General features: G+C 36.1%; 21 protein-coding genes, 2 long non-coding RNA genes and 7 other non-coding genes across 53 annotated transcripts; 24 read left to right on the top strand and 6 right to left on the bottom strand.

The window, feature by feature from the left end:
* Positions 1–4,425: 4,425 nt before the first annotated feature.
* ROP9 (RHO-related protein from plants 9) lies at positions 4,426–7,519 on the top strand. 3 transcript variants are annotated; one of them, XM_011095310.3, is made up of 8 exons: positions 4,427–4,816; positions 5,091–5,178; positions 5,365–5,474; positions 6,018–6,081; positions 6,200–6,264; positions 6,341–6,406; positions 6,535–6,641; positions 7,207–7,519. In XM_011095310.3, exons 1-8 carry the CDS (start codon positions 4,718–4,720, stop codon positions 7,235–7,237), a joined length of 630 nt encoding a protein of 209 aa, XP_011093612.1. In that variant the 5' UTR covers positions 4,427–4,717; the 3' UTR covers positions 7,238–7,519. The 3 variants fall into 3 exon arrangements, with proteins under 3 accessions (XP_088731842.1, XP_011093612.1, XP_011093611.1); XM_011095309.3 differs by having other exon boundaries at positions 4,428–4,816; positions 7,204–7,519; XM_088875716.1 differs by lacking the exon at positions 7,207–7,519 and having other exon boundaries at positions 4,426–4,816; positions 6,535–6,645.
* Positions 7,520–12,370: 4,851 nt separating this feature from the next.
* Positions 12,371–17,053, top strand: CAK1AT (CDK-activating kinase 1AT). The gene is made up of 2 exons (XM_011095308.3): positions 12,371–12,924; positions 15,560–17,053. The coding sequence occupies exons 1-2, from the start codon at positions 12,424–12,426 to the stop codon at positions 16,478–16,480; spliced, it is 1,422 nt and encodes a 473-aa protein (XP_011093610.1). The 5' UTR covers positions 12,371–12,423; the 3' UTR covers positions 16,481–17,053.
* Positions 17,054–19,354: 2,301 nt separating this feature from the next.
* On the bottom strand, positions 19,355–28,444 carry LOC105173529 (putative plastidic glucose transporter 2). 2 transcript variants are annotated; one of them, XM_088875515.1, is made up of 14 exons: positions 27,938–28,444; positions 27,298–27,425; positions 26,813–26,924; positions 26,657–26,724; positions 26,445–26,577; positions 24,052–24,151; positions 23,845–23,957; positions 23,627–23,720; positions 22,821–22,974; positions 22,508–22,651; positions 22,291–22,364; positions 21,514–21,602; positions 19,911–20,025; positions 19,355–19,795 (listed from the first exon to the last, which is right to left on the bottom strand). In XM_088875515.1, exons 2-14 carry the CDS (start codon positions 27,389–27,391, stop codon positions 19,607–19,609), a joined length of 1,479 nt encoding a protein of 492 aa, XP_088731641.1. In that variant the 5' UTR covers positions 27,392–27,425; positions 27,938–28,444; the 3' UTR covers positions 19,355–19,606. The 2 variants fall into 2 exon arrangements, with proteins under 2 accessions (XP_088731641.1, XP_011093609.1); XM_011095307.3 differs by having other exon boundaries at positions 27,925–28,443.
* Positions 28,445–29,640: 1,196 nt separating this feature from the next.
* On the top strand, positions 29,641–35,438 carry LOC110012940 (uncharacterized). The gene is made up of 4 exons (XR_016062835.1): positions 29,641–30,224; positions 30,956–31,027; positions 31,095–31,321; positions 35,303–35,438. It is a non-coding gene; the product is annotated as an uncharacterized LOC110012940 (long non-coding RNA).
* LOC105173528 (protein tesmin/TSO1-like CXC 5) lies at positions 30,857–43,827 on the bottom strand. The gene is made up of 9 exons (XM_088875585.1): positions 43,694–43,827; positions 43,109–43,593; positions 41,874–41,984; positions 40,415–40,592; positions 38,567–38,920; positions 36,107–36,210; positions 35,938–36,032; positions 32,448–32,864; positions 30,857–31,301 (listed from the first exon to the last, which is right to left on the bottom strand). Exons 2-9 carry the CDS (start codon positions 43,432–43,434, stop codon positions 31,051–31,053), a joined length of 1,836 nt encoding a protein of 611 aa, XP_088731711.1. The 5' UTR covers positions 43,435–43,593; positions 43,694–43,827; the 3' UTR covers positions 30,857–31,050.
* Positions 43,828–49,952: 6,125 nt separating this feature from the next.
* On the top strand, positions 49,953–58,881 carry LOC105173527 (protein FAR1-RELATED SEQUENCE 12). 4 transcript variants are annotated; one of them, XM_011095303.3, is made up of 4 exons: positions 49,953–50,183; positions 50,924–51,468; positions 54,096–54,159; positions 58,364–58,506. In XM_011095303.3, exons 1-4 carry the CDS (start codon positions 50,084–50,086, stop codon positions 58,372–58,374), a joined length of 720 nt encoding a protein of 239 aa, XP_011093605.1. In that variant the 5' UTR covers positions 49,953–50,083; the 3' UTR covers positions 58,375–58,506. The 4 variants fall into 4 exon arrangements, with proteins under 4 accessions (XP_011093605.1, XP_088731964.1, XP_011093602.1 ...); XM_011095301.3 differs by lacking the exon at positions 54,096–54,159 and adding an exon at positions 50,271–50,348 and having other exon boundaries at positions 49,983–50,183; positions 58,364–58,881; XM_088875838.1 differs by lacking the exons at positions 54,096–54,159; positions 58,364–58,506 and adding an exon at positions 53,533–54,081 and having other exon boundaries at positions 49,954–50,183.
* Positions 58,882–59,446: 565 nt separating this feature from the next.
* LOC105173526 (uncharacterized) lies at positions 59,447–62,213 on the top strand. The gene is made up of 3 exons (XM_011095299.3): positions 59,447–59,692; positions 59,811–59,929; positions 61,917–62,213. The coding sequence occupies exons 1-3, from the start codon at positions 59,535–59,537 to the stop codon at positions 61,934–61,936; spliced, it is 297 nt and encodes a 98-aa protein (XP_011093601.1). The 5' UTR covers positions 59,447–59,534; the 3' UTR covers positions 61,937–62,213.
* A 679-nt stretch (positions 62,214–62,892) lies between these two features.
* LOC105173525 (proteinaceous RNase P 1, chloroplastic/mitochondrial) lies at positions 62,893–69,268 on the top strand. 3 transcript variants are annotated; one of them, XM_011095298.3, is made up of 7 exons: positions 62,893–65,394; positions 65,476–65,565; positions 65,666–65,847; positions 65,944–66,064; positions 66,495–66,563; positions 67,046–67,175; positions 68,606–68,743. In XM_011095298.3, exons 1-7 carry the CDS (start codon positions 63,556–63,558, stop codon positions 68,620–68,622), a joined length of 2,448 nt encoding a protein of 815 aa, XP_011093600.2. In that variant the 5' UTR covers positions 62,893–63,555; the 3' UTR covers positions 68,623–68,743. The 3 variants fall into 3 exon arrangements, with proteins under 3 accessions (XP_011093600.2, XP_088731804.1, XP_011093599.2); XM_088875678.1 differs by having other exon boundaries at positions 62,894–65,394; positions 65,479–65,565; positions 68,643–69,268; XM_011095297.3 differs by having other exon boundaries at positions 63,230–65,394; positions 68,643–69,268.
* A 1,333-nt stretch (positions 69,269–70,601) lies between these two features.
* On the top strand, positions 70,602–73,904 carry LOC105173524 (uncharacterized). Its single transcript, XM_011095296.3, has 8 exons — positions 70,602–70,761; positions 70,836–70,918; positions 72,094–72,241; positions 72,772–72,871; positions 72,959–72,995; positions 73,090–73,265; positions 73,369–73,433; positions 73,671–73,904. The coding sequence occupies exons 1-8, from the start codon at positions 70,702–70,704 to the stop codon at positions 73,773–73,775; spliced, it is 774 nt and encodes a 257-aa protein (XP_011093598.2). The 5' UTR covers positions 70,602–70,701; the 3' UTR covers positions 73,776–73,904.
* A 624-nt stretch (positions 73,905–74,528) lies between these two features.
* On the bottom strand, positions 74,529–77,760 carry ROPGEF8 (RHO guanyl-nucleotide exchange factor 8). Its single transcript, XM_011095295.3, has 7 exons — positions 77,244–77,760; positions 77,025–77,141; positions 76,414–76,568; positions 76,203–76,277; positions 75,826–76,092; positions 75,395–75,715; positions 74,529–75,299 (listed from the first exon to the last, which is right to left on the bottom strand). Exons 1-7 carry the CDS (start codon positions 77,470–77,472, stop codon positions 74,856–74,858), a joined length of 1,608 nt encoding a protein of 535 aa, XP_011093597.1. The 5' UTR covers positions 77,473–77,760; the 3' UTR covers positions 74,529–74,855.
* Positions 77,761–87,000: 9,240 nt separating this feature from the next.
* Positions 87,001–90,980, top strand: LOC105173522 (uncharacterized). Of its 3 annotated transcripts, none has more exons than XM_011095294.3 (4): positions 87,001–87,207; positions 87,720–89,587; positions 89,780–89,912; positions 90,221–90,980. In XM_011095294.3, the coding sequence occupies exons 2-4, from the start codon at positions 87,863–87,865 to the stop codon at positions 90,841–90,843; spliced, it is 2,481 nt and encodes an 826-aa protein (XP_011093596.1). In that variant the 5' UTR covers positions 87,001–87,207; positions 87,720–87,862; the 3' UTR covers positions 90,844–90,980. The 3 variants fall into 3 exon arrangements, with proteins under 3 accessions (XP_011093596.1, XP_011093594.1, XP_088731273.1); XM_011095292.3 differs by having other exon boundaries at positions 87,002–87,207; positions 90,200–90,980; XM_088875147.1 differs by having other exon boundaries at positions 87,002–89,587; positions 90,200–90,980.
* Positions 90,981–92,258: 1,278 nt separating this feature from the next.
* On the top strand, positions 92,259–99,062 carry LOC105173521 (protein CONTINUOUS VASCULAR RING 1). The gene is made up of 7 exons (XM_011095291.3): positions 92,259–92,696; positions 93,469–93,521; positions 95,207–95,316; positions 95,634–95,801; positions 95,893–95,990; positions 96,713–96,839; positions 98,547–99,062. The coding sequence occupies exons 1-7, from the start codon at positions 92,520–92,522 to the stop codon at positions 98,642–98,644; spliced, it is 831 nt and encodes a 276-aa protein (XP_011093593.1). The 5' UTR covers positions 92,259–92,519; the 3' UTR covers positions 98,645–99,062.
* Positions 99,063–101,575: 2,513 nt separating this feature from the next.
* Positions 101,576–104,914, top strand: LOC110012836 (uncharacterized). The gene is made up of 2 exons (XR_002288060.2): positions 101,576–103,541; positions 103,649–104,914. It is a non-coding gene; the product is annotated as an uncharacterized LOC110012836 (long non-coding RNA).
* LOC148785092 (small nucleolar RNA Z43) lies at positions 101,774–101,872 on the top strand. Its single transcript, XR_016062953.1, has one exon. It is a non-coding gene; the product is annotated as a small nucleolar RNA Z43 (small nucleolar RNA).
* On the top strand, positions 102,202–102,275 carry LOC148785091 (small nucleolar RNA U83). The gene has a single exon (XR_016062952.1). It is a non-coding gene; the product is annotated as a small nucleolar RNA U83 (small nucleolar RNA).
* LOC148785090 (small nucleolar RNA snR60/Z15/Z230/Z193/J17) lies at positions 102,460–102,548 on the top strand. The gene has a single exon (XR_016062954.1). It is a non-coding gene; the product is annotated as a small nucleolar RNA snR60/Z15/Z230/Z193/J17 (small nucleolar RNA).
* LOC148785089 (small nucleolar RNA snoR1) lies at positions 103,156–103,254 on the top strand. Its single transcript, XR_016062955.1, has one exon. It is a non-coding gene; the product is annotated as a small nucleolar RNA snoR1 (small nucleolar RNA).
* Positions 103,433–103,558, top strand: LOC148785088 (small nucleolar RNA snoR77). Its single transcript, XR_016062961.1, has one exon. It is a non-coding gene; the product is annotated as a small nucleolar RNA snoR77 (small nucleolar RNA).
* Positions 103,933–104,015, top strand: LOC148785087 (small nucleolar RNA SNORD25). Its single transcript, XR_016062967.1, has one exon. It is a non-coding gene; the product is annotated as a small nucleolar RNA SNORD25 (small nucleolar RNA).
* On the top strand, positions 104,073–104,210 carry LOC148785086 (small nucleolar RNA snoR136). The gene has a single exon (XR_016062963.1). It is a non-coding gene; the product is annotated as a small nucleolar RNA snoR136 (small nucleolar RNA).
* Positions 104,915–106,535: 1,621 nt separating the features above from the next.
* Positions 106,536–109,780, bottom strand: PLSP1 (plastidic type i signal peptidase 1). Its single transcript, XM_011095290.3, has 5 exons — positions 109,210–109,780; positions 108,246–108,383; positions 107,322–107,408; positions 107,102–107,169; positions 106,536–107,011 (listed from the first exon to the last, which is right to left on the bottom strand). The coding sequence occupies exons 1-5, from the start codon at positions 109,696–109,698 to the stop codon at positions 106,879–106,881; spliced, it is 915 nt and encodes a 304-aa protein (XP_011093592.1). The 5' UTR covers positions 109,699–109,780; the 3' UTR covers positions 106,536–106,878.
* A 7,238-nt stretch (positions 109,781–117,018) lies between these two features.
* Positions 117,019–123,272, top strand: NYC1 (NAD(P)-binding Rossmann-fold superfamily protein). 2 transcript variants are annotated; one of them, XM_011095289.3, is made up of 11 exons: positions 117,029–117,047; positions 117,131–117,653; positions 119,064–119,142; positions 119,245–119,380; positions 119,796–119,870; positions 119,962–120,157; positions 121,264–121,332; positions 121,559–121,698; positions 121,814–121,936; positions 122,228–122,420; positions 122,753–123,272. In XM_011095289.3, the coding sequence occupies exons 2-11, from the start codon at positions 117,279–117,281 to the stop codon at positions 122,936–122,938; spliced, it is 1,572 nt and encodes a 523-aa protein (XP_011093591.1). In that variant the 5' UTR covers positions 117,029–117,047; positions 117,131–117,278; the 3' UTR covers positions 122,939–123,272. The 2 variants fall into 2 exon arrangements, with proteins under 2 accessions (XP_088731933.1, XP_011093591.1); XM_088875807.1 differs by having other exon boundaries at positions 117,019–117,653.
* Positions 123,273–129,600: 6,328 nt separating this feature from the next.
* On the top strand, positions 129,601–134,212 carry LOC105173518 (proline-rich receptor-like protein kinase PERK15). Its single transcript, XM_011095287.3, has 8 exons — positions 129,601–130,407; positions 131,172–131,738; positions 131,991–132,077; positions 132,189–132,259; positions 132,512–132,588; positions 132,874–133,021; positions 133,177–133,338; positions 133,703–134,212. Exons 1-8 carry the CDS (start codon positions 129,837–129,839, stop codon positions 134,009–134,011), a joined length of 1,992 nt encoding a protein of 663 aa, XP_011093589.1. The 5' UTR covers positions 129,601–129,836; the 3' UTR covers positions 134,012–134,212.
* Positions 134,213–134,745: 533 nt separating this feature from the next.
* On the top strand, positions 134,746–138,917 carry LOC105173517 (ras-related protein Rab7). 2 transcript variants are annotated; one of them, XM_011095286.3, is made up of 7 exons: positions 134,746–134,897; positions 135,030–135,056; positions 135,560–135,659; positions 137,614–137,760; positions 137,850–137,930; positions 138,049–138,194; positions 138,708–138,917. In XM_011095286.3, exons 1-7 carry the CDS (start codon positions 134,845–134,847, stop codon positions 138,772–138,774), a joined length of 621 nt encoding a protein of 206 aa, XP_011093588.1. In that variant the 5' UTR covers positions 134,746–134,844; the 3' UTR covers positions 138,775–138,917. The 2 variants fall into 2 exon arrangements, with proteins under 2 accessions (XP_011093588.1, XP_088731565.1); XM_088875439.1 differs by lacking the exons at positions 135,030–135,056; positions 135,560–135,659 and having other exon boundaries at positions 134,760–134,897; positions 137,604–137,760.
* Positions 138,918–141,772: 2,855 nt separating this feature from the next.
* On the bottom strand, positions 141,773–155,060 carry S1P (SITE-1 protease). 4 transcript variants are annotated; one of them, XM_011095283.3, is made up of 10 exons: positions 154,324–155,056; positions 148,574–148,702; positions 148,323–148,475; positions 146,819–146,935; positions 145,815–145,999; positions 144,361–144,624; positions 143,212–144,280; positions 142,332–142,826; positions 142,159–142,219; positions 141,773–142,045 (listed from the first exon to the last, which is right to left on the bottom strand). In XM_011095283.3, the coding sequence occupies exons 1-10, from the start codon at positions 154,864–154,866 to the stop codon at positions 141,954–141,956; spliced, it is 3,108 nt and encodes a 1,035-aa protein (XP_011093585.1). In that variant the 5' UTR covers positions 154,867–155,056; the 3' UTR covers positions 141,773–141,953. The 4 variants fall into 4 exon arrangements, with proteins under 4 accessions (XP_011093585.1, XP_088731709.1, XP_020553463.1 ...); XM_088875583.1 differs by having other exon boundaries at positions 148,574–148,671; positions 154,324–154,464; XM_020697804.2 differs by having other exon boundaries at positions 148,574–148,721; positions 154,324–154,462.
* Positions 155,061–163,840: 8,780 nt separating this feature from the next.
* Positions 163,841–173,000, top strand: RSY3 (Adenine nucleotide alpha hydrolases-like superfamily protein). Of its 3 annotated transcripts, XM_011095282.3 has the most exons (12): positions 163,980–164,120; positions 167,003–167,319; positions 168,051–168,248; positions 168,351–168,435; positions 168,726–168,801; positions 169,132–169,308; positions 169,426–169,528; positions 169,903–170,024; positions 170,224–170,313; positions 170,424–170,504; positions 170,698–171,537; positions 172,361–173,000. In XM_011095282.3, the coding sequence occupies exons 2-12, from the start codon at positions 167,310–167,312 to the stop codon at positions 172,451–172,453; spliced, it is 1,875 nt and encodes a 624-aa protein (XP_011093584.1). In that variant the 5' UTR covers positions 163,980–164,120; positions 167,003–167,309; the 3' UTR covers positions 172,454–173,000. The 3 variants fall into 3 exon arrangements, with proteins under 3 accessions (XP_011093583.1, XP_011093582.1, XP_011093584.1); XM_011095281.3 differs by lacking the exon at positions 167,003–167,319 and having other exon boundaries at positions 163,841–164,120; positions 169,903–170,012; XM_011095280.3 differs by lacking the exon at positions 167,003–167,319 and having other exon boundaries at positions 163,841–164,120.
* Positions 173,001–174,018: 1,018 nt separating this feature from the next.
* LOC105173514 (uncharacterized) lies at positions 174,019–179,659 on the top strand. Of its 3 annotated transcripts, none has more exons than XM_011095277.3 (5): positions 174,019–174,179; positions 174,774–174,829; positions 174,966–175,215; positions 176,217–177,125; positions 178,656–179,659. In XM_011095277.3, the coding sequence occupies exons 3-5, from the start codon at positions 175,060–175,062 to the stop codon at positions 179,538–179,540; spliced, it is 1,950 nt and encodes a 649-aa protein (XP_011093579.1). In that variant the 5' UTR covers positions 174,019–174,179; positions 174,774–174,829; positions 174,966–175,059; the 3' UTR covers positions 179,541–179,659. The 3 variants fall into 3 exon arrangements, with proteins under 3 accessions (XP_011093579.1, XP_020553474.1, XP_011093578.1); XM_020697815.2 differs by having other exon boundaries at positions 174,774–174,834; XM_011095276.3 differs by lacking the exon at positions 174,774–174,829.
* A 4,967-nt stretch (positions 179,660–184,626) lies between these two features.
* Positions 184,627–188,339, bottom strand: LOC105173513 (AAA-type ATPase family protein / ankyrin repeat family protein). Of its 2 annotated transcripts, none has more exons than XM_011095274.3 (7): positions 187,909–188,339; positions 186,776–186,886; positions 186,560–186,658; positions 186,329–186,439; positions 185,943–186,246; positions 185,571–185,710; positions 184,627–185,461 (listed from the first exon to the last, which is right to left on the bottom strand). In XM_011095274.3, exons 1-7 carry the CDS (start codon positions 188,044–188,046, stop codon positions 184,925–184,927), a joined length of 1,440 nt encoding a protein of 479 aa, XP_011093576.1. In that variant the 5' UTR covers positions 188,047–188,339; the 3' UTR covers positions 184,627–184,924. The 2 variants fall into 2 exon arrangements, with proteins under 2 accessions (XP_011093576.1, XP_088732025.1); XM_088875899.1 differs by lacking the exon at positions 187,909–188,339 and adding an exon at positions 187,265–187,491.
* Positions 188,340–194,871: 6,532 nt separating this feature from the next.
* LOC105173512 (Zinc finger, C3HC4 type (RING finger) family protein) lies at positions 194,872–224,940 on the top strand. 4 transcript variants are annotated; one of them, XM_088875630.1, is made up of 13 exons: positions 194,872–195,583; positions 199,628–200,354; positions 201,213–207,199; positions 207,431–208,911; positions 209,052–209,315; positions 210,434–210,654; positions 212,546–212,817; positions 213,822–216,873; positions 216,947–217,079; positions 218,771–219,285; positions 219,381–220,283; positions 223,295–223,477; positions 224,459–224,940. In XM_088875630.1, exons 1-13 carry the CDS (start codon positions 195,252–195,254, stop codon positions 224,654–224,656), a joined length of 14,268 nt encoding a protein of 4,755 aa, XP_088731756.1. In that variant the 5' UTR covers positions 194,872–195,251; the 3' UTR covers positions 224,657–224,940. The 4 variants fall into 4 exon arrangements, with proteins under 4 accessions (XP_088731756.1, XP_088731757.1, XP_088731759.1 ...); XM_088875631.1 differs by having other exon boundaries at positions 199,594–200,354; XM_088875632.1 differs by lacking the exon at positions 194,872–195,583 and having other exon boundaries at positions 199,627–199,759; positions 199,882–200,354.
* Positions 224,941–226,717: 1,777 nt separating this feature from the next.
* Positions 226,718–229,561, top strand: LOC148785085 (uncharacterized). Its single transcript, XM_088875219.1, has one exon. The coding sequence runs from the start codon at positions 226,718–226,720 to the stop codon at positions 229,559–229,561; it is 2,844 nt and encodes a 947-aa protein (XP_088731345.1).
* Positions 229,562–237,357: the final 7,796 nt, after the last annotated feature.

Below are 237,357 nucleotides of genomic sequence, written 5' to 3'. Positions count from 1 at the left end.
TGCAAGGATTAAATGAAATATATATAAAATCAAAAAAATATAACTATAATAAAATATTATTTTCAAATTATAGTCATTGGATAAATATAATCGTTTACGAATCGAAAAACTAGTTATTTTTTTGTACCTTTCTTTTACTATGGAGGGTGGGGTGAATATCTTTGTTGCATCTATTTCATGAAGCATTCAATAAAGTAGAAAAATGGCGTTATGTCGCACACGTTAACCTCTTTGTAATTTTGGGTCCGGTTACAAGAAATAACACTAATAGCAATAGCATATGTTATTCCTTGCAAAATAGTGAAATTTGTTGCTAATGTAAATTAGGAATGAATTCAGTAAAAATTTTACTTGCTAATTAGCTTCACGCTGATTTTAGCATCAATATATTTTGTAGCTATTGAGTCATTTTCTTGTAGTGTGTGCATAGCTCCAAAAAGTTTGCAATTTTAGTCCCAAGTATTAATTCCGTATAATTTATGATGGAAACAGTAAAAAGATGGCTTACCTAACTGGAGAACATAGTCAACGGTCTATGATGATGTGATATGAGAAAAATGAATATAAAGTTAAGTACCATGACACTTAGGAAAGCTCGAGGTATTTTGGGTAGCAAGGAATATAATATCTTGTGTTGATAATTACACACAGCTGGAGTAGTGAGGGGATGTCAGGTTCGTTGTGATATTTTAGATACAGAGTTACACACTGGATGTTAGGTTCGTTGTAATGTCCTGTACTGATATTGCTACATATTGGAGTGGTGTGGGGATATCATATTTCACGATTATCATGTATTTAATATTATATGACATTGATTAAGATGATGTTGACCGACAAAACTATTGACTGATGCATTCAAGTTAAGGTAAGCAGGCTTCTAAAAAAAGAAGCAATGAATTCGACTATATTATGCTATGGATTGATGTATGATTGTGGTCCGGGTTACTTCATGATTTTATGGTAATTGCACCATTTATTTTCTATAATGAAATTTCCAAAACTTCATTAATCAAGGACCAAATTAATTGATCTCATCAATTAGTTTTATATTTATTTTTTGAGCTTGTTTAATTTAATTAAATATTTTATACAATTAATTGAGCCGAAGAACAATTAACTACTTTAGTTAATTTTGTACGTCTTTTAATTCAACATTTAAATTAAATAGTTCTTGACTTGAATTAATTTAATTAGTTGATTCAAGAATTAGTTCAACCATTTAATTAATTGAAATCTAGCATTATGGCCCTTAAATTCACCCTAATGATAGTCATGTGCTCACAATTATTGTGATTTATCAAATTTAATTAATCACATTAATTAAATTATTTTGAAATTAACTCTTTAATTTCAAGAACCTATTAATCAAGATTGTCATCTAGCAAAACCCCATAAAACCCTATCTTTAGGTCAATGTGGCGAACCTTTAGACAAGAAGTACTATGCAAGTGTGGCCACATCATCAATTATCTCCTCACTGAGTCCAATGCATGGATAGCGAGTCAAAACCTTGTTCTCAATAACTACATATCACTTCCTTCCAGTAATTTTTATTAAAATGATCAACCTAAGAAACCTCACGCCTAGTTATCGTGATACCTTGATCAAAAATTTATTAATTAGAAATAGGAGTATAGGATATTATTTACTTTAAAAGGAAGGCTAATGATTTTTGACGTGTCACTCATTGACATTAGATGGGCTTGTACCAAAAAATCCATTTATGATCACCTAGATGACCAGAGAATAAATCGAAATCGAAGTACAAAAGACCTAATATAAGGTCACTATAGTGCCTAAGTCATAAGGACTACTCTTGCACTATTACATAATGGAATTTTTAATTCGGTATTATCACTCTGATAAATAATTCTCTACAGAGTCGTTCAATGAATGTATTCCTAACAAGCACCCAAACAACACACATTAGTGTTTCCACAGCAAACATCCATGAAATGAGACATTTACCTAAATGATCCTTAATTTGAAATGTTTAAAACCAAGACCTTGAATGCATATTTAACGAGCACCATCATATGCATGACCATGTGGTATAGTCATGTATAATCTAGAGATTCCGATCGATTATGCACAAATAAACACACAATATTGGAATGAAAAAAGCCACATATATTATTGATGTGATACAAATAAAATTGTTATCCAATTAAATATTTAAGCAGTATGCTACCTAAATGACATTCGCCGGTCTAGTTAGGCACGTTAGGTAGTACCCCCAACAATTATATGTACATACTTGAGTTACTAAAATTAAAATAGTTTTTAGGAAAAATTACTATAACTCCTTTAAAAAAAATTCTATATTTTAAAAATCCATTAATATACCTTTTTTTATACAAAACATCCGTTCATTCAACTTTTCATTTCGGAAAATCACTCTTAACTTTTACTCTATTTTGGGACAAAGTTACCTTTTTTTTTTTTTTGAGCTTTTATTGTTGCATTAAGTTTTAATTTTTTCACTTTAACCGTATTTATCAATTTTTAGTAAAACTTTTATAATTTTTATTTTTTCTAATTCAAATAAAAACTTATCATTTTCTTTACTAATATAATTTCTTCTCCAATATATTCAACAAAATATTTTTCTTTGAAATTTTAATATTATCTTGGAGAAAAATGTTATCTGCCTGAAACGGAAATCCTAATCAATTTTAACAATCGAAAGAAATTTTTTGGATAGATATTATTCTTTTCGAATCATTGGAGAACAATTGTTAATTAGAAACAATTTTAATGAATGAACTAAACAAAAAGATTTGTAAAAGTTTTACTACAAAAAGATGATTATAGTTTAAAAGAAAATTAATTCCAAAATTAAATATCAATTAGTAAATGAAGAGATATTAATTAATAGAAGAAGATCAAAAGATGAAGAGTAATTTTTGACAAAAAATAAAGTAAAATTAAGTCAATAATTGGGTGTTTGAAATGAAAGTTGATGGAATAGTATTTTAATGATTTTTTTTGGATATAAACTTCTTTTAAGGGGTTCTAATTAATGTTTTCATTTTTGCAAACTATTTTATGACTAATTTACTGGCGTTATTTACACCCTTTTACTTCCTCAGGCAGATCTGTTCAAATGATAAGACAATAATCAATGGCTAAAACTTTTCTATTTTTTGAATAAATTTAATTATTGCAAAGGAAAGATCACATTGGACAAATTGATTAAAAAAAATTAAGATGATATTTGCAATTGAGTTATAAACACACAACACTTCTAGGAAATTATATATATTACTTTTGAGGTTTTATTATGTTTAATAAATAATTTTCTTAATTAGTTAAAATTTATTGAATTTATTGATATTAACTGACAATTGAAAAAAAATATTTATGTTTATCCTTGATTGACTTGTCACTAATTTATTTCAGGTCAAATAAATCTTTTTATGATTAAATTACGCGTCAATGCATGCGAGCAGGTATATCTTCAACGTTATAAGGGTAGTTTAGCCGAAAAAAAAATTGTTTGGCCTGCAATAAGCCAGAAATAAGTCAATCGAGGAAAAATATCAATTTTCATTCAACTTTTTGTTAATATCAACAAATTCGGTGGATTTTTACGAACGGATGGGACTTATTTATTAGACAGAAGCAAATCTTAGGAATACTAAAAATAATTTTTCAAACTATAGAGAATGTTCGTGTAATTATACAGAATCTTAAGAAATGTGAGTGTTATTATCCTTATATACCCAAAGTTCATGTGGTGAAACTAAATTCAAATAAATATTTTCTCAACAAGCAGCTATTGCAAGGACCAGACATAAACATTGTGTTTGGTTTTGTATTATGGGTGGTTTGTTTTGTATTTTGGAGATAGAGAGAGAAAAATAGAGATAAATAAGTGTGCGTTGGAGATATTTGTATATATATATGGATCTGTTTTTAGACACAATTTAAAATATTTTAAATAACCGGTGTATAAAAATTGTTGGTATTTGGGGACAAAAATCAGTGTTTAAGGACAAATCATATCTTTTTTATACATTTATATATATGTGTATATATATATAGTATTTTGTTTGTGAGTAAAAATATAGGTATTGTATGTTTAATATGATATTTTAAGAGATAAAAATTACTTTATAAAAAATATTAGGCAAACATCATATGTATTTTATGTTTCAAAAATTGTCGAAAAATGAAACAAAAAAAAGACTGAAGAACACATGTCCTTATTGCATTTATGACAGCAACAGTAAATATAGTATCTATATGTATCTGCAAAACTAAGGAAATATATTATAGTGGTAAGCAGTTGGTGTGGCTTGGAGCCGTTTGAGGAGAGTCGCGGCACAGGGTCCCATCACCTTCCTGCATTTCAAAAAATATTTCTGTTGGATTTTGAATTTTATCGAGAGGGATGAAAAGTGACAGCGAGATCGTTTGACTCTACTCTCTCTCTCTCTCTCCCACACAAACTCTGTGCACGCACTGTCCGTAGCTTTGTTCTTTATTGCCACTCTCGAAACTCCAAGTTTGCAATAAGGGCCTCTCTTTCTATATCCACCTGCCCTTTTCTTCTTGTTTTTTCTTCACCATTTTTAGATACTCTCTCTCCTTTGTCTCTCCCCTGCTCCATTCACTCAACTGGGCTTCTTTCTTTCAAGAATCTCTTTTTGCTCTTTGACATTTGTGTATATATATATATAGCTCTGTGGAAGCTGAAGGATTACGGAAGATGAGTGCTTCAAAGTTCATCAAGTGTGTGACGGTGGGAGACGGAGCCGTTGGCAAGACCTGCATGCTCATATGTTATACCAGCAACAAGTTCCCCACTGTTAGTCTCTCTCATTCTTGATTTTAATTTTCTGTGCTTCTTTAACTGTAATTTGTCTCATTTCTTACATATCGTTCTCATTGCTTTCTCATTTTCCCAGTTTTTGACAATGTGGGCTCTGATTATTAACCCACATTTATAGATGATAATGCGGTTAAGTTCATCTTATCATCGTAGTGAAAAATAGAGACTTCTGGGACTCGATATGTTACAGTTTGCCAATAATGGGTTTTGTGAAAACTGATTATATATCTGGGATGTTTATGCGTTTCAGGATTATATTCCAACAGTTTTTGACAATTTCAGTGCTAATGTGGCTGTGGATGGCAACATTGTGAACTTAGGACTATGGGATACTGCAGGTGTTTATCATCTTTATTTATTTTTAGCGCACACGCCCAACATACACACGCACACGCCACCATGTTCAAACACAAGGGGTTGGGCTGTCCCACCATAGGACTGTTTATCATCTAAGTAGTGCTGTTTTTGCTACTATTTTAGCAGCCTCACTTTCCTAATTGTATTGATTTTTCTCTGTTTTAAAGGTCAAGAAGATTACAGCAGGTTGAGGCCACTGAGTTACAGAGGGGCTGATATATTTGTATTGGCTTTCTCTTTAATCAGTAGGGCTAGCTATGAAAATGTCCTCAAGAAGGTATAACATTGTGACTTTTGCCTTCACTGCTCTCTCTTTACTGTTTTTCTTTGCCTTTCCTTCATATTCAAATTGTAAAATTGGGTAATTTCATCTTGAATAAATGCATGGTAAACTCTCCAATCTGCTCTTTGAGTAAACAAAATCGAGTGCGTCTCTCCTGTTTTATTGATTAAGAGGTTGTTTGGCTAAGCTTATTTAAAACGTCAATGTTTGTTAAGATTTTGAAAGTAAGTTAGTAACCCTTTACTTTTTCTAAAAGAGCAGACTCAATCCTGACGTCTTACTTTTTGAGGTTATAAGTTTTTTTTATAAAGAACTTACCAAATGCTTTTTAATATGTTATGAACCCTCTAATATCTTGTAAGATGTTTCAAAAGCTTATACGTTGATCACCCAAACACGCTCTAATTTCAGCGTAATTTTGTTTGGTTAAAATTGGTCGTATGTAAACTACAAGGCACAGACTTTCTCTTTTCGTAGTTCCTTTATTAAGAATGGCTTGAAAAAGTATTCACAACATCATTCGAACTCTCATTTCAGTGGATGCCTGAGCTTCGTCGGTTCGCCCCCAATGTTCCAATTGTACTTGTTGGAACAAAGTTAGGTACGACCTCAAGTTATCTGATTACAATTCAGTGATTCAAATGCTGTTTTTTTGGCTTAATTGGACAAAGAACGCCTGATATGATGGCCCATCTCTTTTTTACTTTTTGCCGCAACAGATCTTCGAGAAGACAGGGGATATATGGCTGATCATATGGGATCTAACATCATTACAACTGCCCAAGTCTGTATCTTTCTCTACATTCCATCAGTATTTAATTTGCTCTATTTTCTAGATTAACGTGGCTGAAAATTTGTAGGGGGAGGAGTTGAGGAAACAAATCGGTGCAGCAGCGTATATAGAATGCAGCTCAAAGACTCAACAGGTAGGGTGTTTGGTGTACACTTTTCAATTCTATCACCTGCACTAACTATTTATTATAATCATCGTCCACAAAGTTTAAGAGCAACGTCTCTATTAGGGAAGCTAATTTTGTTTGAGGTTTTTTACCAGAATGTGAAAGCTGTTTTTGATACTGCAATCAAGGTTGTGCTTCAACCTACACGGAGGAAGGAAATGGTAGCACGAAAGAAAAAGCACAATACCAGCTGCTCAATTGTGTGAGTAGCGCATTTTCATTTTTAACGTTGTTTGCATACATACATTGGTACATATGCATTTTCATTATTAGCATGGAATCAAGAAGTAGAGTTTCAACTATATTTTCATCAGACAATGAAAAAGTAGGCATTTCAAACCCGTAAACGAGATTGAGGATGCTGATAAGTGAAAATAGGTTAGGTTCATTATTGTTTAGGGTCTACTAATAAGTATACACCCTGCCATTACAGTACTTGAGTTTATAGTTGTAATTTACATCGACATCCCGTCAGGTGCAAAAACTTATGCAAAACACCCTCTGGATCTGACCTACCCACAGGATGCGTAGATATAAAAACAACCTCTTAATCAATTTTTTTCACTTCTATGATAAAAAGATAAGCTGGTGCACAGACAACGGTGAGAATAGCAGAAGCCTTATAATTTCTAAAACAAGTAGTAAGATTGAGAATTTGTCTAGCATATATCCCTCTCTCATGCTCATGCTCCGCGCTACATTAAGCAAGACGTTATCATCCAACTTTCTTCTGATTCCTGTTCCATTTTTTCTTTTTCCTGTAGCAGAGGTATTGTATGTTGCGGTTGTGTTGGTTAGAGAGTATAAAATCGCTGCAACACATTCATTCACTTCTTGGACGTGCCTGAAAGTTATGCTGGAGTTCTAACAGGACGCATTCGAACGTCTAGTGCATAGTCGAGTACTGGTATGTTATGTTTACTTCACCAATGTACGTAATTTAGCTTTACAAGCCTACAGGGCGAATGTTGCCAAGGGAATTGTTCATTCTCTTAGCCTGTAATCATGTATTCTAGCGTGCAATCTTGAAGTTGTAGTTGCGATTATTGTTTGAATGATAGTTCTTTTCTTCCTTGTCCACTCTAATTTCTGGAAACTATAGTTTTATTTCAAATTTTATCGCATACAAATCAAAGGGTAAATACCTCTTTGAGAGTAGTGGAGCTTCCTACCTTCAAAATTCCTCCTCCAACAATAGTTTCTTACTTTGTCCACACGAGAATTAAACAAAATTATCTCTAACAAGTCCATACAAAACACCAACTTGTGTCTCTTTTAGCCTTACTAGAAACTCAAGAGAGTGGTACTAAAACAACACTTTTATAAAGTAAAAAGTGTTCTAGTTTCTTAAGAAAACGTTGAATGAATTTCAAGATTTAAAAAAAAAAAGATGAAACAGATAGAATTCTTCAGGGAGATATTAGAAAGTGAGGGAGAGAAATATTGATATACAAACCTTGCAAGCACCCACAAATGGCTAACCACTCTCTCTATATAAAGGGGCTGGTTTGCTTCAAGTCAAAGTTAGATGAGCATCACTCATAAGGATGCAAGCCCTTAATTAAGGGTCTTTAATGCATGGTAGGTTCTTGTGGTCCCTTGAAGCTTGACCACAATTTGAATTAAATATATTTTGATTTCTGAGTAGTAATTAATTGATCCAATCAATTAATTTCAAGTCCACATCAAATATTTTATTTAATTTTTGGACCTAAGATTAATTAATTCAATTACTTAATCCCAAAATACAAGCATTTAATTAGTCCAATTAATTAGCGTTTTGGATTTTCTATCACATAGGACCTAATTGAATAATCCAATTATTCAAAGGATTAATTTAAACTCCTTTAAGTTAATCATGTCTCTTCCATAATTAAATCAATAATTAATTCACATCAAAAATTGATTCTCCAATTAATTCTCTACAATATCGTCTGTATTTTGTGTATGACCCTTATAGGTCCACCTTTAGTTAGACTTCGGCTTATATCACATAGTTTTAATTTGGCAACTAACTTGCTCGAGATTAAATTAATCATATTCAGTTAATCCCTCTTGATCAACACATTAATACAAAAGTACATGTTACCATCGATGACTGTTTAGCAATAGTCCATCGCACTAGAGAATAGGTGAAATTAGTGTGAACCTTTAACTGTCTGTACCATACGGATACAATCGTTCTATCAAGCTATTTACTGATCAAAATCTAGCGCACGAAGTTCGAGATCAGTTCCCATACTTGACATTGATAATTATGTATCTGTTTTTTTTTTTTTTTGTGTTTATCATTAATTAACATGAGAAATTATTTTCCTATTTGATTAATAGCTATAGCTACATACTTCTAGAAATTAACATAGTCAAGAAGACATAAGAGATGATCATCATCTCATGATGGGCGATGGATTCCTTTTTGGAACGCGCCAATCTTCATATATATTCTAACTGCATTGGAGTAGGGCTTTTGACAACCACATAATACCCCTATCATATCAGCCAATATCAAGATACAACTGCCTCATACATACAACAACTATGGCTCCTTAGATCGGAGGACTAATTTTCGTACTATCGCGATTGAGAAGTTCTAGTCATACCGATTATGCCACACAGGCTTCCATACGACAATTGCGAGTCAAAATCAGTAAACTTGACAGCTTACTTGTCAAGTATCCATTAAAGTGCATAAAGCCACACATCCATAGTGATAAAACACAACACTCATCAGTTGAATGCATCACTTAGTGCAAGTCTCCACAGAACTCCTCACCTTAAGGGTTCTCGACTTGGAATGTTTCTGACCAACCATCGAAAGTTGGTTTCATAGTCGCCATTAAGTATGTAACCCAACTTCATTAATTTAATTGGTCTGTAGGTTTTGTCCGTAAAATACAGTAATAACATATAATATAACACGACAAAGATGGCCTAAGAATAAAATATATTCATGATATTTAACATTATATCGAATAAAATTATTAACAATATATTATAAACTAACCAGCTTTATTGGCTTTCTTATCACCTACACTAATATCTATTTGCAGTGCCACAAACACTTCAATTTGGAAATCTTCAGCTTACACAAACGGAGGTCTCTTTCGCCAACAAGAATGCTGAAACTCCCACCAAAGACGGTGACTGATGGATTCTAGTGACACGCCGGCAAAGACATCAATAACATGTCAACAAAACTTCAACTTCTGCTTTTAAGAAACCCATACTTGAATAAGCACTCTCGATATGCGAAGGCAAAGAGAAACTTGGAAGCTGCGGTTCGTCATTTCCATCCTATGACCCTTGGAAAATTCTTCTGGATGAATTTTTTTTAGCAAAAGCTTAAAACTGTGAGCGTCCCTCCACGTGAAGATAAAAGACGATTGTTGATATCTTGTTGCATAATTATAGCTTTCAAAGACAAAGCCTATTGCCCGATTTAATGCCCCATAACCACCACTGTTCATCCTATGATTCATGCAAGGACGAAAAGTCAACTGCATGCTAATAGATGATAGATGGCAGTCACATCATGCCAAAATGCACCATGAAGAAATTGGGCATAATAGTGGGAAACTTGTACCGCAGCCGCCTGACTATCCAAGGCTTTGATCGAGAGAGCCAACGGACCATCTGTATGATTCGATTGGATATCATCATGGGAGAACTAAGAGCAAAAACTTCCTTCCACACGCTTGATGTAAGAACTTCCTATAACTTGTTACTAGAAAGACCATGGCTACACGAAATAGATTTGTGTCCTCTACTATACACTAATGTTTCACGTATGTCAAAGATGAGAAAACCGTAAAAGTTGATGTGGAGATAAAGCCCTAGACTTAGTCGGAGCTATACTTTGTTGATGCCAAACTCTACCACGACCCTAATGAGATGGAAGAAGCATTTGCTTTCAAAGATTTCAATTGATCAACCTATGGAGCACGTGCACTCCAAACCCATCGCCTAGAAAATTAATGATGAAGAGCTTAGCAAATTGACTATTGATGAAACAACAATTAGCAAAAGGTGCAGTATTTATTGACCTTTTAACATCAGTCTATACCCATTGGTATAAAACAAACCATTTCTTCTAAAACACAACGAAATGCATGGAGCATATAGTCCAAAAGCTTATTGCCTCTTGGTCATTCAACTGCAGCGCGATAGGTGTGGCAGGAGCCAGTCTGCCATGGCCTTCTCCTCCAAAAGCACTAGGAATATCGGGACGAAACGTCTTACTTGCTTAATAGGAGGACCTCGGAGGGTTGTGCTGACAGCCTTGGCTATAATCTTGTTCAACTACTCGTGGAAGAGCGAGGTGGTTTCAAAAGGCAAAACCTGTGGGTAAATAATGGGGGATGATCAATTGAGATCTCCGGAAAGTTGTTCTTGCTATATCATAATGGATCCGACTCCAATAAGAAGGAAAGTGTTCCCTTCATAAGAGTCGCTATCGCATGGTCAGAATTAGCTATTTCTCACATCTTCTGCTCAAGATTTCCCTAGGACAACATCGATGATGCATACCTAAGTCTAGTAGCATCACACGGGTTGAAGGATCTTCTTGAAGATCCTAATATCAAAGGGCTAATATGAAAATTGGGTTAGCACATGATGTTTAAGTCAGTAAAAATTTGATGAGACGAATAAGGGAACTTTAGTAAAAATGTGAGATTTGATGAGATAAATCATATAATTCAAAGGTGAAGTGTCGAAATGTGTGAAAGAGTCCTGAAAGAGTGAAGAAATGAGAAAAAAACGAGTGGACTGTTGTTACGAGCTTGGTTACCTATTGCTTTATTTGAACCCATATTCATAGGAGCAAGTTGTGATAGATTTCAGGGGTCAAAAGGGTGGTTAAATATTTCCAAAATTCTTGAGATGTCTGTTTTCTAGGAATGATGCTTATCCAATAAAAGATTTAGGGATGTTAGTTACTTGGATCTTCAATTCGCATGATCTATCTAACACTAAAGTCCCTACAGTAAGCTTTTTAGGGTGATATGGCCGAGAATATGATCGATAAGGCGGCCGAGGTGGATGGCATTGAACCTGGTGGTACTGGACTTGTTTTTAAGTGTTGTCATGTCAACAGGACAGCAGAATTTAGATCATTTTGGCTTGTTACCTTTGCAACCTATCCATTGTATTGGGCCTAATAGGTTTTGGGTCTATCGAGTGAGTGGATGGGGCCTAATTCGTTCGCTTGAATTTGTATCAAATTTATTATTTGGCTTAGATTAAAAATTACTACATATATCAATACAAATTTCAAAATAATTGATTTTATGAGTTTTGACTCATTATTCATTTCATATTTTTATTTTTTCAATTTAATAAATAAATTAATAAAAAATAATTATGCACAAGAATCGAATATAGTTCTAAAGCTAAGTATTAATAAATTTTCCATTATTATGGAAGGTAGGGGATAGCTGTTTTTTCCCCTCCTATATCAAAAATTACAATCAGGAACACGTGCAAGAACAAAAACGCACGTGACATCCTCTTGTCATATATTTTTGTGTAAATTATATTTGTCATATGAACTATAACTGTTTTTGTATTTTAGTATCTATAATTTTTTTTTTTTGGTCAATTTATTATCTCAATTTTATTAAATGTGCACTTTATCATATATGACTATTTTTTTTTTATTATTTTTCTGTTGGGAAAATGTCACATGTTATACATATGCAAAAAAAAATCACTTTACATAACCCTTGAATATCACATGTACATTATATATAATATTTTTTAGTTAAAAAAAATTTAATGAAAAAATAGGTACAAATGATAAAGTGCATTATTTTTTTAAATTAAAATCATAAAATTATACAAAAAAAGAATTAGATACTAAAATATAAAAATAATCATAATTAGGTGGAAAAAATATATAATTTCCCTATCTTTTTCTGCACCAAATAAAAGCCATGGATTCGAATCGAAACCCATTCCATCCCGATTGTATATCTTAAACTAAAATGGAGGAGCATCCACCTTCTCCACCATCGAAGAGCTGGAGCATCTATACCCGCCGCGAGATCACCTCAAAGTACGAAATCTTGGAGCGTGTGGGCTCCGGTGCGTACTCCGATGTCTACAGAGCCCGACGCCGCTCCGACTCTCTCACCGTTGCACTCAAGGAAGTTCACGACTACCAGTCAGCCTTCCGGGAAATCGAGGCACTTCAAACCCTCCAAAATTGCCCCAACATCATAGTCTTGCACGAGTACTTCTGGAGAGAGGACGAGGATGCCGTGTTGGTGCTCGAGTACTTGCCCACGGATTTGGCCGCCGTGATAAAGGCTGCCAAGAAGGAGTGGGAGGGTGGGATCAGTTTAGGGGAGGTGAAGCGTTGGATGGTGCAGATTCTGCGGGGGCTGGACGTGTGCCATCGTAATTCCATTGTTCATAGGGATTTGAAGCCTTCAAATTTGCTGATTTCTGCAGAGGGGCTTCTCAAAATCGCCGATTTTGGGCAGGTCTGTGTAGTTAGTATCGCTTTCCTTAGTGTTTCTTCTTTTTATTGCGCTTGTGCTTTTTATAGATACTCCCAGGAAGTCAATTTGGGGCACCCGTTCTTCGTCATGTGTTTTCATTGTCATCATAAGCGAATGTGCTTTTTCTGGGGATTAGTTTCTATTCTTCTGTTTCCTTGTATTTGCTATATTGCGTTTTACAAATGAGCTTGATATATAATATGGGGTATGTTATCTTTACGCCTTGCTTTTGAGCTTGTGTGATGCACCAAGGATGTTGGAAAGAACAGCTCTTTGGATTGAATTGCTTCATCTATGGACCTTATGTGGCATTGTCTCTCATACATCTTGTAGAACATTGGTAAAGGAAAAATATCTTCTAAGCCATTAGATTGAGATGTTTATGGTCTCATTTGAGAATTGAAGCACAAATACATTTATGTTTCCGTAAAGGATGCTTCCGTGCAGTAGAGTCTAGAGGAGTTGCTAATTGTCATGTCTTGTTAAATTTGAAGTAGGTACTATTGTTGTTTGTCTGACCTAGAATAAGCAATCTATATGGGATCAAATTATGTATTGATAGTTGGGGATATTTGATGATGGAAAAGGAAGTTATTTTAAAGAAACAACAAGAGCCGTGAAGATAGTGTGAGTGAGGTTTCTTTAGGCTGTACTGTAAGTGCCCTGTCTAAACCAAATGATGGTAAAGGTGAAACCGTGGATTTTGAATCATCCAGTCAATTCCCATTTTCTGGTTGAAACAGTTGTAGAGTCTAAGGTTTGCGTCAAATTGATTCTTTAATCTTTAGATCTATTTCAAAATGCTCGTATCAACACTGCTAGCCATCAAATTTGTAATGTAGGATAAATCTTCATCCATTTACAATGAGGCATAGTTCAAGAAGACTGCAATGGCCAACTGTGAGACATTGGCTAAAATAAGATAATTATGTCATCCACAATTTATTTTGACAACTGAGATCGAGTGTTTTGAATTTCTTAAAAGACATTAATAATTTACTAAGCTCACGTTTCATTCTGGCTTTAGTACAGAGATGATTGCAACTCTTGTGCAACTGGGCGTAGTGCCTGGTACTGTTCTAAAAGTTCATCCTTTCCGTCCAAAGAAACTTCATTACATAACGGTCACTCATTCCCATGTTGAGAATCATCTTTGACTCTATAACAATGAAAAGTAAGGTATTGTGAAAGAAATGATGATGTCCTGTAGGGAACCTGATAAGAAAGTAGAGATTTATAACCTTCTACATTGTACTCTGGAGTAGGTAGGGCAAGAAAGGGGTGGTTTGCGGTGATCTTCAATAAACTTACACCTTCTAATGCTGAACTATAGGAAAACACTTTCTTGACATACTCATGCCCTTCTCCACCTGCCGCACCTAAGATTGAACTAGATTTGTGAATCTTTCCTCTACTGGTGTCGATCTTATTCAGTTGAGCATTGCAGTTTTAAGATGAGATCTTTGGCTCTTTATTCAATGTCATGTAAGATACTTTGCAACACTCTTTTTGAATGGTTTCACATGTATTATACTATCATTTGCATGTGACCTTGTTTTTGGAACTCATGCTTATCCAAGCTGTAGGACAATGTTAATCAAGCCATTCTTGTTTCAGCACTCTCTTGCTTTTTTGGTAGTTGTTCCTGTCACTCTCTGAATTTCTAAAATACTGGATGCTAATATGTTGGTGGGCTAGTCAATTTCCATCATATCTTATAGAGGAGAGACATTGATGTCTGTACTAGTAACATTAGTACTACTATGAGTAGGATAGGAAAGTTGAATAATCTGTCATATCAAAGAAAAAGGATCATCCAAACGGACATATTCAATTCCTAACTTGGCCAATAAAAAATCTTTGAAACAGGCAGAATTAAAGGACAGGCAACCATCCATCTTATTGAAGCATCTAGGTTTATATCCTTTCTGACTGCTACATTTTGAATGAGATTAAGTCATCTTTTTGAGTGTGCTGTTACTTGGTAGCCGTAGTTAAACTCAGTACTTCATCTTTGTTGCAATTAATTGCCACTTTTGTCACTGAAACTTCATTCAGCACCATAGAGGAGTTTGTATCTTACTTCTGGAATCTGAACATGTAAAATCATCAAAGTTCTTGAAGCATCTTGGTTAAAAATATTATCGTGTATACAGACACCAGCTTTAGGACCCATCATCTTCCCAAACTTGTATAGGATCTTCCGGAGATGTTTGATCAAATTTACTTTAGAATATATTCAGACTATTGCATTTAAAGTAACAAGTTACTGTAGTTGAAAATGATAGATAAGAAAGCCATTTAGTTGGTTTGGTGGTAACTTTTGTTAGTTCTTAGGGTTACTTATAGATGAGCAAGAGTCCTGTTGAGAATCATTATTGGTGAGTGCTGCATTGGATAAAATTCTTTAGGTGAGTACTTATTTGGGTTGTAAAAGATTGTGAAGTGTTTGCTCAATTGCAGGCATAACTGGTCTATGACTTATATTATCTCATAATTCTGTCATTCTGTGTCATAAATGCCTGAAAATACTCATTATGAGCTTCATTTTACTTTTTCTTATGGTTCCTAGAGTCATCTATGGCACATCAATGTAATCATTTAGTTCTCTGTTCAGGCTAGGATACTTCTAGCACCTGTATTTGTTGATGGTGATGCCTATAATCAGTTTGATCAGCAGCCTTCTTCAAGTCAAACGGCTTTTGCCCGACCAGCTGAAGCTGTTCCTCCATTAGATAGTCAGTTGATTGGAGAGCGTGCAGAACTGGGTAGTGAAAAATGTGGTATGGAACCTTATGGTGTAAGAATTAATGACTTTTCTGGCGATATTGATGAAGACAGTACGACTCATGATGGAGCTACTTCTTGTCTTGCCACTTGTGCCGCGAGTGATGTAGAGGATCCTTTCCAGCAAACTTATTCTTATGAAGCTGAGGAGGGTCGTATTGATGGGAATGGTCCCCTTACCTCCTGTGTTGGAACTCGGTGGTTTAGAGCCCCCGAGCTACTTTATGGTTCTACAAATTATGGGCTAGAGACTGATCTGTGGTCAGTTGGTTGTATCTTTGCAGAGCTTTTGAGCCTCGAACCACTATTCCCAGGCAATTCTGATATTGATCAGCTGGGCAAAATTTTCAGCATTCTGGGCAATTTGACGGATGAAGTATGGCCTGGTTGTGTCCGACTTCCTGATTACAAGATAATTTCATTTGGTAAAGTAGAAAAACCTGTTGGTCTGGAAGCATGTCTTCCAAATCGATCTCCTGATGAGGTTCTTCTTGTGAGAAAGCTATTATGTTTTGACCCAGCAAATAGAGCTACTGCAATGGAATTGCTTCATGACAAGTACTTGAATGAAGAACCCTTACCAGTTCCTCTGTCTGAGTTGAGGATCCCCTCTAGACATGGGATCCAGGATGAGGATTCCTCTGTTGAGTGGAATGATTATAAGGATTTTGATTCAGATTCTGACTTTGATGATTTTGGTTCATCACACATCACAACCACAGATAATGGTTTTTCAATCCGGTTCACTTAATGTTGATTGGCAAGAGCGTGCCTTGATTCAATGGAGATATAGGCTTTAGATGTTACACGTATATTTTCAGCGTTCATCAATCAGTTGGCTTCTGGAATTTGAAAAGAGAATGAAATACTATCATATGCAAGAATTTATAAAGAAAACTGTGGCCATCTACTAATAGCCTACTCTACTCGCCCTCAGACATGAGATATAGTTATTTACGTTTCTCGGCAGGCCGAGTGAGACACGGAAAATGAGGACACCTGGTAATGCCACCGAAATTTAGTACTGTTCATTTTTCCGTTTTTCTTTTTCTGGGTTTCTATCTGTGCACGAGTCCATGGTTTGGGTGCAATCCGAATTAACAAAACAGGAGAGCACTCTCCAGAGTCCGGTCTGCTATGATGAGCTCAATAGATTCCATCTCCATCTCTGTCTAGCTCTTGATAAACATTTTCTAATTATTAACTATGGTTCTTCTGAAATGTCTTGCCCCATTAAAAATCCAACCGGCTAATGGATTTTCATGTTGCTTATGTTATTCACTTATCTTGGTTATATAACTATTCCTCCGGAATGATCTGTCAACCTTACCTCTTTGATAACTCAGTTTCGTTCTTCGGTGTTTCCTGCTATATGACATTGTGAATAGTGATACTGACGAAAATGATTTCTGTGAATGCTATAAATAAGCAAGTTCTATGCATCTGCAGCCATTTGTGGTAGTAAATTTCTTATGACTCGCCGTGCCTTTTCTCAAGTACATGAATAGAACAGTACTTTGACAAGTTAAGCTGTTAATGCGTCGAGTCCAGTAAGAAAACATGTTTATACATTCTCAAATCTATGACTTACGTGGGAACATGATATTCCAGAATCTGAATCTGCTCACAAGCTAGGACCATATGCAAATCTACCCCCATCAGAGTGAGTTTTGATACAAAGAACAGCATCTAAGATGCATGGTCTGGGGAATTCAGACAGTAATAACAGTTGTCAAGATGCCGAAAGATAATTCAAAATTTTACAACGGGGACGATGAAGGTCTTGTGGCAAATAGATTGGCATTTTAAAAATTATATTATTTTTTGAAAATTTTACCTATGTTATTTTACTTTTTGCTTCGAGTTGATATGTGTTTTTGGTTTTAAATTTAATTTTAGTTCGTTTTACTGTTAGTAATTAACCAATAGTAATCGTTAATTGTATTTTTTACAATAATTTGAAGTTTGTATTTACACTAAAATAAATTTAATATTTAATTATGGTTAATTATCATAATTAAAAATAAATAATTATAGTAAATAATAATCAATTATGAGTACACATCGGATTTTGACTATAGGTCAGGGTGGGCGTCGGGTTGGATACCTATTGGATTCGTATTTTAGCTACACGATTTCGATCCAAGATTTACATATATCTATAACTTTATGTACTCAATTAAATCGGCCTAATCGGGTATCCCACTCAGGTACCCCAAGCCTCTGTTTTTGTTTCAAGAAATTACTTTTTTTTATTTATTAAAATTTAGTTTGAAGTTTATATAATTAATAAATATCCTAATATACTATTTCAATTATTTAGTATAGTAAAAACTAAAAATTTATAATTTCAATCTACTAAACAATGAAATGAGAAAATAGACAAAATAAAATAAAAAATATAGAAAAATTAAATATTGAACACTTTGATAAATTTATTTTACCTACATTTAGGACTTTTTAGAAATATAAATTGTGAGAATAAGAGAAAAATAAAAAGAATAAAAAAATGGATTTTTATTGGGAGTTAAGAAGAACAAGATATGAACAAAGGGGAAGAATAAAAAGATTGAGAGGATGAGAAATGAAAGAAAAATAATTTCTTTTTTTTTTTAATATCGATGACCCGATTGATTAATTTGGGTAGAGGGATACTCCCCGAAATTCGATCCAAATGTTCACTCCTAATCGTGGATTTGCGAATTTTTAAAATATTTATCATGATATAAAATAATTTTCATATTCAAACGCCCACTCCAAATCGTTGCGAATGTAGTTAAAATATTTATCATGACAAAAAATAATTTTTATAGCGAAAAGTCTAAAGTTTTGCTTTGATTTGTGTTTAATCATGAATAATAATATTTTTTTCTTGAACACATGATTAATAATAATTATTTACCATAATTTTGATTCATAGGTAATAAAAACTTTTCATCTAGCATATGTTTATACTTATATGTACTTATATTATAAAAAACTAAATATTTAGAAAATAAAATAAATATATATAGACTATGCGCAATACTGCCTCTTGTTAGTATACTTAAATAATATAGACTGTCAAACTTGTATGCCCCCTACCGATAAAAATTGTTCATAAAGTTGTCGCTATAGATAGTTAATGACACATTTATAATATCAATACAAATATAGTAACAATAAGTGATTGTTGTCATTATACGTGTGTCGCTAATTATTTATAATTATAATTTAATGCATAATATTTTATCACTAATTTTTGCTAATTATAATTTTAACAAAATAACTATCACTATTAAAATTTTGAAATTCATTAGTGTGACAACATAAAAAATTATATTAAAAAATTATTACTAGATTTTTGTTGCTAATTTTCTATGTTATTGTTGTGATACTTGATGCTACCAAATGTTACAATTAGGAGGGTGTTGGTGGAATTTGTGTAAAAATTCTTACTAAATATCAAAATTAAAATTGAATAAATTTATTAGGAGTAGGCAAAGCAAATGTTACGAGGAGTATATTAGTCAATAAAAATATATTAATTTATAATCCAAAAAGATATTGTAATCAGTTCATTGGATGACCTAAGCAGAATGAGTTTGTTGTCAGACCAACATTAAAATTAAGGAATAAATTGTAATTTTTAAACAATAAAGAGATATTTGTAATTATGTCAAATATAAACGAAGGTTACTATAAATCGTCCGAAACTATGTCTGCAAGAACCAAAATGCGTTTAACACTTGATACGCTTTCCTATACCACACTCATCCATCAAGATCATGTAAATTTCAGCTAAATCAAAACACTGATAGATCATGGAACGAGAAGCTGCATCCATCATGTCTCCTCTTCTGAATGATGAACAGATGCAGACTTTCTGGGATTCAAGTCAAAACGGAGACTGAGGAAGTAGAGCGATCTCGATTTCCTGAAGTGATTTTCCCTTGGTTTCCAGCACGTTTCGCTTTACAAACACCACTGCCAACAAGCAGAATGCACCAAACGTCGAGTACAACGGACCAGGCCCCATTACGTCGAGCAAACGCAGGAACAACAAGCCGACGAAGAAGTTCAGCACCTGAAAAGAGAGCAGAGATTCGATAAGATATGAATGCTGCAACCAGTTTTAGCTGTTATCCTTTACGGGATGGCTGAAGACGAAGCTAGTTTCTGTTAGTGTTACGATCAATTACCCAATGCACTGCCATAGAAACTGCCATGGCTTTAGCTCTTATTCGGCTGGGAAAGATTTCTGGGAGTAAAAGACCAGGGACCGGACCAGCTCCGACAGCATACATTAAGACAAACCTGCACAGACATATCCAGCATCATCACTGGATTGTAGTCTACACCATGTTTAAGTACACTTTCCTTACTCTAATAGTCAATGTACATAATTATGAATACTCCTCGTTACTTTGTCCTTATTTTTTTTTTTTCAAATATTAAAAATTCAAATGAGGTGCATGAAAAACTTCAAAAATTGTAAAAAGAATTATCCACTTAAGCTATAAAAACAAAAATTCAGAATCATAATTTATAATCCACGAGGGCGCTTTCTGAATTCACCATAAAAAAAATGAATGAAAACTTACCTAACATTGAGAATTGGCTTGACGATCGTTAAAATCAAGAGTATTGGTAATTTTTCAAACAATAAAGAAGTATTTATAATTATGTCAAACTTTAAAGTAGCTCGTTAGTTTACCTTAAAACATAACTAAATGTTGTTAATGCTCAAATTTCAGTCTGCTTCACTCCACGAGCAAGTTTGTTGAATTCAATAGTAAGTTTATAAGAGGGTTATGTAATATACATATAAAGTTAGGAATGTGTAATTTGATAAAATATTATTTTTGAATTATAATTATTAGATAAAAAAAGAGTAAATTACGACAACCTCTTTTAAGATTTGGTATACGAATACCCCCTGGTTGTTTAAAAAATAATACAAATACTCCCTACTTTTAACGATCGTCTAACAATTAATCCAATCAGTTAGGTTTTCATCCATTTTTTTATAGAGAACTGACCAAAATGCCCTTGTAGATTAAAAATTATAAATTTTGATTATTTTTTTTAAAACTTTCTAATCTTTTTTTATGGACTAAGCGGATAATTTTTTTATAATTTTTAAAAATTTTCCATCCACCCCACTTTATTTTTTAATAACTTTAATTTCTTTAAAAAAATAAAAAATATTGTAAGCGCAAATTTGACAATTTCAAACCTCTATACAAGGATTACATAATTTCATCAAATATTAGGGGGTATTTGTAATTTTTAAACAATAAAGAGGTATTCATAATTATGTCAAACCTCAGAGGAGGTCGTTGTAATTTACCCTAAGAAAAAGTACAAAAATATTACTAGAGGAACGTTGAATGATGTGCGAAAATAAAATATAATATTTTTCTGCTGACATCAAATCCTAATTAAAGAAAGTCAAAGTCGATTGTAAGCGGAGAATTTTCATAAATTAGATATACTATGTACAGCTGTCTCTTTCATCCCGACACCCTAATCCCTCAAAAGGTTCCCTGGGAATCTGTCAAGCATTGTTCTGTATTTGGGTTGCTAATTTACTGTACTTCATCATCAACCGAATCACAATTTGCGACCCAGGATTCTATTTTATCATCAAAACAGATATTTGATTTACTTGCAAGATTTCGTAGCTAATTTACTGTATAGACATTGATTACTTGCAAGATTTCGTAGAATCGCCAAACAGACCTGGATGTGCAATCTATATAATGCCAAGCTGAAGAGAAAAGAGCCAGAATTAACACTTACAGCAGCATTCCACCAACAGATAGATAAAAAGCAGTAGAATTTGAAGCAGACAAAGCTGTCGCGAGAACTTGAAGAACCGTAGACACAGCCTGATGAGAATAGTAGCAACAAGTGTACAGTCAGGTATTCATAAAGTGCAAACGTTTGAGGCATGCAAGTGTTCTGATATTGAGGAATAGCACTGTCAAATATAGAAAAGAAGAACATGCCACAAGGCAGATACAGTACTATGAGATAAGCACTGGTCTGTGCAAATCATGCAAGTGCAACAAATTAGATATTGTATGCTTAGGTCGCAGGAATGGAGCAAACCAAATGAGAAGCATGCACCGTGCATCCGAAGAGGATATATGTACTCTGTGCTACCTCCGTCGGCCCATGATAAATTAGAATCCGATAGAGCAAGTTATCTCTTTCGGTCCTTGTAATGAGCTTTTTTATTTCCTATGAAGGTCTATTGGAGGATGATTAAACATGTGATATATTAATGGAAAAGAAAAGAGAGACAAGAAAATTTGCGATTTAAGTGGCAAGAAACGGGTACTGAGTTCGAAGACAAGGACATGTGACGAGGGGCAGTAGGTTGAGTGTGGGTACAGCTGCAAGTCGGGGTGGAAAAGGAACAAGAAAAGGTTTAATTACAGAAGAGAGAGAGAGAGAGTACAAGGAAGGAGTTGAAGAGCGGATGGGGTGGAGTAGAGGTACTAAAAGTTCCTTGAAGCACACAGCTACATATCTTAAGTTTAAAACTTCAACGAAGCACTATTAGTTGTCTACCATGCCAAAGAAGCTGCAGAGGAGAAGGGCCTTCCTTCCTAGTTTGTCCATCAATGCCAATGCGATAGTAGAACCTGTATACGATTATGCGTCAATATAGAAGATAAACAAGGAAGATACTCTAAAGCCCAGATCATGAAATGCCTGAGGAGAATATAGTGAAACTGGAAACGCCAAAGGAGAAACAATAAGATGAAGACCTGAAATGACTGCTTACCTATGAAATTAGCAATTCCTACGGAAATATTTGCCAGGTTCGAGAAGACTCCAGCACGTCTAAATACAGTTGACGAGAAACAAAATACAGCATTTATTCCAGAAAGCTGTTGCAGAGCAAATAGGGTTGATCCAATAAACACAACTGCAAAAGAACGGAGTCGAATGACAAAGCTTTTGGGTGAAGGTAAAAAGCTTTATAGAGACAGCAGTAGTATAAATTAGGGCAGGAACAGGAGGAACCAGTAGAAAGAAGACTACCAAATATACCCTAGAAAATCATTGTATAAGAATCGGAAGCTCAGTATATATACCTCTCGAATGCCGTCCACAAAGCAATTCTATGAGCTTTATGGTATTAGCTTCATCTCCTCTGTCCCTATTTGACAGCTCTAGCATTACAGCTTTGGCTTGTGAAGCTCCAAGAAGCTTCTCAAGTACAGCTTCAGCTTCAACATTTCTTCCTTGCTACCGGATTATTGGAAGAGAAAAAATGTTTAGTCAAATTGTGTATTCCCCATGATATAAAATGATGGAAGCAACTTAATCCAAAATAGCCTAGTTTATATCATGTCATATTCAAGATCAGGCACATCTTTTTGATGACTTTGCTAGTTTACTGAACGAAGCAGTAATCATTTTGCTAGGTTACTATGGAAGTCCAGTTTTAATGAAGCTGGGGGCGCATGGTAACTTGCAAAGTGCAGTGTGCTTAGTAGAAACATCAAGTAGATGAGCTTCTCAAAGACACAATACAACCAATGAAAAAATGAGTGCCAAACTGGCGGGGATGAAAAAGGTGTATCAAGTTCATCGGGAGAACATAGTAGGGAACCAACAGAGTTCACTCAATTCGAGGACTTGATCAAGACACACTGATGCGAGCACCCCAGCTTCCCACATATATGCAGCAAACAGACATAAAGGTGCATAGATGGTTGATAGATCAACACATTTGCAAGAAAGTAACAATAAGCACTTGAATAAGTAGAAGAAGGGAAAAGGTTAAGTTTAGTTGTATAAAATCCCCAGAGATGAATTCCATTCAACAAAATAGGACCAAGAGAAAGAAAGTCAGGATAATCAAATTAGAATACAAAACACATAAAGAATCTAAAACCTTGTATAGCCAGTGTGGAGATTCAGCACAAAACGTCATTAAAAGAGCTAGCATTGAAGCTGGAATTGTAGATATCCAAAAGCAGATGCGCCACCTGAGAAAGCACATGTTCAAGAGCACATAGATAAGCTGTGACTTAGACCGCCTCTTTTCCTTTCCCCAAATAAACATAATAATCCATCAGGTTGCCAGTACAAATCTCAGTTAATTAGATTTACCAGCCAAAGATACTCCTGACAGGAATCCCAATCAGTAGAGCGCCCATCAGCCCAAAACAACTAGCTATCTGAATAAAGCTCCCGTATGTGCCCCTCACATGCGCAGGAGATATCTACTTGAAACACAAAAGGATGAGGTAGACAAGAGTCAGTCCTCCTGTTTTACAGAGTATGTCTGACTGCAGTACAAAACGGAAGTTGCTCTACCTCTGTCACATAAAGAGATGCAACTGGGGGGCCCACACCCAAACCAGTACCAACTAAAAACCTCCCCAAAAGCATTCCTGTCAAACTTTTAGCCGTTGCACTGGAAAATACAGGTAGTAGAACCTCTTTCAAAGTTAAAGACAAACATGAAAAGCTAGAATCACTATAAATAATCTATTCACTATTACATAAAATTGCATGCAATTGTAAGTTTGTATGGAAAAGATCAAAATACAAACCAAACTGAAAGAGTGCACTGAAAAAGTGACAATATATATAGACCGTGAAAGAGTAGTTTATACTTTTGAAATGAAATGAGTTTGAGTTCAGTAATTCCCATATACTAAATATTGATGGATGCTACTAAATTTGAAAAATTAACAAATTTAACGGCAGAGTACTTATTGAGAAGCAAAGGCTACTAATCTACAGATATTCATCTACTGATTGTTTTCTCGATTGAACGACTATAATTGAGCTTCACCTTCTATTGGATTTTAGCTTTGTATTAATCTGCCACCCTCCATTTCTTCTTATCTTCTCCCACCAACACTGCCACCAATTCCACTAATACCAATGTCCACTAACACCCAAGAAAAAACTTAATGATCATGACAGTCAATCATACAAAAATAACTACCACCACCACCATAAGTGTATCACCAACTCAGAACATTGCTGATCGACCACATTGAAGTATCGAATAAAACCACCAGATTTTAGGTGGAGATACATTTGAAAGAAATATTGGATAACATTTTCCTTTCTCAAGCAAGCTCATCAAACTCAGAGCATCCAGCTTTAAGCAACTAGCACTTTTCTGCAATTGACTTTTTCTGTTAGTACCGGAATTTAACTAGAACAAATTTGACATGTATCATCAACAAATGAAGAGAAATAAGTGCCATCCTGAGCTGAACTCTTAACAGAGTGTCAAGTTTTAGCTTCGGGCAATAGGTTTTATTTGGGTATCTTATGGAATTACTGAATCATCGGGTTCTCTGCATTAACTGAAGTTGATTTTAGGTTGATCCACTATGTAAGCCATTATATCAGTGGATATAAAGTTATGTCTAGCTGTATATGTGTTTCGAGGGAGAGAAGTTGTTCGAAGTGTGCTTATTAGTTTTATAAGTGGTTTATCGTCAATAACTAAAAAGGAGGTGTAACAAATGTTCTGTTATGCAGAAAATCAACTACTATTTCTTTTACATGCCAATGTACACATTGGCTTTCAATCTCGAAAACTATAAAGGCCCCCACAGTCGAAATAAATTCCAAAAGCATCTAGAAGTGGAGAAGTACTGACATACAACAATAAATGTTTTATACTACAGGGTTGAATTGCCATCAATATTAACAAAAGCTTTTTGAGTCTATCAAATATGATATAGACCCAGCTAGTACATGATAAACACAATGCCTTCAAGAGGTTTATGAAACTTAATGTGGCAAAAGGATCTTGTGCGTGTGCGCATGACAGAGAGAGAGAGACAGAGACTACTTATTCAAAACAAATATTATCAATTTGATCCACACCAGGCATACAGCTTGTCCTAGCATTAAGATTGAACATTTCAGGTTTTATTTGAGGCCTTTTTCTGTTTAGGAAATTAGGAAGTTTCCTAGATAGATCAATGTGCATATAGAAGCTTGACAAAAGATCGAAAGGATATCATCATTTTTAAAGCATATATCTGATGCGAGTTTCCTAGAACAACATCATAGGACACTAGAGGTAAGATTACGACACGAGTTATGACTATGTTGTTGACTGCATCTACATGGAGCGGTCTATCAGCACAAAATCAACAAGATTAAAAGAGCTATCAGTCAGATTCCCAACTTTACATAACTCCGATTACACCACCAACCGAAAGGGTAGATACCTAAAGGTCTATTTAGGCACTAAGTTTTTACCCTATTTGGCGCATTCTCACGCCCCAAAGTATAGCATAGCTGATGGCAAGTACCACTGACAAACACCTTATCCGTGTACTGATGAATTTGCGGCTTCATGTTATCATGCTCTCAGACTGCAGTTGCATGAGCATGTCAAGTTCCATGTGCAGGAGTGAAGTGTAGTATTATACACTGTTTAAAGCCAAAGAAGGTCATACATTTGAAATATTTGCAAAGTTTGGTATTTTACTGTTAGATGGATTATGAAAAGAATAGTGCAAGACATGTGATGTCCAGAAGAGTTAAGATAAAAACCAGCATAATGTAGAATAGAAAGGCCACGAGCAACATCGTATTACGACTGGTCATTCCATGCGAAAAATAAGTAAAAAGCCACAAACAACCACCACTATCCCCTCTTTGATACACAAAGTAGAAAAGGAAATGTATGCAGTAAACGAAATATTATGAGGTAAAAGATTTCTCAGTACCATATCGAAGCACCCATGACCATAGGCAAAGCACACAACTGAAAAGCCCTACGACGCCCAACTTCATCAGCAATCCAACCACTGAACAGGCATCCAACAAAAGCACCGGCAAGACAAGTACTAACCACGGAGCCTGTATATTAGAATATTAACATCAAACATCAAATTTATAGGATACATTATTGACAAAGTAGTCGAGTTATATGACTCACCTTCTTGCAGGGTATTTCCATGAAAGCCAAGATCAACAGAAATTGTTTCAAGTGGTTCATTAACAACTCTGAGGAGAAAGAACAGATTTCAGTTCAAGAAATTGGAGATATCAGAAAAATAAAGAATAATACCATAAAAAAAGTTCAAGAACCTACCCAAGATGATAGCCAAATAAGAACGGAACTATAGTAGCCACAAGTACATGCGGTAAGGAAAGCTTCCAAGTTGGACTTGAAGTATCTCGTCCCAAACTACTTTGTAAAAGATCTGAATAATATCAACAATCCAAGCACTAATCAGTAATTTTTACAGAATAATCAAAATAATGAGTTGACATTTCATATGGCACATCCATAAAAGAACACATTCTTCAAAATACTTGATCAATCGTATAGTTAAACTTAAATGAAAAGATGTGGAACAATTTGCATGGAGAAGGAGATCATGATACAAATCCATACAGCATTCTACGTTATTAACATGTGATCAGGGAAAAAGCTCAGAAACGCCATCAGACAAAATGTGGGAGGCTAAAGTTCTCAGCATCAGCACAAATGCATGCACACTTTTACTCAGTCTCTGAACTACAAAACTTCAGGGTGGTCACCAAAACTAAAAGGTTATATGATTTAAAATGTACCTGCATTATCTTCAATATCATTAGAGCTAATGTAGGCCCTTGGTACCATTGCTCGTTTATGCACTGAAAAAGATCTGCGTAAGTCACTGAACATTCCGACCACTCCTTCCCTTCTTCCGAAATTGCAACTGGAAAAGAAGTTATATCAACAGTATCAGCGTCAGAATTCCATACCATTGCTAGATCACACTCTAAAATTCGTTTCAATTTTTCCAATTTCATAATCACCTTTTTCCACATCTACTTCACAAGATTGAGTTCAGTAACTCAAATGCCAATGAAATGAGGGAAAAAAGAAAAGATTAATTAGCCTCTGTTTTTCCCTTCCTTTTGCTCTGTTTGGGTGGAGGCCCACAAAACTTAAGTTCAACTTCAATCAAGACTTGTTTTGAAGTCGCACATTTTGGCCTGAAAAATGTGAATGGATTTCTACAATTCTACTATATGTTCAATCTGATTCTTATTTTTAAAGAAAAGGAAAAGAAAATAGGTGAAAAGAACAAGAAAACATGGAAGCCTGTAAACTAAAAGCAAAAGGAAATCAAATACTAATGTGAATCCACACAGATGCCTAAGCATTCAGCAATCAAATTCCAAGAATGCACAAAAACTGAAAACCCATAACACCTGATCAACCTACACGCCGATTCTCCAACCACCTTGAACTGAAAACAAACGCAACTACTCAGAGGATCATTTGCTCGTTGGCAAGGGCTGACTTATGCGGGGCGGGGTTCTCTTGTTTTGCTTCCCTTCTTCTGAAAGACTGGCTTCCAATGTGAACGAAGAGAGGTGTAGCCAGACAAACCATTGATATGGGCTGTACAAAAGCCAGGTGCATAAACAAATTTGTAGAATTTGAACGAATTCTTGAGATTCTGCCTTTATAACACCCACATTATTACATACACTATATTCTTTTCTGAACCATAGCATAAGATTAAAACAACGTAAGCTGTCAGACGAGGATCCTGTGTGTGCTACCCTGTGATTCTGTAGTAATCTGGTTGGCGTAATTGAAACAGAACCGGGCGCGGCAGATTGTGACACGTTTCATATCTTAAATTTTCAATAAATTACTGAAATGTGACATAATTATAAACAAATATTTTTTTAAATGAAAATTATGCAGTAGAAATTACTATTTTACTTTTGTTTGATATTTAGTAGGAATAATTACACTCCTATCTCCTGAGATTTGTATAATTATACGTAAATTCTCTGTGATTTGAAAAATTATGTACAATACCCCTAAAATTTACTTTTGTATAGCAAATAGGTCATTCGTTAGTCAAAATTTATTGAGTATAATCGATATCAACAAAAGAACTTAATGAAATTTGATATAACATCGACTGACTTATTATTGTATTATTATAGGTCAAATAAAATTTTTGTAACAAAACTACCTAAATACACCTCAGCACATGTATTAACGTGTAAAAATGTATAAGGATAATTGGGTCATAAAAAAAACTATTTCACTTGTAATAAATAAGTAATAAGTTAATTGATGATAAATATGAATTTTTATCCTTTTTTTTTTTGTTAATATCATCAAATTCGATGAATTTTAACTAATGGATAGACTTATTATTAAACAGAAACAAACCTCAAGATACTATACGTAATTTTTTAAATCATAAAAAGTTATATATAATTATACCAAATTTTAGAGGAGGGGAGTGTAATTAAACCTATTTAGTATTTGAAAAAATATAAAAGAGTCTTATAGTGGATAAACTAAATAATTCATCAACATACTAGTCTATAAAAATATTCTAAAGAATTATAAATATATATATATATATATATATACAAAACTATAATTCGTGATCCAACATAATATTTTAAACGATTCATTATAAAAATTAGATGAAAATATACTAAATGCTAATGAAATGGACTTGCTCTTAGATAAACGATGAAATTATAGGGTACTTTTAATTTTTTAAATAATGAGAGGATATTTAAGACTATGACTTCCACATGTAAAGTAAGATCATTTTCTTCATGTAGATTTATGCGGATTTTAGTCAAAAGAAAAACATATCAAAATATACTAGGAGGACATTGGTGCTTTATTTAGTGAAGATTATATAAAGATAATCTTTACTCTTATATACTGAAAAGCAAAATTATAAAATTAGTCCTATAAGCACAAGAGTGGTAAAATTGGTTCCATAACTATGGAATTTATAATTTTAGTCCTTTACATTTTAAATTTATAGTAATTTTAATCTTTCCGGCCAAAAGTGGCCAGAAATTAACAAGTCTAATTGGGTTTAGGATTTGTACATCCATATAGACCTCATTTACATAATCAACATCTTATGTGGATACTGACGTGGCAAATAAAGAAGAAATTGGGGGAATTCAACCTATGTCATAGGATGTTGACGTGGCAAATAAAGAAGAAATCCGGGGAATTCAACCTATGAAGAGGTCATGACGTGGAGGGTGTCGTTGATAGAAACTGATCGAATCGATGTGTGCGCCTTTGGGGAGGCAAAGACAGGGGTGGTGGTCCATCGGTGAAATGATCGCTAGCAGCCGAGATATGAAGGAAAAAAAGTGGAGCGGCGAAAAAGTGGCTGAAATGAAAGTAGAGATAGCTGGTCGAATGGTAGACAAAAATGAATGGGTTTGGGTGCGAACGACTCGCCAGAGAGCATTTGATTTGTGGTGGTCTTGAACAGTAGCTAGGTCAGACCGCAGCGAATTGAGAAGAAAGAGAACAAATCTAGGTTGAGGGTAGCGGTGATGAGAGGCGGAAAAGGGAAGGGGTTGAGCGTGGGCGAGGGAGGGGGCTGGGCTGGAGGAGGCGAGGGTGAGACTGAGGGCTAGCGGCAATGGGAGGTGTGGGAGAGAGGAGACTAGGCAGCGGTGAAGGCGGTGCAGGTAGGGTGTTGCGCAACGACAAGAGGGTGAGGTTTGCTATTGTGGTTCTTTTTCTTTTTTTTTTTTTTTTTTATGTCAACATCTTTGAGAATGCCACGTATTTAATTCAAACCCAATTAGCAGTCGGAACCTAAGGCTCAATTTATCTGGCTAAAATCTGATATTTTTTATTGGCATGATTAAAATTGTCAATAAATTAAATCTTACAAAATTAAAATCATCAGTTCAATATTTAAGAGACTAATTTTGCCACACCTTTACATACAGGACCAATTTTACAATTTTGCCTACTTGAAAATTAGTCAGAAATACATATTTTACACACATATATATATATATATATTATATTAAAATAACATTTACCAAAATACGAGTTCTATATTCTTGACCCAAACGGAGGAAAAATAAATCACCAATACAGTTCCAATTCAAAACCCCCACCCCCTTTTTTTCTTTTTCTTTTTTTTTTTTTAAGAAAAGAACTATATAACTCAGTGAAAGCAGAGAAACCAAAGCCAATTGCTAACTCCTCCCCGAAACAATAACCTTCGGAGTAAAGGGCCAACAGAACGAGCTCCTATCAGATTAGTACCTCCGTGAAACAATCACAATAAACTCATGCTGTCCTAAGTAAGTTGCACATAAATTGTTCAGTATATGGAAAAAAAAAATTAAATCTTAATAATTAATATTATCAATGATAAGATAAAGTTCCTATCAGATTTAAAAGAGTTCTAACAATTGCCTCTATGTGTAGTGTTTGCTGCAACATTGAAGAAAAGCCAGATCTACATTGGCCTAAATTACAGAGATGTAGCAGCATATTTTGGTAAATGTCTACTCCTAACCGCCTTATAAGTCTCTTTCCCGTTTCGTTCTTACATCCCCATTTTCAGCAGGTGTGATTGCCCTGATAGAGGGGATATTATGCACAGCAGAAGCCGTTTGAGTAACTATTGCAGAAGTCCTCTGTCGATGAATGGTGACACCATTGCTGATGAGCTGTTGATTTCTAGTTTCAGTTCTCACATTTGAAGTGTCGTTGCTGGTTAGATCTTTTTCGTTAGCTGATACTGTTCGTGCCAATGAAGAATATTTTGTTTCTGCAGGAAGGAATAGATGGGTTAGTAGCTCTCTGAAGATAACAAATGTATTCATTCTTCCATTTAGAATTACAAGAATAAGAACATTAAAATCCCTTGAACAAGTGTAAAATTTTGATGTAAAAATACAGATTATGCCTGATCAGTATAGTCAGGGTATATCCAAGACATAATTCAGCATGAACAGATGAGGGGGCAACCCAGAGCAAGCAAATGCACAATAACGTGAAATGACTTGTCTTAATAATCGTTTAATTTTATAATTGTTGTCCCCACAGATATATATCAAAAACTGATTGCCGCATAAAATAATCATTCTGCAACTGTTCCTCCTTTTTTATGTTGGAAGGTGAGAAGCTTAGCCTGAATAGATTAGCAGAAAAACAGAAGGGCTCATGGATGCATCATTTAGAGCTTAGGCCCTCAGAAATCCCGAGCTTTTCTTTTGGTCAGACCGTACTGAGCACCTAAAAATCTAAGATTAATCTTGGAATACCCATACTTCATCATCAAAGGCAAGCAAAAAGCATCAAAGAAATTCTTAGTTCTAATACCTGCACAACAGTATAAAGAGATGGCAACCTCTATGTTAATCTTGTTTTTCTTCTACCCATCCCTAGCAACATCCCTTCTCTGTTGGGCTTATGGAAACATATATATGGGGCCATGGATATACACAGTAAAATACCTGTTGTAACCTTATCAAATGTTGATAAGAAAGTGGAAGCCTTATTTTAACCCCCAAATGTCATTACTTTTTCTAGCCCCGCTTACGATGCAAAACTAATGCACAAAACCAGTACATTCTAATTGGGGATGGCTTACAGGCAATCTAAAGCATCTTTCTATGGGTTTCTGAGGCAATGTCGTGAAGAAGCAAATTTTTATTTGCATAATAATAGAAAGGACAAGAATTGGACCCCACTATCACTATAGGTTTGTTCTGCATTAGTACAGAAACTCTCTGATGAAGCTGTTGGTGATTCTTGACTACGAAAATACAAACACAATAAACCTAATGCCTCCATTTTGTGTTTCTGCAATTGGAACTGTATGCTGTTAATGGCCTTCTCATGCTTCCAATCATGTGTCCATAAATTTGGAATAAGAACAACAAAAGGCAAAGTAGAGAGGATATAAACTTGCCTTTTATTTCTCCTAAAGTGATGAGCCTGTTAAGACAATCTCGGAACTTTGTTAAGACAATTCTTTCTTGTTCTGCATATGCTTCAGTCATTCCTTGCTCAAGCGGCAACTGGGAAGACAAGTTATTTTGAACCTCTAACCTATTAGGGGAAGCAGCAGTAGTGAACACTGTATCTTGTTCGTCGCACATTAGAGCTAAAGTACTGGGAGACATTGGCCGTCCTTTTGATACATCAGCTCCATCCGAACCAGACTCCTGAGGTCTAGTTTTCTCAGTCTGGTTTTCAAATGAAGGATAATGAGTCAGAGCACTCTCAGCTACAGACTGCTTCTGGCTTTGACACTCATCTTGAGTCGATGAAGCCAATGAGGTTTCTCTAGAATCTCCTGCTCGCTTTTGTGCTTCATTTCTCTCCTCTGAAAAAATTACACAAATTACAGGTTAGGTTCATATTACTCAGAGAGAACATAATACTTATATCAGTTAAGTCATCCACAGGATGGGGCTTAGCTTATGAATCTGGCCACAAGTTTCCAAGAGCAATCACTATCATTTCATAATAAAAATTACCACTTAAAGTGACACCCTAAAGTTTCTCTCGAAATCAATGACTCCAAATGATTACTATAATCTACATCTAGAACCGAACACTTGGATAAACATATAGGACATATAAAATTGTAAAGCACACATCGTGCAGTTTTACTTGTATGCTCTAGTAGTCTGAAAAAGGTGGTTGAATCACTAACCTGAAAATTTTATGTTATGTTGAAGACTGTTTTACCAGAAGATAAGAGAAAAAATCAGAAGGCATATTCTACATGTAGAGTAATCCAAACAACCCAATTAATCATATAGGTAAAAACTGCATAGTCAACATATCAGGAAAATAGGTGATTATTCATATCCACTTGATGCCACAACGCAATCATACAAGATGATGATCACGAAACATAATTCCAAGGATTTTTTATCTTAAGAAGTCATAGTCATAGAAACACTTGGATTAGATTCAATGATTCAGGTAGACTAGCATAACTGATGCAAGCTCAATTGGAATATCTCTTTCCATAAACAGTAGTGTGAGAACACTAGTGCATATGTTATGCTTGTTAGGAGACAAGCTCATAAAACTACCTCATCATAGAGTGGAATTATTAATTTGAATATGAAAATAACTACTATGCATGAAAAAACCTTGACTAGAAACAATCATGGTAGCCTCACATTAGATGTTTAAATTATGATGAATGCTCCCATTTAATGTGAAGTGATAAAGCATACTCGTAAAATGAGATTCGGGATAAGCATAGGCCTGTAAATATTGTGTTAAGGATTCTCAATTATCCAGTAAATGATCAGATGTCAGGTGTTATCTGAAAGTACAAAACTTGCAAAATCCTTGGCCAAGGTGGGATAATAATCACAAAATTAAGTCGTGAACTTTGAACGAGTATTAGTTATTGACTATTAGGTTTTGGGTTTATTCCATAACCTACATTCAATCAAATAGATGGTGGAAGGATGTTAAGGCATGTTAATTGTAACTGAAATGTTCACTCGATTTTCACTTGGGTTGGGACTATACTTTTATCACGGTTTGCCTTCAGCGATTCCTGTTTCTTTCAAAAAGAAAGGAGGATTCAGATGATTGGAGAAAAGTCAACCTCAAGTTATTGTAGTGTTCAAGTACTGAGACCCTCAATCCTTCGACTGTCATCATAGTTTGGTAGGAGAATTAGGACGACGGCTGCCACCTCTTTCCAGACATTATGAAGAAAATATAGGAGATTGATCTCAGCTTTTCTACTGAAGCATTTTTCAGATTGCCAATATCTGCTGGACCAAATTCAGAAAAGATTTATACTTTAGCTGAAAGATTTAATGTGTAGGCCTAGTTATACAATAGTTGTAATCTCAATAGCGTCTTCCATAACACATGAACTGGCTTCACAAACTCTAGCTTTATGATGTCTTCCTTGAAATTTTCAAATGCAGGAAAAACATTACAGTTCACAGGATTTGCATGATTCCCGATTCAACATGAGTACTTTTTTGGTTCTAGTTGCTTCTCCACTTTGATGCTGTGGATCATCTTGTACATGTTCAGTTCTTCTCTACTCCTTGTTCATCACTTATGCTAAATATTTGTTCCCAAAATAATCACAGAACAAGTGAAGTTTACATGTCTGAAGCAGCTGTTACAATAGATTTCCTGTACTTAGGTTCAATCTCAGCATCTGCCTCTGATTCTTTGAGAGGGAATATGCAATAAAATTTCCAGCTTCAGCTTTGTTCTTAGAAACCCAATCACCTTCTCATGGTTTTGCAATCATGAACAACCTTCTTGGACTTAATTTAGGTATTTCGTTCTTAGAGTTGATCGTGTGAGCTTCATAACTTTTGCCAAATTCTCAAATCCTTGACTCACACCAATCATTCATTCGTCTCATATAACATAAATAAGATTTAATCCACCTCCAAAAGGAGTTTGCTTCTACACTATTGTTCACTCGCAAGCGTTAATCTAAATTGTTTGTCAAAACAATGGCTAGTAAACTTTTCCATATGCTCTTCCACGCACATACTCTTTGACAGACAACAATAACTATTGGAATATGTTCCCCATATTGAAGTAGCCTCAACTAACATATTGACAAACATTCATGATTTGTTAATCCAAAAGATTCTTCGCTAATGAAGGTATGCAGATTATGTGAACATGAATCCATTTTTCATCCATACTGCAGCAAAATTTATGCAGGGCAACCTTGCTAGTCTATTTTAGCTTCTATTTGGAGGCCATGAACAATAATTCAGTGATCTAAAGCAATTTCAGTTGTTTATGGAATAGGGAAAGATGCGGGCTTGTAGTGCATGGTGACTATGAGCGGAAAAGAATTGAAGTACTGAAAAATATATGAAGGAAACAATTCAATACAGGAGAAGGAAGACACCTAGGGTATCAATGCAGAACAAAAGCATGGGACTTGTATTCAACTGCATTAAGTAAACCAAGGGTTTACTTCTAAATATAGGTATATCATGCACTCAAACCACCCCCATACATGTCATACAGTTTAAGAAAGTCAATTTTATTTTCAAATCCTTGGCCCAGTTCCAAATATAAAATGAACAATCAATTCACTACCTAACTTTTTACCAAATGATAATGGTCCATTTTGGTATTTGAACAAAGCAGCATTGCAAAAATGGCTGGGATACTTGAATGAGATGTCAAAAAGGAAAAGGTGCAGGATGACATGAGATGGAGTGAGAACAAAGATGCTTATATCTTCTGTTTAGGCTATTGATATTATATAGGAATTTTCAAATGACTGGGAAGCACAACCAATCATATATATAGCAACACTGGGGTTGAAGACCAATATGTCAGATATGATATATAACAACACCTGAGTGGAAGATGAAGATATCAGATTATTTAGATATGACCAAATTTGTGAATCTTTACAAACTCAGCTGTACCTGCAAGCATCTTCGCAGCTTCTCCTGAATACACCACAAGCACTGAGCAGAGTTCCTTTAAGTCCTGGGGCTGGATGATGTCAGCTAACAGAGACCTTTAAATGCAATTCATTATTAGCTGTCTGAAAAAGTACAAAAGAATGATTCTTTAAAGAAAATGGCTATATACCTATAGGTAAATTTTGAAGGCCCCAACCCGGACGCATTACCAGACCGAGCGACAGGAATTGAAGATGATGAAGAGGAAGGCAAAGAAGCCTTAATATGGTTAGGCTGTTAACGGTTTACACAAATTCCAAAGTCAAAATCAATCACTAAATTATTTTCTTCAGCCATTGAGATACAAAAAGAAATATGGATAATGACAGAAAAAAAGAAGTAAACCTGATCAAGCAAAATCTAAAAAATAAGCTAACTCCTTCATCTAAAGTTCCAACTATTCAACTTGCAGATGCAAGTATTGATTAGTGCACATTTGTTTGTTGTCGCCAAGATATGGTTGAAAGCTAACTAATGGGAACATCAATCTAGCTTCATGAGCAAAGCATATGGTGCAAGCTTGAACACAGGAATCTCTAAGTAAAAATCAGAAACTAAACTGCTCCTTCAGCAGTTGAGATACAAAAAGAATATTGATAATATATAAGATGTAGTAAACGGTAAACCTGATAACGCAAATAAGTTAACTCCTTTATCTACATTCCAACAATTCAATTTGAAGATGCAAGTCTTAATTTAATCCACATTTGTTACTAGTCACCACAATGTGGTAGAAATTATCCCCAAATAATGATTATTACCAGCTAAATTGTGGGAATTGAACCAAGCTTTGCGAGCAGAGAAGAGTGGCAAGCTTGTAACCTCTGAGTTTGAACTTTCATGGGACTCAGCCTCAGATTCAATAAAACCTTACGGTATTATTATGTTCAAATTCGGACCACTAACGTCTAAGAGCCTCATGTCCAAGTGTTTGCAATCTCAAAAAAATTAAAGCCATCCTTCTCTTTGATGGAGACATAAATATATTAGTAATCATGCTACACAAAACCCCCTGTATGCCCAATTTATTGCTCTCATTTTCTTTTTGGATATCACAAAACCAAATTTCATTACCTGAATGAATTTATCCAGAACTATTCTCTTAAATAAAGTATGAGGTTCTAACTATTCACTAATTTCACAAGCAAGATTGTAAAAGAATACAAAATATACACTTCTTAACAATTATCGAAAAAACTCTTGGTTGGTCAAACTATACTAACTATTTTGGCACCCAAGAAGTAAGTATCACCGTTACTGCCAAATAAGATACTTAGTCACAAGAATCTTTGTGTATTTTCCAGATAACCTCTCTTTGTAGCATAATAAGCAAGACACTTGAGTTGTAGTTTCCCTATTTAGCCTTATAATTAAGATCAAATTTCAAACATATGGTATTGAATTATATTGTTTTAATTCATACTTCATTATCGTTAACTCCAAGGTTTTGTTTGCATATCTGCCCTGATCAATTTTGACCCATTTTCTGTGGTCAATGAAACAATAACTTGCTGTTGTGTGAAGCATTGTTTTCGCTGTTTGATTTTGCAATTCTGAATTAGTTGGAAATCAATATATTTGAAGTAAGATAATTCCGGGCTTAATTTTTGGGGGAACATACAAAACTGTGTAAAACATATCATGCATAATTAGAGGGATATTTTATACTTGCGTGTTACCATTACATTCGACTTAGAGGGAAAACTGTACACACACACATATATAAGAAATGATTGAAGAGAGCCGTGAAGAAAATAAAAGCGAATAGAATCTTATTTTTGTCCACTTCTGAAATACCCAAACTTGAAAAAAAAATATAATGATAACCAAATAAGTGGAATTTTTTTACTCAATTGGTAGTTGAGTTAAAATGTACAAAAAGAAACAAAGATTGTCCAACTATTTATGCTATTTGCATTGAACAACGCACTATACTTTATTTCTCCCTGAAGAGCACATATTTCGTATCTTTGATCTATCAAGTGGCTTCTTCTTTACCCAAAACTTTCACTTATCTCTTCTTCCCTCATTGATTTCTCATCAACCTCTTCTTTTTTCTCTTTCCAGCACACTTACTTTGGTTTATCCAATTACAATGACATATGTTTATAACTTTTTTCAGTATTAATAAAAAATTCAGACAAATATGTAAAATGAAAAGTTACAACAAAAAAAATAAACAACTAAAGGTTTTATGATGCTTTTAACTAATTATTCACAGGAACCAGTATGCCACACACCACCTGAATATAGGAAATCAATCATTTGTCACTAAACAATATATTTCTATGAGAAATATGCAAATTTTCTTAAGATCACATTTATAAGTTCTTATTTTTATAAAAATCTGTTAACTTCTTCTTGAGCAAACTTATCCTGATCCAGACTGAACTTTATGAACTTCAAGCTTGTCAAATTTTAAGTGGATTTGCTTCCTAAGCTTTAATTCAGCTAGGGAAAGAAAAAGATTTTAGGCTCCATCCCGGTTTAAATGGAATGGACCAAGCATGCAGAGCTCAGCCAGCTGAACCAATGTGGAGGCATTATGGGTGAAAGTTAACCACTTTTGAAGTATAAGAACAAAATTTACCTGTTGCAACTGTCCGAGCTTGTGTACAGGGTCTTTTGTTGATCCAAAGAAGAGATCTTGACCTTTCCGTTTTTTGTTAAATGGGGGAGACCCATAACCAGAAGAGCCAATAGCACCTGTGATGGCAGCATTTGCGGCTTGCTGGATGTATGCCATGTTGTTGGCATGATCTCCGTGAAAGAGAGCCTGTCTCTCTTCGCTTCCTTCATAATTTTTGCAGTCCATGCATTTACAATTTTCGGAACAAAGAATATTTGCTTGGAAACATTCGCAGTACTTTTTAAGGCATCCTGATTTCTTGCAGTGACATCCTTTGTTATGCTTTCCTGAAACTAAACCTTCAGCAGCTTCCTCCTGCATATTTACAAAAGCAATTGATCACATTATCAGAGTTAACAAAACACAAATTTGAGAAGTTTTCAATTTAAGGATGCATTGAAATGTAGAGTAATGTTGGTTATGTGCAAAAAGTGCTAGTATGTTTATCAAATCCAAGAAAATTTGTTACTGGTAATTGAGGGGAAGAAACTGAAAATGAAAACATAAACAAACAGCACAGATTCCACCTTTTGAATTAAAGTGTTGCAGAAACAGTACCCACGTCCAAAATTAAACACCACTGATGTTCCAGTGAATCTCTGATACTTGCAGGGACTACTGATGATCTAATAGTCAACTGTCATATCTGATACCTCGTATGCAGTAGCTATGTATTCTTCCTCTTGATTATATCTGGGAGCATCCAATCTTTTAGATTTTATGTTCTATTGCACTTCAGAGCCCAATAATAGTCCATGTGTAATGTCAGCACAAAGGTTGACCAAGCAATAGTTGTTCAAAATATTTGTATGAGATTCCTCACATGCTAAAGCCTCTCTCCAGTTTCCCTTTAGCACTCACCATAATGATTAGTTCCGGAAACAAACAACATCAGGCAATTTACTTCTCCCATAGTAATCAAAAGCTAAAAAAGTGCTATGACAGTATGAAGAAAATTATAGCATAAGGCTTGCCTTCTTCACTGGTCAGAGATTTAGAGCCATCAAGGTGCTAATCAGGAAAAAACAGCTTTCTGGAACTGTTTTCCCTAAACCAGAACAACCATACTCATTATCTACAAGAGCTAGAACTTCCTTCTTTTTTTTTTTTCCTCGGAAGACAAATAATCGTTCACTAAACCACAGAATTATGAACTTTCTCTTTGATTTACGCATGTAAAATAGCAACCAAAATCCTATTTCTTTACTATAATAACATCAATAGCACAAGAATCAAGGGCATAAGTATTACTTTTTCCAGATAAACTAGATATCAAAAGATACCCAAATCTTCATTTTTTTCCTGAGAAGGGAAGTCGTGTTGGTACTCTAGTATTACTTAAGTATAGCTCAGTCACCGGTGAATATAAAAGGATATCTTCTAACATGTAACTGTTAAAACAAGCAAATGTTCCATCCTGGACCTGTAAGGTTTTAGTTTTGACTCTCTATCACCTATAAGGTTTGAAATACTAAGAAAGCATTTCTAGCAAAGTAAAAGATGCCTGAAATTGCAAGTTGAAGCATAAGAAAACACAACCTACAACCGCTTATAAAATATTCTGGCAAATCCTGAGATTATCCATTCAAGCATGTATTTTTTTTTAACAAAATGAGAAACATGTACAAAACTATAATTGATATTTGCATGGACGCTAAGCATCAAAGCCGCAAGGAAATCAATCATAACGAAAGGTAGAAGAGGAAACAGAAATCATAAGAAACTTGTTAACCAAAGTAATTCCTAGCTAATGCTTGGTACTTGAAATGCATTTTCATGAGCAGATGGCATTCTGAGTTCTGTCAGTACCCTGTTATCCCGAGCTCCATGTGGACTGCTAGCAATTTTTGGCCTGAAAGCATTTGGGTTACGCTCCAGTGTAGCCTCAACAGCTTCACGTCTGGCAGCTTCATTTTCAACATTGTTATGACAATTCACGCAATTGCAACCATCACAATAGGTTCCAGAAGCAAAACATTCACAATACCTGACCATAATTCATAGTAGAAGCATTATGCTCCATTCTAGCATAACGGAATGCAGTTTACTTAGAAAATTTGGGGAGAGAATTAAGAACATGGGAGCAGTTGACTAGCTAAAGAAATTATCAATTTAATTTTCTTCTGAAAATTGAAACAAATAACTATTAAGTACATATGTACCTATAATCTAATGAACCACACAACTTAATCAGCTATTCAGAACTAGGGGCGTCCATGGCAAAAGGAAACTAACAGTTGTAATGTGTACAACATAAGAAGCCAGTAAAACTAAAAATACCCAATATGGTTAACAAATATCTTTGAGGCCCATAGAATAATTTTTTCCATTGGCCCTACGCGTAGCAAGTGGATGTTGTCAATGGATGAGTAACAACTTACAACAAATTTCCCCTTGGTACTTGAGGCCCTGTTAAGGCCAGCATACATCAGAATATAAAGATTTTTGCCCAAAGCCAACATTAACAATTGTTGTATCCTCAAATGAATAAATCCATGCAATCAATATATATTGATCTTCATATGCTAACAGAACATAGTAAAATCTCTAAACTACATTTATACAATTAGAACTATCTCAGTGAAATTAAACATATGCGCAAGATATGTTCGAAAGCATGCAAAAACATACAAGATCTCGGTTAAATCTATACATGCATACAGTGACAGCTAGACAATTCAGCACAAATTACATATGAACAGCAGAAGTTACGTATAAAAATGCGAGCTGCAATTTGAAAATTGGAAGATGATATTTTAAACTCCCATTATACAAGTTAATTAGTCTAAGTTCTAATTAGCATTTAGCATTAACATGCAAGCACAAGAGGAATGGTCCCTGCTACCAACAACAGAGGAAGGCTAAAATTTAATGAGTGGAAAGGAAACAAAGGCCATTACTTCCTAGATTTTAAGTGTGTACTTTGCTAATAGATGCGCCAGGGTACAGCGGTAGGATAGAGCCAAGTAGAAATCAAAGACAGTCATGCTCAAGGCAAAAATTTGAAAAAGCTTCCTCCCCAACCGCCAAAGTAGAGAAGGAAATAAAATAACGCAGGGAAAGAAGAGACTTCAGAGACAGAAAGATGTTGACATAATCTTTGTAGTAAATAACTGTTCTAAAACTGAATCCTTCATGTCCCTGATTTACTAGTGTTTGGACTTGGTTGGGATTCAGAAAATTCAAAGAAAGAATGTGAAGGAAATAAAACTCTACTAGTTCAGTTATTGGTCATACAGAAAAAAGATGAAAATTAATAGCTGCTTACAACTTCAAACATCGCGAATGTTTGCAGTTGCACTGTTTTTGCTTCTTTGGGGTACCATCTTTTACTTCATTTACACCTTGTCTTGGCCTCGATCTTGGGGATTCCGGTTTCCTGAGGAAAGAAGAGTATTTATCATAATACAATAGCAATGCAACTACCTTTCTACACAGTATTGAGTTCACAGAAATGGCCTACTAAATCAAGTACATGAAGTAAGCACACCCAAATATACTCAGTCTGCAATAGGTAGCCACAGGCTAGATACTGCACTCCTTTCATTATTAACAAGTAATAAAGAAACCAATACAAATAATAGAAAGATGGAAAGTATTTCAGAATCAGATATCTAATAATTGCTCTCCAAAAATGCAGCCTTGATAAAGAAGTCATGCTATTTCATACAAGCAACTCATGAATAGTTGGAGCAGTAATGCAGACAGAATGCATTAACCAGGATTAGAGGGGGGGAATCTTTTCCTGGATATTTTTTGGCAAGAATAATGACAAGAGATACGTAGAACCATTTTACGAGCATTAGCTAATAAAGTTCTATCTGAAACTGATGAAAAGAATCATGCAAAATAAGCCAGTAGAAAGAAAGATTTCACTTGACACAAAATTGTCCGCAGACTTATTTGTAGTTTGTTTAGACAGCAAGAACTCAAGGAACTCAGAAAATGAAGATGTGAGAACCCAAACAAAAGCCCCCACAGTTATCATAATTTAATCATTAAAAAATGCAACAAATAAGGAAAAAGTGACTCATGAACTGATTTCAACATCAGAAACTCAAAAAATTCCATGTGAGGTTCCACAAAATTTACTCATTTATCAAGCTATGTCAAATTCCAAAGGCTTGCAAGAACATTTTGTTAACAACCAGATTCTTATCAAGCTTAATACTTCAGTCATTCAGATAAAAACAAGGAATTATCTGTCCTGCACATGTTCGTCAGCACAAAACACCACCTCCCCCTTTCTCCTACCCGAGAAGTAAGAGGGATGGCGATTCTGAACATCTAATACAAGTCATTTTGTATCAATATTTGTCCCATTAAATACTCAAATATATCCAATAAACCAGAAACCTCACAACTCTCTAGTGATAGCAAAAGGAGTGACCAGAGAAACCTAAAATTTTCATATATTAATTAGCTAAGGCTTTAAAGACATAATTTTTGTTCTAAAGATCCAACCTTTATCTAAAATAATTGAGAAGTGCAAACGCGACTCACACGAGAGGGCGTATGGAAGGGTGAGTAGGTGGCGCAGCTGGCTGCGGAGGCTGTTGCATCGCCATGAACAGCATCTGCGGCGGCTGCAGGTGTGGCGGCTTCGTTGGCTGGCTCGGCTTCACTAACTGAGGAAGCGGAGGCTGCTGGCTGGGCTTCACTACCTGCGGCTGTTCCACACTCGATGCGCCACCACTAAAGCCAGTGAAATCCAGCTGCCTCACTAGCTTCCTCGCTGGAAAATCCACTCCCGCAGTAGAAGAAGCCTCCGATTGAGGCGGCGGCGGCTGCTTTTTTGGAGGGAAATCCCCTCCCTCGCTTTGCTCCATTCAAAATCAAAAATCAAAATAAAAATCTCACAACAACAAATTTCACTAAACAACAACTTCCCAACCAAAACAAAACAAAATCAAATAAATAACACTCGAAATTCACTCATTTTTTCTGTCAAGGACCCCCACAAATCCTACCAATTTCACATTAGGCACCTAAAAAGGAATCACAAATTCAGAATTAAGGACACTGCCACAATTCGAGCAAGCTGAGATTCAAATAATGGAAAAATTAAAAAGAAAAACAAAATCTCACTGCTACTCTGTCCGAATTGAAAGGATGTTCGGTCCATATATTCGTGTATAGACGCAAATGCGTGTACGTATATTTCCTGAATGTATTTTTGGAAATGGGGCTCTGGTTTTGAGTCTCTTCCTCCCTCTCTAGCTTAGCTTTTGAAATTCAATTTTGTGAATTTTAGACGGTCGGATAAGCATTACTATCCCATCCGACGGTTATCGTGGGTAGTTATGATCCACGGTCCAAATTCATAGAAGCCTCTGAGTTGGGCTTTTTACCGTCGATCTCAGACGCAGGGAATTTACTGAAGTGATAGTCTAGGATAGAGTATTATCAGCTGCAAGCACTTGCATTATAAAAGTCACTACTGTTCAGCCACGTCGGCTCAATCAGTTTCCATGCTTGCGTGGCGTGTGATGAACGGAGGAATACGGACGATACAATAGGGTCTAGAGCAGAGAAAATTTGTCGGAGTAAAAAAGGGGTTTTTCATGAGATTCTGTTTCGAGAAAAGAAATAAATAAAATAAAATAATAATATTATGGCGCTAAAGAGTCTGCGACGCCGTTGACTTGCTACGTAAAAGTTAAGTGGCCCAACGGGCGGACAAGATCTCTCACGGGTTATTAATTGCGGATGAGATTAATTCAAGTAGAAACGTGGGAAATTGCCGGGCTTAGTTTGCGATATCAACACGTCACTTTGAACTATTTCTTTTTTCTTTATAGAATTAGTAATTGTATTCTTTATTAAATTTAAATAATATATTGAATCAACCCATCAATATAATAAAAAGTATTAAATAAATTACTATAAAATAAAATAAATACACACATATAATGAAACTCGCATTCAAAATCTCAAACTTTTCATGGGGCCTTAGACTTGACTATTTCTTGTTTTATAAAAGTAGTAATTATATTATTATATTAATATTAAAATATGTAATTAAATAATAGATTGATTCGATCAATACATTAAATGCGTCCACCAATATGGTAGATACTCACTATCATACGCTGGTGGGTATATTAATAGATCTTCAACCGCAATACTATATTGTTCCACCTAATCATGAATCTTATCTCTGGTCAACATTGGTCTTGCAATCTTCCTCTCCTGCTAATTTTTAATGAAATATCTCTTGTTCCTTTGGCATGGATGGTCATGGGGGAGAAACTGTATATGACAATTAAAGTAGCACGGCATTATGTCTGTATGTCATTAATACAAACAGGTATAATACTCGTTGTACTCTATCCAAATACAATCTCAAAAATAGGTAGGTCATTCACAGTCCACATCAATACCGCACGCATTATGAATGCCCGGTTTGTGATGTGATCTTGCTTTCGCACCCCCACATGCCACAATTGTAGCAGCTCTCGATCAACGACTACGTGTACACATTTATCAAATATTTCGAATTCAACAAGCCAAGGATCACCAGAGTCAGGAACATGTATTCAAATTTTATACACATCCCCAGTGGGAGATTATACAGTGTTAAGATAATTGGCCAACATGAGTACGTTCTGTACATGAAGCCCTCCTCTATCTAATGATTAGTATGCCACGTCATGTGCCTGCAGTTGCTGGTGAAGCATACAACCTCTGAAATTAAAAAGTCAATGGTGAGTACCTCAACACGGCATACAAAGGTTTTTTATGCTAGGGGTTTTGGTCCCGATCTATTTGTAACTCGAGTCACTATAAAACTTGTAGTATACTAGCTTAGTGTCATCCTTCAGTACAACATGTAACTATTTTTACACGCATCAATCTTCTAGATTGGTAAATCCAATTCCCTTACCATCTTCTTTGTGTTGTATTAATAGAACAAAAAGGTGTGATAGCAGAGTTATAGGTCATTAGCCCACTAGAACACTTGATCGTAGACATATTGTGCTCAACCTTAATGTTCACCAACCTAGCAAACACCGACAACTGGGAGTCGCTACAATCGATGTACAACAGCTGGTCAACATGCACTCTAATGAAAAATCAGTTTGACAACCCTGACACATCATAGCCGTACGCTCCCCCGCCGTACACGAACTAGGATTGGCTTAACCAACATTAGTAGGACAAGAACTTGAACCCCTATCAGGCACACTCTCGATATGACAATAAGTATTTCGGTCCAACTGCATCATTAACCATCCTTTAGTCCCAATTCATCTGTCGGCAATCACCCCAGTGTATAGTAATCTCCTATACAGTTGAGGTTTGCTCGAGAACGGGGGCAGTCACTGAGTCATTGTACTCCTCACCCCTTTTTTTTTTTCACCATATAAAGTCTAATTATAATATTCATCTACAAACCCTTTCCTATATAAGTTGAACATAGCATCCATTGTTATGAACCTTACGTTCTTGTATTTCCAGCACTAACACCTAATCTTCTTGTCGTCCATATGTACCCATTTTATGAAAGTGTGAACACCATCCTCCAACTCCTGCATAATACCTACATTATTCAGCAGATTATTATCTTAATCCACCTCCTTAATTATCTTAACAGGATGACTACTACCTATATGTATACATATACTTAATGATTATCAATATTAAATATATAAATTTAAAATAATAATTAAACTACACTAAAGGAAATACGATTTCAATTGTTACTTAGTCAATCATGGTTTATCTCTCCCAAACTCAGTTCAGATATCAAAGGTATGTGATAATGGTAATATTTAAAATATACTAAAAAATAGAAGAAAGATAGAGAGAGTGTGGTGTGGTCTAATGATTTAAGAGAGTGAATACAATAAAATCAAAGCAACATATATATATATATAGATGAATTTGCGACGGACTTTGCGACACAATTTGCAACGAAAAAAATAATCGTTATGCCATTTGCGACAATTTTTTATAACAACTTTGCGACAGGCACATTAACCATTGTGGAAATAGCCATTCCATTTTGCGGCAATCTACTAAATTTGTGATGGAATAAGAAAGAAGCCGCAAAAATTTTAGCACCTTTCGACGGATGTTATAATGGTTTTGAGATGGAAAAAAAACTTGCATGAATACCCATACCAATTGCACTATTTCCATCGAAACTCCGTCGCAAAACTGTGACTAATAATCTTCTATCAAAAAACTCCATCAGATTAGTATGGATTGAAAAATTTTTGGGACTGTCCTTCCAGCTACAAAAGATGAGTCTTACTCAATGACAGTCTTTACGACGGCTTTTTGTCAATAAGTCGGTTCATTTTATCTCAAATCCAAGATGGCGTTATCCGTTAGGAAACTGTTACAATATCCGACGTAACCCAGAAGCAAAGCTAATGCACCACCTACCTTCTGCAACAACTAAGAGACACAAGACATCAACCAATGGCTGCAACATTTTCCTTTTATTACCAACATTGTTTTATCAAATCATCATTATATTTTCACTAAGGATCAGTAATGGACTGAACAAGATTAACTGTAGAACACAGTGGGTTGTTTGCATTGTGAAATGGGGGTTTGTCTAAAATTGTGTATCAGAGTAATGTCTTGTCCTTAGTTCACTATTACTACTCCCATTGTGTTTGTGATAGAATGTGATTCGCTAAACGAGTTAATGTCAGTGAATTTGATAAATTTTGATTAATGAAAAAATTTATTTGTTAGATACAAGTAAACTTTAGGGGCATTAGTTGTAATTCTCAAACCACATGAGATCTATGTGTAATTACACCAAATCTCAAGAGACGAGAGAGTAATTATCCCTAAATAAGAATAAAAATATATAAATCACTACGTTACACTAAAAAAATAAGAGAAAGAAAGACAGAAAAAATAGTTTATTAGTTAATGTAAAATTTAAAAAGTTGAATAAGTTAATTATCTTAACAGTTGAATAACATTTTTGCCTTTAAAAAAATTAGTGCAGTGGTAGTATTAACCGTCATTTAGGATTGTGGAGGGCCTTTTTTTTTTTTTATATTAATAGATAAATTAACCATTTAATGTTCTGTCTAATTTTTTGTAAAGCAAAAAATGTCCCTCAACTAAAAAGATAAATAATTTATTCAACTTTTTTAAATTTTACATTAACTGACAAATTAATTTTATTTTCTTTCTTTCTTTTGTTTTTAATGTAATACATAGGTTTATATATTTTATTTTTATATAATATAATTAAAAGTGCGAAAAATTATTTATTATATGCACGCAAGAATGACGTGCTACAATGGCTAGTCTCGTTATAATTAAAGAGCATTTTTTTGGTGTTTTCAACTTTCCTGATCTACTATTTTTATTTTTTTAAATTATTTCACAATTTATTTCTTTTATCTCTCGTATCAATTTCTATGTTTGTTTCTTCTTTCAATTTTGATTTTTTTATCTGCTACTTTTTCTTTATTTTATAAACTATTTTACCAATTTTTTAATTTTCTCTCATTCAACCTCCGTATTTGTTTATTCTCTTTGAGCGTGTTTGGCTGTGAAAAATGAGAGCATAAAAAAAGTAAAAGTAAAAATAAATGCATAAAATATAATTTTGTATTTGGTTAGGGGAGAAATACGGAGGTAAAGTAAAACTTGATGTATATGAAATTGCTCTGGAGCCTAATTTTGTTTTCGTCCAAAATTGGGTGAAAAAGTGAAAGTATAAGACCCAAAAGACCAAAAAAAAAAAAAAAGTACATTTTTTATTTTTATTTAAGTTATTACCCATATATATCTATATATATAATTTTCATCCAATGTTGTTTTTGGTATCAACAAAGGCATGATGTTTGAACTCGATTTTGTTAGTAATTTTTATTTTATTTAAACTAACAGTTTAAAATAAATGAATAATACTCATTTTGATGAATATTTTTATTAATAAAAAATACTCTTACTCTTTTTGATAAAATATTTTTATTAATAAGTTTTTAAACTTTTGATATATTAAAATTATATTAGTATAATATTAATTTATTTATTTTCTAATACAAAATGAAGAGAAGGGTTATTCAATAAAATTATAAAAATAATTTTTTTCTTTTTAATTTATTTTTCTCGTACCAAACAAGGGGAAGTATTTTAGATTTACTCTTCTTTTAATTATATCAAACAACTTGAAGGAAAGCTATTATTCTTTCGCTCCTTCTTCCCTTCCACTTTTCTTTTTCCTCTCACTTGAACCAAACGAACCCTTAATATTAATTTCCTTCATCAATTGTATAATTAATTATTTTAATTGAAAAAATGCCGCTACCCTTTTGCATTCACGGTTTGGTAATTAATTATAGAAATGTATATTGTAGCTAAATTTCGAAATTTACCTCATTTTTAATAGTGATTAAAGAAATTAGAAAATTCTTTAATAGACATAACTAGTAATTAGATGAGAAATAATTATAATAGAATTAAAGTTACAAAACAGTAGGTTTTATCAAAACGAAATTTTAATAAAATTTAACTAAAAAAATAATTATTTAAAAAAAGAGGGCAAACGTTATAAGAAATTGTATTTGCACGGGAAATATATACTATGTTTGGTTTCATATTTTGGCATTTTGCGAGACAAAATAAGACACACCTAATGTTTATTTTTGTGTTTTTTACACATTATCTGTGCGTTTTTTAATTTTTCAATTTTTTATATATAATATATATACACTTATATACATATAATATAAAAGAGATATGATTTGACAATGAACAATGCTTTCTGTCTCTTAAAAATACAATATTAAATATTCAATATTTATATATATACATATTTATATATAAAAATATATATAAAGGAGATATGATTTGGCAATATATATTAATTTTTATTTCCCAAATCCCAACATCGAACCTTTATCACTTATTTTAAAATATTTTAAATTATCTCAGAACACAAATCCAAACATACCATTTATCTCCAACACACACTTACTTATCTCTATTTTTATCTCTTTATTTTTAAAATATCAAAATAAAACACTGAAAACACAAATCTAAACACTATTACGGCCGTTATCCACTAAATCATATGCCCAAACGGGAACTCAATAACTTCTAAATTAAATGAGGGGTAAAATTAGAAATTTATGTAATTTTTTTATGTTAGCGTCATCATTTTTCGTCCAAATCCTTACAATATGGATTAAGATGTAAATAATAAACTTTTTAAGGGAGTATAAGTGTAATTTCAAAAAATTTTAGGAGAAATTATAATTTCATATTTTTAATGAGAGTATAAATGTAATTAACTGAGTGTGTGTGTCTATATATGTATATTTATGTGTGCATATTACCTGGATTCACCTTAAAACGGACGCATTCTCTTACTAAAATGGCAAAATAGTCCTCGAGAGGATCCTTCAATCAGAAAAAATAAATAAAATGAAATAAAGTTCCTGATTTAGAGATGATTAGGTAGACCCGGTCTACAACGCCCACCACTTGCAGATCATGCACCCAAAATTACTGAATTCCACCGCCGGCTCCGCCGCCGCGACCTCCTCCTCCTCCACCGCCTCCGTGGGAAACCAAAATCCTGTTCCCATTGCAGGTTACTCTCTCTCTCTCTCTCTCTCTCAGTCCTATTTGTGTGTCTCCGTGTTTTGTTTATTCATTGAATTGATGCCCGAATAAGTAGATAGAGATGCTGAATCGGCCAGAAACAATTGGTTCTTCGGATTATGACGGTGTTTTGAAATTGTTGGTGCCGCTTAAGGTTTGATTCTATGCTTCCTATTTTTCTTTTTGTTGGTGCGTGCCGCAGTGTTATTTAGTTTGTAGTTGCCACACAATTTGTTATATTAGTAATGTCAAAATTTGTGGACATGTAAGGCGTTTTTAATGCTAGAGGCAGCATCCATTGATGAATGCCAAGATAAATTCAGATTCTGCATTGATTTTATCAATTATGATGAGAGTGCATTTCGTAAGCTGATTGCATTTTAGTTTGCATGAAATATATCATGCAAGAAACAAGAGGGGCAAAAGAACTTACTTCATGACAATTATCTTTCTTAACCAAAAACTAAAGAGAACCTACTTCATTTTAGTTACGAAATACGAGACATTACTTTACCTGTGTTATTATCTGGGTTTGCAGTTATAATCCAATTGCACTATTTTTTATTTATTAATCCTGGAATATGAATGTTTTCACTGAGCAGCCTGTGATTGTACTGTAATTGGCATGAGAAGTATGTAGTTTTTGCCAATGTTGTACTTTTGATGACAGCATTCTTTTACTTATGGAAAGGTTGATTTATTGATACTTGGATTTGTTGAACTTCGCAGAGATGGAAAATCCTGGATTTGACCTGGAACAGCGTGAAGCGGTTTCTGGAGATAGTGACGAAGAAGGGGTTGTGCGTCTTCGTTCTGGGGGAGAAGTGGTTGATGTGAATGAGGGGCAAGATGATGCTCATATTCTTGAGTTAGAAAAGAAATTATTAGAGCAAGTTGTGTATAGTGAGGAAGAAGCATACATGTTGTACTGTGATTATGCACAAGCCATGGGTTTCAATGTCCGAAGGGGAAAACAATACTACTTCATGGGAACCAAAAGGGTAAGGTCAAAAACTTACTGCTGCTCGAAGGAAGGGGTCAAGGATGATAAAGCAGATACCAACGCTGTTGGTTACAAAAAGCCCGAAACAAGAACAGGATGCAGAGCAATGATATCTTTTGCATGCGACGATAGTGGTCAATGGAAGGTCTCGAGATTTGTAAAGGAACACAATCATGAAATGGCCCCACCATATGCAAAGCCCTTAGTGAAGTCGGGCCAAGCGATTTTAGCTGCAAATGTTTATGGAAGTGGCGGTGCTCTAGAGTCACTGGTGAGTATTGCTTCTTCGTACTCATAGTTTTGTGCTCAATAATATACTTTTCATTTTATGAAGTATGCTGTTGCCTTAGCACATTAGTTGGAGGCCTTGTAACCGCATCACTTGGAACTTACCAAATATACATGAAATACTGCGTGATTATTTCCATGGTGACATATACAAGATTTTGCTAAAAATCATGCAATAATTGTGCAGAGAGATTTCACAGGGACTGCATCATATGATAAATTGTTCTAAGGAAAATTAAGTCAGTAAATAAGATGTGAGGCTGGTGCTTTGGATACCTTGACTTAGTTAAAACCCTTGTTACAGTTGGAGATGGCTGATCATTTGCTGGTGCTTTAAATGGGCGTAACCTTATTTTGTTAAAACCCTCATTATAGTTAGAAATGGCTTCTGGTATTTTCTTAGGATAGTTAATTTGATATTCCTGAGATTGGAATGAAATCTTTTACATTTAACTGGAGGCCTACTTCCCTCTTTTCTATTTGTGAAGGTTGTATTTAGCTGCTACATTTATTCCTTTGAGTATATCAGTATGTATCGCTAATAGAAATGTTGTCTCTTGACTTTTCCATGATAAAAAACCTGTACTGCTAATCAAACTGAGTTTTTCCCCAAGTATTGCTATGAGATATAGAAAATTGAAAAGAAATGATTTGTGGTGTCATGGAAGAAGGATCACGGTCATGTTCTGAGGATAAAGTTAGCTCATCTGCATAAATGACGTAGCATCGTTACTGGAAATTATTTTTGATGTGGTTGTTGCTGGGTTTGATTTGAGTTATACTAGCCAGATAAACAAGGAAGCTTCCATTTTAACAGTAATAAGTTGAATCTTGGTAATTATGCAACAAGCTCAATGTGCTATACAAACAAGGAACAATCAGAATGTCAGCAACAGAAGTCAATATGTCTACCCATCTTCCTGTATAGAGAAAAAAAGGGCATTAAGAAGCTTCTTTTCTAGTGTCTGAGATTGAGTAGGTCTCTATTCCTTTAGAAGCACAGTGCTTCTTTTCTAGATAAACTGCATATGCATATAGGGGCTATTCTTCCATATTTTACCACCTCTCTTTGTAAATAAAAAGTTCCACCTTGTACTACTTAATCTAAGCGGCAGAAGGATTTGTTAATTCTTGCATTAGATCACTTCTGGGTCTGGTGGATGGAGTCAAATGCCAGAACTTTTTTGTTTGCAGAAAGTAGTACTTTTATGAAAATTCTGTTTCTTAGATGAGCTACACATGAATAGGCAGCAAAAGTTAGGTTACAACATTTAACATATTAAAGAATAGAGAAAAGTTTGATGACGTCTATATGGTGAAAGAGGTGAGTTCAGAAGCTGTGGAGGGGGTTAGTTACGGGTGTTGAACTGTAACTTCCAATAAATTGGACTGTTTGGTTTGCTGATGCTACAGGGAGGACCTTTAGCCGTCCAACGGATTCTATGGTTCTGCAATAGTAGCTTCCTGGAAATTGGATTGCTTTTTGTCCTAGTATTATACACTTAGTATGCATTGTTAGTGTATTGCTTTATGATTAAGTAATAAATTTTGAAGCTGGAATTTAAACAAAAATGAACTCTAAATCAAAGAGAAGAATAAGAAAGAAAAGAATGTCAAGTCAGAGAACATAAACCAATAATCGTCTCATGAGTGAGATTATACAGCAATCATGATAAAATTCTCCAGATAATGAAGTCCAATGAATTTTGTGATGCTGTTATTTAAATATAATCCCTCAATATTTATGGATCATGCGTGGTGAATAACTAAGAACCATATCAAAACATAAGTGGAGAGCTAACGGTGGAAATAAGATGAAAAGCAATGATGAGAAGGTTTGAGGATAGAGATGCTTGCAAGCAGTCAAAATGTGGTAGAAAGCTTCAGTACTTTATTGCATTTATGTCCTCCAATGGTTTCCACTTGGACCCTACAGCATCTGCTGACTTTACTTCAGAGTTCTTGAGTTCTATACAGAAGAGAGTTATCTTCTTTCAATTCTAAGACTTGCCTTGAGTCATTGACATTTTATTCTGCTAGAGTGCAGAACCGGTGTTTCACCTGGTAACATTACCCTATGAAGGATTTAACCCCAAGGATCAAATCCGGGATTTTTCCGTACAAACTCGAGATTTGCCTGAGGAGCTTGCTGGGTACTAGACTACCCACTAGAGTAGCAGTTGAAGGCTCAATGTTTCCCTTAAAATGTCACTTCTTAAGATTGGCATAGCAAGCCTCTTAAAATTGACCTCCAGAAACTCTGATTGACAAACAGGGTCAGGAATCTTCTTGAATTCTATCTTTTTCTTGACAAGTGGAACATGAGACACTCAGTGGCCAGTGATCCCGCAGGTAAAGCCAACTCGCAAGGGAAACTGCCTATGTTTAGAGGATTGTGTGAGGTGTCTTTGGCTGGGGGTTTTAATATTCTTCTTTAAGGTGGTGAAGTTCTGCCCAAAGGATTGCAACCCACAAATGTATTTGATCTCCCAGTTCAAATGATTCTGTTGCCCTTTGTCTGGGAAACACTAAATCCTGTGCTAAGCTTTATACTGGTTATCCTTCATTATTTTACTCTTCTTGTTTCTTGCTCAATGGCTACAATCTCAGTTGTGGAATCTGGAAACAAGGGCCTATGGAAAACCGGGTGGGAGCATACCACAGCGGAACTCAAGTACGGTTATCTTTGACATTGTACAAAACTTTGCGTTATACCATTATTCAGTTGGATATAAACATCTATACTAGTTCTTGTTTTTTTATTGATCAACACCTTAAATAGTGTTCCAGAAGTGAATCACCCTCTTTGTATGGACATCAATCACATTAGTGGTTATAAGCTGAACTCATATGCAGCCAACACCCAGGAAGCTGAGCAATTCTCTCCAAAGTTTGCTTGTAAAGGATACATCCTGTCAGTCCCTTGCTGACAAAAGGTCCATATAATTTAAATGGTTAACCATGAAGAGTCTACCTTTAGCTTTAGTAGTGCAAGTGTTATGCCTTGTGCCCATATCGTGGGTAGCCACAAGTGCAATTCTTGCATAATTGGGTCCTCTAGCACCTCCTTCGCTTTTATTCTCATTTTGGGAAAATGATTGACCCATATTGCTAGAGAGTTCTATTTTCCCTCTGACAAATCATTCCAAATTTCCCCCAACATCTAATGTGGCATCCCTACCTTGGGTGAGCTGTGACACTATGTTGCCATGCTGCTGGTCCACGTGATCAGGACCCACAAGCAGAACCTAGCACAATGGACTGCGCTTTACAACTATTTTGCTGTTGTCCATTTTTTAAAATGATTAATCGAAGTTGCTAGCAGAGTCCATTTTCACACAGTCATCTCAAGTTCCACCCACAACCAAGTAGACGTACTTAGTAAATCCATCTATCACTTTCCTAGTTATTGTTTGCCATCCTTGCATGAGGACCGCCCCTGATCCCTAGAGAACTAGCATTTGTCTCAATAATGAATGACTCAACGAAGTTTGGGCAGGTTACCACTGCAGGGGTGGTACGGCTTGCTTCAGTCCTTTGAAGCCACAGCTTGTTTTTGCCACCATTTTGCTTGCTGTCTTAATAAAGTCTCCACTCCGTTGCTCTAACAAACTCTCATTATCAGAAGATCTCCGAACGTGTGAATTGGTATGGGAAGATATATTTAGACAGGAATAACATGAGTATAGAAATGGAATAAAGGTAAGAAAATAGTCTGAGAATAGCATATCCCAGGCTTGGTGTGCCTAAGATTGAGAAAGAAATTGAACCATTACTTAATTGATTTTCTCATGCTTGCTGGATGGTACTAAGAGTATAAATGAAATTGGAGAGATGACCAACCCTTTACGTAAAAATTAGTTAAAGAACATTAAATTAGAAGTTGCACCTAGTACTAATGTGTATTAATTTTAGCTTGTTAGAATAACAAATAATATATATATATATATATGTATCAACGTAATGTGTATAATTTTTTTCTTTTTTCTCATTCAATATGTAACATGAATATGCCTGGCAATAGATGTGCAATTGTATGTGGGCCTGCATCAATGTATAATGAAATGTTATTTATTTTTATTATTTTGTATAAGAATTACAATTCATATCAATAATAAATAGATGTTAATATACTATATCTGGCTTGCTCCTATACAACAATCTCACTTTAACTTAAGGGCTCAAGTCTGGGGAAGAAAAACTTTAAATACGTAAGTACAATTTTAGTAAGGCCAATGGTATAGTGCCAAGTATAGTAAAATATCTATACCAGAAAAGGTATCTGATCGAATGACTTATAAAATCACTAACTTGCTTATAGAGATGATAACAAATTAAGTTGTGAAAGACCAGAAATTAAGACTATGGTGATCAGATTAGTCAATAACCATCCTATAATTCTCGATCGATTGTTTCCTACGTTATCCTAGAGAAGGTCTCTGCAATATTCATGAATTGGCCATGTGTGGGTGCATGGCAACACAATTGAGAGCCTCAAACAGCCTCCGCTCTGTCCTTGACTGACACTTGATTGGATGGGACAATGAAGCCTTACTATTGGCTTTCTATCTGTTCAGACGTCATGAACAGTCTATAGCCAAGTGAACTGTTGAGACATTTTAGTATGAAGAATTAGTTAGCCATAAGATAATCAGATCACTTGTCAAGAATTTTTGCCTTTGAACAATTTTTTGTTGTCATGAACTACTTATTTAATTTCGTTGAAATCTTACTTCAGCTTGTAATAGATAATTCAATCACTTTCGGGAACCTAGTCGTTCTATTGAGTCATTGAGCAAACAGTTAACATTCAATCATTTTGGGAAAAAATTAAATTCCTATTTGTTTCTAATAAACTAGTTATTCTACTCCATCAAAATAATTACTATCTACTTCAAACTTATGTAGCAAGTTTCGAAGAAGAACCTATTACTTCTCCAGTGTTGCAAATACTGATATAGTTATGAACAAAACTAATTTTGCTGATCGTTTGCTAGGTCCTGATTTGGAGGTTGGTAGTCCCAAAAGGACCACTTGTTTACAAACACGTAGTTCCTATTATTTTCCCAATGTAATTGAAAATTTATCCTGGGGTGCATTTTGAATTGATGGATCTAGGTCTTGTGAATTTAAAATCTATAGATGCTAACTTGTTTGGCACATAAAATATATCAAAGGATTTAAATCCTTCACTGAATCCATTAGATTTGAAACCTATTTATGATTTATTTGAAATTCATCCAATACATATTCATTTTTAAATCTTTTTGTAATGCTCCAAAATCATTAACCAAATGAATTTAAAGTCTTTACACAAATTCATTGTAAAGCCCAATAAGAGATATCAAATACGTGGATTTGAAATCCAGTCATTTAAAATCCTTAGTCAAATCCAATCCACCATTCTTAAACCTAGATGGTTAAGTAGAATATCATACTTACCTAATTGGTTCACCACCAACATGCATTCCCTAGGTCTTCCGTTTTTTCTTTTCTTTTACTTTCTTTTCATCTTCGATTTTCCCTTCTCTTTCCCTCACTAGAACTTCCTACTATTCAAGTTCATTTTATGGAAGAGTGTGTATGAACTTTCTTCATCTTCCTTAGTCATCAGTGTGTAGAATCATCTTTGGTTGGACCTGTGCCCTGGGTAGAAGTCATGCCACAATTGCAACACTAACATCATCATGTCTGCAATACTGCAGCAGTGAGCAATTTCCCTGGTGAAAGTGACTCAATAAAGTGGTTTGCTGTTGAATATGCATTAGGGGCGAACTGCATTTGGTTGTAATAGTAGAGAGCTGGTGTACGACATGTATATATGATGGTTTGTGTTGCAGGGTCTATTATTAATAGCAGTTGTCTCAAATGCCTTGTTGAAATTTAATACATATTCTTTCATAATTTTTCTAAATTTGCTGATGAAATTTGCAAGTAAAATAGCTGTATGTGAAGTCCTTACTCCTTAGAGTAAAAAGGTCCTTACACCTCAAACTTTTCTCCAGATAATTTGTTGACGAACATAACTTCTGCAGATATTGCATTAACTTCTTTTGGATTGTTCAGTACTTTCTTTTGTTGGAATGGTCCTCGTTATTGTTGAGGTCTATGAATGTATAGTTGCTTTTTGCCTAGAAAAATAGGATTAGTCATCTCTGTTGACATGCTAACTTTTGTAGCTATGTAGGTTCTGTCCAATGAAGTTTCTGCTTGCATAACATGATGCTTTTGCCTCTTTGCTGCTTCTGCTTGCCTCTCCTGTATTCTTTCCACAGTTAGGAAATCTTTAAATGCTAGTTTTTTGCCATTCATTTTATGGATTGATTCCCAACTGCAGATAATAGCCTTATGAACTTCTGTGTTTTGGTTTTTCTCATAGCTTAAGAGTAAAGTCATTTTGTTTGGGTTGTGTGCCAATTGTATGTCTTTCTCTATCTTCTTTGTCTTTGAAACTACCTGATCCTGTATGCCTTGTGTTAAAAAATTTTGTAATGTCGCAAGATATAACCAAGATATTTCCTCGGCATTGTTATTTTTGAATTCATTTTTGTCTGTCTTTAAAGTGCGGATTCCTCATTTGTTCTGGAACTGAAAGAATGTCGATTCATTATCTATATAACCAACCAAACTTAATTCTGATGGAACTTGTTCGATGATGATAAAACAACGCCCTTTGTGTGTGTTCACTTAGCTTATAATTTCTTGCATGTGGATCTGGAACTGATATTTGAATATTTCGTTGTTGTTTCAAGTTTACCACCTCGAGTGATTGTGGGAGGAGGCTGGTTCAAGTCATATAATATACTCTGATGTTTCTTTCATCTTCTCTTTCATTTTCCTTGAAAAACCACTTTCTTAATTGTGTTATGTTTATGCAGAGCGAACATGAAAAAATTAGGGAACTCTCCTTACAATTAGCAATTGCAAAAAATCGAGCCGAAACTTTTGAAAGGCAAGCTGCTACCTACAAAAGGCAACTGCATATGATTGTTGGGCATATCGAAGAGCATAATCAGTCCTTGGCAAAGAAGCTTCAAAAAGCTTTACACAATGTCAAGGAGTTGGAATCCAAAGATCGACTGAAGTCGTAGAGTAGAGTTTCCTTTTCTTCAGAAAAGTCAGGATCCCGGCTCAATGACATACGTTTTTCAAACATTGTTTCCAGATAGTTTGCGTGTAGTGAAGCTAACCCTAGAAAGGGCTATCGATGTGGAAGCTGTGGATGTAGCACGCAAAGGCCACCACAGCCTCTCAGTCTGTATTATTTGTACAGATGTGCACATTATAGTAACATTAGTAGCTGAATTTGTTGCTGATGCAATTTCATTACTTCTCTGTAGGCCTTGATGAAATTGATTCTGAAATTCAGAATTGTAGTTGATCCTCATTTGGTTTATGTTTTCTGGCAAGAACAATAAATGTTCCTGCTCTCAACAGGATTAGGACAACTACGGTGAGAAGCTGAAGAAAGGAAACAATTGAGCCTCATCTCCCCTTATAACCCCTAATTGCTAATGCTGCAAATCACACACTCATTTCTATGATGATTCTTTCTCATTTTTAAACTACTCCAAGTTAATTTGCAATTTGCAATGTTACCCAAAACATTTATCATTAAGGATTTGAAATTTCTGTATTTAAATTCATCACTTTCAAATGCAATGTATTATAAAAGAGTAAATTATATTCATATTCTTTTATGTTTGCTATAATTATAAATAAATTTATATGAAATTAAAAACTACATTTTTTTTTTGAAAACCATTCTTGTCATTGCTTACATTGATAAGAAGCCAATCAGTCAACTCATTTTTTTGGGCACCATTACATTTATTTAAAAACCAGATAAGCTTTTCTTACAATTTAGATGGATTTAAGTAAATTGATGAGAGACAAAATCAAAGGGTTCACGCGAATTACCCCAATTCTTTTCCAATTTACCACACGACGTGCTAAAACGGTGTCGTTATTGGTTCCTCTGCCATTCGTAAAACCCTCTCCCATTTCTCCACAGTTAGTAGCCTCTTTCCCACTTTTGCTGCAGCAGCTATGGCGTCTTCAAGAATTGTCGCCAGATTATCATCTCGGTTACAACCTTTTGCTCTCAAGCTCAACTCCCAGAATACTTCGGTCTTGTCCAACAACTCTTCTCTGCTGAAATCTGCCTCCCAGTCCGCCGTTAATAGACGCTTGTCTCTCATCTCACGGTAAGAAATGGAATTTTTTCCCCTAATTAGTGCGCTATGCGCCAACATTGTGCGAGAACTTTATTTTAGTATAGTTGATGTAATTATCTGATTTTGCTGTGTTGGGCTGGATTGTTAGGTTACCGGTGGAGTTGAGTAGCTTGGAGACGATGATGCCGTTGCACAGCGCAATTGCCTCTGCGCGATTGCAGTCAAGCTTGTCTTTAGAGTCGCAGGCATGGGGTTTAGTTCCTCAAGGTGTGTATGTCTTCATTGCTTTTAGTTGAATTTATGCACCTCTATTTGTGGTGGTCGCTAATATCCTGATTATTGTGATTAATGTGTTGTGATTTCGAACTTAATGTGAGAGTAGTTTATGCTTTCTTCTGGGCTGCGAGGTGCTGATTTCTTTACCCTGGTAATTGGTGGTTATTCGTCTCGGAAGTGTAACTAATTACTTTAATTGTTTTACCGTCACAACATAATAGACTGAAGATTGAATTCATGATGAATGTTTCTACATGAAATTAATTACTTGAAATGTTCTGACACCATCACAACATAGAATAGACTGAGAGGTGAATTCATGATGGCTTATGGAACAATGATTATTGCTTCATTGTATACTTTTCACTACCATTTTCTGTTTCTTGGGTTACTATTATAGTTGAGTTTGGAACTACATGACATTTTAAATCAACTGGGGGATGTTCCAATCCTAATTTCGTGCAATTTGAGCATCATCTTATATTAGTATGTAAATGATAAGTTGATTTACTTGGCACCTAATTGGCAATCGAAACTGCTTCCTTATCTCTCAGTTGTCTTGGAGCCACAGATTGTGTTAGTAATGTAGCTGCAGATTCTGCAACCTGTACAAAGAATTCCTAAAGTATAGTCAATATCATCTATGGTGACATTGTGTGTATATTCTTAACGTAAACATTATCCCTTGATTACAAAACCTTGCTTTGGGCTTTAAAATGTTACTGCACTTTGTGTTATTTTCTGTTGGAGGACAAGAATCCTATTTTTCCTTTTTCATTCTAATAGATGCTCATTTAACATTATAGTGAGTGGCAAATAATCCTCATAAAACTTAGGCAGTAGATAAGGTATAGTTTCAGAAGCCAGCAACTTTAACTTGGAAAGAGGACCGGGGACTCCCCTTATGACATTCCAAATCCAAACTCTTTGTTCTTAGATAATATAGTATAAGGAGTCAAGTTAACAATTGCTAATGGAAGTATAACCATTAACCATCCTTACTATAGTTGAAGACTGACCTTGGACTTGGCATCTCTCTCTCTCTCTCTCTCACATGGATGAGCAGCAAAACAAATAATACCAGCGGATTATATCCTAGTTTAATACCTTGAACAATCTAATTGAAATTTTACTGAAGGCTTAAGCTAGAGTAAGACTCTACAATTGTGTAATCTCTACCTCTTTTGATATATCCTGAATTCTAACAAATTTGATGAAGCTGTGGTCAGTCATATAAAAATCATGCCTATCGCTTCTACTTTTATGCCCGGTTTTGTAAGATGTTGGTGATTGCAAGTTGTCATGCATAGTCATAACTGTGAGTGACTGATTGAGGCAGTTTACCACAATGAAAAGGTTTTATAATTGTGAGGTTGTTAAAGAAACACAAAACAAAATGCCTCAACAAAATAAGATCATCTCTTAACCCTTTCAACAGCATTATCAAACAATAATATTAAGCTTTTGGTCAGAAAACCAAAAAGAGACGATTTATATTTGTCTCTTCTCCTTTCTTTTGGAAGTTGTTGACATTAAGCGTGAGTTGGGCTGTCGAACCTTTTAAAAGGATGAAAATGCCTTTGAAAGGAAGGTGATGGTAGTTAGCATTCTTTTACTACTCTTACGAACTGTTACTCGTGATGGTAATGCCTATTACACTTATGTGCTTATGAAATGACTGTTTACTTACACTGCCAGAATAGAAGTTCTTTAATAATTTCGTAGTACTGGAAGAAAATAAATCAAGTAATTGGAAGCTTCTAGTCTATGTCAAATTCTTTCTATTTCTCGTTAAAGTATGCTCTTAGACAGAAAAAAGTCAATGACTCTCTCTCTCCCATTGTTGGGAATTTCACTGTTACAGTCAACTTGACACTAGCATGTATGACCTGGTGGATTTATGATGTTCTAGCTTTTCAAGAATTACTTTGTACTATGGGCCTTGGTGTTAATGCATTCTTTCCCTGAATTTTCACAGGTATCTCAATGCCTTTATAGTTCTAAGCAAGACTTTGCTGGGGCAAGTGTTTATCTCTGATCAGTAGTGATGTAGATCACAGCTTTACTCTTTTCTTATGCCTTCAGAAACAAAAATGATCTTGGTCAATCGCAATAACATCAACTACAAAGAGGGTCTATTTTATTCCTTTGGTTGCAACTCTTGCTTTTCATTAGATGCTGTTGTTTTGTATGCTTCTCCACGAGGTGAAATTGTCGGTACTGTAAAGGTTGATAGGCAATTTTCGACTAGCTATAGCAGAGAAATTTGGGAGCATTGCCATTATTGTTCTAAAATGCTTATGCTGCTTTGGTATTATTCATGTCTATCAACAACATGACTTGTAGTGTTTTAGAAATCAGTTAGCTCGACCTGCATAGGGAGTTCCTTTTGATGCATCTGTCATCAAGGATCAACCGAAAAGAACGCCCAACACTCATTCTGAGCACCCTTATATTGGTTGTGAGTGAACTGCTTTGTTTTGCATCCTGCAATACACTGCTTTAGTCCTCGATCCATTAGGAGCTACTTCTCCTAATGACGCTGCCACACCTTTAGACCACCCCAAGATAGGTAGGGCAATTAGTTAATTCATTCTTGGTTCTTGATAATATTTTATATTTTTTATATACCATTGATATATATATAAGAACTTGACATAGAAGATATCGTTTGCATAATCATTTTATTTTATTTTAAATAACATGTGTTTAATATTTATATATTATTATAATCAATTTAATTTGAAAAAAGGATTTTTTTCACAATCTTATTAAAATAATTGGTAAGTTTTTTATATTATTTGTATTCTTCTATACTAAATTTATATAACCAAGTACATTTTACATATTGTAATTGACATCATATTTATATATTTTTGCTAATTATCACTATAGAAAAATGCATTTATTATGATAAATAATTATAAAAAAGCATAAATTGTCATAAAATATTAATACGATTGTATACGTGATTGATTCTATACTAAACACCACAAAAATTGCCCCAACTTGCACCAACCTAATTAGACCCGCAAAGTATAATTTTGATGATTGTCGATTGGGCTTGGGCTAAGTTTTTCAAAATTGTAAATATTAGGTTGGATTGAAAAATTATTTACATCGGCTACGTACATTCCTACAAAAAGGTATAAAAGATGCATGCTAGTGCTGCCAAGAAATATGTAATTGAAAAGGGATTAAGTGTAATGTACTCCATGTAATATGTGATGTGAGCAAAAAAAAAAATACTTATACAAAAAAAATTAATAAATTAACCTCTTGTATTTTAAAAAATAAAGTAAATTATCGCTATCTTTTTATTTATATGAATTTTTTTTGTTCAATTTTCATATCAGAAGGATCAAAATGCATTTTTCCTTATTGAAAAGTGCAAAATGCTATTTTACAATTTTATGTTGCAAAAATGTAAAATCGCAGTAATTCGAGGGTACATAATGGCAATCGCCCTTAATATAGCTTTACGACGCAAACGGGTTTGTGCAATCACTTGTGCTTCATTCAGTTCTGGTATTGTCTTGATTCCTCCAACATGATAATGATAAATACTAATATAAATCCAACCCGACATTGATAGGGAGTTGCTGTAACGGCCACAAATGGCCTCCTTCACCTTCAAATCCCTGCAACAAACTCAACTCCAGCTCTCCTCATTCTCTCATTGTAAGTGTTCCTCTACGCTCAACACCTTCAAATTCCACCTTTCATCTGATTCTCTCAATGTTTCACCCACAAAACACGCACTCAAACTCCAAGTTGACGTACGCGTTGCTCCTCACTCGGAGACGAGGTTGTCTGGAGACTTAGCCGAAGAACTCTCAAGAAACGATGTTAATACTGGTGCTAATGCTGATTTTGCTTCTGGGTTTTCTTTTTTTACTGATATAAGTAAAAGGGGTGGTAAAAGTTCTCTTGAAAGAAACCATATTCGTGCCGAGGAACCTATTGAGAGAAGAGTTATACTGAAGGATAGACATGCTAACAAAAGAAGAAAAGAAATGGGTTCAGGAGTATCTTCTATGAGGTTTAAGGATAAAAATTTGGTGAAAAATGCTGATAAGCCTAGTAGTTTAAAAGTGGTTAATGCGGACGTGGATAAGAGACGTATGAAATGTGAAAATAATGGAGTGGAAGTGGAGGAGAGGGAGAAGAGGACAAAGAAACCTAAAGTTGATCCACCAGGAGTTAATTTGAGGATTGGGTTGGATTTATGCTCAAAAAGGGGTGATGTGGTGGATGCAATTAAGCTGTACGAATTGGCCAGGAAGGAAGGCATTAAGATGGGTCAGTATCACTATGCTGTTCTTTTGTACCTATGTTCTTCTGCAGCTACTGGCATTGTGCAGCCTGCAAAAAGCGGGAGCCGTGGCCGGAGTTTGAGTGCTGGTGACTCATTCCAGGAGAGTTCAGTTCTGGGTTCTGATTCACGGAGTGAATTTTGTGAAATGGCAAAAAGGAGTTACAGTGGAAGTGAATTTTCTGGACAAAATTTGGAAGGGGAACCTGTTACTGGATGTCCAGAGAGAAATGACTTCAATATGGTTGGTATTCCAGAGAAAGCGGCTGATAGTAATTCGAGTAATGGAAAAGAGGATCTAAGAAATTCTGTTAATGGATCCATGGAGATTTATCAGCAAACTATAGAAGGTCTGGTTGAATCTATGAAGAAGAATGCTGATTATTCAAATAGTAAAGATGATGGAACTAAGGGTTGTGGAATTCAAGTGAGTAAAGATGTGAAGAGAATTGCACTTCAAAAAGGATTTGAGATATACAATGAAATGCGTGTGGAAAAAGTCCCAATGAATGAAGCAACATTTACATCTGTTGCAAGAATGGCTATGGCTTTTGATGATGGTGATATGGCATTTGATATGGTAAAGCAAATGAAAGAATACGGCATAAATCCTAGACTGCGATCCTATGGACCTGCACTAGCTATTTTCTGTAGTAATGGAGATGTTGAAAAAGCATTTATGGTTGAAAAACACATGCTGGAGCATGGTGTCTATCCAGAGGAGCCTGAACTGGAAGCACTTCTGAAAGTGAGTATAGAAGCTGGAAAGAGTGACAAAGTCTACTATGTTCTGCACAAGCTTAGAACAAGTGTGAGGCAGGTCTCACCAGCCACAGCAGATTTAATCGAGAGGTGGTTTAAGAGCAAGGTAGCTTCAAGGGTTGGTAAAAGAAAATGGGATCAAGAACTAATCATCCGAGCAATGGAAAATGGAGGAGGTGGCTGGCATGGAAAGGGTTGGTTAGGTAAAGGAAAATGGACCATCCGCCATTCACCTGTTGGTTCTGATGGCTTATGCAAAGGTTGTGGAGCAAAATTAGTTACCATTGACCTTGATCCAGCGGAAACTGAAAATTTTGCAAAATCAGTGGCTGCTATAGCTGCGCAGAGAGAGAAAAAATCAAGCTTTCAGAAATTTCAAGTATGCCAGTTCCATATTTTTCTTCTGTCTTCCTAGATCCATAGGCCAGTGTAATGAAATGAAAGCAATATTTTTTTGCAGAAGTGGCTTGACTACTATGGACCTTTTGAAGCAGTGGTGGATGCTGCAAATGTTGGCCTTTACAGCCAAAGAAGATTCAAACCATCTAAGGCAAGTGCTTTGCTGAACAAATGGTGGAGTACTGATTTTCCATGATTCTTTTTGTATCAGCTATTATGTCTAATTACTAATTATACTTTGCCATCGCCAGGTCAATGCTGTTGTGAATGGAATCCGCCAGATGCTTCCATCTAGAAAATGGCCACTCATTGTTTTGCATAATAGACGTATTACGGGGGAGAAGATGGATGAACCTTTCAATAAAGCGTTGATAGAGAAGTGGAGAAATGCTGATGCTCTCTATGCAACTCCTACTGGATCAAATGATGATTGGTAAGAACGCATATAATGATTTTTTTACTGGTATATTTCATTTGTAGTTATGACCATTTGGTCTTCAAGTTCAATAGAAAATAACTTGTTCTTTAGGTACTGGTTGTATGCAGCTATAAAGTTTAGATGCTTAATTGTGACCAACGATGAAATGAGAGATCACCTGTTTCAACTTTTGGGCACCGATTTTTTCCCTAAGTGGAAAGAAAGGCATCAGGTGAGTTAGTGTTGGAGACTGATGCTACGTTATTCTCAGTAATTACAAATATAGTTAGCACCAGAGTTCTTGTGTCTTGTTTTTCATTAATATGGAGATATTGTTCTTGATATCCACTTGTACTGTTTCAAAGTCTAGCAAAAATGCTAATCAAGTTGGTGCATATGTAATCCTGCTTTATTACCTGTCCCATTTGTTATTGGTTGAGAATCACATGTAAGACTGGAAGCTCCACTATGCTTGATCATCATAGTGGCTTTAATGTGCTGTAGACTGTTAAAACTTAGCACCAGTTCTTATCTGTCTTTATTGATTAATTGATCTCCATTTTTAACTATCGATTAATCAAAACCTTGATGAGCTACCAATACGAATGGTACTTCTTTATAACTTCTATCATTCTAATTGGGTCTCCTTTGTGTAACTGAAGGTTCATTTCAGCTTTACTGAAACTGGTCCAATATTTCGCATGCCGCCTCCATGTTCTGTCGTTATACAGGTTAGTTTCACTTTACTCATGGCCTGCATTTTTGTACAAGTTTTTAGCCAACATAGACATTGATAGAGTCGAATATGGGTATAGGGTTGTATTCTTCATACGAATGAAACACGATCAACCAAATTAGACAAGTATAAACTTATTGTAATACAGGAATCTTTTCCTGTATTGGGGAAATTCTTTAAGGACCTATGTGACATAAGTATTTCCATGTATGTATTCTGATAGTCTATGTTTTTGCTCAAGATCTAATTTAGTCTTTTTTTTTTCAATTGCTCAAGTTGTATCATTCGGGGACACAATATTCTCCTGTTTTCTCTATCTATGTTAAATTGTCATTTGATTCGGAACAATTTCTCTTCATATGCAAGTTGGTCTTATCCAGGGAAGAGTCACTTAAAACAGTTTGAAAAGTTTTTCTGCCCATCTATCTTAAAGTCTCTAAGAAATTGGATCCATTTCTATCGATGTTAACTTGACAGGAATCAGAAAAAGGTCACTGGCATATTCCCGTTGTGTCCGAACTTGAAAATGAGGATGAAAGAATATGGTTATGCTGTACTCGTGCAAACTCAAGCTTGACGGAGCAAGATAATTCAGATGTAGAGAAAGGTAACCTCATGCTGCAAAAAATCGAGTTTTCCTATTTAAGTTGTATTAATGGAACTTCTCCTTCTGTTTCTTACATAAACTTTATATCTGGCAATAAAGTTAAAATTATGTCCTCCAGCCTACCTTTGACCAGAGTTAACTGTCGGTATATTTGTCTTTCTCAACACAAATGCTTGATACAGCTAGGAACTTAGAAAATATGAACATCTGCGGATGGAAGTGACATGTTTTCTTATAAACGGATTGCAAACTTTTCCCCTGTCTTTAATAATAAATCTTCACGCCGATTACATTTTCTTTTTCAATTTTCACGAGTATTGCAAATTGTATTGAATATTTGTGAAGTAAAATATTGAGGTAGATAGAATATAAGTTATCTAACTTAGTATATGAAACTCAAATTATGTATTATGATGTCATAGCCATAAGCTATATAGGGATTTTAGGGCTCTGTGTCATCTTAATAGTGCATTCAATAACCAAGATTCTTATTAAAAGTCTTGCTCTAGCAAAACAATTTGCTCAATTATCAAAACCACTCATATTCTTGAAGCTGTCTGGTTTACGGCCACATGTCATTGTCCTCTTTGTCAGTCACCTAGCTCACCATATACCCAAGATTCACATAGCCGATAACATTGTCTTCTATAGCACTGGTTTGTATAAACGAATACTCTTTAAGTTTCTGTCATATTTTCTGTGATTACCTCAGAGATATTTATATATATGACCTAGCTCTGTTGGTAAAGCCTATTTCAAAAGACTCCAACTTTACATGCTATGTGTTATTGTTTCCATTTCATATGTACTTTACCTTCATGGCAAACATCTCATCTAACATGTACATTTCCTACTTGGGCTAACTTTGAACGGTTTGTACACAATGTTTTCTCTGCAACTTTAGTTCAGAATAACAACACTTCCTGATTGCACCATACACAATAATCTGAAAGCATATGCCATGGGTTCCAGCTCCGGGACACCCGTTGTTCATACTTACTAGAAACAACCAAATGCATGCTTATAGATGACATTCTGCTAAGTTCACTCTCTCAACTCATTCTACCATATCTTGCACTATTTTCCTGTAATGGCCATTTGCCCCTCATATTTCATAGCATCAAACTGTCTCTGCTGACTGTCAATTCATGAGCTTTGGATACCAATAATCGAGATTAATATTCATATGTTTTCCCCTTTTGAAAGGTGTGCAGGATTTATTTTAAATTATGGTCATGGTTTAACATTCAAGAATAGTTTGCTTCGGCACTATTTCCCAAGCAGCTCAAGGATAATGTGCTTTATTACATTCCACCGGTTAAGATGTCTTAGTTAGGAGTTACTGAAATCAATTTTCTTTTCTCATGGGCACGATATGAATGTTTATGTTCCAAAGCATATCTCCGTTGATGCTCTCTTGTGTATGACAGATGAAACAAAGATTTAATGATGTTACCGTCTCCACAGATTCCCATCTTTCTGACCCGAAGAAGAGTAAAAGAAGTATCAGCGGACAGCCAAAATATCAGGTTGAACCTCAGTTGGCTGGAGACGGCAACCATGATCACAGACAAGCACAACTTCAAGAACTAAGTTCAAGTGGGAAAACTGTCGTACTATCATCTTTGTCCAAGAATCATGGTTCGATCGTTTCAGAACTTGAGGCCGCAGAGAATCTTGGAGCTTGTCTGATTGATTTCCAAATTTAAGGCGTTGATGAAGTCTGAGGCCTTGGTTATTATTTAGAAGGAAACATACTTGTACAGCACCAGAACTCCAACGTTTTAGAACGAGTAGATTCTCTCTCATTCTCAGGTTGAGGAAGTTGGTTAAGAGGTCATTAGTTTTCGTCTAGTTGATCGAAAACCGCGGAAGAGCCACATCTAGCGGTTGTGTGCTTTACACAACGCCTATAAAATTTTTAAGTGTAAGTCGAGGCAAGCACGAAAGTTCATCTAACTATGTACAAAGTTAGTATAATTAGTTCATGTCCTAGTTTGAAAAAACTAGTATGATGTTAGGTACCTAATCGTATTTTGCTTCATTCTGATCCCCTAATAAACTTTTCAGTGAAGAAGTTATCAAAAATTCAATTTTTTTAAGAGAAAAATGATCAATTCAAATTTTACCATGGAATAAGGTGTAGTACAGGTGTTTCAAGGGACTAAAGTGCAAAATAAAACTTGAATTAATTAATCATTTTGCCCTAAAAAAACTGATATTCCGACGACGTTTTCTGTTGGAAAGCTGATCGAGAATTTAAAGTGATACAAAATACAAATTTCACAGATGATAAGATCAAGAAACGAAGACGAGAAGTCGAGTGACTTTAGAGACAAACTCGCTCGTGGGAGCATTTATAGCATCTACACTTCAAAATTCTATGTCAAATTGTCAGATACACTAGAAAAAATGTAATTTTTTACAACGATTAACTATTATGGCCAAAAGAAAAAAAATCGTGTCAAATACAAATCAATCATGATTTTACAACACCCATTAGCTGTTATTTTTGCAATTGCGGCCAAAACATTAGTCATGTCTAAAATCATGGCCAATGTTTGACGAATATTAATTAACTGTGCTAAAAATTTAAATTTTTACTCTAATTTTAATTAATTATGATTGTTAGTATAAATTTAATCACGATTAATAAATTATAATCATTTATAATATAGCAAAAAACTCATTTTTTTTTTATATATGAAAAGTATGAATAAAGTTGTGGTGCATGTAATCAATTCAAAGTCAAAAGCAAAGAAGAGAAAGTCACGGGCCTCTTCACATTAATATTCCTTTGTCTTTGTTTCTTCTGTCATTCCAAAATCCTCCAACTCCATATGCAAACAAACTGCCTCACGAGACCCCAATCTCTCACTTTATTATATTTTCATATTAGATAATTTTAAAAAAATTTATTCACAATTTTGATTTTTTTTAACAACTGAAATGAAAAAAAGACACTGTTACTTTAAGTTAAGCAATATATTATTATTATATTCAAAAGAGTCTATAGTTTGCATAAGATAATTACATCATATTCAATATACAGAAACAATTTTCTACTTAAAAAAAAAGGAACTAAATTAACAATTTTACGAACATAGGGGAAAAAAAAAGTACTAATTTGGAACGAGAAAAATGCAAGCAACCCCCTATGATATTACAAATGGGCAATTATTCTCCTGTGTTTTTTAAAATGCAGTAATTCACCCTCCTATGTTTTTTAAAATGAAACAATTTAAAGTAAATTCTTTATTTTAAAAAACAGAAGAGGGTAAATTACTATTTGTTTTTTAGGAGAATAATTTGCTCATTTATAATATCACAAAAAATTAAATTACATTAAAAACGTGGCGCATTATCTTCATCCACAGACATTTTTGCTACAAGACAACATAATATATGCAAAAAGAACACAATATTGATGGACCACTCCAAAACTTTTTAGCAGTATATATGAAGAAGAAGAAAGTGATGTATGAGTTGGTTTGATTTTTATTGAGTAAAAGAAAGGGATAAGAGAATGGAGGAGGAGGCAAAGTTGTTGGTTGATAGTGCAACAGAGTTTCACAAATCTCTCAAAGTTGGTCATATTTTCACATATTTGCTACTCCTTTTCTGCTTCTTTTGGAATAATTAAGTGGTGTTAATTTGCAGGAGCTAAGGGACTTCAGTTCTCAGCTATACCATGCTGCTGATTATTGGGAAACAGCTTTCTTCTCTTCCCAACACAAGAGACTGTAAGTCCTTTTTCTCAACTATTCTTCAACTATTCATGTTTAGTTGAATCAAATCAATTACATAATATGTGTATTGCACTTACTTTGTGATTCGTCGCTTTTTTTTTTTAACTGTACAACAATCACATGATAAATGTATTGTATTTGCCATATATTTAATTAAGGTTTGGACGCATTGGGTCCAACTCGTTCATGCGCAATGCTGCTTAAACATATCTCAGGTTTTGATTTTGTATATCCACGCATGGATATGGTTAATTATACTTAAATTTTTTCTAAAATTACGAAATTACACTTTTTTCAAAGAAAATTTAATTTACAGTTACACTCCCTCTAAGAATTATTCGTTTACAATGAAAACTCCTTCGTTGGGGTCGACGGAGAATGTTAAATGTCTAGTTATCCCCTTCTGTTAGGCTATTTAAATAGATGCAATAATGGTGTACACTCCATTCTACATATAGAAAGTAAAAAATGTACAAAACATAGCTACTTTTAATATTAAAAAATGACTATTTTTTTTATTCAATACCTATAATTCAAGAAAAATATTTTATCAAAGTTACACCCTTTTAATCATATATATATATATATATATATATATATATTAAATTTACCATCTTACAATTAAAAAAAGATTATTAAGGAAATGCAGAATGAGGGGGTAAATTTGAAAGTTTATGTAATTTTTTGCTGATGTCAGCATTTTGTGTCTAAACCTTATAGATGGGGGTCAGTTGTAAACGAATTTTTTTTAAAATGAATGTAAGTGTAATTTTCAAATTTTTTTAGGGGAAAGTATAATTTTACATTTTAAGAGAGACTTTAAGTATAATTACCCCTAATAATAATATATTGCAAATAACTGATCTGCTTCAGGGCGCCAATCTCCTTGTTGAGTGGTGCCCCCATATTTTATAATTAATGTTGGGAGCTTATCAGATGCCGTAAAGTATTTGGTAGACTTCTGCAAGATAAGCTTATAAATGTTCTGGTTTGACCTCTTAGAAAAAAATAAGACATTTTCAACTTATATATCTTTGCTTATTGTAAGGGGTATTTGTAATTTTTCAAACAACAAGAAGGTATTTGTAACTAAGATAAATCTCGAGACGGGCCCTTGTAATTTACCCTGTATGTGACGTTGGATATGTAAATATCTCTTAATAATGCAGCATTGTGGAAAACACAAAGGAGTACGTATCCGGAGCTGTGGCTACATTGGTTGATCATGTCGGAAGCATATCAGCTATTCTTGATTACACTGTTTCTAAGACCACTTCAGTTCCTCAGACAGAACACAAGATTGGCACTCTGAAGCAGGTCAGTTATTTCTAATATATAATTATTAGGGATAATTATGCTTAATTTCTCTCTAAAAATATGAAATTATATTTTTCTCCGGAACGATTTTAAAATTATACTTACACCTTATTTAAAAATTCATATTTACACCTTTGGATGAAAAATCCTAACATTAGCATAATAATTATATAAATTTTTAATTTTACCCCTCATTTAACATTTATGTGTAATAATTTTGTACATATAAGGTGAAAAATGCAATGATATTAACCTCACTCCATATATTAATATTATATTTATTCCTTTGTAAGTACAAAAAATATACATGGGAACATTACATGTGAGGAATAATTGAAAATTTATGTATATTTTTTTTGCTAACGTCAGTATTTTTCATCATAATCCTAACGAAGAATTTTTGAAGGAGGTGTAAGTGTGATTTCAAAACCATATAATTTTGAATTTTTAGAGAGGGTCTACGTGTAATTAGCCGTTATTATTATTAGCGGATTGCCATGTTTTAGTGAATTGTCTGTGATGTGAAAAAGAGAATTGAGACATGCCAACAACACTCTCACAAACTTGGCCTCCCAAGACTTCACTGGACTGCTCACTTTTCAAGATTCCACTCTCGCTACACATCGCTGCGTACGTAACAGTTTACTGTCGTTTAAATTCGCTGGCTGTCGGTACGTGTTTCTTCCCTGATGTGTTGTTTCGGTGGTGCATCATCAGGTTTACAAGATTCGGCATTCATGACCACGGTGTGCAGGTTATATATCCGAATAATAACTCTTATGTTGAAAGATGATCTTTCGCTTTTGGCCGTGGTAATTAACCGTGATAGAACGACATATTTCGTGTAGTGTGCACAAGGATTCTGAGCGCGATGATGCTAAGGGTAAGGAAGGTAACGCGTGCGAGACGAACAAGCGGCTAACTGATCATTGCAAGCCAGCTCTGGTTGAGAGTTCAAACAGCAACATGCAGAGAAAGAGTGGAGTTTCACCTGCACTTGGGGCAGTCAGAGACTACAAACATCGTACCTATTTCTGCTTAAATCTTGACAAACCAGGCAATGTTTCAAAAGAATTGAGCATGTAAGTAAGGTGTTTGTCTAAATCTTCTATCCCTTTTGCTTGTAGTGCTGCCGGCACATGAAGGCCTACCGGTATCACCAAAAGCCGAGCACTCAGCTTTCCAGTTTCAGGTAAAAAAAAAAATGAAAAACTTTCCAGTTTCAGCCTTCAGGTGGCCGGATTCTAGTTGTAGATCCTGACTCGGTCGAACCTGAACCAATTATTTGGCAAGTGCAATATTATACTTGCTATGTGATTGGTGTACTGTTCATGAACAAGAATTTTTCGGTTCTTGTTCGTCGTTTGAGCATGCTACTTTCCATCTGCATATCAATGTTACATGTGTTTTGTTCTCAACGTATTTGCAGCTGCAGGAGGCTCAGAAGGTAAAACGTAGCATGATAAATTGGAAACTGATAAAGAACAAGGAGATTGCAATGCTTATAAGGCGTGGTAAACAAATTCTTGCATAAAGTATGTGGAGACTGGGAAATGTCAATTTTCATCTTGATGTATCAGCCCTGCATTCACTGCTTTCTCTAACTGTACCTTAGGAGACAACTTCTACTGTGATATAACAAATTAATGATCTTTCAAGTTCACCATTGCACTACCATATTCTATCGGCACCCTTTAAAAATTTTGGTTCGCAGTTTGGAACAATTTTTGGAACACAATATTCATAATTTTACAGCATTTTCTAAACGAAAAATGTACCTCTTTTTGGACACAATATTTGTTATATACTCACAGGTGACGGATCCTCTTTTGAAATCCACATTCCTTATTGAATATTCTGACAGCACTATACAAGACTTATAATGATCCTATCAAAGACACTGTCATCTCTCGCCTCGAGATGGGTCTCGTATCTATTTGGGAAAAAAAAAATCCTTAATTCACAAAAATTCACAATTACTTGGACATATTTCTTGTTGATTTCCATCGAAAGGACTGAAATTGCAATAAATTCCAGTACTAAAGTTGTCAATGCTGTAGCTATAGAACCATGGTTGCCATGACTGACTTCACAGTTTTGCATTTTTCAAGCAAATCATGTTACAAATCACTATCGATTTCCTTTACAGAACATTGGGACAAACGGCAAGAAGACATGCATTGGAGAAGTGAAGATCATCTTTAAATGTACCAGTGGCTTAAGGATTAACAAATCTAATATTATCCTACAATCAATGATCTTATGTTAGTACAAGAATACAACAGAATAATCAAGAAACATGTTGTCCAAACCATGAGAACAGTCATCGTGTCAAACAAAGAAATGAAATGTCAGCATGTAAACAAGATCCCACCACCTAAAAACTACACAAGAAGTTGGGGGAAGAAAAAAGGGAAAGAAAAACTGGTCTTGCTCTGATCGAGGCCGACATACGAGTGATTTATACTTCCCTATCCACGGCTGGAAGGATGAGCAGCCATGTCTGTAAACTAACTCAACTGACTCTTCAATCATCCTGAGTATCTATGCAATTGATCAAACACAAACTTTTCTACCACCTCTTTTTGCACATCACTTCATTGTTCATCAGTGTTTAATGGCGAGCTGCCGGACTTCTCAAAACAGTCATCTCAATCTTGTCAATATATGAAAACTTCTTAGTGGTAATATTTGGAGGCTTGGCCATCATATTGTCCTCTTCAGTCTTAGCATAAGACTCTAAGTTACAGTATGAATGATTCTTCTTGATTTCAGTCTCAGATAATCCCATCTTCCACCCCATGAAATCTGAAAGTTTCATTGAAGTTGGTGTCTCTGCAGCAGAACACAACTTCTCTGCCTCTGCCAGGGGGCTCGAGTAGCAACTCAAAGTCGGTGATGGCATGGAATCGCCCAACTGCTTTGGTGTCGCCGCTGCAAGTGATGGATTTTGAGCCATAGAGTCGGCATACAGAACGTCCTGAATACGGGACATCACCGTGTTGGCCAATGTTTCCAGCACTCTTGAATAGCTCTCGAGTATAGACAAGCCTACATCCTGTAGGGCGACAAACGAAACTTTGTATGTAAATTCTAATAAGGAATATGTGTGTTTGTGTGTGCAAGCTTGTGGATTGCAAGAACTCTACTTACTTTATTATATTGGATTTTGCTTATTTCGAGTGAGGACTGAGGGATTCCTGGGAATTTTTGTTTGAGTAGGAGCAAAATCATCTCTGCTCGTTCTTCAAAAAGCTCTCTTTTCTCGAAGCTTATAGCTGAACCCCAAGAAGATTTCCCATCCTTGTGATGCATCTTCCTTTTCCATATCACAATAGATGCCTCAATTCTGTTCTTTAGATCAAGAACTTTGAGCTCTGATGACAAGTCCATTGTCGAAAGGAACTGTAGGGGGTCGAACAACTCATCAGTAATGCTTTTGTAGATCGATTCACCAAGGCTTGCTCTACCATTCTACAAGATTGCACAATCACAAAGATCAAATGAATGTTTGCCAAAAAACTGTGTCATACTTGATTTTTCCTTTCTAGTTTTTGACAAAATCTTGAAGTTCATTTACACACCTTAGGGAGGGATTCAATGTAGTTATCTGGGATCTCCATATCCGCGAGTATTTGAGCATTTATCGCCATGGATGCTTTCAAGACTTGATTTACAGATTCCTTTTGCTTTTGCAAGAATTGTCGCGATTCTTCTGATAGGCCGTCTGGGGAAACCTTTACAGTCGGTAGCCACCATTTCTCATCACTTAGGGTCCCTTGTTCGGACTCATCTGCATCTCTCGACACGTACCTGAATTCTTGCTCATCCGTGAAGTTATCCAGGATATCCTGCTCATCATCATTATACATATATAATAATCAAACTAACATAACCACAAGAATTATTTTTCATTAACATACAAGTAAAACTTCAGGAAGAGGAGTTAGGATATCCTTACAAGGAGCATTAAATCAAGCTTGCGCAAGGCCGGAATGTTCATAAGAAGGTCTCGTCGTTGTTGTGCCACCATTATCTACAGAGGCACGAAAAATACGTGCAATTAATGTCACCATGTCGAGAAGTTACACAGGTTGTCTTGAAAAATGTAGTTCTGCTCCATTTCTTGGGATGAACAAACAAACATATAGGATTGATCAGTGAAACTTTACCTCCATATCAGTCCCGTCCTTCGACTTCTGTTGAGAAGGAACGAGTTCGACTATGTAATCTGTAACTGCTAAAAGCCAGTCAATTTCTTTCTTCCACCTTGCCTTCCTCTCTGCACACATCGGCTCTAACTTCCGTTGCTCCCCAAAAACAGAAGCTGCAAAGATTTTGATCAAATTAAGTATCATCTATTTGCTAGAGACAAGCATAAAGTTTGGATACATTATTACAATCTAGCAACATGATCTGCATCTGAACGGACAAGAACAAGCAAAAAGATGATCCATTCAAATTATAAAAAACGTCGGTATAACAAAGAAAGGGCTAAATGCAAACGACCCCCTTCATGCATGAAAACATTAATAGAAAAAAAAACGCATCTCAATAAAAATAAACAACGCGACACGACTCCTTGAAGCCGGTGGCAACAGGCTCATTCTTTAAAAGTTCAGGGCGTCGTATTGTCTTTTTTAGAGAGATTTCTGTCGATTTATATTTTAGGAAGAGGGTGAAATGCAATTACAACGTATTAAATCAAATGAAGTCCTATTCTTTCATTTGCTTCTGCATATCCGGATCACAAAAACATGAGATAATCCTTTCCGGAGATTACCTGCAAGATTCGTTAGGGCGTTGGAGAGGGCCAAAGCCGAAGAAACACCCTTCCCACCACCAGACATGTCCTCTCCCAGAAGCAACTTAGAAAATCTTTCCTTCATCAATTCCATATCTAAACTGATCGAAAAAGATAAGTACTTGCATTGGAAAAAAACCAGCAAAAACGTCGATCTTGAAGCCTTAGGAATTTAATCAACATGACATGGAATAATACCTGAAGCCTGCTTATCTTTCTTAGCTCCATCTTTCTGCAGTGGAGAGAGGCAAATCTGCTGAGCAACTATGAAGGCAGTTGCCACTGCTGCACTTTCATTCATAAATTGTATTCTTTCATCAATTCTTATACTTGCATGCTCATGAACGACATTATGGGACTGTCGATCAAACATCTTCCGAAAGTGGAAGGACCTGGCTTTTTGTATGCCGCCCTCTTCTTTAACCATCTTGGATGATCAAATGCTGCTAGAAAAGAACAAGTACTAAGAACATTTAATTTTGGTTCATCAAGATTCCGACAACAACATGGAAAAGGAAAAACCCTTCCTGCAGGAAACAGACGACACAAAGGGTTTTTCTGATCTTCCCTTAGCTGAAAGGGTGCAGATGAATCTTGGAGTAGCTTTTTCGTTGGGGAGTTGTAATGGGACGTGGGGTGCATGTCTGATCTGCACTAAGGGAAAACAGAACGGGAAAGGGAAAGTCAATTTTGGATTTTTTAGTATGTGGAAATGAACGGCTGCATTTTTCAACGCTTGCCAAAAACCCGGGAAAGCATATACGGACACGCTCAACCGACCAATGCCCAACTCCTTTCTTTCTAATCTATATCTATATTTTTGGATATTACAAATTAAATGTATGTGTAAAAGTATATCATTGAATCATTGTTTAAATGATAATATGTGTTTTCTTACAAGAATATATTATTTTTTTCCCTTCTTTAATTAACTTTATCCATTATTAATTTTAATTAGTTCTTTAAGTCCTTCAATTTGTAAAAATATGTAAATGTGGTCCGATTTAAGATTTTTAATCAATTTTCTAACCAAAATTTGCGACGTGTTTGCTAGAATTTTCAACTGGGCGAGGAAAATTGATGATGTGGCGGTGATATGACGCACACCATTGGTCGAAAAAAACTTATTGTCTAAGGGATCTGAACATAGGTGACCTAAGACTATAGAAGCCTTTATTACCACTTACCCTACAACCAATATATGTCTTCATGCTCAACCATCTTGTATAACCTATAAATTTAAAAGATTTTAATATAAAATTGATATTAATATTACTAAAAATTATGGAATAAGTTGACCCTAAAAATATCAAGATTTAATAATATATCTTTTGTTATTTAAGAAGAATATAGTCAACATGGAATGTTAACACGAAAAAATATATATTTTAAGAAAATTATATATTATTTTTTATATGCTAATTATTGTATATTTTTACATAATTATTCCTTATTGTTTAAATTTATTGTTACATATATTTATAATATATTCTGTAAGATTTATCAATCTTTATTAAATTAATAAATAAATATTGTATGATTTATACACTTAAAACTGCTCATATTTTATTTTTTAATATAGTAATATTTTAAATATGATATATTTTATATTGGAATAGGTAACCAGAAAGTCAATTGAATTGGCGATTGTAGGAACTATTCAATAATCTTTATTAAAACAATATTGTCTTGATAAATATAATAAATATCCATCCTTAGCATATATATCTGTTGTGCTGACTAATTACATCATCACTTTAGCATCACAACAGATGTCCACAGACCAATTAGATAACCCATATAGTTGGACCATACATTAGAAGGAGGCTATAAAACCAACTTCTGATGGTTGGTCTGAAACATTTTAAATCAAGAACCTCGAGACTAGATATCGAAAATCATATAACTTTCCCCTCTTCAGCTAACAATTTGTTCTAACCCAGGTAGATCCATGTTCAGTAGCTCTCTGTTGGTGTTCTCATTATTGTGTGAACTCAAAATCTTCCGTAGAAAATTTTGAGTCCAAGTTACTAGACTATCCTTTAGGAGGTGGCTGTTCTCACTACTGTGTGAAAGATTCAGTACTATGATCTTTGCATTGACATGATATCTTAAAATCTTTGCTTGTACGCAATATTAAGGATGTCTAACTAATACAACCTTAATTTAGTTTATTGATCATTCGAAATCAAAAATCCTTGTCTATTAATACTTTCAAAGGATATGTGAATGACCACCTCAGCTAAATATTCAAGAATAATTTATGAAAATTATTTGTGGATTGAAAGGTGAGAAGGAAATTTCACATTGTCAATTTTTGTTACAATTTTTTCAATTTATTAATAAAAAAGAACAATAAGGGGCAAGTGATCATTTCCAGGCCTTCATTCTTAGATTTTATAATTTCATCAAATATGAAATATTATAATTTTTCAAATAACAGATATTATTTGTAATTATATCAAGTCTCAGAAGTGCTCGTTGTAATTTATCCTTAATATTAATTGATATATTCACAAATATGTTATGATGAAGGGGGAAATTGCATTTTTGTCCCACACAATATAGGGTGCCACACTTTTTTGTCCCATAGTTTATGGACTTAGCACATTTTGTCTCATAGGCCAAAAATTTGTAACATTTCGGACCAAAAATGCTACAATTTTTATATCTGATGCATTCAAAAAATGCACGGGTCCAATTGATATGAACTATGTTCAAAGTTGGGCCAAAGCAAATGCAAATCCTAAAGGGGGGATCTGCAAAAAATGGATTAGCACTCTAATGCCCAAGTTAGTATTGGATTTAGGAGAAAAATAATCGTAAAAAATGAAATGTAAGGAGAAATCATGATAAAGTAAGCAATTTCGTGAGAGAAATCGTGCTAAGAGTGCAATTTGAATGCTAAGGCAAAATAGAGAATGGTTTTTCAGATTCTGAAGGGAGTCCCCGTAGATAAATTGAAGGTGTCCCTATTGGTGGACTGAAGGGTATGCCTGGTGTAGGACTGAAAGTGTCCCTGTTGAGGAGTACTGAAATGAGAAATTAAAATAAAAACAAGAATTTCGTGAGTAAAAAAATATGGCAAAAGCATAAGTTTGCAGCGAAATAGCAAGACAGTTTCTAGCTTCTTGAAAATATGTCTATTGGGGGGATGCTGCCCGTATTTATAGAGACGGAGTCCCTCTTCATAAGACTCTGTTTGTGAGCTGCATTTTTCGAAAAAAAATTTAAGGATAAGGCACGATCTTATCTCCTCCTTGACTTGAGCAACACGTCTTTAGTTGGGGGATGACTCATTTTACATGAGGACTCCTACTTCTGCAAGGAGTCCTTTCAAGGTCAAGAAGTCCAGCTTCTTGGGGATGCTTTCCTTTCTTGGGCTGGACTTGAAAGGTGGATTTGAGGTCCAGTAGGTCTTGTACCAGGCCTCCTTCTTGGACCAAATTGGGCTTCTCTCTTAAGCTGAGCCTAGTAATTTTTCAGCGGGCCGTCCTCATGATGTGGCCTCATAGGATGTTATGGGCCTCTCGTTTCTTTATTCTTTTTGGATCGTTTGGGCCTCTTTAGGACAACATATTTTTATGCACATTAATATCCTATAGGACTAAATATGCCATATTTTTTATCCTATGGCACCAAAAATGCTACAATTTTTTTATGGTACTAAATATGCTAAGTTAATAAACTGTGTGAACAAAAGTACAACACATTCTATTGTATGCTATCAAAAATCCAATTTTCCATGTAATGAAGTTTTAGACTCAATAACTTGTTCGCAGTATTTAAAGTTCTATAATAGGGTTAATTACATCTAAACCCTCTTTGAAAAACACTTACACCCTCTCTTCGAAAATTTACTATATACACCTGACCCTTTTTATTAGGGTTTGGACTGAAAATGTTGACGTTAGCAAAAAAAATTACATAAATTTTTAAGTTTACCCCTCATTTAATATTCTCATGTAATAATTTTATACTTATAATAAGGAAAAAATGCAGTAATATTAACCGTACTCCACATATGTACTACATTTATCCCTTTATAAATATAAATAAAATATTAAATGAGTGACAAAATAAAAAGTTTATGTAATTTCTTTATTAACATTAACATTTTTCGTCCAAATCCTAACGGAAGAGTGTCGAGTATAAAAAGGAAGAATACTTGAAGGGGTATAAGTATAATTTCAAATATTTTCTGAAGGAAAGTATAATTTCACATTTTGATAAGGGATCTAAGTATAATTAACCCTTCGGCGATATTATCAAATTATTATATCATAAAAAGTATAATTCAAAAGTAATAATATTCCGCCAATAAGTTCTGAAAAATTATTCAAAATTTTTGCTATAAAAACTGGAGAGGTGTTGGAATTGATTACAACGTGCACCCATAACGCCATAAATTTCAAATTTGAATGTGAAGAAATAACAATACAGCAGTTGGGTTATTAAAAGCGTGAGTCAGAAGATATTGTATGTTTGGTGTGATGGGAACAGCAAACGGTGGGAAAAAGCCCACCGACGCTACAAGACTCTTGTGATTGCATTTAAAGCGTGTCCTCTTGGTGGTTGATAATGCGACTACTAATGTATTCTTATTACATGGATATATATATATACACTTATTAATTATTTCCTAGAAATGTTTCAAAATAGCTAAATTGTACCTCAAATAATTATGTTGGGTGATAATTCAATTGGACTTTGAATTTCACCGCTAAATGGTAGCTACATATTAATTACATTCTTCTTGCCTGAGATTTGGTATAATTATATGTAAATCTCTTATAATTTAAAAAATTATATCTAACACTCTTAAGGTTTGTCTCCATCTGACATATAAACCCTCACATCAGTTAGAACTCACTGAATCTGTTGATAATTAACAAAAAGAAAAAAAAATGTATTTATCTCGGGATTGACTTATTACTGACTTACTGCAGTCTTACATATCAAATAAATCTTTTTGTGATCAAATTACTCTCATACGTCCTCACGTGTTAATGCATATGAGGAGGTATATATTCAATGTTATAAATTGAGTCTGAAAAAAAATTGTTTGACCTGCAATAAGTTAGTAATAAGTCAATCGAAGATAAATACCAATTTTCATTCAGTTTTTTGTTTATTTCAGCAAATTTAGTGAATTTTGACCAACGGGGGATTTATTTGTTAGATGGAAGCAAACCTCAAATGTGCTCGATGTAATTTCTCAAACCATAGGGGGTCTATGTGTAATTACACCAAATCTCAGAAAAGGAGAGTGTAAAGAGCAACGAGAGATTAAAAAACATACAATATGAAGAGATCAAAACCGTACATATGAAATCAATTTGTAATTACTGGACTACCCCTAACTAGAAAATTGTAAATTATTTCATCTTAAAAAATACGTAGGGTAAATTGCTATTTTTTTTTAATAGGAAGACAATTTGCTCATTTATAATATCAAGAAGATAAATTGCATTAAAGCCCATAAAAATAACTGACAAATTTAAAGAATTTATATAAATTTTAAAAATTAACTTGAGACCTAACTTCAATTATTTTCCTTTTCTTTTGTTTTATGTTTTTTCACCGCATATATTGGGAGTTATTATTTGATGAACTTATTGTTGATACTAAACAATCATAATATATACGTTTTTATTTTTTTAATTATGTGATATAAAATATATATCTTTATTATATTAATATATACATACAATAGTATTTATTTAGCGTAATATTAAATCAATTATCATAAAATGAAATTTTTGTGTGTTATTGTAAAATTTATATAGTTGTCGATAAAAGTATGAAATGAATATTTCGCCAAAAATTGAAAAAAAAAAGTTCTTAAAAAACTTAAAAATTTCATAGAAAAATTAAGAAAAATGGAGTGTTTCCAAGGAAACTCGATAATTTCGAAACTGCCGTTTATTTTTCATTTCTATAAAATTAAAAAATAAAAAATTTTCTATAGTTTTGAAGAAACGATTATTTTCATCTGCCAAAATATAACGAAATATTTTGGTCTTTTCCGTAATCTCTTTCTGCAAAATATAAAATGCTTATATTATTGTTAATTGTATGTGATGCATTCAATGCACGTGTAAAAATACATTAAATATATAAATATTTAAATAGAATTTACTAATTTTTTTTGTTGTACGGAAAAGTATAGTATCAAAATAATTATAATAAAATAAATAAATAATTTTAAAAGAGAATATTTAGAGTGTGAGAAAAAGAAGAAAATATTAAATAAAAATAAATAATTATTTAAAAATAATTTTTACCACTTCTAAATAGGTGAGAAAATATGAAAGTTAGTGAGAGAAACTACAAAGAAAATAAAAAAGGCAAACAAAAAAAGGGAGACACCAAAAGGGTGCTTCGATGCATGTGGAAAAAGAAATTAAAAAATATAAGTAATTAAATATTGTTTTAAAAAAATATTGTAGAAAAATGATAATATGAAAATAATTAAGATAAAAATAAATAATTTTAAAAGAGAATATTTAGAACAGGAGAAAAAGAAAATATATTAAATAAAAATAAACAACTATTTAAAAGAATAATTTTCACCACTTATTGGTAATAGGGAGAATGTGGAACTTAGTGGGTGAAAAAAAAAAAAAAAAAAAAAGAGACACCAAAAGGGTGCTATTCTTTTGATGTATAGTACTAGCCGTTATGGCACGTCGTTCCTACTTGCATATAGTAAATATTTTTTTATGCTTTAAAATTATACATAATAATAAAATATATAAACTAATATATCACATTTCAATAAATAAATATAAATAAAAAAAATTTAAAGATATATAGATACCAAAAAAAAAAAAAATTGTGTTGTCACAGGCCGTCTTTTGTGAGTGAAAAAATATATTTATTTTTTTATACTAGCCGTTGTGGCACGTCGTTACTTCATGCACATAATAACTAAATTTTCACGCTTTAAAATATATTATAAGTAAGAGTAAAATATATAAATCAATACATTGTATTAATAAAAAGGTTATGAAAATAAACTACCAAAACGTAGTTATGGAATATCACGATCAGTGAAAAGGTTAAATATAATTTATATATTATTTTTTTTAAAAATAACCGAGCAAAATTAAGTTAGACACCAAAAGAATTCTCTTTAATAATATATAATATAAGACTAGTAATTTATGATACACCCTATATGTGTGCAAATGCTATAAAAAATAAAATATTTATTATTTAATAACATACGTATAAATTAATAAATTAATATTAAATTTATGAGGAAATGGTATAAAAATGCACGAAAATAAAAAAATAAAAAAGTAACTAAGAAAAGCAAGTGGGAAGCAAAAAGTTAGATGAATAAATAAAAAAATAAATTAAATACTAAAAAGGACAGACAAAAAATAAAAGTGCATAAAAGGGTATTCTTTCTTAATATACTAGAGGTCGTGGCACGCGATTCTCGTAAGCCTATTGAAAGAATCATAATATAATATAAAAAAATAAATAAATTATAATTATAAGTTTATAAAAAATATAGAGATTTATGAGGGAAAAAAATAAAAAAATAAGGTGAGAGAGAAATACGGAGTAGTGGGTGAGAGAAAAAAAATCTTATAATTATGAGATTATTAAAAATAATTAAAATACTATTCTAATCGAATTCTTGTTTTAAGAGGAGAAATGAATTAAAAGGTAAATTTGAGTATTTCAAAGTTGGTACGATAATTTTTTCTTTTTTCTTTTTTCTTTTTGTAATAGCTAACTAGTTTGTTGTGGTACATTCGTTGCATGTGCATAAAAAAAATTATTGTATAAAAATAACAATATCAAAATAATTATGATAAAAAATAAATAATTTTGAAAGAAAATATTTAAAGTAGGAGAAAGAGAAAAAAAATATTATTTAAAATAAATAACTATTTAAAAAATAATTTTTACTAAAATAGGGAAAATGTGAAAGTGAGTGGGTAAGATAAAAAAAAAAACATACTAAAAATAAGAAAAACATCAAAGAAAGTGCTCTCCCTTAATATACTAGCAGTTGTGACACGTTGTTTCTACCTATGTGAAATATAAAAAGACAATTATACCCTTTTTATTATTATTTTCAAATAGGAGGAAAATGCAAAGTAACAAAAGTCAAAGATTCCATGTTCTGCAATTACATGTGGAGCGGTGAAGGCAATACGAGGTGAGCTGATTTTGTTTGGTTTCACTTTACGAGGTGACACGTCGTTTATATATATATATATATATAATAATTAATATATTTTAAAATATAAATACATAAAATATATTAATTAAATTGTTTAATTAGTATAGAATTTGGAAAGTGTAATAACTTAATTTTGTTTACTAGTTGGGGTATTTTTGACATTAGCAAAAATTAGTGTAGCGATATCAATATGTATCTATAATACATCTTTTTTAATAATAGTATTAACCGATATGAGACGTCGTTTTTATATACATATAATAAATAAATTTTTACGTTTTAAATATATTATAGATAAAAATAAAATATAAGAATCAATACATTAGATTAAAACAAAGAAGGAAAGAAAAGAAAATTAATTTATTAGTTAATATAAATTTGAAAAGTTGAATAAATTAGTTATTTTGTAAAATTTTTAACTTCATAAAAAAATTAGTGCAGTGGTACATTTGTCAATGTGGAGGGTTATTTTTTTAATATATATATATATATATATATATATTAGTATAGATAAGTATGTATCTCTTTTAGAGGTTATAAAATTTTAAGGATTAAGTGGATAATTTTCTTACTATCTTTAAAAAATTTCATCCATCTTGTCCCGATTTATTTCATAATATTCAATTTTTTAAAAATAAAAAAAATATACTAAGTACAAAATTTAACAATTTCAAACTTACATCCAAAGATTATATAATTTTATTTATATTAACGAGATATTTATAATTTTTTAAATAATAAAAAATATTTATAATTATATCAAATTTAAAGAGAGCTGATTGTGTTTTTTTTTTTTTCTTATTTATCCCACCAAACATTGCAATTGACTCATCTTCATCATTTGTTGTCCCTTTCATTTACTCCCAACTTTTAACCTTTTTCCTACTTTTTGTTTGTAATATAATTGATTTAATTATTACATCATTATCTTATATATTTAAAACTCAAATATTGATTAATATATTAAATATAATAAAAGAAAACAATAAAATACGATATTATTTTTAAAAATAGATTATATATTCGTTTGTAGAACTCGAATATTTTTCAACGGATAATTATATTTTTTTTTCCTAAAATTTGGTGTAACTACACATAAGTTCTCTGTGATTTGAAAAATTATATCTTGTTCTCCTAAAGTTTGCTTCCGTCTAGCAAATAAGTCCCTCTATTATTCAAAATTCATTGAATTTATTGATATTAAAAAAAAAACTGAATGAATATTGATATTTACCATCGATTGACTTATTACAACTCATTTCAGGTTATAACAATGAATATATACCTTTTTATACATTAATATGTGAAGATATATAAAGGTAATATGGTCATTAAAAAAATTATTTAATTTGTATTAAATCAGTAATAAATCAATTGAAAATAAATATAAAATTTTATTTAATTTTTTTATTAATATCAACAAATTCGATGAATATTAATTAATGAAAGAATTTATTTATTAGGCTAAAATAAATTTAAAGAATATTAAATATAAGTTTTCAAACCATACTTTTGAATTACGAACGCTCAACCTTTTTTACTAATCATTAATCCAATTCCCATTCCCCAAAATCCTTTTTTACTTAATTACTAATGGATCTGGCTTTTTGGTACGCTGAATTCCAAATATGACGAAGCAGCGTTTGAGGTGGTGGGGCAATCATTGACTCAGAACCCACCTGTTTTTAGTAGTTAAATTAAAGAATTAACTGTCCTAAAGAGTACTGTAATTACTCGTAGTAATTAAACATGAAAAATTCAAGAATTAAAGCCAAACAAAGATCCCAGTTGCGTTCTTGAAAATGGGCACAGATTCTCTGTGACAAAAAGTTAAAGAAGTGAGTAAGTTTGTGGAGACAGGAAAGAGAGAGTGTGTAGAGATTTGTCCGTCATTCTCCGTTGCGTGGATCTCGGGTCTCTCTCTTCAGAACCGAGCTGTATGTAATGCCGGTGAAGGTGATTGTTAATATTCAACGGCTGATGAGAGTCTTTATGGGTTCTTTGCTTTCAAGATTTTGTTTTGTTCAAAGTTTGTTCATCTGGACTTCGTTCTTTGCTACTTTTGTTCTTCATTTTTTGTTTCTTGCGTTTTTTGGGTGTGTAGTGGGGGGTGGGGGGTGGGGAAGATGGGTTGATCAGAGAGGGGTGTTGGTAACTAGCAGAGTTGCAGGCATCAACTGCATGAGAGAGCTTTCTTGAAAATGTGTTATATTCACTTTTGAGTAGACTTTCTTTTGAAAAGTTTGCAATTTTTAGTCATATTTGAGATCCGTCTCTCTCTCTCTCTCTCTCTCATTTAGCATTTTGAATGAGGATGGAAAGCAAGTAGAAAGTTTTAGTGTGTTTCTGGTTGAAATGATTTGAATGTGTCATATCTAGAATGAATTGTTAGTATTGAGCTCTTTTTGTTTTATATTTCCTCTCTGTTTGGACGGCAGCTTATTGATTATCATTTCTCTGCCTGTCAGTGGTCAATTCTTGAATTCTGATCGGAACATGAAGAATGATGTGAATACATTCGGCAAATGTTCCTTGAAGTAGACCTTCTTAGGGGAGTGGTTGAGATTAATCAATAGTTTGACTCTTTCAATCATACCTTGGGGCATAGAATATGCCTCAAGACAGTCTGAGATCTGTTGTTTATAGATCATTTGTCACATGCGACGATCCAAAAGGTGTGGTGGAATGTAAGACAATTAGAAAATCCAAGAGTGATTCCAGGAAGATGGAAGAAAAAATGAAAAATCAGAGAATACAACAGACTTCGGATACCTCGACTTCTTTTGAGGAAGAAAGGAAGGACAAAGTCCATAAAGGGTCCAAAGAGGAGTTACTTCAGATCATGGAGGTATCGAGAGGAGCGCAGAAACTGAATGAAGTAATTGATTCGTGGTCAAACAGGACAAGCTTTGACAAGCAGTCTAAGTGTATTGCTAAAGACTTGTTGAAAGGTGCTCTTGATCTCCAGGAGTCTCTCTCTATGCTCAGTAAGTTGCAGGAAGCTTCAGAGTACATCGCTAAATCGAAGAAAATGCATAAGGAGAAGGATGTGGGAGGAAGGGTCGACGTAGGCACTGAATTTATGGATTCCGATCCATTTGGAGATTATGATAAGGGAATGGATTTACAGAAACCAAGAATTTCTACGAGCGGGTTTTCCAGAGATTGCTATGATGAGCTTAGGGAAGTAATAAGAGAAAGTTTTGCCAGGCAAAATTTGTTGCCAAAAGTTTCGCCTAAAGAAAAAGATTTTCTTGACAGGAAAAGCTTAGACTTATGTGTGGATATTCCATCCTCCAGTTCAAGCCATTCTTCATTGATTCACTCTCACTCTTCTAGCTGTTCTCCATCAAAAATTCAACATGAGAAGACAAAAGGGTCCAACTTAATTGCCAAGCTTATGGGTCTGGAAGAAGTGCCCCGAAAAGCTGTGAATTCCGTAGTCTATAAACAGGTGGAGAAGGAAAAGCTTTCAAATCAGAGAGCCTATCTACTTGATATCGATTTGCCTAGGGCAAGGAAGCCTCAGTTCATGGTTCAGAAAGTGGTCCAAGAAAGAAGAACACTAGAAGAAATGATTGAGACAATGCAGTTTAAAGGACTTCTTGTAAGAAAGTCAATTGATGGATCCAACTATGGCAAAGATCGTTCTAATGTTTCTTTCTTGAGAAAGAGTTTAGCTGTTGAGGGTCCACCCATTGTGATTATGAAGCCTCGACATGTTCATGACCTCCGGGCAGAAGAGCCTTACTACAGCACAAAAGGAAAACCTATCAAGAGTAGACAAATGCCTAGAAATATGAGGGAAGAGTTTCGATATAATGCAGTTGAAGTTCCAAGAGGACAATTGAAGTTCACCGAGACGAATGAGAAATTGCAAGCAGGAAGATCTCCAAAGCAGAAGCTCAATAAGAATAAGGAAGGTAAACATGCTGGAGAGTCACCGGCAAGACCAATCAAGAAAACTCTAGACATCCAAGAGAGCCGCTCTTCAACAAAGATAAACCATTCCAGGCCTCTGGTCCCAAGAGCGCAAAAGAAGGAAACAATTGTGAAGCAAAAGATTGAGGGCATACCAAAAGTGGCTTCTAATATGAAGAAACAAGCAGAAAGAAAAGATGGCAAGTCTCAAGAGTGTAGCGAAACTAAAGATCTAGGCAAAACTAGCACTTTGAGGCTTAGCCCAACTACGAAGGGATCTAATGTCTCAAAATATCGGATCACACGAGGAAAGGCTACAGTCTCAGATAAACACATACACATGCAATCAACAGCTCTTGAATCCAGTATCTCAAAGAAGAATTTGCAGAAAGGCAAATCCGACTGCAAGCCCTCAGTGAGTCCATGTTATATTTAATTTTGAACTTTTAGTTGCTAATTCAGAATGTGCACTTTCTCGATGTATATCCAGACATCGCCATTCACAAACCGTTTAGAACTGTAGTCTGATTATTTATGTGTTTCCTCTTTAAGCTAAATTCTTGAAGAGCTATTTCGCATGAAGTACTCAGTTAACATACTGATGCAGGTTGAAAATTTGCAAAGTGGTGACAATTTGCCAATCAAAGTTGCGACTAACATCCACGGACCATTGACGAAGAGTACAACAATAGAACAAATCACTGACAAAGCTGCAAGGGATTCTCATGATCCTATATCTGGTAATTTAGTTAATTCCATCAATGGGTTTCTTATTCTAACAGTCATTACCAAATAACAGTTTTCAGTTACGATTTTAGAGTTCTCCTAAAAATTAATACTATTTATATGGTTTTGTTTTGGATACATTTCCTTGGTTATTTTAAACATTCAAGTTTGAACAGAAATTGCCAATGAAGTAGGTAGCATACTGATGGTTGATTTGCATGATGACAGTGATGCATGTAATTCATCTATTGTGACAAAGAATAAATTATGGTTCTTTTTTTTTTGATTTTTTGTGCTATAGATAATTCTGGAAATGCACCAGGGTCTCCTTGCGAGTCTTCTGAGCCGACAATTGAGGATGATGTCAATTATGGTGAAGATGGCAGCTGTATTCCTCGTCTTAAATTGGACGATATGAAAGACTGCAAAAGCATAACCCATATAAGATACTTACTTTTAAGCAGTGTGTCATTTCTCAATCGTGCGGATGAGCTCTTTGATCTTGGAACATGTGACCCTAGACTCTTGCAAACTGCTCGGTCACCTGATCGGGAAATGCTTGACGCTTCCCTTTTACTAGAGTGTGCAAAAGAAATACTGGAGCTTAAAAGCCTGCACTGCACAAGGACGGTAAACCCATTATCACAGAACCTCCGTAAGAAGCCCAAATGCCATCTATCACTCGAACAGTTAGTAGGGGAGATCACCGATGTGATTGAGGACTTGAGAAACTATAGTAAATCTTGTTGTGAGCCCATTCTTGTGGATAGTATCAATTCAATGTTGGAAAGAGATCTTCGGTGGAACGGAAAGTTGATATGTGCTTGGGATTCGGGATGGAAGAACGGATTGACTCTGGATGAAGTTAATGCAGTGGTGACTGATGTAGAGAAACTAGTTTTCAGTGAAATAGTAGATGATTTAGTTACAGAACTTATGTGTTAGTAATTTGTACAAATGCTGTTGGCGCGTAGTTTCCACGTCAAATAGTTTTCAGTATATAACTTAGGGAAGCCAAAGACTGTAAGAATATTGAGTTATATGGTCTCCTATAGTAGCTGATTGCTTGATTCACATGTTAATGCTTAACTCTCCTTAGAGGTACATGTTTTTTTTCTGACCAAATCAAACTACTTGTATACTAGTTGTCTGCTACACTGAATGAGTGGAGTTTTGATCCCTGTATAACTGTAAGGACGCACAATGGCAGCTGCCAAAGATGTTTGGTTTTTGTGTGGTCATATGCTGTTTCAGGTTATCCTTATCTGGTCGTTACTAAGCTGATGCACTGAAGACACTTTCATTCAACGAGTCTACTACATTTCACTCATTCTCCACTCTCCACACCCCAACTCTTACCACTCCTTTTTACATTTTCAATATCTTGATACATCAAACCTACTTATCTTACGTTTTTATTTTGAGTTTTCTATTTTATTCCTTCCTACGTTTCATTACCTTAAATATCGGGACACTGACTCTTGTTTTATAGGTTAGTCCTTTGATTTATTTTATAATAATATGCAGAAGATCCTTTGATCTGTGTAGTGCTATTGGATTTTGATACTCGTCATACATTTATTCATAGATTTAACATCGTTCGGAAATATTTCTGGTTTATGTATTATTATTGGATGAAATATAATATTGGGGATAGTTACACTCCTTCTCTCCCGATGTTTGGTGTACTTACACGTAAACCCCTTATGGTTTGAAAAATTACATCTAGTGCTTCTGAGGTCAGCTTTCATCTAACAAATAAGTCCCTCCGGTAATTAAAATTTACTGATTTTGCTGATATTAACAAAAAAATCTATATTTATCCCGATTGACTTATTACTGACTTATAGCAGGTTAAATAAATCTTTTTATGATAAAAAATTACCCTCATACGTCGTTACGCGTATCAATTTAACCATAACTAAATTTATATATTTGATCAAAATTTAAACTTTTATGCTAATTTATTGATTAAAATTAATAATATTAATTTATCATAATTTTTAAGCTATGATACAGAATAATTCTTTTTATAGTGTATAAATGTAACTGGTACAAATAAGAAAATGGTCATTCTACTGAGTAAAATACTATATTTTAATCCAATTATATAATCAAGTGAACCATATAATGCATGAAAAATTATTTCATTTTTTAGGATTAACAATTATTTCATTTTATTCTAAATCTATATATTTCGAAATAGAATTTCATTTTTGCAGTGTTGACATTTCCCAAACAATGAGTGTGAAGAGCTGGCACCTTGTGGTTGGGGACAGCTCATCAGAGGCCCAATACACCATCAAAACTCCAACTAATTTCCACATTCCACCACTTTGAATTTTCCGTCAATGATTTTTTTCCTGGTATTAACAAAAACTAAGAATTGGGTCTTGTGTAGAAACTGTTGAATCGTTGTCATATGCTGAAAAATAATGATAATTGGGGAATATAATAACAAATTTGTGGAAACGAATATATATAGTTGAAATTCTAGAGAGAGAGAGAGAGAGAGAGAGAGAGAGAGAGAGAAGTCTTGTGGAACAACGCTGAATCTGTTGAGACTGGTGGACTGGGAAGAAAGGAATTTTTAGTGTGTGTACTCTGTGTGTGTTTGTGTGATGGGAGATGAGAAGTCTTTCAGCGTAATGGGCAGCAGCAGCAGAGAAAGAGATCGCGAGCTTCTAATACCGGTGGGGGACTCCGTTGACCACCGCCGGGATGACGACGGCGCCCCCTCTGCCTCATCCAAGCCCTCCTCATCGGTTTCCTCCTCCCACCATCATTCCGGCCGCGAGGTATTGTTATGTTTATCTCTATGTTTGCTTACGGTGTACAGATTGTTAACTTCTATTCTTTTTGCTAATTCCATTTTAGGGTTTTAGGATGCAACTGTACTAGCCGTCTTTTTGATTAGCTTGGATCAGCTTGTTTTGGTAGTTTGTTCTTTCCTTTTTTAATTGCTTAGATAAATTTGATACAGGTGTAGCATTAATGACTGCTGTGTCTAGTAATTCCCTTCATGGACTTATTAAATTATTATAAGAGGAAGATTGTCTCATTTGAGCGAACTGGGTAACAATTGTGATATGATGAACTTTATCTGTAGAAGAAACAGGTAGTCCACGAAATTTGTATGTCCCTGTCTCTGCTCTTGTTTTTTCAGTAAATGGGCATTACACCTCTAAACTCATAATGCTAAATGTCGATTCTATCCATCATCTACCAAGAGGCACAGTCAGTCATAGCTGGGGGTTTATTTTTAGATGTGAAAGAAGAATTATAGTTTCTTTGACGTTCTCTTTTGTATTTGTTTCATTCTTTTCTGTTGACACACCTTCTACTGTTTTCCTGCAATATTGTACCCCTGACTAGAATATAAAATGGTAAGTTCGTCTTGATCTTCAACATTTCTTGGCAAATTTTACTTGTACTGGGTATGCATCATTTTATTCATGTTTTAGATTGTTACGTAATTGACAAAGGACTTTAGTTTATACTGGTTTCCAGAAATTTTTATTGTTCTCTATCAGATGATAAAATATATTTGTTCGTCTTGGTCACCCACAGACATTTTACAAAGTTGTGCGGAGCTGGGCTTCAAAGAAGTTCATGACTGGATGGTGAGCACATTATCTTTTATGCTATATGGTGATTGAAATTCTGAGCATAAGATCTGAAACATGCATAAGGGCTACTCTATATTTGTTTTGACAGTTACATGTGTACTCGTCTTTCATATCTAAACTTTTGGTTGGTTTAACGGGGGAGTAGGTGAATGCTGACCCCATTAGGCTGGTCATCTCCATCATATGCAAATGAAAAAGATATGAATGGTCAGATGTAGGAGTATTTACTCTTTAATTCATAACTTGCTTTTGTATTAAATAGTAGAATGAGGCAAGGAGGATAGAGATGAATGCATGAAGTATCCAAACAGTTCATCTTTTGGTTTCTAAGTCTGCTAAGTTTCAAGATCAGAGAATGATTAGAGTGTAGATAGCTTGCCAATGCAAGGCCCAAGAAAAAGACTAAATTTTGTGGCTCCAAAGAAAGCAACATTGAGATTGATCTTGCCAACAATTTTTCATGGAATGTAAGTTTACATATTTATTTTTTAGATATAGATATGTATTTAAGCAGTGTTTGGGGTTTGTGGTGCATTGCAATATATGTATATTGAGAATACTATATAGAGTGGTTTTTACATAAGGCTGAGACTTATCCCTTTCTTAATCTAAGAAATTAGTATGGTTCGTAATTTTTTTAGTTCCCTAACAATACCAAATCCTGCAAGAATTATAGAGTTTATGTCAAGCAACTTGATTCTTTCTATCAATGATTCGAGGGGGAAACGTGTGAGTATTAAAAATTTAGTATCCTCTTGATGCTTCCTGTGGGATGCCATGTTCATCTCAGTAGGATTGCAAGAGTCTCCTATTTCTTTCGTCCTTCCTTCACTAAGTTTTGACAATCTAAAGCGTTCTACGTTCATCTAGGTATGATTGCAAGATTCTCTCCTATTATTTTTCTGTCCTTCCTTCACTCAGTCTTGACAATCTAAACCATCCCATGTTCATCTAGTTGCAATTGCAAGTGCCTGTCCTATCTTCTTTTGTCGTTCCTTCGCGAAGTTTTAACAACTTATGTGATATTACTTTGATTATACACCCCTTCTACAAAATTATAGATAAAAGAAGACCCTTGAGGTTTGTCCTCCATTCTTAGACTAACCATAGTATCCTTTTTATGAATTCATACCTTCTGCACATACTAAACTGGCATTAATAAAATAGTTTTGTTAAAACTTCTGTGACTTGTCTATGTGGGCAACTGCTCATTGGTCTTATGTACCTAGTTGACCAAAGATCTCTTGGCTGGGCTTTTCCCTTGCACATTTACTTTGAATTGAAAGTGATGATACCCTGTTCATGTAGCATGTTTTCCTATTCATATTTCTGCTGTTAGAGACTCCAAATCCAGAATATTCACAAGTGTGTATTTATCATTTATATTTAGAATGTGTACTGAAAATATGTAGACCATATGTTTATGCATCTGGAAGTGTATTGATGTATGTTTGTTTGTGTGTTCTATATTCAACTCCTTTGTATTATCATTAATTGGGAGAAAACTATCAACTCTTCTATGATTGATCTTGGCAGATTTGTCATCCTTGTTTACACAAGTGCATGACAATTTGTGAAAATCTTAAGATTGAGAGAGAGAGCGAGAGAGAGAAACCTGAACTAGTTTTTTTCTTTTTTTCATTGAGATTATCACTGCTGCTTACCCTGTCTTTTTGCAGTGTCATCCTCTTTCCAATAGCTATTACTTTCTATATAACATGGTGGTTCATTCATTTTGTGGATGGCTTCTTCTCTCCTATTTATGCTCAACTTGGGATTGATATATTTGGTAAGCATATTGCTCCTTCACTTGATGATCAAAACTAAGAATGCATCATATTCATGTTTGCCTTATAGCTTGAGGTACTCATGTTGAACTGTATATAATCAGTGGCCATGAGAAATAGAATGATTTATCTTGCTGAATTTTGAATAATTTACTGTGGGAAATTTATAGTGTCTGTTACCTTTTTGCAACTATAATATATTATTAATTTGCTTAGAAGCATCTCTAACTGATGAATCGTTATGTTAAACCATGGTATACATTTTCATTCCTCTCACTTATCTTTGCTGTTATTTACGCTGCCCTTTTTCTTGGTTTAGGTCTGGGATTTGTGACCTCCATTACTTTTATCTTTCTGGTTGGAGTATTTATGTCATCATGGTTGGGGGCTTCTGTTTTGAGCCTTGGAGAGTGGTTCATCAAGCGTATGCCATTTGTTCGTCATATTTACAATGCCTCTAAGCAAATTAGTGCTGCCATATCGCCTGGTACTCTTGATTTTTCCACTAATTCTTTTCCTTGTCAAGAGAGTTTTGGCTAGGGGATGGATAATTAATTCTTTTCCCATTGCCATGACAGATCAGAATACACAGGCTTTCAAGGAAGTGGCTATTATTAGGCATCCACGTATTGGTGAATATGCATTCGGGTTCATCACTTCATCTGTGAACCTTCAGGTTGGCCACCTGCCATCCTGTGCATGTTTACTGTCTTTCACCCAGGATGTGTCTTTAGATTTGCTTGTGTTAGTAAGTTGTAGAACATAGATTGATGCAATTCACCATTCTTGTCTGTGGGACTGTAGTGTAATGTTGCATGATGCTAAAATTGGTAATAAATACTATTGACTGGGAAAGATTTGGGGAAGAGAATGCTACTAAAAATGCTTGCTGGGAGATTCTCCTCTTCTGCATAGGCAGCCACATATCATTGTTTATCCTGGACAATTTATCTTACATGTGCTGCAGTAGTGGTCATCTAGTACATAAGCTTGTCCGGTTTGATATTAATGTTGAGTTCTAGACATTGTGTCCTTATGTGCTACTTGCTCACCCTCCAAAGTCACTGCAAACCGTGCAATAAAAGATGGCAAATAGTGAGATAAGTTGTGGTTGATAAACTGCACTTAGAACCGTTTTAGACCATTTAAATTTTCACCTTTCATTGATCCAATTGTCCCTGTTAAGCATTTCCTTTCTGTGCGGGAATGACCATCAGAATCTTTATTCTTACAACAGTGGGGCACAATTTTCGAAGTCACTTGCATTATTTGGACATAAGATGAGATAATGATGAGCTTCAGATAGATTGATTGGTGAAATTTGCAGTATAGGGGCTAAATTTTATCTGTTCATATACTTTCTGCCACTCAGATTTTCTTTTTCCTCTCTCATTCCAGAGTTATTCAGGAGAGGAAGAGCTATGCTGTGTGTATGTCCCCACAAACCATCTTTATATTGGTGATATATTCCTGGTCAATGCTAAAGATGTTATTAGACCAAACTTATCTGTCAGAGAAGGAATTGGTAAGTTGACTTTGCCACTATTTTTTGGGTGTTGAAGGACATCATGCATTTTTGTTGGCCTTGTTTGACTTTTATTTTTGTCAGAGAAAAGCATTTAGCATCCGGGAAAGGGAAAAAAATGTGAATTTGATTACAGCTTTTCTGTAACTATTGGATTGTTTCTTGAGCTTTGGATGAACTTTATTCAAACCTGTATTCAGTTGTAGGGTATCTGGGCATTTTGATTTTAGCTTTAATTAATAAATATGGAAAAAGTGACAACTATTTGAGGACTATCCCAGTGCCTTCCTCTGCCCACCTTTATATCCCCTTCCCCCAATCCATACCCAGCAAGCCTATGCTTCCTGCTTTTGCACATGCTCTAACCACCTTCTATAACACTTCCTCGATGCGCCTCGTTTTCTACCCTGTATAGTCACTGCTGGCAGTTGTGCTCTTTGTGGAATTTGCCTTAATGCAACACCTCAAACATTTGAAAAACAATTGAAATTTTCATTTGACGCCTCAATGTCTCTAGCCATCCACATAATTTCTTCTCAAATCAATGTTTATCCCTTTACTAGTTTAGTGGCAGTAGCTAATAGGTCTAGGGACGTAATGGAGATTATTCTCTGTTCTTTTGCTCACTGGGATAATTGGTTGGAGAGGAAGAAATTGTAGGCATGATAGTTGAGATGTCACAACTTCAAGGTGGTGAACTGCCCTTCTTTCAAGGTGGTGACTCTAATAGATGGAATATCTTTGAGTAGTTGAAGTGTTAGTGGTTCAGATTTGAGAGTGGGATCTGGATCATGAAGGTGCTTATGGAATTGGTTGCAGGGGGTTCTGGGGTGAAGTGGGGGCAGCAATTAAAAGTGATTGCAAATCGAATTGACTGGCCAGGTGAGGACGAGGGCTAGGGTGAGGGAGATTGATTGTTAAGGGAAGCTGGTCATGGGCAGTGGATACATGGGGTCAGGCCTTCAGGGTCACCAGTCATGCAAAGCAGAGTCCATGAGGGGTGGGATGGCGGGATGTTGAGGGGCGGGTTGCAGACTAGGCAGGACAGCTTGGGGGCTAGGAGGTGGTGAGGTAGCTTTCCTTTTCATTCTTTCCATTACTAGGCTTTTCGGTTGTCTGTGCATGATTTGTCCATATATTGTGGCACCTGGGTAAGCTTGCCTACATAAAAATTGAATGGAAAACAGTCCACTACATACCAATTTGACAGACAAAATGGATATGTATTCAATCCAGATATTACTGTTTGTACGTATTATGCAGTTGACAATGTTCGTAAATGGACAAATACTGAAATGTGATTTACCCATTTGTGATCAATTCAAAACTTTTACCCTCCACAGGTGATACACATATCCGTATTCCCTTTTCTTAGTTCTACAGCCTATTTTATCTTATGCAGGGAAATTTCACAACATAAGTTTGGTTTTGGTCTCTATTTGCCCCTTGGGTTTATAGTTAAGGGGTTGACATGTCAGGAAGGTTATAAACTAGATGCAAAAACTTGTACTAGGTGTGTCATGGGTGAGAGTGTCAGTTTGGGACAAGGGAACTTAATATGCCTAACTGGAGCTGCACGGAGTATTTTGATACTTGTTCAACAGTATACCTTTAGTTGCACTACTTTGTCAGATATACATATTGTTGTTGATACTGTCAAAATGTCATGTTAGCAACATTTTATATTGTTTGATGCATTGTCTGCAGAAATTGTTGTGTCTGGTGGCATGTCAATGCCCCAAATCCTATCTACCTTGGATCCAAGAACTATTCAAGTGGATAGAATTAGACCTGACAGAAGCTGAGATTGCTTGAAAGTAGATGTGGCCAAAGCATTACCTCTTTCCCAGTCTGCATTCAAGATTTACCCACTGCCATATTCCCATAGTTTACTACAAATGATGGTATCCAACTTGGAGTGCAAATTTACATCATTGACTTTGAAGTGTTAGATTATCACGAGCAACAGTTATTGCAGGGAACGAGGTTAACAAGGCGGATATGTGAAAATATAGCGGCTTATGTTTCTCTTACAAAAAGTAGTTGAGTTTTCAAGTTAATGTGTTAGTTTGGCTTTCTTATCCTTGAGCTTCTGTTTAGTTTACTTTTTGTGATCAGCTATTTATGTCTTCTGAATTTAGTTTTGAACTGCCGCAGTTTATTGTATATAAGGATAATGTGAAACCTTCCCCCTCCCAGATCATAAGACTCCATTGTTTCTTACTGCCTTTGCTCATAAATCTGGTGCATGCACAATTTGTTAGAAGGACATTAGAGTCGGAGGTTTTTTATAATTTTTCAAACAACGAGAAAATTTTGTAATTATACCAAACTTCATGGTGAGGTGGTTGTAGTTTACACTTATCAGTGAATTGGAGACTTTTTCATTCTGATTGAATGAGACTGAAAAAAGAATTCTTATTGGGGAAATGAATAAGTGTGAAGTCTGTTCTTCAATTTGTTGGAGCTGGTTTTGGATATGGAACAGTTATTCAGCCCTAATTTGAGGGTTCGAAGTATTTCTGGAAAATCTAATGGTGTGGCTTTTAAGGCATCTACATAGTTTCAATTGAAATTTAGGTTCAGTACAGCAAAAACACTGTACTCAAAACCCAACTGATTTAGTCTGTTTGGTTTTGGTAATTACTGAAATTCTTTTTGGTATTTTGGTTCGGTATTTGATACACTGAATTCTTCGTTAAAAATATAAAAATAGTTAAATTTTAATGTTAAAAATAATAAATTACATTTTTTATTCATTCTTACAAATTTCATTACGTGCAATACTAAAAATTGCATGAAATAATTAAAATATAAAAAATAATTTCAGCATTTGGTATGATTCGATAAATTGACATTAAAAATCAAAATTGAATAGAATATCAAATTTTTAAGGAAAAAAAAATTGAATATCAGATTGAATGTTTTTATTTGATTTCGGAAAAATGACACTAAAAATTGAAATCAAACTGCATATCACATTTTTAAGAAAATAAAAGTATAATTTTTCGATTTGATTTTGGTGTGTATTAATTTTTCGAGTTCAATTTGATTGGTTTACTGAAATTGGAACCTCGTAATTTTCAATTAATAATAGTTCATCGTTTTTAATTTAAGTTGGTTCAACAAAATTGCCCGTCATGCCATTCTCAATATATTTAAACAATTTGTATAAATTAAAAGTAATAAGTTAATATGATAGTGATATGTATCGGAGTCCAACAGCACCACAATGCTCGAAAGATTTTCAAATACATCTTAAGATCAAGGAAGGACTGACCTGCAAAATAGAAGTTAACACTCTAGTACTTAAGTCAGTAAATTAATTTATCGAAAATGAGAAAGAAAGTACTTGAAAAGAAGGTAAGATATGGTGTACTAATTGGAGTAGGGTGATAAAATATTGAAATATAAAAGATGAAGTATGCTTGTAGAGTGGGAAAATGAGTAGGGAGCTCGTAGCTTTGCTGTTGACCGAGTGTAAAAATGTGAGTGTGAATCAATAAAGTTACCCTTATAACTCTATTGTGGCCTCTGTTTATAAGCCGATTGGAAGGACAATCTGGAGTTTACATGCTGCAATTTATACACCATTTGAAAGTTGCGTGTGTTATCTAACTAATAGAAAAAATGGATTGGGATTTGAAATTATCTGGATGGAGACAGTTATTTGAATGGGCCATGCCCAGTTAACCTAACATTTGAAGAGTTTGTTACCATCTGTTGACAAGTCATTTAGGGAGAGTTTGTTGAAATTTTTTTAGTATGAATTGATGTGTTTCGAGATATTGGGAATATGGATGACAAGGACGAATTATCCTACTATATTCAACTCGTTTTTAAGCCTTGTCAAGTTAGTATAAATTTAGAAATTATAGCGATGATACCTTGTTCATCGACCAACAGAATCAAGCTTGCTGGGTTGATTAGTGGGGTCCGACATCCTTGTTTTAGGTTTTAAGAAAAATGGTTAACTGGGTGTCGTCAATCTCCTCCCCCTCCAGGAGTACAAGACTTGTGTTGAGGAGTAGAAGGGAATATTCTTGCTATGAGAGAATTGCAAGCAAGATCCTGACGAGTTGTCTAAGTATGATATATTCATTTTAATCTATCTATAGTAAAATATATCAATCAATTTGACTTTAAATTTTATTCAACGCGTTGTTAAATAAATTAATTAACTACAAAATAATTATTTCAAATTTAATTATATAAATAGTGGTATTAAAATTAGAAAATGGACAATATTTATGTCACTAGTTAAAATTTGTGTTTCTTAATGAACAATATTAAAATTTGCTAATTATAAATTTATGTTTCCTAATGAACAATATTTAAATTCATTTAACTTAAATTTGCTAGATTTTCCTAATCTCAATAACACAATTTAATTAAACTTAAGATTATTTTATGCTCGATTAATTTATACTAATTCCAAATTAATTTATTGACACGCAATTAAATTAAATATAAGTCAAATTGAATAATATACTTTTCACTATACTGTGAATTAAAGTGAATATATCATATTATTAATAATAAAAAATAATTTTATTAATTTTTATTTATTTTAAAAAATTATCTCAAAAATAGAGTAGGTAAGTGAATGACATAATTACAAGGGTGATGAACTTTATGAGTGTAAGTATTTAATTTTAAATAATATAAAATATAATATAAAATATTAATTTTGAATAAGGAATATAAGCCCTATCCATCAGTTCCACCACGGGCTCTGATAACATACGCCGCCAGCCCACTTTTAAGAACCGCAACAAGAACCCAAAAACCCTAGCGTAGCTTTCTCACCGCCTCGCTCTATAAGTACTAACATGTTTTCGCCATATCTCAACGCGCCGCAGCACATACACTCATTTCAATTGTTCTTCTTGTTTATTGTTTTCAATTTTAGATTTCTGGGGTTGCAGATGTTTGGGCGATGATGAGTGATTTGCATAGGTCTCGTTCGTCGTAACGGCATCTTCGATGCCTTGCCGACCATCCTGATATATCACCACCCATAAACTGAGTCCATCATTTCCTTCTCCCTTTCTCTGTATTCTGATTTTTACATTGAGTACGTAATTTTGGTTTTTTCTTTTTTTTGTTTATGGTGTAGTATTTAATTCGTTGGCCGATGATTATGAATGTAATCTATTGACAAGCATATGTCTGAAACACCATGTGTGGATACATCTAATCTTCTCTATGAGGCTGGTTTTTAGCTTGATTTTTTATGTTAATTCGTTCTTGGTTTTGCTTGATTGTGGGCTTCTTGTTTTGGGTTTAAATTTAGATTTGTGGGTTCATTTTCTTTTTGTAAACAAGTTATGTGAAGCGCTTATTCTGTAAATTTTGAAGCTGCCTATGATGAATTACGTGGTATTCATGAGTAATCTCTGATTACAAAAACACTACTGCCTTCCTTCTGAGGCATTGTTTTCAACCCCAGTTCATTGCTCTTGTCTTTTCATTAGATTCCGAGTTGTTGAATACGTGGTTACAGTTTTATTTCTTAAGGACTTGTTTTGTGCTGTTCAGCATTTTGTAATTTAACTATTTGTCTTTTATTAGTTTGTATTTTCTAAAAATCTTTAATTATATCGTAGATACTGGAAATGGGGGTCAAGTGATGATCAGATGCATAGTTCAAATGATTATTTGTGATTATAAAACTTTTTAGTCTTTCGCTCCTATCTGATGACTCCTACGTCTCGTTGTTATCATTCTTGAAATTGGAGTTCAACTTCTTTCTTTGAGATTGCAATTCCTTCTGTTTAAAAGTTTAAAACTTGTAATTTTGGGAATTTCATTCCCCCAGTTTACTTGAATTGCAAGGTCCACATGCAGCATTTGTTTCTTAGTTTATCTGAGTTGTTCAGGTAAGAATTGGTGAGGATTAACAACACATTGGTCTTATTTGTCAAAAAAATATAAGTGAATTCTTGCTACATAGTGGCCAGTGCTTATATTTTATCTCAAACACAAGCATATGTCTGAAGCATTTTGTGTGGACTGTCTAATCTTCTCAAAGAGGCCTCTAGTTTATAATGTTGCTAATTATATTGTCTGAGATGTTCTGATGTAACGAGCCTGGGTCTGGCAGAGGTGTCTTCTTTCCTTTTGTTTGCAATTAAGTGTAAATCTGTAAAAGATGTTTTTAAATAAGTGATCTTTCCATACCTGTAGTAGGTCTTAGCTGATGTATATTGGTTGAATTTATCATGATCATTTTGTTGGTTTCTAAAGCTGTTGTTAATTGTATGTATCCATAAGACTTTTGTTGCTCTGCTATTTTCCCTCTTCAACTAGTTGAGGCCGAGATGACTAGTGCTTTAACTTCTTTCTGACACCTCTTGTATGAGAAGGGCCTTGACAGGCCTTTCATTGAGCACAGAAAGCAACTATCTGAGCCTCATGTGTTTCATCTAATATTTGTTGATTTTTTTTCAATTACAAAAAAATGTGCGTTTTCTTGTAGAATCACAGACGCTCCTCTGCTTAGTAAATATTTTATCAGCTTAAATTTTCAATTTTTGAGTTCTTGTAGATCTTATCTGTCTATGTCCTCTGCATACTTTGAGTGGAATTTCAGGCAACCCCCTTCTGTTGTACAAAGTGAGAAGGGTGGTGTTAATCTGCTCATAGATCAATCAGCTTTTGCTCTTCAGACTTGCTGAGTATTTCCTTGAAGCTGGTCTAGTAAGCTTTAGTACATTTAAATTGTAGATGTTTCCCAGTTTTATATTCCGTTTGTGATTCGTTTATGATCATCTTTGGTCATTATTATTTGTCTTCAAAATGCTTAGGGCCTGGATGAGATAGCCAATTCGTCCATGATGTTAGTAACCTTTTAAAATCAGTGTTAGGATGCAAGAGTCTTTACATGAAGAAGCTTCGCAATCTGGTTGACAGGATATATTTGGTGCCTTTCAACTCGTTCCCTTGAAGCAAAAGCATGCGTGTTGCTCTTTTTATGACACTCCATCTTTGTACTTGTGTGTTTGGAGCACACTGGGGCAGCTACATATTGTCACATATAAAAGAAGTGATTTTCTTCATACTAATTTCTACTGTTTTCATTGAAGATTGAAACAACGATGATGAGTTCTACAGACCTGTAATGATTGCGGATATGATCGCAATTATTATGAACATCTAAGGGACTGAGTTGTTTCATTTTATCTAAATGTCCAATAGTTATACTCTTTCAATGTGTTTAATCTTTGTGCAATTGCTTCATTCTATTTCAATCCTGTCACACTGATCTATTTTAGTGTGTGGCATTGTCTTGAAGTGAAGCTACAACTTGTTCCCCTCGCTATCCGGTGATACTTCTATAGTGCATTTGGACGTTGGGAAACTACATTTTTTTCTATAACCATGGTTAATTTTCACATATATCCCGTTTGAAAATTTGTAACTGTACCATTTTCTTTAGAAAGTTGGAAAAATACGTTTTCCCCCTCTGATATTCTTTCTTGATACTTGGCATCCTTGTAAAACAAGTACATAAATTATTAATTGTCTTTTATTTAGTGTTTTCATGTGTATTTTTTACTTACAAAGAGATAGAGTAAAATAAAAAATTAATGCAATTTGATGGGTAATTTTGTTTAAATTTTAAGTGTAATTTGAAACTCTTGGGGGGAAAGTCATTTTGCATTTTTAAATGGTTGTAGCCTAAAATCTGCCAGGTAACAAGTAGCTTTGCAGAAACTGATATAACCTGACATCTTAAATCACCATTTGTTGTATTTTTATGTTGTCATTAGTAATGATGATTTTCTCTAATTTCTGATTTTTCTCTAAAAATTTACTGGTTTGGTCCTTTCGACTGATAACTTGGGTGGAGGTTTGGTTGATCAGACTCGACACAGAATTCTTTTACGGTGACAGTTGATAAAAGTGATCAATTAAAATAATTGTAATGATTTAATTAATTTAAATTGTATGTTATTTACGTGTTGTGGAATAGTGAGGTTGCGCACCATTCTTTGATGTAATTGTCGGTAATAACTAATTCTATTAATTTATTGAGAATGTCAATTAATATGAGTGGATGATTTATGAAATTGTTTATATGATTGATGTAATTATTTAATTTATACGACTAATTGATTGTATCTGTTATAGTTAATTAATTAGATAAACTCACTTGTTCAAGGGTATATTCTCTTTTTAAGCTTACAAAATAATCTTAAAAATAAAAAATTTGATATATTTAGTTTTATGTTCAAATTTTCATAAAAAAAAATACACTTGCAATGCACATGTCCATTTCACATGAAAATAAGTGTGACCCAATACTCTCAAGTCCACAAGAGATTCAACTTGAATTTTGATTTTGCCCATTGAAATTTCATTCACTTCAAAAATTTATTTTCAAATATATCTATTTGTGAATGAATCCGGAGGAGGCATTTATATATAAATTAATATGGTACGTAATTCAATAATAACAAATACTAAATAATAATTGCAATATTTTTTTATAATATTTAATTAAATTAATTTCAAGTGCAAAACGTTAATCTAATTGATATTCTAATTTATATTTTGCATCGAATCAATGATCAATAAATATTAAAATAAAGTATTTCAATCAATCATATCATACTTTACAATTCGAGATTTAATCCGACCAGACGGTATCACATGAAACAACCGCATGTTCCAAAAGGCTCATCTCATTATGGAATAAATAATCCCAAACGGTTGGGACTTAGAAGATCCACTTGATCGTTAGGCCTCATCTCTTAGCAACCAAAGGGACTATACGTCTTTCAACTGCCAGAAAGGCAAAGGTTATAAAAGGGGCTTCCTTCCCATTGTGTAATTTATACACACCAACACACTAGTACTCAAAAATAATTTAGCACTGCACCATTATTCTACTTTACACTTGTCTGTTAATTCTTTTTTCTATCATTATTTACTTGAGCATCGAGAGTGTTAACGTATTTTTTGTAGGTTCCCATTCCAAGGCTTGTGAAGAATTTGGCTGAAAGCTCTCAAGCATTTTACTCATATCAATATATATTTAATTTGCCACATTTGTTTTTTTGTTGTCTCTATTTTAAATTTCAAACACTATAAAATTTGTATTTATATATCCATCTATAAAAGATAGAACTTCATGACCCATATTGGCACTTGTCAAATTCCTAATAGAAAATTATATTTGGGGCACGTATTATTCAAGTCCTAAAGTTGACACAAATTCGGATTTATTTATTTTTCTTTCTTATAGGGATGACACAAATTCATGTAGGATATTTGACTTTTCCAATGAAAGTGACTTTGATGAGTTTGTTTGCTTCGACTTCAATCGATGAGATCAACTCAAGCCAAAATCATGTACGTTGGGCTTGTTTGACAGGGCAAGTCCCTTTATTCACAAAAAGGTAATGCACATTGCCTTTGGATCTAGCCCGACCATTTCCTGGTAGGACCATATGGTTAAACTCATGTACTAAGGCAATGTATGCTCTTTCTTCATCCAGGGTTAACAAGGCACTCATGTAAATGAATGGGGATCTTTAGTGTCACCTAAATTAATTCCTTTAACTCATCAACAATGCCACAGTCTCAGCAATTCTATGCATGAACCAAACTCACTTTTGAGTTAAAACTTGTCGGCTCCAAAGCTCCATCGGCCTGATAAGCAAAATGTTCAACAGTTTACTACAGTGATAGAAGAACCAGGGGAATTTGCAGTAATATGTTGTCCATTACATAAATCATACAAAAATTGGCGGCATTTGCCTCAAAGAAAGGCAGTACGGGAGACAGGGCCGTGGAGGTTGGGTCACGATCCGCTCAGTTAGGATTGTGATGTGCATTGTGGTATCTCATTCACAATACATTAACAAAGATGGTTCTAAATCTGTACCAACTTACGCAGGAGACTTTTCTTCCTCTGCCTTTACTAAATAATGGTATGCTTATAATCAGACAGCATATAATGTGCATTTCGTAATTGAAACTGCACTTTCAGTTTCTGCTTTCCCAGGGGAACCAGATGCATGGGTTCATATCATTGAGCAGAAACGCTGCTCTCCTTCTTATCAAGAGCACAGCCTTCTGGAGAAACTGTGCTACCGGCTCTAGTGGGAGGCCAGTACCGAAATACAGATCTCCCTAATATATTCTTTGCAGGAAGGGGTCCCCTAAGAAAAAAGCAAATTTTAGAAATAAGAGACGGAAACTGGTAATCAGGAAATATCACAATCTCAACATTGTAAATGCAAGAAAATTACCAGACATGTGAGTCATAACTATTATTTCGATTGTCGCCCATAACAAAAACAGATTTTTCTGGTACACGCTGCGAACAAAATGCCCTTTTTAGAAAAGAAGTGCAGGAATATAAAAGACAAATTTCTTATGCTGTAAAAGGAATTTCTTATTTATTTGCCTAATTTCAATAGCCAATGACAGGAAATTGTCACAAACGTAAATAAGTGAAACTGTACTCACAACTTGTGCCATTTCATATTTAGGTTTTTCAAGAATATAGTCTTCATTTTTGACAACCCCATTTACGATCAGTTTCCCATCATGAACCTGCATTAGAAAGAATAACATGAAAACAAGAAAAAAAGTAGATTTTCATGGGAACTTGATGTAACAAAGCAACTAGAAGTGAAACCAATAAGCCGAAATGAAAAGTAGGATCATTTAAATTTGCATTCTCCATCATATTTGATACAATAAAACTTGAACTAAAAAGAAGTCAAAATCTTATGGCACTGGATGTCAGGAAAAGAGAACTCATTTACGATGACATAAACTGGCATGCAGAAAAAGGTAAAGACACACTGTAACCAGACCCTATTAAATTAGTGAAAGACAAAAATCGATAAGCCTGGATAAAAGTGTCACCATTATTTTTTATTTAGAAAAAAGATAAGGAGATCAAACAAGAACTAGGGAAAGTTAAAAAATAGACAATATAAACATGATAAGATAAATGCCAGGAAGTCCATACATCTCCAGAAAACTCTTGTAGCTGTTTTCTTTAGATAATAGTCCAACACAATGTTGTAGAAGTTAAAAATTTGTACTCCGGATCCATTAAGCTTCAACCTACAGGAGCAATTTGATTATAATAGTGGTTTATGTTGATCAATAAGCCTAACAATCAACAAACTATAAAAAGGTCAATGAAACAGTGATGTTTCTACTCAATCTCAGTCTATGTAAAAATCTCATGTTTGGCAATAAAAATTGTAGGAAGTAAAATAATATCATAGCTCAATTACAACCGTGGAAATTCCAGAAGAAATAATGCACCAAATTCTGATGCACCTGCTAGTTTAACAGAGAGTTCACGAGTACAGGGAGTCCAACGACCAATGTAAAAAATATAAACCAAAAGCAGAAAACTTTTCTAAATCTCACCTCTACTACATCACCTTCCTTTGCAACTATCCGCTTAATGAAAACATCTTCATCTGTGTAGCCAACTTCTTGAAGCACCGGTGGGCTTCTAAAAATTACAATATCATTCGGACAGGGCTCCCGGAAATAATATGAGACCTGCAGACATAAACATAAAACAAAAGAACAATTTTAGTGATAGGAGGGCTTTCATGGTGGAAGGTAGGCAACAATCATCAAAGCAGTTCCATCCAAGAACAGAAAGCAAGACGAACTCATCACATGTAGCGGCTGATGCAGACTAGGTTCTTTTCATGGAAAGGGATTGATCAAAACAGTGCTCTTGTAGGAAGCTTTTATGACACTACAAACTCGGGCGTCAATGCGAGTGCACACTGGCAGATACTAATATGACAACATAAAGTAGAAAATAATAATGTTGATATATTCAAGAATGAGCGAAACTACATTCATACATATAATATTGGAATAAATTTGTATATTGGTGCAAATTTGGACTTTTAACTTTTATTTACATAGACTGATAAATCCATACCTAGCGAGCTCGACAGAAACATGGTGGACTAATCTATATCCTTGGTCACTTCTTCTATTGAGCATTTAGACAAAGTGATGGTAAAAATAATTTAGCCACTAAACTGCAAGTTAAGAGAACATCATTTTCCAGACGTCTTGAGGATCACAGTTAACAATTTAACTCAGGGTCCATTGTTCTGTTTCTTTAGGTTGATTGGTTCTAGCCAGAACTCTGATTTCATAATGGTAAAAAAACCTGCATTCTTCAAAAGGATAAAGAAGGTATAGTGGGTACCAACATCAAAGTGAAAATGACCTGAAGCTACAATACAATCTCCAACACATATACCTGATCACATAAAACTGAAACCTCATAACACGAAGACCTCAAACTCAAAATCCCAACAAGCTAAATCCAACTTGTAAAGAATATCAATCAGGATATTACCTTTTCAGCAACAATTCTATCTCCAACATCAAACGTGGGATACATAGACAAAGAAGGAATATATCTAGGCTCAGCCACAAATGACCTAAAGGCAAGAGATATGGCCAACGCCGCAAGAACCGTTTTCGCGTCGTCTGAATTGAAATTCAGCCATTCTGGCAAGAGGCCACTACTCTTTTCCATCTGCCCGTCATCTCCATCACCATCACCGCCGCCGCCTCCACCGCCGGTTTCCTTAGTGTCCAACGAGGTGGTTTTTGCGGTATCCTTGTTGGACCCATTACAATGAAGAGTCTGAAACTGAGCCCTTCTACGGTTGAAAGACGGAAACTTGGAGGGTCTAAAGAGAGATGCGGAATGGGTATAGTTGAATTTGACAGCACTCAATGAAGGGTTGAAACTGGCGGTGGGTGTAAAATAGCAACAGGTGAGATTAGGGTTGCGAAGGGAAGGCAATGGAGGGAGCGGCCATAGCTGTAGAGTTGTCATTTTATTAAACCCTTCTCGTTCTTTCTTTCCTCTTCTTCCGCTAACTGTGAGTTGAAAATTGAATACAGAACTTAATTTGGCAGTTAAGTAGTGGGAAAGACTGTTTTTTCCTTTCTTTCTATTCCTCTTTTTGGCCAAAATTGTAAACTTAGTCCTCTAAGTATCGATGATGATAAAATTAATCATGTCACTACTGAATTAGTAATTCTAGTCCTATATATTTTAATTTATTAGCAATTTTGGTCCTTCCAATCAAAGTTATCCAAAAATTAGCCGGACAAATTGGAATTTAGGGTTCCGGCTGCCAACTAGTCTCAATTTAAACATGTGGCGTCTTGCGTAGCTACTAACGTGGCAAGGGGCGGGTAATTTTGGTCGGAATAACCAAAATTGTCACTAAATTAAAAACATACAGGAGAAGTCAATGGATGAGGAGGCCATGTCGTGGATAGTATTGTTGCCGGAAATTGATTGTAGGAATGTTTGCGCCATGGGAAGGTGAACACAAGGGTGTTGGAAAGCTGGCGAGATGATTGCTCGTCATTCAATTTTTATGGTAACACCACTAAATTCCATGCCGTTACCTTTTCTTCCTCATGGTTTATGATTTTCGAGTAAACTTAACCCTAAAGTCATACTCTCATTTTCTAGTCTTGCAACACCTGCAATTTCATGGACTGCTATTTCTAACATGTCTTCATATCTACCAACAGCAGGTTGCTGCAAATGATATAAGTCATCACATGAAAAAAAATTATCTTTCTTAGTGATGTCAAATATAACTTGTATTCCTTTCCATCCTTCAGGGCATCTAAGTTTTACGTTACCCTAATCTTTTGAGGAGTTAAAACTTTTAATAACTCTTTCTCTTTTCCTTTGTGGCCCGTAATCCTATCTTCCGAAAAGGACATCCTGCTACTAAACTCTGTTCTAGAGTTAAGTGTTCTATCTAAAATTGGGTGATCTTTTAGATGATATCAACATCACCTATTCTAGGTATCGTTATTGGATCTGGTGTCATTATCTTAACAAATTCCTTAAAAATTCTAGGAATCTCAATATACTCTTTCCTAATAAACAAATTTGAATTATGCGTATTAGAAATGGCATATGCAATTCTATAAGTTATAGAATATAGTTTATTACCTTCTTTCATTAGATATTTTCTTTTAAAATCTTGATGAAGGGTTAAGACTCTACTGAAATCTTGGTCTGCTAGGTTGTATGCAATCCTAGAATGAATGTCAAACATCAAATTTCCTACATACATATTACCTATCATTGTTCAAAAAACGCATAGGTCCAATTGATATGGACTATGCTCAAAACTTGTACGGAAGCGGATGCAAATTCTAAAGGGAGGACCTGCAATAAAGGCGTTAGCACTCCGACGCCAAGTTAGTATCGAATTTAGGAGAAAATAATCATAAGAAATAAAATATAATAAAAAATCGTGATAGAGTAAGCAATTTCCTGAGAGAAATCGTGCTAAGAGTGCAATTTGAATGCTAAGCAAGAATAGAGAGTGAATTCTCAAATTTTGGAGGGGGTCCCATAGAGGGGTTGAAGGTGTCCTTGTAGAGGGACTGAAGGTGTCCCTCTCCTGGGGCTTGAAAGTGTCCCTATTGGTGGACTGAAGGTGTTCTCTTATGGGGCTTGAAGGTGTTTCTGTTGAGAGATGCTGAAATGAGAAATTGAAATAAAGATTTCATGAGTAAAATATGGCCAAAGCACGAGTTGAGAGTTGCACCGAAATAGCAAGACAATTTCCAGCTTCTTGAAGGTCTGTCTATTGGGGGCTGCCGGTATCTGTGTTTAGGGGTGCTGCCTGTATTTATAGAGAAGGGATTCCTCTTCACAGGAGCTTTGAGGTAACTTGCATTTTCGAGAAATAAGGCAAAAATTCAGGGATAAGGCACAATTTTATCTTCTCATTGACTTGAGTAGTACGTCTTTGGTTGGAGGAGGACTCTTGCTCTGCAAAGCTCAGCAAGGAGTCCTTCTAAAATTTTGGAGGGAGTCCCGTAGAAGGGTTGAAGGTGTCCTTGTTGGAGGACTGAAGGTGTCCCTCTCGTGGGGTTTGAAGGTATCCCTATTGGTGGACTGAAGGCGTCTCTCTCATGGGGCTTGAAGGTGTCCCTGTTGAGGGGTGCTGAAATGAGAAATTGAAATAAAGATTTCATGAGTAAAATATGGCAAAAGCACGAGTTGGAGTTCCAACGAAATAACAAGACGATTTTCAACTTCTTGAAGGTCTATCTATTGGTGGGCTGCTGGTATCCGTGTTAAGGGATGTTGCCTATATTTATAGAGAAGGGGGTCCTTCTTCGCAGGAACTTTGAGGTGGCATGCATTTTCGAGAAAGAAGGCAAAAACTCAAGGATAAGGCATGATCTTATCTCCTCCTTAACTTGAGTAGCACGTCTTTGGTTGGAGGAGGACTCCCTCTATATGGGACTCTTGCTCTGTAAGGAATCCTTCTAGGTTAAGGAGTCCAGCTTCTTGAGTACGCCTCCCTTTTCCTGGGTTGGGCTCGGAAAGGTCCAATAGGCCTTGTTCCAAGCTTCCTTCTTGGGGCGATCTTGGTGTACAGGGCTGGCTTAGTGTACTAGGCTTTAGATTTCTTCATGGGCTAAATGAGAGGGGAATGCCTTCAACCTTCTTCCTTTGCCAATCTGTTTTCTAGGGAGCACCCGCCAAAGTCGCCTGCCTATTTGCTTTTTGGGAGGCACTTGCCAAGGCCACCCGCCTGTCTGTTTTTTGGAAGCACCTGCCAAGACCGCCTATCAAGTGTTCTTGGGCCTCTCATGATTTGAGTATCCTAGGATGCTACGAGCGTCATTTTTTTCTTCTTTTTGGGCCAATCTATTCTTATACACATCACAAATAATTTTTTTTATAATATGTATTTTTAATCAATAAAATATTGACCCTTGATTTTTTTATAAATTTTTAAGATCCAATTGTCAATATTAATTGATTAGATCTGACGGCTTAATATAATCAATACAGGTCCAACGATTATTAAAATAAAAAATAATATATATTAAGTAAGGATATAATGGTTATTTTTTGAAAAAATTAACGCCATTAGTTAGATTTCACGAAAAGGGGACAACTGAGCTACATTAAAAAAAATAAAGAGGGGGTTTTTTTTATCTATTTTTGAAACAGGGAGAGTTTTAGCAGACTTTTAAAATATAGAAGAATTTATGCATTTTAGTCTTATTTATTTCCAATTTTAGCAAGCAACAACAGAATAAGGATAACCACCAAACTTTTCACAACAAGATCAAGAGAAGAGAACAACTAAAGACAAAACTGTTTGGTTACCAACCAAGACCCGAAGGGACCATGGAACATCCTAAAGCAGAAGCAAAGGTGGGAAGGAAGGATTGAGAAAATAGCCAATGTCACTTCTCATAGATTTTAAGAAGGGAAGCAAAATTGAGCAGCTGGCTAAATGAAGCCCCCAACTTGAAAATCCAAATAAGTTAGATTGCAGAGGCAGTATGTATCATGGAAGGGGAAATTGTAATTTTTAATCCCTATTTTAGGTTCAGTATACTGTTCGTCAAATTAATTACATGATTCTTATTAATGGTCACATAAATTACGAAAATTCTTATTTTTAGTCTTTTTGTCTTATTCTGTTAGTGTTTTGGCAGAAAAGGCACACGTTAAGCAAGCACGCATCCATTAACTTTTCAGCCTTTTTTGAACAATGGTCATGTGCTTGACATATGCCTTTTTTCTGTCAAAATACTAATAGAATCTGACGAAAGGACTAAAAGTAAGAATATTTGTAATTTATGAGATCATTGAGAGTTTCGTTGCTAATGAAATGAAAGTGCACTAACATAAGATATGGAATGAAAAATGCTATTTTCGCAATCATGGAACTCTGTATTGTTTAAACAAAATTGACCAAGACTAATTAGAGACAGCAATAAGGACATAGAACTTAAACCTTGTGATCCTCCTGGTCCTGTTGTTGAAAGACATAAACAACACAAACTAGATAATTTTGAGAAAATCCTTGATGTTTAAGCTAAGAGTGCGTTGAAATTGCTTTTGCAGGGTGTATGGGGAAACTAACTAATACTTTTTCGAAACTGTTTAATTTTAGAAAAAGTTCTTTAATAAATGATCTAGATTAAATTGAGTGTTCGAAAGCAATGATTATAAGTTAAAAATTATTCTATAAAAAAATTGGTAAAAAATCATCAACTTATTTGTGAAAGATGACAAAATTGTAACTTCGATCCCAAATTATAAGGTAGTTTGTAATATTACTTTCAAAAGGCTAAATTACTTTTTTGGTCCTATAAAGAAGGCACATTTCTTTATTAGTCTCATGCTTTATGGAGTTTTTGTTTTGGTTTCATTTTGTAACAAAAAGTTTTCAAGTTAACCCTCTGCAACTTTTATCGTCAACTTTTAACGGCAGAAATAGTCAAACATTAGTCTAAATATTGTTCGAGGTGCCTCTATGATGAAATTTTAAAGTAATAGCATATCCATTGATGCGTTCAAAAAATGCACGGGTTCAATTGATATGGGTTATGCTCAAAGCTTGGGTCGAAGCAAATGCCAATTCTGAAAGGGGGATCTGCAAAAAAGATGTTAGCACTCCGACGCCTAAGTTAGTATCAAATTTAGGAGAAAAATAACTGTAAGAACTAAAATGTAATGAGAAATCGTAACAAAGTAAGCGATTTCTTGAGAGAAATCGTGCTAAGAGTGCAATTTGAATGCTAAAGCATGAATAAAAAGTGGTTTTCCAGATTCTAGAGGGTGTCCTCATGGTGGACGAAAGGTGTCCCTTTTGGTGGACTGAAGGTGTTCCTCTTGGTGGACGGAAGGTTGTGTCCTATTGGAGGATTGAAGTATCGCATGGAGGGAGTCCTCCAATGAAAAACGTGCTGCTCAAGTCAAGGAGGAGATAAAATCGTGTCTTATCCCCTAATTTTCGTCTTCTTTCTCGGAAAAGCATGTCATCCTAAAGTTCCTGCCAAGAGGGACTCATTCTCTATAAATACAGGCAGCCTACCTTCAAGATACTAGAAACTGTCTTGCTATTTCGCTGCAACTCTCAACGCATACCTTTGCCATATTTTACTCATGAAATTCTTATTTTTATTTCAATTTCTCATTTAGCATCCCTCAAGAGGGACACATTCCGTCTACCAAGAGGAACGCCTTCTTCAGTCCTCTAAGAGGGACGCCTTTCTGCAAGGCAACCTTCTAAGTCAAGGAGTCCAGCTTCTTGTGGGCGCCTCCCTTCCCCCAAGGCTGGGCTTGGATGGCATTTTCCTTCTTGGGCCGTTTTTAGTGTACTGGACTTATCTCTTGGGCTAAGCCTGGTAATTTTCAGCGGGTCGTCCTCATTATAGATTGGTGGGCTTGTCTTGGGCTTTAGATCTCTTCATGGGCCAAATGAGAACGGGGTGCCTTCAACCTCCTTCCTTTACCAATCTGTTTTCTATGGAGCATGCGCCAAGGCTGCCGCCTGTCTACTTTCTAGGAGGCACCTACCAAGGCTGCCCTCCTGTCTGCTTTCTAAGGGGCACCTGCCAAGGCCTCCCGCCTATTTGTTTTTTTAGAGGCACCTGCCAAGGCCGCCTACCTGTCTGTTTTTTGGTGGGAACCTGCCAAGGCAGCCTGCCTGTCTGCTATCTAGAGGGCACCTGCCAAGGCCTCCTGCCTATCTACTTTCTAGGGCACCTGTCAAGATTGCCTATCAAATGTTTTTGTGTCTCTTATGACTTGGGAATTCTAGGATGTTACGCGCCTCTCATTTCTTTATTTTTTATGAATCGTTTGGGTCTTTTTGGGTCAACCTATTTTTATGCACATTATCCATGTTCATCTAGAAAAAGAAATAAAGAATATATATAAAAATATAAATGTATTGTTCAAGATTGAGGCCTGTTTTCTCAAGATTGGCCCAAGGGCTCGCTAGGCTCGGCCTAAGGAGGAGCTCCCTACCCCAAAATCCGTCCAAGGATGAAGCTTGCAAGCTTGGCCCAAGAAGGAGGCCCAGTACGAAGGCGTGCTGCATCTTTCCAAGGCCAGCCCGAAGGGAGGAAAGTGCCCTCAAGGGGTTGGACTCTTCAGTCTAAGAAGACTCTCCACCAGGTAGGAGTCTGCACGAAGGAGTCCCCTTCATCCGAGACTTGCTGCTTAAGGAACAGATAATGTGGAACCTTATCCCCTCCTAAATCCCGCCTTCCTCACTGTTCATGCGGATCCCCCTCACCGGAACTCCTGACACAGAGGGATTCCCCTTCTATAAATAGGAGAGGTGCCCCTCAACAGACAATCCCCTTCCACACTCGAGAGCCCCTCTTGCTGCTACTCTACTATTCTAATTCATGCTCTTGCATACGAAATTCTCACTTTTATCATAGTTTCTCATCGTAATTTATTTTTATATTTATCTATTTTTAAATTCGGGACTAATTTAAGCATCAGAGTGTTAACGTTTTGTTTTGCAGGTTCTCAAATTCGATATCAAAATCCAAAGACTTTGGACCTGTGCTAAAATCGCACCCATCAACAATGTAATTCGACTAACATTTGACCACTTATGGCATTAAAAGTTGACGATAAAAGTTGCGGAGGACTAACTTGAAAATATTTTTTAACAAATGAAATCAAAACAGAAATCTCATAAAACATAAGAGTAATAAGAAAATGTGTCTTCTTTATGAGACTAAAAAAGTAACTAGCCTACTTCTAGATTTTGGAAAACGTTGCAAAGTTACAATGTTTTGGACTAACATTTTTTACTAACTTTGAGACTAATTTTACAACAATATCTTGAAATGTGGGATAAATTTTACGACGTTTTTTCAGAATGTGGAATTAATATTGCAATAATGAGACTACTATTATAATATTATCCAAAATATGATATTAATATTGAGTTTTTCAAAAAGTATAAACTAATATTGCAATTTTTTTTATATTTTTGGACCAAAACCTATTTGTCTGAGTTTTATGCAAAATATTTGCTCGAATCAGGTTTGATTGAACTAAAATAAATTACAGAATAAATACATACACTTACTGTGTGATTGATAATTTTTTTTAAACTGTATACCAATAAATATATTATATTTATCATATAATCTATTTAAATTGGATCAAACTAAATTCAAAATAGAATTTCCGTTTCTTTTCCAAATCCATCAAACTAAATTTGCTTTAATCGTGATGTAAGTAGTGGTAGGACGATTGATGTGATTGTGGGCTCGACGGAAAAGAACCCAACCCAACCTTCTTCCCTTATACGCGAGAAGGAGCAAACAGTGCCACGTTTACGGAGCAAGCGTGGAGATGAGGTTTTGCTCTAACGTGTGGTAATCACACTCTCTTCTCTCTCTCTTTCTCTACTACCTAACTTTGTTGTCCTACTCCTCGCCAGATATTTGTTACTCTCAAGCCTGTTCAAGAACACGAAAGTTACAGCAGCTGCCAATCCTTAAAGATTGGAACGAATTCTTAATCAACCAGCTTTCTGAGTTCCCACATCTCTGCAAAAATTGAGCTACTATTACTTGTGATTATCTACAATGACCACGGTGGCAAAGCTGCATGTTCCGCCGCTAGATTGTCGTCACCAGGCAGGCGAACGTCCTCCACCTCGGCATTTCCTTCGCCATCGTCTTTTCTGGGACCCAGTTTGTGTGAAGGGTCGGGGGAGAATTTGGGCTCGACCATGCAGGTCTTTCAGGTCCGAGGAGGGTGTTGGGACTGAAGAGAAGGAGAAGAAAGGTGAAGAAAATTGTGGTGAAGTGAGGGGAAGTAATGGTTTTGCTGCTGGGAAAGATGTGAACAAGTTTCTTGGGGGCATTAGAAATGCTATCTGGAGAGTTTCGAAGCCCAGTTTGCGATCAGAACGGAAGCTTGCAGAAGCAATGGAGAAGTTGGAGGAAACTTTATTTTCTGTAAGTTCACTCTTTTAGAATTTTTGTGTGGAATTTGATGAGAAAATTTGGTTTTCCGGTTGTCCATATAGTTGCAAATAAACACGCTAAAGAAGCAAACGCTAGTATTGTCATGGAGATCAATTAGATTGAGTAATCTTGGTGGGAGATATAGTCTAATTTTGATTTCCTTATGGTACACCTTTTTCTTAGTTGATAAGTTCAATACTGTAAATGATTCTGTTGATGTATTGTGGTAAATCCTAATCTTTACCACAAAACAGAACTCTTATGACAGAAGGGATATATCATTCATTCGAATTCTGGATCTTTAAAGGTGTTAGACATACATTTTAATTAGGCCGGCCCCTCAATCTAGCTGAGCGAGTGAGCTTGCTCAAAGTCACGCCTGGGTTGAATTAATACAACATTCTTTCTCGCCTTGAGCTTATATGAGCTTTTTTTGTTAGTGGAAAGATTAACTGAAATTTTGGGAGCAAAACGAGTTAACATTTGGAACTTTTCATTAAACAATGGTAAGATTTGAAGCAGTCAGTGTCCAAAGTAATGGAAGATTTCTCATTCTGATTGCCCATCTGTTCCTTGATGAATTTCAAACTTTCATTTATCTGTCCTAATGGGTTTACTTGGGGCTTAACCATGCATGACCTGGTAAACTGGCACCATTTTGGTTAGTTATGATTGTCTTGAGGCTTACTGTTACCACATGGGGAGAGCCTCGTTGGAGCATTATAATTTTCCTAAGAAGAAATATTGATTATCTCTAAAGCAACTGAAATTTGTTTACTGAACACCTGGTTTTGCATAAGAAAGGCAAGAGATTTTTTCTAAATGGAGACGGAGGAACATAAGAGAAAATTTCAAGAGATCTTTGAGTTAATTTTTTCAAGATTAAGTTGGTTTACTACTCTAGAATCTCAGATTGTCAATGGGGACACTATCAAGGTAATATACTTGATTATCCCTATCTCAATCTCTGTTCTGTTAGCAATATCTCCAGTAAAATTATGTTACATGTGCAATGACTGATCTCTAACAGGATATATTATTGTTGCAAATTGCAATACTTCATTATTCTTTCTTATCCACAAACTTTCATCGTAGATTTGCTATGTGATTAGTTGAGCTTGTCCCTGAATATTCTGATTAAGTGTAATTGTCATAGAACTATTGCTCATGATCTTTATGAGGCATTCAGCTCCTAACTTGAGCATGAGACATCGTTCTGCCTATTACAATATTATTTCTCACCATCTTGGTTCATTCCAACTGGAAGTGCTATATCTTCACATTCTCAGTGATCATGAAGCAATCAATCTCTATGACGGGAGGCAAAAGTCAGGCTTATGCTATAACTGAAAATTTTTAACTAGTGTCTGTGTGTTTTAACACCCTCCTCTTTCTCTACAGTTTTCTATGCACATTGGAAGATATATTGTGACAATGTTAAGCACTGGAGTTATACTGCTAATTGGGTTTCAGTTGTCAGGTTGGCCTATGGCGTACATCTCCTTTAAGTATAAGCAGTGATTTTTCATTCTTGCATTAGGCAATTAATTTGGAGTTTTGAATTTCTGAAATTGTATTCTAGGTGGGGATGATCAAATGAATGCATTAGTTTGGTATAGTTGGCTTGGAGGGGTTATTATTGGGACAATGATTGGTTCCAACATGGTGTTAGAGGAAGTGAGTCGATTTGGTCCACGCAATGTTGTTATAACTGGAAGGTACAAGTATTTCTAAACTCCATCACATTTTTGTACTTGCAAAGATTGTGTTGTAAAAAACTTTAGCTCAACTTGTTTCATCAATTTATTTTATGATATTTGTGAAAAATCCTCTTAGTCAACTATTCTGAATCTACCAAATAGTTAGGTGGTATATAAGGATGATTAAATCAATTTTTCTATTTTAATCCCCCCCCCCCCCCCCCCGTGCCCCCACCCCCGCAAAATAAAAAAGGAACTAGAAATGAGTAACCCAATAGGCACTTAATTCCTCCTAAAATAAGATTTAGAAACCACCACATTATTTTGTAAGTACTACTTTTGGTTAGCTTTTAGTATCTTAAAGAATGTTATCTTCCCAAGCCAAAATCTCAGTTGTTTTATATGTTCATCCAATTAACTTATCTTGGTACAGTACACGAGGACTAGGAAAAGCTTTGGCACGTGAGTTTTTACTTTCAGGTGACAGGGTCGTTGTTACCTCACGCAGGTAATTTTACAATTAATATTATTCAAGTTGATAATTTGCATGTCTCATCACCCTTTTAATGCTCTTATCTGTTTGGCTCTTCTTGAGACAGCCCTGAATCTGTGGACATGACCATCAAAGAACTAGCAGAGAATCTGAAGGAAGTCATAATTGCTACAGGTGGCTCATCCAGAACACATCTACGGCATGCAAAAGTAGTGGGAATTCCATGTGATGTCTCTAACCCTGATGAAGTTAGGAAGTTGGCAAACTTTGCTGTCAATGAACTTGGTTCCATTGATATCTGGGTAAGCAATTTGCATTATGTTTTCTTTTTTAATTTATGTTGAATGCAAAGTGTTTTCTACCAACGTTTTGGTGTTATCCTCTTCTTTAAACTTTTGAACATTTTGTGCTACTCGTATGACACGCTCTCAGACAAGTATGGAAGTTAGGTTGTTATTGCATGGTTATTGTAATATCTTTGGATGACGTCATTGAAAATATGTGAGGTCATTTTGGAAAATCTATAAAAGTTCTTTTGATGGTCATCAAATTTAGTGAGGTTGGCTACTGGAATTGGGTGATTTCCAAGGGAGGTCACTGTAATTTCTAGACTAAGAGGGTGATTGGATTAGCTTATAAGCTCTTCAAAATATTTTATAAAATGTTTGAGAGCTTATAAGATGTTAAAAATATTTGGTAAATTTCTTGAAGCAGGAACTTGTAAGATCAAAAACTAAGATGTTAGGACCTTAGTAGTTCCTTTGATAAAAATTAGTACCCAACTTATTTTTAAGATCTTTACAAACTCTTACAATTTATAATCGTATTATTACAAAGTTTCCTACTAACATCTTATATGCTTCATAGTCGTATTTAATTCAAACACTTCAAGATCTTATTTTTAAAATAAGATCTAACTTCACTTATTAGATATCATTATAAGTTTAGCCAAACACCCTCTAAGAGGGGAATCACCTTTTTTAGCCAAAGTAACTGGGGAGCTCTTTGTAACTATCCTGCGGAAGTCTAAAGAAATTGAGTATTAAGAGTCTGTCATATAATCCCATCACGTTGTTGACCATATTTCCTGTTTTATATATATAGTTTCTGGGTTGATTGTAAGAAAAACTGAACTTAAGTGGTAAAGATTGACGTACCCAATTGTGGTCACTTTAATGTTCCATTTACATCAAAGACTTCTGACGAGGTGACCATATGTGAAAAGTCGCAGCCACAGAATTTGTCATGGAGAAACCCATATGCATGAAAATGACATTACAATAAGATTTTTATCTACTTGCCTTAATACACAGCATGGTATGTTTAGGAGACTTTTAACGACACAGTATCTTAACAAAAGTTTCAATCATGGCATTTTCTGTGACTTGTATGTTATTCCCTTCTACAGGTGAACAATGCAGGGACAAATAAAGGATTCAGGCCCTTGCTACAGTTCAATGATGATGACATCCAACAGGTTTGCATCCTAATAAAATTTGTTTGCGGTTTCAAGATTCAAACAGGTTAGATGGTTTGCAAAGGTGTTATGCATCATCAAGTATAGTATGCTATGTTAAAGGCACAAAATAAGTATAAAACTTTGTTTGTAGATGGCATTTGAAGATAGTGAAGTTAACAGAAGGTATTAGCTTTCGATGTTATCTAGCATAATGACATGCCAACTTCCATGAATTTATGGACAGATTGTATCTACAAATTTGGTTGGATCAATACTTTGCACTCATCAGGCCTTACGGATCATGAACAGCCAAAGAAATGGTGGTCATATTTTTAATATGGATGGTGCTGGATCTGGGGGATCTAGCACTCCCCTGACAGCTGTGTAAGTTCAATCATACTAACCGTTTGTTTTCCTTTTCTCTAAATGAGAGAAGTTTAATCTTGGTGAACCAGATTTTACTGTAATGATTCAATGTTTCATGTGTTTTGAACTATAGCTATGGCGCGACAAAATGTGGACTTAGGCAGCTTCAATCATCACTTCTGAAGGAGTGTAGAAAATCAAAAGTTGGAATTCACACAGCCTCACCAGGCATGGTTCTGACGGACTTGCTGTTAAGGTACCCCTAATGTTGTAATTATTCTAATTCCTTCTATGGCCAATTTGTATCCTAGATGAATTTCCCCTCGCCAATGAACAAAACCACTTTCCAAGGCTCATTAATCTGGGTGATTCTTTAAGTTGCTTCCTGGTCTGCAAACGTTTCGTGTTTATTGTTCTTTTTCCTTTTAAGTTGGTACATTCTTTTTGGCTTGGATAGTCACTTCAGCAATAACCTCTTTTCTAAAATATGGGAATGGAATTGTACTAGTTCTTTCAAATAATAAGTGCATTGGCATGTTTATGGCAGTGGTTCAAGTGTAAAAAACAAGCAAATGTTCAACATCATCTGTGAGCTTCCAGAGACAGTTGCTAGAACCTTAGTTCCACGAATGAGGGTTGTAAAGGGAAGCGGGAGGGCTATCAACTATTTGACTCCTCCAAGGATTTTGCTTGCGCTAGTCACCGCATGGCTGAGACGTGGTCGCTGGTTTGATGACCAGGTATCTTATTTCTTTCTAATCCATGGGTGTGTAATGATTGTCTCCAGCTGAAAATATGGCAAACAGTCATGCTTGCTTGCATTGCTAAGAGTTCTTTCTAAATCTCTGGCATTTCATTTATTACACACCAAACACTGCATTTGTGTGCCTGAGCAAACCATCTTTTTAAATTTGAATCTCAGTAATGTAGCATATTGTGTTCTCTATTGTCATACGAGTCTCCTGCTCGTGCATGTCATCTCAGTTTTTATTCTGTTCTTTGCTTTCCACAAATGTGGAATCATTTCAGCAGAGAAAATTCATTAACCTTTACACAACCATGAACCTCTTAGGGACGGGCGCTCTACGCTGCTGAGGCCGATAGACTGCGCAACTGGGCTGAAAGTCGTACCCGTTTTTCTTTCACTGATGCCATGGAGATGTACACAGAAAACACCTGGGTTTCTGTCTTTTCACTCTCAGTGGTTTGTGCTTTCATCATCTTATCAAGTACAAGTAGCACGTTGCCTGGAACCTGACAATCAGCGCTCTATCCCTTATGCTGCTCAACTCACTTACAGAAATGGAAGCCACTGTAAATGCAATTCCGAGGAAAAGCTCTTCTGCACAAAGCTGTCCGCCAAATGAAAATACGACGAAAATACAGGGGGATGCATAGTTTTTCAAGCTGCATCTCTGTGGTGCACTGCTGGTTTGCCTTTGCTCTGTCCCTCTCCGTAGGAGCATGCATACCATGTTTGTAAAGAAAGTAGTACCAATTTTTGCTATGTATAAATGTTATACTCCTTTGTATTTGTATTAAATTACAGGCACTCCCTTATATTTGATATAATTATAAATACATCCATATCAGATCAGGAAATATCACAATTATCAGTAAAATATTTTATTTTTTAATGTTTGTAGAAAGAACTATTGATAAAAACCTGTGACTAATATGAGGTTGTTTTGTGTAAAAGAATAAGTTATTTGATGGTATTTCAATCGTAATAGATGTTAACAACGAAAGTTGGTTATTTTAAAGTTCTAACACTTGGGCTTCGTTTACTTTGAGCATGAAATTAAATGAGTGATACGACTGATCTTTACTAAATGGATGATTAGAAAGTCCGATATATAAATTTTTATACAATTTCGATTTTGTAATTGTGAAGCTTCCAATGTTGTTCTTCCTTTTCCAAAATGGAATTTGTCCGAACTCTTTTCGTTATTTCACGTCATTTTTTAGGCTACAGCAACTTCTGTTAAAGAAACGAAGTTGTTGATAATTTTTTTCCCTCAAACTTGACAAGTTACTTCCAAAAACATATATTATGTTGTTGTGGTGAAGTTATAATTTATTTGAAGACGTATAAATTTGGGTTACAACTTCGATTTTATTGTCGAACTCGCGAAAATAGTGATTGGTCGGGGAAATTAAATTTACGAAATCAGTCTTGAATTTTGTTTGTGTGGCAATGCCATTGTGACTAAGACCTCTTGGACCAACGCCAATCTCGGACGTTGCTTTTGAGGTTGCTCGGGCGCAAATGCGTAATGTCCAACCTATTTTTTAGTTTTTAATATGCCGATTTAGTTTGAGCATTTCAAAAATAATTTGTTAACAACAATATTTTACCTATGTTTAGGGTAGTTATTGTGGTATTTTTAAATGGATAGACCCCCGATGTGTGATCGGAGTGTGGCTATAATTTTTCGAGAAGAATGTTGCCGAAATTGATGACAATAATATTATGTTGCTAATATGTCACGAGAACAACACTAAAAGAATTAAGTAGCTGCATTGAAGAATCAAGAACTGAAAAAACTTATTACACAGTCATACACTCTGTTTGCTTAAATAGGAGAAAACTCAACTAACAAACTTACCTACAAGACTAATTACTCAGCCCAATCCCTAACTTAAAATAACAGAAATAACGTATTTAAAAAAAAAAAAAACAGAAATAACGTATAGTTAAAACCGTATTACAAGAACATACTTTTAAAAGCAAAATATTGCTAACTATTTGCTGATCAGCTAGCTCAATTCCTTTGAAACTTCTACAGCCTCCTCACAAGTTGGGCATGGACTCAAGGCAACCATGCCCAGCTTGGAACTCAAATGGAGAAACGATACACCAGACAAGAGACTTGGTGAAAATGTCTGCAACTTACTGTTTAGAAATTAAATATGTTGGTTGAATCAAACATTCCTTGTACTCATCTCTAACAACATTTGCAATCAACTTTTAAATGTTTGGTTCTTTCGTGGAAACACCGGGTTCGTTGTAATGTATAATGTTGCTTTATTATCACATAAAAATGGGTTTTGAGTATCAATTTTGACACCCAAGTCTTGGAGAAGATATATAACCCAAGTATTTTCACAAGTGGTGGCTGCCATGCTTCTGCAGAAGATCTTGCTACAATTGTCTGTTTATTTGTCTTCCACGAAATTGGACATACCCTCAAAAAGATGCAAAAACCTGTGAGCGACCTCCTTGTGTCTTGACAAGCTGCCCAATCTGCATTACAGTAGGCTTTTAGTTTGAAATCGTTATTTGAAGGGAAGAATAAACCTGTAGAGGGGCTAGCTTTCAAATATTTGACTAGATGTATAGCAGCATCCCTATGTTATTGACATGGATGCTGAACATACTGACTGAGCTGTTGGGCTGCATGACAAATATCAAGCCTTGTAAATCATAAATGCAACAGCTTCCCAAAGAATTTCCTTTACCTGGAAGGGTCCTAAAGAGCTCCATCTTATTTAGTGGTGAATTTCAATCCTACAGGCAATCGTATGGCGATCTTGCCAGTTCAAGTCCTAGAGAATTTTTTGCAATTCCGAAGTCTTTAATAATCTTTAATAGAAAATAGATTATCCGGATAGTTTTTAACTACTTGTATAAGATTTCCTGCAAGTGATGTGACTAAAATGTCATCTACATATACTAAAAGGGTCACTAACTGCAAACCTGTTCCTTTAACAAAGAGACAATTATCGTGGCTTGACTGAGTGAACCTAAAATCCTTAATTTTTTCAGTAAATTCTTGATTCCATTGTCTTGAAGCTTGCTTCAAGCCATATAAAGAGTTTTTCAGTCTGCATACCTTTCCAGGAGGAACTTTGTAGCCTTCTGGAGCATCCATATATATAACTTCATCAAGAGTTCCATGAAGAAAAGCATTATTCACATCTACGTGATGTAAAGGCCAACCTCATGCTGCTGCTACTGCCAAAAACAACCTTACAGTGACTCTTTTTGCTACAGGAGCAAAACAGTCATTGTAACCTACACCTTCAACCGACTGAAACCCTTTGCTACTAGCCTTGCCTTGCATATCTCTACTGATCCATCCGGTTTGAGTTTGACCTTGTATATTCACCTGCATTCTATAGTGTTCTTTCCTTGAGGTAATGCTGAAATATCCCAAGTTTTGTTTCTTTCTAGTGCACTGATTTCCTGCCGCATTGCTTCCTTCCATTCTTGTTTTTCTTGTGCTTCTGAAAAGTTCTTAGGTTCCTGCACCATAGACAATCCTTCCACAAAATATCTATGCATGTATGTTAAAGAAATATCAGGAGGTAGAGACATGCTATCTGTGTTATTGCAAATAAAATCATCCAGCCAAGAAGGTCTTGTGACTTATCTACTTGACCTCCTTGGCATCATAGGTTGTTCCTGTTGTGGGATAATTTCCTCTATCATCTCCTCAATAGGCTCATTATCTTGTAATTTCCCATTCCTCTTTTTGATTCATCATAGGCAGAGGGCACAAAAGTTTGTGAGTTATCAGTGTTGGCAAAGGGAAAAGTTCTTTCATAAAATGTCACATCTCTAGCTATATGTATGGGTTCAGATTTTAGATCCATAATTTTATAGCCTGATAGGATCGCATTTTGTGCTTATTTCATGTGATATTCTGATATTTTTTATGACCAAAATGCTTTTAATTAAATATTATTTTGCAGCATTAGTCTATGAAGGAAAAATAGAATAAAAAATGAAGAAAAGAACCAAGATGAAAATTTAGATACCCGAAAAATTTTAGATCAAGATCGAATAGTTAAAATAACTATCCAAAAGTTCGAATACCCACCAAAACTATTCCAACTCACATTACCCCGACCTGATGCCCACCCTAGCTATAGCAAGCACCCACTTGGGAAAGGAATTTTCTTCCCATCTAATTGTTTTTGCCAATATCTTGTCCTGAATACCCTTGAAACTTACTCCTCTTGAGCATCCCACCAGCGCAGGCGGACCCAGGTATTCCGAACGCACTGTTCGACGCCCACCATGGGGCCTGTTCCTGTTGAACACCATGCTGGATTTCTCCCTGATAATGCATTGTCTCGATGCTTGTTCATAACTTTGTAGCATATGTCTGATGCAACTAAAGGCCCCTGTTGATGCTTCACAAAAAATTAGTGTATCAGCGTCAGCTTGCAAAGAAAAGGTGGCTGTTCCTCGGAGCTATGCAACCAATTCTCACACCATTCAAACTCCCCAATCTCACAGTACTTGTGCCCACAATATACAAGATATTTTTGGCCAATAAGGCGTCGCTTAGTCGGTGAAATTGAGACTCCATAATTTTAGAGGTTATGGATTCGAACTCTGCCATTTTGTATTTTTGTTTTTTTTATTTGTCTCAAGGGTGTTTTTAAATATGTTTAGGATCACATGGGGTAAACCCATTAAAAATTTTAAAATGTGGACAACCAGTAGTTGATTTATTTATTGTTGTTTAATTAAAAAAATTTAAATACACACATAAACAATTATATTGCTTGAAAATTTGAAGTCAAATGTAGCTTGCTATGATATGTATGTAACATGTATCAATTAAAGCTTTAAATTAATAGATTCACACGGAGATTGCTAAGGGCTAAGGACCAACCTAATGAAGCACTATATGACGGAAGATTAAACATTATGCATCAATGATTGGGAAAAAGAAAATTTTCATTCTATAATTTTGATCTTAATTTATTTTGATTCTTTATTTTTGGTGATATTAGATTTAGTCTTTTATCTATTAATTTGACGTAGGTTCGGTTTTTTAGCCTAATTTATGACTATTTTGCTTTTTGATGATAAAGTCTAGTAGCCCATCTTAATCCTCTAAGTGTAATATAAACAAATATTTTTTTAATAAATTTAAACTCTGATAGTACCATTCTAGGCCAACATTAACTTCAAGATGCAAAATAAATGGATATATATGGACTAAAATTGCTCTTGAAAAGTTGTGTACGGGTAAAATTGTTCGAAATTGGGTCAAATGATTAAAATTAGCCAATTTTAAAAATGACCAGACTAAAAGTAAAACGAGTAGATTTAAAGGAGTTAATAGCATACAAATTTAAAGGACTAAATAAATAGTTTTTCCTCAATAATATGGCTAATAATTAGAAAATAAGTCGATAAAATCTAATTTAGTTGACCGCATCGAAGTCCCATTATCATGAAATTATTTGTTTGAATCTCAATAATATATAAATATGGGTCTATTTTAAAAGTAATTGTTGTTTAATTATAGATATTTATATATTGATAATTGGTGTATTAATTGTTGACGACTGAAACTTATGAAAGTAACTGTAATCGATTCATTTAAAAAAATAATAAGAAATTAATCATATAAATGATTAAGACTAATCGATCGGAACTTTTCTGAACAATAAAAAAATTCAAAATTATGAGAATTAAAAATTTGAGTCAAAATTTAATAAGAATTAATATACAAAATTTATCTTAATAAAGGCTTAATTTACATTAAAACCAACATACTATTTCAAATTATTCAAAATAATAAATTTAATCTACTCATTTTTATTTTTCATAATGACAAGAAGCAATAGTTTTTTGTAAGTAGTTCACATACATAATTATCAATTTTATCTAAATTATTGGCTTAAATTAAATAATTATGGTGTTTCATTTCGTTTTAAGTTTTATATTATTCTATTTATGTTAAAATATTTTTTGTGCATAGTTCAAAAGATTTTCAGAGCTTGAGTTTAAAATCCTCATTTTTTGTATTTTTATTTTAAACAATATAATATAGGGTAAATTAGATTCACCCTCGAGATTAAATCAAATTATACAAATATCTCTTGCGTTTTATAAAATTACAGTTATACCCCTTGAGGGGTGTTAGTGCAATATTGTTCAGGGGTTGTTTTACAAAATTACGGTTACACCACCTGAGGAGTGTTAGTGTAATATTTTTTAGGAGGTGTTTCTGTAAAATTTCAAGGGATGTAGCTGTAATTATACAATTTTACCATAAATTATGAATATTTTAGTTTTTAACTGAAAAATAGATAGATTTTTTTAATAAGAAATACAAGAGGGGAAATTCTCGTCGAATATTGAAATTTCAGAGGAGATGAAAGCCAAATATCAAAATCTCATGAGAAGTGGATGCAAAAAATCCGAAAAAATACTATCGTTAAGTTTTTTCTAAATAAATAATTTATTATTACTTAATTTAACTTTTTAACGACCACTTATATAAAAATTATTATTCATTTATAAAATCAATCCAGGTGTATTAATTTCAATGATTTCTTCTCAAAATTAGTACATGTAAACAAAGTTGAAAAATAATATTAGCTATTGGTTTTGAACTTCACAAGGGGTGTTTATAACAACTTAATTTAAATATTTATACCTTTTTATAAAAAATAAAATGAGAATATTAATTTTTATTTTTTAAAATATTGAAATTAAATTAATTTAAATAAAAAATTATACATTTTTTTGCTGCCAACTTTCACATTTTATTAATAAAATTATATAAATTTAGTCTTTTCTCTAACACTCGAATTTATTTTTTTTTCTCTTTCCACTTTTTCTTTTGAACATTTTAGTACAATTAAAATAAAGGTAAATTAGAAGGGGCTCTTTTGAAATTAGTCATAATTACAAATTTTCGAATGATTACAAATACCATTTTGAAATTATGAATACCTTAATAAGTGTCATTTTATGACAGCTCATTATAGAATTATTTGTTACGATACTTATAATTTTAAAAAAATATTTATAATTTTTTAAAATAATAAAAAAATATTTATAATTAAAATAAGTATGAGGAGAGCGGCTGTATTTATATCCTTAAAATAACAAGATATATTTAGTGGGAACAAAATCTATGTCATAAATAACTCAGTAAAATATAGGCATGAATGTAGAGTTGCTCACTCCGCCGCTCTGCTTCAGTTCCACTTTTCAAATTTATTAGCAGCAAAAGCAATCAACATCCTACACTCCTACTTTCCCTTTCTCTCTTCCTTCTTTCCGCTTTATTCCATCAACAGAATTCAAGAACTGTCACTTCTCTGTATTTGCTACTCTGTACCTATGATTCTTCCTGAATTCATGGTGTAGAGTTCCTTCTTTACTGGGCCGCCTTGCCATGTCCGCTCCTGCGCCGGGAGCCTCCCCAGCTCCCGCTTCTCCGCCGTCCAACACCACTTCTCCACCACCCGCGCCTGCAGTTCGGCAGCCGCCTCCTATACCGGTGGCATCTCCCCCATCAACTTCCCCGCCGCCAGAGCCTGCTCCCGCCACTCCTCCTCCAAAATCCACGCCTTCTCCGCCTTCTGCAACCCCACCTCCGACTATCGTCCCTCCATCTCCACCATCCTCCACCGCTCCATCTGGATTGCCGCGCTCTCCGTCGCCGCCGGGTGGTGGTTCACCACCGTCGCATTCGGGTAGGGAGTCTCCTCCAGCGCCTGCAGGTAGAGGTTCTCCACCCGCGCATTCGGGTAGGGGGCCTCCGACGACGCCGTCGGGATCAACGCCGGCGTCTCCTGGTGGTGGGTCATCAGGGATATCGACAGGGTTGGTTGTGGGGATAGCAGTAGCAGGTGTGCTCATACTAGCTGTTCTAAGTCTGCTGTTTGTATGCTGCAAGAAGAAGAAGAAGAGAAGACCAGAATCGGATTACGATGCGTCTCCACACCCACAGCCAGGGCCTAAAGGTGACCAGACTCTCCAAAGATATATTGTTTTAGAATTATTTATTAATTGGTTTCTGGGATTTCGCTTGCTGTTTATCAGAAATGATGATTGGTTCTACTTTATGTTTTCTTCAGGAGAGAGGTAATGATCATTTCTGGCAACACTGACTTACTGCAGTGGAGCCAAGATCAGATTAAGAATTTAGTTTATTGCTCTGTGTGTGTGTGTGTGTGTGGTGTGTATGGGGAGTGAGTCGAGAGGTTGAACTTATTATACTAATTGTGGAAATGGCTGAAGCTGATTAATATATTAGTTTTAAATTTGTTCTTATATGTAGTAGTATAAATTTTTTTATTCGTATGTTGCTTTCGTTGGATACAATCTTAGTTTTGGCCAAGAAATTACACTAGCAGGGAACATAATTCTTTGCCAATTCTTACTCTTAACTCCCATCAGTTTTGCCAGTGTGCCCTTCTTGTAGTTTAAAATTTACCTCATGCATATTGATTTTCTGAGTAGTTAATCAAGTCAAGCCTTTAGTTTCACTTTCCAGAAAGAACGGAGAAGACGACGAAGATAAATGAAGTAGAAGAAAATATGTATCTGCTCAAAATGAGATTGTATCCAACTTAAGTGTGAGAAAAGTACAAAGTTCGAAAATCACTTCCTTTTCCACAGAGACTGGTCAATGTAGAGTCCATTACTATGACAGATTAGTAGTTTATACTATATGGCTGGTTTATGATGCATACTTTTTATTGTTTGTCTTTTTGGTGTTTGCCAGCTGAACCATATGGTGGCCCTGTACATAATTGGCACCATAATGTTCCACCACCTGCTGACCATGTGGCAGCAATGCCGCCTAAACCTTCTCCACCACCTGTTGCTGCATCAAAACCTTCTCATTCACCAGTTCCTGCCCCTTCACCACCACAGCCGCCCCTTCATCCTTACATGAGCAGCAGTGGAGGTTCTGGTTCTGCTTATTCAGGCCCTGAAACTCCACTTCCCCTACCATCACCTGCCTTGGTTTTAGGCTTTTCTAGAAGCTCCTTTACATATGAAGAACTGGCAAGAGCAACTGATGGCTTCTCAAATGCAAACCTTCTTGGGCAAGGTGGTTTTGGTTATGTGCACAGGGGAGTCCTTCCAAATGGTAAAGAGGTAGCAGTGAAGCAGATGAAAGCTGGGAGTGGACAGGGGGAACGGGAATTCCAGGCTGAGGTTGAGATCATCAGCAGAGTGCATCACAAACATCTTGTGTCCTTGGTTGGATACTGCATCACTGGGACTCAGAGACTGCTTGTATATGAGTTTGTGCCAAATAACACATTGGAATTTCATTTGCATGGTTAGTTTATTCAAATTGGTCTTTATCTTCTTTCGGATTATATTGACTGGAAAAATAGATTGAACTTGTGAAAAACTAAAAGCAAGAGGACAGTTCTTCCCATTGCTCTTCACTGGGATGTCTATTTAGTTTCGTCTAGTTAAATGCATATATCGCCTCATTCCATGTTAACGTTTTACTTCCATCCTATGATGTTTTTAGATGTACTGTAATTGTGTCATTTAAAAACTTACCAACCAAAGTGTATTTCAGGAAGGGGGAGACCAGCAATGGGTTGGTCCACACGCTTGAAGATTGCTCTAGGTGCTGCAAAAGGACTTGCATATCTGCATGAGGATTGTAAGTTCTTCCTGGTGTTTGTTTCGAGTTTTCTTTTAATCCTAACAGAAAATAGAGAACTTTCCTGCAGTTCATTCTTTGTGATCCTAAATGATATATTTTCTGCATCAGGTCATCCAAAAATTATTCATAGGGATATCAAGGCATCTAATATTCTTTTGGACTTCAACTTTGAAGCAAAGGTAATATCTCCAACTACAATTGTATCAACAGGTTGCCTTTTCATTTATTTGCAGTTACAGTGGCAGTAGAATCTCAATGAAACTTTGGAAGTCTTTACTCTGAACTCAAGTTACTCGTATGAGATCTTCCCGTTTATGATGTAACCGGCAAATTAATAAATCATGTGGAAGTTCTAACTATGGATGTAATAAAGAGAGACGAGGTTGTAGCTCCTTTTAATGGCTGTTGATGAACACCATTTATTTTCTCAGGTTGCAGATTTTGGTCTTGCAAAGTTCTCTTCTGATACAAATACTCATGTTTCTACACGAGTGATGGGAACTTTTGGGTAGGACCTAATTTTGTCTTTCTTGCTTCTTGCTTGTATTCTTTGTATGAATATCTGGTTGCTCTTTTCGCTGATAGTTTTCTTTTCTTCTTTTTTCGCTTTCCGCTACCTTATTCTCGTGGAATGTGAGTTGGACATGGCTTTTGAACTCTCACTTTCTGAAAATGTTGTACATTCTAATTCTTGCTGTACTAGTCATGTTTTAAGCTTCTAGTTGCAGTACCTGAACTATGTTACTGTATGGCTATTCCACATCAACCGTGCTGTCATTTCATATTAATTTAGGTATCTGGCACCGGAGTATGCTTCCACTGGAAAACTTACTGAAAAGTCTGATGTATTCTCCTTTGGGGTCGTGCTTCTGGAGTTGATTACTGGACGACGACCTGTTGATAAAGATCAACCTTTCACAGATGATAGTTTGGTAGACTGGGTGAGTAGTCACTTAACTATGATAGTTCTTTCAGTAATCCCATTTTTCTTCTCAAATCAACCAGGCCTCAAGCCCCTGTCTCCTCATCCTACCCTGTGAATCTTTGCACGAATGCCATTATCCAGAAGAATTGACAGAAAGGGTATGTCATACAGGCTAGGCCCTTGCTCACACGAGCTCTTGAAGACGGAAACTTTGATGTTCTCGTTGATCGACGAATACAAAATGACTACAATCACAAAGAGATGGCTAGCATGGTGGCCTGTGCTGCTGCTTGCGTACGCCATTCAGCTAAGCGTCGGCCGAGAATGAGCCAGGTAAACTAGTTCCCTTTTACGATTCAACATAGTTGCATACACTCCCAGGTTAAACATTTAATTTTATTGAATCGGGCTTATGAATATGTGTGGTCATTGGGAAATCATGCTTGCATCATGTTATACCTTAAGAACAAAAGATGCTCTTATTACATTCCATATGCAAAAATGAAAGGAGACTGAATTCTGTTTGTTATATTTCTTGGCGCTGAGACTATCTAGTAGGGTCTAACAATTGCTCTAGATTTCTGTGCTTGCTGTAAAATCGATAAGCTACATGGAGAACAAGAAAAGCTTCCAACTAACTGCTGACCTCAAATGTTTGAGGGAAGTTTAAACTTTTTGGTAAATTGCAACTTAACAGGTTGTCAGGGCCTTAGAAGGAGATGTATCCCTATCTGATCTGAATGAAGGAATAAGACCCGGACATAGCACAACGTACAGTTCATACGATAGCTCAGACTATGATACCAGGCAATACAATGAAGACATGATAAAGTTCAGGAAAATGGCTCTGGCAAGCCAAGAATACAGAAGTAGCGACCTATATAGCAACCCAACCAGCGAGTATGGGTTATATCCGTCTGGCTCAAGTAGCGAAGGTCAACAAACTAGAGAAATGGAGATGGGAAACATGAAAAAGGGCAGTGGAGGTTTCAGTGCCGACCCCTAATAACCGATGCCTATTTCCCCGTATAGTATCTTTTCTTAGCGCTTCGTGTTTGAAAGACGTCGGGTATTTTGCTTGCATACACAACTTATATCTTTTCTCCTTTTCAATTCTTGGTTTCAATATTGTCATTTTGTTCCAAATGTGTTCATAATGTGGCTTGTATAGTATAACATAGTTCAAATTCTTTGTATTTGATGCTCACCGGTACCTGTCCTTAAGTTATTTTACTTGATCACTGTTTCTGGGCTGGATAGGGTGAGTTGGGTTGGGATCTGCCCATGAGGAGATGACAAGGGATTGCAACCTTGAAAGATTTTCGTCTGAATTGTTTCAATTTCGGGATTTTTTATCCCACTTGGCATTAAAGTCTGACATGTCGGATGAGGTGGACTTATTTTCTTGAGTAATTATATTTTTTAGTCAATTCTACTCCAACATTCAAATTCTCACATGCATACTCAATTCTATGTCGATTTTGCAGCTATTTCTAAGCTATACTTTGATCTTTGTGGTGCGGTTGAAATTTGATACGCATCATTAAATATGACAATTACACTCTTAATTAGATAATTTTAAAATTTAATTTAACTATTTTTTTTACAAAGTGACTCTACATTATGTTAATACCGTTGCGTCAATTCTTTTGTTGTGGTGATAATATGTTAAATTATTTTTTTATTTTTAAAATATAAATTGTAATTTATACATATTTCATTTTATTTATAATTTTTAAAATGTGAAATGTCACTTAATTTCAAGTTCTTTACGTCTAATCATAAAACAACCCCAAATTCTCTCCAATTTTCATCTCAATTCAAACCCTTGGAATTTCAATGGCATCTCGTCGTCGTATGCTTCTCAAAGTCATCATTCTCGGCGACAGCGGGTTTCTTTTCTCTCCTCTCTCTGTCTCTCACACAGGCACACTCACATATACCACACATGGAGACATGTATTTGTGCATATTATCGTAAAGGTTGATGCAAATATTTTTCATTTTTGGTTGATTCATTGCCAGGGTTGGTAAGACGTCTTTGATGAATCAGTATCCTTCTACTGCAGATCTTATTACAGAAATTTTATTTAAATATACTAGGTGAAAATAATTGTGTTGAACAGAACAGGAAAAATAAAATAAGGTTAATGTAATTTATACCTCTCTAAAAATACGCAATTACATTTTTCCTCAAAATAACTTAAAATTACACTTACACCGCCTTTGAAGATTCTCAGCTTATAGGAGTCTGTTTATACACGTGACTCTTTTTGTTAGGGTTGGCACGAAAAATGCTGACATTACTAAAAAGAATTACATAAACTTTCCATAAAGAATTACCAAAAGGGGAAAGGTGTAAGTTGTGAATTTCTAGAGAGAGTATAAGCGTAGTTGGGAAGGTATAATTTCGCATTTTCAAACGGGGTTTGTAATTAACCCAAAAAAATAATTATCCATTTTTTGTAATTTTATTGTGTGTAGCATGTTTATGATGCTGAGACAAAGTTGGGTGGTTGTAATTATTGTTTTGGCCTTAAATCATACTAATACAGATATGTGAATAGGAAATTCAGTAATCAGTATAAAGCGACAATTGGTGCTGATTTCTTAACTAAAGAAGTTCAATTTGAGGATAGGATTTTTACCTTGCAGGTCAGCTTCTAAAACTGTTGTCAGCATCTTCCTTTTTATTTGAATCTATTTATTTGTTATTGGTACTAACGTTGAAACATGAAAAGAAATGTCTGTATATTAGCAAATTACTGATTCACCAGAAACAATAAAAAACACCTAATTTTCGACTTAGAAAAATCTGTATATTCTGGACCTTCTACTTTAATTGGGTTCTTATATGAATATCCGTACTGTTGATTTTTATAGACATGGAATCTTCTAATTCATAAAGCATAGATGATGATAGTTCTTTCAATGTTTGAGTGTGATCAGCAGTCCTTAGTAAATATGATTGATGTCACTATTAGATTGTTAGCAGTTTCCTTTTAGGAGTCCTTTCTGCTGTAGGAGAAGTGAGAATTCTTTAGTCTTTAGATGCTCACATTGTTCCTTAATTATTTGAATTGGTTCTCTGCAAATAGTAGTTTGTTATATATGTTTCTTCTTCTAATTATATGCCTTCTTGTTTCTAGTAATTTCTATATCGTGATTAATTTTCCCTTTTCTTGAATGAGGGGACAAGTTCAGTACGAGACTTGTTGTTTGCGATAGTAAATTCACTGAAAAAGGATACTGATGCCAAAATTAGCGTCCTAAGCTGCCACTTATTTGTGTAGCAATAACTTCTCAATTTCTTCGACGTGAATCTTTCTACTTGGCAGTGTCTATTTGTTATGCGTGATGCATAGACTGACTAATACTTTTCCCAGCACCGAACTGCTTGAATTTGAAGAATTACTAGTGGAATTTTTCGTTTGTTTCATCTTGCACAAGCGCATTCTGCAAGAAATGTAAAATTTTTCAATTCATGAACCTTTGAGAAAATTTATTTTACTATTGACACTTATATGGTGATGAAGTTTCCATCAAATACTACTGCTAATGTTGACACTTCTTCGATTAAAATGGTAACATCTATCCAACCTTTTATTTGACAAAGAAGTCTAAGAAGTTCAATAATATAGAAGGTTTATGTATTTGAATTTATTGTGCTTAGGTCTTATAAAAGAAAAGCAAGATAGACTGGTTTTCTGAATGTTGAAACCTGATACTATACAACCTATCTAGAACCTAAGATGGAAAGAAATATTTCGTGTATTTATTTCCAAATATTAGATTGCTTGGAGCAGGCAAAATTACACATTGAATTGAGGAAATGGAAAGAGGTTCCTATGTGTCCCTAGAACTAAAACATAAATTGTTCTATGTTGTATATCAATAGTTCTATGAAATGCTATATAGTGCAAAGTTATAAGATGACCTCTACTATTGACCTATATACATATACAAATATATTTAAAACACTTGTCTGAGTCGTATGATGGGAAGTTTCTAGGATTAACACAATAGGAAATTGGCAATATTCCAACAATTTGAATATCATTTTGTATATGTGCTAGTCAGCCTCCACCCCAGGCCACCTGTTGTACTTTATACAAGTTTCTTGCACTACAGTGCTACAACTTACATGAACAACAGATTGACTGTGTTTTTCCGTTGAAGTTTTAGTAATACTCCCTTGGGTTCATATATGAATGTCCGTACTTGAATTAACATTTAGAGTTGAACTAGTTCCAGTTCCAGCCACATTATATACATAAGCAAGGGTAATTTGGAAAGTAAATTACTAGTAAATGTTCAGTTTAATAAAACGAGGCACTAGTTTTGGAGATCCAAAAAGAAGTGAGGATAACTAGACCAAGTATGTAATATAACTTTTCCTAAAAATCCATGAGAACTTAATGTGAGCCATCTTTCCAGTACTCTGGTATCTTTAAATGACAATATATGTCTCCTAGCTCTAGGAGAACCGTGGAGGGAAGAAATTAATAGAATCTCCTTTTCCTTCTCTAAAGAAACTTTAATAGGTTATTTTGTCTCTCGTATCTTCGTATGTCTAAATCAAGAAAATATGTTGACAAGTTTGTACCAGATATGGGATACAGCTGGTCAGGAGAGGTTTCAAAGCCTTGGTGTGGCTTTCTATCGTGGTGCAGACTGTTGTGTGCTAGTTTACGATGTGAATGTCACGAAATCTTTTGATAATCTCAACAACTGGAGGGAGGAGTTTCTCATTCAGGTAACAGTTTGATCCCCCATAACCTATTGCTAATGTTCGTTTTTGCACCATGTACCACTAATTTCTACTGCATTTCTTTTTGTTTTCAGGCTAGCCCTGCTGACCCTGAAAACTTTCCATTTGTTGTCTTGGGGAACAAGATTGACGTTGATGGCGGCAATAGTAGAGTGGTATTCATTACTCCTTTATTTAATTTGTGTCGTATGCTTTAATAAGTTAAATCCCCTATAAAGGAGTCATCACTGAAGATTCTCTCTCTTTGATGTGATTACTTATTCATACTTCCAGGTATCGGATAAGAAGGCAAAAGCTTGGTGTTCCTCCAAAGGGAATATTCCTTACTTTGAGACTTCTGCAAAAGAGGGTTTCAATGTGGAGGCTGCTTTTCAATGCATAGCCAAAAATGCTCTGAAACATGACTCTGAGGAAGAATTGTAAGTAGCGATTTTGGTTTGATTTTTGTGTTCCTACTTTTTTCAGGTAACAAAAATGTGAATAAACATCCTGTAACCACGTGGCTGGTCAACATGGAAATAGTTCCTCCACCATGAATCTCACACTCAAGTAGTCTCCCTCGTAATATAATGCACCGTTAGCTGATATGCCAAGTCGTGTATCTTCAGTTATTATTTCTATGATAAATGGTTTTTGTCTGTTGAGTCTTTCGATATTTTTAATTTTTTATTTATTTTCTTCCAATAGGGAGTAGGATGAATATGGAATTTGATTTGTTACTTTGAGTTTAATCATCCTAGTTCTAAAAAAAGTTGACATTTGATGCTAATGCCGCAAACTTTTTGCAAATCCCACATTTTAAAATTCTTACACCTCCGTCTGCAACTTTGCAAAATCTGTTTAAATATATCAACATCGACCGACATGATTGTTATGCTCAATATGTTGTATGTGTATGTGCCATTCTTAATCATGGATTCTCTGTTATGTAGATATCTTCCCGACACCGTTGATGTGGTGGGCGGACAGCAACAAAGATCGACTGGTTGTGAATGTTAGTGTCTCTTCCATGGTTATAATCGAAAATCATGTTTAATATCCATTCGTCTTGTCTCAAGTTGAGGTTCAAAAGTAAGAGATATGCTTGTTTTGTACTTATGTTGTAAGGTTTCATTCATATTATTTTGTTCTTGCTATTTAAATCTTGTTTTTTTATGGAAAATGGACTCCCCGCTCTGTAATTATTCCACTTAGAGGGTGTTTGGGTGAGTTTCTAAGTCTTTTAAACTATTCTATAAGAAGTTTTCAAGCGTATAAGATGTTTAAAAGTATTCGTAAATTTTTTAGAGAAGCTTATAAGATTCAAAAATAAGATTTTGGGGAAGTTTCTAATTTCTTTTCAAAATTTTAACAAACCCTTTTGAAATTAATTACAAAATTATCATTACTAACATTTTATAAGCTTCATTATTTTATTTTATCCAAACATTTCAAGAGTTTATTTTAAAGTAAGATTAAACGTCTTGTAAGCTCTTAAAATATGTTATAAGATGTAATAGCTTAGCCAAGTATCCTCGTAGCACAAAGATGTCAACTTGTTCAACTTTTCCTGTTGTGAAAATACCATATAAATAGGAAGCAGAATTGGAAAATTAATTGTATTACATTACTAAGAAGTCATGAGTCCAAGAAATAACTATTAGTTTAATCTAATTAGATTTTTAATGTTTTAATAGATTGAATGATGTAATTTATCTTCAGATAAATATGAAGAATTTAACTTTCTTCTTGAGACATTCTGTGTTAAATTCTTAGACGATTGGATGAAACTTCCTGAAAGCTCCAATTAAAGTAATCAAAGATTATCATATTAGATCCTAAATCCTAGCTAGGAAAGATAAGTTTTTTCTTTTCTTTCTTTTTTTCCAATTTACTTCTCATTTTAAGTGTGTGAAATTAATTTTTTTTGAATGAGTGATGAGCAAACGCAAATCTCAAAAAGTGAAGGTGTATGATCTAATGACTTATTTTATTTTAATAAATAAAAAAATAACAAAAAAATATTTTTTTTTTTAATTTTTTTTGGGTCGTGGATGCCACCATGCTCTTTTCTTTTCTCTTTTTGTTAATTTAAAAATTATATATATTATTATTAATTATAAATTTAAATATTTTACTAATCATAATTAATAGTATATTTGAAATTTTATTAATTAAAAAATATAATCAATTGTTACAAATATTTTTCTACAACAAGATAATTTATTTCAATCAGTTCCTACCTATTATGCCATGCATAAACTGATTCCATATGTTGATTTTGATCTTTGTTTTGGTATTAATCAATTATATATATATCAAGATATAATATTTCACCAATTTTATTTTCATTATTGAGTGCATAACATGAACAAAACGAGCCTCGAAAAAATTGTGTGGTGTGGTGTAGACTAAGTAGAAAGAAGTTACGTTAGTCGTTGAGTGAAAGCCGAAAGTAAACGAAACAGTGAAGACATAGTACGAGAGGGGTAAAGTTCCATTTTACGTTTAATGTATCTTTTGGTTTTCTAAGTGTAGCCACGTCAATGTTATTTATATTATATTATATATTATAGAAGAGGCAAACTTTTCAAGCCAGGTTTCTGACTGACGAGAGGGTCACAGTAATTATCCAAAAAAATAAATAAATTATTTGTGTAATTTTATTGAGTGTCGATGTAATTTACTCGAATATTTGTATGAGACACAAAAGATAGAGAAGAGAAGAGGAAAAAGGTGAAAAAAATTATTTTAAAAATTGCCTTAAATTCTCTGCACACTATACAATATATAGTTTTTCTATTTTTTTTCCTCAACTGGAAAAATATTTCTGCAATTTCCAGCATGAGAGAGGGGGACAAGAGATTAGAGAAGAGAAAAGTGGTGAGAAATTTAATACTCGCAATATTTAATCTTTTATCCAACACTTTTTACACATCATTTCAATTATTATTGTAATTTTATCAAATATCCAATCACGTGCCGAAAGAAATCATAACTCAACCAAACTTATTTTATTTCAATTTTTTTACATTAATTGAGTTGAGTCGAGATTATATGATATCACAAACATTCAAAGCCTGATTAGAATTGAGAACTGGTACCTCTAGGCTCAATTATTTATTTATTATAAAAATATATTTTTTTTTAGTATTTTAACACTCCACAATTCGACACAATTTTTTTTTAAAAAAAAATAATGCCCGAGTCATGGATAGCATCCATGACTCAGCGTCGCGGTTGCCATCCACTGCTCGGGTTTTTTTGAAAATAATTATATGTTTAATTAATAGAAAAACATACAAATTGTAGTAATTGTAATATTTAAATTTATAATTAATAATTTTAATGTAATACAAAGAAACCTTGAGCTGTGGGTGGAGACCACGACTTGGGAGCATTAATTTTTTTTAAAACAAATTGTGCTGATCCACGACTCGACACTTTAATTTAAAAAAAAAAAATCGTGATGAGTGTCCACAACACGTCACTTTTTTTTATAATAAATAAATAATTCAGCTGGCACCTCTATTTATAAATCATTGTTCTTTTTTTTTCTTCTAAAATTGAGCAATAGAAGAGATGAAATCACAACCAAAACCTTACATTATTTAGACAATAAATTAAGAAAGAACGTCATGTAATAAGTAAATATTGGTTGACAAATTATATATCTTCATTAACATTAAATAAGAAGTTAGAACATCCAAACAGAAAATTTGCTACCTCAAACAAAAGTCCACATTTCAAGCACTCTGTTATATACATTTTCGGACCTAAAATTATTAGAAAACTCTCTTTTTTCATTTTTTCCCTTTGTACATACAATTATCATATTTTAGTTTATATTCATTTAAAATTATGACAGCAAACATTAGAGGAGATGGGATGTAGTTGTAATCCAATGCTCCACATTTCGACCAAACCAATACCTTCAAATGTTTTTGGGGGATTTTGACCCAAAACATGTGCTTATTCGACTTAATATCAATCATCAGATTTTGAAAGAGTTCCCATATGTCTGTGCCTGTGATTTCAAAATTCTATTGCAAAACTGGAAAATGAACTTCAAATGCAGAACATATCCTTGTGATGATTCTGCATAAAAAATCTTGACATGTGATATTACACTAAAGTGAAAATTTTAACTGCGTCTTTCACTAGCAGTACATAAAACTTTTCGAAACCTGAACTCAAAATTAAGGGTTAGGAGAACTTCTAGAAGAGGCCCCTTTTCTTCTCCTCCGACGCTTCTGCCTAATTTTCCAAAAACTCCATAGAAGCAGAAGGCCTGCAAACAGCATGCTAATAGTTAAACAATGCAAGAACCGAGGAACAATACATAAGATAACGTAGATAATCAGTGCTAACAACACAAGCAATTCTGCCAAGATGCTCCATTACCAGAAAGGGAAACAATAGCAGGTATGAGCCAATGACTAGCAACTAATTCTGGAAAATCAAGCTGCAATGAGAATTGGTTTAGGTCAGTGTTTGCCTCTTCAGTTTGTAAGGTGCCAGTAACCGCTAATACAACTAGATAACTCAAGTAATCATGAGAAAACAACAGTGCTTACATCATCTCCATATAAGTAGCCCAGGTACTTGTTCCCTGAAGAATTGTCATCAATCTTTTTTATCAATCCGGATTTCTTAACTGGAATCTCCATAGTAGTGTTCAAAACTCTGCCCACATCTATGTCAGCATAGCCAGGCAATCTGCGATTTCTTCCCCTGACATGCAAATCATAGCCCTTTGTCCCCCATACTTCGAACCTCGAGTCACTCCCGCAGATCAACTCCTTACTCACAACAGCTGAGTAAGTTGAGAAATTTACATCCGTCCTCCGGGATGGTAATTGGTTGTCGTCCACATGCAATGTTTTGTCTTGTCTACTTGAATCTGAGAAAAGCACAGGATCTCTAATATTCCTGGCAGTAAAATCTAATATTTTCTTAAGGAGCCAATAACAATTTGTGACCATGTGGCTACTGTCCAAACAGTTGGAGTCTCCATAGACTGCGATTCGTCCACCACCAACCTCTAAAAGACCAAGAATAGGTGAATCTGCCTGCACCGATTGGACCCATCATTAGAACATCAAAAATAGCAAGCATCGTATTAGGCATGACATTACCAGTAAACAAAGCCAAAATGTATAATGTGTAAATATATTACCAGAATAGTCAGAGGAGGAAAAAGTCCTTCCTCATAGGCCTCATATCTATACCAAACTAACCAAGTAAAAAGAAAACGCCAGCACCAATCCAGGAGAAAGAAAGTAGCACTCTTTCAGACTTGAGTGGCTTAAATGATATACTGAAGTTAAGCTCATTTAACCATCAGAATATCATGTGTAGCAGAAGGGAAATACATAAAGCTCACAAACTGTAGCACGCTTCTAAAATCATAGTTGGAAGGCTAATAATGCAAGAGGGCAATAAAATGAAGCTTACCTTGCTCATACCAGACAATAAGACATTTTGAGTAGCACCACTCTCCGAGCTATCCAGGAAAGGGAAGCTGTGCAAGTATCCACCCTCAGGGAACTTCACAATATCAGTTCCGGATGCATATCGACTCTGCTCGCCATTAATTACAAAATCGCCATTTAGAATCTTATCTCCAAAAGCTATTCCAAATGGTGCCAAAAGATCATTCAGAGCAGGTACATTGGAACCACCGGTGACAGGAGTCCACCAGCTCCTCGTATTATCATCAAAAAACTTCATTTTCATCATAGAGTCTACGTTGTACCAATCAGCAAAGACTGCAAGACCTAGTCCGTTATTAATGACATCATTTTTGAGTTTTGTCATTTCTTCAGCGAAGTACTCATCCTCAAGATCCACCAGCAGAAGGGTCCCATATTTATTAGCGTCAAAACAAGTAAAAGGAGAACCAAGACTTTCCACATAATATCCTGCGTCCCTTAACATGTTAAACATGATGTGGAAATTTGTATGCAAGTGATCTCCATGCCAGTCCAGGATGTCGTTCCTGACATCCAAGGAATCTCTCGGGATATAACCAGGTGGGTATTTGATACTATGAAATTGGTCCCACAAGATCCTCATTGATCTTTGGGGAGTAGGAACAACTTTCAGTTTCAGGTAAAGGACACAGGTACTTTTTCGAGGATTTTTCTCACCATGAGCTGGGGGGCTGTAAACATTAACAGTTACATTGCCTTCTATTTCACCAGAAAAATGTACCCCTTCTTCTTTGATTTGCATGTGAAGTGCCAGATATCCGGTCCATGGCCAAATAACATCTGAGTAGGTAAAGTGAATGCTGAGAAGATTGCCTTCCTCACTGGAAGGATGCCATACTGGAGGACTTTCAACATAACCAATTACACCCATTCCATTCAAAATGGTGACATTAAAGATCACTGGCATGGCCCCTGCATACAGTGGTTGACGGCAAAAAGGCCAAGAATAGGGGCAATCCATATAGTCAAGGACACTCGGAAATATGCTTGCTCGAGGTTTATAGCTCTTCAAAATGTGGTAAGATTCCAGTCTGATGTTATTATTCAATATTAGAATCAATAATTTGGTGATCAAGTCATATCATATTGAAAGAAACTCAAGGATACTCACAGATCAACCCTGCCTGCTCCCTGCTCATACATGTTTGGACCAGAGAGCTTTGAAGCACCTTCAACCAGTGCTTGTTTCATACTGCCTGGATTTAGAATTTCTTTTCTGTTGTTATCAGGAATGACACTAACAAGAAGGCAAACTATTCCAGCAACCACAGGACTTGCCACGCTGGTGCCCGATAAGCTTTTGCAACCTGTACTAATCTTGGAACCCATAATCTCCCGTCCATATGCAACAACATCAGGCTTCACGCGACCATACCTGTTAAACAAAGTTATCATGGTTATTTATATAGGCATGATCTTAGAAGAAATAAGCTGAGTTGAGTTTTTCATTAAGGAAATATGTCGACGAAGAATCTTAGTTGAAGTTCTGTGGTACTTTCTACCTTCGACAATTTATTCAGGAAAAATGTAGACAAAGAAACTCTTAGTTGAAGTTCTGTCGTACTTTCTACCTTAGACAATTTAGATAAAGATTTCTGCGAGTTGCCTAATTATGTGTTTCCTGTATTAACTGCCTCTGAAGTTGTCATGTCCCACACATAGCTCTCCCCTTTCACCTGTTATCCTCATAACTCTACACATTACAACTAGCATGTATAGCAATGAAAAGGTAGAACTAACAATTCAAGGGGAAAGCTAAAAGAGGAACTCCTTCTGAACTCTTCTGTGAGATGGTTTGGTGTATGTTGTACTTAGGATGTGACTCTTCCACTATGCAGATGAAGAAACTCTTAGTTGAAGTTCCATGGAACTTTTTACCTTGGACAATTTAGATAAAAACTCTATACAAGTCACAGGAGTTGCCTAATTATGTGTTTTCTGTATTAACTGCCACTGAACTTGTCATGCCAGGCACATCTCTCTCCCCTTTCACCTACTATCCCCATGCTTCTCCACATTACATGTAGCCTGTACAGCAATCAAATGGCAGAACTAAATTCAAGAGGAACACTAAAAGAGGCCTTGTGAACACTTTTGGGAGATTGTTTTCATACGTCATACTAACAAGGATGTGGTTTATCTCCATATTAGTTTCCCTGTTAGCTTGAAAATTCATCTTGCAGAAAGGGCGCAGAAAACAGAATGGAGCTATTAATTTGGAGTATAACTTACAAGTATTTCCCCTAGAATAACCACTAGTAGCTCATTTTAGAATCAAGGCTACAAACTGACCATCATTTTTTCTAAAAATTAGTGCATGCCAAAATTCACATACCACGCCTGCAGCTTACTTAGGCACATATATTTATGTTATAAAAACATCTTGCTTTGTATTAGAATGATACTAACGATTCAAAACGAGCCTGACTCTCTAATATCCAATCAATCAATCTTACAATCTAGCACAACATCTCATCAAACCGTCTCCAAGCAGAGGAACAAGTAGAGAGATAGAGAACAAAAATTCAAGCATAGCAAAAATCAGACACAACATCAATACACTACCCGTGAGGAATCTCCCAGGTACTCATGCCACGTGATGAAAATGAAGCTATGTGATCGCTATAATCGATGCCGCCAACACCAATAACATCACTTTGATCTGCAGGGTTGTTCAAAGTTCCATAAAGTGGTCCATCATTTCCGATTGCTGATACCATGATAATATTATTAGCTGTTATTTCCCAAACCTAATAAAAGGAGGGAATACAACATAACACATTTCAGTCAGTATGATAACCATAAGTTCCAGTTTCTGATGATAATTTATTCTTATCATGATCAACATCAGACTCATGGGTCTTAAAGAACAAGCATATATGCATGAAATGAGGTAATCATATTTCAGATGATGTTAGCAGTCTCATAGGTTTTAACTACATCAATAATATACAATAAATCCAGATTGCAGAAACATATTACATTAGGCAGGATTATGCAAAGACGAATGAACTAAAAGTTCAATAGATAAATAGGGAGCATTTCCTACTACTCCACAAGGAGATACAACCAGATATTTTGCATGAAAATAGTCTATACATGGCTTTTTGTGAATCTGATGTGTTCAGGGCGTAAACTTTTCCCTTACAGATAAGCTGTTTCTTCATTAGAAACCCTTCCCTTAACCTCCACACAAACCACTCAATCACAACGGAACGCAAGTTGTACACTTCTTCTGTATATAAGAGATTGGTTTTCTCCAGTAACATGACTTTCTCTTCTCTATTTCCACAACAAATCAGATATCTGGAATTTCTTTTTGCATATTACCATTAGCCCTTATGTCCGAGGAAGCATAAGTTCTTGACAAGAAGCTTAGAAACAATGCAGCTAGATGTTCTCTGGAAGATGCACTGATAAAGGGCAAATAACTAGCGAAAAAACATTAATTAGACAAATTGATGCAGAAAAGGAAGTGAGGAAGACAAGAACAGCACACAACTCGAGGTAGAAGTGAAATGCAAGAAAGTGAAGAATTGCTGAAATAGAGCCAAAAGCCATAGTTTCACCTTCTCCACAAATGGAAGATCCAGATAATCAGGTCCACCAATGCTCAAATTCAGCACATCCATCTTGGTTGCAATAGCATAATTGAATGCATCAAGAAACCATGATGTGTATGAAACCTGCAATGAGCTGAAAAGAATTTTCTCATAAACTTCTTAAATATATTTCTAATAATAGGAGAAACACAAAACATGTATAGATGAAGTAATACGATTAAAAAGAAACATGTATAGAAGAAGTAATAGGAAGAAAAGAAAACACGTCTAGAAGAATACTTAGAACATGATTGGAAACAGATACATTTACACCTATAAACCCTCTGCACTAGGCATGGTTCCTTAATATATCAAGGGCTGATCGATTAATCAATTATAAAAAATTCTGTGCATTCACCTTACTGAAAGAGGTTTGTGCACAGCAATTATTAACCAATGTAGAGCAATTGATGGATAAGATTGACACCACCAAAGGTTGGTTTACCATAATGAATGACATGGCAAAGCAAAGAACACTTCATTCCACAAATTGGGAACTTCAACATTTCAATGTTTTGACTTAATGCTAAAATAATGACGCACAATCCTGCCTATGTTAAGATGTGATCATCATCAATGACAATTAGATCCCCAACAACTTTAGCACTCTAAGAAAGATAGTCATTCCCTCTTCCATATAAACCATGCAGCCAGCAAAAGAAGATAATTACTAACAGAAAAAGACCCGAAAAATATAAAGAGGATCCAAAAGTAGCAGTCTTGAGACCTTCGATTTACTTTGGAATAAGATTGGTGGAAGTAGAACTCTACTAAACATCTTTAAAGCCAAAATTAAAAACTGACATGATTATACATCTAGAGATGTGTATGGTTGTTTGAAACTCTTTGGTTTACACTTACAGAAAAGGATATTTTCCCCATTTGAAGTGAAATTAATTTAATAGTAAAAATGATGTAAATTGATTTTCTATAATTATAAAGAATAGTAACATTTATACCCCCTTGCACTAGTATTTAGTACAAGTACACCCCCGTCACATGGATGTCCAAACCCCAAGGGTATTTTTGCCCACAAAGAATTCAAACAATAGTTGAAGGGCAAAGTAGGAAATGAACTATTTTGGACTAGTGGCATTTTTGTTGGCTGTCGTCACTGTAAGGCAGAAGTAGGTACACATTCTAAAAATCAGGGGGGTGACAGTAGTTTGGGTCCAATGAAGGGTTTTGCGAATTTGGGACATATCTGAGGGGAGGATTGTAATAAAACTTATATCTATACTGAGCAAACAAAATATAATTTGACTAAATCTCAATTCTAGTTCAATAGAATCAAACACGCATTTTACTCTACAACTAATTTTTAGAACTCTTGGGGACTCTAGTGTCAAAATTACAGCTCAATTCAGTTGCAAAACGGCTATAATAAGTTGATTAGGCACAACTCTGATGCTAGAGTCACCACTATTAGCCTAAAGCCAGCAGCAGTTTATACACATACAATAAGCATTACCTGAGCATCAGTAAACACCCGGAAAGCATAGATCTCAGTATCCGGAGCAAAGCCAAGACACTCTGCATCTTGACCAGCAATAACACCAGCAACAAATGTTCCATGTCCAAGATTGTCATTTAGCGTATCTTCATTGGTCCAGTTCGTGCGTTCCTGATAATTTTCAGCCATTATCAACAACTAAACCAGAACAAAAAGAAAAGAAGGGAACTGCCTCATGACAGAATTTCCTCCCCATGGCAAAAGGTTACCTTGATATTACGAAAATGTGGGTGATTTGCACGAATCCCAGTATCAAAGATAGCCATTTTTACTTTTGCACCAGTATAGCCTTTTGACCAGAGAGCATCTGCTCCAAACAAGGAGGTAACTTGAGATTTCTGCAACAATGGAGCAGAACTATGAAGGGGGATAAGTTAACGAGGGAAGTGGAAAGTGGAAACTGGAAACGACATCTAATGAAGGCATTAACCAAGTAGAAATTCTGGAGTTAGTTAAATTGTTTTCAGTAACACAACATCAGACCCATTTACTGTACGGAGTTACAAGATAAGTATGCCAAACACTCAAACCTATCAAAGGCTAACGCACACGAAGGAAGAACCACAGAAATGATAAAGGAGCAGAACCTTTCGTGATCAGGCCAGACATATCTTATACTACTAAACAGAAATGTAGAACTTTTGTAATTATTATAACTCTTTTAGAAAGGAAAGAATAGTTGCCCCAATGTTTTCATTCTCATCATCTCTAAATTGCTAGAATACCATAAAGAAAGTCTAGTTCAAAGCATATGTACAAAATCATAAGATCTAGGCCGAGAACAAAAAACATTAGTAACAGAGGCCAAATTCAAAGAAAATGAGGATTTCCTAAGATATATAACAGAGGTGTAACATATCAATTTGCTCCTTAAACCACCCGTCAATCGTCAATTCTTTCAAAATTCAACAGTCCAAAATAATGAATAACATCACTTTAGTAAACGCCAATAACCCAAGTTACTTAGTGCAAAGAACAAAAATCTTGTTACAAGCAAACCAGCTCTCTTTCACGTGATGTGGCAGTATAGACTAGTTAGAAGGTAGAAGTTAGAACAAGCTTTTGCAATTTTTTTTTTTATTTTGATACAGAGGATAGAATTAGCTCCATCATTCTTCTCACGAAAGTTAATAGTTAGTGCAATGATAGCCTTGTTTTCCTTGTAGCATAGTTGTTAAAAGCACAAGGTGCATCATGTCGTAAAGGTGTCCTGGAGCCATGGCGCAAGGCGCGGAATGTGCCTTTCTAAATTACGGTACATATTTGCATAAATAAATTATATATTCATACATTAATATCTTTTAACATCAATATTACACAAATAATTAAATATAAGTACTAGAAACTATATTAATCATTGGGCTTATTGACTAAATGCTTGTACTACGTAATATGTCAAGTAACAATCTTGCAAGCTCAAATCAAAAACATCAAGCAACAACGATCATTACGATTATGAAACATCTACTGCTAATTAAATTGAAACTGTAAGAAGCAACAATGCCATTGTACAGGCTTTTTATGAAGCTTCGATTGTTCAATAAGGAAATGATATTACACAACCAAAGTTCAAAGTTTATGAATATCCACGCATCATCAAGAGTTGGAAGGGTTCATTAAAAGTCTGTTATCTAAATCATATGCTCAATTCATGTCAACTGATATTTCTTAGTGAAGAGAAGGGAAACTTAATCAACACAATGGGAGTAACCCTCGACAAACACAGGTGAAGTGAAAACAAATTGATCTTGGTAAACGGAGGTTTCGATGTGAAAGTTACTAATGATTACCTCTAATACAGACAGAGATCAGGAGGTCTTACTTGCCAGACGAAACCTCCTTTAGATGGTATGTGAAAAAGAGTGCAATGTCATGTTGTTTAATTAGAGATAATGAATTCACAAAACTTCATGTGATTGGTGCAAGGAAGCATGTGTCTGGAAGAATATGGAAGTTCTACAGTGTGGCTGAGATCATTATTCCCAATGCTTAAAGGATATAATTATTAATGGAAGGTGGGGAAGCTCCACAAACAGCACATGGAGTGGGCTTCTAGTCAATATCTTAAGACGGCAATGGTAGTTAAAGTTTCATGTCAAGACAATTGGATGTTGAAAGAGAAAACCTTCATAAGACCATCAATGCAGAAAAGAAAGGTTATTTTATGGAGGCAAATCGTGGTATATCTATCATGCATACCAATTTGGTTATATTCTATCAACTTTAATTTTAAATAGGCCCTGGCATTTTGAATTCAGTTGCTACACGCACAATACCCATTCCTATTTACTACTAGCACTGGAAGTCATAATGATAAATAATAAGTTCAATCACACCAGCTCTCAAACAAGAGTTTGTTGTGACAGATAGATGGGTCCCATAGTGATTGATACAGGAAGGAGTGCTGATTTGGAATAGGAAGAAGGTTACTGCTTTATCAATGCTGTTACACTCAGATAGATAAGCAATATCTTTTGCATTTAAGGTAAACACTCATGAAGACATGTGATATTTATTATTTAGCCACCAAGCTGTCACAAACCAAACTCCATAACCAAAAGTAGGACATGAACTATTTTTGCTTCAAAAATTGTATCAAACTATGAAACTCCAAGCGGCTCCCTTGTGTTAAAATCCGATACTCTGACTCCATACTCTTCAACTCCAATATACAGGACAATGTTTTTATTATCTTTAAACGGTGTGGTTTTGTTTCCAAAATTTGGCCATCACTCTATTAAATGTAATTGAGTCTTTTAACCTCATGCGTTCTAACAATTTGGACCTCACGCTATTACTTGCAATAATTTGACATTAAAGACATACATATATTATAGTTGAAACACATTAGAAAGTAATCAAATTGCCGTGCCTTTCATCCAATTCACAAGGACGAAGTTAGGAAATTTTCAGTGTCAGCAATTTGTGGAACATGAACTTGAGCCAATATGCAGAGGAACTAGTTCTCAGCTAATATGCAACAGTAAACAAAGTCTCCACTAACACTCTGTTAAATCAACATGGAGACAATAAGTTTGCTGTGCCATGGATTCCTTCAACTCCAAACTCACTGGATTTCCTACCAACATTCTGGTTCGATAAACATAAAGACATCTTCAGCTTTTTTTCCTGGATGAATGTTGCATCTAATAAAGACCTCAAAAAGGGGTGCTAGATTTCATGGAAGGTTCACCAACCACGATAAACATAAAAGGTAAACTGGTTAGGGGGAATTATCCCCTCCCTTACACAGACTTGGTTCATCAGCCAACAGATAAGAAATTCCATTGACCATTCTAGAAAGTTTTAGAAGCTTTTACCTCAGCCATCTTCAACGAAAAGAAGAGCTTCCGAGTTTTACAGGAGATAGCAAAGGACAATAATTCGAATACAAAAAAGAAACAAACATAATCATCAATTTTTTTCTTCTCAAGATGCAGGTCGCACATGGAGTATGAGCTTTGATGGACAACTTGTACCAGAAATATCGATTTTGGTACTTTTGAATGAGATTAAGTATCAAATTGTCACATTATAATACTTTGTTATGCAAATAGCACAAAATACATTACTCAAGGGTTAAAGAATTCTTCTACCCCCAAATTACTAACAAAAAGAGGCATAAGTGATGATCTAAGATTTTCTAGTAACCTGACCTTTGCAGATGAGATTCAAAAGGCACATAAAATAACCTCTTACAACAATCAATCACCCATGCTCATCAGTATACTAGCGATCCCAAGTTATAAGACCTAGTATGTTATTCAAGCAATAGATCCAACCAAACTAGAATCAATAGGACATTTGCATAATTCACAAGGGTATGTGCTTGAGTGCATATTAAAGCACATTGATTCAACATTTAAAATAAAAGACATTAGAAAATTTTAATTCACCCATATGCAATCAATCAAATATACAACAGAATATGAGTAATTCCAATGTCTATTATTTGACTAAGTTACATCATGCCGCAATTCACCCCCTTAGTCTTCATTAGCTTGTACTTCCACCTTGTTTTAAAGGTCAAAGTAACATGTATTCCAATATCTTCAACCAAAGTGCACAACACGTGGCTCTCTCTGTCCCAGGGCGCAGGAGTGCGAAGACAATAATGATGTAAATTCTAACTGAAAATTCACTGCTTACTCAGCTGATCCTGAAGCATCCTAACTTGATTGCTTGGCTTAATTGTATTCAAATTTATTGCACCACAATTTCGAATTTCATGTGTTATATGTGAAAGAAGGTGCATACATCATCCTAAGATGTCACATATAGAAAAACAGTGTTTCACGTATTGACATTAAATATGCTTGCATACTAACAAGATACAGAACCATGCCTATTGATCATGGAAAAGTCTTATTATACTCCACTTTTATTCTCTTCCTCTTATAGACACTTTTCATCCTCCTCCTCTCAAAGGGCTTATAAATGACATTAGTTCTCTCCCTTTTGCAAATATCTTAACCACTAAATCCTTTCTTTCTTTCTTTCTATCCAAAATTTTCTTGTTACTTCTCTTCCATCATTCTCTATATCATACTTCGTTTGGTTTTCTTATCTTTTTCCTTTCATTCATATCTCTCTCCTCCTTCCTTCACTGCAGATTACTTCTCTTGAAGTTCTCTTGATCTCAGATCTGTTATCTATTCATTTCTCCTCAGCTTCCTCCTTCGCTCCTCAGCCGCCATTGCCGTTTCTTTTTCTCCTTTTGTTCCCACACCAGGGGAACCAAATGGACAAAATATTAAATCCAGAAAATATAAGTCTGCAGAAAAGCTCAGCCCAGTTCTCAGCCAATTTCTGCTACTTATCTGGCCAGAACACTGGGCACACCAAGTTCTCAAGCTAGCTTATATAACTAGTCATCTCAATCCAGTGCCTTTGGCAAAGGACACAAAGAGAACAAACCATCCAGACCTTAACTGAGTTTCAGCTGGGACTTGTCTTTTTGGTCATTATAGATTCACTTGCTTATTGTCACCTTCTCTTGCCCTTCAACAGCCTGGTTATCACATAAAAGTCTTCCTGGCAAGCACCGAGGACGGCCAAGCAAGGGACACTAAAGAGGTTCAGCAATCAGACTATCTTCTGCAACTTAACTAGTTATTCTAGCTTAACAACTGAACTGACTAATATAGCCAGGAGCTAAGGAGTTAATCAACTTGTGATAATTGAAGGTATTTGTGTTGCGGTCACTTGACTTTGAGTAGAACATCGAACTAGAATTTTTGACGCCTAACAAGCTACCCAAGTCATATGGTAATAAGAAATACACTCATATCTACCACTAATGGTCATAGTTCGAATGGGAGAAGTCTTCAATGTCCATGAGAAGGCAAAATAAAATGTGCTATTGACTGCTTGTGTTTGAGTACATATCTGTGCAGCATCAGATAAATATAAATAGTGAACTTACGAAAATAACTTGAATCTTACATATTCAATGACACGAAATGAATCATTTTTGCTTAAATGGAGTATTTTTCTTGTTATATCTACAGTAATTTTGTTAGTTATTATTATCTGTCCCATTATCCTTCTGATGAGGTTACAACATTCTATGATAGGCGCGTAGAATCCCCAAACTTCCATGTTTTAAATATATTCTCTCCTTCCTGAGGTTAAGGTGAAAAACTGAACTTTTCAATGAAGTACAAATAACTCTTTTCTCATTTACTCAGTTTTCCAGGTGAAGTGCTAAGAGTTTAAGATCACAGTAAAAGCTCCTTCCCAATGGGTATGCATGATTCGTGTTTGTGGGGATTCAAATAACTAATGCGGGCAGGTCTCAGTTTTTCACCATTTTAATCATACCTCCAGTAAATTCAAAGTCTCCAGCACAATCACTCTACGTAGTAGATATTTGCATCCAGAAGTTTTGCAGATATAAAGTTTCTTACATAGTAACAAATAAGACAACATGCATAACCCCAGATCAAAGAAAGCTCACCTGCATCATCAGATTCCTCCTCCAGCTAATTCTCACACCATCAGTATTCGCCACGGCGGCGGTGGAGTTCTCCCCTTCACCAAACGACATGGCGGTGAAAAACTTGCCGGGCCTCTTCTTCCCATCCACGAAGGCCCCAATAGCTTTCTCCTCAAGAACCCCCCTCTGGTAGCTGACATCCAAGGAAACATCCTTCACCAGCTCCAATTTCTCAAACTCCCCTACAAGAAACTCCTTCAGGCGTTCTTCGATCGACACAAGGGCGAAATCCGTGGGGAACTTCATTGCGGGGTTCTGCCTCTCGACCCATTTCCAGCCATTTGATTTCACATTGCGCTCGAGATACTCCCTGAAGTCCTGGGCCTTCTTGTACTGGAAAAATCGGATTATGTGATTCTTGGGGGCAGTTTTTTCCGGCGAAGAGACAGGTGAAGTAGAGTTCCGCGTATAGGGGTAAAGAATCTGGTTGACGAAAAAGGAAAGGAGAAGGATAAGGAAAGAGAGGACGAAGATGGAGATTCGACAGGTGAAACGGCGGGTCATGGCGGTGGATACCACATGGGAAATTATGGGGTAGGGATCGGGGAGTGGATTCGTGGTACGTCGGAGTGTAGAGAAATCAAATGCGAGCCTGATTTAGTAAAGAAAATACGAAGAAGAAGAAGAGAGCTCAAACAGTGGCAGTCTTACAAATATGTACTCACTCTCAACAGATGCGACTAAATATCATTATTTTTCCCCAACACTAAATTCGCAGTTGGTATAAAAAAGTTTATATTTGTTTGTATAGATTGCTATGTTGCCCACATTAAAATCATGGTACTCCTAGATTATCCAAAGTTAAATTATATAGGCATTCTTTATGCCTTCTTTACCTAGAGTGTATTTATTTTGTGAGTTGATATTATTAATTCAACCTCAAGATGTACAGTGAGTTGGATTGGGTCAACTCAATTCAGAATTGAATTGAACCAATAAAAAAATAGGTTAGTTCGGCCAAATTCACTTGAAATTCGATCAATCCCAAAATCAATATTTAGGACCAGCCCGGCCAAGTGCCCAGCATCACTTGATCCTGGACCGGGCTTGGGTCGGGCCTATTGAGCTTTTATTTTTAGGGATAATTACACTCCCCTCTCCAGAGGTTGATGTAATTATACGTAGACCCCTTGTGGTTTGAGAAATTACGTCTAACACCTCTAAGATTTACTTCCGTCTAACAAATAAGTCCGTTTGTTAATCAAAACTTATCAAATTTGCTGATATTAACTAAAATATCAAAAACAAATTTATATTTCTCCTCGATTAACTTATTACTGATTTGTTACAGGTAAAATAATTTTTTTGACCAAATTACCCTTATACGTCTTCATGCACTAGTGCATGTGTGGAGGTATATCTTCATCTTCATAAGTGTACTTTAATCCAAAAAAAATTGTTTGACCTGCAATAACTCAATAATAAGTCAATTGATGGTAAATATCAATTTTCATTCAGTTTTTTTGTTAATATCAACGAATTCAGTGAATTTTGACCAACGGATGGACTTATTTGTTAGAGGAAAACAAATCTCAATGGTACTAGATGTAATTTTCCAAATCACATGAGGTTTATATATTATTACAGCAAACCTCAAGAGAGAGGAGTGTAATTATCCCTTTTTTTAAGTTCATTATATATTCTTTACTATTATTTTTCTAGATATAAATTTTGTATGATTTAACTTATTATTTATTTATGTTGTAATATGATTATAAATTTAAGTAACTATTTATAAGAGAAACTCAATATCATATAAAAATAAATAAATATAACAAGTACATACGAGCTTGGTTTGGGCCTAGTTTGGCCTCAATCGGGTCGGTCCATGGGCTGGGTCTGGGTTTAAAAATAGACCGAATTGGTGCCCATTTAAAGATCCAGGACCACCCCAAAATCGGCCAAGAACAGTAGTGGGTCGGGCTTTTGCAAGCTAGTCTGTGCCGATCTTAGGCCGACCCAACCCACCGTGCCCCTTGAATCCAACCTAATACAACATAATTTTTTGTCCCGTTTATTTTGATGTATAAGCTTGTAAAGAAATTAGTCTAGATTAATATCGTGTTTACTTTGTTATATGGGGTTCTGGTATAAAATCAAAACTCTATACTAATTACTGTTACACCTGAATAACTCATACCATCTTGGGTGGTAGTATAAAATTAGCCTCAAGGTTGCACCAAATATGAATGGCCATTGTGTCCTCAAAATTTTACTTAATAATAATAATGATGATGAGATGCGTTAAAAAAAATACACGGGTCCAATAAATCTGGACAATCATTCAAGACTTGAGCCGAAACAAATGCAAATCCTGAAGGGGGACCTACAAAAAAAGCGTTAGTACTCTGACACCCAATTTAGTATTGGATTTGAGATTGAATAAAGCCAAAAAATAAATAAATGTGATTAAAAATTGAGATATAGTGAATAAAGTTGGTGAAAAGTATAAGAGCACATGATAATGTGCTTGTAGAGTGCTTAGAGAATGTTTAGAAAGTGAGAGAAATGGTTTAGAGAGTAAGAAAAGTGTGAGGGACATGAGAGTCATTGTCCAGAGTGTGAAAAAGGTGTCAGGAAGGTCTCCTTCATATGGAAGAGTAAACTTGTATTATAGAGGGGTGTCCCATGCAATGGGGTTCTGCACTTTTCCATCATTCTCGGGGAGAAATGAATAAGCATCATTTGGATAATCTATGGTCTGAATTTATCTCCGAGTTGGGGAATATCCTTTATCAGTGATGACTCATAACCGCTAGGAAATCCTAGTCATCAAGGAGTCCAGGGCTTTGGGTGGACCTCTCTCGTCTGCAAAGAGTCCCAACCAGCAGGGATGTCTTCCTTACTAGGGTTGATATGGTTCTAGGGTGGCTACTAACCTTTGAGCTAATGATGTACCACGTGGGAGAGTGCGTTGCCACGTGTGTGGGCTTTTTGGGCTAAATATTTTGGTGGGGTTTTATCATGGTTAGAGTTGGGGGATGACCTAAGCCTTCTCCCTTTGCCAATCGGTTTTCTGGGGGACATCCGCTAGGGGTGATTGCCAGGTCCTCTTGGGGCTTCTAGGATGTTACGGGCTTCTCGTTTCTTTCTTCTTTTTGGATCACTTGGACCTCTTTGAGCCAACTTATTTTTATGCACATTAATGATGATGATGATAAAAACAATAATAATTAATGCATATGGCCCAAAGAAGTCCAGCCCAAGGAAGAATAAAAAGAACCCAATACTCCTCCATCAACCTAATAGCCCACAAAGGGATAGGAATCCAAGATGTTCACAAACTTAGCCCAAGGATATGGCCCAACAAGGTGACTGGCCCGAGGCCCATGTTTAGACATCTCCCCACACAGCATACATCAGGATCGCCAAATGTACTTCTCAACCAATATGGAAAACACAAAGTCAAGGAATGACTCTTTGAAGCCCTGACTCCCTGACTAGGAGAACTCCCTAGTGATTAGGAATCCTTGCTAGTGAAAGATTCCCCTTAACTTAAAGATAGACTTTCAAAAGCAGGCTTAACAGAAGATAAGAATATATTACAGCTTATCCGAACAGCTCTTATCTACTTTTTTCCAGAACAACGGACACGTGCAGAGTCCCATCAAAGGAGGACACCCTTCTATAAATACAGGTATGGTCCCCAGGTGGCAAACTTCCGATACCTTGTGAATATTGCTGTCAATTTGCATCTAGCATTCTAACTGCAATCTTAGCATAATTTCTTCCATAAACTCTATCATCATATCTCAACTTTCAATTTATTTATTTATTTGGTAATTATTTTCTCTTGAATCCAATACTAACTTGTCGGAGTGTTAACGTGTTGTTTTGCAGGTTCTGTTATCCAAGTCTTTTTACTAATTGATCCATATCCAAAGTGAATGCTCAAACTTTTTACTAATTTTTACTGATTGATCCAGATCCAAAGCTCAACAGATATATTATTTGGGGAAGCTTATGACCAGATGTGGTTGAGGGACACCCCCCCTTGAAAAAGTGAATACTTCTCTATATGGTTTTGCCGGGGAGGTAATCTATATTCGGAGTATGATCTCACTTCCTTTAACATTAAGAACCGGGTCTACTAAAAAAAACTTGCCTAATAAAGTTCCTGCTCGTGGACATACCCTCCGGTTATAATGTCATCTTGGGGAGACCTACCTTCAATGTTTTTACATGCTGTCATTTCCATGTACCACATGAAGATCAAGTCCCCTGCATCCGATGGCGTAGAAATGCAGGGGAATCCCCTCCAATCACGCAAATGTTATATAGAGGCTGTAAAAAAAGGGCAGAAGAAGAATACAAATGAGGTGTTTAAAGAGGCACCCCCAAACAAGCATGGGAAGGATGTCGAACTTGTAGGGGAAGCTAAAGGAGAAGGAGGGACACCAGCCAAAGTTCAACCAACTGAAGAATTGTTAAACATTGAGCTCGTACCTGGAGACCCAGAGAAAATTACCTGGATTGGTTCCCAAATAGAGGATATAGTTTGGCCAAAGTTTATGCTGCAATATAGATATCTTTGCATGGAGCCCCCAAGATTTGGAAGGAATCGACCCAAACGTCATTACGCATTACCTCAATATAGATCCAACATCAAGCCAGTGAAATAAAAGAAAGGATATTTTGGACATGAGAAATACAAGATAATCCAGGCTGAGGTAGATAAATTGATGGCAATAGAACACTTCAAAGAGATATAATTTCTTGAGTGGTTATCCAATGTGATCCTAGTACCTAAGTCTGGAGGGAAATAAAGAATGTGACCTTTATAAAGCATGTCTGAGGGATTTTCGTACTCTACATCAAATCGATCAACTAGTTGACTCCACATCAGAATGTGAAACTGAGCATGATGGACGCATCGCAAGGGTACCACCAGATTATGTTGGCTCTTGAAGATCGTAAGAGGGTGAGTTTCATCACTTATACCGGCACGTTCTGTTATGTAACCATGCCATTCGGGTTAAAAAATGCAGGAGCTACTTACCAACATTTGGTAGACAAAATATTCCACAACTAGGAAGGAATGATAAAGTCTATGTGGATGACTACTAGTAAAGAGTAAAGAATCCAAAAAGCACATCATATACCTGGAGGAAATATTTTTCATTTTGAGGAATTACCGGCTCAAGCTCAATCTAGGAAAATGGGCATTTGGAGTACGGGAGGATGTTTCCTGGGATTCATGGTAACCTAAAGAGAAATTGAGGCCAACCCCCTCAAGATTAAAGTCATCTTGGACATGAAAGCACCAACCAATTTTAATGAAGTATAGAGACTGATCGGAAAGATACCCGTGCTTAGTCACTTTATCTCCAAAGTAGCATAAAAGAGTTTACCTTTATTCAAAATGTTAAGAAAGGCAAAGAATTAAGAATGCATCTACCCATGGGAACAGGAGCTTTGAAAAAGGATCTGGAGCATTCTCCATGGCAGTGGCAATATCTAAGAAGAAGAGTTCCTCCCCTGACGGGGGATACCCATGCGCTTTGAATTGTTCCCTGCATGCCACGAAGCCATGTTCAAAATAGGGCCCTGCTATCTCAGCGAACTCTCTTTGATAAGCCTTAGACTTCTCGAACTGCTCCAGATGACTTGCCTAGTACCCCTTCAAATAGCGCTACCCATCTGCCGTATCGGGGAACTCAAGGGCCGCCTTCTCCATGGTTTGTTTAAGAGCCTCCCCGTTCCCTTAGCTTCTTTCTGCATTTTCTTCAATTTTTTCTCCAGCTGTTGCAAACGACCCACTGCCTCTTTCTTATCCTCCTTGAGCTTGATGTACTCAGCCCCCAAGCGCTCCAACTTCTCCTCCAGTTTCCTCCTTCGGGTATCATGTTGAGTGCTGGGAAGATGGGAAAAGAGTTCCTTGCAAATAGAAATAGACTAACAAAAGAAGGAAGAGATCAGAAGCTCACCTTTTGAAAGAAGAAAAGAAAGTAAAAAAGAGCCATACCTTGAGCATGTAAGAGGAAGCTATCCCTTCCAGTTCCTCCTTCGTCATGGAGGTTAGCAAATGCTTTTCCCTCGAAGGCAGCACCCTTTTCATGAGTTCAGCTACCAACGGAGCATTACTCCTCCTTTCCTGATTCAAGGATTGACAAGTATGCAAGCAGGCAGAGTAGGAGCGGAAGTACTTAAGGGACACCCCCTTCTCATCCCTGCGAGAGGGTAGAGGATGAGGTCCTGAGGTTGGTCTTGTGGAGCTGGCCAGGGAGGCCCCGCCTGAGCTTAGTTTCGCCTTCTTGGAAGAGCCCACTGGAGTAACATCGGGGGTAGGAGAGACAATGCATTTTCCCCTAGACTTATTGAAAGAAGGGGTCCTTCTAGGAGATCGAGTAGGAGGGGTCCCTCCAGTTCGAACCCCCAAAGCATGGTCCCACATTAATTTACTAAACATGATATTCTCTACACCAAGAAAAAATCACCTATGTCATAATCTAGAACTAGCATGAATAAATGGGAGACAAAAAACACTAATGAAAATACCTAGGGAGTCCCCCAAAGGTTCCACCAGGGGACTTAAACTGATGTGACCTAGCAGTCTTTCATCAATGAGGGACCGACAATCATAGGGGTTGTCGTTCAAGATATCCAACAAGGAGGTTAGCGCAATGGAGTAACCTGAAGAGGAGGAGGAGGAGCCTCCTTAATCCAATAGTTAGGGAAGGACCAAGAGTGAGAAGACAAGACGAAAAAGAAACTCTTCTTCCAGTTTTTTAGGGGATGGGGGGAAGGCAAGAAGGAGATTCCAGGACGAGGCATGAAAAAAAAAAGCCGTCTCCGCTCTCTTCAAGCGGTAACACTATGCAAAGATACTGGCCGAAATAGAAAACTAACGAAAGCGAAAGACCATGAAGAAACTAGCTAGAAGTTTAAAAGAGTTGGGAACTAATTGATTCAAGGGTACACCGAAAAGACGACTCACATTGGAGTAGAAGTAAGGGATGGGGAAACACAGACCTAATTTTAACTGGGCAGAGAATAAGGTGAAGCAGTTGGGGGAGGCAGATGAGGACGACTCTTTGGGGAGGGGGTGTAGATAACAAAAGTCGGAGGGATGTAGTACTCCCTTATCAACTGTTCTATTCCCATGACTTTGATGACAGATGAGGCCCACTCAAGAGGCAAAGGAGAAACCTCCCTCTCCTCATCTCCAGGGGAAGAGTCCTCTTCCTCTCTCCCCCCCTCTTAAAGATCAATATCCTCCTCATCGATCAAGTGACGGGCTGTTATTGCCGCTCGGTGGAGACTCCTCATTCGGCCTCGAGGGGAACTAGGTGGAAGACCGCTTGTCCGCCTCAAAGTAGCCTTCGAGGGATCATTGTCCGCGAAGGTCTTGCCTATAAAACGGATCGACTCATCGGAAGAAGACATATTCTACACGAAATATACTCTGAAAATCTTTAGAGGAAGAAGAACAAAATATATACAGAGCTCTCTGATGGAAAAGACTTCTGATGCTTCAAGAAAAAAGAAAGAAGAAGAAATGAAGAGAAGTTACCTGTTTAAAGGACGTAGGTAGAGAGTTGAATGCACGCTCCTGTAACCGCTCGTGAGTGAAGGGGTTTGTAACCGCCTGTACTCGTGGTGCAGGTAGTTATCACTCCCCAGCAATTAAGAAGGCTAGGTCTAAAAGTTGCCATCATTCCTTGACAGAAAGTAGTAGCACGATGCTCGAGTACAAGCAATCGAAAAGACGCATGAAAGTAGGAAAAAATAAGAAAGACTGCTTCAAGGAGCCCCGCTCCAGTTGACGAAAGGACTCCTCCTAGATCCAAGGAGACAAGGACTCCTACTCTAAGAAGGAGATGAAGGCGCCTATCCTCCTTAGAGTAGAGGGGATTGAATGATTGGTGTGATCCGATGAATTATAGTCCAACAATGAATTAAAGGGCCCAACACTTTACCGCTTGACCCCAATTCTCGTAAAAAGAGAAGGCCACCTCGAAGAGCCTAATGTTTGCAGCCAAATGCCGAACAAGCAACCTATTCTCGCTCACAATTCATCCGTTGATCCATGTGGCTAGCATTCATGCTTCCCATGTATGCCCTCTTTTTAACCAACCTGGAGCATGCATGGTGGGTGGAGTTCCCTAAAAAACATGGACTCTCACACGACAGACTCCCAATAGACTAGGAGTCCTCCTCTGCCTTGGACTCATTCCCTCACCTAAATAGTGATCCCAACAATAGGATCCCTAAAAAAACGGGATTGGATCAAGCTCTATCTAAGCACTACTAGTTCCATGGCTGAGAAAGACACCCTTCAATAAATAAGGGATTCACCCTTAGGCGGAAGACCCCCTCACTCTACGAAAACTTGGCTGCCGCTCTGCCACACTCCTATTACATTCATATACTTGATTTTCTACTTCTTCATCATTTCATCTCATTCTTTTAACGCTTTTCATCATTTTGTATTATTAATTTTCAAACACAGTACTAACTTAAGCATTGAAGTATTAACATTTTGTTTTGCAGGTCCTTTTTCTTAAGAGCTTTCATTCAATTAGTCCAAATCTAACATCAAGATCCAAGAACTGCGGACTTATGCTAATATCCACGCATCAGAGTCAATAAATTATTTATTGAGTAAATAAATAATATTTATATATATTCAATAATGTATGAGATATTCATAAATTGCATATAACCTTTTGTAAGTAATTTTGAAAATACTTTTGTTATATAATTGAATTCAACATATTCAATAAAAGATGAATAATTTTTTTTTAAAAAAAATTATTTATTTCATTACTAATCATTATTTTCTAATGATCAATTATGTTAATAGAATCAACTATGAACTAAGGAATGATAATTTTATTACCTTCTAATTTATTGTGTATATAAATCGTAGGAATGATATTAAAATGTGATTCATTTTTCTTTTTTATTTTATTCCTAAATCCATTATGTTCTCACTTAACTGCATTTCTATATATCAATCATAACATAATAGCTATAAGTAGAAAAAAGTTGATGCATAACTATGCGGTAAAAAAAAAAAAAAGTATATTACGATCTAATTCGTAAAATTACCTAACTATTATTATAAACGACCAAATTTTAGTTAGGGCTGGAGTATTTTTTTTAAATATACAATATATAACTAGGACAAAAGTATCACAAAAAAAGTTCAACTTAAAAATAAAAATACTTTAAACTGCAATAAACACCTTTTTAGTAATTTATAGTTTTAAAATCATCGTAACTTAATTTAAGAGAAGTACAAATAGAATTGTATTTCCAACTATCTTCATTCATTTAATTTAAATTAATTAATTTAAATTTTTGGAAACCATGCTATAATTAAAAAATAATAATTATATAACTAAAGTTAAAATTTTAATAAATTAATTTAATTTAATTTATACATTAATATAATTAAAAAATATTAAAATAATCTATAATAAACGCACATAAAATGCATTAAAATATCCATACATTTTATCAAATACTTATAAACCCCTAAATTTATGTCTTGAGAGAAAGACGGGCAATTGTGGATAAATCCATGGCAGCCCGAGGCCTCCTTATGCCTCTCCACGTTCATACCAAGACAACGGCGTCGCCGACCATGGTGATGATCCCAACCTTCATTTCTCGGCTAAGGAAAGTCCCTTGCGCGAGGCGGGCTCGTTTCTTCTGCAGCCACGGGCTCGCCGAAATCGACTTGTCCAAGTACCGAGGGAAGTTTGCCCAGAAAATGGCGATGGCTGGCCTCAAACCCCATCACCACATCGGTACGTGTTTATTGCATATCACCATTTTTCCGTACTCTCTGTGACTATAAGTTGTTGTGTTCTAATTGAATTAATAATGCATAAGACTTTTGTTTGCTTGTGTTGTGTCGATATTTAAGTAAGTCTGCCCAGTGAGTTGAAGCAGGTTCTTAGCTGGCTAGTGAACTTTGCCAATAGGTGAGTCGCCGTTTTTGTTTTTTAACAGTTTTTGTGTTTAATGCTGTAACTTTAAGTAGCTGGAATGGTGATGAGAAATTGAGATTCATTCATCTCTTTTTTCTTTCTTTTTTTGCCGGTTAATACTGGGTGGTTTGGGTAGTTGAAGGCCTCCTCGTTTGATTCAATCAGCAGGAGTGGGAAATGGGAGTTACTTTACATAGTTAAAAGTATGGTACTTTTCAAGTAGTTTGGCATGACAGAACCAGAAAGAAAAGTTGAACGGAGTGTTTTGGAGTTGTGCGTAAGTTGATATTGGATGATCTTGAAAAAGGACTTAGTCTTTTGGAGGTTTGAATTGTGTATTGGAGGATGAGTTTGGTATTACTCTTGGAGATGATTGAAAAGTACTGAAAATGATGGAAATATATTTTGTATTGCTTTTGAGAAGACAAGCGTTATTTTAGATATCAAATTTTATGTTTTGATAGAAATTGAAAATTGTTGGAAAATGGATAAAAATATATTTCAGTATTACTTTTAGGAGGAGGCAAAAGTTAGTTTAGATGTCAAATCATGGCTTGATAGTGGGCATTTTATAATTTTATATAGATAAATAACACATGAAGAGGGGTGGATTGTGTTTTTTCACTTGATCTTGGAATACACGATGGTGGGGGTCTCAAGATGATTTTAACCTAGCTGAAGCCCAAACTAGACTAAACTCTAAACCATTTTTGGGCCGTTTGAGATGGCCAAAAATGACTTCAAACATAGCACGAATGCCACCCTTTGATTGGTACAACAGAAATAAAGAGGAAAGATTCTTTATTTTTTATTTTTTAGTAATAAATCGTCTTCTTTTTTTCTTGTCCTAGTTAACAATTAAAATGATTACAATAGTTTTATTGTTAATAATCAATTGTTAAATGAAATTTGAAAACTTTTTCAGCACTAGTTTAACTAGTAGGAAAAAGCAAGAACAAAAATGAATATATTGTAGATGCTAACGTGTGAGAATTACTATGAAGGTTCTTGATGTGATAGAACTCGTTGGATTAGTGGTATGGCCTCATTGTATTTTTCTTCTTTTGCTTTACTAGGAATGACACCCCTAGAAGGAAATATAGATAGATACAATTTATTCTGGCAAGTGATAGAGGCAACACACGAGAAGATTAATACAATGAAAACAGAGTTAAAGAGAAATTTTATGACGGATAAATGAAGAGTAGAAATGTAATTGGGAATCTTAGATGTTTATGTCTTGTACTTCCATTTTCTTAAGCAACTTTCAGCATAATCAAAATGAGGCCTTAGGGATTCCATAAGCTCCTATTTTAGTTTCTTAGATTAGTCTTTCAAAACAAACCTTTCATATATACCACTTTGCTTGAACTTATCTTATACATTCACTATTTCATCCACTAGTTGTAAAAATCAAAATATTATAGTTTATCAATGCTATGCAGTTTGGGCACTGTATATCAATTATATAACTGGTGATTTCTTTCTGAAACTTCTAGAAAACAAAGGAATGTTGATTGAATTTTACCTGATTTGTGTAGATTAAATGGGCGTTTCCAGAGTTGAGCTTCTATTGGATCTTTATTTGGCATAACATCAATTCTGAAATAAAGTTTTGACATGTTTTCATTACCTTCGAAAGAAAAAATTATTTGATTGTCCATAAAAGTTTTCACATTTCTCCTTCCGTTAAAAGTTAACATATCTCTCAGAATTAAGAAGTGGAATACTGAGGATTGACATTAGATGTATTGCAAGTAATTCTCACTAAACAGAGTTATAGCTTGCTGAAATTCTGCCATCAAGAGTTAAAGTGACAGAACATTTTATACTCGTAGAGATGTGCTGAACTTTATCTTTTTTGCCTGAACTGATTGTTGTACTGACCGAGTGCAACTTATTTTCTGCTATACCTGCTAGTTGCATGGTTCAGAGGTGTAGGTACACTTGCATATTAGAATAAATACACCGAATCATATATCATCTTAAGCCATGTATATCATAGATTAGATGCAGCTCATGATGTTATAGTGCCATAGAGTAACACTTCTAGATCAAAATTATCTGATGAATTTGCTTTACTGCAAGTTATACTGTTTACTGATGCAATCTACTTACTTTAAGAGCTAGCTGAGCAAGGATGTGAACCTTCCACTTTCCCCTTTAACGCTTCACCTTAGTCTCTTAAACTGATCGAGATAATTATATCGTTTTCAAATACAAAATTTCTTGCCTATCTAAGTTCCTTGTAAACATTTTTCCATTTTTTGTGCTAATTAATAACGCCTTAGTAATATGTTTCTAGAAGCCAAGGATTGAATCTAACATAGAACTGATTCAAACTTTCTCTTAGAATTAAAACTTATCTGCTAAGAGTTTTTTATTTCACCTGTTAATTCGTTTAAAGATCTTATGAAGCACTAGACCTGAGTTCTGACTGTATTATTTGGGCCATGGAAATACAAAATGGAGAATAGTAGTAGAAAATAAATCCTGGAATTAATTGAAATTGCATAAGAATCCCTATGCATGGCTGTAAAATAAGCTAAAATAGAATTTTAACTTTGAGTTGCATTTTTCACTCTTTGCCTGGTTTGCATCATTTAACTGAAGCGGAATTCCTTCTCGCTTCACGTGAACTTCGTCGCCTAAGCATCACGGAGCTTCTCATGTTATCTCCGTGAATTTTGTTGCTGCAGTGCAGTGGACTTCTCAGAGCACATTGCTAAGCTGAAGTTTGTTGCCCTGCCAATCGAACTCCAAAGAACCTCAAGCCAACAGTTCCACCTCTCCATCCATCATTTTACAACTAATAAGCAGCTCATTTGAATTAGTTTGGTCGGACTCCGCTCATTATATTGTCTGAAATCAAGCTGAGTTGAAGTTCGAGCTCAGGCTCGGCCTAATTTGCTATGAGCTAATGAGCTGAGTTCAACTCACTTTCATTGCCTCGATCTATAGGTCCTCAGTAGTTGGGAACTGAATACCCTGTGCATTATCACTGTGATGCATCAGGGTAAGTTCTTCTTTGCCACTGTACAATTTTATATTCCCCATAAATTAAAATATTAAAATTTGGCTTCTTTGCATCATCTCCTTGTTTTTTGCCAGAAAACTACATGGTTAAGCTTCAAAATGGCAAAAATTTCTTTTGGGCTAGTGAGCACTTCTCTCGTATTCTATTGCTTTTATCTGAATCTTCTCCTGGACTAAAATCCAGTCACTCCCCCTGGAAGTGATAACTAAGGTTCAATAAAAACCAACAGACAACTCAGTGGAGCTTTGTGAAATATTTAAAGAGTATGCTTCACCTTTACTTATGCTTTTCTTTTCTATTCTATTCTTTTGGGGCCTTCCACAAAGCTTCAAATCCTTGTTATTGCTCTCATGCCATGTGATTCTAACTTGTGTCTTCCTCCAACTTATCCATTAGTGCTAGTTGTTGATTCTTTTTTTCCTAATATTGAGTCTAGCTTATTTTGTTTGAGGTGCTTAAACCATCTCAAACATCTCTAACACAATTTGTGAACTCCATGCCACTTTAACCGAGTCTTTCTGGGGCTATGTCTTTTTGTTTCACTAAGATTCTCTCTCTAAATTATTGCATAATCAATTTCAGTTTATAGACGTTTGAAATTATTCAAAATCAGTCATTTCATAAATAGGATTACTAAACTTATATCGTGCCCTATTCTGTATCATATATCATTGGTGGAGCTCACAAGGTGTTCTGATTGTTCTTTTCAGCAATGGCTGTTTCTGGTGGTCCTGATAGTATCGCGCTCTGTATATTAGCTGCTGGTTGGAAATCTAATGACTTTGATGCTGCTGCCAATAGAAGAAACAAGTTCATTGACGGTCTTTTAGCAATTGTTGTGGATCATGGATTACGTAAGGAAAGTGCGGAGGAAGCAAACCTTGTTTACCAGCGAATTACAGATATGGGTACTTATACCTCTTTCTTTTTCGTGGTTTTGCATACAGTTAGAGAGTGAGGCTTGTATTGATTTCTCTGGATGATGGATAGATAATGTAGGCTCTCTTTAGGAATCAAATGTGAAGTTGCTCGCTGTGAATGGTTGGATGGTAGACCCAAGGTTGGTCACTTGCAAGAAGCAGCTCGCAATAAAAGGTGATTTTCTTATTAACTAAATTGTCTTGTTTTTTCCCCTAGCTAGTCCCTACAACCACCACCAACAAAAGGAAGCAAAAATAAAAAGAGGGAATAAAAGTGTAGGAGAAGATCATGCAGTCCCCCTATGCTATTGAGTTGGGTTTCCCAATCTCTAACATCTATCCACCCTGGTATCAAACTTAAAAAGAAAAAAGAAGAAAAGAGGGAATAAAAGTGTAGGAGAAGATCATGCAATCCCCCTATGCTATTGAACTTGGTCTTCCTATCTCTAACATCTATCCGTCCAGGTATCAAACTTTACAAAACATATGTAGCCAGCTGCAGATTGGGATATTGTTAACCGCACATCATGCTGATGACCAGGTTTGTAGCATCTGTTTCTCGTTTATTTTAATGCTTCTTCGTTTAGCATTTTTTCTTTTTGTTCATATTATTTATGTAGTCTTTAAATTGTGTGGTTGTGCCATCACTCAAGTATGTATTATCTCTGTTAGTCAAACGAATGTTGCTATAAGTCTTTAGGAAGACGCTTGATCTTTGTCTGATTTTCTATTTTGAGCCAATGGTTTTCTTTCTGAAATACATCAATTTGTATGGAAAAAGCTTGAATCATGAAGAAAATGCATATTGATGAGTTTTATAAGGATGTTGTAAACACAATATTATGAGTGCTAAAGCACAGGCATGATGCAGGCGGAGCTATTCATTCTCAGATTATCTAGAAATAGTGGCATTCTTGGTCTTGCTGGCATGGCATTTACTTCTCAAATGTTCCCGGAATTTCCTGATATTAGAGGAGAAGGATCAAAAGCTCATGGCATTATATTGGTCAGACCACTTCTAGAGTTCTCAAAAGAAGATATGTACAATGTAAGCATTCAGTCGCATCAAAACGGCTCGTAACCATTCTATAATTGTTTATTTGTTTCTAGTTGTTTCTTACTTCCTTTACCAAGTAGCTATAAAATTAGTTTGTTAGTGTTGCAGATTTGTCAAGCTGGTTATAAGAAATGGGTGGAGGATCCAACAAATAGGAGTCCCTTGTATGCTCGCAATAGGATCAGAATGTCACTGTTTAACCTGTCATCACGTAAGTCATTATACTGATGCAGGCGTTTGATTAAAATGAAGAGTGTATGACATATTATTGAATGTTGATCATGATAAGTACGAGGATCACATTGGTCTAATCACTTGAAATTTCACTTAGAATTTATAGGTTCTTGTTGCTAAATTGTTTATATGAAACAATCTTATAAACAGTGTTTGATCTTTTTACCATTTGGTGCTAAGTGTTGAATTCCAGTTATATTACTGCCTGATTTGTAGGACTGGTCCTTTTCTGTGCTACCTCATAATTGTTTTCAAAGAAGTAGAATTCAGTTTGCTGTCAGTGTGTTAAGTTTTAGTGCTCACAGTCTTTTCAATCCCACTAATTTCTTTACAATGCTGTAATTTCTACAGCTGTTTTCAAGGCTGAGCTGCAAGCAGTCATATCAGCATGTCGAAGAACGCGATTGCATGTTGACAATGTTTGTCGCCTGCTGCTGAATCAGGCTGTGACCGTCATGCCTGTATGCTCTTCAGTTGAGATGCCTTTTTGTTGTAATGCAAAGAGCTAGTCTTCATAATCTATGAAGCTGAAAATTACTTTCAAACTAGTTTTTGTATTTGGCATATTCTGCTGAAAGAAAAAAGACTGAAGACAAAATAGAAAGTTTATGTGATACTTTACATTGTTGTTTGTCCTCATGATTTGACGCCTCACCCCCTCTTTCAATTCAGCATGGATATGCAGTGATTGATCTGGGAAATCTCCATGCAATGGAGGTCAAGGACATTTACCTTGCAAAGTTTGCTGCTATGGTATTGCAGGTATTGTCGACCAGCATGCATGATTTCATAATAATACCTCATTTAAAACTTTTATGCACCACTATTATTTGTTATTTTGGTACTAATTCTGTTCGTTTTGTATACATCAGTTCATCTCACAAAGACATAGGCCTGTTCGAGGGAATGCATCAAAATTGCTACTAAGCTACCTTCGTACTTTTCCATGCAAGGTTAATCTTTTTCTGCCACAATTTTTATATGGGAGTAATGCTTTATCTTTTGCTTATGATGTTGTATGCTTAGTAATGATGAAATTTCAGCCCTGACGTTTCATCTGTTAGCGAGTCTTAAATTGCATGGTGGAACTTTGTATATTCTGGCGGAAAATTATAGTAACTAGTCTGCTGCTTTGCATTCTTCCAGACTTGTCTCACTGTAGCCAGCTGTTACCTATGTCCAGCACCAGGATCCAAAGGAACTCAGGTCCTGGTGTGCTGTTCTGTTAATTCATCTTTGCCTCCTATGGTAAAGTTGTTTCATGGATGCTCATATGTACGGGAAAATTGCTTTGCTAAAAGCGAGTTAGAGCAGATTATAAAAGAGAGTGAAGCATATTTAAATAGACTCCTACCAGATGCTTCAAGCGTTCCATTTTTGGATATGGCATCCTCTGAGTCCGTTCTAACTGAAGCCAAAAAATGTGGCATTCTTAGTCACTGTACCCATAGGAGTATTATTTCTCTGCAGAAGGAAGAAAGTGAAAATTTTAAGTCCAAAGCTGAATATCTCTCTGATGTGTCAAAAGATGACGTAAGATCTTCAGGTGCAACTCTGAGCCAATTATTTTATCCTGGGCAAGTGGGATACTTCATGAATAGATTTGTATTGGATTGGAAAGTAAGCAATACAGGTTCTTGTAATGCATTGTGTACAAATGAGGTTGTTGCTGTCAAGGAGCTGGGTACAGAAGGACAATGTTTTTGCAGTTCTTGCATAACTGGGAATCAGAAGGTTGCGGAGGTGCGCCACATGATAGACACTGATTGGATATATCTTTCTAACTTGTTGAAGAAGACAGATATGGGAGACTCTCAATCACCAAGTCACCCTTCTGTAAAAACAGAGCAACTAACTGAAAAAACAACGGATTACGCTGTATTATCAGCACGTCGAGCTCTTGTGTCCTTAAAGTCTATCCCAGTTGCTGCAAGAAGAGCTATGCCTGTCCTGGTTAACGCTGAAGGAGTTCTGCTAAGCATTCCGGTACTTCACTTGCTCTTCCTATTGGTTTTCCATATGTTGTGGATAAGCATGATATTGACACAATACTGCATGATGCTCATTATTGAATAATTCATTTGATGTCTTGTATTGCTCATTGAGATCTGCCTCATTGTGTGATTTAGGTAAATCTTTTTGTACACTGATTGACTTATGAAGGCCATAAAAGTGTGGCCTTTCAACTTGTCACTCTCTTTCACTCCCTTTTTGTTTGTCCATACGTATCCCACTGTGAAGACTAGACAGTTGGTTTTCCTGCATACTCTTTTGATCTAAATTCAACAATGGGTCTTTGTTGAATCTGCTTATGAAATAGTTCATATTCAAGTTAACTACATTATTGATATTGCTTTATGAAGCAGCCATACCATTTTTAATATTATGCAGTATTTTTGTTAGTTGAATTAAGAGTTAAACCTAGACTGATCTTATTTCGTCATTGACTTTAGAAGTTTTTTTGGTTTTGACCTCATGTGTTCCGTCCTATGTGCAATCTTTGGATATAATTTTACACCTCCTGTGTAGGTAATTGATTTATTGAGCTTCTCAAGCCATAAGCCGAACCCTAGCATCACTGCTAACCAATAAGTCAAGGTCCTCTAGAAAATGTTGAAGTTTATTTCCTGTTAACAGGCCTAGAACCAAAAGCAATCAGTTTTCCCAATCAAGAGCCTGCATTATAATGTTATAACAGCAAATTAATCTCTACACGTTTACTCTTTATCATTTTTGTTAGTCTATCATACAAAGAACTTCTTTTTGGTTTTTCTTGGGACTAACAAGCTTTATACTTTCTTTTTCTCAGAGCATTGGCTTCTCATGTTGCCCCCATCTGACGGTCTCTGCTGTTTTCAATCCTAGGGTACCCCTGGATGGAGGATATAGCTCATTTTTGTAGTTCCTACTTTGGTGGAACGCTGTTAAGTGGAGCTAGAAACTCTGTTGAATTGAAGAACTTCCATCGTACTGCTTTATCAGATAGTAGAGGAAATGATTAATAGATTTGAATAGATTATGTATAATGAACTCAATATGTGCCTGTTTTCATTTCATGTTATTCGACCCATTGTTGTGCAGCTGCAGCAGTGTATGGCTTATCCTGTATGAGAGAAGATGGCCTTCATAAGCTGAAATGAGGGTAGGGTCACTATATTGTATTGCCATAGATGTCATTTGGCTGCAGACAGTGTGTGTTGGAAAAGCAACAAACTGAAGCAAGCTGTGTGGATGTTCACAAATCAATGAGTGACTAAGCTAAATGGTAGTGGTGGATCATTAGGATCTCTTTATGTCTTCATTTTCTGCCCACCGTCCAAGTTTTGGTGTTCCCTGAAGAAAGAACTATTAGGATATGTTTCTCTGAGACTGTCCCAACATTTTAAAGCATCAGTCTTGCTTGACTTGATTGAAGTCCTCTGAATGCATTCAACAGTTTTAACTCTCCACACCAGTACTGTACTATATGTTTGGTTCAGCTACTCGGAACATTTTCATTATTCTCCTTCGCATTGAGATATTCTTCATTTTAGGAAGTAGAAGGCAACTAAGAAAACATTCACCCCACATAGACAGGAAAGCTTATCCAAAACATTTTTTTATGGATAATTACACTTCCCTCCCTGAGATTTTATGTAATTATACATAGACTCTTTATTGTTTGGGAGTTACACCTAATATTTTTGAGGTTTGTTTCCGTCCGTTAACAAAGTTAACTGAATTTATTGATATTAACAAAAAATTAGAAAAAAAATTTATATTTATCTCCAATTGACTTATTATTGATTTATAGCATGTTTGATAAATTTTTTTATAACCAAATTACTCTCATACGTCTTCACATGTTAATGCATGTGAGGAGGTATATCTTTACCATTATAAGAGTAGTTTAGTTTGAAAAGAAATTATTTGACCTACAATAAGTTAGTTTTAAGTCAAATAATAGCAAATGTCAATTTTCATTCAATTTTTGTGTTTATATCAACTAATTTTGTGAAATTTAACTAATAAGGGAACTTAATTGTTAGACGAAAGCAAACCTCAGTGGTGTTAGATATAATTTCTCAAACTATAGGGAATTTACGTATAATTACACCAAATCTCATGGGAGAGGACGGTAATCATTTTTCTTTTTTCTTTTTATTCATGTTCATTCTTTATGTATATTGATTTATTGCATAGCCTCATATATACTTTATATATAAATAAACATATATATATATATAAATATGTTTGTTTGACATTTACACTTATTTTTATTAATATTTCTTGATTCGAACTGTCAATTTTATTTTTCTTATTGTACTTTATCCATTTTTATAGACTAATAATTTATGTTCTTACCCAAAAAGAATGTTGAAGGCCAAAAAAAAAAAAGAAAAAGAAAGAAAGAAAATGCAAGAGGGGACGTGGCAGGCTGCGATCCCACAAAGATGTTCCCTTTAACTTCCACTGACAGCCTCATGCAACTGGAAAATCTCCACACCCTCTCTCTGATTTCCTGATAATATTATGTGGATAGGATTGGCCCAACAAGTGAAATGCCACTAACTCTACAATACCAAATTGTCTTCACGTGCAGATTCCCCACTCAGACAGTCCATGCAAATTCCTCTTCTCCTCTGCAGGTACCACCCAGCTTTTTTCATACTATTTCTCTATCCCTTACTGCATTGTGTGAGTTTGAGTGTGTGTTTCTGTCATATGAATGCAGAAAGTGTTTCCTGGTGGTTTTGCTTTTGTGTCGTTTTTCTTGCGTTTCTTGTGTTGTTAATTTCGGGGTTCTGTCTGTATCTGTTAATGGATCCGTGAAGTTCATTGCTTGTTTTCTAGTTGAAGTAAGCTTTCTAGGATAGTCTATCAAGGATTTTCACTGGCATTACTTGGGTTCCCATTTTTATGGCTTAGAACAGAACTAAATTTTCATTTGCATCCTAAGATTTTAAATTTAATTTACTCTAATTCTTGTTAGATAATGAGTTTGCCTTATGATCTGGCAATCTACTTTTGGGTTTATCTATCTGGGGCTATGATATTTTTTATTCTTGATGCTGGATATTATCCCCCTTTGCAAATTGAGCGCTTTTCTTGGTTGATTGTTGGGACTTACATGTGGTAGTTAAAATCTTTTAGATGAAGATAGTGTTAGAGCTGAATTTATGAGCATAACTCTTTTTATCTACAATTGATTGGCACTTTTTTTACATGGATATGATTTTCAGTGCAATCTAATGCTCGAAGAATCAGATTCAGATCGGCCTGGGGGATCTGAGTTTTTGTTGAGTACTACTTTTAAGATTTTCTTGACTTGTCATTATTGCGAACATGCAATGCATCACATTTAGATGTTGATGAATTTCATGCAAATGATTACTCTTCGATGGATTCTTTCCTGACTGATCGTTGGTTTGTAGAATATCTCAAAAATGAGACCACTGCTCCCAATTCTTCTGCTGTTGTTGATGTATCGATGAAATTGTGAGACATGGATATGTAGAAGCTACTAATATGCAAAATCAGCAGCCAGAGAAGGTCCACACATTCCAAGAATCAGCAAGGCATATGGGAGACCACAGTAGAGAAAAGACCCGCTCTATAATAGTAAGGAAGCAGCAGAATGGGGCGATGATGAGCAACTCAAAAGTTCAAGCATCAAAAACCATGGTATTACTTGTGACACAATAAACTCATTCATCCCATTGAAATGCATTGTCATATTCACGTTTAGACAATTAATGCTCTTATAAATTTTTAGGTGAGATTTATAAACTTCTTCTGCCACAGTGCAAGAGCATGTGATCTTAAATTCGATCTCTTGGTTTTGGTGTCTTGAGACACGCATGCTCTGAGAATTTGAGACAATATAAATTCAAATTGTAAACTAAATTCAAATTCATTATTGAAGAAGAAAACAAGATGTTGAGCTCTAACGACACTTGTTTTTCCTTCCAAGTTATGCACAATATAATAACTCAGTTAACATTTTGGCCAGAGAATGGTTCCAGGTATTTGAACTGGACCAACCAACCATGGAATTATGTTCAAATTCTTTCATATTTACTGCTGTACCAAGCAATTTTGTCCTTTGCCATATCTGAAATAGAAATAATGGGGAGGTAAAATGTAAAGAGAAAATGTCTCTGTTTGTTCTATTTCCTGAACATCATATGGTACTTAAACTACACTCATCAAAATTGGATTAACTAGAAGAACAAGGAAATCATAAAGTTTGCCCTTGTACCATAGGTCATGTTACAAAGTAATGAACTTTTGTTAGTAATTTCAGTTGGATGTATGTTTTGCATGGATTCTTTAATGTCCTCATTCTTCCATTTGAAAGTTGTGAACCTACTAAACTAATCTTTCTGTTTCTAACTCATATTATTATGAGAGAGTCTGTCTGACAATTCCTTTACTCATGACTTGGCACAGTAGTCTGCTGAAATTTTCACTTGTATTCTTCACTTTTTTAGTGCTTGCACTTTTCCATTTTGCAGCTTCATTAGTAGACTTCTTTGTCTACTCACAAATTATGCCAACAAATTATCTAAGGCAAAGTGTTTAATTCAAGATCTTGGTTCAAGTTTGTTTCATTACCTTGTTTTGGATGTACATGACATGTTTGACATTTCATCACTCTGTGATGTTTGTGCATGTTTGTTCAGGAGCCACACATACAAGAGAAGCAAATACACTCGTTTTCAGCCTCAATGAGTTCTCCTAGTGAATCCGCCTGCCCTATCTGCATGAGCAATAATCATTGCCAAACAGTTCGCTCAAGAACCAAGTTGATGAATACTTTGATAGAGAGGAGAAAGCCCCGTGAAGTGCATTTCATTTTTAAAGCTTTAACAGAAGAAGGCCACAGGCCAACTCTTGTAACATACACTACCGTTTTAGCTGCTCTCACACTCCAGAAACGTTTCAAGTCCATTCCTTCTCTCCTCTCTAAGGTGGAAAAGAATGGACTTAAACCTGACTCAATATTCTTCAACGCCATGATCAATGCTTTCTCTGAATCTGGGAATATGAAAGAGGCAATGAAAATATTCCAGAAAATGAGGGAGAAAGGCTGTAAGCCTACCATCAGCACCTTCAACACCTTAATTAAAGGATTTGGAATCATAGGTAAGCCTGAAGAATCTTTAAAACTATTGGATACCATGCAACAAGAAGAAAATGTGAAACCCAATGACAGGACATACAATATTCTTGTCCGAGCTTGGTGTAGTAAGGACGATGTTGAAGAAGCATGGAATGTAGTTTATAGAATGATTTCAGCTGGAGTCCAGCCTGATGCTGTGACATATAACACAATCGCAAAGGCCTATGCTCAAAAAGGGGAAACCAGCAGAGCTGAAGCTATGATTTTTCAGATGCAAAATGAAAAGGTGCAACCAAATGAGCGGACTTGTGGTATTATTGTAAATGGTTACTGCAAGGAAGGAAACATGACAGATGCATTGAGATTTTTGTATAGAATGAAGGATCTACGAGTGCACCCGAATCTTGTTGTTTTCAACTCACTTATCAAGGGATTTCTGGACATTAATGACCCTGATGGAGTTGATGAGGTAAGTTTAACTTTTGATGTCGACCTGATGCATTTTTGTTGACCACATATGTTCTCCACTTCTCAAGAAACATTTTGCATCTTCATGCGTGATATCACTAACTTGTGCAAGGTACATGAAGTTCTTAGTGAGTATTTATTCAACTGCCCATAGATATGAGATTTACACGCATCTGAAAGTTTTATTGGAGTATATGTACTTAACAAAAATAAAAATGTGATCCAGCATATAACTGATGGCCACTTATTGTCAAGTCCTCTTTAGTTTAAACACAGAATTCATTATGTTGTTTGATTTTCATTAAGAACCAAATGAAACTTAGCACTTGAAGACATAAAAATTGTTAGTTATTAGATGTGTACCTAAGTATAAGTGTTAGTTTAATTGGCTAACAAGTTATTGCTATGTGGTGATCCAGGCGAGCATGTCACTATTGGGCAGGGTTTTCTATGATCTTTACCTCATGGGTGGATAAAAATCTTGTTTACAAACAAAGGCTAAGCTGTTCTTTCGGTGTATCAGTATGAAATAATCAGTGCATATTGCTTGTTGTCTCTTGAGACATCACCTAGTGCGTACTTGGTTTCCACCCAATACTTTGAATTGGAAGTTTCAGTGAAATAACGAATTACAATTGCTTCAGTTTCTTACTACAGAAAGAGGGAAAATTCTGACCCTGGCTAAAGGATGCTAATACAATTCTCTGTATCTGCTCTGTACGTAATTGTACTGGAGACTATTATCTCTCAATTCATCTGTTCCCGGAACCAAAATTCACTTTACTCCCTAACTTGAAAGTATTCAGTGTTAGGAGCTTCACTTTTAAAATTCCTCTTGATTGTGGCAAAAGGTCACCAACATTTTTTTTCATTTCTGTAAATCAAGTGAAAGGGAAGTGTAAGATAGGGAGCATTGCTGGATTAGGGTCTGATTCATATATTACCATCTGATGGAACACCACTGCTGAATATGATACTTATTAGCAATTTGTTATTACTAAGTTTTTCCTTGCTCAAACTTGGCCCTTGGGATTATCCATATATGTCCTATGTCATGGATGATGAGGTTCCTGAATATCATAAAAGGCTTATAAGATCCTGCAGCAACTTGGTTGATGCTTCTATAAGGTATAAAATGTTAATGTGGAGGCTTGTTGTATATCACATCTCTTTGATGCATTTGTTCTCCTAAGTTATACTCTTTATTGCTCTCTCTTTCCCCACAGCTCATTAAGCTTGTTTTAATGATATTTTATGTCTTTAACTAACTATCCATAAGCTCAGGTCCATTCAGCTGCTTTGTGCTCTCACTAAATCTGACCTTCAAGCTCGTCCTCTGCTTCAATTTAAACTATGAGTCCAAATAGCAGATAGAATTTGGAAATAATGCCTTACAATTGCATAAAGAGCTTGTGAATTGCTTCATGAAAGTCAAGTGGCTTCTCTAGATATTGCCTTAGTTTGAGCTGGATGCTCTATTAGGTACGATTTACTTGTGTGGTATTCTGTAATCATATTCTTATTTGTGCAGACGCTGAGTTTGATGGAGGAATTTGGGGTAAAACCTGATGTAGTAACATTCAGCACAATCATGAATGCATGGAGTTCTGTCGGGCTCATGGACAAGTGCCAAGAAATATTTGACGACATGGCTAAGTCTGGGATAGAACCTGACATCCATGCTTTCAGCATTCTTGCAAAAGGCTATGTTCGTGCAGGAGAGCCTGAAATGGCTGAGGGACTGTTGAAACTCATGATAAATTCTGGAGTCTATCCTAACGTTGTAATATTCACTACAATCATCAGTGGGTGGTGTACTGCTGGGAAAATGGAATATGCTCTTAGGGTGTATGAGAAGATGTGTGAAATGGATGTATCCCCAAATTTAAAGACTTTCGATACTCTTATATGGGGTTATGGAGAAGCAAAACAGCCATGGAAAGCAGAAGAGTTCCTCCATGATATGGAGAAAAAAGGTATTCATCCTCCAAAGAAAACTATACAGCTAGTTGCTGATGCATGGCGAGCCATTGGATTCTTGAGTGAAGCCAAGAGAATCCTAAATGGTTCAGACGATGATCAGACTGTTACATCAAATGGCAGTAAGAATGAGAGCCCTCAAACTAATGTGGGAAAACTTTATCCGAAAGAGACACAGAATGGCTCATATTCGAGTCTTGTGGTAGTACAGGGCAGTGTTATAAACCATCAGAACGGGACAACTGCTGTTACTGGAAAGAGCCATATGGTTCTGAAGACATCAAAATCTTCTTCTAGATGCCTGACTACAGTGTTCAAATCCATTTTGCTTCCAAAGACTTGCAGGTTGACAGCTAAAACACCAGTTCTATGGCATGTACAGTTCCGTGCCCTGGAAAAGAATCATGGGTACACGTCCTGTAAAATAGGTTTCTAAAATGCATCAAGCTTTTGTGAATGTTGATACATGCAGCTTGAACTTAGACGAATTGGAGGATTACAAAAGCAGAATTTCATTGTGTTGGGCATCAATTTAAGAAATTATTTTTAAGCATACACAGTACTGTTATCTATGTCATTGATATCCTTTTGTTTGAAATGATTCTTTTCCTGCTCGTGAACTCGATGAAGCTTGTAACTTGCTAGAAACCTGCAGCTATTTCATACCTACTCAATACCATTATATGAAACAGAAGTTGTTCCAACAAGGTCAAAACTTAGTAAAACATAGAAACAGCTCGGAATATGTGGATAATAAAGTAAGGTTGCGTTAGTTGCTAAGCGACGAGCTCTTAAATTGATGCTTCCTCGCATGAAATTCAAGATACTCCTACTAAAAATGAGAAGCAACTGTTGGAGCAACTGGAGTTCAGGAGCTTGGCGACTGTGTTTTTAATACAGTTTATGATAATTTTGATCTTTCGGCACGTTATTCACACTATGTTGCATCTCTGGATGCTGGTTTCGAGGATAGTCCCTATAAGTGGTGTAGGATTTGACTATCAATTCTGATCTTTCTGCACGTTATTCGCACCATGTTGCGTCACTGGGTGCTGGTTTCGACGATAGGCCTTATACATGGTATACGAAACAATTCTGATCTTTCTGCATGTTATTCACATGATGTTGCGTCACTGGATCTTGGTTTAATGGATAGGCCAATATTTTGTATACGAAATGATGCGAGGCTATAATCGTAAAGTAAACCGAGGTATTTTTAGGTCGGTGACCTAGTCTTTTAAAAGGTGGAGGTATCTAAATGCGTTGGAAAGCTGGACCCAGGATGGGAATGACCATACAAGATGGTCAAAGTCAAGAACCTAATCCCCGTCGTTCTCCTTTTTGGTCCCTCTCCTATTGACATCGGGAGCACAATGGTTCTCAACGATGTGACCTCGCTTCCACCGAACCCTACTAGCGGAGTTTGGACTGGATTTAAGCACGTATCCTCCAATCCCATTTTCTTCAACACATCTATGAATATGATCATATCCACAGAACTACCATTATCTATGAGTACCTTATGCACTAAAAAATTGGCGATGTCCATCTTTATCACCTTTAGATCATTTTGCGATTTGATCTCAGCACTCAAATCCTTACGCCCAAAGGTCATTTTCTCCCCGGCTCCACATTTAGTATGAACTCCCTCCTACTGTTTGATCGCAATCTTTGCTCATATTATTTCCTTTTTCTCCTCGAATCTCCCCTTGTAGGTCCTTCTCCGATCATGTGGATAACTCCTTTCACAGAAGCTTTCTCTCTGACTCCGACTTCCCTTCTTTCTTCCTTTTCCCTACCCTTAAATCTATCTTTGCTCTGTGATCTGCTTCATGTCCTCTTGCCCCCTAGCTTATGCTTTCTTTCACTCCTCTTGGGCTCCAACATGTATTCTTTAAATTACTCCTATCTTACTAACATTTCTATTTTGTCCTTCAACTGATAACAATCTTCTATGTCATGGCCCCTCTCCCTATAAAATTTACAATACTTACGAGAATGTTTTTTCGTTGGTGCAAACCTAGTGTGTTTTGGCCATTGAAGTATATTCGCTTTTTCAACCATTATCAATGCTCTAGCTCTTGTGGTTGCAAGAGGAGTATACTCGTGAAATTTCAGCCGGTATGGTGCTTCACGGTCTTTTTTAGGTTATACGTGCCTATCCCTTCCTTCGCTCCCGTGATCCATTCTTTGTCTTTCACCGCGTTCATCTCCTCCTTATCAATGTATTTCTAAGCCATCCTCATCAGTTGCTCCACATCTTCCGATGGATCTCGTGCGAGAGCTGATACAAACGACCCTTTCTTTAACCATGAATGAGTATGCTAACCATTATTTCAATCCTGAGATCTTGGACTTCTAAAGTTTCATTATTAAATCTTTCCACAAAACTTTTTAATGACTCACCTCATTCTGCCTTATAGTGAACTGGTACGTAGCCTGACCTTTCTGTTTTCTTTTGCTCGCAAAGCGAAAAGTGAATTTTTGCACTAGTTGTTCATACATCTCTATAGTTCCACTAGGTATATTGGTAAACTACTCCTAAGCTTTTCCTGTAAGAGTAGTAACAAATAGTTTAGCATTAATAGGGTCAAATATAATTAATTTATAAAAAAAATAATTAAATATAATTAATTTATAAAAAAAATAATTAAATATAAGTAATTTATAAAAAAATAAATAATAATAATAATACAATTCACAAATTGCCATGTTGTGGATGAAATCCATGACATCAAGTCGCAGTTTGTTGATCAAACTTTTTAAAAAAATATTTTTTTATTTGAATCGCAACTCGTTATATTTATATTATATAATTTTTTTTGAATTGTATTTATATAATTTATTTATTTTTAATAATAAAAAAAATTAACCCTAATTTATCCTACGTTAGCAGGGATTTCAATCAGTGATTTATCCAACATTGTAGAAGGCCATATTCAATAATATCATAACAAGTAAAGGGACAAAATGCATAAAATCCCCCTGTGTTTTAAAAAGTCTGCAAACAAAATCCTCCTGTTATGAGAATAGGCTAAAAGCTCCGCTGTGTTTTGTAAAACTCAGCTCAATTGCCCCCTCTCTGTTAAATCCAACTAGTGGTGTTAATTTTTTAAAAAATGATCGTTATTCCCTTACTTAATGTATATTATTTTTTATTTTAATTATCGTTGGATCTTCTTTGATCAAATATTGATTGTTAGATATAATCAATTAATCTCAACCGTTAGATTTTAAAAAAATAAAGGTCTAGATTCAACAAATTATTTAACTTATATTATATATAAATAATTTAAAATTTCAAAAATATATTATTATTATATATATAAAAAAAAAACTATCTGCCCCCACCCCCCACCACCATCTCGTCGTCGCGACACAATTTATTAAAATTATCTTATCTCTATAAATTTTTTACCAAATTGAGCGAGGCTAGTCTCGTTAGAATTGTCTTTAAGAGAAGAGTTTGATGGTGGTGGTCTGAGATCGAGATTAGACCGAACGAAGACGAATCGACGGCAAACATGTTCGGAGGTCGTGGCTTAAGCTCAGTATCTCTAATTGCGAAAATTCAAATTGAAGGTATGAAAAATGTTCGCCTTGAAGAGAGGATTCGAATGGTACCATTGGACGTTGGAAACTCGTCCAGACGATGCCAGAAACTTAGAAACAAGTTTCTGGCGAAAAGGGGGCGAAATTGTTCAGTTTTTCCTTTTCTTTTTAATTAATTTTTGATTATACTAATTAAAATATATTTTAGTTAATTAAGAATATTTTAAATAATTATAATAATAATGATTGTAATTAAATATATATTTTAATTAATTAAAAATAATTTTAGATTTAACAATTAACAATTATAAAATTATTTGAATTTAAATATAATTTAATCTAATATTTAATATAAAATAAATTAAATATAAAGTATTAAAAAAATACAAAAACAAAACAATAATAAAAAAAAGGGCATTTTAGTAAAAAAGACTTAAGAAAAAGGTAAAAAAAAAAGTTAAAAAATACCCCAACATGTACAAAAAGTGTGTGTAGTGCACCTTTTGCTAATTACTAACGGAAGGGGTGTTTGTTGTTGAGTTTTACAAAATATAGAGGGACTTTTAGCCTATTCTTATAATAGAAAGGTTTTTTTTTACAAACATTTTAAAACACATAGGAAGTTTTATGCATTTTGTCCCGAGTGAAAGCAAATTGGCCTAATTAGTAAAAATATCCGGCCCAATTATTGAGTGTAAACTAGGTCCAAGTTCATTATTTTCATAATGAATTGATAATTTAATTAAAAACTCAAACAAGTTTAATAGGGGTAATTACACTTACACCTCTAAATAAGTGAAATTACATTTTTTCTCAAAATTTTTTGAAATTTATACTTACACTCCCTTTAAAAATTTACTATTTATACATGATCCCTTTTTGTTAAAATTTGGACAAAAAATACTAACATTAACAAAATAAATTGCATAGCTTCATTTTACCCCTTATTTAACGTGTTCCTGTAAATACAAAAATATAATGATATTAACATCACTCCATATATATGTATTATATTTATCTCTTTATAGATACAACAATATACATGAAAATGTTAAATGAGAGACAAAATTAAAAAAAAAAAATTGCTTATGTCAGTTTTTTCTGTCCAAACCCTAACAGAAGGAGATTATGTGTAAAGCAAAAATTTTCAGATGAAGTGTAAATGTAAATTTAAAACTATTTTGAGAAACAGTATAATTAAATATTTTTAGAAGAAGTTTAAATATAATTAACCCAGTTTATTATTGTGATAAAACGAGCCTAATTCTAGGAGAAAACTAATAGCGAAAAATAATAATAAGGGTAAATTATAATGACCTCCCCTTAAGTTTGACATAATTATAAATACCCATGTTGTTGGAAACATTACAAATACATGCATAATATTTGATGAAATTCTGTAATCCTAAGACGAAGGTATGAAATTATGAACTTTGCCCTTGTAATACTTTTTTATTTTTTTTAAAAAAATTAAAATTTATAAAAAAAGTCAAACAGGGTGGATATAAAATTTTTAAAAATTACCAAAAAATAATATTCCACGTAGTTCATAAAAAAATAAAAAATTAAAAAATAAATAAAACTACAAATTTTAATCCACAAAGGCATTTTGATCAGTTTACCATTAAAAATTAGATTAAACCTAACAGATTGGATTAAACAATCGTTAAAATCAACAACGAGAAATATCTGTAATTATGTCCTTGTAATATTTACCCTAATAATAATCTATTTTTCAACTGAACGAACAACGTTTTATTGGAAGGGAACACTTCACACCTCCATTATACGATTATGACCGTTGGAATAGAAGATGAGCATGAAGGGAAAAAAGAAGATGAACCGCAAGGTGGAATAAGGTAACATACAGCTGAACACAAGAAGTAAATGTATGACATCAACTACCATCCTTTTCTTTGGTTTTTCACACAACAGATTTAAGTAATGGCAGCAAAAAGAAACATTGGGGATGGGAGGAATACAGAAATTTCACATTGCATTAAAGAATATCAAACAGTTCTAGAAGTGTTATAGCTCAGCTACATGTAAATGAAATACATATGGGCATGAATAAATGTGAAATATCATGAATTACAGAATCAGAAGAAAACTGAAAAATTAAAGAGAATAAACTGAATTTCTGTGCCATTTGTTTTTATCTCATGTGAACTCAGATTGATCACTTGAGAAAGAATGTAGAGCAAAGAATGTATTAGCACTCCTACTTGAGCTTACTGTATTTTCTCTGGCTTTCAGATTTTCTGCCACTCAGTGTGTCAACAACCGAATCCCGGCTTCCAAGTCCTCTAAGGTAATTGTAAGTAAAGAATCTGGGTCTACACATTCAAAATCAATCCTCAAATCCAAGTTTTCTCTAGCATTTACTAACATTGGGTCTACTATACCTCCATTCATCTCCTTACGCTGCTTTTCAGTGGTTTCTCGTTCTATAAGGGCCGCAACGGCCTCTACTGTGCACGAATTGTGCAATTTAAATCCATGCAATAGACTATCTTCAGCCTGATTAGACATTTTAATATGAAGAATCTTTGCAAGGTCCATAGAACTAAAGTCATCAAAGTGGAAAAACTTAGTCACCCGTCTGCAGAAGCCCTCATTTGAAGATATTACACGCTTCATTGGTTCACTGTAGCCAGCGAATATAACAACTATTTTCCCACTGTCCATGACAGACATGATCTCCTCTAGTGCTTCTAATCCATAGTCTTTATCATCCGACTTCTGCATTGGTATTAACCGATAAGCCTCGTCTATAAACAGAATGCCCCCGTCTGCTTCTTGGATCTAGAGTACATAACAAGTTAGTTGCTTGAAAAAGTGAAACTAGCCGCTTCACATTGGACAGCTGCTATCATAAGCACACAATTGAAACTTGCAATTCAAATAGGCTTACCTTTCTTCTGGTCTTCGGCCCTGTATGACCAACAAACTCTCCAACCAAATCTGTTCTCTGAACTTCTGTTACCCTATCAGTTGGAAGTATGCCCACCATATGTAGGAGTTTCCCCAGGAGCCGAGCTACCATAGTCTTACCTATAAAATATTATAGCACAATCATGGCTAGATTAAGGAATCTCAACTACACCCATAATACAACTATATAATTTCACCTATTACATAATAAACACTAAATGATAACAAATCTGGGAAGACACATTGATGACACATTTTGCTTAGGAAGTATGTGGCATGCCGTACTGCATGCTAGTTCCAGAACTAACAGATCACGGGTGAAGAGTAAAGATTTCAAGACAACAGTTGGTACCTGTTCCAGGATTTCCAAGAAAGGCCATATGGGGTGGTCTTCTAGCTCCAACTCTAAGCCCAAGAGCACGACGCCTTTCATCCAAGAGCATGCCCTTTGCCCATTTCCGGAGTTGTAACTTAAGAGCATGTAAACCCACTATATGTGACAATTCATTTTCAAGTGCTTCCATCTTGGCTTTTGTCTCACTGCATGCTTCAATAGCTCTTCGTTTCCGCTGCTCTGCGAGATGCCGGAGGAGGAGATCCCGCAGCTTCTCATTACCTGGGCCTTGAGAGAGATGATTTAAAGGAGTCATTCCCTCCTGCACATTAGATTGTTTACAATGAGCATCAACCAAGAGAAATATTACAAAGAGCAATGACATAATTAGAAAGAGAGCATACATTGTCTTCAGCACTGCAATCGGCGTTATACTCTAGCAATGTATTGACAGTTGAAAAGTCTTCAGCTCGAAGTGAGTGCCAAACAGCAAGGTGCAAAGGAGTCATCCCATTCTGTTAGACAGATACCACAAAATAGAATAAGACAAGAAAACATCAGTGATCTGAAACAAAAGAAAGTTAAAGTGAAAAACAAACATAAGTGAAAGAAACTTAAGAAGCCAAAAATCTTACATTTGCTTTGGACTCAACAAAAGCACCATGACCAAGAAGCAACTTCGCAGCTTCATTACATCCATTCTTAGCTGCCATGTGCAATGGAGTTTCTCCATACTGCCAGTTATTGAAATGAAGGTACACAATAAGCGTCAATAAAATACGTTCCTCTGAACTCTTCAAGAAAATGAAGCATGGATGTTGACTGTTAAAAGGAGTTACACTTCAATGTACCATGTTCTTGGCCTCCAATTCCACCTTTTCAGGTCCTTGCCAATCAAGAAGAAATTTTACTATCTCAATGCTATTGTAACCAGCAGAAACATGAAGAGGTGTCTGTGCCATCTATATCCCAGAAAATTGGAAAAAGATCAAACAATGAGCAGTTAGTTTCTGCTACCAAAGTATTACGTTTGACCAAGTAAAAACTGCAGTTCACCAATGACTTAGTTAGCTGTAAAATTCTGGAACATATTTAAGAGCAGCTTCTGCCCAAGATGAGTATAACCAAGGACTATGCATCAGATCATTTTATCCACACAGGCAAGAATACCAACATTTAGTAAAGAAATGTGTTTGGAAAAGAATAAGAGGCAAGATCTGGTGGAAAGAAGTACATCCTCCTTTTCAAGGATCCACAAAAGAACCAGAACATGGAGCAATTTATCCAATCTTGTCATTTATCTAGCTCAAAGAGAAATCCAAGGAAGACATGGCATCTACCTGACATCCACAACCTTCCCACCTGACTTGTCACTCTACCAAAAGATCCGTGAATATACTTTGGTCCCAAAACTTGCTTCACAACAAGAAACAGTTTTTTCACCCAACCGATGAATCATCTTCAGTCACATTGTGTACTCAACTGAAGAATTTCTTCAGTGGCATAGCCCTCTCCATCCTCTAAATGGCACCAGCATCACTTCATACCAATTCCAAGACATTACCATCTATAATAGAGAATGGTCAATTGAAAATGAGGTCAACACAAACGGGAACATGTTTCTACCATCCCAAAGTTCCCCTAAGGTCAATCATAAACTACTCCATCATTCCAATTTCTAGAACCCTAAAGACTTTATTTTGCATCTGTTTGTAACTGACCCTGCTAATATTTGCAACAGATAGGGACCTAATCCAGGTGGGTTCTCAACATTTTAACACAAAATTCACGCTCTGAAATCAAAATTAGTCTTTTCATGGCGTAATTACAAAATGAAGCAAACGCGCAACAGCACATTGATCACCATCAAAAATAAAAAAGAATTTCAAACAGAAGGAACAGAAAAGAAGTTCTTCTTGAAGAATCACAACTTTCCTCAATTCAAAATACCTCCACGAATCTACAAAGAGAAGAGGAATCTTACAACAGGGTTCCGCTCATTGAGAAGAGACGGATTGCCGCGAAGCAATTTCTGGAAGGCGCTGAAATCTCCACACTGCGCAAAGCCATGGATTGTGGTCGGTTTCAAAGATCTTGCTCTTTGATCCTTCACCTTCTGCATCTTTATCCTATTGTATTCGGGATCAAATCTGCTTTTTCTTGTCTTCGTGCTTTTCAATCACAAAATGTTAAAGAAAAAATTGGAATGAAAGCGAGATTGGCGGAGGGAAGTGGGAGAAGGAGGAGATATTATTGGAGGGGTTTCACTTTTCAGATTGTTGGAGTCAGCTGTAGTCACTATGAAAATTGTGTCGCACAGGTTGTGCCAGCTTGGCCACTGCTCAGCCACCGCTGCCGCCAGCCTGAGGTCTCAATTACTTCTTTTTCTACTCTTTTTTCTTGTCTTAAAATTAAAATGAATTAGCTCCATAGCACGTTCACCTTTATTTGGTCGCTCTCCATTTCTTGAGGTGAAATATTTTGTGCCATATGCATTGTCTCATTTGATCCATTATTCTAACACCAGTTATTGTTCATTTTAATCGGATTCAAATGATCTTGTCACGAGGTTTATATATTTTTTAATCGAAATATTTCAAAATGTATTGAATTTCTTAATGCTCAAAATGAATAAAATTGTTGGCTTTGAAGAAGAAAAAACATACACAAAAATTAATGTGGAGTGCATCACTTTAATTTGATTGATTAGTTTAATATAAAACATGCATTTGAAAATGGCAAAAAATGCCTCGAGCTGCTACTTAATACCAAACAACGACGCAAGGTCCGTGTCACATTTATTTCGATCTTACCGATCTGACCCCAAATTGATTTGAATTCGGATATGTACTAACTCATGATAACTACATGATCAATTTTGTATCGATGATCCTAGTACAATTCAAACACAGTTATAAATACTAGCCCTCTATGCACCTAGTACAATTTTGGGTACCTTGGTTATTTTTACAAGCTATATTATTTCATTTACGATTTTACTAACATAAATATTGGACCGCTATAATCAAGGTTTTTCCAGTATTATTCTCACATATTATTTTCTTGTAAATCTAAAGACTTACCTAAACATTTTGGAGTATTTTTGAAATAGATTGGGTGCCTTAAACCTTACCAAATTTAGACACACAACACTTGATCGTCGTCTGTATATTATTTTAATAAAGAACTCAGAATATGAGCAAAAGCCCATAGAAGAATGTAGTTGTGTCCTCAAGGACCCAGGCTGAGTAGTAAGGAGGTGAACCCCTCGCCGCTCCCCCTTGAGGACAAAATACTCCAAGGCTAGCCTTTTGGCCAGCATAAGATGTTCATAAAGCGAGGGAGCTACAAGATGATTGGGACATCCAATGCGAGGAAATTAGCATTAGTAGACTAACTCAACTTAACCTCCCTTGGCCGCCACCACCTTTTTCCAAAAGCAGGATGAGAACTATTTTCTGAGGGTTGGAGTTGGACAATAATGTGGAATATGAGGAAATGATTAGCTATATATCGAGCTTCAAAGAGCCAACCTAGGAGAAACAAGGTGCAAGAGTTGATCGTTTCAATAGGTGTATTAGGGAGCTGAGATGACAACCTACGTACTTTGAGGGACAATGCTTTGATGAGGCGAGGATCTCTATTCACTCCAAAAATTCTTGCAAGGAAGTTGGACAGAGGTGTCAAGATACTTGACTTGCCTCCATACAAAGGAGATTAAAGACTATAAAGAGCATTTGACAGCAGTATAGAACATTATACAACTCTATTGTCTATCAGGCACTCTAAACTGCAAAATTTTCATGACAGTGGTGTATGGTCGAGCTAGAATGGTTCACTTCACTACCCCTGGAGACTATGCATGGTGTCATATGATCAGTTGACAAGGAAGTTTCTATTCCATTTTGCCAGTAAAAAGGAAGATTTAGCTCTAGCGACTCACCTCTTTATGATCCGAGATAAGCCGGATGAGTCGCTTCGTGATTTTTCATGAACTAATTCAACGCAAAGGTGGTTGAAGTCCCAGACCTTTGAGGATGATAAGCATTTTGATCCATTGATTGGAAAGTGAGAATTTGCCTTCGAGATACATACAATATCACAATTAGGGGTGGGCGTGGGTCGGGTTTTTCGAGTTTTGGATTTTTTGGATTGGGTACTCGATTTTATTGGGTAGTAATTTTGGCATATAAAATGGTAGTATATTTTGATATCCAATACAAACCCTATAAAATTAGGAATCAGTAAAGTCGGGTACCCTTTTTTTTTCTTTTTTTTTTATAATTTAAATGTGAAGAAAAGTTGAGGCGACAAAGAAATACTTAAAAGCATGTTTTTCTTTTGATAACTTTGTACTTAAAAATTACAATTTGTATGTATGGTGTGACTTTCTTTTTTAAGTGTTATACAAAAATTTTATATAAAATTATGGTTTCAATTTATTGATGTTCAAAAATAGTATAACAACACAATTAATAAACAAAATAATCCAATTTGTGATATCAATAACTTAATACACTACCAAAAAAATCGAGAATTTGTAACAGCTTTTTTGGAACGGCTATATGACCGTTATAAAACGTACGACTTTTGTTACGTATTTGTAACAGATTGAATATGATGAATCATGGAAGGACTAATAAAAATTTACTTTTTTTTGTAACGGCCAAAGCCCTTTAAGAATCCATAACAATTAATTTGTATCCGTAAAGCCGTTACAAAAGTACAACAGTTACAATTTGTAACGATTTTATAAGGGTTTCTGAAATTAGGGACCGCCAACTTTTTGCATTATGTCATCCGTTACAAAAACACATTACAAATACTTGGCCGTTACTATTTTTCTATGATTTTTGTAATGGTGCGTAATGTGTGTAACGGTCTCAAAAAAAATTAAAAGCTATTATAATTACTGTGGAAAATTTTTTGAGAAAATGCACATAAGAAGGTGTTACAAAAATCGCGTCATTAGGGATAAATTTTTTTTTATAGATGGTATTACAAAAGCCGTTCCAAAGATGGACATGATAACGGCTATATTTTTTAAAGGCTAGTTTTTCAAACGGCTATACTAATCATTCCAAAAGCCGTTGCAAAATAGATTATATATAATTGTGTTGCAAGTTATTTTCATTTCATTTCATTTGTCATAGAAATTCTTAGTAACAACACACTCTCTCAATATTCTGATTTTCGTGCATATACAGTTGATCAAGTAGATTATTACTTAATTTTTGAACCGTCAATTGCCGATCATCTCTTAAGTTGGTTGGTCAGGCAACAATGACTAATTTAATCCTTTTGTGTTTAATTAAATTAATTGCAGTTTACTTATTTTAGTTTTATGATTTTTTGATCTTATGTGTTATGTATTCCTAAATAGTGTAATGTAATATTTATAAATTTATAGGTTGTCGAATTATATAATTATATACATATATATACGTGTGAATATGCAGTGATATATATATATATATATAAATATGTCATCATATTATAAGAACTGAGAAGATGAATGTATCATAAGAACTTCACGGAGGAGGGCAGGTCCTACAACAGAGTTTGAGGATGGGGTTAAGACTTTCATAAAATGGGTTAAGTGTGAGCGTGGACATATGGATGGAGATAAAATTAGGTGCTCTTGCTGAAAGTGCAAAAACACAAAGTTCAGAACATTCGACGATGTCAGTTATCACTTGTGTATGTAAGGGTTTGTGCCAGAATATTATAATTGAACTTCTCATGGCGAGGAGAGGGTGCAGGAGTACTTTGATGCTATGACTGCCCCTCTAGTGTCGCAGGAGCAAACCCCAGCTGCTCATGTTGAGGGTAATTACTCACACTGGAGTGATGAACAACAGATAGATTGGACACAAAGATGATTTTTAATGCAGTCGGGCCGTGATATTTTTCTTCTTCTCACGATTTTAGACTCTATACTTGCCTTGACACGTGGTCAGAAGTAACAGAGTCATAAATATAAGAAGATTTGTTCATATTCTTCTACATAAACTTACAACAAATATTATTTAACTAAATACAAACAACCAATCGTATAGAAGCACGCATTATTAACTACACTATGTGGACATCACAGAAGTTCCAATTTAGCAAAAATAGTTAACAACATACATCTATCGGGCACAAATAAGATTCCAGCGTAACATAGTCAACCATAGCGTGACCCAAAGGATTAAAAAATAGGCAAATACAGGCATACAGGGTTAAGATCCTACTTCGACTTGATTAAGAGTTACTAAAATGGCCACAAAAGCTATTCCCAGCCAAATGAGTATGATATCTTACTCAGGAAGTACAATATATTATAAAAGCACAGAATTGGAAGTCTTATTGCTTACGATAGTACTGGATTAGCAAGCCCAACATAAGATGGAAAACGACACTAAACCAACACACTTGCGTTGACGACTGGATTCCAAATTGACACGTTCTTTTGCACACTTTATGGCATTTTCATATTGGTTCAGCCTGTTCAACAAATCTGGAATCACTTCTTTAGAACGACGATACATGGGCGGATCCACCCATTGGAATGTTCCACAGTATTTACCCTTACATTAAGATAAAGTTATAGCGGTTACCAATACAATTTAGAATGTTGGGTGCATTGACAACATAAAGAGTAAATCAGTAATACCAAGATATGTGGACATATACATTGAATACGTCATAAATCAATTAAAATAACCCACCTCATTGCTCGAACATCCACGAAAACGCCTACCAGGGTTTATACTGGTCCATGATGTTTGAATGAGTACCTCCCATCCATATGTGCATATACGAAAAATGTTAAGAGTCGAAAAATGAAGCAGTCTACTTATAATTTGATCTACTGCTCCAATGGTTGTGACTAGCACTACTATTGCCAATGTCACTGTTATCCATTGAATTATAGTTTCTGAAATAACTGAGAGAAGATTACGTGTCATATTAATCTATGTATAAGAAAACATATTTATACAACAATACACATTCAATAATAAATAGGAGGTTTATGGTTAAGTATTTCGACATAAAATTTCAAAGAAGATTGGATTTAGTTGTAAATCACCTAAATAGCTAGCACTTATAGATCGTTTCATCAATTCTTTTTGTCGTCCTAACTTATATTGCAACAAGTTGCAACAAGGCCTACTGGACCCTTCCAAGCCCAACCCAGGAGAAGGGAGGCGTTCTCAAGAAGCTGGACTCCTTGACCTAGAAGAACTCCTTGCAAAGCAAGAATCCTCATATAGAGGGAGTCCTCCTCCAACCAAATACGTGCTGCTCAAGTCAAGGAGGAGACAAGATCGTGCCTTATCTCCGAATTTTCGCCTTCTTTCTCGAAAATGAATGTTACCCCAAAGTTATTGCGCAGAGGAACTCATTCTTTATAAATACAAGCAGCATCCCCCAACGGACGAACATTCAAGAAATTGAAAATTGTCTTCCTATTTCGTTGCAACTTTCAACTCATGCTTTTGCCATATTTTACTCACGAATTTTTATTTTTATTTCAATTTCTCATTTCAGCACCCCTTAACAGGGACACTTTCAGTCCCTTCAATTGGTACACATTCAGTCCTCCAATAAGGACACATTCAGTCCACCAACAGGGACATATTCAATCCTCCTATGGGGTCTCCCTCCAAAATCTGAAAAACCACTATCTCTTCTTGCTTTAGCATTTGAATTGCACTCTTAGCACGATTTTCTCTTACAAAATTGCTTACTCTATCATGATTTCTCATTATATTTTATTTCTTTACGATTATGTTTCTCTTAAATTCAATACTAACTTGGACGACGGAGTGCTAACGTCTTTTTTGTAGGTCCCCCTTCAGGATTTGCATTCGCTTCAGCCCAAGTTTTGAGCTAGTCCCTATCCATTGGACTCGTGTGTTTTTTGAATGCATCACTAATACTTATATATTTGACATATTATTTATATTAACATAATACATTAGTTGTTTAACAATATTTACTACATTGTAATATTATCAATCTATATTGAAATACTTCTAGATATATAGATTATATTGTATAGTTGAGCTCACAAAATATAAGTTGATTGTAGTATAAGTGTGAAAGGTTTAAATATGATTTTAATTGACTAAGGTTCAAATCCTATGAGCAACAAAAATTTTCAATCCTTCAATTCATGCCACATCATCCATTCCATTGCCTAAGTGGAAATTCTGGTGAAAACTACTGGAAAATTGGGCAAAATCTCTAAATGGACCAAATTTACACATTTTTTTCAAATTAGTGGTAAAAAATTGATATTGGTAATAGATAATGAACCAAAATTAATCGCAGACCAAATTTTTTTTCCCCTTAATTGCTTGGGATATCTGAGGGCAAAATCAGGATCCAATTTTTACTCAAAATATGATGGGCCAGCATGACACGTTACTACCAGCCTCATGGCCCTTATTGCAATCAAGGAAGTGACGGCTATGGCTAGTTATACCGGGCCGGTGCAACAGAAAGTAAACAAAAAATAAGGCAAGATTGCGTGTGACATCTTGGCTAATAACTCAAAGCAAAGGAGGCCATAAAGACTAAAGTGAGAAAAACAAATTTAAATTGATCAATTTATCTTTCAAAAAGTCAAAATCGACCATACTTTCACCGAAAATGATCACAAAGATTAAATTGAGATAAAAAATTTAAAAATAAAAAATAAAATTAAGAAATTAAAGCGATTTTAAATAAAAAATTAAACAACAAAATGTAGTATTTACGAAATAAATTTCTATTACATCATTTTTAACTTAAAATTCAAGTATTGGATGTCCAAATTCTGTCGAAGAGACATTGATCATGTCATGTAGTACTACAACTTGATTTGCACGAAACTCCAATTCGTCGCCCACATACACATACTTAGTCTCCCCCCTTCTGTCTCTTATAAAAGTTTCTTGAAGTTCTCTTGGTGAGGTTCTAAACATTATATACGTGAATATGTGAATTGGGGATTGAATTTGGAGGATGATGATGAGCCACCACCTCTATCGGCCGAAGTAAAGGGAGCAGGACACTTGCTGCTCCCGAATTGTGCTGTTTTTCTCTTTTATTCTTTTCCATTTTTCCTTAAATAGTTGTCAGGAATCGTAATTCCGCCCCTCCAAAATTATGGGTCCTTTGCTTTTTGTTTTTGATGTCCTAAATGGTTTGCAGGAATCGTAATTTAGCCCCTAAGAATAACTTCAATACGAGTAAGCCCAATTTCAACTCTGATTATTAGCATCGCCCTTGATTTCCGCTCTGCACGGAGGCGTCAGGGAGAGAGAATATAGAGTCTGCGTTCGCCGGGGGGAAATGGAGACGCCGATCCTTCTGGAAGACTTCGGTCAGAAGGTCGATTTGACTCGCAGGATCAGAGAGGTTCTGTTGAACTACCCGGAAGGCACCACTGTTCTGAAGGAGCTCATTCAGAACGCCGATGATGCAGGCGCCACCACCGTCCGCTTATGCCTTGACCGCAGGAAACATGGGGTTGACTCTCTGCTTTCCGATAGCCTCGGCCAGTGGCAGGGCCCTGCGCTGCTGGCTTACAATGATGCTGTTTTCACCGAGGAGGATTTCGTCAGTATTTCCCGGATTGGTGGCAGTGCGAAACATGCCAAGCCTTGGAAGACCGGCCGCTTTGGGTAATCGACCTTTTTTTTCTTCCTTGTTTTTTTAAGTTTTCAGAAACTAATCATGTGTGACTATGTCGTATATGGGTTGTCTTTCTGAGTTATTGTTGATTGTTGAGTAATGTACATGGAATTGGTGAGTACATGTACATTTACTTAACGATTTAAAAATGTGAAAATGTCAATGCCTGGTCGTACTGGTGGTGGTGATATTAAAGTGGTAAGATAAACATCGATCATGCAATTCTGTCCTCAAACTTGATAAATTATCATGGGAAACATGGTTGCTCAATTGTTTATTTTCTCCATTGATATCTGGTGGACGAGCATAAGTGGATGTGAAGTTTCTCATATTAAATATGATTACCTTGTTAATCTTATAATGAAGCTGTTGTGTAGCTTAACAAATTTGAAATTTAAATCATATTCATATGGGTCCAGGGATACATGGCATTGTTGAAATGTTAAAGCTTGTCATGAACATCTATGTTAATTCATAACTAAAATCATGTGTCCAATTGCTATCATGATTGGGTGGATTATTTGAAGCTATTTCGCGTGTGGGTAATGTTCAAAACTTTAAATTTAGTTGCTTGTAGCTGATGATACAGTTCAGTGATGCGGATCTATTCAAAATCTTAGAATGGCTACCCAAATGAACTAAGTACCCCATTGCGTAGTTATACTTGATCACTGTAGCACTCTAGATTCGGTGCCTAATGATATGAAAATGATTTTAATAATCTTAACCAGAAGAGTTTGTGGGAATTTTCAGAAGTAAACACACAAAATTGTGTATGGTACTGGACTTTGTGTTTTTCTGAATCATAGACTTAAAATTAAGACTGCAGAAACAAAAAGCAAAAAAAAAAAGAAAAAGAAGAAGAAGAATAATAAAAGTGAAAAGGAGAAGAGAGAAGAAAGGGAATGTCAGGTACATTTTGCTGGCAACAATCCAACAATTTTTGCTACTCCAAATGGCTGCCCACCTAGGGCTTCTATTTCCGTACTTTATATATACAAGTATGCAATGTGGAACAATTTACTATCAAAACTAGGACATACTGATACTTCATGATCTTCTTTAGTCATACATACATAAATAAAGAATAAGAATTGCCCAATATTTTGATATTGAACAAAACATAAAGTTCATTACAAGAGTATAAAAGCGGTCAATTAAATTGGTTCCCCTACACTACTCCAACACTAAAGTGATACATAATTTGCAGCACAATTCACTATATTTAGCGATTGCCGTTAACTGGGTGTTCTTGGAGGTATACTCGTTTCCTAATACGAAATGTTATGCGCTTTTGCATATTTGTTGTACTTTATGTTTGTGCGTTGGTGTGACAACTTGATTTATGCACCACTGGATTGAGTGGAAAATAAGTATGTTGAAAATAGAATTTTCTTTGCAGTTGACAATATGCGATTAGGTAGTTTTTCCCGATTCACTATTTTGATTTATGCCTTACTGGTGCTATCACTATAAATCCAAGGATATTTTTCTTTCTGATCACTGTTGTTCCTGACCTTTGCATAAACTCCATTCACAACTGACCTTGAAATCATTTATATGGCATTGCCTTTTAGGTGTAATATGCGAGGCAGTGCTTTTATCTTTGGTGATTACATCTGTCAACCATCATCAACTTTACTATGTCTGCCACTTAATGATACTTGCAAAACTCTACAAACATTTGCTTGGAGCAGCTGAGTGGGTCCTTTTGGTGAATATGATATGTTAAATAACAAAAGACTTCCCTTATCCCTCATCCCATATGTATATATATCACCATCAGAAAAAAAGAGTTTTGCCTTTTTGATGAATGTGTTAGATTGTGCATCAAGACAGTGTAGACTTTTGTTAATCCAGAAAGTCTGAAGGATGGAGATGCTAGGTGTTTTATCTCATGTTTTTAGTCCAAAACAAAAATTCTTAGTGCTCTCTGATGAAAGAACTTAATTTCTTCAGTTTATTATTTGAATTCTCCCAAGTTCTGACCAACTTTAGATTGACCAATTTTGGTGGAAATGTCATGCTCCAGAATTAAGACTGTGAGAACCACTAGAAGCTCTAGCCAAATACCATGCAAGGAATACTTGCAAGCCTTAATAATTAGTAATATTTCCAATCACTTCAATGTAACGATGCTGTGGATAATATACATTCTATTTACCATAAAATGCATAATCTAGTCAGAAGTAAAATTCTTAAAACTCATCATTCATCAACTAAAAGAAATTGCACTTTCATCTGGTAGAATAAGATAAATATCATTTGTTAACTTCCTCCAATAGAAATATTCTATGAACATACCCAAATAAATAGATCATCAATAAAGTAGAAAAAAACATGTAGAAATGAGAATGAACTACTTCTACCTGTTAAGTTTATTCAACAGTAGAGGGCGGAATTTAGGGAGATGTTAACAGTAGTTAAACATTTGCTGATCCCATAATAGGCAAAATGCATGATACTGATTAGTGATTAGGATTATGAACATATCAAACTGAAGGTGGCTGTGTGCTCAAAACCAGTTTTGGAAGCTTCTTTTCTAAATATGGTGCATCTTGTACACTTCTGCTTGCTAGGAATGAGTTAGAGAATTTAAAATTTCCCAGATATTTATAGAGGGTGGGGGCCTAGTGGGCAGGAGTTTTCTGCAGTGGACAAGTTTCAGATGTCATGGACATTACATTGGTTTAGCAGCCTAAAATTTAGGGTTGGAAGGTTTTGGGTATTTAAGACTTTCATTAGTCTGTCTGTTCCCAGTACTTCCCAGAGTTCTGTCAAAAATATCATCTTCCTTCACATGAAGGTACAACGGCTAGAGTCCCCTTGATGGTGCAGCGATTTGGATTCAGAATTTTTTACGAGAAGTCTTGAATTAGAATTCGGGTGGGTAAGTTGATTTCACACGAAAATATATACAAAATTGAAAACATACATTTCCCACTAAAAACCTGAAAATTGAAAATGAAAGCATAAATAAACAAGCTTAAGTTTACAAAACAAGTTTGAAGGAAAATCACAATGAATGATTTTTATGATCAAGTAATGCGAAGAAATATTAGTACATATATGGGCGTTGCTCTATTTGATATATGAGGAAGGTGAAAGATCCAAATCTCATGTTGCTCTGCATACTATTCCATCTTTGCATTTAATCGAAAATAAACAAAGTTTTGCAACATGCTTCCTTTTTTATGAAGTGATGGTGTTACTCCAATGCAACCCCTTTGAATCTCAGTATTCAAGTCTATCTGATAATAGGATTCCAATGCAAGTCCCATAAACAGTCATCTTGCCATGATGAATCTAGAAGCCAGACGATATCTGAATGTCCACTAGTATATTTGACACTCTCCTGTCCAAAAATCTTGCATTATACGTACTTTTCCTAGCATCTATGCATATCCTTTTAGTATGAAATATCTAAGCTAACTAAAATGTGAACGTTAAGTTCGTACCAATAATTATCAGCTCACCTCACTTTAAAACTAAATCTTTGGAGTTTGATCTGAACATGATACCTTAGTCCTTCAATGATCAAGGCTCATTCCCTTTATGTAAAAGGATATTGAGCTTGAACATACAGAAAATTTGAAGGAAAAAAACCTTATTTTGACCCTTTATACTGTGGAAACTTGCCAAATTTACTGTCTCATAATCAGATTGCTTAGAACTTTACTTTTTTCCACCATGAAAACCATGAGTCTTCCACTGTCTGCATTTCTTGAATATTTTAAAGAGATTTTAATGAAGTACTTAAGGTGATATTATCAATGTTGCTTCTATTTTTTTCTTGCACCAAATTTAAGCATCTAATTTTGTTTATTTAGGTTGTGTTAAATAATGGTTCAATTTGCATATGCTTATTGATGAATAGTGGTGGAAGAGACTATTCTTGAGAGTGTCTATTTTGCTAATCCTTGACATTCACTTATTTCACTTAAAAATTATGCAGTATTTGTGGAGCTTTAGTTTGGTGCTGAATTGTGTTTCTCTTTAGGAATGGATACATCTCTAATTCTCGTTGTTTCCAGGGTGGGCTTCAACTCAGTATACCATTTAACTGACTTGCCTTCTTTTGTGAGCGGCAAACATGTTGTTCTATTTGATCCCCAGGGTGTTTATCTTCCCAACATCTCAACTGCTAATCCTGGAAAGCGAATAGAGTATGTTACTTCAAAAGCCATTTCACTGTATAAGGATCAATTTTTTCCATACTGTGCTTTTGGTTGTGACATGAAAAGCCCTTTCCATGGAACTTTATTTCGTTTTCCTTTGAGGAATGCAGATCAAGCTGCAAATAGTAAGCTCTCAAAGCAAGCGTACATTGAAGATGATATATCTTCCATGTTTGTTCAGCTTTATGAGGAAGGAATTCTGTCACTACTTTTTCTTAAATGCGTACTCTCTGTAGAAATGTATGTGTGGGACGTAGGAATGCCTGAGCCAAGGAAGATGTATTCCTGCTCTATCAATTCGGCTAATGATGATGTGGTGTGGCACCGCCAGGCACTTCAGAGATTCTCTAAATTGAAGTACGCATCTGATTGCGAGATGGATGCTTTCTCACTAGACTTCTTGAGTGAGGCAGTGGTTGGAGGTCTTTCACAAATTAGGACCCATAAGTTCTATGTTGTGCAAACTATGGCTTCACCATCCAGTAGAATCGGTTCTTTTGCAGCCACGGCAGCAAAGGATTATGACATGCATCTGTTGCCTTGGGCATCTATTGCAGCATGTGTATCAGATGATTCACTTAATGTAATTTTCCATAACTCAATTGTAGGTCCAGAGAGATTTTTCTCTAAGCCATTCTGTCACTGTTTATATGCATCTTTTTCCATGTGGCACTTATAAGTATATGTATGTGTCCCTGTTAGTGCATTTGCATTTGCATATAATACCATTCGGCTTCTAGTAGGTAGAGATCACTGTACATGCTGCATCTAATTTTTAGCAAGCATCCAAGTTTGCTGAATATCTTGAATGTTGTTTCTATCATTTCTGGCCATGAGCTGTTAATGCTTCTTTTTCTGTGTCTGAGTTTCGAGTCTAAAACTTAAGATTTTGTATTGTGTGAAAGATGACAATGATCTGCTTTTCTTAGTTTAGCTTGTTGAGCACACATCTTGCGCTGATGCCTGAAGGGGTTGGGTGGTGTGGTGCATTTTTTCAGCTCTCACTAAGGTTACTTCGAGAGAACTCCTTGAAGTTACTTTAATATTTACATGGTTGAGCATATGGGGTGCTATGTTCGAACTAATCACCCACATAATTTTGGATCTCTCCATGTCTAGTCATACATGTCACAGGTTTAGAAGATAAACAATGTACCAGAATTGAAGTTTGCTTATTTCCTGTGTCATCTAATGTCTTAACTAGCTCAGTTAATTACTACATATATGATGCATGTGACTATATGCTTCCAGTTTGCGGAAAAGGGTTATTCAAATTATGATGCAGAGCCTGCTGTTCTTTGTTATTGTTTCCTTTCTTGTGGTAAATTGTTTGCTCATTCCGTGGATTAAAAAGGGCAGGCAAGCGAGAGCCAGCTCATATCCCCAATATTGGGCTCTTTTATCTACTCATGCAATTTTAATTTCGTGTGAATCATGACAGGATGATCATCTGAAGCTTGGGCGGGCATTTTGTTTTCTTCCATTGCCTGTAAAAACTGGGTTCCATGTTCATATTAACGGATACTTTGAGGTTTCTTCAAATCGTCGTGGCATTTGGTATGGTGATGACATGGACAGATCTGGAAAAATTCGTTCTATGTGGAACAGGCTTCTACTGGAAAATGTTGTGGCACCTAGTTTTGCTAAATTACTTCTTGGCATGCGACAATTGCTGGGCTCAACAAAAACTTATTATTCTTTATGGCCTATTGGCTCATTTGAAGAACCATGGAGTTTGTTAGTCGAGCATATTTACAGGATCATCTGGGGTTCTCCTGTCTTATATTCAGATGTTGAGGGGGGAAAGTGGATTTCACCTGAGGAAGCATATCTTCATGATATGGAGATTTCTGGAAGTAAGGAAATTGGTGATGTTCTTGTCCAGCTTGGAATGCCTATTGTTCCTTTGCCTAGTGACTTATTTGAGATGATCTTAAACTGCAAATCTGATAGGCCTCAAAAAGTTGTTACTCCTGATTCAGTACGTCATTATCTGAGAGATAGCAAATACTTAAGTACACTTGGCAGATCACACAATTTTTTGCTGTTGGAGTATTGCCTTGAGGACTTGATTGATACAGACGTTGGTATTCATGCATCTCACTTGCCTTTGCTTCCATTGGCAAGTGGTGATTATGGGTCATTATCCAGATCCTCAGAAGGGATCGTTTATTATATTTGCAATGAGCTGGAATATATGCTGCTTCAACAAATCTCAAATAGATTAATTGATCGGACCATTCCTGTAAAACTACTATGCAGACTAACTTCTATAGCAAATGTCTCAGGGGCAAATCTAGTTTTTTTTAGTGTAAATGAGTTTGTTCAATTATTTTCTGAATTTGTACCCGCAGAATGGAAATATAAGATGAAGGTTCTATGGAGTCCAAGTTCCAATTCTACTCATCCCGCTTCATCTTGGTTTTTGCTTTTTTGGCGTTACCTTCGGGAGCAATGTGAAGAGCTGTCTCTCTTTGGAGATTGGCCTATAATACCATCTGTATCTGGACATTTGTACAGGCCTTCTAGGCAGAAAAAATTGCTGAATTTGGAAAAGTTGTCCGAGAAAATGCAACATGTCCTTGTTAAGATAGGATGCACTATACTGGACAGCAATTATTGCATTGAACATCCTGATTTGATTAATTATGTACATGATGCTGATGCTCCTGGTATTCTAGATGCAATCTATGATGTGTCTTCTAGTGATGGTATTAATCAGCTTCTTCAGTGTCTGGAAGCAAATGAAAGAGATGAGCTTCGTCAATTTCTTTTAGATCCTAAATGGTTTGTTGGAAAGAAAATGGATGATTCTCACATACAGAACAGCAAGTGGCTCCCAATTTATAGAGTGTATGATGGAGAATCTACTGACAATTCCAAGTACTCTGATTTAGTAAATCCTCGTAAATTTTTACCACCAATTGATTGCCCAGAGTGCCTGTTTACCAGCGAGTTCATCTATAATCTGTCAAACGCTGAAGAAGAGTTGCTAAGGAGATTTTATGGTGTTGAAAGAATGAGAAAGACAGAGTTTTATAAGCTGCATGTACTGAATAGGATAGAAGAATTGGAAACTAATGTTCGGGACAGCATCATGCTTTCAGTTCTTCAAGAGCTACCACAGTTATGTGTGGAGGATGCTTCATTCCGGGAAATCCTGAGAAATTTGGAATTCCTCCCCACCATTAGTGGCACTATGAAAAGCCCAGCAAAGTTATATGATCCAAGAAATGAAGAATTGTATGCTTTACTGGAAGATTCTGATAGTTTTCCTTCTGGGACTTTCAGCAAATCAGGTGTCTTGGACATGTTACAAGGTTTGGGTCTTAAGACAACTGTGTCTGTCGATGCAGTCATACAATGTGCTCGGCATGTGGAACACTTAATGCATGAAAATCAGGAAAAAGCTCATTCAAGAGGAAAGGTACTTCTTTCATATCTGGAAGTGAATGCATTAAAGTGGCTACCTGATACACTGGAGGATGATCAAAGAAAAGTAAATAGAATGTTCTTAAGAGCTGCAAGTGCATTTAAATCCCGTCATTTCAAATCAGACTTAGAAAAGTTCTGGAATGAGCTCAGGCTGATCTCATGGTGCCCGGTCCTTATTTCTCCTCCTCACATGTCATTACCATGGCCCACGGTCTCATCATTGGTAGCTCCTCCTAAACTTGTGAGGCCATACTCAGACTTGTGGCTTGTTTCTGCAAGTATGCGGATATTGGATGGAGAATGTTCCTCATCAGCATTATCCCATCAACTTGGTTGGTCTAACCCTCCAGGAGGAAGCGTAATTGCTGCCCAGCTGCTTGAGCTTGGGAAAAATAATGAGATAATCTCGGATCCCATTCTCCGACGGGAACTGGCTTTGGCAATGCCGAAGATATATTCTATCTTGATGGGCTTGCTTGGTTCAGATGAAATTGACATTGTAAAGGCTGTTCTAGAAGGTTGCAGGTGGATCTGGGTTGGAGATGGATATGCCACCACAAATGAGGTTGTTCTTAATGGCCCTCTTCATTTAGCTCCTTACATACGTGTTATTCCTGCTGATTTAGCTGCTTTCAGTGACTTATTTTTGGAGCTAGGTATTCAGGAATATTTGCGGCCTTCTGATTATGCAAATATATTATATAGAATGGCCATTAAGAAGGGTTCCACTCCTCTGGATTCTGGGGAAATTGCTGGTGTTACATTTATTGCCCAACACCTCGCTGAGGCTCACTTTTATGAAGATCAAACTGATATATATCTTCCAGATGTATCATGCAGACTACATACTGCAACAAACTTAGTCTACAATGACGCCCCCTGGTTGCTTGAGTCTGATGGTTCTGAAAACTTATTTGGCAGTGCAGCTATATCCTTAGGAGCTAAACAAACTGTTCATAAATTTGTTCACGGTAATATTTCTCATGATATCGCTGAGAAGCTTGGGGTACGCTCCTTTAGGAGGATTTTGCTTGCAGAGAGTGCTGATTCGATGAATTTAAGTTTGTCTGGGGCTGCTGAAGCATTTGGGCAACATGAATCTTTGACAACCAGACTTAGACATATACTTGAAATGTATGCTGATGGGCCTGCAGTTCTCTTTGAGTTGGTACAAAATGCTGAGGATGCTGGAGCCTCCAATGTGACCTTTTTATTAGATAAAACTCATTACGGTACCTCATCTCTTCTTTCACCTGAAATGGGAGACTGGCAGGGCCCAGCTCTGTATTGTTTCAACGACTCTATTTTCAGTCCACAAGATCTTTACGCCATTTCTCGCATAGGCCAGGAAAGCAAACTAGAGAAACCATTTGCAATTGGAAGATTTGGGCTAGGATTTAATTGTGTTTATCACTTTACTGATATCCCAACTTTTGTTTCTGGAGAAAATATCGTCATGTTTGATCCTCATGCTTGCAACTTGCCAGGAATTTCTCCAACTCACCCTGGACTCCGGATTAAATTTGCGGGAAGAAAGATTTTGGAACAATTTCCTGATCAGTTTTCTCCATTTCTACACTTTGGATGTGATTTGCAGCATCCATTTCCTGGCACTCTCTTCCGTTTTGCCCTCAGGAGTGCAAATGCTGCTTCTAGAAGCCAGATCAAGAAAGAAGTGTATGCTCCTTCTGATGTCTTATCACTGTTTTCTTCCTTTTCTGAGGTTGTTTCTGCAACTCTGCTCTTTCTGCGCAATGTAAAGACCATATCAATCTTTGTCAAAGAAGGGCCTAATAGTGAAATGCAGTTACTAAATTGTGTTCGTAAGGATTCTGTTAATGAGCCTGAAGTTGAAAGAAGTCAATTTCAGCACATTTTTAGCTCTATGTATGGGAACCAGCTAGATGGATTGAGTAAGGATCAATTCCTTCAAAAGTTGAGCAAATCTATTGATAGGAATGTTCCATGGAGGTCTCAGAAGCTTGTGGTGTCTGAGCAGAACCCTGCCGGTTGTAGGTCATGCTTGTGGTTAACTAGTGAATGCATAGGTAGTTTCCACGTGAAGAATAAATTGACAACTTTTGACAAGAAATTTTACAAGTTTGTGCCATGGGCATGTGTAGCTACACCCATAAACTCTGTGGAGATTGGGAAAAAATTGGGTGGGAGTGAGGGAAATTTGGATGAATCTTTTCCCGACACTGCTGACGTTCTGCAGAAACTTCAAGCTTCTACTCGCGCTACATTGGATTTTGATGGTCGTGCTTTTTGCTTCTTACCTCTTCCAATTAGTACCGGTCTTCCGGTTCATATAAATGCTTATTTTGAGTTGTCATCAAACCGGAGGGATATATGGTTTGGTGATGACATGGCGGGGGACGGGAAGATGCGCTCAGACTGGAACATGTACCTCCTTGAAGAGGTGGTTGCCCCAGCTTATGGTCATCTGCTTGAAAGAATTGCTCTGGAATTTGGCCCAAGCGATTTATTCTTTTCCTTTTGGCCCAAAACAGGAGGTTTTGGACCTTGGACCTCATTGATACGGAAGTTCTACCAGTTTGTGTCTGAGAGTGGTCTTTGTGTGTTATACACAAAAGCCCGAGGTGGCCAGTGGATATCAACCAAGCAAGCCATTTTTCCTGATCACAATTTCGATAAAGCATGGGAACTTTTAGAAGCGTTGTCTAATGCTGGTTTACCTGTTGTGAGCATTCCAAAGGAGATTGTTAGCAGATTTACGGAGATCTGCCCATCACTACATTTCCTTACTCCTCAGTTACTGCGAACTCTTTTAATTCGGCGGAGCCGTGAATTCACAGACAGAAATGCAATGATTTTAACCCTTGAATACTGCTTGCTCGATCTAAGAAGTCCAGTTGTATCAAAAAATTTCTATGGGTTACCCCTGATACCACTTTCAAGTGGTGCATTTGCAAAACTTGATAAAAGGGGATTGAGTGAACAAATTTATGTTACGAGGGCAGATGGATACGGCCTTCTCAAGGATTCTATCCCACATCAACTTGTAGACCGTGAGATATCTGATCATCTTTACCATAAGTTGTGTGCTCTAGCTGAAAGCAAAGATTTTAATATTTCTTTTCTGACCTGTCAACTGCTTGAAAATATACTTATGAGAGTAATTCCAGCAGAATGGCATTATGCTAAGCAGGTGCTTTGGGTGCCTGGTAATCAAGGCCATCCCAGTGTGGAATGGGTTAGACTTCTATGGAGCTATCTGAGATCGTCTTGTGAAGATCTTTCATTGTTTTCTAACTGGCCAATTTTGCCAGTTGAAAATAATAATCTTATTCAGCTTGTTGAAAATTCTAACGTGATCAGAGATGGTGGGTGGAGTGAAACCATGTCAGCGTTGTTGCAGAGAGCAGGATGCCTAATACTAAGGCGTGATATCCAAATTGAACATCCACAGTTGAAATATTATGTGCAGTCCTCAACAGCAATGGGTGTTTTAAATGCGTTGCTCGCAGTCACGGGTAAGCTAGACGACATTGAGGGCCTCTTTGGTGATGCTACGGATGGGGGACTGCATGAACTTAGAAGTTTTATTCTCCAATCCAAGTGGTTCTCTGATGGCTTGATGGATAGCACTCATGTCAATATTATTAAGCATATCCCTATGTTTGAGTCATTCAAAAGTAGAAAACTCTTATCTTTAAGTAGATCTCTCAAATGGCTTAAACCGGAATCTGTACGTGATGATCTTTTAGATGATGACTTTGTGAAACTGGATTCAGAGAAAGAAAGGATAATACTGGAAAAATTTTTAGGTATCAGAGAACCATCAAGGGTTGATTTCTATAAAGATTATGTTCTCTCTCGCCTGTGGGAGTTCATTTCCAAGGAGGGTTTTCTCTTAGGGATTTTCTGTGATATTAGATCCTTGATTACAGAGGATAACACTTGCAAAGAAGTGTTCTCTACAACACCTTTTGTTCAGGCGGCCGATGGAGCTTGGAAAGAGCCATTCAGGTGTGTTTGTTAATGCCTTTGCTAATGGTCTAGTTTTTCTTCAAATGCATGATATACAAAGAATTAGATTCTACTTCTTTCAAATAATTATTGCAAATATCCACTGTGTGTTAAGAAAATATTGTAAATCTGCATCCTTGTGCGTTGTTATTGCACGTAGATCTTAATCTTTAAGTTCCAAATTTACTGATATTTTTATGCCCCTAATGACTTATAACATGCTCTATATAGGCTTTATGATCCTCGGGTTCCTGAACTAAAGATGTTTCTCCATAAAGAAGCCTTCTTCCCTTCTGAGCCCTTCTCTGACCCTGAAATTCTGGACACTTTAGTCGCCTTTGGGCTTAGACAAACCTTGGGCGTTGCTGGTTTACTCGATTGTGCCAGGTCAGTTTCAATGTTATATGAATCAAGAGACTCTGAAGCAGTAATATTCGCGAGGAGGCTGCTTTCTTGTTTAAATGCAGTAACGTTGAAGCTATCTTATGAGGAGGAGAGTGGTCATTCTGTTGATACTACGGCATCTCAAGAGAATGCACTTCCTGGAGGAGGAGGAGAAGAGAAGTCGTCCGTGTGTGATTCTGTTGACCTCTTATCAAATGCTGTGGACTTTCATTCACTAGTTAATAACTTGGTTGATGATATGGATAGAGAAGACTTTTGGTCAGATCTGCGGTCCATCAGCTGGTGTCCTGTATATTCTGATCCACCGGTAGAGGGCCTTCCATGGTTAGCCTCAGCTCATAAAATAGCAGCACCACTTACAACAAGACCCCAATCACGGATGTGGATTGTTTCATCAAAGTTGCATGTGTTGGATGGTGAATGTTCTGAGTACCTACAGCAGAAGCTTGGTTGGTTGGAACCTCTTGATCTGCATACATTGTCTGCTCAATTAGTTGGATTATCTAAAATCTACAATGAGACCAGGTTGCAGTATGATACAGAACTGAAAAAGCAAATACCAATAATCTATTCCCAGTTGCAGAATTATGTTAGAACTGATGATCTGGCATTTCTTAAATCTTCGCTGATTGGTGTTAACTGGGTTTGGATTGGAGATGATTTTGTGTCCCCAGATGTGCTTGCATTTGATTCACCTGTAAAATTTAGCCCCTACATGTATGTGGTACCATCTGAGCTATCAATGTTCCAGGATTTGCTTTTGGCATTGGGTGTTAGACGTAGTTTTGATGTTTTTGACTATTTTGATGTTTTGAAACGGTTGCAAAATGATGTAAAAGGTGGCACTCTGTCAAGTGATCAGTTGAATTTTGTCCAATGTGTCCTAGAAACCATCGCAGATAACTACTTGGATGGCCCAGGACTAGAAAATCGCAGTACACTTTTGATTCCAGATTCTACTGGAGTGCTCATAGGTGCGGCAGATCTTGTGTATAATGATGCACCGTGGATGGAAACCAATTCTGTTGTTGGTAAACGTTTTGTGCATTCCTCTATCAGCCATGACCTGGCCAACAGATTGGGCATTCAATCACTTCGGTCCCTTTCTTTAGTGAGTAAGGAATTAACGAAAGATTTTCCATGCATGGACTATAACAAAATAACCGAGTTGCTTGAATCACATGGTGACTATGAGTTCCTTCTTTTCGACTTGCTTGAATTGGCTGATTGCTGCAAAGCCAAAAAGCTTCACCTCATCTTTGACAAGAGGGAACATCCACGTCAGTCTCTGTTGCAGCATAATCTTGGTAATGCATCGTGAGTGTTGATGGTTCTTCATATGCTTGATGTCTTTGTTGCTTGTTTGATTGTGAGCTTTAGCATTTCACTGATTATGGAACACTCTCAACTTGTGCTGAATCCTGTAACTGATTTCCAACCTACGCAGCCGAATTTCAGGGGCCTGCCTTGGTGGCAATCCTGGAAGGAGCCAGCTTAAGTGGAGATGAAGTAGCTAGTCTCCAGTTTCTTCCACCATGGAGTCTGAGGGGTGATACTCTAAATTATGGCTTGGGATTGCTGAGCTGCTTCTCCATCACTGATCTACCATTGGTCGTATCTGATGGCTACTTGTATATTTTTGATCCTCGAGGTGTAGCAATTGCCACGCCTTCAACACGCTTGCCTTCCGCCAAAGTTTTTCCTTTGAGAGGTATGCCTGGATAAGAATTAGTTGTGATATCATGCATTGTTTCCCGTGCAACATATATAGCATTTAATTAGGGATAATTATGTTGTCCTCTCCTATGGGTTGGTGTAGTTATTGGTAGACCCCCTATAGTTTGCTAATTACATTTAGTACGAAATGCATCCATTAGCTAAATTCACAGATTTTGCTGACATAAGCAAAATAATTGAATGAAAATCCATATTTAACCCCTAATAATTTATTATGTCTATTACCGACTTATTGCATGTTCACACTAATGTGTTTAAACATTTTATTGCATCCTGATCATGTCCTGGTCACATTTTTTAAGAATTATTATATCAGTGCTTATGTTGTAGTTTATTCAATTCAGCACGTCATTTCTTTTCTGTTTTTGTTGAAATCTTTATGGGCAAAGTCGGCTACTTCAAACTTTTGCCTGTGAAACTGGTTTTTGAGAACTTGTAGAGGTGCAAGTGATGCCCTACACTGAGATTGTTTTCCATGTTTCATCCTAATAACAACTTGCTGGTTGTCCTGCAACCTTGAAATAGTACAAGCATGCAAGTGGTGAACATTATTGGCCACATTTTTACAATTGTGAACTCTTAAAGATTAAAGAATATAATATTATCAAATTACAACTTAAATTAAAAATTGGTATGCTAAATTAAAAAAAATATATAATAAAGGAAAATTAATAGGAGTTCCTCCAAAGTTTCTTAAATATACATTACATAGACACCCCTTTTTATATTTCATAATTATAGTTACATCCCTTAGGGGCATTATGGTCCATAAAAATTATAAGATAGTAAGACCAGGTCAAAAGGACTGAAGGGGGAAAGTTTAACATTTGTGACAGTTTTAGTGAGTGAGTGTAGTTATGAAATATCGAGGGTTTCTTTGGTAATTTTACTATATTTCAAGCAGTGTTGGTGTAATTCTCCCTTTACTTCTCTTCCGTATCAAAGAAAGTGACAGGAACAATTTAATTAACAATTTGTATGGGAGAAAGTGAAAAAAAAAATGAATTATCTTTTTGAAGTCTTATTGCTGTATACAAGTCTTCGGTGTTGTTAAACAAAGAGTATACCAATGTTTCTTTTCTTTAATATCAGGTACAAAATTGACTGAGCGATTTCGTGATCAGTTCAGTCCAATGCTGATTGATGGAAATATGCCATGGTCATCAACTAATTGCACGGTCATACGTATGCCCCTTTCATCAAAATGCCTTGAAGATGGAGCTGAATATGGTTTTGCGAGGATGACTTTGATTTTCAACAAGTTCATGGAGCATGCTTCTAAAATGATACTATTTTTGAAATCAATTTTACAGGTAATTTCTGTTTTAAGTGGCCAAAATAAAGTTACTATGGAGATACATGTGGCTGAAGCAAAAACTGGGAATAATTTGAAGATTTGAAAATTAGCTTAAGAAAATGTGTTTGTGCAAGCAAAGTCTGAATTTCAATGCATAAAACTTTTATGTAGATTTATTTCCTTAATGAGGATGAAGGATTTTTATATGAAACTGAAGCCAATGCAAATTATTGTAAACCTTTAACGTTTTCTTCTTTCCAGTTGGGTCCAGGTATTTTAACAACTTTGGGTAACATAACAGGTAGGCTAACCGCATCAGAGGTGATAAGGGCTTTATTTGCCCTTCCAGCTAATTGAATGTAAAAATGAGCTCTATAAAAGAAATAAAAAAGAAACTTAGGTGTTTAAAAAGCTGACTCATCAGCTATGCCTTCTGAAATGCCAAGTCTTTTGGGTCTGTGACTCTGTACTCCAGAACATTCATAAGTCAACTCTGTCTCTGTCTTTGTAATCTAATGCGGACTAGCAAACAAGTGTAAAGATGCCACGTTTTGTAGAAAGAATAAATTTTTATATAACTTTTTTGTGTTTGTATGCATGCATTTTCACCGGAATAGATATCTGTACATCTCTTGTCAATTCTTACTATATCTATGCATCTGAGTACGTACTACCAATGCATATTGAGATGTTCATTACTATATAAACCTCTGAACAGCCTATTTCTTGGATGATAAGCATCCATCTTTGGCTGTTGGTTTTTGATAGTTCTGACCTCCCAGAAGAATTGATGTTAAAGTTTTGATCTGCTTGTCCATTTGACAAAATATGCATGTCAGTTTACAGGCATCATTCTGGAATTAGACAATCTGATTCGAAAATCTAACATGTAGAAGGGGCTTCTGAGAATGGACCCTTAAGGTTGCAACATTTTGCTGAAACAAAGTAAATTAAGTATTTACTATTTTTTGGTTGGCTGTTGAATTATGTGAAATTATTTTAGTGGACTAGGAAATTCTAAACTGTGAAGCGCATAAAGTTTTACATGTTGAGATGCGAGATTGACAGACTTATTTAATTTACTTAAATACCAATTGATAAAGTTGACATCTCTAGCAAGGTTACTTGGACCATTTAAAAGGGATATGTGATTGATCAATTTTATTGGGCAAAATATAGCTAAAATAATTTAATCTGTAAACAAGAAGCATAAAATGGATACTTTACCATTAAAAATAAATCATGTGATTAATCAATTGTTGGGTAAGAAATTATGGTAAGAATAGTGTACTATGTAAAAGGAACAGCAGAATAATTGATGGCTAAAGGACACTAAAATTGTAAACTGCATAGTTTAATTATAGCTGGAAGTTAAGTTGCTTAACCATTCTGTATATATCAAATGTGTTTTCTCCTTTTAGAAAAAAGTGAAAAATGCATTGCAGCAGTAAGAACTGCATGTTAAAAATGTTGCATGTAAAGGATAATTAAATAGATGAAGGTTTTACTTATCAATAATAAACCTATATAAGAAATTTATGATATTGGTATAATAATCAACAAGTATTACCCTAATGAATCACATAAATACAAGAAAACACTATAACTATTGATTAGTTTCTCAAATCTGTTTTTATAATACATCAAGATCAAAATAACAAATACAATTATTGTCTTTATTCTCTGACTTTATTGAGTGAAGAGATCATTTTTATGTTTGATTCTTATATAACAACCAGAATAGCTTGATCTGTAATTTCACTAAGACTGAGTAGCCAAAATAAGTACTTCCAGATTTCTTCAAAACTCTGAAGAAGTAACTTGAAAAACTGATGAGGTTCAGTTTATTCAGTGAAAAGAAAAATATATATTCTGCATTGTTGGCTGATTAATACTCCACTATACAGGTATCTTTGTTAACATGGGAGGAGGGGAGCCCACAACCAGGCCTTGATTATTCAATTAATATAGATCCTCTGTCTGCTGTTGTTAGAAATCCTTTTTCAGAGAAGAAGTGGAAGAAATTCCAACTATCAAGTATATTTGGCAGCTCTACTGCTGCAATCAAATTGCATGTCCTGGACTTGAACGTGGATGAGGGTGGAACTAGATTTGTTGATCGATGGCTAGTGGTGCTTAGCATGGGTTCTGGTCAAACAAGAAATATGGCACTTGATAGGTATGTGAGGAAATGAGGCAAGTAATAATTCTATTTACTAGAAAATGACTATTCAAACATGTATTAAGTTCAGCTATTTTACCAATGTGCATGTGACAGCAAGAATTTTAATCCTTCTTAATGAGCATCTGAAGAAACTGTGGAAGGCAATAAAGTATTGACTAACAATGTGTTGCTTGAGTGCATCTTTGTTTACCTATCTGCTTTCCGTTAAGACTCTTGCACCTTCAGTGATTATGATCATTTTGTGTGAGTCTGACCTTTAAGGCCTTTAGCATGAAGTGTTTGCCATAGGAATGCATGTCTATTTTCTATTAAAGGGACAGCAGACCTTTTTAACATCACTTACTGCCATAACTTTTTCTGCTGTACAGATGCTTGTTTATCTTAATATGCCTCTTGTGACTGTGTTGATCGATTTTGGTGAAATATGAGTGGTATTGCCTCCATGGGATCTCGTTTTTTCCTATTGTCACATCATATATCTAAATTGCTAATTTTCCTTTCTGCTTTCAAAGATCAAACATGATTTTTCAGATTTCTTGTGTTAACTAATAATTAGGATTATTCTTTTAAAGGTATATGTTCTGTTTGCATAACAAGTTTTGACATCTGTTCTCTCATGTGTTACTCTGCATTTTGTCAAGTAAATGTTTGAATATTATTTATGGGATTTGAGTATACTGAATGCCTCGAGAGTTGATTAACAAATCAAAGTGCCATCTGGATCTGTTAAAGTTATCTTTTGACTAAAGCTAGGATAATTTATTATAGAACCGAGCATATATATAGAAGTGGTCAAAGGCTAGGACTTTAGATGCTCCTAAAACATTCTTTGAATATCTGAACCATGATGGGTAATTCAGCAGGCCTCGTGTCATGCAACTGCCGACTTCAGAGACATAGCAAGCTGGTGATTTTTGAACTGTAGTGGATCCTTCCTCAAAATTAATACTTTCACTCAATAATTATGTTAACGGACTAATAATCTTTCATATGTGCAGGAGGTATCTTGCATACAACCTGACACCTGTTGCTGGAGTTGCTGCACACATATCACGAAATGGCCATCCTGCTGAAAATCATGCATCAAACACCATCATGTCCCCTCTTCCTTTATCATGCATTATAAATATACCAGTGACGGTGGTGGGATCTTTCCTTGTGCGCCATAATCGGGGTCGCTATCTTTTCAGATGCCAAGAGAGCGAAGGTGCAATGGAATTACGATCTGATGCTGGAAGTCAGTTGATAGAAGCTTGGAACAGAGAACTGATGTCTTGTGTTTGCGACTCTTATATTAAATTGATCCTTGAGATGCAAAAGTTGCGGAGAGAACCATTGACTTCTGCTCTTGAGCCAAATTTATGTCGTTCAGTTAGTGCAATTTTGAGTGCTTACAGGGATGAAATATACTCATTTTGGCCTAGGTCGGGCTGTAATACCCTGGTCAAGCAACCTATAGATGATAAAGATGGTAAAGATTCAACTTCCATGAAGCCTCTTAAGGCTGATTGGGAATGTCTAATTGAACAAGTAATACGGCCATTGTATGCCCGTCTTGTTGAGCTTCCTGTTTGGCAGCTATATTCTGGAAGTTTAGTTAAGGCTACAGATGGTATGTTTCTTTCACAGCCCAGGAGTGGAGTAGGTGACAACTTGCTACCAGCAACTGTTTGTGCTTTCGTCAAGGAACATTATCCTGTTTTTTCAGTCCCATGGGAACTAGTGACCGAAATTCAGGCTGTGGGCGTTGCAGTAAGAGAAATCAAGCCTAGGATGGTCCGTGACCTTCTTCGGGCTTCTTCGTCATTTATGGGCAGTTGGTCTATTGATACCTATATAGACGTCCTTGAATACTGCTTATCTGATATCCAGCTTTTTGGGTCATCTGGATCCAATGAACTCCCAAGGGACTTTAGTCCTGATTTTGGTTCTTTAAGCAAAGATGAGGATAGCCGTTCCTTTGCTTTATCAGCTACAGATTCACGCAGGCATGGTATCTCTTCCCCTGCTTCAGTCAGTTCTGGAGGTGATGCAATTGACATGATGACAAGCTTAGGGAAGGCTCTATTTGATTTTGGTCGTGGAGTTGTTGAAGATATAAGCAGGGCAGGAGGATCTTCATCTCACAGGCAGCATTCAATTGGAATTACCAGTTACGAGCCTTTTGGCTTCAGTACAAGTGAGGACGAGAAGGCTTTCCATGTAGCTTCTGAAATCAAAGGCTTACCCTTTCCAACTGCAAAAAGTAGTCTGGTCAAGTTGGGTTTTGCTGAAGTATGGGTTGGGAACAAAGAAGAACAATCTCTAATTACCTCTTTAGCAGGAAAATTCATCCATCCAGAAGTGCTGGAGAGACCAGTCCTGCAGAATATTTTTTCCAATCGCTCTATTCAATCATTCCTGAAACTCAAAGCTTTCTCTCTCCGCTTGCTTGCTAGCCACATGAGATTTGTTTTTAATGAAAACTGGGCAATTCATGTAATTAACTCAAAAAATGCTCCCTGGTTTTCATGGGAGAAAAGTGGAAGCTCTGGTAGTGAAGCAGGTCCTTCTCCCGAGTGGATTCGACTTTTCTGGAAGATTTTCAGTGCCTCCTCAGAAGAAATTTCTCTATTTTCGGATTGGCCCCTTATTCCTGCTTTTCTTGGTCGTCCAATCTTATGTCGTGTGAAAGAACGTCATCTTGTCTTTGTTCCCCCCCCTTTTAGGGATTTGGATTCCGTTAATGCTACTTCTGAAGTGGGTGTGTCTGAAGTTGGTCAATCTGAGTTTTCGTCCGAGTCTCGTGAGCTTCAAGCATACTTGTTCTCCTTTAAAGTCATACAAGAAAAGTATCCTTGGTTGTTTTCATTGCTTAATCAGTACAATATTCCTGTTTTTGATGTTCATTACATGGATTGTGCTTCTCCATCGAAGTGTTTGCCAGCAGATGGGCAGTCATTAGGGCAAATCATTGCTTCCAAGCTTGTAGCAGCTAAAAAAGCTGGATATTTTCCTCAACTTTCATCCTTTTCATTTCCAGACCGGGACCAGCTCTTCAGTTTATTTGCTTCTGATTTCTCTTCCCATAGCTCCGGTTATGGGAGAGAAGAGCTTGAAGTGCTACGTGATCTTCCTATTTATAGAACAGTTCTGGGGACATATACCCAATTGGAAAGTCAGGATGTTTGCATGATATCTTCAAACACATTCCTCAAGCCATCCGATAATAGATGTCTTTCTTACTCCACCAATTCTACTGAAATTTCTCTACTTCGAGCCCTTGGAATCCCTGAATTGCATGATCAACAGATTCTTGTAAAATTTGGATTGCCTGGATTTGAAGATAAATCTCAACTTGAGCAGGAGGATATCTTGATTTACCTGTGCACGAACTGGAAAGATCTCCAATTGGATTCATCTGTAATTGAGGTGCTTAAAGATACTAACTTTATCAGAACAGCTGATGAACAGTCTGGAAAACTGTTTAAACCCAAAGATCTATTTGACCCTGGTGATGCTTTATTGACGTCTGTATTTTCTGGAGTGAGGAGCAAATTCCCAGGAGAGAGATTCATTGCTGATACATGGCTTCAGATTTTGAGAAAAACAGGTCTCAGGACATCGGCTGAAGCAGATGTTATTCTTGAGTGTGCTAGGAGAGTAGAATATCTTGGTGGTGAATGTATGAAGCAGGTGGGAATTCTTGATGAACTGAACGTTTGGAATTCACAGAATGAAGTATCCTTTGAAGTTTGGGTGTTGGCTGAAACTTTGGTCAAGACAATTTTCTCTAATTTTGCTGTACTTTATGGAAACAACTTCTGCAATCTCCTTGGCAAGATTGCTTGTGTTCCAGCTGAAAAGGGATTTCCAAATATAGGTGGCCGAAGAAGTGGTAATAGAGTGCTTTGTTCCTACTCTGAAGCTATAGTGATGAAGGATTGGCCTCTTGCATGGAGCTGTGCGCCGATACTTTCAGTACAGAGTGTCATACCACCGGATTATGCTTGGGGACCTCTGCATTTGTCAAGTCCCCCAGCCTTTGCAACTGTACTTAAGCACCTTCAGGTAAGGTTACATTTTGATATTCTGGTTGAAGCTTCCATTCACTTTAAACTGGTATATGATACATACTCTACAGGTTATTGGAAGAAATGGTGGTGAGGACACTCTTGCTCATTGGCCAGCTGTATCAGGTATCAAGACCATCGATGAAGCTTCCCTTGAGGTCTTGAAGTATCTGGACAAAGTCTGGGGCTCCCTCTCTTCTTCAGGTAATCTAGTTTTTGTGCTAAGACTTCCAGGTCGATGTTAATTATGTGTGTGTCTATAATGAGCATGATTCTTCTTCTTTCTTCTTCAGTTCAGTTTTATGGAATCGTGTAAGCTGTTATTATTTTAGGTCTTTCTTATTTCAGAGAACTAGTGAAGACTTGATTGCTGTGCTTTTACTATCTAGATGCTTTAAATTATTCACTGTCCGAATATATCTCTAGATTAGAGATATTTATGTGGTTTTACTATTTTGTGATTAGCATACCTTGACTAGCCTTAAAAAGAGATAACACTTCACATATTTATTTGTTTCTAGATACCCTACTAAATCTATTCAGTGCAGTCTATGGGAATTTTATGTGTTAACTGTTAAAATGCTCATTTGATTATTGTTTGTGTCCCAATTAATATAGTATGTTCACCTCAAATTTGTTGGTAGGACTGGGGTTTAATCCTGTATCAGACCCTAAGGAAATTAATTCTACGGGAACTAATATAGATAGAGTGGGCTGTGTATGTTTTCTAGGATTTAATTTGTATATGGCAACTAATAGTTACCTGGCGTAAGATCATATGAGAAGGGAAAAATGATAGATCTGTTATCAAACGTCAAGCAAATTTCTGTTTTTGTGTTGAATATAAGTTAAGCTTGTTATATTATATCATTATATCCTTGTAAATTCTTGTTTCTTTTTAATAGCCTTACATGGGTCTCCAGCTTGCCAAACCACCATGAAACTAGGGCCAATATAGGTTGAGTGGTTAGCTATTTAGATAGTTGGAAAATTATTATTCCTTACACTTGACCTAGTTAAGAACATTCTTCTGGGGATGTTTCAGGATCCTAATCTGTTCTGGGTTAGCTATTAAGTTTATTTTCCTGTGTCTAACTTTTCTTTTTTATTTTTCTTCTTCTGTTGTCTCCCATTATCTAATTCCCTTGTTCTTCACTAAGACTTTATTATCTGTAAGTCAACTTGAGGCAGGTGTTTGAATCTATTGGGCCACTTCACAGGTTATCTGCATTAATAATTGGTGATTTCTTATTCTCTTCTAGAGTCGATGTTTTGATTGCTAGGCTTTATATGTCAGTACTTGTTAGTTTTGTTTCCAAAACCAACTAGTTTATGTTTCTAGATTCTAGCTAAGAAAGGACGGAAGGACACTAAAAGCGCATTAATGATTTTGCCGCCACATTATCAGGATTGTACCTGGTACATGTCCAACTAGTTATGGTTGTTTCTCGTTAGTGCGCATGGGATAGAGCACATGTGGTGTTTGGTTTTCTCTAACACTTTTCTATGAAAATCTCCAAATTTTATAGACAGAAATAAGAAGGTAGAACCACGTCAGTAGTCGTGTTAATGTTAGTACATGGGGAGATCGTACTTGACTTAGCTGCTCATGTAATTTCATATCTTATCAAGATAAATGCTTAATATCTGGAAAATTATGTCCATCAAGCTAATATTGTTTTTGGGATTGACTTCATTAGATTAATTACTTCACTGGTAGGAGGATGGCCAAATAAGTGATGCTAACTAATTGTATTCTCTGATTCTGTGCTGTAGTGAGACAAATATCAAGCCTTTGAGTATGTGCAAGATATTTGATTTTTGTAAATTTTATTTGCTTTCTTTGCATTTTGATTTTAGTCAAGTTTCCGTAATCATTATTGCTGCATTGTCAGACATGACAAAGCTGCAGCAAGTTGCCTTCTTACCAGCTGCTAATGGTACTCGTTTGGTGAAGGCGAGCTCTCTTTTTGCTCGTTTGACAGTGAATCTGTCTCCATTTGCATTTGAACTCCCTAGTGCATATCTCCCTTTTGTGAAGATTCTTGGAGACTTGGGGCTTCAGGAATCACTATCTGTTGCTTCTGCGAGGAATCTTCTATCAGATCTTCAAAGACTTTGTGGTTATCAGCATCTAAATCCAAATGAATTCCGTGCTGTTATTGAAATTTTACATTTCATTTGTGATGAGAAGAACAGTTCAGGCATCTCCAACTGGGATTCTGAAGCAATAGTTCCTGATGATGGCTGCAGGCTAGTCCATGCAAAATCATGCGTATATATAGATTCTCGTGGTTCGCATTATGTCAAATATATCGATACTTCCAGGCTGAGATTTGTTCACCAAGATCTTCCTGAGAGAGTGTGTGAGGCCCTTGGTATCAAAAAGCTCTCTGATGTCGTGAAAGAGGTACTTAACTTCCTAGAAGTTTTAAATTCGTACATTTGTGAATTATAGAAAGTATTTATCTCACCTTATGATATTGGATATTCACCTATTTGTAGGAACTGGACCACAGCGAAGATTTACGCAATTTGGAACATATCGGTTCTGTTTCACTTGCTGCTATTAGACAAAAGTTAATGAGCGAATCATTTCAAGCAGCAGTCTGTAGAGTACTGACCAACATAGTTAGCACCAATCCTGTATTTGGTATGCCAGACATGGAGAAGGTCCAAAAATCACTGGTGTCTATTGCAGCAAAATTGAAGTTTGTCCAATGCCTATATACCCGTTTCTTGTTGCTTCCAAAATCTGTGAACATTACTCGTATTGCCAGGAACTCCCTTCTTCCTGAGTGGGAGGACTTATCCAAACATAGGACCCTTTACTTCATAGATAAGTCAAAAACTTGCATCTTAATTGCTGAACCACCAAAGTACATAGCAGTTACTGATGTAATTGCGGCAGCAGTAAGTCAAATTTTGGACTCACCAGTCCCATTACCAATTGGATCTCTGTTTCTTTGTCCTGAGTTCACTGAGAGTGTACTCCTTGATGTGCTGAAACCTTGTTCTCACACAAGAGACACTGAGTTCGGAGGCGGAACTGACACTTTGCTAGGCAAGGAGATATTGCCCCATGATGCTATTCAAGTGCAATTCCACCCTTTAAGACCTTTCTATAAAGGAGAGATAGTAGCTTGGAGGTCTTCAAATGGAGAAAGGTTGAAGTACGGCAGGGTTCCAGAGAATGTTAAGCCATCGGCAGGGCAACCACTTTATAGATTTATGTTGGAAATTTCACCAGGAACGACTGAGCTTGTTCTTTCCTCAAACATTTTCTCATTCAAGAATATTTTGTATGGCAATGACGATTCAGTGGCTACCACACTGGAGGGAGATAATATGGTCAATGAAAACACAAGGCCTGAAACTTCTGGAGGGGTCAGGTCGAGGCCCTCTCAGGTATTTTTCTTGTTTACCTTTTTTATTGGTAATAGAAGTACGTAATAGTTAGGTTCTTTTTTGCTGTGTCATGTGATAAGTTTCTTAATACATGATTTTGAGCTATTCTGAGCTGAACTAATGTGAAGTGTTGTGGGTACTACTGTAGAGTATTAACATCTATGTGTAATATGTCAATCCAAGTTGGTATTCTTTATTCATCAAATAACAATCAAATCTGCTGGTATCCTTAAGGAGGGAAAAAGGAAAAAAAAGAAAGAGGTTCGTTATTCCAGCCTAGTTCCAAAAGTAAAACAAAGAGGTTTGTCAATCCAGTCCTGTAGAATTCATCCGACCACTGAGCATTTTCAGTCCAAAATCTATAGAAGTCATATATTGTTACTGTATCGTCACGAAACTTTCCAAATCCCGTTGGCTAATCATTCTAACATAGATTAAATTGACCTGCTATGTCAGAATGCAAAGGGATGGAGAATTGTCCTCTTTAGGTCTGTGTTTGAAGACATGAATGCTCTGGCTACCACGATTACCTTCTTTATTCCTTGGAAATTCACAAAAGTAAACGAAGAAAGAAATAATCCCTCTCCCCACCAAAAATTTGCTTCTAGGGCTTAGTTCTGTGGCTGGTTCTGGTTATGATTAAGGATCTAAGAAGTGCATATGTATTATCAAAATTGGGATGTGTCTGACAATAACTTGATTTGAATACTAGAACTTTATTTTTCATGTCATACTTGTCATTGTTATACTCCTATGGTATGAAAATATAATTGGCATAGAAGTAAAAGCAACAATACACATAAAGGATTATCTAATAACAAGAAGTCAATTAGAAAGAGATTGCTCATTTTTTAATTTTTTTTATAAGTAATTGCAACTGTATAAAATTATTTTTTTCTTAATTTACATATATCTGTTTTTGTTTATAAATTTTATCTTAATAGAAATTATAATTTATATAAGTGAATTTGGCTTACAACTGACATATTGATATGTTATTCTAAAACCTTTTTTTGTTTTGTTGTTAGAAAAATCTTTTTTTTATTTATTTTTCTAAAAAATTATTCACTATATTTTAGGGCATGTCATCTTATTTGGGGGTGGGCTGACCGAGGCATTAGAAGGTGTTTTTTGATTTCAACGTTGTTTGTTTTATAATTACATCTAAGTAGTGTAGAGGAATTAGGGCTACTGAATAGTTGTCCTTTTTGATAAAACTTTGTTGTTTGTAACTAATTTTTGTTGTTACTTAAAAGTTCATATAAGTAAAGGCACTGATATTTTTTTTACAATAGGAATTGTTTTGTAGTCTTTGCAACTGAAAGCCTTTAGCGCAGCACCTTAAATCACTTGTACTTCGATACTTCCAGGGCTTGTACCTTTTTGGATGAGATGAATTGTGACGGACATAGATGAAGGATGAGATGATTTTATCTAGTAACATGTTTACCTCATATGATCAATCAAACGATGATAGACCATCTTTTCATATTGTTTTTACTTGGATGGATTAGAAAATGAGATAGCGAGTGTGGTGCCCAAGGCACTCGCAGTCACAAATTTCTTCTCTTTTCCCTTTCTTATGTCATTTTTCCTTTTCTCTTCTGCATTTTTTCTTCAGGTTACTTCTCTCTGTTTCTGTTTTGCTCTTAACTTTTTTTTTTATATTCTTCTTATTTTTCCTTTTCCTCTTATCTTATTTAATTTCTTCTTTCTGAATCTTTTAGCTACTCTTTATTTTTCCATGTCTCTTACACCACTACCACCTCTGCTACTTTTGTGCTCAACACCTGCCCAGCAGCAGCACCAATGACCCTGTGTCCCTGTCTTTGCGTGTTTATCTCTTCTCCTTTCTTCCCTTCTGAATTTTTTCCCCCTTCTCCCCTTCCGTCATTTTCTCAATTTTCTTATCTAATCTGAAAACACAGTGGAGCTGCTGCCACTGCCACGCTACCAACGCCCAACCTTCCTTTCATTTTCTCTCTCTTTCTGTTTTCCTTGTTTCATTTCTCTTGTAACCAGGAAGACAACTGAAATAAGTTTGGCTTCAATTACTGCATTTAGGAATAATGAGAGAAACACAAATAGCAGTTACATATGAAGTAATTGTATTTTCTTCAGTAATTTTAAGGAAATGCAATAAAATTGAGGAGAGATTATTTGATTTCTCTTCTCAGACTGCATAGGGTTTGGTGGATATGTATTTTCGTGTACTGCAAGGACAAAGATAATTTTTTAATTATAGCAACTTCTCTTTTTTTTCTTTATTCCCCATTCCCATGTTTTTCTTGACTGACTGGATTGATGAATCAAACCTTAGAGGGCAAGATGCTTGTCAATGCCATGCTTGAGAAGAAGTGGATGCTTCATTCCTTCAAATTGACAATGGAATGGGTCTGATAAAATAGTATATCACTTCAAGCAATGGATGTAAACAAGCTGCCATTATTATGATCAATTGTGTCTAGTTACCATTAAGCTTCTACACATCCTTCAGTATTTATCTTTCTAACCACCACAGCAACTTAAAAATTTCATTGCAACTCCATCATTGCCTACAGATGTGCATTTTATAGGAAAAATGTAAATTTTTTGCATGCTTTGTGGACTAACTGACTAAGGCAACCATGGTGATGGTTGATAAAGCATACATAATTACAAATTCATTTGGTAAATATCTGAGAACCTAAGAGAAATTTGAGCTAGGCTATAAGATGAGACATTGCTGCAATGTGAGTTGAATTTTGTGAATATCCTCTGCAAGAGATGTGACTGCAGCGTGTTTCACGAGTCGGCCTCTATGTATCATCCAAACTTTGTGAAAGTGTTACTAGAGAAGCACCCATCTCCTCCCAATCACTTATCTTTTTCAAATGCAATTCTCGTTGTTTAATTCATTGTTGTAGAATTTATTTTAATGTTAATGTTATTCTGTGTCAACTTCTATCAATTCTACTTATGATTAGATGCTGCTTAAAGATATCTAAGTCATGACTTTTGTTCATGGGCAGGCGGAGCCAGTGCGAGACCTCCAGCATGGCCGAGTATCAGCTGCCGAATTGGTCCAGGCAGTTCACGAGATGCTTTCTTCAGCTGGCATCAATCTGGACATAGAAAAGCAGTCGCTATTGCAATCAACACTGACACTGCAAGAACAGCTGAAGGAATCTCAGGCTGCACTGTTGCTGGAACAGGTCTGTATCCATACCATGTGCACCATAATACGTGTGTTTGAGGAATGAAGAAATGATAAGAAGTCCTTGAGCAATATGCTCCAAATCCTGAAAGACCAGTCAATTAATATTAATATTTTGGGATATCTATATACAATTTCTAAAATATATTTTATACTAGATATACAAATATATTTTGGCTATATTTATTTTTTACATTAGACATAAATATATGCTTTACTTAATTATTTTTCAAATTTTAATTGTGATTTTAATTAAATAAGAATTAAACAATTTATTTTTGTTAATCAAGATTTAGGCTGCTATAAATATTATAAAAGCGCCTTTCATCTCTTTCTTACAGATATACCATTTAGCACCAGGGGGGGGGGGGGCATTTTCATCACTCAAATATTGTTTTATTTTGATTTTGATGGAGCTCTTTGAGGGCATTAATGTTGTAGAACTTATCAGTTGAGTGTGTAATTTTTTATAAACTTTGGGGGGTCATTAGGTTTTTATAATTACGATTTATGACAAACCTCAAGGTGTATATATGTATCTTACCCAAAAATTAATAGCACCATCAATTTTAGGAGTTTGTTGGAGCTACATTGGAGTGATTATTGTGTATATTTATCATAATCTTGCCGTTCATGGATTTATTGGGGATGAAACTCTGGTTTTCGACAGAAAATGTATTCCTTTCTCTTCTCCATATATAATTGTACCCCAAGGTAATGGTAGTTTTTGCACTTCATATGTTCAATACACCAAGCACCATATGAAGGCTGAAGTACCCAATGTTGGACACTTGAGATATGTGCATTGTTAGGCCTTCACAGGGATATGCATATATGATCATTATTGATTTTTAACAGAACTTAAGATTTTGATATGCTTAATTAATATGACCTGTAAGTATGCCATACTCGTAAAACTTAGACTCTCAATAAATTGTCTTTTAATTAGCCAATGGTACAAACTATTTGTTTTGAACAGGAAAAATGTGACATAGCTGCGAAAGAAGCTGATACAGCAAAAGCAGCATGGTCTTGCCGAGTTTGTTTAAGTAATGAAGTTGATGTCACCTTAATTCCATGTGGTCATGTACTGTGTCGGAGATGCTCTGCTGTAGTTTCGAGGTGTCCATTCTGTCGGCTTCAAGTATCAAAAACAATGAGAATATTTCGGCCTTGAGCACTGTTTTCTTGAGTTATCTGGACCTGGTATTGCGTTATACTTTTTTTCACCGGAGCTATTTAGTTTTCTTGTGGTTGCATCTGGTCTTGGGAAATTTGTAAATATGAACTGTTTAGTTGACCTGGCATCTATGGAAGTGGACAAACCAGCTCTGGATTTTTACAATTTGGAGTTTAGAGATCTAGCTATTTCTGATCATTTTATTGGAAGGAAATATAGAGCGGGCTGGATACTGTATAGTTCAACAGTTTTTTCGTGAATATAGAAATTTTTCTCGTGTACTCGGTTCTACTATACATTGAAGATTTTCTAACATGTTTGCTAATATTCAGTGACCCTGGAGTTTGTCACTTCACTATGTAGAGATATTACAGAAAGAATTAGCGGAAGGTCATCTATAAAGTGGACATTTCTGGTCAACTGTGTACAGTATATACACATGAGCTCAATGATTTTGCAGTTTGTTGTTAAGGATAGTTTGAACATGATTTCGTTTATGAAAATGTCTGAGCTAGGAATGAACGAAAGCAGCTGGAAAATAGTTTCGAGGGCATTCATATAGTAATATCACTCAATCCATAAACCAGGAGGGCTTAAATCCCAATATCTAAAGTTATACAGCTAATCTACACATAAATTAGAACTGATAGGGTCCAAGGAGCAAGTTATATGCGGCAGGTTTGGTACTCCTTCAACCCAATTTTGATTCGACTAAATTAATCTTAGGGTAAATTACGGCTATTTCTCTTGAGGTTTGGCATATTTATAAATATATCATCATTATTTGAAAAATTACGAATACTCCCTCAAATAAAAAATAATTATATAGTTCCTAAACAATGAAGTAAATATTACTATTTTACTCTTGTTGCATTTTTTAAAAAAATAAAAAAAGTTTTTGAACATTTGAGGGTGGGCAAAATAAATAATTTAGAGGGAATATTAGTTCATGAACATATTTTAGAAAATTATAATTTAATTCAAAATGGCATTTTGATCAGTTCTCCATAAAAATTAGATGGAAACCTAATGGAATGAGCTTGTTGTTAACCAAACTTTAAAGTTATGGGGATATTTGTAATTTTTCAAACAACGAGAAAGTATTTGTAATTATGTCAAATTTTATGGGAGGTGGTTGTTATTTACCTTCAATCCTATAATATTATTTTGTTAAGGATAAAACACAAAATAATATATTAATTAATTTTTATTAATTACTTGCACATTATCTTTATTTATTCATTAGTTTCATATTATATTTAGTTACTCTTATAATTACTTTAAAATTATAATTTTTTAATCATATATTTATATTCATAATATAATTTACTTACTAGATCAAAAATGCCCTTATGGTATAATACATATGACTAGAAAAATTAATAAAAATTGAAAAGATGTAATAGTTTCAAAGCACAAATATGGATGATAATTAGTTAAATTACTTGTCATGGTAAAATCAGTTGAAGACAAATGAAAATCATTGTCATGTAAAGCAAATATTTTGAAGAGTAAAACAGATTCAAAGACAAATAAGGATACTGATGGGTATACATATAATCCTCCTGCAAAAAGACTGAAACGCCCTTCATTAAGGGCATGATGGTCATTTCAGCGGCCGGATCCGCGTGTTTTGTAACGGGCGGGTCGCAGAGGACCCGACCCGGGTCGCGTGAACCGACAGAAGACCCGGACAATGACGACCATTCGATCAGAATGTGAATCAACAAGATGAGGCCACGTGGCCCAGTACTTGCCGTACAACTGTGTACTATAAATAGACCCCGATACGCCATAAATGAGGTAACTGCTATACATTAATTGAGATCGAACTTTGAGATAGAATATATTTCTCTCGATCAACCTAACTTGAGCGTCGGAGGGTCATTGTCGGGGACGTGCCCGACGAGCTCACGGTTCGTGTCTTATTCTCAGGGGATCCAAAATCTGTTTCGAAAGAGTTAGTCGATCAGCGGTGAGATCGTCTCAGGAGATCGAATAATTCGACCCGGATCAGTTGGCGCCGTCTGTGGGAAATTCTGAGAATTTTTTGTCATTATGGAGGGTTCATCGAGGAGAAATGCTGCTGAAGAGGAGACACCCAGGAAAGGAACAGGTGCAACCATCCAAATCACTCCGGACGAGTTGCAAAGAATGATAGACGAAGCAAGCCGAAAAGCAATCGTAGAATACGAAAGGAGAACAGCGACCCCCCTGGTCAAAGAAACTGCTAGAAGACAGTTATTTGAAAATGTGGAGCCAATAAGAGAGTCAAGGGTGCAAGGAGAACATGAACATCGCAGTAAGCGACCGGCATCGTCCGATGCAGGCTCCAGCAGCCACGGACGCGCGAAAAGAAGAGAGCCGGTGATATCCAGGGCCGAAGTGGAAAGCGTAGGCAAACAGATACACAGCCTAAATAAACAGATTGACGAGTTGAAGAAGCGGGGGGAGATTGTCTCGCAGAACAAGAACTCCCCTTTCTGTAACGACATCCTCGTTCAGACCGTCGAGCCGGGGTTCAGGGTACCCGATCTGAGGAGATATGATGGGATGAGAGACCCCCAGGAGCACGTGGCCGCCTTCGAAATGGTGATGAATCTTTACGGACAATCAGCCCCGATAATGGCAAAATTGTTCGCGACCACACTCACGGGAAAAGCTCAAGAGTGGTTCACAAACCTACCCCGAGGAAGCATCGAATCCTACGAACAGCTCGTGCAAAAATTCAACTTCCATTTTGCGAGCAAGAAGAAACAGAAGAGGTCCGCTACACATCTCTTCAACATCCGACAGAGAGAAGACGAAACATTGAAAAACATCATGGGTCGGTTCAATAATGAGACTCTGGAGGTGCAAGAGTTGAGGATCGATATGCTCGTGAGCGTCCTCATTCACGGACTCAGGAAGAGCTCTTTCGCATCTGCCCTCGCACGAGATCCACCCACCGATGTCGAGCAGTTAATGGCGATAGCACAAAAATATATCGACGAAGAGGAGATGAACGCGATGAAAGATTCGGAACGAAGGGAGCGGGAGTACATCCCCAGGCGACCTCAGGAGGGCAGGCGAGGAGGAAATGACAAACCGAAAACAGAGAAATGGAAGGAGCCCAAGTACGTGCCGAAATACCACAATTACACTCCTTTGGCCATGTCTCGAGAGAAGGCCCTGATGATGGTAGAGAATGCCGACGTGCTGAAATGGCCAAGACATACGAGATACACCCCCTCCAAGAAAACTTCTAACAAATACTGTCGCTTCCACCGGGAGAGGGGACATAATACAAAGGAGTGCTATCAGCTGAAAGATGAGATCGAAAGGCTTGTTAGACAGGAGCATTTCCGAGATCGCGTGCCCCCGAATTGTAGAATCGGAGGGGAAGGTAGGAGGAGCAGGTCGAGAAGCCGTGACCGCGACAGAAACCAGGGTCCATCAAAGACCGACAGGGCCCCGATGGGCGGGAGCAATGCCCCCACCAAGGGTGTTATATACACGATCGCGGGAGGATCGACTGCGGGAGATTCGAGTCGAACACGGAAGAGATGCGCCCGGACAGCCGGATCGGTTAGGGAGAAGGAATTCGTGCTGAAGGTGGAGGACGAAGAGGCCATCTCATTCAACAGCTCGGATAGATTGAAGGAGAGTGGAGAACAGAATGACCCCATGGTCGTCAAACTAGATATCGCGAATTTCACCGTTCACAAAGTGTTGATCGATAGTGGGAGCTCAGCGGACATCATTTTCAAAAATGTGGTGGATCGGATGGGGCTAGAGAACGCGAGGCTGGAACCTGTAAAAACCCCGCTAGTCGGCTTCGGGGGAAGCGAAGTGGCCTCACTAGGGACGATTGAGCTGCCAGTGTCCATGGGAGAGGAGCCAAAAAGAAAAACTTTGATGGTCAAATTCTTGGTGGTAGATACTCCTTTCACATACAATGTCATACTGGGACGGCCGGGGTTGAACTCGTTCCGGGCGGTCATCTCCACGTACCATATGAAGATGAAATTCCCCACTGAATATGGAATCGGGGAAGTCTCGTGCGACCAAAAGGAGGCTCGCAAATGCTACAACTTGTCGATAAAGGGGGAGCCGAGGTCGAAGAAACAGAAGGTCAGGGAGGACGCGGAGCCCCGACCGTATGAAGCTGAACACTTGAAACCCAGTGAGGAATACAAGGCTATTCAGCTCGCAACAGAGGATCCCAGCAAGACGACCAGGATAGGGTCCAGCATGAACGAGGGAGAGATGGCCATGATCGACTTCCTATGGAAAAACGCAGACATATTCGCATGGAGCCCATCAGATTTCACCGGGATTGACCCGGAGGTCATTGTACACCGATTGAACGTAGACCCCACTGCTCGACCTGTGCAGCAGAGGAAGAGAACTTTCAGCAATGATAAGAACGATGCTATCAGGCAAGAGGTCGAGAAGCTGCTGAAAGCTGGATATATATCGGAAGTCCAGTACACGAATTGGCTTTCCAATGTAGTACTTGTCCCGAAGTCTTCAGGAAAATGGCGGATGTGTGTGGATTTCACGGATCTGAACAAGGCTTGCCCTAAAGACCCGTACCCGCTGCCTCGGATCGATACCATGGTGGATTCTACCGCTGGATTCGAACTCTTTTCGATGATGGATGCATACCAAGGATATCACCAGATCCAACTGGCAGAAGAGGATAGAGACAAAACCTCCTTCGTCACAGATAAGGGGATTTATTGCTACAACATGATGCCGTTCGGACTGAAGAACGCGGGTGCGACCTACCAACGATTGGTTAATAAGATGTTCGGTGATCTGCTCGCGAAAACCATGGAGGTATACGTCGATGACATGCTGGTCAAGAGTAAGAGATCACAGACCACATCAAAGATCTCTCTCAGGCGTTCAGTATAATGAGGTCGCACGGAATAAAGCTCAACCCGGACAAGTGCACCTTTGGAGTGACAGGAGGGAAGTTTTTGGGATACATGATCAGCGAACGAGGGATAGAGGCGAACCCAGAAAAAATTCAAGCTATAATGGGCCTGAGATCACCCAATTCGGTCAAAGAGGTGCAGAAGCTCACGGGAAAGATCGCATCCTTGAGCAGATTTATATCTCGATCGGCCGATAGAAGCTTGCCGTTTTTCAAGATCTTGCGGAAGCCTAAAAATTTCATGTGGACACCAGAGTGCGATCAGGCTCTGCAAGAGTTGAAGGAATACCTCACAAAGCCTCCGTTGCTCGCAAACCCGAAGGAAGGGGAGACTTTATTCTTATACCTAGGGGTGTCCGAAAATGCGGTCAGCTCAGTGCTGGTGAGGGAGGAGACCAGTAATCAAAATTCGGTGTATTATGTTAGCAAAATGCTCCAGGGGGCTGAATCACGATATTCGGAGATGGAAAAACTAGCCCTCGCCCTAGTTGTAACAGCTCGAAAACTACGGCCATATTTCCAGTCGCACAAGGTGGTGGTATTGACGAACCATCCTCTCAAACACGTGATGTCACGACCCGAAGCATCAGGAAGGCTAATTGAGTGGGCGGTAGAATTGGGACAGCACGACATTGAGTATCAACCCAGAACGGCCCAGAAAGCGCAGGTGCTAGCGGATTTTGTGACGGAGTTAATAGGCGACCAAGAACGACCCGGAACGCTCGAACAGCCTTGTTCGAAATGGATGCTGCATGTCGATGGGTCTTCCAACGCGAATAATGGAGGAGTGGGCATATTGATCCAAGGACCCGAGGGTGTCGAGATAGAAGTGGCTGCTCGACTATCATTCCCAGTAACAAACAATGAAGCGGAATACGAGGCATTGGTACTAGGGCTGGAGCTAGCATATGAGGCAGGCGCTCGCGATCTGGAGGTTTTCACCGACTCACAGCTGATCGCTATGCAAATTGAAGGAGCATACAAGACGAGAGAGAGAACCATGACACAGTATAAAGAGATCGCGCAACGATTGATGAGAAAGTTTAGTGGATGTTCGGTTTCACAAGTTCCCCGAGCAGAAAACGACAAAGCGGATGCTCTGTCAAAATTTGGTGCGGCAATGGATGGAATTCGGGATCGCAAAATCACAGCCCTAGTATGCGAGCAGTCGGGTCTCGCGGGCAGATCAGAAGTCCAGGTCGTTTCAACGACGGGATCTTGGATGAGCGAAATCGTAGGCTACCTTGAGGAGGGTACTTTGCCTTGCGACCCGGTGGCAGCCAAAAGACTCAAATTTTGGGCTGCTCGATTCACACTGTTGGAGGGCCAGCTATACAAGAGGACGGTGGACGGCCCTCTCTTGAAATGCTTGGACGAAGAGAGGGCCATGTATGTGATGCGGGAAATACATGAAGGAAGCTGTGGCAATCATTCCGGGGCGAGATCGCTGGCTCAGAAAGTGATGCGACAGGGATATTTCTGGCCCACCCTAGTCGAAGACTCAAAGAACTTGGTGAGAAAATGCGAAAGCTGCCAGAAGTATGCTTCCTTAATACATCAGCCCGCGACCCCAATGGAACCAATCAAGATAGCGTGCCCATTCGACCAGTGGGGAATTGATATCGTGGGACCCTTTCCACCCGCGCAAGCTCAGAAGAAGTTCATCATCGTAGCGGTCGAATATTTCTCCAAGTGGGTCGAAGCGGAGGCGGTGGCCAAAATATCCGAGAAGGAAGTTATCAACTTCATCTGGAAGAACATCATATGCAGATTTGGTATACCCAGGATACTGATATCCGATAACGGTACGCAATTCCAAGGCAGGAAGATCACGGAATGGTGCAAAGAGCTCAAGATCGCACAACATTTCATGGCAGTCGCGAACCATGAGGCGAATGGGCAGACCGAGGTGACCAATCGGACAATCTTGCAACACTTGAAGACGCGCCTCGAGAGCAAGGGATCGTGGGTGGACGAACTGCCCGGGGTCCTGTGGGCCTATCGCACGACACCACGAACCGCTACGGGCGAGACCCCTTTCTGCTTAGTATACGGGACCGAAGCCATCATCCCAGCCGAAATTGGGGAGGAAATCGCAAAGAGTCATGCAATATGAACCCGAGGCGAACCGAGCCGAACGAAGCTTCGACCTTACTGTCATCGAGGAAAAGAGGGAGGCTGCATATGCCAGAATCTTACATCACAAGGGCCTAATGATGAAGAGCCACAATCGTAGAATTCGACCCCGCCAGCTGCAGGTGGGAGACCTCGTACTGAAGAAAGTGGAGGCGTCAAAACATGTGGGGAAGCTAGAGCCGCCCTGGGAGGGCCCTTACAAGGTAGTCGAGATCAGAAAGAAGGGTACATACAGGTTGCAAGACATGCAGGGTCGCGATCTACCACGCCCTTGGAACATACAGAACTTGAAGAAGTTCTATGCCTGAAGCTAGGAGCCTGTGAAAGGCCACCAACTGACTGATCGAACAAGGAGCCTGTGAAAGGCCATCAACTGAAGGATCGAACAAGGAGACTGCGAAAGGCCATCAACTGAAAGATCGAACAAGGAGCCTGCGAAAGGCCATCAACTGAAAGATTCGAACAAGGAGCTGTGAAAGGCCATCAACTGAAGGATCGAACAAGGAGCCTGTGAAAGGCCACCAACTGACTGATCGAACAAGGAGCCTGTGAAAGGCCATCAACTGAAGGATCGAACAAGGAGCCTGTGAAAGGCCACCAACTGACTGATCGAACAAGGAGCCTGTGAAAGGCCATCAATTGAAGGATCGAACAAGGAGCCTGCGAAAGGCCATCAACGAGAAGACCGAACAAAAAAAACTGTACGTGGAGAGTTCTAGCAGATTACTAATTGTATATTCCCAAGGTTAGGAAGATCGTGTCCATGTTAAACATTGCATTATTGAGGATTTGTAACTTTTGTAATTTACCCAACGGGATTTATCAAATTTTCTTTGTTTTGTGCTTACATTCGTGCGTACATTACTATTATTATTCACTACTAAACGCGTCCAATAAGCGATCTGAAAAAGACGCACTCAACCAAAATGCGAACTGAAAAAGACGCGTCCAATATGCGATCTGAAAAAGACGCACTCAAGCAAAACGCGAACTGAAAAAGACGCGTCCAATAAGCGATCTGAAAAAGATGCACTCAAGCAAAACGCGAACTGAAAAAGACGCGTCCAATATGCGATCTGAAAAAGACGCACTCAAGCAAAACACGAACTGAAAAAGACGCGTCCAATAAGCGATCTGAAAAAGACGCCCTCAACCAAAACGCGAACTGAAAAAGACGCGTCCAATATGCGATCTGAAAAAGACGCGTCCAATATGCGATCTGAAAAAGACGCACTCAACCAAAACGCGAACTGAAAAAGACGCGTCCAATATGCGATCTGAAAAAGACGCACTCGAGCAAAACGCGAACTGAAAAAGACGCGTCCAATATGCGATCTGAAAAAGACGCACTGAAGCAAAATGCAAACTGAAAAGGATGCATCCGAGACATATGTCCCCAGAAAGATGCGTCATGCGAGTCGGCGAGAAGAACGATTGAAAGATGCAATGCGCAAATATAGCAAAATAAGCGAGCTGACAAAAGTTCATCTTCATTTAACAAAATGTCATATACAGGGGTCGTCAAAAATTCCCACCCCACCATCCTGTTCAAAATGAATGAGGTCTCTAAGAATCTCTAGGATTTACATTTTGGCCAGTAAGCTCAAATCCTATTACAAAAAATAGATCGGGATAGATCAGGCGTCAGCTTCCGCCTCCAGCTCGTCCCTCAGGACCATAAATTCATCATCTTGCAGTTCAGGATCCGGGGGAAGGGGTTGGAGGTCGCCATCGAGCGAAATGTCTAACTTGCTGCGGTCAAAAGACTCGCTAAATCCACCAAGCTTTTCGACCTCAGACAAGCAGGTCTCATAGCCCTTGGCGAACGAGTCCGCAGACTTGATCTCGAGTGCGGTCGTGAAAGTATCGGTCTTCAAAAAGTCACGAACCGTGGACATCCTCGAGCCGGCCAAGATACGTTGATGTTCTTCGATTGAAATGCGGCCGGCTTGACCTTCTTCAACCCCGCGCTTGCGGCCCTCCTCGAGTCCAGCTTCACGTCCGGCCTCGAATGCCTCTTTCTTGGCCTCCGACAGAGCCACCTCGTGCTCAGAACGGAGGATCTCTTTATCCTTCTTGGAAGCATCGAGCTTGGCTCGCAGCTTTTGAACCTCGTCACTCAGCGCCAGCAGATTATCTTCCTGTTTACGCTCTTCCTCGTCTCGCTCGGCCAATTGAGCCTTGAGGTTCTGCACCTTCTGGTCAGATTGAATGAAACTCCTCCGGTAATGGGTGCATTTAAGACTCAAGCTCCTGACGAAGGTCATGACCTGCAAGGTCGAAGACAGCAGATAAGAAGATCGAACTAACAGAAAGCAGACCGATCAACCGAGGTGTAGCTGGACTAAAGAGTGAGCCGCGAACTCCTCGAGCCGAATGGGGCTGTTCGTCACCAGCGCCCCTTGATCGCGAACAGAAACGAAGGAATTATATACGGCAAAAGTGTCGTTTCCTGCTTCGCCATAAAGGGATGAGCTCGACATGTCATCCCATTCCGGGGGCGGCACGTTACCGCAAGAGCCGCCCGGCTCTCTTCCCAACACGAAGCGAGCTGCGCCACTCGCAAAAACTTATCCCGATCTTCTTCAGCTCCCGTCTTGTCCGCCGCTTCCTTAGCCATCCGGCTTAGCACGCGCGGGCCTTGCGATTTGGGAGGAGGGGGGTGAGAAGGCTCTGCAGGCTCCTTGCCTTTGCCTTTGTCGCTAGGTCCCAGCTTGGATTTGGGACCATGCCCTTTCTTCGGGGAAGGTCGTTTCCTCTTCTTGGACCCATCCTCGGGAGGACCTTGGTCGACCCCCTGGTCACCACTGGCCTCGTCCAAATTCAATTCTAGCTCTGAAGAGTTGTAGCCAAGGTGACCATGGGCTGAAGGCGTCTCCTCGCTGTCGACCGAGATAGGCTTCTGAACAACTGGGTCCACAACCGCCAGGGTTTTCGAAGGAACTGGGGCAGGCAGGTTAGGGTCCGAAGAGCCTGCGACCCCTTTCCCTTTTTTCGTTGCATCCGAAGGACCTGCGATCTCCCCCCCTTTCCTCGCTTTATTCTGAGATGCGGTCCTCCGCAAAGCCGTGCGCGAGCTCATGATTATACTATCTGCAAAGGAAAAAGTGAGTACGCGCAAGCATAGCAGCAGTTGTAGCAATAAAACGAAAGGAGAATCACCTAGAGACTCTTCAATATGAAGGGAAGCTGGAGAGAGCCCAGATAATTGCAAAACCTTCTCAGTGAGAAGCTTCTTGGGATCGTACTTATAGAGTGTTAAGCTCCTTATCTGATCGCCCTCCAGCCCCCCTCCACATATTTTGGGGGCAGGTTTATACTTGGTCCACTCATTTCTAAAGGGCCAAACACCTCTAGGAGGTCGAACAAAAATGTAGCGATCTAGCCAAGCTCCTACGTTCGACTTCAGGGCGCTCAAATACCCGCAATCAGGCTTGGCCGAGAGATAGAAAAAACCTCGACTACCAGACCGCTTCGAAGTGGTGAAAGAATACAAACTCCAAAAATTGTCAAAACTGGGTTCTAAGCCTAGAAATTGCATCATCACCACAAAAAGAATGATGTGAGTGACAGAATTAGGAGAGAGCTGCATAGGGCATAGCCCCAACTTCTTCAAAATCGCGGCCACCGGAGGAGCCAAAGGAAATCGTAACCCGGCATCGAGGTGTTTGATAGAAAAGGCGCTAAAACCTTCGGGAGGGCGATGCATACGATCGAAAGTAGCAGGGAGGACAACTTCAAAATCGGAGGGTATATGGTATTTCTCCCTAATCTTATGGACAGGAGTTCTAACCTTGCTAACTACAGCCTCCCAAGGGTTCTTGGCAAGTCGATCTTGGAATTTAGCAAGCACAGAAGGACCAGCTTGTTGGTCATTGAGTTTTTCAGCAGGGAACTTCTTATTTCTTTTGGGAGAGGCAGAATACGACCCGTGAGAAGACCCAGACGCCGACCTAGACACCGACCCTGACCCTGAACCCGAAGCTGAGCCAGACCCAGACCTAGAAGACGACCCAGACCTAGAGGACTCAGACCCAGACTCGGAGCCGTTCGAAGAAGACTCAGAACCAGGTCGAGACTTAGAATTCGAGCTAGAGCGAGGAGGCATCGTACCTTTAAGCAGGATGGCTCTGGAAGCAGCAGATCGAATGCGAACTTGAAGTCAGGAGTCCTGGTCGCTCGAAGTTTATGCGTGCGGTAGGTTGAATGTTCAAACGGATGGTGTATTTATAGGCAGACCGCTTTAGGGAAACGCGCCCGAGATTGACCGAGGGGATCCTGCCACATGTACGCGATCCACAGACGTGACGATTCGACTTCCTCAAAGGCAACGAACTTGCACTTTGAAAAAAGTGGGGGAGTAATGATGGGTATACATATAATCCTCCTGCAAAAAGACTGAAACGCCCTTCATTAAGGGCATGATGGTCATTTCAGCGGCCGGATCCGCGTGTTTTGTAACGGGCGGGTCGTAGAGGACCCGACCCGGGTCGCGTGAACCGACAGAAGACCCGGACAATGACGACCATTCGATCAGAATGTGAATCAACAAGATGAAGCCACGTGGCCCAGTACTTGCCGTACAACTGTGTACTATAAATAGACCCCGATACGCCATAAATGAGGTAACTGCTATACATTAATTGAGATCGAACTTTGAGATAGAATATATTTCTTTCGATCAACCTAACTTGAGCGTCGGAGGGTCATTGTCGGGGACGTGCCCGACGAGCTCACGGTTCGTGTCTTATTCTCAGGGGATCCAAAATCTGTTTCGGAAGAGTTAGTCGATCAGCGGTGAGATCGTCTCAGGAGATCGAATAATTCGACCCGGATCAGATACATTAAATCGCTATCCTGTAAAGTAAAGACATGTTGTAAGAAGTTAAACGGTAATTTGAACATTGAAATGTTACTATTGCATGTTATATGATTTTTTATTCATCTATTATATATAATAGGAACAAAATGTCAGTGTATAAAATTCAAGTTTTTCAATAATATGCTATAGGAATTGTTCATTGTGAAAAAATATCAAAGGTGTAAGCTACTCTTAAACCATCACTAGATATACTTGTACCTCTCAAAAAAAGGCAACAAAAATAAAGAAAAAATGGCACACAATCATAGATGAACAGTGTCTACGCGGTTGAAAAAAAGTATGAATAGTCCAATAGGTCTTTTATATCTTTGTATTATATATTATAATTTTATTAATACAGATAAGATTGTAACAAGTATTTTAAATTAGCTATTAATTTGGTCATCTAATAAGTTATTAACATACATATAAAACTAAAGTATAATTATTACCATAAACACATGTGGGGTGGGGGTGGGGGTGGGGGTTGGTATGTTTGCTGTAGAAATTGGTTTTAAGGGAGACCCTTGACTTCAAACAATTCTGAGGCAACAAGAGTGATACCACACTTCCCAAAAGGAGGTTCTTCTCTATCTATCTATCTGCATTTTTGGTTCCTAGTCTTGCTTGTGGTGAATGTGGAGAATCAAAAAGAATATTATATGGTCTTGCTTACTCAAGTTGGAGTGCATTATTTTTTACTAGCTATTATCATCTCAATCAATATCATATAATATACAATGCAAATAGTGATACTTTCTCACCACCCCAGTGTGT

This window comes from Sesamum indicum, linkage group LG11 (assembly GCF_026168435.1).
Source record: "Sesamum indicum cultivar Baizhima isolate 11 linkage group LG11, ASM2616843v1, whole genome shotgun sequence".
Classification (NCBI taxonomy): domain Eukaryota; kingdom Viridiplantae; phylum Streptophyta; class Magnoliopsida; order Lamiales; family Pedaliaceae; genus Sesamum; species Sesamum indicum.
The sequence above is the reverse complement of the archived record's forward strand: the minus strand, read 5'-3'. Positions and strand labels throughout refer to the sequence as shown.

Bases quoted from the DNA above. Each gene is read 5' to 3' on its own strand.
- ROP9 (XM_011095309.3), top strand. From the start codon at position 4,718: ATGAGTGCTTCAAAGTTCATCAAGTGTGTGACGGTGGGAGACGGAGCC. The intron at 4,817-5,090 runs GTTAGTCTCTCT...TATGCGTTTCAG, and splicing joins CCAGCAACAAGTTCCCCACT to GATTATATTCCAACAGTTTT. The intron at 6,265-6,340 runs GTCTGTATCTTT...GAAAATTTGTAG, and splicing joins ACATCATTACAACTGCCCAA to GGGGAGGAGTTGAGGAAACA.
- CAK1AT (XM_011095308.3), top strand. From the start codon at position 12,424: ATGGAGGAGCATCCACCTTCTCCACCATCGAAGAGCTGGAGCATCTAT. The intron at 12,925-15,559 runs GTCTGTGTAGTT...TTCTCTGTTCAG, and splicing joins AAATCGCCGATTTTGGGCAG to GCTAGGATACTTCTAGCACC.
- LOC105173529 (XM_088875515.1), bottom strand. From the start codon at position 27,391: ATGTTCAGTGACTTACGCAGATCTTTTTCAGTGCATAAACGAGCAATG. The intron at 26,725-26,812 runs GTAGGTTCTTGA...CTTTCTCCTCAG, and splicing joins TTATTTGGCTATCATCTTGG to AGTTGTTAATGAACCACTTG. The intron at 23,721-23,844 runs GTAAATCTAATT...GTGCTTTCTCAG, and splicing joins GTCAGGAGTATCTTTGGCTG to GTGGCGCATCTGCTTTTGGA.
- LOC105173528 (XM_088875585.1), bottom strand. From the start codon at position 43,434: ATGGAGCAAAGCGAGGGAGGGGATTTCCCTCCAAAAAAGCAGCCGCCG. The intron at 38,921-40,414 runs GTACTGACAGAA...GTAAATATGCAG, and splicing joins ATGGAGCTCGGGATAACAGG to GAGGAAGCTGCTGAAGGTTT. The intron at 31,302-32,447 runs GCAAGTTTATAT...TCCTTCCTGCAG, and splicing joins CACTTTAGGAGAAATAAAAG to AAACAAAATATTCTTCATTG.
- LOC105173527 (XM_011095300.3), top strand. From the start codon at position 50,084: ATGCACCCAAAATTACTGAATTCCACCGCCGGCTCCGCCGCCGCGACC. The intron at 50,184-50,923 runs GTTACTCTCTCT...TGAACTTCGCAG, and splicing joins AAATCCTGTTCCCATTGCAG to AGATGGAAAATCCTGGATTT. The intron at 51,469-58,363 runs GTGAGTATTGCT...ATGTTTATGCAG, and splicing joins GCGGTGCTCTAGAGTCACTG to AGCGAACATGAAAAAATTAG.
- LOC105173526 (XM_011095299.3), top strand. From the start codon at position 59,535: ATGGCGTCTTCAAGAATTGTCGCCAGATTATCATCTCGGTTACAACCT. The intron at 59,693-59,810 runs GTAAGAAATGGA...CTGGATTGTTAG, and splicing joins CGCTTGTCTCTCATCTCACG to GTTACCGGTGGAGTTGAGTA. The intron at 59,930-61,916 runs GTGTGTATGTCT...GAATTTTCACAG, and splicing joins ATGGGGTTTAGTTCCTCAAG to GTATCTCAATGCCTTTATAG.
- LOC105173525 (XM_011095297.3), top strand. From the start codon at position 63,556: ATGGCCTCCTTCACCTTCAAATCCCTGCAACAAACTCAACTCCAGCTC. The intron at 65,395-65,475 runs GTATGCCAGTTC...ATTTTTTTGCAG, and splicing joins CAAGCTTTCAGAAATTTCAA to AAGTGGCTTGACTACTATGG. The intron at 67,176-68,642 runs GTAACCTCATGC...CCGTCTCCACAG, and splicing joins TAATTCAGATGTAGAGAAAG to ATTCCCATCTTTCTGACCCG.
- LOC105173524 (XM_011095296.3), top strand. From the start codon at position 70,702: ATGGAGGAGGAGGCAAAGTTGTTGGTTGATAGTGCAACAGAGTTTCAC. The intron at 70,762-70,835 runs GTTGGTCATATT...GTTAATTTGCAG, and splicing joins AGTTTCACAAATCTCTCAAA to GAGCTAAGGGACTTCAGTTC. The intron at 73,434-73,670 runs GTAAAAAAAAAA...ACGTATTTGCAG, and splicing joins ACTCAGCTTTCCAGTTTCAG to CTGCAGGAGGCTCAGAAGGT.
- ROPGEF8 (XM_011095295.3), bottom strand. From the start codon at position 77,472: ATGGTTAAAGAAGAGGGCGGCATACAAAAAGCCAGGTCCTTCCACTTT. The intron at 77,142-77,243 runs GTATTATTCCAT...CGATCAGTTTAG, and splicing joins GAAAGATAAGCAGGCTTCAG to ATATGGAATTGATGAAGGAA. The intron at 76,278-76,413 runs GTAAAGTTTCAC...GTGCCTCTGTAG, and splicing joins AGGACGGGACTGATATGGAG to ATAATGGTGGCACAACAACG.
- LOC105173522 (XM_011095292.3), top strand. From the start codon at position 87,863: ATGCCTCAAGACAGTCTGAGATCTGTTGTTTATAGATCATTTGTCACA. The intron at 89,588-89,779 runs GTGAGTCCATGT...ATACTGATGCAG, and splicing joins AATCCGACTGCAAGCCCTCA to GTTGAAAATTTGCAAAGTGG. The intron at 89,913-90,199 runs GTAATTTAGTTA...TTTGTGCTATAG, and splicing joins TTCTCATGATCCTATATCTG to ATAATTCTGGAAATGCACCA.
- LOC105173521 (XM_011095291.3), top strand. From the start codon at position 92,520: ATGGGAGATGAGAAGTCTTTCAGCGTAATGGGCAGCAGCAGCAGAGAA. The intron at 92,697-93,468 runs GTATTGTTATGT...GGTCACCCACAG, and splicing joins ACCATCATTCCGGCCGCGAG to ACATTTTACAAAGTTGTGCG. The intron at 95,991-96,712 runs GTTGGCCACCTG...CTCTCATTCCAG, and splicing joins CTTCATCTGTGAACCTTCAG to AGTTATTCAGGAGAGGAAGA.
- PLSP1 (XM_011095290.3), bottom strand. From the start codon at position 109,698: ATGACAACTCTACAGCTATGGCCGCTCCCTCCATTGCCTTCCCTTCGC. The intron at 107,409-108,245 runs GTGAGATTTAGA...TTTCTAATGCAG, and splicing joins AGGAAGGTGATGTAGTAGAG to GTTCATGATGGGAAACTGAT. The intron at 107,012-107,101 runs GTAATTTTCTTG...CTTTTTTCTTAG, and splicing joins AGTTATGACTCACATGTCTG to GGGACCCCTTCCTGCAAAGA.
- NYC1 (XM_088875807.1), top strand. From the start codon at position 117,279: ATGACCACGGTGGCAAAGCTGCATGTTCCGCCGCTAGATTGTCGTCAC. The intron at 120,158-121,263 runs GTAAGCAATTTG...TCCCTTCTACAG, and splicing joins TTGGTTCCATTGATATCTGG to GTGAACAATGCAGGGACAAA. The intron at 121,937-122,227 runs GTACCCCTAATG...TGTTTATGGCAG, and splicing joins CTGACGGACTTGCTGTTAAG to TGGTTCAAGTGTAAAAAACA.
- LOC105173518 (XM_011095287.3), top strand. From the start codon at position 129,837: ATGTCCGCTCCTGCGCCGGGAGCCTCCCCAGCTCCCGCTTCTCCGCCG. The intron at 132,589-132,873 runs GTAGGACCTAAT...ATATTAATTTAG, and splicing joins CGAGTGATGGGAACTTTTGG to GTATCTGGCACCGGAGTATG. The intron at 133,022-133,176 runs GTGAGTAGTCAC...TATGTCATACAG, and splicing joins ATGATAGTTTGGTAGACTGG to GCTAGGCCCTTGCTCACACG.
- LOC105173517 (XM_011095286.3), top strand. From the start codon at position 134,845: ATGGCATCTCGTCGTCGTATGCTTCTCAAAGTCATCATTCTCGGCGAC. The intron at 134,898-135,029 runs GTTTCTTTTCTC...ATTCATTGCCAG, and splicing joins ATCATTCTCGGCGACAGCGG to GGTTGGTAAGACGTCTTTGA. The intron at 137,931-138,048 runs GTATTCATTACT...TCATACTTCCAG, and splicing joins ATGGCGGCAATAGTAGAGTG to GTATCGGATAAGAAGGCAAA.
- S1P (XM_011095283.3), bottom strand. From the start codon at position 154,866: ATGACCCGCCGTTTCACCTGTCGAATCTCCATCTTCGTCCTCTCTTTC. The intron at 148,703-154,323 runs GTGAGCTTTCTT...CCATTGTTGCAG, and splicing joins GGAGGAATCTGATGATGCAG to AAATCTCAAGTTACCTCCTT. The intron at 148,476-148,573 runs GTAACCTTTTGC...GAAAATTATCAG, and splicing joins CACATTTTCGTAATATCAAG to GAACGCACGAACTGGACCAA.
- RSY3 (XM_011095280.3), top strand. From the start codon at position 163,892: ATGGCAGCCCGAGGCCTCCTTATGCCTCTCCACGTTCATACCAAGACA. The intron at 168,436-168,725 runs GTGATTTTCTTA...CTATCCGTCCAG, and splicing joins GAAGCAGCTCGCAATAAAAG to GTATCAAACTTTACAAAACA. The intron at 169,309-169,425 runs GTAAGCATTCAG...TTAGTGTTGCAG, and splicing joins CAAAAGAAGATATGTACAAT to ATTTGTCAAGCTGGTTATAA.
- LOC105173514 (XM_011095276.3), top strand. From the start codon at position 175,060: ATGCAAAATCAGCAGCCAGAGAAGGTCCACACATTCCAAGAATCAGCA. The intron at 175,216-176,216 runs GTATTACTTGTG...ATGTTTGTTCAG, and splicing joins TTCAAGCATCAAAAACCATG to GAGCCACACATACAAGAGAA. The intron at 177,126-178,655 runs GTAAGTTTAACT...TTATTTGTGCAG, and splicing joins ACCCTGATGGAGTTGATGAG to ACGCTGAGTTTGATGGAGGA.
- LOC105173513 (XM_011095274.3), bottom strand. From the start codon at position 188,046: ATGCAGAAGGTGAAGGATCAAAGAGCAAGATCTTTGAAACCGACCACA. The intron at 186,659-186,775 runs GTACATTGAAGT...AATAACTGGCAG, and splicing joins AATTGGAGGCCAAGAACATG to TATGGAGAAACTCCATTGCA. The intron at 186,440-186,559 runs GTAAGATTTTTG...TCTGTCTAACAG, and splicing joins TTGTTGAGTCCAAAGCAAAT to AATGGGATGACTCCTTTGCA.
- LOC105173512 (XM_088875630.1), top strand. From the start codon at position 195,252: ATGGAGACGCCGATCCTTCTGGAAGACTTCGGTCAGAAGGTCGATTTG. The intron at 210,655-212,545 runs GTAATTTCTGTT...TCCACTATACAG, and splicing joins TTTTGAAATCAATTTTACAG to GTATCTTTGTTAACATGGGA. The intron at 223,478-224,458 runs GTCTGTATCCAT...TGTTTTGAACAG, and splicing joins CTGCACTGTTGCTGGAACAG to GAAAAATGTGACATAGCTGC.
- LOC148785085 (XM_088875219.1), top strand. From the start codon at position 226,718: ATGGAGGGTTCATCGAGGAGAAATGCTGCTGAAGAGGAGACACCCAGG.